General features: G+C 46.3%; 1 protein-coding gene across 2 annotated transcripts; it reads left to right on the top strand.

The window, feature by feature from the left end:
* Positions 1-72,533: 72,533 nt before the first annotated feature.
* Positions 72,534-257,135, top strand: LOC139264009 (actin-related protein 3B). Of its 2 annotated transcripts, none has more exons than XM_070880112.1 (12): positions 72,534-72,670; positions 110,125-110,180; positions 135,268-135,392; positions 137,111-137,221; positions 161,570-161,665; positions 164,819-164,926; positions 224,205-224,270; positions 227,734-227,907; positions 233,786-233,878; positions 252,662-252,787; positions 254,592-254,675; positions 256,409-257,135. In XM_070880112.1, exons 1-12 carry the CDS (start codon positions 72,627-72,629, stop codon positions 256,502-256,504), a joined length of 1,179 nt encoding a protein of 392 aa, XP_070736213.1. In that variant the 5' UTR covers positions 72,534-72,626; the 3' UTR covers positions 256,505-257,135. The 2 variants fall into 2 exon arrangements, with proteins under 2 accessions (XP_070736213.1, XP_070736212.1); XM_070880111.1 differs by having other exon boundaries at positions 224,127-224,270.
* Positions 257,136-288,358: the final 31,223 nt, after the last annotated feature.

Below are 288,358 nucleotides of genomic sequence, written 5' to 3'. Positions count from 1 at the left end.
ACAGTGAGATACAGACAGAGATACAGTAGCTTGAACATACCTTTAACACTGCTGCTCGGTTGCCAGTCAGATGCAGTGGCTCAGCACAGGCCCATCTACTTACTGGGGTCTGTGCCCAGAATTGGGAGTTTAAAGTCATTTCCCACAGTGAGTCCTTGTGGGGGAAAATAGCACTTATCCCTTTTTTTTGCCTTGAACCTTCTTGGGTGAGATGAGCATTCCCAGCTGCATAGGAGATGAGTATCAGAGCCAGGGCCTTACCTCATCTTAATTTGAGTTTATTTTTTAATTTCCAAAATAATGGATTGCATTTTGAAACCTCAGGCAAACAGAAAGCTTTTGATTATCATAATTTCTGTTGTTTTGATAGTAAATATTCCAGTTAGTAACAGATAGAGAGAGCAACAGATAGAGGCAGACATCGACAAATATATTTCACAAAGCTGAATTTAATGTTTGCAGAAACCTCTCAGAAAGTTACAAATCAGTGGTGCAAGATCTTCCCTCCCCCAGCAGTGTTGTCAGGCCCCCTACCCATGGCCTCTGATGATGGACACAGAACTGCTCCAGTGAGCCAAAGCCCATATTCCATCCCCAGTGCTGGCAAATCTCGGGTTCCCCTTCCACAGTGGTGCCAGACCACAGGAACTCACATGTTGCTGAATTCTAGCAGCCCTATCCCAGTACTGCCAAATTCTAGACCCCCACCCCAGTTCTGTCGAGCCACAAAGCCAATCCCCTCAGTGCTACCAAAGCCTGGACCATGCTCTGCCCCAGTGCAGCTACATACCATCCATTGCCAGCTAAATACTAAATGACTACAGGCATACCAGCTTGCTGTGTATCATCAAACCTTAAAAATAGTAATGGATAAAAATTAGAAAAAGGAATATATATATGAAAAAGATCATTCATTCATGTTTTCACAGCATAATGGACTGAATCTGATCCTAAAGCACTGTTGCAAATACCAGAAAACCAAGTAATAAAAATGGAATTTGATTTCTTTGGTCACAAAATTTGCATTTCTGATACTATGCACTCATCATCATAGGTAGTCCCTCGGAGTCGAGGATGACTTGCTTCTACACTAGAACTGAGTTCTTGGGTGACTGAAGAGTCCAATGTGAGACCTACAGTCTCTGTCACAGGTGGGGCAGACGGTGGTTGAAGGAACAGGTGGGTGGGGTGCCTGGGTTGCCGTGTACTCCTTCCGCTGTCGATGCTTGGCTTCAGCTTGCTCTCGGCAAAGAAACTCGAGGTGTTCAGCGCCCTCCCGAATGCTTTTCCTCCACGTTGGGTGGTCTTGGGCCAGGGATTCGCAGATGTCGGTGGGGATGTTACATTTTTTCAAGGAGGCTATGAGGGTGTCCTTGAAGCGTTTACTCTGCCCACCTGGAGCTTGCTTGCCGTGTCAGAGCTTCGAGTCGAGCGCTTGTTTTTGGAGTCCCGTGTCAGGGAAGCGGATGATGTGGCCCGTCCAGTGGCGTGATCGAGCATGGTCAGTGCTTCGATGCTGGGGATATTGGCCTGAGTGAGGACACTGACGTTGGTACGCTTATCCTGCCAATGGATTTGCAGGATCTTGCGGAGGCAGTGTTGGTGGTACTTCTCCAGTGTTTTGAGGTGCCTGCTGTACATAGTCTGAAGCATATAGGAGGGCGGGTATTACCACTGCTCTGTAGATCATAAGCTTGGTGCTGGGTTCAAACACTCTCTTCCTCAGGCGACCAAAGGCTGCACTGGCACACTGAGGGTGGTGTTGGACCTCGTCATCGGTGTCTGCCCTTGTTGACAGTAGACTCCTGAGGTATGAAAAATGATCCATGTTGTCCAAGGCCTCGTTGTGGATTTTGATAACCGGGGAGCATTGCTGTGTGCAGGGGCAGGTTGGTAGAGGACCTTTGTCTTACGGATGTTTAGCGTAAGGCCCATGCTCTCGTATGCCTTGGTGAAGGTGTTGACGATGGCTTGGAGTTCGGCCTCCAAGTGTGCGCAGACACAAGCATCGTCTGCATACTGTGGTTCAATGACGGAGGGTGGGACCACCTTTGATCTGGCCTGGAGGCAGCGGAAGTTGAACAGATTCCTGTTTGTCCTGTAATTTAGCTCCACTCCTGCGGAGAGCTTGAGGGTGAGATGGAGTATTGCAGCAAGGAAGATCGAGAAGAGCATTGGTGCGATGACGCAGCCCTGCTTGACCCCGTTCCGAACGTGGAGTGGGTCTGTGATGGATCCATTGGCCAGGATCACGGCTTGCATGTCATCGTGGAGCAGGCGGAGAATGGAGAATGGTGACAAACTTTTCAGGGCAGCTGAATCTGAGGAGAACGCTCCATAATTCCTCACGGTTGACAGTGTTGAAGGCTTTTGTGAGGTCGAAGAAGGCCATGGTCGAGGGTTGGTGCTGTTCCCTGCATTTCTCTTGAATCTGCTGCACGGTGACGATCATGTCCGTTGTGCCTCTTCGTGGGCGGAATCCGCATGGCAACTCTGGGAGGAGTTCTTCAGCCATAGGAAGAAGGCGATTCAGGAGGATTCTTGCGATGACTTTCCCGGTGATCGACAACAGGGAGATTCCTCTATTGTTGCCGCAGTCAGATTTGTCACCTTTCTTGAAGATGGTCATGATTACAGCGTCTCTGAGATCTCCTGGCATGATCTCCTCCTTCCAGATAAGAGAGATGAGGTCATGGATCCACGCCAGTAGTGCTTCTCCGCCATGTTTTAGTGCTTTGGTGGGGATTCCATCTGCTTCTGATGACTTGTTCTTCAGTTGTCGGATGGCCTTTTCAACCTCATGCCAGGCTGGGGTTGTGCTGAAATGGTGACGGTTGGCATGCTGTGGGATGGAGTCGAGTACACTCATGTCGAAGACAGAGTCTCAGGTGAGGAGATCCTAGAAGTGCTCTTTCCAGTGGGCACTGACTGCCTCTCTGTCCTTGACGAGCACCTCTCCGTTCTTGGCCAGCAGTGGGGAAGAGCCTTGGGCCGTAGGTGGTCTTGATTGCGCTGAAGAATCCTTGCACGTCGTGGTTGTCGGCTAGCTGCTGGATTTCTTGAGCTTTCTCCACCCACCATCTCTTCTTTAACTAATGGGTTTTCTGTTAGATCTTGACCATCAGACGCCTGTAGAGTTGCTTTCTTGCCCTCGAGTTGTGTTGCTGCTTCAAATCCAAGAATACCTTGCACTTGCGGCATATTAGCTCCTGGATCTTTGGTCATTCTTGTCGAACCAGTCTTGGTGTTTCCTGGTTGAGTGACTGAGCGTCTCTTCGCAGGTGCTGATTATGTAACTACGTAACAGAATAACCTCAACTGTTAGAAAACAGAAGCCAAGAAATTCTGAGCCCTGCGATCTAGTGCTAGGATGGGACTTATCCCCTATCCAATCACCTCTGCTAGAAATTGCAGGGTCAGCTAATTTGAATAAGGCTGGGCAAGATAAAGGCGTGAGTCCTACCAGCAATTGGCAAAGTTGTTGAGGCCAGTTCGTTAGATATATTCAAAAGGGTGTTAGATGTGGCCTTTACAGCTAAAGGGATCAAGGGGTATGGAGAGAAAGCAGGAATTGGGTACTGAAGTTGCAGGATCAGCCATGATCATATTGAATGGTGGTGCAGGCTCGAAGGGCCGAATGGCCTACTCCTGCACCTATTTTTTATGTTTCTATATTTCTATGTTACATGGCGTGCCAGGGAAGCCCGGAAATCATGTGGATGGGATGTCATTCTGAGGACACAGCTGGTAGTATTTAAATCTGTACTGCTCTTAAACCTGAACCAGCATGTAGCAAAGTGAATCATAGAATGATGCAGCACAGGAGGAAACCATTGTGCCCATGCTGGCTATTTGGAAAGAGCTAGTCAATTAGTCCCACTCCCCTGCCCTTTCCCCGTAGCCCTGCAGAATTTTCTCCTTCAAGTGTTTATCCAATACCCTTTTGAAAGTTATTATTGAATCTGCTTCCACCGCCCTTTCAGGCAGTGCATGGCAGATTATAACAACTTGCTGAGTAAAAAAAATTCTCAGCTCGCCTCTGGGTCTTTTGCCAATTACCTTAAATCTGTGTCCCCTGGTTAGCGACCCTCCTGCCAGTGGAAACAGTTTCTCCTTTGTACACGATCAAAACCTTTCCTGATTTTGAACACCTCTATTAAATCTCTCCTTAAAATTCTCTGCTCTAAGGAAAACAACCCTAGCTTCTCTAACCTCCCAAACCTGTGACCCCCCAGCCTACCATCTAGAAGTCAAGGGCAGCAGGCGAATGGGAACACTACCACCTGCAAGTTTCTCTCCAAGTTACACACCATCCTGACTTGGAAATATATTCCCGTTGTAAGATTTCTAAATCTCTGGCATTAAATTGACAGCAAGACCGATTCTTTTAAAACAATTTGGAATAGTTTATTAAACACACACACATGCACATCTATCAGCAAAACAGCATCATCATCATAGGCAGTCCCTCAGAATCGAGGAAGACTTGCTTCCACTCCTAAAGTGAGTTCTTTGGTGGCTGAACAGTCCAACACGAGAGCCACAGACCCTGTCACAGGTGGGACAGATATTCGTTGGGGGAAGGGAGGGGGGGTGGCACCGATTTACCACATGCTCCTTTCGCTGCCTACGCCTGACCTCTTCACGCTTGCAGCTTTGAGATTTGAAGAGCTCAACGACCTCCCAGATGCACTTTCTCCACCTAGGCCTGGGTCTCCCAGGCATCAGTGGTGATGTCGCACTTCATCAGGGAGGCTTTGAGGGCGTTCTTGCAATGTTTCCGCTGCCCACCTTTGGCTCGTTTGCCATGAAGGAGCTCCACATAGAGCAGTTGCTTAGGGATGTGGACTAAGTGGCCTGCCCAGCGAAGCTGATCGAATGTGGTTAGTGCTTCAATGCTGGGGATGTTAGCCTGGGCGAGGACACTGATGTTGGTGCGTCTGTCCTCCCAGGAGTTTTGCAGGATCTTGCGGAGACGTCGTTGGTGATCTATCTTCAGCGACTTGATGTGTCTTCTGTAGGTCGTCCATGCCTCTGATCCATACAGGAGGGCAGGTATTACTACAGCCCTGTAGACCATGAGCTTGGTGGTAGGTTTGAGGGCCTGGTCTTCGAACACTCTTTTCCTCAGGCGGCCGAAGGCTGCACTGGCGCACTGGAGGCGATGTTGAATCTCCGCATCAATGTCTGCCTTTGTTGACAGGAGGCTCTCGAGGTATGGGAAATGGTCCACGTTGTCGAGGACCGCGCTGTGAATCTTGATGACCGGGGGGCAGTGCTGTGCGGCGAGGATAGGCTGGAGGAGGACCTTTGATGTTAAGCGTAAGGCCCATGCTTTCATATGCCTCGGTGAATACATCGACTATATCTTGGAGTTCAGCCTCAGAACATGCGCAGACGCAGGCGTCATCCGCATACTGCAGTTCAACGACAGAGGTTGGGGTGGTCTTGGACCTGGTCTGGAGACAGCATAGGTTAAACAGCTTCCCATTGGTTCTGTAGTTTAGTTCCATTCCAGCGGGGAGCTTGTTGACAGTGAGGTGGAGCATGGCAGCGAGGAAGATTGAGAAAAGGGTTGGAGTGATGACGTGGAATGGGTCTGTAACGGATCCGCTGGTAAGGATCACGGCCTACATGTTGTCGTGGAGCAGGCGAAGGATGTTGACAAACTTTTGAGGGCACCCAAAATGGAGGAGGACGCTCCATAAGCCCTCACGGTCGACAGTGTCAAAGGCCTTTGTAAGATCGAAAAAGGCCATGTCTAAGGGCTGGCGCTGCTCCCTGCATTTTTCCGACAGTCGTCATACTGTAAATATCACGTCCGTTGTTCCCCGTAGGGGACGAAATCCGCACTGTGACTCCGGAAAGAGCTCCTCGGCCACAGGGAGAAGACGGTTGAGGAGGACTTTAGCGGCAACCTTCCCAGTGGTTGATAGCAGGGAGATTCCCCTGTAGTTGCCGCAGTCGGATTTGTTCCCCTTTTTAAAAATGGACACGATCACTGCGTCTCTGAGATCTCCTGGCATGCTCTCCTCCCTCCAAATGAGAGCGATGAGGTCATGTATCCGCGCCAACAGCACCTCTGCGCCATATTTTAGTGCCTCAGCAGGAATTCCATCCGCACCCGTAGCCTTGTTATTCTTGAGCTGGTTTATGGCTTTGCCTACCTCGCGCAGCGTTGGAGTTTCACGGAGGTGGTGGTGGGTTGCATGCTGCGGGATGGAGTTGAGAACACTTTGAGTCAAAGGCAGAGTCTCGAGTGAGGAGATCTTCAAAATGATCCTTCAAGTGGGTCCTGACAGCATCTGTGTCCATGATGAGTGTTTCCCTGTTCTTTGCCAGGAGTGGGGTGGGGCCTTGGGAGTTTGGATCGTAGGTGGCCTTGACTGCAGTGAAGAATCCTCCTATATCGTGGCTGTCGGCTAGTTGTTGTATCACCTGCGCTTTCTCTATCCACCACCTGTTCTTTAGGTCCTAGGTATTTTTGTTGGATCTCAACCTTGAGCCGTCTGTAACATTGCTTTGTAGCTCCTGAGTTTGGTTGTTGCTTGAGGCTCAGAAATGCTCTGTGCTTACGATCTATTAGCTCTTGGATCTCCTGATTGTTTTTATCAAACCAGTCCTGGTGTTTTCTGGTTGAGTATACAAGTGTCTTTTCACAGGCACTGGTTATAGAGGCCTGGAGGGCAGACCAAACGCTATGGGCATTGAGCATCTCAGGGTCATCAAGGCGCGCCAGATTGGCTGTGAGGCGCTGGCTATATAGGGTTCTCTTAGCTGGGTCTTTAAGTGCTCCGGCATTAATTTTTTTGCGGCACTGCTTCTGTTGTCCCCTCTGCTTTGGGGCTATGTTAATATTGATGATGGATCGGATTAGGCAGTGGTCCGTCCAGCAGTCATCAGCTCCCGTCATGACGCAGGTGATGCGCACTTCCTTGCGATCCTTGGATCGGACGATGACGTAGTCCAGCAGGTGCCAGTGTTTGGAGCAAGGGTGTTGCCACGATGCCTTGTATTTGTCCTTCTGGCAGAACAGGGTATTGGTGATGAGGAGTTCGTGTTCTAGACATTTTGTCAGGAATAGGGTTCCAGGTTGGATTTCCCTACCCGCTCTCTGCCAATCACGCCTCCCCAAAGGGCTGTGTCTTTGCCGACCCTGGCATTAAAGTCTCCTCAGAGGATCAATTTGTCATCCTTGGGGACTCAGGACAGGGATGTCTCGAGGTTGGAAAAAAACGCTCTTTAACCTCATCCGTTGCATCGAGTGTTGGGGCTTATGCACTGATGACTGTGGCGCATTGGTTCCGGGATAGGGTAAGGTGAAGGGTCATCAGGCATTCGTTAATCCCGCAGGGGGAGTCTTTGAGGTGGCCATTTCTGACGACGAAGCTGACTCCATGAAGATGGCGTTCTTCCTCTGGTTTTCCTTTCTAGAAAAAAGTATAAGCTCCACTATGTTCCTTGAGCTGGCCTTCCCCTGCTCGCCAGGTCTCAGAGAAACAGCGGTCCTCAGCTATACTACGGATCTACTAAGTTACAACAGATACAATGATGTTACAATAAAAAAAGGTATACTTTACTTCCCTCTGGCAAAACACAAGCACATGGCATTCGTCCTTACTTCTGCTGTGGAGGGAGGTTCCTCCTTTTGCCATGTTCTAAGAAGAAGATACTTAAGGGGTTGACTGTGGATGGGCAATGGCAGACATTTAGAGACCGCATGGATGAAGTACAACAATTGTACATCCCTGTCTGGCGTAAAAATAAAAAATGGAAGGTGGCTCAACCATGGCTATCAAGGGAAATCAGGGATAGTATTAAAGCCAAGGAAGTGGCATACAAATTGGCCAGAAATAGCAATGAACCTGGGGACTGGGAGAAATTTAGAACTCAGCAGAGGAGGACAAAGGGTTTGATTAGGGCAGGGAAAATAGAGTACGAGAGGAAGCTTGCAGGGAACATTAAGGCGGACTGCAAAAGTTTCTATAGATATGTAAAGAGAAAAAGGTTAGTAAAGACAAACGTAGGTCCCCTGCAGTCAGAATCAGGGAAGTCATAACGGGGAACAAAGAAATGGCAGACCAATTGAACAAGTACTTTGGTTCGGTATTCACTAAGGAGGACACAAACAACCTTCCGGATATAAAAGGGGTCAGAGGGTCTAGTAAGGGGAAGGAACTGAGGGAAATCCTTATTAGTCGGGAAATTGTGTTGGGGAAATTGATGGGATTGAAGGCCGATAAATCCCCAGGGCCTGATGGACTGCATCCCAGAGTACTTAAGAAGGTGGCCTTGGAAATAGCGGATGCATTGACCGTCATTTTCCAACATTCCATAGACTCTGGATCAGTTCCTATGGAGTGGAGGGTAGCCAATGTAACCCTACTTTTTAAAAAAGGAGGGAGAGAGAAAACAGGGAATTATAGACCGATCAGCCTGACATCAGTAGTGGGTAAAATGATGGAATCAATTATTAAGGATGTCATAGCAGCGCATTTGGAAAGAGGTGACATGATAGGTCCAAGTCAGCATGGATTTGTGAAAGGGAAATCATGCTTGACAAATCTTCTGGAATTTTTTGAGAATGTTTCCAGTAGAGTGGACAAGGGAGAACCAGTTGATGTGGTATATTTGGACTTTCAGAAGGCTTTCGACAAGGTCCCACACAAGAGATTAATGTGCAAAGTTAAAGCACATGGGATTGGGGGTATTGTGCTGACATGGATTGAGAACTGGTTGGCAGACAGGAAGCAAAGAGTAGGAGTAAATGGGTACTTTTCAGAATGGCAGGCAGTGACTAGTGTGGTACCGCAAGGTTCTGTGCTGGGGCCCCAGCTGTTTACATTGTACATTAATGATTTGGACGAGGGGATTAAATGTAGTATCTCCAAATTTGCGGATGACACTAAGTTGGGTGGCAGTGTGAGCTGCGAGGAGGATGCTATGAGGTTGCAGAGTTACTTGGATAGGTTAGGTGAGTGGGCAAATGCATGGCAGATGAAGTATAATGTGGATAAATGTGAGGTTATCCACTTTGGTGGTAAAAACAGAGAGACAGACTATTATCTGAATGGTGACAGATTAGGAAAAGGGTAGGTGCAACGAGACCTGGGTGTCATGGTACATCAGTCATTGAAGGTTGACATGCAGGTACAGCAGGCGGTTAAGAAAGCAAATGGCATGTTGGCCTTCATAGCGAGGGGATTTGAGTACAGGGGCAGGGAGGTGTTGCTACAGTTGTACAGGGCCTTGGTGAGGCCACACCTGGAGTATTGTGTACAGTTTTGGTCTCCTAACTTGAGGAAGGACATTCTTGCTATTGAGGGAGTGCAGTGAAGGTTCACCAGACTGATTCTCGGGATGGCGGGACTGACATATCAAGAAAGACTGGATCAACTGGGCTTGTATTCACTGGAGTTCAGAAGAATGAGGGGATCTCATAGAAACGTTTAAAATTCTGACAGGTTTAGACAGGTTAGATGCAGGAAGAATGTTCCCAATGTTGGGGAAGTCCAGAACCAGGGGTCACAGTCTAAGGATAAAGGGTAAGCCACTTAAGACCGAGATGAGGAGAAACTTCTTCACCCAGAGAGTGGTGAATCTGTGGAACTCTCTACCACAGAAAGTTGTTGAGGCCAATTCACTAAATATATTCAAAAAGGAGTTAGATGTAGTCCTTACTAGTAGGGGGATCAAGGGGTATGGCGAGAAAGCAGGAATGGGGTACTGAAGTTGCATGTTCAGCCATGAACTCATTGAATGGCGGTGCAGGCTCGAAGGGCCGAATGGTCTCCTCCTGCACCTATTTTCTATGTTTCTTTGTTTCTAAGAGAGACCCAGCAATCTTTCCTTGGATTATTATACACCTTACCGCCATTGTTTCTCAGAAAGCCTCAGGACTGGGTATTATTTCCAGCGCCGTTCCTGATTGGTTTCTCCTCGTACATGTGTCTGCCTGGAGGGCCGGTGCCATTCCTTGATTAGGTTAATGAGTTTCCGATTAATATCTTTTCTAGTTTGGTGAGTTTCAAAGCCATGCTGACATGCACTTGAGGATGTCAACCATTTTGTTTCTTTTAATACTGCAGCCTTCCCATGTAATCGACACTTTTAATATATATATACAGAATCAATTTTATCATTACCAAACACTTTTATTCTTACACCGTTCCCTCATCCTTGCTGGGTCAAAATCCTGGAACTCCCTTTCTAACAGCACTGTGGAAGTACCTTCACCACACGGACTGCAGCGGTTCACCACCACCTTCTCAATGGCAATTAGGAATGTGCAAAAAAATGATGTCTTTGCCAGCAACACCCACATTCCATGAATTAATTAATAGAATATCTCTCCACATAACTGAACTCCTGCATCTCTGATACTATTCTAGTAAATGTCCTCTGCACCCTCTCTAAGGCCTTGACATCCTTCCTAAACACATAGGGGTGGAAATTCAGTGCCACCCGCATTGAGGTGGTGACACTGCTTGGCCACTAACTTTAGCGGTGTCTACCGCCTCAAAGTATGAAATTCAGTTGTTTTTCCCAAAAAGGGGAGTGGAGCGCTAAGAGAAGCGTTCCATGCTCATCCTCAGGAGCCAACGGAGCGAGAGCGCAGGCGGCCTACTCAATTTTTTGCCGCTAGGCTGCCAGCATCCTGGCGCCTGAAGATGAGAAAAAAATTTTAGTGAAAATTTCAATGACCTACACCCACACTTCCCCACTATTGCCATAAATACATAGAAGTTAAATAAATTAAATTTCACAACTTACCTTGCACTCCAGACGATATCGTCCAGGATCACTGATGTACCGTCTGGTATTGGTGAGGCCACACCTGGAGTACTGCGTACAGTTTTGGTCTCTGTATTTAAGGAAGGATATACTTGTATTGGAGGCTGTTCAGAGAAGGTTCACCAGGTTGATTCCGGAGATGAGGGTGTTGACTTATGAAGATCGGTTGAGTAGGTTGGGCCTATACAAATTGGAGTTCAGAAGAATGAGAGGTGATCTTATTGAAACTTATAAGGTAATGAGGTTGAGAAGATTATAAGACAAGGTGGATGCAGAGAGGATAGTTCCACTCATGGGGGAAACTGAAACTAGGGGACATAGTCTCAGAATAAGGGGCCGCCCATTTAAAACTGAGATGAGGGGTGTAAATCTGTGGAATTCTCTGCCCGAGAGAGCTGTGGAGGCTAGGTCATTGAATATATTTAAGGCGGAGATAGACAGATTTTTGAGCAATAAGGGAGTAAAGGGTTATGGGGAGCGGGCAGGGAAGTCGAGCTGAGTCCATGATCAGATCAGTCAAATGGCCTACTCCTGCTCCTATTTCTTATGTTCTTATCTGTCGGGAACAGTGCCTGCCGGTAAAGCAGGCGATCCAATTCAAGTTTTCTGCCATGGCCCCAAAGGGGCATTACACGCTCGATGACATCACCACGTGGCTGGCGCTTGTGCGCATTGCTACCTCTTAATGCTGTCCCCATCACTCCATTGACATTTTGGGGAGGCGAGGACAGTGTGCTGTTGCATCAGTAGGTGTTTAGCAGCCCGTTAGTGGCCCTCTCTGGCACTAACGGATGGCGCAAACCACCGAATTTCGGCCTCATAACTTTCGAAAGATATGGTTCTAACAGGAACAAGAGAGTGACATAGATATTCCTCTGACTGAAATGAGGCACAGGAGGGATGCAATAGTGAGAATGGATGGCAAGTTACCTGTCAATAGAGCAACCAGTACCACATGGAAAGAACGAAAGAAAGAACTTGCACTTATATAATGTTTTTCATGACCGCTGGGCATCCCAAATTGCTTGACAACCAAGGAATTACTTTTGAATTGTTGAACATATGGCAGCCAATTTGGGCACAGCAAGGTCCCACCTTGAGGTAATAATCAGGTAATCTGTTTTAGTGATGTTGGTCGAGGTATAAATACAGCACCTCCGACAGTGCAGCACTTGCGCAGTACAGCGCTGACGTGTCAGCTTAGCTTAGGATTTAAGTCTCTGGAGGAGGGCTTCAACACACAACTTCCTGAGTCAGAGAAAAGAGTGCTACCACTGAGCCAAGACTGACATCTAAAGGAAAGAAGTGGCATAGATAGTGAGTGGCAACCCCTTCACCCTCAGGACGCCTCTCCAATAGCAGGACAAGATTTATGACCAAACAAAGCCAGCAAATGTAAGTTCTCTAGCTACAAGCTGCTGGTAATGTATATTTTGTACATTTCAGGCCTTAAACCAGTATTTATCCTAAAAGTGCATTCATAATTCGGACGATATTACCCTGTGCACTAAATGAACTGTGGTGAAACCTGAATGGAAGACATCAATTCAATGAGTACTGGCTATTTGCAAAGTATGTGTGCCCAGCGAAGCCTCACTATTTCTGTGAGAATTCCACAAGAGATGTAGCTGCCAAATTCAATAGCCTGTGACTGACAATAAAAATATTCTTTTTGCCATGCAGGAAAAGATTTCTCACAGTTCCCAGAATGGACAGGCTACAATAGGAAGGGATAGCGCAGGGATTGTGGATGGCGGGGGGAGGGGGAGGGGTTTGAGGTGAGGGCTTGGAGACGTGGAAGGTCCTGCACCCCACAGATGGTGTGTGCTGCCCAAATGCTAATGGTCAAAGAACTGCGGGCCATCTGCCACAAGCCATCTGCGGGCACCCTGGGTTCCGCAAACATTTATATTTTATGGCACGCTCTGGCTGGCTTTTGCTGAATTTGGCCTTGGATGTCCTCTAATGGGCCTTTGGTCCTTGTTTAACAAAGAATCATAGAATATTACAGGACAGAAGGAGGCCATTCGGCCCATCGTGCCTGTGCCGGCTCTTTGAAAGTGCTGTCCAATTTAGTCTCACGCCCTGTTTATCCCCATAACCCTACAAAATAGTCCTCTTCAAGTACATTCCAATTACCTTTTGAAAATTCCTAAGGAATCTGATTCCACCATCCTTTCAGGTCGTGTGTTCCAGATCTTAACAACCCTTTGTGTTACAAACATTCTCCTAACTTCCCCTCGAGTTCTTTTGCCAATTATTTTATATCTATGACCTTTGGTTACCAACCCACTTGCCAGAGGAAATAGTTTCTCCATACTTGCTCTTTCAAAACCCCTCATAATTTTGAATACCACTATTATGTCTCTTCTCTGTTTTAAGGAGGACAATCCCAGCCTCTCCAATCTCTCTTTTTACAGGAAAGATGTGATTGCACTGGAGAGGGTACAGAGGAGATTTACAAGGATGTTGCCAGGACTGGAGAATTTTAGCAATGAGGCAAGATTGGATAGGCTGGGGTTGTTTTCTTACGAACAAAGGAGATTGAGGGGATAGGAAGGACCTATTTTCCCTAGCAGAGAAGTCAATAACCAGGGGGCATAGATTTAAAGTAATTGGTAGAAGGACTAGAGGGGAGTTGAGGACAACCTCTATCACCCAGAGGGCGGTTAGGGTCTAGAACTCACTGCCTGAAAGGGTGGTAGAGGCAGAAACCCTCATCACATTTAAAAGGTACTTGGGTATGCAATTGAAGTGCTGCAATCTGCAGGACCAAGAGCTGGAAAGTGTGAGTGGGCTGGATAGCTCATTTTCGGCGAACACAGACACGATGGGCTGAATGGCTTCCATCTGTTGTGTAAATTTCTATGATTCTATGGGGTGGAAATTCGGTCGCGCCTCATTTGGGACGGTAACCCAGGCGGAGCGGTAATTTTATCGCCGTGAAAACGTTTGCCTCCTCCGCCCAGAAATTTGTCAGAATTGGGCGATGAGCTGACAGGGGTACTAAATAGGGTTGCATACTAGAGCTGGGGGGCCATAACGAATGTTTAGTCGGTAAGTTTGGCGGACCCATTGCCCATGCGCGGAACTCCAAGTCAGACGCTGTCAACAGCTGAGTCTAAAAGGTGCGGAATAGTAATGCACCCATTAAAGTTTTAGAATTAAGTTTCTCTCAAACTCAACTGCTATATCTGTCTGCCGCTACACACTTGGAGGCTCATCACCATGCTGTATGTAAATGTTGCACTGACTGTGACCTCTGAGGGAAGTGCTTCCTTATTCCTTTAAGTAGCCTGTACGACCGTTTTGCCAGATGTCGTTCTTGGCGACCGTTAAATGAGGCGGCCGCACCTAATTTTCCTACCGGGGCGCAAGCGTGGGTGTTGCACCAGGAATACGTCATGATCGCACTGATTGTCAGCAGCCAGGCACTACTGGTTTGCGCCCCCGGTGAGCCTCTAATGAATTTTTGGTCGGGGTGCTAAATGCTGCGCTCCGGTCGATAACCTCATAAGAACATAAGAAATAGGAGCAGAAGTAGGCCTCGAGCCTGCTCCGCCATTCAATAAGATCATGGCTGATCTGATCTTGCCCTCAGCTCCACTTCCCTGCCCGTTCCCCATTACCCTTGACTCCCTTATCTCTCAAAAATCCATCTAACTTCACCTTAAATATATTCAATTATCCAGCCTCCACAGTTCTCTGGGGTCGAGAATTCCACAGATTCATGACCCTCAGAGAAGAAATTCCTCCTCATTTCTGTTTTAAATGGGCGGCCCCTTATTCTGAGACTATGCCCCATAATTTTAGATTTCCACACGAGAAGAAACATGCTCTTTGCATCTACCCTGTCAAGCACCCTCAGAATCTTATTCGCTTCAATAGGATCACCTCTCAGTCTTCTAAACTCCAATGAGTATAGGCCCAACCTGCTCAAACTTTCTTTATATGACAACCCCTTCATCTTAGAAATCAACTTCGTGAACTTTCTCTGAACTGCCTCCAATGCAAGTATTTCCTTCCTTAAATAAGGAGACCAAAACTGTACGCAGTACTCTAGGTATGGTCTCACTAATGCCCTGTACCATTGTAGGACTTCCTTACTATTATACTCCATCCCCTTTGCAATAAAGGCCAACATTCCATTTGCTTTCCTAATTACCTGCTGTACCTGCATGCTAACTTTTTGAGTTTCATGTACAAGGACTCCCAGATCCCTCTATACCGGAGAATGTTGTAATCTGTCCCCTTTTAAATCATTTGCTTTTTTATTTTTCTTACTAAAGTGGATAACCTCACATTTTCCCACATTATATTCCATCTGCCAAATTTTTGCCCACTCACTTAGCTTATTTATATCCCTTTGCAGATTCTTTGCATCCTCCTCACAATTTGCTTTCCCACCTATCTTTGTATCATCAGCAAATTTGGCTACATTACACTCAGTCCCTTCATCCAAGTCATTAATATAGATTGTATATAATTGAGGCCCCAGCACTGATCCCTGCGGCACCCTACTAGTTACAGTTTGCCAACCTGAAAATTAGCCATTTATCCCGACTCTCTGTTTTCTGTTAGTTAGCCAATTCTCTATCCATGCTAATATATTACCCTCAACCCTGTGAGCTCTTATCTTGTGCAGGAACCTTTTATGTGGCACCTTATTGAATGCCTTCTGGAAATCCAAATACACCACATCTACTGGTTCCCCTTTATCCACCCTGCTCTTAAATCCTCAAAGAACTCCAGCACATTTGTCAAACATGATTTCCCTTTCATAAAACCATGCTGACTCTTGTTGATTGCATTATGATTTTCTAAATGTCCTGCTACTACTTCCTTTATAACATTTTCCCAATGATGGATGTGAGGCTAACTGCTCCCATTAATGCCCCTTCTGGCTGCTAAATGAGGGGTTAGGCAACCGAAAATCCAACCCTATGATTCTCTCCACATAACTGAAGCTTCTCATCCCTGGTATCAGCCTGGTAAACCCATGTCAGCTGTGGCTCAGTGGTAGTTTTCTTGCCTCTGATTCAGAAGGCTGTGGGTTCAAGTTCCACTCCAGAGACTTGAGCCCAAAAATCTAGGCTGACACTAGACATCAATGTGACACTGAACAGCAATGTGATAATAACCAGATAATCTGTTTTTTAATGAAGAATAAATATTGGTCAGGGCACCGGGAAAAACTCCCCTGCTTTTTTTCGAAATAGTGCCATGGGATCTTTAATGTCCACCTGAGCAGACCAGGCCTCGGTTTAACGTCTCATCCAAAAGACATCACCTCCGAAAGCGCAGCACCCCCTCAGCACTGTGCTGGAATGTCAGTCTATATTATGTGCTCACGTCTGAACCTTCTGACTGAGAGGTGAGAGATGAAACAGAATCAATCTTGCTGTGCCAGAGCTGAAATTGCCGTACACTTTGTCCCATTCACACTAACTTAGAAATGGACCCAAAAGGTCCATAGGCATCTTAATAATGGAGAAACAATTAATTATGCCAAACCCTTGAAGTTAATTGGCTTTTCAACAGCTTCAACAACCCATTTCAGATGTTGCAAATGGGCCTTGGTAACTTGTATGCTCCGCTCCCAATGGGTGAACACGTCACCTTGTGCAACACGTCAGTTTCCAGGTGTCATTGCATTGCCGGAAAAATTCTCTGTGTGTGTAATTTCACCCCCAGAGTGGCTTTGAGGCCCAGTTCTTTAACTGAATGAGTCATGTGGAGACATCTGTACTTAATTTTATTTTGGCCTGACCCATATTTTACACTTAGCCTGTGCTGGAATACAGCGCGGAAAGATTCATAGTCAATGAAGTTGAACAATGATTTTCAACAAGTTAAAGTTTATGCCAGATTTTTCTTTTATATTAATAGAGGCCAGGAAATCCCTCAGAGCTACTCTCACTTTGACTACATTACTTTCCTGGTGGAGCAATGGAAACCCCATTTTTCCGTGGTAAATGGGATTTCCACTGCACTTCTGGCGAAGTAACGCTGGAGGAGCAAGAGTAACTTTGAGGAATTTACTAGCCTTCCTTTTTTTTAGGAAGTAGGGATTATTTTCGATAGAATACAAGAACATACAATAGCAAAATCTACTAGTACAATAAACTCTCGTTTACCCGGATTGTTTGGGGATTCGGCAACTCCGGGTAAACAAATTTTCCGATAGGGCGAGTTTACATAAATCGCAAAAAAAATTAAAAGAAAAAACAATCACGTTTACCTTAGGACGGCATTACTTACCTCTCTGCAGTCGATATAGGTTGGACCACCCGTATTTCCAGGCGGTCCGGGCGGGACTCAAAAAGCGGGCCGCAGTGGCAACCACGGGCACTGCACACCGGCGCAGCTGTTCCAGGCGGTACTGGTCAGCGTCGCCGCAAAACCGGCCCCGGAGAGCCCCACGGGCGCTGGAGGCTGACCACCCACCCAGGAGACCTCACCACCGTCATTGCCATCCCTCTGGGACAGAAAATGGAATATGAAAGACCGGAAGATCCACCCCATGGAGTGCTGGGTGGCTAATCATGATTCAGTAAGAAGGTAAGTACAATGTATAGTTTGCACAGCTTAAAGCAAGTAATAATGTTCACTGCTGCTGCTTGTATTTGTTATGTAGCCAATGGTCCTCTCATTTTTGTTTAGTTGCCGAATCTCGCAATATTTTAAAATCCGTTACGGCAGGTTTTCCGATACATTCGTATCCGGGTAAATGAAAGTTTACTGTATCACTAGTTTTAGGAATTCAACACCATCACTGATAAAACTAGGTGTCCCAATGTAAGTTCACTTCATTTTTCATTATTGAAATTCTTATTTTTGTGCTTAAAATGTAGTTCTCTCTGCTCATTTCTGACCTCGGTGATGCATAATTAACAGTACTGGTGATAGAATCAACGTTTAAGGCACTTGTAACCATTGGAAAGGAGTGTCGTTTTAAAACAGACACCCCACTCCAGTGAGGATAATTTGTTTTTTGGGTTGGGTTTGATGGAAAGATTTTCAGTGCAGTACAGTCTGGATGAAGATTGAATTGCAATCTTAGTTATCTGGCTTATTTCAGAATGTGCTGCATTTGTGCAACTGTGCACATTGTATTGTAGAACCAATCCATTTATTAAGGAGGCTTCTGGGGAATGGGCATAAGTCCTAATGTCCTCTCCTTGGTCAAGAAAGAACAAATTTGCATTTGTACAGTGCCTTTCGTGGCTGTAGAATGCCCGGGGCATTTCACTGCCAATGAAATGCTTTTGAAGTGCAGTCATTGTTTTATATGATCTTTCAAGGTTATGATTTTGTCCCACTCCAGAGACTTGAGCACATAATCTAGGCTGACATTCCAGTGCAGTACTGAAGGAGTGCTGCACTGTCAGAGGTGCCGTCTTTCGGATGAGACGTTAAACCCCTCAAGGTGGTTATAAAAGATCCAATGGTGATATTCAAAGAAGAACAGGGGAGTCCTCCCTGGTGTCCTGGGGCTAATATTTATGTCTCAGACCAGCAATCACGAAAACGGATTATCACATTGCTCTTTGTGGGAGCTTGCTGTGCGTAAATTGGGTGCTGCATTTCCCTACATAACAGTGACTGAACCTCAGACGTGTTTGGTTGACTTTGGAGTGCTTTGGGCATCCTGAGCTTGTGAATGACGCTTTATGGATATGGTTTCTTTCTTTCTTGGCCAAAGAGAAGATATTGGGACTTATGCTTATTCCATAAAAGCTCAATGCAAACAGGTGCCAAGAAGGTTTTGGTATCATTGAGTGGTAGATTTGTGCCTGACACAGAATTGTTGGGCTGCAGTTGCCTCAACCAGTTGCAAAGAACACCTTGAGTAGTCAGTCTGCACTGTTCCTTGGAGATGTGTTTCGGCTGGGAGTATAGTTTTAAGTGGTTTGGGTAGCTTGAAATCCTCGTCTGTGAGTATTGGTTTGAGATGAAGTTCACACATTTACAACTGGAGTTTACCTGATATCTCCCCAAATGAAAATACAAAGAGTTGGCTTTGATAATGGCAGGATGAGAAGTTTGCAGCCAACTTTGCTCAAACCTCTTGATGCAATGTAGAGCTAGTAATTGAAGCTCTACTGAAGAATCAACTGCTAACTTCCTGTCTTACACAACTATTCCTCCTTGTGCTACACAACATCTTAGAGTCCTCCTTACCCACCCCTCTTTGTCCAGATAGTTCATCTGCTGTTTAAGCTGATCTTTTTGATGTTTTTTCTCCTCCTTAATAATATCTGTGTCCTCTTTCTGTTCAGTTCCATCACATCAAATTTATCCTCTCATCTGTCAGATCCTGCTCTCTGTGGACTTCCATAAGATGTCTGGTCCTGAAAGGCGAGGTACCATCATCCTCAAGATGTGCGCCTCTAAGTTTACCTCATCTTATACTGTCTCTTCAGTCTTGAAATTGGTTCAGCTTCCTTCTCCTTGTAAATTTGACCATGTTCATCATCTTCCCAAGAAAGATGATCTAACTATTCCCCCATATTGCCATCACACCAATATAATAATTAAATATGGAAACCGCTTTAATTCACAAATTTATCCATCACCTTGAAGATTTTAGGCAATCCAGAATTGCCAGTGTAGTTTTTAGCATTCCACTAGTAATCATCTTCATAGAATCATACAGCTGGGAAATGGGCCTTTTGACCCATCAAACCTGTGCCGGTGATGTTCTTCGAATCTCACTCTCCTGCTTATTCCCCATCCCGTTTAATACTGGATTCTGCTCTTGAGCACTTTGGTGACCTATTTATCATCTTGGACATCTACAAACTCATCAGCAGGACTTGCCGTTAAAGTGGTGTTATAGTTTCTCTTGGCTACCTGTTTTTTCCTGAAATGTATTATCTGTGGTGGAATTGATCACAAAGCCTGTAACTCTTCCAGTAACAGCTGTGTTACTTAGTCAAACTGCAAAATGTTGCAATACAAAAGAAACTAAATGTAAAGATAGTGCTTGAATCGTGCTGTGACAGATACCAGCACCATAAAATACAGTGCGTGATTATTTGATTTATAAATAATTTACTTGTCCCTCAAAATCTCAAAGGATCTGTCTGATGCAGAACCTGCAGCAGATTGAGGAAGGGAATTACTGCTGCAGTTTGAATAAGAAACGATGACGCGGGTACAGATGAGGAAGGTCATTAAGACAATTGTGGCTCACCTATCCAGGAAAACCCAACCATTCCCCTATCACACCATCCAATTCTCTCTCTCAATTGCGAGCCTTTTGCTTCCAATATCTTATCCGCAATCTAATTACTCTTTGCATAAATAAGAGCTTCCTGACACGAGTCCCAAATTTCCTTTTGTCGATTTAATCCTTGTATCAGTTTTGTCCTTTTGACAGGTGAACTTGAAGCAGTGGCACATAGGAATAGGATTATGCCATTCAGCCAATTCTGGTCTGTTCGCCATTCAATTAGATCATGGCTGATAATGGCCAGCCCACACTGCAATATGTGTGCGCACAAGGTCTGTGCAGCAGAGCTGGTCTCCAATCATCTTGGTTAATCCTTGCCATTGGACCAAGGCCTAGTTGTGTCAAGCCCGTGTGGTGGCTGGTGTGCAATGGCCACCACACGTTAAAAAAAATCCACGCACAGGCATCTTCACACTTCAACTTGTAGTTCGGGACTTGGAATATTAGGTCCTTCATTGAAACACCTGTGAACTCATTCCTTTTAGGAGTGGAAGCAAATCATCCTCAATACGAGGGACCACTTATGATGAACTTCCCACTGTAGCCCTGTGGTATATAGTGTCCGAGGTTTGATCTCGGGTAGCAAGTGAGTTGGCTGATACCAGCCATGGCTGCTGTAAATTGTCTCCAGAATCTCAGGGCCAGAGAGGGGATAAAGTGACTATTGTGTTCCTAACACAGATGAGACTGCACACAGGGAGGTTAAAATAACAGTGACCTCAGTCTTTATTAAGACACTCCAGAGGAACAGGCCTTAGGGGCTGGCTTATATACAGTGCTCCCAAGGGATGCTAGGATCCCTTGGGACTTCAGGGGATGCACTCCCTGGTGCCGGAACATGGTGAGGCAGTTGGGAGCCTTTCTTTCCCTGGTGGACTGCCTTGGTACAGATGTCTGTTCTGGTGAGTTGGCTGTGCCCTCGCTGGGCTGGCGTGTTGTTGGCCTTGCTGGGCTGTTGGGCGTGATGGGTTCGATTTCCTGGTCCGGGGTGGTGTCGTTGATCCTTTGAGTGTGTGTTGTGGGCCCGAAAAAGGTGGTGTCTGCTGTGGGTTGTTCAGGGCAGTCTGTGAATCGCAGCCTCGTTTGGTCCAGGTGCTTTCTGCAAATTTGTCCATTGTCTAGTTTGACTACAAACACTCTACTCCCTTTTTTAGCTATCACTGTGCCCGCGATCCACTTGGGACCATGTCCATAGTTTAGCACATACACAGGGTCATTCAAATCAATTTCCCGTGACACAGTGGCGCGACCATCGTTTACATTTTGCTGCTGCCGCCTGCTCTCTACCTGATCATGCAAGATGGGGTGAACCAGCGAGAGTCTGGTTTTAAGTGTCCTTTTCTTGAGTAGCTCAGCCAGGGGCACCCCTGTGAGCGAGTGGGGTCTCGTGCACTAGTTGAGCAGTATTCGGGACAGGTGGATTTGGAGTGAGCCTTCTATGACTTGTTTAAGGCTCTGTTTAATTGTTTGTTCTGCCCGCTCTGCCTGCCGATACCGGGCCACCACACGTGGGATCTGGCTATCGCTTTCATCATTACTATACCCGGGTGTGTGCTGTGGAGATCCGAGATGAACGTCTGCCTGCCCTTTTTTGATAGCACTACGCAGCTACCCCACAACAGGCAGTCTGCCTGAATGGACAGCTCGTCCTTTCGACGCTGGAACGGCTTGATTAGCTCTTGCATTTCAACAGGGATGCTGGCCCAGCTCCCATGCAGTACACAGTTTTTTTACTAGGGACAGCAGAGGATCTTGTCTGGTCCAAGTCCTAATCTGGCGAGCCGTGACAGGTGATTTATCATTTTCAAACGCTTCCATGACCATCAACAAGTCTGCAGGCTGCGCCACCATCAACAAGTTTGCAGGCTGCGCCATTTCCACCCCCGTGGTGGGCAATGGTAGCCGACTGAGAGCATCCGCACAGTTCTCAGTGCCTAGCCTGTGGCGGATGGTACAGTTATACGCGTGAGTGCCCACCTTTGTATGAGGGCTGAGGCATTAGTATTTATCCCCTTATTTTCAGTGAACAGGGATATGAGGGGCTTGTGATCGGTTACCATTGCTCAAATTTGAGGCCAAACAGATACTGATGCATTTTCTGTACCCCGAACACATACGCTAATGCCTCTTTCTCAATCATGCTGTAGGCCCACTTGGCCTTAGACAAGCTCCTGGAGGCATAGGCGACAGGTTGGAACTTCCCTGCAACGTTAGCTTGTTGTAATACACACCCGACTCCGTACGACGACGCATCACATGCTAGCACAAGTCTTTAACACGGGTTATAAAATACAAGCAGCTTGTTGAAGCATAAAATGTTTCTGGCTTTCTCAAAAGCAATTACTTGGTTTTTTTCCCCATACCCAGTTCTCACCTTTACGCAATAACACATGTAGGGGCTCTAAGAGGATGCTTAACCCCGGTAGGAAGTTATCAAAATAGTTGCGGAGTCCCAGGAACGACCGCAGCTCCGTGACCTTCTGTGGCCTGGGCGTGTTCCTGAAAGCCTCTGTCTTGGCGTCTGTGGGCTGAATGCCGTCCGCCGCGATCTTTCTCCCCAAAAACTCCACTTCTGTTGCCATGAAGATGCATTTCGACCTCTTCAGCCGCAGCCCTACGCGATCCAGTCGCTGGAGGATCTCCTCCAGGTTTTGTAGGTGCTGGACGGTGTCCCGACCCGTGACCAATATGTCGTCCTCAAAAACCACCGTGCGTGGTACTGATTTGAGTAGGCTCTCCATGTTTCTCTGAAAGATTGCTGCAGCTGACCGAATTCCAAACAGGCATCTGTTGTAGATGAACAGTCCCTTATGCGTGTTGATGCAGGTGAGGCCCTTCGAAGACACTTCCAGCTCCTGCGTCATGTAGGCCGAAGTCAGGTCGAGCTTGGTGAACGTCTTGCCTCCTGCCAGCGTCGCAAATAGGTCATCTGCCTTAGGTAGCGGGTATTGGTCCTGTAGCGAGAAACGATTAATAATTACTTTATAATTGCCGCAAATCCTGACCGTGCCATCACTTTTGAGTACTGGAACAATCGGGCTGGCCCACTTGCTGATTTCCACTGGGGAGATGATGCTTTCACGTTGCAGCCTGTCCAGCTCGATTTCCACTCTCTCCCTCATCATGTGAGGTACCGCTCGCGCCTTGTGGTGAATGGGTGATGCCTCTGGGATCAAGTGGATCCGCATCTTCGCCCTGGAAGTTTCCAATGCCTGACTCAAAAAGGGAAGGAAATTTGTTGAGAACCTGGGTACATGAGGCCTCATCGGCATGTGATAGCGCTCGGATGTCATCCCAGTTCCAGCGGATTTTGCCCAGCCAGCTCCTTCCAAGCAGTGAGGGCCATCGCCTGGGACAATCCAGAGTGGCAGTTTGTGCACCGTGCCCTCGTAGGTGACCTTGACCATGGTGCTGCCCAGGACAGTGATAAGTTCTTTGGTGTACGTTCTCAGTTTCGTGTAGATGGGGCTCAGGGCTGGTCTGAGTACCTTGTTGAACCACAGTCTCTCAAACATCTTTTTACTCATGATGGATTGGCTCGCGCCAGTGTCCAGTTCCATGGTTACGGGTAAGCCATTTAATTTTACATTTAGCATTATAGGTGGACATTTCGTCAAAAATGTGTGCACCCTGTGTACTTCAGCAGCTGCCTCCTCTCGCTGAGGCTCGAAATTGCTTTGATCCACCATGGACCGATCTTCCTCTGCCATGTGGTGGTTAGCAGGTTTTACAGAGCTTGCAGCTCATCTGCAAGCTCGTTGGAGTGCCCCATTGTTCCACAACTCTTGCAAACATACCCTTTGAAGTGGCATGAATAGGCTGAATGGAAGCCTCCACAACACCAACAAGGTGTGAATTGCCTTGCATTCATCCTTTGTTGCGGACTCTGAGTCATCTGGGTCACCTGAGGCCTGCTGGCAGTTGCAGACTCGTGGTTTCTGTCCTGTACATTTCTGCTCGCAAAAACAGTTCCAGTTAATTTATGAACATTGTGTGCTGAGAGATTTGTTTGGTGTTATCACTGGTGGACATAAAAGCCTGCGCTATCACAGTGGCCTTACTGAGGGTCGGTGTTTCTAAAGTCAAAAGTTTTCGTAGGATGGTGGCCAATGCCCAGTACAAAAAAGTCTCTGAGCATTTGCTCCAGGCAGCCATCAAACTCACATTGTCCTGCAAGTCGCCTTAGCTTGGCGACATAGCTCGCCACTTCCTGACCTTCAGATCGCTGGACGTGTAGAACCGATTCCTCGCCATCAGCATGCTCTCCCTCGGGTTAAGATGCTCCCGAACCAGTGTACACAGCTCCTCATACGACTTATCTGTGAGTTTCACTGGAGCCAGAAGATTCTTCATGAGGCTGTAGGTCGGTGCCCCGCAGACTGTGAGGAGGACCGCTCTCCTTTTTGCAGCACTTCCTTCTCCGTCCAGCTCGTTGGCTACAAAGTACTGGTGTAGCCTTTCGACATTGGCTTCCCAGTCCTCATCCTCTGAGAACTTCTCCAGGATGCCCACAGTTTGCTGCATCTTTGCGTTGGATTCATATACTCGTCGCCAGTTATTGTGTTCCTAACACAGATGAGACTGCACACAGGGAGGTTAAAGTAACAGTGACCTCAGTCTTTATTAAGACACTCCAGAGTGAGTAACAGGCCTTTGGGGCTGGCTTATATACAGTGCTCCCAAGGGATGCTGGGATCCCTTGGGACTTCAGGGGATGCACTCCCTGGTGGCAGAACATGGGAATGCATGCTTTACAGATACAGAACAGTGACAACTGCTGCTTGCTATCTGGCAATCCCTGTCGAAAGTATGTTTTTTTATTTGTTCCAGGATGTCGCTGGCAAGGCCAGCATTTATTTCCCAACCCTAATTGCCCTTGAGAATGTGGCGATGAGCTGCCTTCTTGAACCGCTGCAGTCCGTGAGGTGAAGGTACGCCCACAGAGCTATTAGAGAGAGAATTCCAGGATTTTAACCCAGCGACGATGAAGGAACAGCGATATATCTGCAAGTTAGGATGGTGTGTAACTTGGAGGGGAACGTCGAGGTGATGGTGCTCTCATGTACCTGCTACCATTGTCCTTCTAGGTGGTAGAGGTCGCGGGCTTGGGAGGTGGTGTCAAAGAAGCCTTGGTGAGTTGCTGCAGTGCGTCTTGGTACACACTGCAGCCACGGTACGCCGGTGGTGGAGGGAATGAATGTTTAAGGTGGAGGATGGAGTGCCAAACAAGTGGGCTGCTTTGTTCTGGATGGTGTTGAGTTTCTTGAGTGTTGTTGGAGCTGCTCTCATCCAGGCAAGTGGAGAGTATTCCATCACACTTTTGACTTGTGCCTTGAAGAAGGTGGAAAGGCTTTGGGGAGTCAGGAGGTGAGATACTTGCCGCAGAATCCAGCCTCTGACCCACTCTTGTTGCCACAGTATTTATGTGGCTGGTCCAGTTAAGTTTCTGTTCAATGGTGACCCCCCCCACCAGGATGTTTATGGTGGGGGAATCAGGAGCAATTTCTTCACCTAGAGAGTAGTTAGAATGTGGAACTCGCTATCACAATGTGAATGTTAACTATTCCTTGTGGTAGCGAGTTCCACACTCTAACTACTCTCTCGGTGAAGAAAGTCCTCCTGAATTCCCTATTGGATTTATTAGTAACTATCTTATATTCATGGCCCCTAGTTTTGGACTCCCCCACATTGTTTGCCATGGCCAGGCATTTCATTCCCTTTCCTGTGGAAAGCAGATATCAGCAAGAAAGAGCCCTTTCCCTTCTTCCATCTGCCAGGATTTGCACCAGGAGAGGCCCGCTTGACTTGTGCCTGTCTGTGTCCTTGGAATATTAAGGAGACCACAACATTAACGTACAGATGGTCAGGGAGCAGAATAACTAAATCATGTTGGCGAATGTAGGTTTCCTGGCAGCTTCCATTCTACCATGCCAGCCTTTTCCGAAGAAGACATTTGGAGGCTATGGTTCGAAACATAAAAACATAGAAAATAGGTGCAGGAGTAGGCCATTCGGCCCTTCGAGCCTGCACTGCCATTCAACAAGATCATGGCTGATCACCCACCCCAGCACCTCCCCCCACACCCCCCGACTGGTTGCAGTCAAGTCTGATAAGGGTGACACATTGCGAGAAGAAAATTGGGTGGGGCATAGTGACTAAATGAGCATTTATAGTACCTAGAAAATCCTGACCGACATCTTCAAAAAAAACCTGAGAGATCCCATAAATGCTAGCAATAACTTGTATTTATATAGCGCCTTTAACAGCGTAAAATGTCCCAAGGCGCTTCACAGGAGTGTTATAAAATAAAGTTTGACACAAATCCACATAAGGAGAAATTAGGGCAGATGACCAAAAGCTTAGGTTTTAAGGAGCGGTGGTGTTTTGGATTAGTTGGAGTTTGCTGACGGAGGAGCTCAGGAGGCCAGTAAGCAGAGCATTGAAGAACTGGGGTCGAGAGGTGACAAAGGCATGGATCATGGTGTCAGTGGTGAGGTAAAGTTTGTCGCCATCCTCCGCCTACTCCACGACGACATGCAAACTGTGATCCTCACCAACGGATCCACCACAGACCCAATCCATGTCTGGACCGGGGTCAAGCAGGGCTGCGTCATCGCTCCAACCCTCTTCTCGATCTTCCTCGCTGCAATGCTCCAGCTTACGCTCAACAAGCTTCCCGCTGGAGTGGAACTAAGTTGAAGAACCAGTGGGAACCTGTTCAACCTTCATCACCACCAGGCCAGATCCAAGACCGTCACATCATCTGTCGTCGAGCTACAGTTGCTAGTCAGATATTAATGATACTATTTAGTTTTGGGAATGTTACCTTAGGAAGGATATACTAGCCTTCAAGAAAGTCTGGAGAAAAATTATCAGGGTAATATCTGGGATAAAAGGACATTTTTACAGCACAGAAGGAGAACATTCAGCCCATCGTGTCCATGCTGGTTGAAAAAGAGCTATCCAGTCTAACCCCACTTTCCAGCTCTTGGTCCGTAGCCTTGTAGGTTACAGCACTTCAAGTGCATATCCAAGTACCTTTTGAATGTGATGAGGGTTCCTGCCTCTATCACCCTTTCAGGCAGTGCGTTCCAGACCCCCACCACCCTCTGGGTGATAAAAGTTCTCAACTCCCCTCTAATCCTTCTTCCAATTACTTAAAATCTATGCCCCCTGGTTTTTGATTTCTTTGCGAAGGGAAAATAGGTGCTTCCTATCCACTCTATCTAGGCCTCTCATAATTTTATACACCTCAATTAAGTCTCCCCTCAACCTCCTCTGTTCCAAAGAAAACCACCCCAGTCTATCATATCTTTCCTCATAGCTAAAATACCCCAGCCCTGGCAACATCCTCGTAAATCTCCTCTGTACCCTCTCTAATACAATTACATCTTTCCTGTAATGTGGTGACCAGAACTGCATGCAATACTCTAGCTGTGGCCTGACTAGTGTTGTATACAGTTCGAGCATAAGCTCTCTGCTCTTGTATTCTATGCCTCGGCTAATAAAGGAAAGCATCCCGTATGCCTTCTTAACCACCTTATCTACCTGTCCTGCTACCTTCAGGGATCTGTGGACATGCACTCCAAGGTCCCTCTGTTCCTCTACATTTCTCAGTATCCTACCATTTATTGTGTATTCCCTTGCCTTGTTAATCTTTCCCAAATGCATTACCTCACACTTCTCCTGATTGAATTCTATTTACCACTTTTCTGACCACCTGACCAGTTCATCGATATCTTCCTGCAGTCTATAGCTATCTTCCTCATTATCAACCATACAGCTGATTTTTGTGTAATCTGCAAACTTCTTAAAAATGCCCTCTACATTGAAGTTTAAATCATTGACATATACCACAAAAAGCAAGGGACCTCGTACTGAGCCCTGTAGAATCTCATTGGAAACAGCCTTCCAGTCACAAAGGCTGAAATTTTCCTGTTGTCAAGTGTGCGGGTTTGGGGTGGGATGTCAGTACATTTGCCTAAATTGCCAGCACGTTGGGAATGCGCCGTCATCCTGCCGGCTTCCACATTTAACTCGGGCGTGTTTGGAGGCGTACCACGAACCCAATCGGAAGAGATGGGCGGCCTCATTCAAGTAATTAAATGCTTGTTGAGAGACCCTTAAGAAGGTTTTTAACAGCTGCTTTTGGAGCACGGGTATCACGCACCTCGGGAACCTCCTCTGTGAAGGGGAGGCGGAAGCTCTGTAGCCATTTTACAAGTCCATTAACTGACAGCAGCTGAGAAATACACATAAATACTCCCACATTACACCTGATTACTTGGCTAATGGAAAGGCTCTTGCTGACTCCATTTTGTGCAGAGATTTAGCACTCAGCAGTTTTCAGGTCATTTCTGCAACCTCAGAAGCCACTCTCACCACATTGCCAGTCGCTATCACAACATTGAGGCATTGACCTCGTGATCTCCACTTTACTTGCCATCTATAAGATCAGCATGGGTGCCGCTTATGCTCTCTTACTTTGGACCTCAGAATTTGACCAAATTGAGTACCAGCACCAACAGCACTAGCCACATCAGTAGCAGCAGCAGCAACCACAACAACAGCCTTTCCCTCAGCGGCCTGATGCTCCACACGAGAGGTGGGGTCAGCACAGGGCTGGACCACGCCGGAGGCGATACCCCCAGCACAGGGCATACAGGCAGAGGATGAACTTCCTGGACTTCATTGAGCAGCAGTGCTTCAGGAGGCTCAGGCTGTTGTTCCAGGTCATTGCAGACATTTGTAGCTTTCTGGAAGAAAACCTGCTGCCTAGGGGACCTAGTGGACATGCCTTACCAGTGGCTGTCAAAGTTACCATCGCCTTCAACTTCACCTCAGGCTCCTACCAGGGATTTGCAACAGATATTTGTGGGATCTCGCAGTCAGCTGCTCACAGATGCATCACCCCGGTGATCGATGCCGTGCTTGATAAGTCAGCAAATTATGTCAATGTTGCCACTGATGAAGCCAGTGTTACTGAGCGGGCGCTCAGCTTTGCAGCTTTGGCTGGCTTCCCACGGGTGCAACGACTGCACACATATGGCCATCAAGGCACCTCATCACAACCCAGGAGTGTTGTGAACCGCAAGGGCTTCCACTGCCTCAATGTGCAGCTCGTCTACAACCAAAGGAAGATCATCATGCATGTGTGCGCCAGATTTCCCGGCAGCTGTTATGACTCTTTTGTGCTGCGCTAGTCCACCCTTCTTCTGCTCTTTGCACCTCCAAAGACTTATCGGCTGACATTTTGGAAGCAAGGGCTCTCCACTGAAGACATGGCTGAAGGCACACTTGAGGAGGCCAAGTAATGAGGCTGAGGCACTTTATAATGAGAGCAAAATATCCACCAGATGTGTCGTGGAGCAAACAATAGCAGGCTGAAGATGCACTTCAGATGCTTTGACAGATCTGGAGGAGCCCTGCACCAGCCGAGGTCTCCAGAATCATTGTTGTTTGCTGCGCGCTGCACAGCAGACGCAGCACCGCAGGTTGGAGCTGCAGGAGGAGCCAGACACAGAGCGCACAGCCTCTTCAGCAGAGGAGGAGGAGAAGCAGGTGGAAGTTGAGATGGAGGACGAACCTGAGGTGGAGATGGTAAATTGCTGCCTGAGATGTCAGGGGTGGACACATCATGGTCAGATTTACTTAACCTATATGGCTGCAACATGCTGTACTAAGCTCCCGGTGCAACAACACCATAAAGCATCCCTACAATGACAAAACCATTCCTCTCACACAAATCCCCAGTGCTCGAGGTTGAGTAATGTCTCACCATTCACTCCAAGTGACAAAGCCACTTCCAAGGTAGCAGGCAAAGATGGTCAAGGCCGGAATGTGGTGCAAAGAAATACATTTATCTGTGTCTTTAAATTAATTGAAACTTTACACTAACATTTTTCATATACCTATGTGCACACCCTTGTGCATCTAGGATTGTGTCTTTTGTCTTTTCTGAGTGCTTCTATGAGGTGCAATCCTCATAGAAGCACTCAGCAGAGGTAGAGGCAGACTGCTCACTTCCCGGCTGCGACTAGTTAGACACTTTTGGCCGACGTCCTCTGGGTTTTGGAGCCTGTGAAGGCTCCGCCAAAGTCTGCTCCTTCTGCAAGTGTGCAGGGGCAGACTCAGCCATCGAGTTCCGTGGAAGCATGGGGGAGGCTCTGATTGAGGGGGAGTCAACGGGAGAGAAGTGCTTTGAGAGAAACCCCCACTTCCATGTCCCCTCATCCCTATTGTGTCTGTAAGCACTCTAGTAATGACTCCACGAGACAAGATATTCTCCTTGAACTGTGGTGACCTTAGTCCATTTATTACAGCTCCTGAGTGAGGGTACAGCATGGTGAGTTCCCTTTTATACCTGGTTACCTGTCGTGCACCGGTGACTCCTAGGTCTCCACCAGTTGCACCCTCTGGTGGTATAAGCATAGAGTATACAGTGTGAAGGTACTTCCAGTAGTCTTATGTAACTGTACATTGAGTGTACAGGGAGTATACTTATGTTATACATACATAACATCACTCTCCCCTAAGTCTTGTACCACTGGCCTTTGCACTGGGTGCTCTGGCCTTAGACTTGAGTGCCCAAAGCCCTTGCACCTTGTCGATGCTTTGGCTAGGTTCTCTCCCTGTGGAACCCAAGTCTTTATTGCCACAACATTGGGAAATGGACGGTTTGAGGTTGCAGTGGGGGTTGAGTGGGTTCTGGGTGTGATCCATGTGTGTCCATGGCTACATACATCCATTCCCCCCACCCCCCCCCCCCGCATACATAGACCATGTGTGTGGTTCAACATCTGCATGTGCATACATGTACAGAAAGAATGAAAAAAAAAAAATAGGATTAATTACATGACTGTTTGGGTTCTGCAGTAGTGGAACAAGTACATTTTACAGGTAAGGTACATACGTGGTATCACAGTCTTGCCCCTGGGATGTGTAGGTGCAGGTGGGCGAGGACATAGAAACATAGAAAATAGGTGCAGGAGTAGGCCATTCAGCCCTTCGAGCCTGCACCGCCATTCAATAAGATCATGGCTGATCATTCCTTCAGTATCCCTTTCCTGCTTTCTCTCCATACCCCTTGATCCCCTTAACCGTAAGGGCCATATCTAACTCCCTCTTGAACATATCCAGTGAACTGGCATCAACAACTCTCTACGGCAGGGCATTCCACAGGTTAACAACTCTCTAACTGAAGAAGTTTCTCCTCATCTCAGTCCTAAATGGCCTACCCCTTATCCTAAGACTATGTTCCCTGTTCTGGACTTCCCCAACATCGGGAACATTCTTCCCGCATCTAGCCTGTCCAGTCTCGTCAGAATCTTATATGTTTCTATGAGATCCCCTTTCATCCTTCTAAACGCCAATGAATAAAGGCCCAGTTGATCCATGCTCTCCTCATATGACAGTGAAAAAGAAGGGTGGTAAGAGAAGGGATAACCAGCCGTGGATAACCAAGGAAATAAAGGAGAGTATCAAATCAAAGACCAATGCGTATAAGGTGGTCAAGGTTAGTGGGAAACTAGAAGATTGGGAAAATTTTAAACAACAGCAAAGAATGACTAAAAAAGCAATAAAGAAAGGAAAGATAGATTCCGAAGGTAAACTTGCGCAAAACATAAAAACAGATAGTGAAAGCTTTTACAGATATATAAAACGGAAAAGAGTGACTAAAGTAAATGTTGGTCCCTTAGAAGATGAGAAGGGGGATTTAATAATGGGAAATGTGGAAATGGCTGAGACTTTAAACAATTATTTTGCTTCGGTCTTCACAGTGGAAGACACAAAAACCATGCCAGAAATTGCTGGTCACTGGAATGTGGGAAGGGAGGACCTTGAGAAAATCACTATCACTCGGGGGGTAGTGCTGGACAGGCTAATGGGACTCAAGATAGACAAGTCCCCTGGTCCTGATGAAATGCATCCCAGGGTATTAAAAGAGATGGCGGAAGTTATAGCAGCTGCATTCGTTATAATCTACCAAAATTCTCTGGACTCTGGGGAGGTACCAGCGGATTGGAAAGCAGCTAATGTAACGTCTCTGTTTAAAAAAGGGAGCAGACAAAAGGCAGGGAACTATAGGCCGGTTAGTTTAACATCTGTAGTGGGGAAAATGCTTGAAACTATCATTAAGGAAGAAATAGCGGGACATCTAGATAGAAATAGTGCAATCAAGCAGACGCAGCATGGATTCATGAAGGGGAAATCATGTTTAACTAATTTACTGGAATTCTTTGAGGATATAATGAGTATGGTGGATAGAGGTGTACCGATGGATGTGGTGTATTTAGATTTCCAAAAGGCATTCGATAAGGTGCCACACAAAAGGTTACTGCAGAAGATAGAGGTACGCGGAGTTAGAGGAAATGTATTAGCATGGATAGAGAATTGGCTGGCGAACAGAAAGCAGAGAGTCGGGATAAATGGGTCCTTTTCGGGTTTGAAATCGGTGGTTAGTGGTGTGCCACAGGGATCGGTGTTGGGACCACAACTGTTTACAATATACATAGATGACCTAGAAGAGGGTAGTGTAACAAAATTTGCAGATGACACAAAGATTAGTGGGAAAGCGGGTTGTGTAGAGGACACAGAGAGGCTGCAAAGAGATTTGGATAGGTTAAGTGAATGGGCTAAGGTTTGGCAGATGGAATACAATGTCGGAAAGAGTGAGGTCATCCACCTTGGGAAAAAAACAGTAAAAGGGAATATTATTTGAATGGGGAGAAATTACAACATGCTGAGGTGCAGAGGGACCTGGGGGTCCTTGTGTATGAAACTCTTTTAGAGTCTACCTGCAAAAACATAAAACATTAAATCGTGCCACCCGACCTGGGTGACACACCAGACATTTACAAGGCCCTTTTTTTCCTTTTTTTTTGAGTTTTTCTTTTCTTTTTTTTTTTGGGCACTAAAATCACAATTTTCCAGTGCCACCTATAAAAGGGAAGGGGACACTAAAAGCACCGGCATTTAAAACAAATTAAACTTTAAAACGTAAAATCAAATTAAAATTTGGTTGCCGGGCGTGATGATGCACTCCAGTCCCTCCGGTGCCCACCTCTCGCGGAAGGCCGCGAGCGTACCGGTGGACACCGCGTGCTCCATCTCCAAGGACACCCTGGACCGGATGTAAGAGCGGAAGAGAGGCAGGCAGTCAGGTTGAACGAGCCCCTCGACCGCCCGCTGCCTAGACCGGCTGATGGCACCCTTGGCCGTGCCCAGGAGCAGTCCTACGAGGAGGCCTTCGGACCTACCCGCTCCCCTCCGCACAGGGTGCCCAAAGATCAGGAGAGTGGGACTGAAGTGCAGCCAGAATTTCAGGAGCAGCCCCTTCAAATAATAAAACAGGGGCTGCAACCTTGTACATTCTATAAAAACATGGAACACGGTCTCTTCCAGACCGCAGAAATTGCAGGCTGCCTGGGAGTCCGTGAACCGGCTTAAAAATTTGTTGCACGGCACTGCTCCGTGCACCACCCTCCAGGCCAAGTCCCCGATGAATAGTGGGAGGACCCCTGCGTAGAGTGCCCTCCATCGGGGACCCCCGCCTCCTCTGGACGGCAGGATGGTACGCTATGGCGTGTCCGGACGGCTGGCGAGGATGGCAAAGTTGAGGGTGTGCAGGAGCAGCCCGTACAGGAAACCCCTCCGCGCGGAACTGAAAGGCACGGAGGGGATATCCCCGAGGCGGCTCAAGTTGTGAGGCGCCGGCCCCCGAGGGAGGTTCCGGGGTTTGGCGCCGATGAGGAATTCCGTCCGGACGGGGGTCAGTTCGGACGGGATCTCCCCACGTGCTTGAGCCTCCTCGATGCACCTAACGGAGTCAGGGCCCAGAGCTGTTTTTAGCAATTCAATGGCATTGGCCGCGTGGCGGACGTTGGCAGAATTTAGGCGCCGCGCCAGCGTGTCTGGCGCCATCCAGCCCGCTCCTCCGCCATCGAGCAGGTCCTTGACCCTGGTCACCTCACCAGCCACAGCCCTCTCTTCCGACCGCCACATAAAACCTCGGTCGTGGAGGTACGGATTCCCGAGCAGCGGCTCCTGCAGGACGGCCGCCACTCCAGCCGGCGGAGAGCTGCGCTTGGTGGAGACTTTGTTCCAGACCCTGATGAGTTCCCTGTAAAAGACAGGCAGCTCCCGGAGGGCGGTCCTGGCACCCCCCCAAGTTCACAAACAGGAGCTGCGTGTCATAATTGAGGTCGCGCTGCTGGCGGAAGAAATACCTCGCCAGGGCACACCGCCGAGGAGGGGGCTCGACGTAAAGGTATCTCTGCAGGGTCTGAAGACGGAAAGTCGCGAGCTGGGCGCTGACGCACACCAACGACTGACCGCCCTCCTCAAGCGGGAGACTCAAGACCGCGGCAGAGACCCAGTGCTTCCTGTTGTTCCAGAAGAAGTCCACCAGCTTCTTCTGTATCTTGGCGACAAACGCAGGGGGAGGGGTCAAAGTGACCAGCCGGTACCACAACATTGCGGCCACCAGCTGGTTTATGACTAGCGCTCGACCCCTGTAGGACAGCACTCGGAGCAGTCCTGTCTAGCGCCCTAGGCGAGCGGCGACCTTGGCCTCCAGCTCCTGCCAGTTCGCCGGCCAGGCTCCCTCGTCGGGGCTAAGGTAGACTCCCAGATAGAGGAGATGGGTCGTGCTCCAGGCAAAAGGCCTGAGCTCCTCCGGCAGGGAGTCCACCCGCCACTGACCCACCAGGAGTCCGGAACATTTCTCCCAGTTGATCCTGGCGGAGGACGCGGCCGAGTAAATCTCCTGGCACTCACGCATCCTCCGCAGGTCAGCGGGATCCTCTACCGCGAGGAGCACGTCATCGGCGTAAGCCGAGAGGACGACCTCCACGCCCGGCCCTTGCAGAGCCAGTCCCGTCAACCTCGTCCGCAAGAGGCGCAGGAAAGGCTCCACGCAAACGGCGTATAACTGGCCGGACATGGGGCATCCCTGGCGCACCCCTCTCCTAAAGCGAAGGGGCGCCATCAAGGACCCGTTAACCTTAATCAGACACTCCGCGGCGGCGTACAAAAGTCGGATCCGGGCGACGAAATGCGTCCCGAACCCGAAAGCGCGCAGAGTTCCGAGCAGATAGTCGTGATCCACCCTGTCGAACGCCTTCTCTTGGTCGAGGGATAGGAAGGCGACCGACAGACCAGCCTCCTGGGAACAATGGATGAGGTCCCGGACCAGATGGATGTTATCGTGGATTGTCCGGCCCGGGACCGTGTAGGACTGGTCGGGGTGGATCATGTGGTCCAGCACGGCACCAAGGCGAGCAGACATCGCCCTGGCGAAGATTTTGTAGTCCGTGCTGAGAAGGGAGACCGGGCTCCAGTTCTTAAGGAGGCGGAGATCGCCCTTCTTAGGCAGCAGGACGATGACTGCCCTGCGTCAAGAGAGGGGCATCTCCCCGGTCGCCAGACTTTCCCCCAGGACCCGCGCGTAGTCGCTCCCCAGGACGTCCCAGAACGCCCTGTGGAACTCCACGGTCAGCCCGTCCAGCCCCGGGGATTTTCCCCTCGAGAGCCGGTCGAGGGCACCGGTCAGCTCCGCCAGGCTTAGCGGAGCTTCCAGATTTTCGGCGCCCTCCGGGCTGACCTTCGGCAGGTCTTTCCACAAAACTCTACGCGCTTCCTCGCTGGACGGATCCGGAGAGAACAGAGCCCCGTAATATTCATGGGCCCTGTTATTGACGCCCTCCGGATCCAAGACGAGAGAGCCGTCGTCGGCCAGCAGCGTCAAGAGCTGCTTACGGACACTCTGCCTTTTTTCCAGCGAGTAGAAGAAGGGGAAGCCGCGGTCCAGATCCCGCAGGAACCGGATCCGCGACCTCACGAACGCGCCTCGGGACCCGACGAGCTGCAGGTCCTTCAGCGCGGCCTTCTTCGCTTCGTACACCGTCCGCAGGGCCGGGTCCTGGACGACTTGACCGAGACGGGCTTCCAGGTCGAGCACCTCTTTTTCTAGGCGCCCGACTCTGGCCGCCCGCCTCTTGGTCGACCCCCTCGCGTACTCTTGACAGAAGACGCGGACGTGAGCCTTGCCCACGTCCCACCATAGCCTCAAGGAGGGGAAGCCCCCCTGCTTCCTTCTCCAGTCGGACCAGAATCGACGGAACGAGTCCTGGAACCGCACGTCCTCCAGCAGCCGGTTGTTAAAGTGCCAGTACGCGGACCCCGTCCTCGCGCGGAGCGAAGCGAGCTCCGCCCACACCAGGTGGTGGTCCGAACACGGCACCGGCCGCATGGAGGCCGCCGGGACGCAGGAAACGTACGCCCGAGACACGTAAAGGCGGTCGACTCTAGACCATCCAACTCCAGGCCTCACCCAAGTAAAGGCGCTGGAGTCGGGGGTGGAGATTTCGCCAGACGTCCACCAAGTCGAAGGACCCGACCACGTCCCTCAACTTCTCCATCGCCGTCATGCACTGCGGGGCACCGGAGCGGTCCCTCGCCTCGAGGGTGCAGTTAAAATCCCCCCCGAGGACAATGCAGTCGCCGACGTCGACGGAGCCAAGAAGAGCGGACACCTCTTCAAAGAAGCGCGTTTGCTGCGGGCCGGGCTGAGGGGCGTACACGTTCACGAGATGGAGCGGCACGTCCCCCAGGCGAACCGTTACGTGCAGCAAGCGGCCTGGCACGGGCTCCTCGACCCCCAAGATCTCCGGCTGAAAATGCGGGCCCAGCAAGATGGCCACCCCACTAGAAATGGCGGTGAGGTGGCTCATGCGGACCTCTCCTTGCCATTCCAGGAGCCACGTGGCTTCGTCTCCCGGAACGGTGTGGGTTTCTTGCAGGAAGCACACCGCATATTTCCCCTCCCGCAGGAGCGAAAAATTGTCAAATCTACGGCGTGCCCCTCTGCCGCCGTTGATGTTGAGGCTGGCTATGGTTATCTTCATGGCAAAAGCATAGTGCAACCTCTACCTAACCTATTGTGGGGGAGGAGTGGAGTCGTTTGTTGACCTCCACTCCTTCAGCAGCCCAGCGAGGAACTTTTTGAGCCGGCGCAGCTCAAGGCCCTGGGCCTTTGATAAGGGCCCGCCCGCAGCCATGGTTTTAGCGGCGGCGCGGATGGACGCGACGAGCAGCCCCGGCTCGGACCATCTTTCCAGGGCCAGACGGGCTTGGTCGCGGCGACCCCGGCACTGGACCAAAAAGTCCCGGAGTTCCTCTATGGGAATGAGGAGGGTCTCAGTGGCGGCCGCGAGCAGATCCACCGCCTCACTGGCGATGGACTCGAGATCTTCACCCGCGTCCTCCACCGAGTCCCCGTCCCCCTCCGGGAGGTCGCTGCTAGCAGCCGGCCCGTTGACCGCACGAGGTACGGCAAACGGCCCGGCCGCTCCATCTGGCCCTGGCTCTGCCCCGATCCCACCCCCAGGATCGTCGGCAGAGGAGTCCCCACTGGGCTCTTTTAAAATTGGTGCTGGGTCGGGAAGCGACAGCGGAAGGGGTTCCCCCTCTGCCCCAGGAACCGGGGCACAGGGAGAGACCTGGTCAAAGTAATGTTCCAGGTCCTCCAATTCCCCCAGCTCCACAGTAGGGGGCGAGGGTTATTGTTGTTCTCCCTCCCCACCGCCACCCCCCAGCCCAGCGTGTACGGATTCAATAAAATTGGCATTTTCAGAGTCGAGCAAATCCCGGGGGAAGTTGGGTATTGGCTGGGCGGGCTCAGGTTCGGCCTTTTCGGCCCCACCCGCCTCAGTCCCCGGGACGCTCCACCCGGCGGCCACGCATTCTTCCGCTGGCCCCACGCCCCCCACGACAGGCAGATCTTCCACGCCATCCCCAGGAGGCAGCGGCTGGGCAGCCTCGACTGCCTCACCCTCCCCGGGGACAGATTCCTCGCGCCTACAGCGCAATTTGGGGGCGCAGGTGGGGGACGCGGGACACGCGGCGGGCACCGCCTACTCCGCGGAGGGATGTTGTTCCCCCTCCGCCTCATTGGGGCGGTGCCTCCTTTTGTTCCTGGGGATGCGCGGAGGCAGGGAGACCTCCATGTCTGCCGAGGCCTCCCGCTCCGCCCCCCCCTTTTCCTTATCTTGCCCTCGCCCGAGCCCCTCTGCTCTATTGGTCAAGGGCTCGGGCACGGGCTCAGGGCACCCCGCGCTCGCCGGTGACTGGGTTGGGCTGAGCGCGGTGGTCAAACTTTCCGGCGCACTGAGGGGACCCGCCTCTAGATGTCTCGTCTTCTTCCGCGCCTTCTTTTCGATCGGATGCTCTCCCTCCCCCCCGCCGGAGGCCGTGAAAACAAAGGCCCCCGATGATGCCCGCGCACCTACGGCTCCCGGCACGCGGACGCAACTAGGGGGAGGGGTGGCGGCGGCGCCAGCCTTGGCCGCCTTTGGTGGTTTGGCGGCCTTGAAGGCGGGGCAGTTCTTGCGAACATGCCCCACCTCCCTGCAGGCATGGCACCGCACGCCGTCCGACGTCCAGAAGACGCGGTAGGCAGTCCCCTCGTGCACCACATTAAAATAGCCCTCCGTCGTCTCCTCCCGCGCCAGCCGGACAAAGAGCTGGCGGCGGAAGGAGAACACGTGGCGCAGGCTGTTCTCCCTGAGGCCGAGCGGTATGGGGTTGATCCCCGACCTTACCTCCCCCAGTTGGTGTAGGTGAGGGAGGAGGAGCTCAGCGGGAACAAAGGGCGGGACGTTTGACACGATGACCCTCTGCGCGGTGGCCTCGAGAGGGTCCACCGGCAGGAACGTCCCGCCCACCGTGAGGCCCTTTTCAAGGGCCAGGGACACCGCCCGCTCTGACCCCAGGAAGAACACGGCCTTCCCAGACATCTTGGAGGCTGCGACAATGGCCGAGGGGCCGACTACCCCAGCCATCGCCCGCACGCACTCCTCAATGCTCATTGTGGGGTGAGTGTAGCTCTTGACCCCGTGTTTCTTTGTGATGAGTGTAAAAGGTGGCAGGGCAGCGGGTGGCGCAGGAGGCACCGTGGATGTGGATGCCGCCTGCGCATAAGTCCTAGCTGGCCCTGCCACCGGCGTGGATGGGGTCGCCATCACGGGGTCCCTTTAAGGGCTACACCCACCCCAAAGTCACAGGCCTTAATGGTCTTTAAATGGCCTCGTTTAATAGACTGAGCAGAGGAGCCCTTAACGAGGCACACCTCTCCCCTAGTTGGCAATTGGGGAGGGGCCTTGCTCCCTCTGCTCAGTTGTCTCAATTGTTTTTTTTTAAATTAATTTGGGAGGAAAAGGGCTCTCAGAGAGAGAGGGGAGAAACAGAGAATAACAGAGAAAGAGAGAGGGGGGTGGGAAGGGCGGGGGGACTGCGAGGGCAGGTCTCCCCTCGCAGCTGTGGGTGGGTGCACTCCCCAGATGGCAAAACACACAAGCACAGTCTTTGGGTTGGTCTTCAGGTGGGGGGAGAAGATGTCTTCACCTGGGGCAGCTAGAGCCACCAGGCACACACTCCTAACGATGTTAAAATGGGTATTTAAAGAAAAGAAATCTTCAGCCTGGTAGCTCCAGCTATCCCAGGCTAGGCAATTGGGGGGGGGGGGGGGTTCAATTGTGGGGGGGGCCTAGTTGTAAGCAAGGCCCCCACACACACTTTCCACACGCACACACCCCCCGCGATGTTCCGGCCCTCAGTGGTCTTCTTTCCTCCCCCCACCGATATAACAAAGTCTTTTTGGGAAATGCACCCACACCCACCTGTAGAAGATGTAGAGTCTCCCTCCTTCCACACTGGATGTTGTTGGTCTTTCCCCTTCTCTCCAACTCTTTGCAGAATGGTAAAAAGTTGTTAAGTTTTCTTTTCTCCTCCTCTCCCTCTGGGTGAAAGTTGGTGGTGAAGCCCCATCCTTCCTTCTCTTCCTGGGCTGGTCTCAGGGTTCACTCCAGGCCTTCCAAACAGGAGCTAAGGTTGGTAGCTGCTCCTCTCACTGCTCACAGCTCCAACTGTGCAGGACACGCCTCCACTGCTCCACAATTGGCCCTTGTGCATGAATCACAGAAGGATAGTTTGCAGGTGAAGCAGGTAATCAGGAAGACGAATGGAATGTTGGCCTTCATTGCAAGAGGGATGGAGTACAAAAGCAGGGAGGTCCTGCTGCAACTGTATAGGGTATTGATAAGGCTGCACCTGGAGTACTGCGTGCAGTTTTGGTCACCTTACTTAAGGAAGGATATACTGGCTTTGGAGGGGGTACAGAGACGATTCACTAGGCTGATTCCAGAAATGAGGGGGTTACCTTATGATGATAGATTGAGTAGACTGGTCTTTACTCATAGGAGTTCAGAAGGATGAGGGGTGATCTTATGGAAACATTTAAAATAATGAAAGGGATAGACAAGATAGAGGCAGAGAGGTTGTTTCCACTGGTCGGGGAGACTAGAACTAGGGGGCACAGCCTCAAAATACGGGGGAGCCAATTTAAAACCGAGATGAGAAGGAATTTCTTCGCCCAGAGGGTTGTGAATCTGTGGAATTCTCTGCCCAAGGAAGCAGTTGAGGCTAGCTCATTGAATGTATTCAAGTCACAGATAGATAGATTTTTAACCAATAAGGGAATTAAGGGTTACGGGGAGCGGGCGGGTAAGTGGAGCTGAGTCCACGGCCAGATCAGCCATGATCTTATTGAATGGCGGAGCAGGCTCGAGGGGCTAGATGGCCTACTCCTGTTCCTAATTCTTATGTTCTTATGACAGCCCAGCCATCCCTGGAATCAATCTGATGAATCTTCGCTGCACTCCCTCAATAGCAAGAATGTCCTTCCTCAGACTAAGAGACCAAAACTGAACACAATATACCAGATGAGGCCTCACTAAGGCCCTCTACAGCTGCATTAAGGCCTCCCTGCTCCTATATTCAAATCCCCTATCTATGAAGGCCAACATACCATTTGCCTTCTTTACCGCCTGCTGTACCTGCGTTCCCACTTTCAGTGTCTGATGAACCATGACACCCAGGTCTCATTGCACCTCCCCTTTTCCTAGTCTGCCGCCATTCAGATAATATTCTGCCTTCGTGTTTTTGCCCCCAAAGTGGATAACCTCACATTTATCATTCTGGACGCTAGTTCCAGAATGACCGGACTGTGTCCAGGTTGTCTGATGGCGGCGCTGCACCCCCTGCCAGCTGGGTGGGCTCGGATCGCTCACCTGGTTGAGTCTCAGGGCCTTTGCCGTTGCCTAGTGGTGGGCAAAGCCACAGGAGTGTGTGGCCACCCTGTCCTCCTTTGAGGGCTGCGGTATCTCTTTGCTGCCCTTCAGCGATAGTGGGAGCCTGTTCAACCCAGGTCCTGTTGGGAAAGCTGGAGGGTGCTAGCCTCTTGCTCCCGGTACTGGCCCTGGTGGCCAGAGAGGTAGAGCTGATCAGGGGTAGGGTACCAGTAGTGGTGCCTTTGCCATCCGCTGACCGCTGGCCCTGCAGCTGGTATGCTCCCTCTTTGTGTGGCCGCGCTCCCTGGAGCATCACATTGGTCCCAGAGGTGCAGGCAGAGGCGGGCAGCCCGCTGGAGATTGCCCTTGGTTTTGTCGGCATGCATGTAGAACCCGGCATCGCACATCATCATTTCATTTACTCTCACAATATATTGGTTCCGACCGCAATCGCCCGACTTACTAGGGTTAGTTACATTTACATAATTGAATTTGTCAATTACATCTCTTACATATGCATCACCGGCATCGCTGTATAAAGTGTGGAACTGTCCCTTTAATTGTGATGGGTTGCCGGTCGCCTTTAAGAGGGCCTTGCAATCTTTACCCCAATCCGGTTCGCTGCTTGGCATCACGTGTTTCTCCATCAACGCTGCCCCTCGTGGTTTGGCGCCGCCATCTTTACTTCAGGTGCTTCACCTCATGGTTCGGGCGCCATCTTCTTTCTCTCCACGAGGTAGGCTGCGCTGATCGTTTTCTCCCCAGGTTCTGCCATGGGAGCAGGGAAGTTACCTTCTGCGCCGATTTTCTTCCTCCGGAGTCCTGCCACTGGAGCCTGGAAGGTGAAGTCGAGTCGTTTCGGCTGGATCATCTCGCCGTTGGGTTGAGCGGTCTGGATCGTCTCCATGCAGTCGAGTTGAGCGGCTGGTTTTTCAGGTGCTGTGCCGAATCCAAATTTGGGGCCATGTAGGACGTCGATCGCCGGAGGTTGGAGGTTTTCCCAGTTCCAACGGCTCTTTTTCATCCATCTTCTTCCTAGCAGTGTTGGACCATCACCAGCAATGATCCGCAAAGGTAACTTGTGCATTGCGCCGTCATGGGACACCTGGACATCCACGCTGCCAACGACTGGGATGGTCGTTTGTGTAGGTGAGCAGCTTCACTTGGATCGGGATCATTTTAGATCGTTCGACTGGATTGTCCCAGAGTTTCTCAAAGGCCGCCTGATTCATCAGTGACTGGCTCGCCCCTGTGTCCACCTCCATCGTGACTGGAACACCATTGATTTTGACTTCCATTTTCAACGGGGAACTCTCGGTGGTACAGGTAAACACTCCGTACACCTCATCGTGGGGCTGAGCTGCCTTGTGGACTCGCTCTTCTTCGTTGCTGGAGTCTGGATGATCGGCCAACAATTTCTCTTGCACATTCGCTGGAGGTGGCCCTTCGTGTTACAGCCTTTGCATGTATAGTCTTTGTAGCGGCACTGGTGGGCCCTGTGATTTCCTCCACAGCGCCAGCATGGGGTTAACCGGTTGGCCCCATGTGGCGGGCTCACGGTTGCGGAACTTGGGGTTCTGTTCTCTATTCCCTGAGAGAGACTGCTTGCAGCAGCCTTGTCTCTAAAAGGTGCCTGTCGGTTCACAGTACTTGCCGGGTTAGAGTCCTGGGGGTGAGTCATCCGCTTGGAATCACAGGCCGAGATCATGAACGCCTGGCTCACATTAATTGCCTTCTGCAGGTGACCGTGGTGTCTGCAGAGAGCAGCTTGTGGAGAAGGCCCTTGTGGCCGATTCCAATAACGAAGATGTCTCGCAGCGCTTCGGTGAGGTGGTCGCTAAAATCACATGGTGCAGCCAATCGTCTGAGGTCTGCAGCATATTTTGTGATTTCTTGGCCTTCAGGCTGCCGGTAGGTGTAGAACCGGTGTCTGGCTGTGAGGATGCTCTCTTTGGGTTTGAGTTGTTCCTGTATCATCGTTACGAGCTTCACATATGTTTTGGTCGTTGTCTACGCTGGGGCTAGCAAGTCCCTGCCGAGGCCATAGACGGTGGGCCCACAACTGGTGAACAGGATAGCTCTGCACTTATCAGCCAGCGAGGTCAGGTCATTCACAATGAAAAAGTGTTTGAGCCTTTCCACAAAGGCCTTCCAATCTTCCCCATCGGCGAATTGTTGAGACATGCCAAGGTTAGCCATTTTTGCGTGGAAATTCATAATCTCGCCACCAGTAATTGTGTCTGTAAGCACTCTAGTAATGACGCCACAAGGCAAGGTATTGCACTTGAACTGTGGTGACCTTAGTCCATGTATTACAGCTCCTGAGTGAGGGTACAGCATGGTGACTCCCTTTTATACCTGGCTACCTGTCGTGTACAGTGACCCCTAGGTCTCCACCAGATGCACCCTCTGGTGGTACAAGCACAGTGTATACAGTGTGAAGGTACATCCAGTAGTCTTATGTAACTATACATTGAGTGAGCATGGAGTATACTTATGTTATACGTACACAACAATCCCTCTCATGGGCCACCCACACTTCTCTACTAGCAAGGAGCTGGAGAGCACCTTACTGAACAGCAGTGGGGCGATGAATGCCCAAGTCTGTTTACATTCCTCCGAGAGAGGAGGTCTATGAGCGTCTGCCATCTGTTGTCCACAGCTAGCATGTGCTCATTTGACTGACGCATTTGCTGCTCCATGCAATTGGCCAACCTTTCCATGGAACAGCACATTGCTGCCATCGCCTGTGACATGGTGGTGCTCATGTTGGAGATGGATTCTTCCATTCTCTGCACATCGTGGCTGAAAAAGCTGCCAGAGCCTCATGCAATTGTTGCTGCCCCTCCAAGATCATCCTCGTTCTCGATGGCTTCTGAGGCTCAGCATCCGCTGAGTAGAGCTTGGAGCATCCTGCGTCCTCTGGTGAGGAGTCTCCATTGTCAACAACTCTGCTCCTGTTCACTTGTGCTGTGTGAGACACCAAGTGACAACACTTCTCTATCTTGCGCAGGACCCATCGAGGAGTGTTTTTCTGCGCTGGTGCTGGAGCGGCTTGGGTCTGCTGACAGTGCACCCTCAGAGGCTGGAGCTTCCTCTGAGGAGTCGCCTCCCTCCTCCGGCTGGACAGTGTGGAGGTGGGCATCTTGATGGACCTGTGGGAGAGTAAAGAGATGATTTAGAAGTTTTATATTAAGAATGGGTTGCGTTACCATTATGCACATGATGAAAATTCAGTGGCTGCTGACATCCATCACTATATGAGTGACAGCTGTATGCTATGTTTTTTTGTTATTCATTCACAGGTAGTGGCCATTGCCGGCAAGACCAGCATTTATTGCTCATCCCTAATTGCCCTTGAGAAGGTGGTGGTAAACAGCCTTCTTGAATACAACTGAGTGGCTGACTCGGCCATTTCAGAGGGCAATTAAGAGTCAACCACATTGCTGTGGATTTGAAGTCACATGTAGGCCAGACAGGTAAGGACAGCAGATTTCCTTCCCTAATCACAGGCAGTCCCTCGAAATCGAGGAAGACTTGCTTCCACTCTAACAGTTCTCAAGTGACTATACAGTCCAATACGGGAATTACAATCTCCGTCACAGGTGGGACAGATAGTCGTTGAAGGAAAGGGTGGGTGGAGAGTCTGGTTTGCCGCACGCTCCTTCCGCTGCCTGCGCTTGTTTTCTGAATGCTCTCGGCGACGACTCTCGAGGTGCTCAGCGCCTTCCCGGATGCTTTTCCTCCACTTAGGGTGGTCTTTGGCCAGGGATTCCCAGGTGTCGGTGGGGATCAAGGTGGCTTGGAGGGACAGTAGTGAATTGTAGATGTATGAGATGTAATTCTGGGATGTCCCCCTCTCCCACTGCATGCAGATCTGCAACTCAAGATATTGTTTTGGTTTCCATATTTACGAAAGGATATACTTTGCTTTGGAGGCAGTTCAGAGAAGGCTCACTAGGTTGACTCCGGAGATGAGGGGATTGACTTATGAGGAAAGGTTGTATAGGTTGGGCCTCTACTCATTGGTATTCAGAAAAAGTATAAGATTATGAGGGGGCTTGACAAGGTGGATGCAGAGAGGATGTTTCTACTGATGGGGGAGACTAGAACTAGAGGGCAAGATCTTAGAATAAGAGGAGAAATTTCTTCTCTCAGAGGGTTGTAAATCTATGGAATTCGCTGCCACAGAGAGCTGTGGAAGCTGGGACATTGAATAAAGTTAAGACAAATAGACAGTTTCTTAAACGATAAGGGGATAAGGGGTTATGGGGAGCGGGCAGTGAAGTGAGTTCATGATCAGATCAGCCATGATCTTATTGAATGATGCAGCAAGCTCGAGGGGCTGAATGGCCCACTCTTGTTCCTATTTCTTATGTTCTTATATCTCAAGATATCCTCTGCTGGAGTCAATTATGCGAATACTGGAGGACCACCTCTGGTTCTCTGTCTCTCCCTATTATTCTAGGTTCTCTTCTCCTGTAAGGAACGAAAAAAGAGAATTTTGAGTGAGAGTGATGGAATGAGTGTAAGAATGTATGGACTACATTTGTAGAGGGTGATGATAAGGGAGTGGCGTGACATTGTCAAATGGCCTCCTTCTGTGGCGTTACTTGTGATGATTGCATTAGGGTGTCAGGGTGGAGCAGGGTCTAAGGGCCATATGGCGTAACCCTGCTCTTAATTCTTATGTTCTTAGGATGAGGATGAGCGTCAGTGGTGGTTAGTCAGATGGGGTTGTGAGTAGGTACATAGAGAGAGAGGGATGGGTGGGTGGACTTGCAAGGTCGGTTGGTGTGAGGAATGATGTGCAGGAGTAGACTGGGGATGGTAGAGTGATGGGGGTGTGGTGACACGCACATCAGGACGAAGGTGAATGTGGCATTGCACTCAACTTTCCTCACCTCATGAGAGCACTGAATCTTTTCCAGCACTGGATACATTCCTCCTGACCATATTCCTGCTGCTGACCTCCTCAGCAATCTCCAACCATACTGTTTTGGTTTCTTTGGGTAATCTTTTACGCCTATCAGCAGGAAAGAGGACTTCCCTGTGGACTCTCACTGCCTGCACCAGAACATGCAGGAATGCATCGCTAAACCTTGGTGCAGCCCTCTGCCTTTGTGTGTCCATAAGAGACACTTTTTTCACCTTTGTAGTAGCTAGACCTCGGAAAATGGCCTTGAACACTCCTTCAACAACCTGCAAATGAGATGTGTGCAAGGCAGCTTTAAATATCGGCACTGGAAATGGGTCATCAATGACATCATCAGACCCATCCATTTACTTGGCCCTGGAAATGCATATGACTGGCTTAATTTGGGCTATTAAGTAAAAGGCGCACCGAACAACACACTGCTCACAACATCATGTTCCCGACCAGCTACACACCCCGCACACACACAAAACCCACCTCCAAGGTAAAGATTCTGGCCAAAAACACCCGCTGATTCTTTGCTTCGTGCCACTGAGCCAATTTTTGATCCAATTTGTCACTTTCCCTTGCATCCCATGGGCTTTTACTTCTTTGGCCAACCTGCCACGTGGGACCTTGTTAAAATCCATGTGGACTACATCAAATGTACTACCCTATTTGACCCTTCTCGTTACCTCCTCAAAAATTCAAACAAGTTAGTCAGACATGACCTTCCCTTAACAAATTCATGCTGACTGTTCTTGATTAATCTGTGTCTTTCTAAATGATTTGCACTATCCCTCAGAATCTTTTCAATAATTTTCAATAATAAGGTTAGGCTAATTGGCCTGTAATTAATCGGTCTATTACTTTCTCCCTTTTTAAACAATGGCACAGCGTTAGCAGTCCTTCTGTCCTCTGGCACCATGCCGGTAGCCAGAGAGGATTGGAAAATGATGGTCAGAGCCTCCATTATTTCCTCCCTTGCCTCTCTTAATAGCCTGGGGTACATTTCATCCAGGCCTGGTGATTTATCTACTGTCATTGTTATGAAGGGTAAAATTAAGATGTCACATAAATTAAGATGAAGAGAATCCATAACATAGGAGAAAGCCTCTTAAGTAACAGATTGGCTCAGTAGCACTCGCCTCTGAAGATTGTGGATTCAAGCCCCATTGCAGGAGTTGAGCACATAATCTTGGCTGGCAATTCAGTTTAATACTGAGGAGGTGCTACATTTCTGAAGGTGCTGACTTTTGTATGAGATGTTAAACGGATGACCTGTCTGCATGTGGAATTTTTCAGAGAAGGGAAGGGAGTTCTCATGTCCTAGCCAGCATTAATCCTTCATCCAACACCATGAATACAGACCATATAATTGTTTACGGGACTTTGCCGTGCCAAATTGGCTGCTGTGCTTGCTTACATAACAGTGACTCCACTTCAAAAGTAATTCATTGTCTGGGAAGCACTTTGGAATGACTTTGGAGTGCATGAATGGTGCTATATAGATGTATATTCCTGTCTGAGAAAGGAAATCTTGACCAAAGGAGACATAACCAAAACATTAGAACTCGGCCAGTTAAGTGAATAGTTCACCCCGAGTTGTAACGATGTGCCCCGCTTCACGATGCAGATGCGGAATCTATAGATGCAGAATCAACCGAGGTGGTTAAAAGGGAGTTAGATACTTGGGAAGCTATGAATATTACAGGATATGAAGATGGGCCAAATTATTAGGATTAAAGAGATGAGCTGCCATGGATGAAAAATGGCAGAGCAGGTTGGATGGACTACTTCTATTTTCCCAAGAATCTTCAAAAGGTAATTGGATGCCATGGGGAATGCATTGGAATGGAGGTGAGGTTGGGGAAAATGGTTGTCAGAAACTGAGGAAATCAGAATTTTCCTCCTCAGTCAGTTAATGAAAGTTGATGCATTATATTTGTATATGACTTTACATAAGCATGTGACATGTAACAGGCTTCAGCCAACTGTAGCTGAAGAGGACTTTCTTTGTTCCTGAGCTGAGGCAGTGACCAATGCACAAGACTGTCAAGGGTTGTTCACAGCTTCAATGATTGCTATCTGGCCTTCTGTTTTTAGGCCCACTGCCTGCACCCAGAAACTAATTAGGTCAAAGCTGAGCATTCCTCTTTTGAAGTGCTAATGCAAACAAGTCTGCACACTTCAGAAAATTCCTTGGGGGCAAAAATGGGTTTGGCAGCGCCCATTTTGTGGACGCGACGAGCGTACTTAGGGTTCCAAAATGGCGTCCACGGTGCGTACACTTCTGATACGAAGCGTGCCGGGCGCCGTCTTGGTAAAGGGGTTAGCATGCGCGTAGTCAGCGTCTGTCGAAAGTATGCAGAGCATGACGTGAATCAGCGTGCAACGCTAATTTGACATCAACGCTGCCATTTTGGAGCTCCACGCTCCAGCCTAAACCCTCTTTCAGCACATTTTAAGCATCATGAAGGACCCCACACCAGTGCTATTTAAAGGGATCATCAAGTCCCGTGTGGAGCTAAGAGAGGCACAAAGGGCTGATGGTCTACTTCTGTGTTAGAACTGTTAAAGGGGAGATAATTGATGGGAAGCTTCACAGAGGTGCTATCTTCCATTACCATGCTCTTTCCCTGTGCAATTTAGTATTTTCTTCTGAAAATGTCTACTAAATTGCTGATCATATGAGAATTAGATATATATAATCTTTAGAAATGAATATCTAAATGAAATCACAAAAAGCATCACGTATCACAAAAATAAGGACTCATGGGATTGGGGGTAATATATTAGTATGCATTCAGGACTGTTTAACGGACAGAAAACAGGGAGTAGGAATTAACGGGTGCCGCAAGGATCAGTGCTGGGGCCTCAGCTATTTACCATCTATATCAATGACTTATATGAGGGGAGCGAATGTAATGTATCCAAGTTTGTTGACGATACAAAGCTAGGTGGGAAAGTAAGCTTTGAGAAGGACACAAAGAGGCTGCAAATGGATATTGACAGATTAAGTGACTGGACAAGAAAATGACATGGCGTTATAATGTGGAGAAGTGTGAAATTATCCACTTTGGTAGGAAGAATGGAAAGGCAGAATATTTTTTAAAAATGAGAGGCTAGTGTTGGTGTTCAGAGGGATTTGGGGTCCTTTTAAACAAATCAGAGAAAGTTAACATGCAAGTACAGCAAGCAATTGCGAAAGCAAATGGTATGTTAGCCTTTATTAGAAAAGGATTGGCATATAAGTGTAAGTCTTACTGCAATTATATAGGGCATTGGTGAAACCACGCCTGGAATACTGTGTACAGTTTTGATATCGCACCTAAGGAAGGATATGCTTGCCTTGGAGGGGGTGCAACAAGGCTCACTAGATTGATTCCTGGGATGAGAGGGCTGTCCTAAGAGGAGAGCTTGAGTAGAATGGTCCTATACTCTCTGGTGTTTAGAAGAATGAGAGGTGATCTCATTGAAACATGTTAAATTCTTATAGGGCTTGACAAGGTAGATGCCGAGAGGCTGTTTCCCCTGGCTGGGGAGTCTAGAACGAGGGGTCACAGTCTCAGGATAAGGGGTCGGCCATTTAAGACAGAGATAAGGAGAAATTTCTTCACTCAAAGGGTTGTGAATTTCTGGAATTCTCTACCCCAGAGGGCTGTGGATGCTCAGTCGATGAGTATATCTAAGACTAAGATCGCTAGATTTTTGGGCATGAAGGGAATCGAGGTATATGGGGATAGGGGTGGAAAGTGTTGTTGAATTAGAACATCAGTCATGACCTCATTGAATGAAGGAGCTGGCTCAGGAGCCTACTCGTGCCCCTATTTCTTATGTGCTTATGTTCTTATTATAATGGTTGTAACCAAACTGTTGTATTGAAACCTGGTCACAAGCCTGAAACAATGAGTTGAAATGTCCGGGAAGAATTTTCACGATACACCAAAGACAGGAAACTCAGTTAATCATAATATTTGGTGCACTGTGGTGAGACATAGATGAAATGTAGATATGGATAATATTTATATACGCTGTGTGTGGCTTAGAATTTTTTCAGTTTCACAGGTTTGCTTCTGCCACATCCCTGGATAGAAATCCTATCTTTCAATGGATGTATGTAAAACTAATTTTTGAAATTTTTGCTTTTTGGCAAGATCAAAAAAAGAAGGCTGCACTGCCAAACAGCCGTTTTTGAAGGTTTCCACACCCAAAAAAAAAAATAATTGAAAAGAAATTTCTAAGAATTATCACCAGATGCCGAGGGCATGGAAGAACTATCTTTCTGACTGCTAGGAGGGAATAAAATACCCGCTGTGTGGATATTTGGTTAACTACCACACTTACACCTCAATCCCTTCAAATCGGCCAAACGCCCGTTTCTAGTGAAAACAAAGGAAATCCCTGTTGGTTACAAACACTATTATAGGAACATAAGAAATAGGAGCATGAGTAGACAATATGGCCCCTCAAGTCTGCTCCGCCATTCAGTAACGTCATGGTTGAAGTTCTACACCATTGCGGGTAATGATTATATTACTGGACTAGTAATCCAGAGGCCTGGACTAATGATCCAGAGACACGAGTTCAAATTCCACCACGGCAGCTGGAGAGTTTAAATTCAATTCAATAAATCTCGAATAAAAAGCTAATAATGGTGACCATGAAACTGTCAATTGTCGTAGAAACCCATCTGGTTGACTAATGTCCTTCAGGGAAGGAAATCTGTCCGGTCTGGCCTACATGTGACTCCAGGCCCACAGAACTGTGGTTGGCTCTTAGCTGCCCTCTGAAATGACCTAGCAAGCCACTTATTCAAGAAGGCGGTTCACCACCACCTTCTCAAAGGCAAATAGGGACGGGCACTAAATGCTGGCTTTGCCGGCGACACCCACATCCAATAAATAAAAAAGAAAATCTCCACTTTCCTGCTCGATCTCTATGTCCCTTGATTCCCTTGTTGCTTTCTGCATCAGGCAATTGTTATTTATCCATCACACAGCACCAGCCCAAAAGCAACCATGATTGAATAACTCGACAAATTCTAGTGCACCCTTCCGATAATGTCCTTTCCTTTTGTAGATGAGCAGGGTATTTTGTATAATGGCCATTTCTACGCAGCAGATTTGTTTTTTATTCTTTCATGGGATGTGGGCGTCACTGGCAAGGCCAGCATTTATTGCCCATCCCTAATTGCCCTTGAGAAGATGGTGGTGAGTCGCCTTCTTGAACCACTGCAGTCCATGTGGTGAAGGTACCCCCACAGTGCTGTTAGTGAGTGAGTGATTTTGACCCAGAGACGATGAAGGAACAGCGATATATTTCCAAGTCAGGATGGTGTGTGACTTGGAGGGGAACGTGGAGGTGATGGTGTTCTCATGCGCCTGCTGCCCTTGTCATTCTAGGTGGTAGAGGTCGCAGGTTTGGGAGCTGCTGCCGAAGAAGCCTTGGCGAGTTGCTGCAGTGCATCTTGTAGTTGGTACACACTGCAGCCACTGTGCGTCGGTGGTGGAGGGAGTGAATGTTTAAGGCGGTGGATGGGCTGCTTAGTCCTGGATGGTGTCGAGCTTCTTGAGTATTGTTGGAGCTGCACTCATCCAGGCAAGTGAAGACTATTCCATCACACTCCTGATTTGTGCCTTGTAGATGGTGGAAAGGCTTTGGGGAGTCAGGAGGTGAGACACTCATAAGAACATAAGAAATAGGAGCAGGAGTAGGCAATTTGGCCCCTCGAGCCTGCTCCGCCATTCAATAAGATCATCGCTGATCTGATCTTGGCCTCAAATCCACTTCCCCGCCCAATCCCCATAACCCTTGACTCTCTTATCTTAAAAATACGTGCATCTTGTTGCAGAATACCCAGCCTCTGACCTGTTCTTGTGGCTGCACAGTTAAGTTTCTGGTCAATAGTGACCCCCACAATGTTGATGGTGGGGGATTCGGCAATGGTAATACCATTGAATGCCAAGGGGCAATGGTTAGACTCTCGCTTGTTGGAGATAATCATTGCCTGGCATTCGTATGGCACAAATGTTACTTGCCATTATTTTCAGCCCAAGCCTGAATGTTGTCCTGGTCTTGCTGCATGTGGGCATGGACTGCTTCATTAACTGAGGAGTTGCGAATGGCACTGAACATGGTGCAGTCATCAGCGAACAACCCCACTTTTGACTTTATGATGGAGGGAAAGTCATTAATGAAGCAGCTGAACGTGGTTGGGCCTAAGACACTGCCCTGAGGAACTCCTGCAGCGATGTCCTGGGACTGGGATGATTGACCTCCGACCACCACAACCAACTTCCTTTGTGCTAGGTATGACTCCAGCCAATGGAGTTTCCCCCCTGATTCCCATTGACTTCAGTTTTACTAGGGCTCCTTGGTGCCACACTCTATCAAATGCTGCCTTGATGTCAAGGGCAGTCACTCTCACCTCACCTCTGGAATTCAGCTATTTTCTGCATGTTTGGGCCAAGGCTGTAATGATTTCTGGTGCGGCGTGGTCCTGACGGAACCCAAACTGAGCATCGGTGAGTAGGTTATTGGTGAGTATGTACCACTTGATAACACTGTCGATGACACCTTCCATCATTTTGCTGATGATTGAGAGTAGACTGATGGGGCAGTAACTGGCTGGATTGGATTTGTCCTGCTTTTGTACAGAGGACATACCTGGGCAGTTTTTAACATTGTCGTATAGATGCCAGTGTTGTAGCTGTACTGGAACAGCTTGGCTAGAGGTGTGGCTAGTTCTGGAGCACAAGTCTTCAGCACAACAGCCGGGATGTTGTCGGGGCCCATAGCCTTTGCTGTATCCAGTGCGGTCAGCCATTCCTTGATGTCACGTGGAGTGATTCGAATTGGCTGAAGACTGGCTTCTGTGATGGTGGGGGACCTCAGGAGGATGACGATATGGATCATCCACTCGGCACTTCTGGCTGGAGATGGTTGCAAATGCTTCACCCTTGTCTGTTGCACTCACTTGAGGATGGGGATATTAATGGAGCCTCCTCCTCCCGTTAGTTGTTTAATGATCCACCACCATTCACGACTGGATGTGACAGGACTGCAGAGCTTTGATCTGAGCCGTTGATTGTGGGATCGCTTAGCCCTGTCTACAGCATGCTGCTTCAGCTTTTTAGCAAGCATTTGGTCCTGTGTTGCAGCTACCCCAGCTTGGTACCTCATTTTTAGGTACGCCTGGTGCTGCTCCTGGCATGTTCTTCTTTAGTCCTCATTGAACCAAGGTTGGTCCTCTGGCTTGATGGTAGTGGTAGAGTGAGGGATATGCCGGGCCATGAGGTTACAGATTGTGGCGGAATACAATTCTGCTGATGGTCCAAGCGCCTCATGGATGCCCAGTTTTGAGCTGCTAGATCTGTTCTGAATCTATCCCACTTAGCACGGTGGTAGTGCTATGCAACACGATGGAGGGTGTCCTCAGTGTGAAGACAGGACTTTGTTTCCACAATGACTGTACGGTGGTCACTGCTACCAATGCTGTCATGGACAGATGCATCTGCGACAGGTAGATTGGTGAGGACGAGGTCAAGTAGGTTTTTCCCTTGTGTTGGTTCTCTCACCATCTGCTAAGTCTGGAAGCTATGTCTTTCAGGACTCAGCCAGCTCGGTCAGTAATGGTGCTACCGAGCCACTCCTGATGGACATTGAAGTCTCCCAACTAGAGCACATTCTGTGCCCTTGCTACTCTCAAACTGAGGGAGGGCGGTAGGTGGTAATCAGCAGGAGGTTTCCTTGCCCATGCTTGACCTGAAGCCATGAGACTTCATGGAGTCCGGAGTCAATGTTGAGGACTCCCAGGGCCACTCCCGCCTGACTATATGCCACTGAGCCGCCTCCCTGGTAGGTCTGCCCTGCCGGTGGGACAGGACATACCCAGGGATGGTGATGGAGGAGTCTGCAACATTGGCTGAAAGGTATTATTCTGTGAGTATGACTAAGTCAGGCTGTTGCTTGACTAGTCTGGTTAAATAATATGAGGCAGAAAGCCACCAAAATATTCAACGTCTTAATCACTCATTCATACTGCCAGATCACTGTTCATTGGCGATCACTGATTCATTCTGCACCAGTGCCAGATTTTGAGCGGTGCTTGGAATGGCACCAGCAACTTCCTGATCTTGTGCAGACTAAATACAGCTGGCTTGGGTTGTTTCCATGGTTACCGAGACAACTGCCTGCTTTTGTTTGGAAGCCATTCTAATGGCTTGCCTGATTGATGTTAAGGAAGAAGGTTTCAGTTGATTTAATATAGATTAAAGTGGTTTCTTTGAGCAAAATCAATAATCTGATATTTGGAGACCAGGGATCTTCACAGATTCGCTGGTTATGCCCATAAGCGGCACTCTTGCCAAAAATTTGGCATTGAGAACCAGAAAGTTGCTGTGAACCAATATGCTGTTTTGAGTGCAAACTGGAAGATACTGGTTAGTACTATTCAATGCATTGGAAAAGTAATCTGTTTGGTATTGCAGTTACATTGTATGAAGGGTGCTTTGCCAACCGTAGTGTCACAGTGTCACATCACATTGGAGTCCATTGCACTCTGCCAGAGAGTGAAGGAAACCATTTGTCCCATTGTGCCCTTGCCGAAGCTCTGAATGAGCTATCCATTATGTCCTATTCCCGCTCCCATTCCCCTGTTCTGTTTCATGATACAACCTAATCCTAAAATTATAACCTGCCCTCGACCTATCTACAAATTTTGAACCAACTGACAGGTTGACATTTTCAGTTTTGTATGAGGGATTTCGCTCAGCAAGTAAAATGATAGATTTGAGTCAGCAACCTGGAATGGATTCGATTGTAAGGGGAATAGATCGGTGTTTCTGCGGCCGCAACCGAGAATCCAGGATGGTATGTTGCCTCCTTGGTGCAAGGGTCAAGGATGTCTCGGAGCGGGTGCAGGACATTCTGAAAAGGGAGGGTGAACAGCCAGTTGTCGTGGTGCACATTGGTGCAAAAAAGGGATGAGATCCTACGAGACGAATTTAAGGAGCTAGGAGCTAAATTAGTAATCTTGGGATTGCTACCAGTGCCACGTGCAAGTCAGAGTAGGAATCGCAGGATAGCTCAGATGAATACGTGGCTTGAGCAGCGGTGCAGCAGGGAGGGATTCAAATTCCTGGGGCATTGGAACTGGTTCTGGGGGAGGTGGGACCAGTACAAACCGGATGGTCTGCACCTAGGCAGGACCGGAACCAATGTCCTAGGGGGAGTGTTTGCTAGTGCTGTTGGGGAGGAGTTGAACTAATATGGCAGGGGGATGGGAACCAATGCAGGGAGACAGAGGGAAACAAAAAGGAGACAAAAGCAAAGGACCGAAAGGAGATGAGTAAAAGTGGAGGGCAGAGAAACCCAAGGCAAAAAACAAAAAGGGCCACATTACAGCAAAATTCTAAAGGGTCAAAGTGTAATAAAAAGGCAAGCATGAAAGCTCATTGCCTCAGTGCAAGGAGTATTCGGAACACAGGAGAAGGCTCTGAGCTAGTTAGAATGGGTGAGAGCTCAGATGAACAGGATCCCAAGAAAGAATGCAAAAGGCAGGAGGCAACAGAGCAGAGTAGTACTGGGGTAAATGTAAACCACAAGGTGATAGGAAGGGACAATATGTATGAATATAAAGGGGCTGCAGGAGGGGTCAAAACTAAAAATCATGGTTTAAAAACTAGTATTAAAACACTCGAACTAAACGCACGCAGCATTCGAAATAAAGTAAATGAGTTGACGGCACAAATCATTACAAATGGGTATGATTTGGTGGCCATTACAGAAACGTGGTTGCAGGGTGGCCAAGACTGGGAATTAAACATACAGGGGTATCTGACAATTCGGAAAGATAGACAAGAAGGGAAAGGAGGTGGGGTAGCTCTATTAATAAAGGATGATATCAGGGCAGTTGTGAGAGACGATATTGGCTCTAATGAACAAAATGTTGAATCATTGTGGGTGGAGATTAGAGATAGTAAGGGGAAAAAGTCACTGGTGGGCGTAGTTTATAGGCCCCCAAATAATAACTTCACGGTGGGGCAGGCAATAATCAAGGGAATAATGGAGGCATGTGGAAAAGGAACGGCAGTAATCATGGGGGATTTTAACCTACATATCGATTGGTCAAATCAAATCGCACGGGGTAGCCTGGAGAAGGAATTCGTAGAATGCATACGGGATTGTTTCTTAGAACAGTATGTTACAGAACCTACAAGGGAGCAAGCTATCTTAGATCTGGTCCTGTGTAATGAGACAGGAATAATAAACGATCTCCTAGTAAAAGATCCTCTCGGAATGATCACAGTATGGTTGAATTTGTAATACGGATTGAGGGTGAGGAAGTAGTGTCTCAAACGAGCGTACTATGCTTAAATAAAGGGGACTACAGTGGGATGAGGGCAGAGTTGGCTAAAGTAGACTGGGAACATACACTAAACGGTGGCACAATTGAGGAACAGTGGAGGACTTTTAAGGAGCTCTTTCATAGTGCTCAACAAAAATATATTCCAGTGAAAAAGAAGAGCGGTAAGAGAAGGGATAACCAGCCGTGGGTAACCAAGGAAATAAAGGAGAGTATCAAATTAAAAATTAATGCGTATAAGGTGGCCAAGGTTAGTGAGAAACTAGAAGATTGGGAGAATTTTTAAACGACAGCAAAGAATGACTAAGAAAGCAATAAAGAAAGGAAAGATAGATTACGAAAGTAAACTTGCGCAAAACATAAAAACAGATAGTAAAAGCTTTTACAGATATATAAAATGGAAAAGAGTGACTAAAGTAAATGTTGGTCCCTTAGAAGATGAGAAGGGGGATTTAACAATGGGAAATGTGGAAATGGCTGAGACTTTAAACAATTATTTTGTTTCGGTCTTCACAGTGGAAGACACAAAAACCATGCCAAAAATTGCTGGTCACAGGAATGTGGGAAGGGAGGACCTTGAGAAAATCACTATCACTAGGGGGGTAGTGCTGGACAGGTTAATGGGACTCAAGGTAGACAAGTCCCCTGGTCCTGATGAAATGCATCCCAGGGTTTTAAAAGAGATGGCGGAAGTTATAGCAGATGCATTCGTTATAATCTACCAAAATTCTCTGGACTCTGGGGAGGTACCAGTGGATTGGAAAACAGCTAATGTAATGCCTCTGTTTAAAAAAGGGGGCAGACAAAAGGCAGGTAACTATAGGCCGGTTAGTTTAACATCTGTAGTGGGGAAAATGCTTGAAACTATCATTAAGGAAGAAATAGCGGGACATCTAGATAGGAATAGTGCAATCAAGCAGACACAACATGGATTCATGAAGGGGAAATCATGTTTAACTAATTTACTGGAATTCCTTGAGGATATAACGAGCATGGTGGATAGAGGTGTCCCGATGGATGTGGTGTATTTAGATTTCCAAAAGGCATTCGATAAGGTGCCACACAAAAGGTTACTGCAGAAGATAGAGGTACGCGGAGTCAGAGGAGATGTATAAGCATGGATCGAGAATTGGCTGGCTAACAGAAAGCAGAGAGTCTGGATAAATGGGTCCTTTTCGGGTTGGAAATCGGTGGTTAGTGGTGTGCCACAGGGATCGGTGCTGGGACCACAACTGTTTACAATATACATAATGACCTGGAAGAGGGGACAGAATGTAGTGTCACAAAATTTGCAGATGACACAAAGATTAGTGGGAAAGCGGGTTGTGTAAAGGACACAGAGAGGCTGCAAAGAGATTTAGATAGGTTAAGCGAATGGGCTAAGGTTTGGCAGATGGAATACAATGTCGGAAAGTGTGAGGTCATCCACCTTGGAAAAAAAACAGTAAAAGGGAATATTATTTGAATGGGGAGAAATTACAACATACTGCGGTGCAGAGGGACCTGGAGGTCCTTGTGCATGAATCCCAAAAAGTTAGTTTGCAGGTGCAGCAGGTAATCAGGAAGGTGAATGGAATGTTGGCCTTCATTGCGAGAGGGATGGAGTACAAAAGCAGGGAGGTCCTGCTGTAACTGTACAGGGTATTGGTGAGGCCGCACCTGGAGTACTGCGTGCAGTTTTGGTCACCTTACTTAAGGAAGGATATACTAGCTTTGGAGGAGGTACAGAGACGATTCACTAGGCTGATTCCGGAGATGAGGGGGTTACCTTATGATGATAGATTGAGTAGACTGGGTCTTTACTCGTTGGAGTACAGAAGGATGAGGGGGGATCTTATAGAAACATTTAAAATAATGAAAGGGATAGACAAGATAGAGGCAGAGAGGTTGTTTCCACTGGTCGGGGAGACTAGAACTAGGGGGCACAGCCTCAAAATAAGGGGGAGCCAATTTAAAACCGAGTTGAGAAGGAATTTCTTCTCCCAGAGGGTTGTGAATCTGTGGAATTCTCTGCCCAAGGAAGCAGTTGAGGCTAGCTCATTGAATGTATTCAAGTCACAGATTGATAGATTTTTAACCAATAAGGGAATTAAGGGTTACGGGGAGCAGGCGGGTAAGTGGAGCTGAGTCCACGGCCAGATCAGCCATGATCTTGCTGAATGGCGGAGCAGGCTCGAGGGGCTAGATGGCCTTACTCCTGTTCCGAATTCTTATGTTCTTATGTAACTCTTTGGGGGAGAATTTCGGTCGTGCCTCAGTTGGGGCGGTGTCCCAGGCGGGGCGGTAAATCATGCGCCGGCAAATGATTTGCGTCTGCGGCCGCAAAATTCGTCAGCTGGGCCCAGAGTTTGGAGCGGGGCACTAAGTGAGGCGTTGCATGGCTCTTTTAGGGCGCTGGGTCGACTGAGCAAGGGAAAATCCTGAGCTAAAGAGCCGGTCTCGGAGCTCCATAACAGAGGCCTGGGGGGAGGGGGGGGGCAGGAGGGGATACAAAACCTGAAAAAAACCCAGCAAAAACATTCCCAATACATCGCTCATGCCACCCCACATAAATCTAAAAAAAAAAGATATAAAAAAACAATCACACTTACCTGAGGTCGGCATTACTTACCTCACTGCGGCCGCTACATCTTGGAATGCCCGCTTCCACAGGTGGTCCCACCAGGGCACGCTAAGGGTCGGGTGGCAACCAAAAATCAAGCCAGTGTCGCAACCAGGGGTGTTACACACCAGTTCGCCACTTCCAGGTGGTAATGCTCCGTGCCCAGTCGATACTGGCACCGAATGTCCCGTTGGGGCGTTGGAATCTGGCCACCCGGGCGCAAGTGCTTTCCGCCGCCTTTGCCACCCCTCCAGGACACCAAGAGGGGCAGCAGAAGACCGAATTTCCACTCCTCTGTCTCTTGAGGACTAGCTGGCGTAGTGGGTCAGCGTACCTCTGACATCTGGGTCTGAATCCAGCTTCGCCTGCTTGGCTGAAAGTCTGCTCTCTCTGCCCAGCTGTAGGGATTTTATCCAAAGTGAGCTTAAGCAGTCTAAAATCAGTTCTTTGCGGGTGTGGGCCGGAAAGTACAAAACTGACAGCAATTTGTGACAAGTCGACACTAATGGGCAGTCTCACAGGTAATGGGACATGGACGAAAATCATACTGGTGCAGTAGGGCTCGTTTTTGAGGTTAATGTGCAATGTTAGGACACAGAAGAGTGAGCTTTACCTGGTATCTGGCTATCCTACACCTAACCAGAGAGTACTTGGTGCTGAAACTAGTTTTCCCAAAGTGGAAAAGTGCTGCATTTCCACCACGGATATAGATTACCTTGATCAAAAAAGAAAATCATAAAATGTGTTGATTTGAAAGCCTTTGTTTCACTGTGAGCACTCTATAATGTCCTGGCCATCCTCCTTATGATACATTTAATCTTGGAATGAACCTCTACTGTGCTCTTTTTAGAACATCATTCAGCAGTTGACAGGCTTAAAATGTTCCTGGTTTGCTGTATGGAATCATAATTCCTTTGTTGCAATTCTAAATGAAGGATTCTTTCCCTTCCTATGTAATCAAGCAACAATTCCACAGCTCTTGACTTGATGCATTCCCACCCATCATATTGATCTTATTTCGATTAATAACTTAAAGCTAAAGCCGTCTCTGAAGATGGTGGCAAACTCTGAACATAAACAAAGGTATCGGTCATCAATAAGTGGCTTGGAGGAATCTTCACATTATTTCAATTACTTTGCATGGTTGGAGCTGAAATAGCCAGGAGGACCCATCGCTAAGGCGTCCAGATCGTGACAGTAGGTAAGTCAGGGCTACTGAGAGTGAGTAGGAAGGGGTGAGGGAAAGTGAAGCCATTGGCCTTGGAGTGGGATGGCTGGGTCGAGAGTTGGCTTAGGAGTGGAGGAGCTGTGTCCCTAAATGACCATGGAATGGAGAAGCTGGATCCAGAGTTAACCTGGAATGGGCAGAAAGGTGGCTGTTTTCTTTGTTGGCATTTTTGCATCTCAATGGTCTGTGCTAATCACGCGACTGATAATACCACATTTGTTTAAATAATTATCGGGATGTAGACATCGCTGGCAAAGCCAGCATTTATTACCCATGTTTAGTTGCCCTGAAAAAGTGATGGTAGGCCTCCTAACTGAGTGGCTTGCTAGGCCACTTCAGAGAACAACAACAACAACGACTTGTATTTATATAGCGCCTTTAATGTCGTAAAATGTCCCAAGGCGCTTCATCGGAGTATTATAGACAAAAATATTGACACCGAACCATGTAAGGAGAAATTAGGGCAGGTAACCAAAAGCTTGGTCAAAGAGGTAGATTTTAAGGAGCATTTTAAATGAGGAAAGAGAGGTGGAGAGGCGGAGAGGTTTAGGCAGGGAGTTCCAGAGCTTAGGGCCGAGGCAACAGAAGGCACGGCCACTAATGGTTGAGCGATTATAATCAGGGATACTCAAGAGGGCAGAATTAGAGGAGCGCAGACATCTCAGGGGATTGTGGGGCTGGAGGAGATGAGAGAGATAGGGAGGGGTGAGGCCATGGAAGGATTTGAAAACAAGAATGAAAACAGTTAAGAGACAACCATGTTGGTGTGGGACTGGAGTCACATGTAGGCCAGAGCAGGTAAGGATAGCAGGTTTCCTTCCCTAAAGGACATCAGTGAACCAATTGCGTTTTTACAACAATCCGACAGCTTCCTGGTCACTTTAACTGATACCAGCTTTTTATTTCCAGATTGAAAAAATAATATATATAGATTTATCTATTTTTAGCTATGTGGTAGCATACCTAACAACAATAGAGGATAGTCGATCCAAATAATTGCAGCAACCTGCTACAAAGTTAGCAATTTGACTTTGGGATTTTCCACCAACTTGGCAAACTTATAATAATGTCAGTCTCATGCTTCAGGAACAGTAACCATCTTGATCATCAGCAAAGCTCTCATCATTTCTAAAGCATTTAGTAGGGTATTGCCTATTGAAGTTGGATCCTTTTGGAAATCTGTTAGTGTTGATTGGATCTATGATTTTCTCAGTGGCAACAGACGTTGGATGAGGAATAATGGGATGTTTGTCGTGCTTAGTCTGGGGGAAATGAAATGCTTTCGTATATTCTCTTATAGAAACATAGAAAATAGGTGCAGGTGTAGGCCATTCGGCCCTTCGAGCCTGCACCACCATTCAATAAGATCAAAGCTGATCATTCCCTCAGTACCCCTTTCCTGCTTTCTCTCCATACCCCTTGATCCCTTTAGCCGTAAGGGCCATATCTAACTCCCTCTTGAATATATCCAATGAACTGGCATCAACAACTCTCTGCGGTAGGGAATTCCACAGATTAACAAGTCTCTGAGAGAAGAAGTTTCTCCTCATCTCAGTCCTGAATGGCCTACCCCTTATCCTAAGACTGTGTCTCCTGGTTCTGTACTTCCCCATCATCAGGAACATTCTTCCCGCATCTAACCTGTCCAGTCCCGTCAGAATCTTATATGTTTCTACGAGATCCCCTCTCATCCTTCTAAACTCCAGTGTATAAAGGCCCAGTTGATCCAGTCTCTCCTCATATGTCAGTCCCGCCATCCCGGGAATCAGTCTGGTGAAGCTTCGCTGCACTCCCTCAATAGCAAGAACGTCCTTCCTCAGATTAGAAGACCAAAACTGAACACAATATTCCAGGTGAGGCTTCACCAAGGCCCTGTACAACTACAGTAAGACCTCCCTGCTCCTGTACTCAAATCCCCTAGTTATGAAGGCCAACATATCATTTGCCTTCTTCACCGCCTGTTGTACCTGCATGCCAATTTTCAATGACTGATGTACCATGACACCAAGGTCTCGTGGCACCTCCCCCTTTCCTAATCTGCCGCCATTCAGATAATATTCTGCCTTCGAGTTTTTGCCCCCAAAGTGGATAACTTCACATTTATCCACATTATACTGCATCTGCTATGCATTTGCCAACTCATCTAACCTGTCCAAGTCACCCTGCAGCCTTTTAACGTCCTCCTCACAACTCATACCACCACCCAGTTTAGTGTCATCTGCAAACTTAGAGATATTACACTCAATTCCTTCATCTAAATAATCGATGTATATTGTAAAGAGCTGGGGTCCCAGCACTGAGCCCTGCGGCACTCTACTAGTCACTGCCTGCCATTCTGAAAAGGACCCGTTTATCCCGACTCTCTGCTTCCTGTCTGCCAACCAGTTCTCTATCCACGTCAGTACATCACCCCCAATACTATGTGCTTTGATTTTGCACACCAATCTCTTGTGTGGGACCTAGTCAAAAGCCTTTTGAAAGTCCAAATACATCAAATCCACTGGTTCTCCCTTGTCCACTCTACTAGTTACATCCTCAAAAAATTCCAGAAGATTTGTCAAGCATGATTTCCCTTTCATAAATCCATGCTGGTCCTGTCACTGCTTTCCAAATGCGCTGCTATTTCATCTTTAATAATTGATTCCAACATTTTCCCCACTACTGATGACAGGCTAACCTTTCTATAATTACCCGTTTTCTCTCCCTCCTTTTTGAAACAGTGGTGTTACATTAGCTACTCTCCAGTTCATAGGAACTGATCCAGAGATAGACTGTTGGAAAATGATCACCAATGCATCCACTATTTCTATGGCCACTTCCTTAAGTACTCTGGGATGCAGACTATCAGGCCCCGGGGATTTATCGGCCTTCAGTTCCATCAATTTCCCTAACACAATTTCCCGCTTTGTAAGGATATCCTTCAGTTCCTCCTTCTCACTAGACCCTCGGACCCCTTGTATTTCTGGAAGATTATTTGTGTCTTCCTTCGTGAAAACAGAACCAAAGTATTTGTTTAGCTGGTCCGCCATTTCTTTGTTCCCCATTATAAATTCACCTGAATCTGACTGCAAGGGACCTACGTTTGTTTTCACTAATCTTTTTCTCTTCACATATCTATAGAAGCTTTTGCAGTCAGTTTTTATGTTCCCAGCAAGCTTCCTCTCATACTATATTTTCCCCCTCCTAATTAAAGGGGATCTTCATTAAAAATCTGGCTGAGGTAAAGTAAAAAAATTCTTTGCTTATACCAGCACCTTTTGCAGAAGGTTCAAACCCTATCTGAAGGATGAGCAGCAACTGAATAACTATGGGGAGATATTAGCAGAGATGTACAATGGGCAGGCAAATGATTTGCAATGTGCAGCATTGAGAAAATCCAATGATGACTTATTTAAACAGTCATCACTTTTTGTTGATGTCCTGGTTTAGTTTTGCCAAAAATCCAAGTCCTTCTGCACCCGTTGCAACCACACGGTCAAGTTCATTGCTTTCCATGGTATTGCACACGGTAAGTTGGAGAATATGGCCTCTGCCTTATCTGTCTCTCTTGTCTTTGAGCTGCTGTTTATCTTGTTTCCTCTCTTCTGCTTCTTTGCCTAACTCTTCTTTTTTTGTCCTCTTCTGCCCCTCTCTATCTTTTTCTTTTTTCCTTTTGGATCGGAGGTGGTGAGTGGCGTGGTCTGGTGGAGAAAAGAGCCGGCTGAAGGTTGCTGGCTGCATTTTCCAGTGAGCATTGGTTTGAAAATGTGGCCTTCAGCTCCCAGCAGTTCCCTTCCAATACTCCCCTCCCCCCACCTCATCACTTGTACTTCACCCACCCCTTTACTCCCATCGTATTCCCCTTCCCTTCACCTCTCTACTACCCCTTCCTTTTATTACTACCCCTCACTTCCATTGTCTTCCCTACATTATAATATGGTGACTAAACTTCAAATCTACTTCACGGGCAATGAAACACTTTGAGTCGTCCTGAGGTTATGATAGGTGCGATATAAATGCAAGTTCTTTCTTTTCTTTATCGCACTGACTTGCATTGCTACTTCTCCTTTGGAATATCTGCTCAGCTCCTGTATCCTCAATAACTTCTCCCTCTGCTGTCACTAACCTTATACTTCACCCTCCATCCACTATCCCCATCATCATCACAGGCAGTCCCTCGGAATCGAGGAAGACTTGCTTCTACTCCTGAAGTGAGTTCTTTGGTGGCTGAACAGTCCAATATGAGAGCCACAGACTCTGTTGCAGGTGGGACAGACATTTGCCGAGGGAAGGATTGGGTGGGACTGGTTTGCCGCACGCTCCTTCCGCTGCCTGCGCTTGACCTCTTCATGCTCTCGGCGTTGAAATTCGAAGAGCTCAACGCCCTCCCGGATGTACTTCCTCCACCTCGGGCGGTCTTTGGCCAGGGACTCCCAGGTGTCAGTGGTGATGTTGCACTTTACCAGGGAGGCTTTGAGGGTGTCCTTGTAACGTTTCCGCTGCCCACCTTTGGTTCGTTTGCCGTGAAGGAGCTCCGCATAAAGCATTTGCTTAAGAAGTCTCGTGCCTGGCATGCGAACCATGTGATCGAGTGTGGTCAGTGCTTCAATGCTGGGGATGTTGGCCTGGACGAGAACACTACCACTACCCCTCATTCACTCTTGTTTTCCACAATGGTGGATGTGGAGAAGTCAAAGATGCCCTTGACCTCAACCTCAAGCCTTCTTCCCCATCCCTTATATCCATTTCTTTCAGAAGCTTTATTTGCTTGTAAAACTCAACTGATTTGGATTATTTAAAATGTCAAATTAGGAGGAGGAATAACAATCTCTCTGTCTGTCTGTCTGTCTGTCTCTCTCTCTCTAGAGAAATCTCCTCCTCCACCACCTAGAAGGACAAGGGCAGCAGGTGCATGGGGGACACATCACCTCCAAGTTCTTCTACAAGTCACACACCATTCCAACTTGAATATATTTCGCCGTTCCTTCATAGTCACCGGATCAAAATCCTGGAACTTCCGACCTGATAACACTGTGGGCGTATCTTCATCACATGGACGGCACTGGTTTGAGAAGAAGGTTCACCACCACCACTTTCTCAAGGCCAACTCGGAATGGGCAATAAATGCTGGCGTTATCAGCGATGCCCACATCCCGAAGAATGAATTTTTAAAAACCATCTCCGACACAATGTAATGCCACACTCACGGGGCAAGGTCACCTTTCATCAGCTGCCCTGAGGCCAACCAATAGCATTTCTGTCATCAAGGAAGTGATTATTTACCAGTAATGACATCCCAGAACGAATTAGAAAAAAACTTGTGGCCTTATAAGGGCGGGATGGGTATAGTTCTTAGGGTAGTGCAGGAACTTCCCCCAGATATGCTCCCATTGGGCAGGTGGGTAGTAAATCTGCCATTATCCTCCACAGCAAATGGCTTGGTAGAAGAAACAGGGCCGGAACTTGGTGTAACCAGTTGTACCCCAAACTCTGCCCATCGGTCTGCTTCAAACAATGGCTTGGGATTGAAATTTCAGAACCTCTTATGTTAGGACTGACTTGGCATGACATACTTTCCAATCTGGTTTACAGCTGCAGAGAAGTACACAAGTTCATCATTAATCACCTTAACAAGGATTTAACAAGCAAACATCAGATTTTCAGCGGTGTCATAAGAACATAAGAAATAGGAGCAGGAGAAGGCCATATGGCTTTTCGAGCCTGCTCCAACATTTAATATGATCATGGCTGATCCGATCATGGACTCAGCTCCACTTCCCTGCCCGCTCTCCATAACCCCTTATCGTTTAAGAAACTGCCTATTTCTGTCTTAAATTTATTCAATGTCCCAGCTTCCACAGCTCTCTGAGGCAGTGAATTCCACAGATTTACAACCCTCTGAGAGAATAAATTTCTCCTCATCTCAGTTATAAATGGGCGGCCCCTTATTCTAAGATCATGTCCTCTAGTTCTAGTCTCCCCTTTAGGCGGAAACATCCTCTCTGCATCCACCTTGTCAAGCCCCCTCATAATCTTATACGTTTCGATAAAATCACCTCTCATTCTTCTGAATTCAATGAGTAGAGGCCCAACCTACTCAACCTTTCCTCATAAGTCAACCCCCTCATCTCTGGAATCAACCTAGTGAACCTTCTGTGAACTGCCTCCAAAGCAAGTATATCCTTTCGTAAATATGGAAACCAAAACTGCATGCAGTATTCCAGGTGTGGCCTCACCAATACCATGACTTCCCTGCTTTTATACTCCATCCCCTTTGCAACAAAGGCCAAGATTCCATTGGCCTTCCTGATCACTTGCTGTACCTGCATACTAACCTTTTGTGTTTCATGCACATGTACCCCCAGGTCCTGCTGTACTGCAGCACTTTGCAATCTTTCTCCATTTAAATAATAGCTTGCTCTTTGATTTGTTTCTGCCAAAGTGCATGACCTCACACTTTCCAACATTATACTCCATCTGCCAAATTTTTCCTCACTCACTTAGCCTGTCTATGTCCTTTTGCAGATTTTGTGTGTCCTCCTCAAACATTGCTTTTCCTCCCATCTTTGTATCGTTGGCAAACTTGGCCATGTTACACTCAGTCCCTTCCTCCAAGTCATTAATATAGATTGTAAGTAGTTGGGGTCCCAGAACTGATCCCTGTGGCACCCCACTAGTCACTAGCCAACCCGAGAATGAACCATTTACCCCTACTCTCTGTTTTCTGTTAGTTAGCCAATCCTCTATCCATGCTAATATATTACCCCCGACCCCGTGATTTTTTAACTTGTGCAGTAACCTTTTATATGGCACCTTGTCAAATGCCTTCTGGAAGTCCAAATACATCACATCCACTAGTTCCCTTTTTTCCACCCTGTTCGTTACATCCTCAAAGAACTCCAGCAAATTTGTCAAACATGACTTCCCCTTCATAAATCCATGCTGTCTCTGCCTGACTGAATTTTGCTTTTCCAAATGTCCTGCTACTGCTTCTTTAATAATGGACTCCAACATCTTCCCAACCACAGCTGTTAGGCTAACTGGTTTATAGTTTCCTGCTTTAGTGTCAAGCTCATTGATTTTAGGAGAACAGATTTTTAATTGATGGAAATTGCTGCTGAAATTACATAGCACTCAATGAGTAACCCCATGTAATAATATATTAAGTTTTAACTTTTCTACAAGTGAGGCTGAAGACCATTCTTTTTTCCAGGTTATCTTTCTCATGTTTTTCCTCTGGTCTTACCAATCCATACACCAATTGCAGTGGAAAGGTTGGGCTCGATTCGCAGACCGTGAGTATAGAAGATTAAGGGGTGATCTAATTAAGGTGTTTAAGATGATTAAATGATTTGAGAGGGGAGATCGAGAGAAACGATTTCCTTTGGTGGGGGATGGGTACAGAACAAGGGGGCATAACTTCACAATTAGAGCTAGACTGTTCAAGGCTGAAACCAGGAATCCTAGAAATTTATAACACACAAGGAGGCCATTTTGGCCCATCGTGTCTGTGCCGACCAACAAAGAGCTATCCAGCCTAATCCCACTTTCCAGCTCCTGGTCCGTAGCCTTGCAGGTTATGTCACTTCAAGTGCACATCCAAGTACTTTTTAAAAGTGGTGAGGGTTTCTGCCTCTACCACCCTTTCAGGCAGTGAATTCCAGACCCCCATCACCCTCTGGGTGAAAAGAATTCCCCTCAAATCCCCTCTAAACTTCCTACCAATTATTTAAATCTATACCCCCTGGCTGTTGACATCTCTGCTAAGGGAAATAGGTCCTTCCTATCCATTCTATCTACACCCCTCAAAATGTTATACACCTCAATAAGCGTTCCCCTCAGCCTCCTCTTTTCTAACGAATACAAACCAAGCCTATCCAATCTTTCCTCATAGCTAAATTTCTCCAGTCCAGGTAACATCCTCCTCTGTACCCTCTCTAGTGCAATCACATCTTTCCTGTAATGTGGTAATCAGAACTGCATGCAGTAATCTGGCTGTGGCTTAACTAGTGTTTTATACAGTTCAAGCATAATCTCCCTGCTCGTGTATTCTATGCCTCGGCTAATAAAGGCAAGTATTCTGTACGTCTTCTTAACCACCTTATCTACCAGTCCTGTTACCTTCAGGGATCTGTGGACATGCACTCCAAGTTTCCTTTGTTCCTCTACACTTCTCAGTGTCCTACCATTTAATGTGTATTCCCTTGCTTTGTTAGCCCTCTCCACTTGCCACTGGACCAAGACCTAGCTCTGTCAAGCCTGTGTGGTGGTTGGTGTGCAACGGCCACCATACGTTAAAAAAAATCCATGCACAGGCATCTTCCACCCTTCAGGATGTAGTTCAGGATCTGGAATATTTAGGTCCTTCATTGAAACACCTGTGAACTCATCCCTTTTTTGGCGTGGAAGTGAGTCATCCTCGATACGAGGGACTGCCTATGATTGATTGATAACCTTCCCCAAATGCATAAACTCACACTTCACCGGATTGAATTTCATTTGCCACTGTTCTGCCCACCTGACCAGTTTATTGATATCTTCTTCGCACTTCTTGACACAAAGGGTAGTGGAAATTTGGAACGCTCTCCCCCAAAAAAGCTGTTGAGGCTGAGGGGAGGGGGGGTCAATTGAAAATTTCAAAACTAAAATTGATCGATTTTTGTCAGGCAAGGTTATTAAAGATTATAGCACCAAGACGGGTAAATGGAATTAAGATACAGATCAGCCATGATTTAATTGCATGACGGAACAGCTTGAGGGGCTGAATGACCTTCTTTTGTACCTATCGCTGCTAATTGTGGCTTCATATTTGGCTTTCCTGGTGGAAAGTCATCTGTTCGATATCTCCTCACAACATTGTGGTGCTGCACTACATCTCCTGTTGCGTTGCCTAGTTACTTTGCTTAGCCAAAACAAATTACTGAGTTAACGAGTCCCAAGTGTCAGCTTTTGAATCTGGTTTTGGGAGTCCATGTTCCATGTTTATGTGTAGTGTGTGAGGTTGCAGCCCCTCTTCCACTATTTGATGGGGCTGCTCCTCGATTTTTGGTTGCACTTCAGTCCCACACTCTTGATGTTTGGGCACCCGGTGCGGAGGGGAGTGGGTAAGGCGGAGGACCTCCTCACAGGACTGCTCCTGGGCCTGGCCAAGGTGGCCATTAACCAGTCCAGGCAGCGGGCGGTCGAGGGGGTCGTTCAGCCTGACTTCCTGCCTCTCTTCCGCGGCAATGTTCGTGCCGGGTGTCCCTGGAGATGGAGCATGCAGTGTCCATCGATACGCTTAAGGTCTTCTGCGACCGGTGGGCACCGGAGGGACTGGAGTGCATTATCACAACCAGGAACAACATTTTAAGTTGCTTTATTAAGGTTCCTTTAAATGTTGTTTTTGTTAATTTACAGTTTCTAGTGGTTGTGCCCCTGGTTGAATTGGCAAATTGCTGGTATTTAAAAAGAGTTGAATCTGGTTTTGTTGGTTTTGGAACACCCACCAAAGTCTGTTTGCCTCTTGAAATAAAAGCCTTAATTTAACATTTTTAATCAATTACCATTGGCAGCAAAATAAACACTAGAACTCAAACCATAGGAACACATGGATATTCAGGACTAGAAAAAAATACATTTTGGCCCACCTGGTTAGCCCCAGAGCCCACACACAGAACACAACATTATATCCCTCAATTGGTGCCAAATGCTCTCCCTACTCTCAGCATGGATGGTGTCTGGGGAATCCACTCCAAACATTCATAGAACCATAGAAACATAGAAATTAGGTGCAGGAGTAGGCCATTCGGCCCTTTGAGCCTGCACCGCCATTCAATAGGATCATGGCTGATTATTCAACCTCAATACCGCTTTCCTACTTTCTCGCCATACCCCTTGATCCCTTTGGCCGTAAGGGCTATATCCAACTCCCTTTTGATTATATCTAACGAAACACCTTTGTAAACTTGAGGTCATCTAAAATTCTGCTGCCTGTGTCCTAACTCCCACCAATTCCCCTTCACCATCACCCCTGTGCTTACTAACCTATAGTGGCTTCCGGTTAAGCAACGCCTCGATTTCAAAATTCTCGTCCTTGTTTTCAAATCCCTCCATGGCCTCGCTCCTCCCTATCTCTGTAATATCCTCCAGCCTCACAACCATGTACAGTAGACACCTCAAGTCGCTGGAGAAATACCACCAACGATGTCTCCGCAAGATCCTACAAATCCCCTGGGAGGACAGACGCACTAACATTAGCATCCTCGACCAGGCCAACATCCCCAGCATTGAAGCACTGACCACACTTGATCAGCTCCGCTGGGCAGGCCACATTGTCCGCATACCAGACATGTGACTCCCAAAGCAAGCGCTTTACTCGGAACTCCTTCACGGCAAATGAGCCAAAGGTGGGCAGAGGAAATGTTACAAGGACATCCTCAAAGCCTCCCTAATAAAGTGCAACTTCCCCACCGACACCTGGCCAAAGACCATCCTAAGTGGAGGAAGAGCATCCGGGAAGGCGCTGACCACCTCTAGTCTCATCGCCGAGAGCATGCAGAAATCAACGCAGGCAGCGGAAAGAATGTGCGGCAAATCAGTCCCACCCACCCTTTCCCCCTACAACTATCTGTCCCACCTGTGACAGGGACTGTGGCTCTCGTATTGGACTGTTCAGCCAGCTGAGGACTCACCGAGGCACTGTCTATGATTGATTGATAGAAATACAAGTTTTTGTTGTGTCAAGCAGCTGCAGTATATCTGAACTGTTATTTGACCTTAAACAGAAAATGCTGGAAATACTCAGCAGGTCAGGCAGCATCTGTGGAGAGAGAAACAGAGTTAACGTTTCAGGTCGAAGCACATGGGATTGGGGGTAGTGTGCTGACATGGATTGAGAACTGGTTGTCAGACAGGAAGCAAAGAGTAGGAGTAAATGGGGACTTTTCAGAATGGCAGGCAGTGACTAGTGGGGTACCGCAAGGTTCTGTGCTGGGGCCCCAGCTGTTTACACTGTACATTAATGATTTAGACGAGGGGATTAAATGTAGTATCTCCAAATTTGCGGATGACACTAAGTTGGGTGGCAGTGTGAGCTGCGAGGAGGATGCTATGAGGCTGCAGAGCGACTTGGATAGGTTAGGTGAGTGGACAAATGCATGGCAGATGAAGTATAATGTGGATAAATGTGAGGTTATCCACTTTGGTGGTAAAAACAGAGAGACAGACTATTATCTGAATGGTGACAGATTAGGAAAAGGGGAGGTGCAAAGAGACCTGGGTGTCATGGTACATCAGTCATTGAAGGTTGGCATGCAGGTACAGCAGGCGGTTAAGAAAGCAAATGGCATGTTGGCCTTCATAGCGAGGGGATTTGAGTACAGGGCAGGGAGGTGTTGCTACAATTGTACAGGGCCTTGGTGAGGCCACACCTGGAGTATTGTGTACAGTTTTGGTCTCCTAACCTGAGGAAGGACATTCTTGCTATTGAGGGAGTGCAGTGAAGGTTCACCAGACTGATTCCTGGGATGGCGGGACTGACCTATCAAGAAAGACTGGATCAACTGGGCTTGTATTCACTGGAGTTCAGAAGAATGAGAGGGGACCTCATAGAAACGTTTAAAATTCTGACGGGGTTAGACAGGTTAGATGCAGGAAAAATGTTCCCAATGTTGGGGAAGTCCAGAACCAGGGGACACAGTCTAAGGATAAGGGGTAAGCCATTTAGGACCGAGATGAGGAGGAATTTCTTCACCCAGAGAGTGGTGAACCTGTGGAATTCTCTACCACAGAAAGTTGTTGAGGCCAATTCACTAAATATATTCAAAAAGGAGTTAGATGAAGTCCTTACTACGAGGGGAATCAAGGGGTATGGTGAGAAAGCAGGAATGGCGTACTGAAGTTGCATGTTCAGCCATGAACTCGTTGCATGGCGGTGCAGGCTAGAAGGGCCGAATGGCCTACTCCTGCACCTAGTTTCTATGTTTCTATTTCCAACATTTACTGTTTGGATTTCAGATTTCCAGCATGTGCAGTATTTTTTTTTGCTTTTGTGCTGTTTGACTTTTTGCTCTTTGGATGATCCCAGTGTTTGGGAGGCCTCGGAGTGGAGATGATTTGGGTGGAGTGAGATTGAGAGGTGCCAAGTGGACACCAATATTGGGATGGGCCGACAAACAACTTTGGGCCAGCTTGCAGATAGGAGGCGCAAGATCCGGGTAGGCAGCGCCCTCTGGCGGCAGTGACCCCGGAAGTGCTCGGCGCATAGTTACTGCAGAGACGCGGCCGGCAGTTGGCGGTGACGACGGCGGCTCCATGCTTGAAAATCACCATTCGTTGGTCATATAACCTACATTTAAAAAAGTTTCAATATTGATTTGACGAACTTGACAGCATGGCTGGACATTTACCTCCTTGTGTGGTTGACTGCGGAACAGGGTGAGTTCGGTGTCTCGTGGATATTTGCCGGTGCGTGGCACGGAGGGCCCCGAGAGCGGGCCGGACCGGAGTCTGTCACAGCGGCTGCCTTGGTTACGGCCGCCGCCAGCTGGTTGTGGGGGAGGGTCAGGGAGCCGCGCGCTGCCTGCGCTGCAGGACAAGAACAGCTGTCGCTCTAGCTCTCAGCCTGTGTCCCCTCCCAACAACCTGCAAAGCAAAATCCGCTGCTCGCATTGGTGATTCTTAACCGTACTAAATATTTGTCACTGCACTTGTCATTTTAAATAATGCTGTATTAATAAACGTGCGTTCTTCGTGAGTTTTTTTTGTTAAGTTTTATGTTAATTATCTGAACTTTAATATATTGACTTTGTATTATAAGTCAGCATTATTTGTGATTTATGTTCATTATTTGAACCTTTATATGTAATATTTTGTATTATAACCCAGCATTATTTATTAATTATTTGAACTTTTTGTATTATAATCCAGCATTATTTGTTAATTATATGTGCTTTGTTGTATTTAATATTATTTGGAAGATACCCAGCATTATTTATGTGAATTACATGGACATTTTAAATTTGTTTAATACTGAGCGAAATTTGCTATTTGCGTCATGACCCGCATTATTGATTATGTTAATTTTTTTAACTTTATTACATGTTTGTATTATACCCAGCTTTATTTATGTTAATTATATGAACTTTATTATTTTTAATTTTCTATTCAATATTATTTATGATATTTAGCATTGATATTTAAGGCCAGTATTATAAGATCTTTTAATATTATTTATTTATATAAAAGCTGCAATGTTTTTTTTCTGTTGCTTTGATTGATTTGCATTATTTTGTAAAAACAAAACCACTCCAAACATCCTAATTAACTTGATTTGACATTTCAGCAGGTTGTTTTTGGAACAGGATGATATTAGCAGCTTTTACATGCAAACTGAAATGTTGCGATCTAGTCCTGTTAATTCAACATAATTTGTTGTGCTAAAATATTTCAATTATCTGGTAATTCAATTTGAGTGACTTTGAATTTGTGGGATAAGCTGTGCATATATTTTTTTTAATTGTGAAAATTGGTATTTACATCCGAAGAGTATGAATGCAATCTGATAATAGTGTATATGTTGTCACTTGCAGAAAGATGAATAATTTGCTAGTCATGATTTCCTTTTTATGTCTTTTATTGAGAAAATATCAAAATATTTCAGCTGCCCTTAGTTTTACCGTGGACAAGCAATCAAATCTGCCACTTCATTTGAAACAGCATCTGCTTATTTTCTGTCTTTTTTTAAAAAAGTATTGTGGACATGCATTACAAATGAATCTGGTGTATTTAAAGCTGCAGTCCCCTGAACCTGCCTCAATATATTAACTCATTGGTGTACAAGCAAGAAATAAAGAAGCCTATCGTTTCAAAATATTTTAATTTATATTTACTATTTGTTTAGAAGATCGTTCTTTCAGCAGGGATTCATTTGCAAGATTGTGTGTACTTTTTGTCTGGGAGTAAATTTGTCTCTTATTTTGCTCTCTACACCGGGGAGAACTCCCCTGCTCCTCTTCAAAATAGTGCCACCCGAGAGGGCAGAGGAGTCCTCGGTTTAACATCTCATCTGAAAGACGGCACCTCCGATAGTGCAGCGTTCCTTCAGCACTGCACTGGAGTGTCAACCTAGATTTATTTTTGTGCTTTAGTGTTTGGAGTGGGACTTGAATCCTTCTGATTCAGAGCTAAGTAGCTGCACCTTAGTGTCAGTTGTGGCTCAGTGGGTAGCACTTTCGCCTCCTGAGTCAGAAGGTTGTGGATTCAAGTCCCACTCCAGGGACTAAAGCACAAAAAAATCTAGGTTGACACTCCAGTGCAGTGCTGAAGGAACGCTGCACTATTGGAGGTGCCGTCTTTCAGATGAGATGTTAAACTGAGGACTCGTCTGCCCTCTCGGGTGGCACTATTTTGAAGAAGAGCAGGGGAGTTCTCCCCGATGTTCTGGCCAATATTTATCCCTCAATCAACATATTAAAAAAAAACAGGTTATCTGGTCATTATCACATTGCTGTATGTGGGAGCTTGCTGTGAACAAGTTGGCTGCCGCGTGTCCTGCGTTACAACAGTGTCTACACTCTAAAAGTACTTCATTGGCTGTAAAGTGTTTTGAGATGTCTGGTGGTCGTGAAAGACGTTATATAATTGCAAATCTTTTCTTTGAGTAGGCATGTGGGTGATTTATGGATCAATGACCTTAGTCAGCAAAAGAGGTTTCAGGTCAGAAAGACATGTTTCTCTCTCCATAGATCTTGTGATCTGAGTGTTTTCAGCACGTTCTGACTTTATTTCAGATTTCAGCAGAAGAAATAAGAACAGGAGTAGGCCATACGGCCCTTCCGCCCTTCAATAAGATCATTGCTGATCTGATCATGGACTCGGCTCCACTTCCCCGCCCGCTCCCCATAACCCCTTATTCCCCTCGTCGTTTAAGAAACTGTCTATTTCTGTCTTAACTTTATTCAATGTCCCAGCTTCCTCAGCTCTCTCAGGTAGCGAATTCCACAGATTTACAACCCTCTGAGAGAAGAAATTTCTCCTCATCTTTGTTTTAAATGGGTGGCACCTTATTTCCCTTATTCTACGATCATGCCCTCTCATTCTAGTCTTCCCCCATCAGTGGAAACATCCTCTCTGCATCCACGTCGTCAAGCCCCCTCATAATATACGTTGCAATAAGATCACCTCTCATCACCTGAATTCCAATGAGTAGAGGCCCAACCTACTCAGCCTTTTCTCAAAAGTCAACCCCCTCATCCCTGGAATCAACCTAGTGAACCTTCTCTGAACTGCCTCCAAAAGCAAGTATATCCTTTCGTAAATATGGAAACCAAAACTGCACACAGTATTCTAGGTGTGGCCTCACCAATACCTTACATAGCTGTAGTAAGACTTCCCTGCTTTTATACTCCATCCCCTTTGCAATAAAGGCCAAGATACCATTGGCCTTCCTGATCACTTGCTGTACCTACATACTATCCTTTTGCGTATCATGCACAAGTACCCCCAGGGTCCCGCTGTACTGCGGCACTTTGCAATCATTCTCCATTTCAATAATAACTTGCTCTTTGATTTTTTTTCTGCCGAAGTGCATGACCTCACACTTTCCAACATTATACTCCATCTGCCAAATTTTTGTCCACTCACTCAGCCTGTCTATGTACTTTTGCAAATGTGTGTGTCCTCCTCACACATCTGCTATTTGCTTGGGTGATCTGTATCCTGGCCTCTGCTGAAGCTGGTCTGATGTGATCCAGGCAGTAGGATACACAATGGTCTGGGGCACATCTTCCTTTTTGACCTTTCTCTGCTCGGTGTTGAGTGCACCGTGCAATGAAATCAAGAACTCCTAAGGCTGGGGCTTTAAACTTGCATCTCAAATTTGGTGTGCTACCTTGCATTGATGCATATTGACTGTGCTGCATCCTTGTTCTTGGGGCAGAAATCTATTCCGAAGAGGCAGCATTGTAAGTACACAAGCCAGATGGAAATATATATCTTTAGAATGGATAGTATTCGATTCATTTCTTTTAATATCAGCTGGTAGTTCAAATTTTGTGTATGTTTATCTTGCATATTGCAATTTTTCCGGGATAATTGGATAAATATTTGAAGCTGAGGAAAGTAACAGGCTGTGGGAAGAGATTGGGGCAGTGTTAAGTTTTCGATTGCCCAAGCAAAGTGCTGGCAGGCATGAAGGGCTGATTGGCCTCCTTCGGTGTGATAAAAATCTGTGGATGGAAGGAGAGTGAAAATGCAGCTTTTTAAAAAATGGTGCTGATGGCTTATAATCAATAAATTTGATATGGAATTGAAGGTAAGAACAGATCTCGTAGCTCAAGACTGAGCATCCGTATCCCATCACAACATGTAACCTCATGACCAGTCATATCCCTCATTCCACCATCGCCATTAAGCCAAATAACCAACCCCAGTTCAATGAGGAGTAGGGAAGAGCATGCTGAGAGCAGCATGAGGTGCTAACCTGGTGAAGCTTACAGCACATGCTACAGAGAGAGCTAAGCAATTCTACAACCAATGGTCAAAGCTTTGCAGTCCTGCCGCACCCTGTTGTGGTGGACAATTAAGCAACTAACAACTGGAGGGGAAGTCTCCATGAACATCCCCATCTTCAACGATGGCGGAGCCCTGCACATGAGCGTAATAGTCAAGGGTGAGGCGTTCAAAACAATCTTCAGCCAGAAGTGCCGAGTGGATGATCCTTCATGGCCTCTTCCTGAGGACCCCACCATCACAGATACCAGTCTTTAGCCAATTGAATTCACTCCATATAACATCAAGAAACGGCTGAATGAGCTGACCACAGCAACGGTTACGAAGCCCGACAACATCCGGGCTGTAGTGCTGAAGATCTATGATTCAGAATTAGCCCCCTCTCTAGCCAAGCTGTTCCAGTTCAATTAAAACACTGGCATCTATCCGATAATGTGAAAAATTGCTCCGGTATGTCTTGTTCACAAAAAGCAGGGCAAATCCAACCTAGCCAATTAATGCACTATCGGCACACTTTCAATCATCAAGTGTTGGAAGGAGTTGTCGACAGTGCTGTTAAGCAGTGCTTACTCAATAACCACCTCAGCAGTGCTCAGTTTGGGTTCCTCCAGGACTACTCTGCTCCAGACCTTATTCCAGCCTTGGCCCAAACCTGGACACTAGCTGAGATGAGTGTGACTGACTTTGTTCATTCGACAAGAGTGTGGTACCAAAGAGCCCTAAATCTGAAGTCAATATGGATCAGATGGAAAAAATCTCTGGTGGCTGGAGTTATATCTGGCACAAAGGAAGATGATTGTGGTTGTTGGAGGTCAATCGTCCAGGCCTGGGCTGATGTTACTTGCCACTTAAGTGCCAGGCAACGACCATCTCCAACAAGAGTAGTGTAACCACCTCCCCATGACAATCAGTGGCATCCTGGGGGTCACGACTGACCAGAAATGCTACCTATAAATGCAGTGGCGACTAGCGCGGTTCCAAGTCGGGGTATTCTGCAACGGGTTGCTCATTTCCCAATTCTCCAAAGCCTCCCCACCACCTACAAGGCACAAATTAGGAGTGTGATGGAATATGCTCCACTTGCCTGGATGGGCGTAGCTGCAACAACACTGAAAGCTCGATACCATGCCGGAAAAAGCAGTCCGCGTGATCATCACATCATCCACCAGCTTGAACATCGACTCGCTCCACCACCTGCATACTGTGGCTGCAGTGTGTACCATCTATAAAAAGCGCAGCAGCAAGTTGCCAAGCACTCATCCTGCACCACCTAGAAGGACGAGGGCAGTAGGCACATGGGAAATACCATCACCTCCAACTCACACACCATTCATACTTGGACACATATTACCATTCGTTCATTGCCGCTAAGTCAAAATCCTGGCATTTTCTAAGCACTGAAGGAGTACCTTCACCACATAGACTGCAGCGGTTCAAGAAGAACGCCCATCGCCACCTTCTCGAGGGCAACTAGTAATGGGCAATAAATGCCGTCCTTGCCAGCGACGGCCATATCCCGAGAATGGATCATTTAAAAGAAAAGTCTTAAAGGAATCATTTTTTTTCTGTTGCTATTGACAAAAACTGGGGCAAGCAGACATTTTTCTCAGCCTGTATCCTTTCCCTACATGAACAACCTGCAAAGTGAACTTCAAGGATACCTGAATGTGGAACAAAGGTCCTTGTAGCATTATTTATCTGCCTGCTGCTTATGTATGCATGCAGTGTCATTTTTCACTGCCATGCAAGAAATGAACAATAATAACCCCTTCAGTCACTGAATAATTTAATACCCTGATGTATTCTTGGGTATTCATGTAATTATGATTTCAATAAAGATTTGCTCAGAAATCAAATTACATGTGATACCATTCAGGCTCAAGGAAGTAAAAACTGGTGGTGATGAAATAGCAGTGATACAGACAGGATAGCATGTTCAGTAAGGAAAAAAAATAAAGCTTCCATTTTATATTAAAAAAGATATCAATGCAGAATTAGAATCATTTAGAATTTTGCTGCAGCCACTTTGCCCATTGTGCTTTTGCCTGCTTCCCCGTCACTTAACAATCTTAATCCCATTTACAAAACATAGAATTACATTGCATAGAATTTACAGCACAGAAACAGGCCATTCAGCCAGACAAGTCTATACTGGTTTTTAATGCTACACACAGGGTGAGATATAGAAACATAGAAACATAGAAACATAGAAACATAGAAAATAGGTGCAGGAGCAGGCCATTCAGCCCTTCTAGCCTGCACCGCCATTCAATGAGTTCATGGCTGAACATGAAACTTCAGTACCCACTTCCTGCTTTCTCGCCATACCCCTTGATCCCCCGAGTAGTAAGGACTTCATCTAACTCCCTTTTGAATATATTTAGTGAATTGGCCTCAACTACTTCCTGTGGTAGAGAATTCCACAGGTTCACCACTCTCTGGGTGAAGAAGTTTCTCCTTATCTCGGTCCTAAATGGCTTACCCCTTATCCTTAGACTGTGACCCCTGGTTCTGGACTTCCCCAACATTGGGAACATTCTTCCTGCATCCAACCTGTCCAAACCCGTCAGAATTTTAAACGTTTCTATGAGGTCCCCTCTCACTCTTCTGAACTCCAGTGAATACAAGCCCAGTTGATCCAGTCTTTCTTGATAGGTCAGTCCCACCATCCCGGGAATCAGTCTGGTGAATCTTCGCTGCACTCCCTCAATAGCAAGTATGTCCTTCCTCAAGTTAGGAGACCAAAACTGTACACAATACTCCAGGTGTGGCCTCACCAAGGCCCTGTACAACTGTAGCAACACCTCCCTGCCCCTGTACTCAAATCCCCTCGCTATGAAGGCCAACATGTCATTTGCTTTCTTAACCGCCTGCTGTACCTGCATGCTTATGAAGCTTATCAACATATCCTTCTATTCCTGTTTTCATGTGTTTATCTAGCTTTCCCTTAAATGCATCTTTACTATTCGTCTCAACCACTCCATAGACCACATTACAACATAATTCTAAAAAGACAAGGAGTGTTAAAAAAACAAGCCTGAAGGCTCTGAGTCTCGCTGCGAGGAGCATTCGTAATAAGGTGAATGAATTAACTGTGCAGATAGCTATTAATGGATATGATGTAGTTGGGATTCCGGAGACATGGCCCCAGGGTAACCAAGGCTAGGAACTCAACATCCAGGGGTATTCAATATTCAGGAAGGAGGTGCAAAGAGACCTGGGTGTCATGGTACATCAGTCATTGAAGGTTGGCATGCAGGTGCAGCAGGCGGTTAAGAAAGCAAATGGCATGTTGGCCTTCATAGCAAGGGGATTTGAGTACAGGGGCAGGGAGGTGTTACTACAATTGTACAGGGCCTTGGTGAGGCCACACCTGGAGTATTGTGCACAGTTTTGGTCTCCTAACCTGAGGAAGGACATTCTTGCTATTGAGGGAGTGCAGCGAAGGTTCACCAGACTGATTCCCGGGATGGCGGGACTGACCTATCAAGAAAGACTGGATCAACTGGGCTTGTATTCACTGGAGTTCAGAAGAATGAGAGGGGACCTCATAGAAACATATAAAATTCTGACGGGGTTAGACAGGTTAGATGCAGGAAGAATGTTCCCAATGTTGGGGAAGTCCAGAACCAGGGGTCACAGTCTAAGGATAAGGGGTAAGCCATTTAGGACCGAGATGCGGAGGAACTTCTTCACCCAGAGAGTGGTGAACCTGTGGAATTCTCTACCACAGAAAGTTGTTGAGGCCAGTTCACTAAATATATTCAAAAAGGAGTTAGATGAGGTCCTTACTGCTAGGGGGATCAATGGGTATGGCGAGAAAGCAGGAATGGGGTACTGAAGTTGAATGTTCAGCCATGAACTCATTGAATGGCGGTGCAGGCTAGAAGGGCCGAATGGCCTACTCCTGCACCTATTTTCTATGTTTCTATGATAGACAGAAAGGAAAAGGAGATGGGGTAATGTTACTGGTTAAAGAGGAGATTAACACAATAGTAAGGAAGGACATTAGCTTGGATGATGTGAAATCTATAAGGGTAGAGCTGCGGAACACCAAAGGGCAGAAAACGGGCGACTTTAATCTACATCTAGATTGGGCTAACCAAACTGGTAGCAATACTGTGGAGGAGGATTTCCTGGAGTGTATAAGGGATGGTTTTCTAGACCAATATGTCGAGGAACCAACTGGAGAGCAGGCCATCCTAGACTTGGTCTTGTGTAATGAGAGAGGATTAATTAGCAATCTTGTGGTGCGAGGCCCCTTGGGGAAGAGTGACTATAATATGGTAGAATTCTTCATTAAGATGGCGAGTGACACAGTTAATTCAGAGATTAGGGTCCTGAACTTAAGGAAAGGTAACTTCGATGGTATGAGACGTGAATTGGCTAGGATTGACTGCCGAATCATACTTAAAGGGTTTACTTCAAAAGTTTCTATAGATATGTGAAGAGAAAAAGATTAGTGAAGGCTAATGTAGGTTCCTTGCAGTCAGAATCAGGTGAATTCATAATGGGGAACAAGGAAATGGCAGACCAATTGAACAAATACTTTGGTTCTGTCTTCACTAAGGAAGACACAACCTCCCGAAAATACTAGGGGACTGAGGGTCGAGCGAAAAGGGGGAACTGAGGGATATCCTTATTAGTCAGGAAATGGTGTTAGGGAAATTGATGGGATTGAAGGCCGATAAATCCCCAGAGCCTGATAGTCTGCATCCCAGAGTACTTAAGGAAGTGGCCCTAGAAATAGTAGATGCATTTACCAACATTCCATGGACTCTGGATCAGTCCCTATGGATTGGAGAGTAGCTAATGTAACCTCACTTTTTTTAAAAGGCGAGAGAGAGAAAACAGAGCATTATAGACTGGTTAGTCTGACATCGGTAGTGGGGAAAATGCTGGAATTAATTATTAAAGATGTAATAGCAGCGCATTTGGAAAGCAGTGACAGGATCGGTCCAAGTCAGCATGGATTTATGAAAGGGAAATCATGCTTGACAAATCTTCTAGAATTTTTTGAGGATGTAACATGTAGAGTGGACAAGGGAGAACCAGTGGATGTGGTGTATTTGGACTTTCAAAAGGCTTTTGACAAGGTCCCACATAAGAGATGAGTGTGCAAAATTAAGGCAAATGGTATTGGGGTTAATGTATTGATGTGGATAGAGAACTGGTTGGCAGACAGGAAGCAAAGAGTGGGAATAAACGGGTCTTTTTCAGAATGGCAGGCAGTGACTAGTGGGGTACCGCAAGGTTCAATGCTGGGACCCCAGCTATTTACAATATATATAAATGATATAGATGAAGGAATTGAATGTAATATCTCCAAGTTTGCAGATGACACTAAGCTGGGTGGCAGTGTGAGCTGTGAGGATGATGCAAAAAGGCTGCAGGGTAACTTGGACAGGTTAGGGGAGTGGGCAAATGCATGGCAGATGCAGTATAATGTGGATAAGTGTGAGGTTATCCACTTTAGTGGCAAAAACAGGAAGGCAGATTATTATCTGAATGATGACAGATTAGAAAAAGGGGAGGTGTAACGGTGTCGTACATCAGTCATTGAAAGTAGGCATGCAGGTGCAGTAGGCAGCAAAGAAAGCAAATGGCATGTTGGCCTTCATAGCGAGAGGATTTGAGTATAGGAGCAAGGAGGTCTTGGTGAGTCCACACCTTTAGTATTGTGTGCAGTGTTGGTCTCCCAATCTGAGGAAGGACATGCTTGCTATTGAGGGAGTGCAGCGATGATTCACCAGACTGATTTCCGGGATGGCAGGACTGACACATGAAGAAAGACTGGATCGACTAGGCTTATATTTGTTATGTCTTCAATAAGGAGTCAGACTAGATACTGCAAGCTTAAAGTAAGTGTGACTGTAGTCCTTTTATTACAGATCACAGAGTGCCTCTCCAGCCTGTGAAGCCTCCTTATATACAGGTGCTCCCAAGAGATTGTGGGATCCTTTGGGACTCCAGGGTATAAGCTCTCTGGTGGTTAGACATGGTAATTACAGGTTTACATATAAAAATAGTAATCTCAAGATTGCTACCAGTGCCACGTGCTAGTCAGAGTATCAATCGCAGAATAGCCCAGATGAATACGTGGCTTGAGGAGTGGTGTAGAAGGGAGGGATTCAAATTCCTGGGACATTGGAACCGGTTCTGGGGGAGGTGGGACCAGTACAAATTGGACGGTCTGCACCTGGGCAGAACTAGAACCAATGTCCTCGGGGGAGGGTTTGCTAGTGCTGTTGGGGAGGGGTTAAACTAATACGGCAGGGATGGGAACCTATGCAGGGAGACAGAGGGAAGTAGAATGGGGGCAGAAGCAAAAGATAGAAAGAAGAAAAATAAAAGTGGAGGGCAGAGAAACTCGAGGCAAAAAGCAAAAGGGGCCACATTACAGCAAAATTCTAAAGGGGCAAAGGGTGTCAAAAAGTCAAGCTTGAAGGCTCTGTGCCTCAATGCAAGGAGTATTCGGAATAAGATGGACGAATTAACTGCGCAGATAGCAGTTAACGGATATGATGTAATTGGCATCACGGAGACATGGGTCCAGGGTGACCAAGGCTGGGAACTCAACATCCAGGGGTATTCAACATTTAGGAAGGATAGACAGAAACAAAAAGGAGGCGGGGTGGAATTGCTGGTTAAAGAGGAAATTAATGCAATAGTAAGGAAGGGCATTGGTTTGGATGATGTGGAATCTGTATGGGTAGAGCTGCGGAATACCCAAAGGGCAGAAAACGCCAGTGGGAGTTGTGTACAGACCACCAAACAGTAGTAGTGAGGTTGGGGACAGCATTAAACAAGAAATTAGGGATGCATGCAATAAAGGTATAGCAGTTATCATGGGCGACTTTAATCTACATATAGATTGGGCTAACCAAACTGGTAGCAATACAGTGGAGGAGCATTTCCTGCAGTGTATTAGGGACGGTTTTCTAGACCAATATGTCAAGGAAAAAAACCAGAGGGCTGACCATCCTAGACTCAGGGATGTGTACTGAGAAAGAACGAATTAGCAATCTTGGGGAAGAGTGAACATAATATTGCAGAATTCTCTATTAAGATGGAGAGTGACACAGTTAATTCAGAGACTAGGGTCCTGAACTTAAGGAAAAGTAACTTCAATGGTATGAGACGTGAATTGGCTAGCATAGTCAGGCAAATGATACTTAAAGGGTTGACAGTGGATAGGCAATGGCAAACATTTAAAAATCACATGGATGAACTTCAACAATTGTATCCCTGTCTGGAGTAAAAATAAAACGGGGAAGGTGGCTCAACCGTGGCTAACAAGGGAAATTAGGCATACTGTTAAATCCAAGGAAGAGGCATATAAATTGGCCAGAAAAAGCAGCAAACCTAAGGACTGGGAGAAATTTAGAATTCAGCAGAGGAGGACAAAGGGTTTAATTAGGAGGGGGGGAATACAATATGAGAGGAAGCTTGACTGGAACATAAAAATTGACTGCAAAAGCTTCTATAGATGTGTGAAGAGAAAGAGATTAGTGAAGACAAATGCAGTTCCCTTGCAGTCAGAATCAGGTGAATTTATAATGGGGAACAAAGAAATGGCAGACCAATTGAACAAATACTTTGGTTCTGTCTTCACGAAGGAAGACACATATAACCTTCTGGAAATACTAGAGGACCGAGGGTCTAGCGAGAAGGAGGAACTGCAGGAAATGCTTATTAGTCAAGGAATCCTCTTTTTTCCTGCCCTTCTGTGCAACAGAGCCACCCCTGGTGCCATGGACTTGGCTGCTGCTACCTTCCCCTGATGAGTCATCTCCCCAACAGTACCCAAGGTGATGTATCTGTTTTGGAGGGAGATGCCCGCAGGGGACCCCTGCACTTACCTACCTTCCACTGATCTTCATAATAGTCACCCATTCCCTATCTGCCTGTTTACTTGCGGTGTGACCAACTCACTAAACGTGCTATTCACGACATCCTCAGCATCGCGGATGCTCCAGAGTGAATCCATGCGCAGCTCCAATGCCACAATGTGGTCTGTCAGGAGCTGCAGATGGATACAGTTCCTGCACATGTCGTCAGGGACACACGAGTTCCCACATAGCACAGGAGGAGCATGACACAATGCCAAAGTTTCTTACTGCTAAGAACAAGAAGAAAAATAAAGAAAAAGAAAACTACTCACCACTCAACCAGCCAATCACTTACCCTCTTGGCTGTGACATCACCCTTCGATTACTTTTTACTTCTTTCTTACTTTTGACCCTGCACCAGCAGCAGCTCGCTGCTCGCTCCTCCTCTGGCCGCTGCTTCTTCGACTGCCGCCGATCCCCGGACTCCCGCTGAGCCTTTTATAGGCCGTCGCTGCTGCTCCCCGTCTGCCACCGACCCGGACTGCCACTGGGCCTTTAGAGGCCTCCGCTGCTCCCTGACTGCTGCTGACTCCGGACTGCCACTGGGCCTTTATAGGCCGTTGCTCACTCCTCCTCCGGCTGCTGCTCCTCCGACTGCTGCCGATCCCCGGACTCCCGCCGATCCCTGGACTCCCACTGGGCCTTTATAGGCAGTTGCTTGCCCTTCCTCCAGCCGCTGCTCCTCCGACATTAGCTTGTTGCAATATCTAGTTGACCCCGTACGATGACGCATCACATGCTTAGTACCAAACGTTTACATGGATCGTACAACAAAGGCAATTTGTTTGAACATAACAGCTTCCTAGCTTTCTCAAAGGCATTTTCTTGGCTTTTACCCCATACCCATTCATCTCCTTTACGCAGTAAAGTGTGCAGGGGTTCTAACAATGTGCTAAAACCTGGTAAGAAGTTACCAAAGTACTTCAGGAGTCCTAGAAACGACCACAGCTCCATCACGTTCTGTGGTCTTGGTGCGTTTTTGATTGCTTCCGTCTTCGAATCGGTGGGCCTGATGCCGTCCGCTGCAATTCTTCTCCCCAGGAACTCCACTTCAGGTGCCAGGAAAACGCACTTCAAGCGTTTTAGCCTGAGCCCCACACGATTAAGCTGACTAAGAACCTCCTCCAGGTTCTGCAGGTGCTCGACAGTGTCCTGACCTGTAACCAAGATGTCGTCTTGGAAGACCACGGTGCGCGGGACCGACTTCAGCAAGCTTTCCATATTCCTCTTATCGCCGCGGCCGATCGAATCCCAAACGGACATCTGTTGTAAACAAAAAGACCTTTGTGCATGTTGATGTAGGCGAGGCCTTTCGATGATTCCTCCAGCTCCTGCGTCATGTAGGCTGAGGTCAAGCCCAGCTTCGTGAACATTTTTCCTCCCGCCAGAGTCGCAAATAGGTTATCTGCCTTTGGTAGCGGATATTGATCCTGCAGTGAGAAATGATTGCTAGTTACTTTATAAACATCACAGATTCTGACGGTGCCGTCTCCCTTGAGGACTGGAACAATCAGACTGGCCCACTCATTGAATTCGATTGGCGAACTGATGCTCTCTCATTGCAGCCTGTCCAGCTCAATCTCCAGCCTCTCACTCATCATGTAAAGTACCGCTCTCGCCTTGTGATGGATGGGTCACGCCCCCGGAATGAAATGGATCTGCAATTTTGCTCCTTGGAACTTCCCGATGCTTGGTTCGAACAGCGAGGGGAACTTGCTTAGGACCTGGGCACATGAGGTGTAATTGACAGATGAAAGCACTCTGACGTCGTCCCAGTTCCAGCGTATCTTTCCCAGTCAACTCCTGACGAACAGCATGGGGCCACCGCCCAGTATCACCCAGAGTGGTAAATCGTGCACCGCTCCATCGTAGGAGACCTTTACGGTAGCACTACCGATTACGGGAATACGTTCCTTTGTGTACATTCTAAGTTTGGTATGAATGGGAGTCAGGACTGGCCTTGAAGCCTTGTTGCACCATAACTTATCGAAAGTCTTTTTATTCATTATGGACTGGCTTGTGCCCGTGTCCAGCTCCATGGACACCGGGAGTCCATTTAATTCAACCTTCAGCATTATCGGGGGACACTTGGTGGTAAATGTGTGCACCCCATATACCTCTGCCTCCTCGGTCTGAGCCTCTGGTTCGTCATGATCCACCGTGGATCTGTCCTCCTCTGCAAAATGGTAGCTTGCAGGATTAGCAGGGTTTGCAGCTCGCCTGCACATACGTTGGAGGTGTTCCATTGTTCCACAGCCCTTGTAAATGTATCCTTTTGAAGCAGCATGAATGGAATCGATGATCACCCCCACATGGCCAACAAGGTGTTAATTGCCTTGTATTCACCACTCATGATGGCGGACTCTGAGACATCTGCGGACGTGTAGCTGCAGGTATGTGTGACCTGCTCTGTATGTTACGATTCGAAAACAACGTTACTTTGTTCACAGTACTTGCAGTAGCACTAGTGTGCTGGGAAATTTGTTTGGTATTGTCACTGGTGGAGATAAACACCTGGGCTATCGCTATGGCTTTACTCAAGGTTGAGGTCTCTACAGTCAAAACTTTGCGAAGTATTATTTCATGGCCAATGCCAAGTACAAAGAAGTCCCTGAGCATATGCTTCAAGTGTCCTTCAAGTTCGCAATGTCCTTAGCTCGGCGACGTAGCTCGCCACTTCATGACCTTCAGACCTCTTGTACGTGTAGTACCGGTACCTCGCTATCAGAACGCTTTCCTTTGGGGTTAGATGCTTCCGGACCAGTGTGCACAACTCATCGTATGACTTGTCTGTGGGTTTTGCTGGAGCAAGCAGGTTTTTCATGAGGCCATATGTTGGTGTCCTGCAAACGGTGAGGAGGATCGCCCTTCGTTTTGCAGCGTTCTCTTTTCCTTCCAGCTCATTGGCCACGAGGTATTGGTCAAGTCTCTCCACGAAGGTTTCCCAATCATCTCCCTCCGAAAATTTCTCCAGGATGCCCACAGTTCTCTGCATTGTTGCTTTGGGGTTCGTCATCTCTATCTCGTCACCAGTTGTTATGTCTTGGATAAGGAGTCAGACTAGATACTGCAAGTGTGACCGCAGTCCTTTATTCCAGATCTCAGAGTGCCTCTCCAGCCTGTGAGGCCTCCTTATATACAAGTGCTCTCAAGGGATTGTGGGATCCCTTGGGACTCCAGGGGATAAGCCCTCTGGTGGTTAGGCATGGTAATTACAGCTTTACATACATACAATATTCACTGGAATTTAAAGAATGAGGGGGGATCTCATAGAAGCATATAAAATTCTAATGGGATTGGACAGGCTAAATGGAAGAAGAATGTTCCCGATGTTGGGGAAGTCCAGCACCAGGGGTCACAGTCTAAGGATAAGGGGTAAGCCATTTAGGATCAAGATGAGGAGGAACTTCTTCGCTCAGAGAATTGTGAACCTGTGGAATTCTCTACCACAGAAAGTTATTGAGGCCAGTTCGTTAGATATATTCAAAAGGGAGTTAGATGTGACCCTTACGGCTAAATGGATCAAGCGGTATGGAGAGAAAGCAGGAATGGGGTACTGTAGTTGCATGATCAGCCATGATCATATTGAATGGTGGTGCAGGCTCGAAGGGCCGAATAGCTTACTCTTGGACCTATTTTCTATGTTTCTATGTGGTAGCCAGTTCCACATTTTCATCGGTCTAAATAAAGACATTTATCCTGAATCCCTTACTGGATTTATTAGTGACTATCTTATATTTATGGGCCCTACTTTTGGTCTTCCCACAAATGGAAACATCTAATATTTCAAACCCTTTCATCATTTTAAAGACCTCCTATCAGAGTCTTTCCCAATAGTTGTACCATCCTTGTAAATCTTTTTGCATTTTCTCCTGTGCTTCTATATCCTTTTTGTAATATGGAGTCCAGAGCTGTGCACAGGATGCTAATTGTGATCCAACCAAGGTTCTATGTATAACTTTTCTGCATTATATTGCTCTAGAAATAAAGTCCGGTGCTTTGCTTGCATTTTTATGGCTCTGTTAACCTGCATTGCACATTTAATGATTTGTGAATGTGTACTCTTGGATCCCTTTGTGCCTTTTTCCCATTTAGACTCCTATTTTCCAAGGAGTAGGTTATTTCCTAATTCCTCCTACCGAAATGCATTTAACTATACTGAAATTAATTTGCCATTTTCACGCCCATTCTGCAAGTTCGTTAACATCTTCTTACAGTTTGCTGCAGTCTTCCTCGATAACTAGCACCCGCCCCCCGCCCCCCCCCCGCAATTTGGCGGCGTCTGCAAATTTTGATATACTACTTCCAATTCCCGAGTCCCAATCATTTATGTAAATGGAGAACAGTACCGATCCCTGTGGAACACCATTTATCACCTACTGCCAGTCTAAGTAACTACTGTTAACCCCATCTCTCTTGTTTTCTGTTTTATAGCCAGTTTGCTACTTGTCCCCTGACTCCACATGCTCTGACCGTAGTCATGAGACTATTATGTGGAATTTTATCACATGCCTTTTGAAAGTCAATTTATATTACATTCACTGCATCACCCTTGTGTACTCTGTGTTACTACTTCAAGAATTCACTAAGGTTGGTCAAGTATGGTATTCCATTTTGAAATCCGTGCTGACTTCTTTATATTTTTGGTTTCTAAAAGTTTTTCTATTCCTTCCGAGTAAATATTTCAACATCTTTCTTACTAATGGTATTAAGATAACTGGTCTATAGTTCCCTGGATTTGTTCTATCTTCCTTTTAGAATGTAGGAATAACATTAGCTGTTCACCAGTCCTCTGGCATTATTCCCTTTCTAATGAAATGTTTTACTTAAAAAATTAAATGCCTTAATATCCTTAATATAATTTCTCTGCTCTTTCTGCACACTGCTTAATGGGGGAAAATTGCGATCGGAGGCTTCCTTCAGACTAATGTCTCTGACCCGAAATTTTTTTAACGAAAATACCTGGTGGACCCGGAGGAACGTAGGATTCCGGTCAGATGCCTCCATTCGCTGTGCAGTGTCTCGAAACATGTCCTCCAGGTACATATTTGTATCCTGGAATCACGTGGGCCTGGACCACAAATCACTATCCAGTATTCTCATTGATAATGGGAGCTCTGTTTGTATGAGCTCCCATTACTAACAATGGGAATACCCCGCTAAAACAAGATACATAACACAATAAATATTAAAAAAAACACTTCACGTATTTAAAATTAATTGAAATTGAATGTAATTAAATGTTTTAGAAAAAAAATAGCTCAATCTCTGCCCCGCGGATGTCCTCCCTGTGGGGATGCATTGGATCTGTCAAAAATGTTTTTGACAGATCGCAAAAGCCGATTCTTGGCGCATGCGCATCGCACCCGGTGAGGCCGTAATTTTCGGCCCATTATGTTTAGTTTTCAAATGCCTATCAAATTCCCGCTTAAATATAGTTTCAATAGTCACTTGTAGTAATGTGTACCATATTCTAATAACTTTGTGGGGAATAAAATACGATTGGCTCTCTCCTTTAATGCTTCTAGTACTAATCTTCAGTTTGTAAGAACATTAAGAAATAGGAACAGGAGTAGGCAATATCGCCCCTCGAGCCTGCTCCGTCATTTAATACGATCATGGATGATCCGATCATGAATTCAGGTCTTCTGCCCGTTCCCCATTAACCCCTTATTCCCTTATCAGTTAAGAAACTGTCTATTTCTGTCTTAAATTTATTCAATGACCCAGCTTCCACAGCTCTCTGAGGCAGCGAATTCCACAGATTTCCAACCCTCAGAGAAGAAATTCCTCCTCATCTAAGTTTTAAATGGGCGGCCCCTTATTCTAAGATCATGCCCTCTTGTGCTAGACTCCCGCATCAGTGGAAACATCCTCTCTGCATCCACCTTGTCAAGCCCCCTCATAATCTTATACGTTTCGATAAGATCATCTCTCATTCTTCTGAATTCCAATGAGTAGAGGCCCAACCTACTCAACCTTTCCTCATAAGTCAACGCCCTCATCCTTCGGAATCAACCTAGTGCACCTTCTCTGAACTGCCTCCAAAGCAAGTATATACTTTCTTAAATATGGAAGCCAAAACTGCATGCTGTATTCCAGGTGTGGCCACACCAATACTTTATATAGCTGTAGCAAGACTTTCTTGCTGTTATACTCCATCCCCTTTGCAATAAAGGCCAAGATTCCATTGGTCTTCCTGATCACTTGCTGTAATCTCGTTACCCATTGCCCCACCATTTTGTAAACATAGCCGCAGGAGCAGGCCATTCAGCCTGTTCCGGTATTCAGTTAGATCATGGCTGATCTGATCTGTACTTCAATTCCATTTACCCACCGTTGATCCATATCTCTTCATACCTTTGCCTAATAAAAATCTATTGATCTCAGTCTTGTCAAATTTTAATTGACTAAGCATCCAGAGATTTGTCACGACCCATTGTGTGCTTCCTGATTTCACTTGTGAAAGGCCTAGGTCTGATTATGCTCTCGTTCTGGATTCCTTCACCAGAGGAAATATTATTGATCCTGTTGAATTTTTGACTCGAGGGAATACAAGCCAAATTGATGCAACTTATCGATATAATTTGACGTTTTTAGCCCTTGTATCATTCTGGAAAATCTATACTGTACCCCTCCCAAGGCTAATAACAGCAACTTGTATTTATATAGTCCTTTTAACATAGTAAAACATCCCGAGGTGCTTCGCAGGAGTGCTGTAAGACAAACATTTGATACTGAGCCACATATGAAGAAATTAGGACAGATAAAATGGTTACAGCATGGAAGAAGCCCATTCGGCAGTTGAGCCCACGCCGGCTCTCTGCAAGAGCACCTCAGCTATTCCCACTCCTCTGCCCTTTCGCTTGTCATGTCAATTTTTTTTCTTTCAGGTACTTATCCAACTCCCCTCTGAAATCTGTGATTAAGTGTGCCTCCACTACCCTTTCAGGCAGTGCAGTCCAGATCCTAACCACTCAATGTGTGTAAAAAAAAAAAGTTTTTTCTTGTGCTGTCTTTGGTTCTTTTCCCAATCACCTTCAATCTGTGTCCTCTGATTCTTGACCATTCTGCCAAAGGGAACAGTTTTTCTTGATCTACTCTGTTCAGACCTCTCATGATTTTGAACACCTCTATCAAATCTTCTCTTAATCTTCTCTACGCTAAGGAGAACAAGCTCAGCTTTTCCAGTCTATCCATGTAACTGAAGTCCCTCATTTCTGGAGTTATTTTTGTAAATCTTTTCTGTACCCTCTCTAAGGCCTTCTCATCCTTACTAAAGTGGAATGCCCAGAATTGGACACGAGACGCCAGTTGAGCCTTATCAGTGTTTTATACAGGTTCATCTTAATATCCATGCTTTTGTACCCAATGGGCCCAAGTTTCGGGCCGCGCCTAGAACGGCGCAGCCCCAACCTCAACGCCTGTTTTTCGCGCCACAAAGAGCGCCTGAAAAACATTTACCGATTCTCCGGCTCCCTGCAGGTCCTCTGGAGCTGGACGCAGCGCAGCACGAGCTGTGGGGGGCGGAGCCAGGTCCCTGCGTTGAAAACAGTGCCGGGACCTCTGCACATGTGGGCGCGCATGTGCAGTAGCTCCAGGGCCCAAAACTGTGTGGGAGGGGCCCGAAGCACGCAGCCCCTAGCCCTGGCCGGATGGCCTCACTGGGGCTGCGTGGATAAGGCTGCACCTCCCACGCCCAGCTCCTGCTTCCTCCCGACCTGACCCGACCCCCGCTCCCCCCCACCCCGACGCGACTCGACTCCCACTCCCCACTGCCCCTGGACCGGACCCGCCCCCCCCGGACTGGACCCGACCTGACCCGACTCGACTCCCGCTACCCCGACCCCCTACCCGACCCGATTCGACTCCCGCTCCCACTCCCCCCTCCCCCCGGACCCGACCCGACCCCACCCCCGCTTCCGCTGCCCCCGGACCAGACCCAACCGGACCCCCGGCCACCTACCTGTAAATCCGGTGGTGGGCCCGAAATCTTGGGCCGGGCCCGTTCAGCCTCCCTCTCCTCTCTTCCCCCAACCCCCCGATCCCTTCTCTCGCCCCCGATCCCTTCTCTCGTCCCCCCCCTTCTCTCGTCCTCCCTCCCTTCTCGCCTCTCGTCCTCCCTCCCTTCTCTCCTCTAACCCTCCCCCTTCTCTCCTCTTCCCCCCCCTCTCTCCTCTTCCCCCCCCCTTCTCTCCTCTCCCCCCTCCCTCCCTTCTCTCCCCCCCCCCGCCCTCTCTCCCCCCCCCCCTCTCCCCCCCTCCCCCCCTCCCTCTCCGCCCTCTCCCTCCCGCCCTCTCCCCCCCTTCCTCCCGCCCGCCCTCTCCCCCCCCCTCCCTCCCTCCCGCCCTCTCCCCCCCCCCCCTCCCTCCCGCCCGCCCTCTCCCCCCCCTCCCTCCCCCCCTCCCTCCCCCCCTCCCTCCCCCCCTCCCTCCCCCCCTCCCTCCCTCCCGCCCTCGCCCTCCCTCCCGCCCTCTCCCCCCCTCCCTCCCGCCCTCTCCCTCCCGCCCTCTTCCCCCCCCCTCCCTCTCTCGCCCTCTCCCCCCCCTCCTTCTCTCGCCCTCTCCCCCCCCTCCCTCTCTCGCCCTCTTTCCCCCCCCCTCCCTCTCTCGCCCTCTCCCCCCCCTCCCTCTCTCGCCCTCTCCCCCCCCCTCCATCTCTCGCCCTCTTCCCCCCCCCTCCCTCTCTCGCCCTCTCCCCCCCCTCCCTCTCTCGCCCTCTTCCCCCCCCTCCCTCTCTCGCCCTCTCCCCCCCCCTCCCTCTCTCGCCCTCTCCCCCTCTCCCTCTCTTTCTCCCACTCCCTCTACCTCTCCCTCTCCCCCCCCTCTACCTCTCCCTCACCCCTCTACCTCTCCCTCTCCCCCCCTCTTCTCCCTCTCCACCCCCCCCCTCCCCTCGCTGTCAGAAACACAGACACTGACAGACAGAAAGTGAGAGAGACAGACCGAGAGATAGAGACACTGACAGAGACACACTTGGGGGGTGTGGGGTGTGGGGTGGCGTGGCGTCCCAGTATGCTGTTGGAGGGCTCCCAGTGCTGCAGTCGGTAAGTAGAAAATATTTTACTTATTGATTTAAAAAAAAAATTATTTTTATTAATTTTTTTTATTGATTTATTGATGTATTTATCATTTATTGTTGATGATAGCTCTTTATTTGTAAAACTGAAGTGTTTTATGTTTGTAAACTTCCCTTTAAACGCCCCCGCACCCCCCCCCCCCATTCCCTACGCCTGATTTGTAACCTACACCTGATTTTCTAAGTGTAGGCATACAAAAATCTACACTTAGTCCATTCTAAGTTAGTTTGGAGTAAGTTTTCACTGCCTAAACTTTCAAAATGCGCGTAAGTGGCCGGACACGCCCCCTTTTGGGGAAAAAAATTCTGTTCCAAACTGAAACTGTTCTAACTGACTAGAACTGGAGCAAACTAAATGCTGAGAATTGTAATTTCTAAGATACTCCATTCTAAACCAGTTGCTCCAAAAAAACAGGAGCAACTCAGGTCCCAATGCCTCTATTCATGAAGCCCAGGGTCTCACAAGCTTTTTTAACTGCTTTCTCAACCTGCCCTGCCACTTTCAACGATGTGAGCACATTCACCCCTAGGTGTCTCTGTTCATGCACCCCCTTTAGGATTATACCCTTTAGTTAATATTTCTTCCTTTCATCCTTTCTACCAAAATGTATCACTTCACACTTTGCTGCATTTAAATTTCATCTGCCGCATGTCTGCTCATTCCACCTGTCTGTGTCTTCTTGAAGTCTATCCCTATCCTCTTCACTGTTCATCTATACTTCCAAGTTTTGTAGTCATCTGCAAATTTTGAAATTATGCCCAGTACAACCACATCCAAGTCATTAATATATATCAAGAAAAGCAGTGGTCCGAGAACCGACCCCTGGGGGAAAACCACCTTCCGTCAGTCTGAAAAACAACTTTTCACCAGTACAATACAAAAGCAAAATACTGCAGATGCTGGAACCTGAAATAAAAACAGAAAATGGTGGAAATCTCAGCGGGTCAGGCAGCATCTGTGGAGAGAAAAACAGAGTTAACGTTTCAGGTCGATGACCCTTTGTCAGAACTGGCGAATGTTCGAAAAGAACAGATTCTTAAGGAGCACTGAAAGGAGGAGGGGAAGAACAAAAGGGAAGGTCTGTGTTAGGGTGGAAGGCTGGAGAGATTAGAGGGACAAAAGAGATGATGGGCCGAATTGAAATGGTAATGGCAGAAATTAGACAAAGTTTAGTCTAGATAGGGTGAGAATGGTGGAATAATGACCAGCTGCAATTGGAGACAAAGAGAAAAAAAACATAATATCGCTGGCGGGGGGGAGAGAGACAAAAATGGGCAGAGGTTATCTGAAATTGTTGAACTCGATGTTGAGTCCAGAAGGCTGTAAAGTGCCTAAACGAAAGGTGAGATGCTGTTCCTCGCACTTGTGTTGAGCTTCATTGGAACAGTGTAGGAGGCCGAGGATGGAGATGTGGGAGTGGAGCGGGGAATTAAAGTGACAGGCAACCGGAAGCTTAGGGTCAAGCTTATGGATTGAACAGAAGTGCTCTGCAAAGCGGTCACCCAATCTGCGTTTGGTCTCCCCAGTGTAGAGGAGACCACATTGTGAGCAGCGAATACTGTATACTAAATTGAAAGAAGTATAAGTAAATCGCTGTTTCACCTGGAAAGAGTATTTGGGGTTCTCGATAGTGGGAAGGGAGGAGGTAAAAGGGTGGCTGTTGTATCTCCTGCGCTTGCACGTGAAGGTGCAGTGGGAAGGGGAGGGGGTGCTGGGGGTGACTGCGGAATGAACCAGGGAGCGATCCCTTCGGAATGTTCACCACTACTCTGCTTCCTGTCACTTAGCCAACTTTGTTTCCATGCCCCACTGTTAAATGTAGTATCTCCAAATTTGAGGATGACACTAAGTTGGGTGGCAGTGTGAGCTGCGAGAAGGATGCTATGAGGCTGCAGAGTAACTTGGAATGGTTAGGTGAGTGGGCAAATGCATGGCAGATGAAGTATAATGTGGATAAATGTGAGGTTATCCACTTTGGTGGTAAAAACAGAGAGACACACTATTATCTGAATGGTGACAGATTAGGAAAAGGGGAGGTGCAACGAGACCTGGGTGTCATGGTACATCAGTCATTGAAGGTTGGCATGCAGGTACAGCAGGCGGTTAAGAAAGCAAATGGCATGTTGGCCTTCATAGCGAGGGGATTTGAGTACAGGGGCAGGGAGGTGTTCCTACAGTTGTACAGGGCCTTGGTGAGGCCACACCCTGGAGTATTGTGTACAGTTTTGGTCTCCTAACTTGAGGAAGGACATTCTTGCTATTGAGGGAGTGCAGCGAAGGTTCACCAGACTGATTCCCGGGATGGCGGGACTGACATCAAGAAAGACTGGATCAACTGGAGTTCAGAAGAATGAGAGGGGATCTCATAGAAATGTTAAAAATTCTGATGGGTTTAGACAGGTTAGATGCAGGAAGAATGTTCCCAATGTTGGGGAAGTCCAGAACCAGGGGTCACAGTCTAAGGATAAGGGATAAGCCATTTAGGACCGAGATGAGGAGAAACTTCTTCACCCAGAGAGTGGTGAACCTGTGGAATTCTCTACCACAGAAAGTTGTTGAGGCCAATTCACTAAATATATTCAAAAAGGAGTTAGTTGTAATCCTTGCTACTAGGGGGAATCAAGGGTTATGGCGAGAAAGCAGGAATGGGGTACTGAAGTTGCATGTTCAGCCATGAACTCATTGAATGGCGGTGCAGGCTCAAAGGGTCGAATGGCCTACTCCTGCACCTATTTTCTATGTTTCTATGTCCCTTTTATTCCATAGGCTTGCCAGCAAAGTTGAAGCCCATTATGTGGAACTTTGTCGAATGCCTTTTGGAAATCCATGTACACCCGTCAACCACATTGCCCTCATCAACTCCCTCTGTTACCTCATCAAAAAACTCGCTCAAGTTGGTTAAACACGATTTTCCTTTAGCAAATCCATGCTGGCTTTCCTTAATTAATCCACACTTGTCCAAGTGACTCTTAATTTTCTCCCTGATTATTGTTTCTGAAAGCTTCCCCACTACCGAGGTTAAACTGATTGGCCTTTGTTGCTGGGTTTATCTTTTAACCCTTTTTTGAACAAGGGTGTAACATTTGCAATTCTCCAATCCTCTGGCACTACCACCAATTCTAAGGAGGATTGGAAGATTATGCGCCTCCGCAATTTCTTCCTTCACTTCCCTCAGCATCCGAGGATGCATCCCATCCGGTCCTGGTGACTTATCAACTTCAAGTACAGCCAGCCTTTCCAGTATCTCGTCTTTATCAATTTTTAATCCATCTAATATCTCCGCTACCTCCTCCTTCACTATGTCTTTAGCAGCATCTTAGAACATAACATAAGAAATCGGAACAGGAGTAGGCCATCTGGCCCCTCGAGCCTGCTCCGCCATTTAATATGATCATGGCTGATCCGATCATGGACTCGGGTCCACTACCCTGCCCGCTCCCCATAACCCCTTATTCCCTTCCTTGGTGAAGACCGATGCAAAGTACTCATTTAGTACCTCAGCCATACCCTCTGCTCTATGTGAGGTCTCCTTTTTGGTCCTTAAATCGGCCCCACCCCTCCTCTTACTACTCGTTTACTATTTATATGCCTATAGAAGACTTTTGGATTACCTTTTATGTTAGCTGACATTCTATTCTCATACCCTCTCTTTGCCCCTCTTATTTTCTTTTTCACTTCTCTGAACTTTCTATATTCAGCCTGATTCTCAGACGTATTCTCGACCTGACATCTGTCATACGAGCTCTTTTTCTGCTTCATCTCACTCTCTCGTTATCCAGGGAGCTCTGACTATAGTTGCCCTGCCTTTCCCCCTAGTGGGAATGTACCTCAACTGTAACTGACTATTTCCAGTTTAAAGGCAGCCCATTGTTCCACCACAGCTTTGCCTGCTATCTTTGATTCTAGTTTACCCGGGCCAGATCTGTTCTCATCCCACTGAAATTGGCCTTCCTCCAATTAAGTATTTTTACTCTAGATTGCTCCCTGTCCTTTTCCATAGCTAATATAAAACTTATGATATTATGAGCACTGTTCCCTAAATGTTCATCTACCGACACTTGCTCCTCTTGACCTAGCTCATTCCCCAGAACCAGATCCAGCAATGCCTCCTTCCTTGTTTGGCCAGAAACATACTGATCAAGAAAGTTTTCCTGAACACACTTCAGAAATTCTTTCCCCTTTCTGCCTTTTATACTATTACTGGCACCAAGGAGGCAACATACCATCCTGGAGTCACCTCTGCGGCTGCAGAAACCCCTAACTATTGGGCCGAAAATTCCGGCCTCGCGGAATCCATATGAAGTACGCACGGACCGGCGAGGCCACGCAAAAGCCGGTTTTCGGGGCACAATGCACATGCGCTGAAAACCGGCTTTTCCGATTTGTCACGGGAGAAAGATATCCGCGTGGCAGAGATTGGGTTATTTGCCTAATGAATGTCCTTAAAACTTTTACGCCTGGTAAAAGCAGACGCATAGCTTACTTTTACGAGTGTAAGTTTTAAAACATATCAAAATGAAATTTAAACACTCATTTTTATATTTAAAAACCCCTGTCCAATAAGGTGAGTTTATTTTTAACACTATTAAAACACATTAAAAAGAAAAAAAACATTTCTAAAACATTTAATTACATTTAATTTCAATTAATTTTAAATATGTTTTATTTATTATGCTGTGTTTCGGTGTTTCACGGGTTTTTCTCATTAATGATAATGGGAGACCGTACAAACAGAGCTCCCATTTTTATCAATGAGAATACTGCATAGTGATTGGTGGTCCAGGCCCACATGACTCCAGCTTATATGTACGTATCTGAAATGCATCTCCCCAAGCACAGCGCAGCGAATCTAGGCCTCCGACCTATGTTCTTCCGGGACCACCAGGTACTTTTCGTAGATTTCTTTTGGGTCGGAGGCATTCACACGAAGGAAGTCTCTGACCGCAATTTTCCCCCCCATTGAATCCCCTACCACTATTGCTTTCCCTATCTTCCTCCTGCATCTTAGACAGTCTTAGTTAGGCCGCGGATATGTGGTCGGAGCTCATTTCAGGGTCAAATGGCACCAAGTTTGCGAACAACGTGGTTCAGCCACAGACAGATGTTAGGGAGATTGTTGGAGTCGGTGGCTCGGGAACCGAGTTTGGCAGGGACCAAAGACATTGGCTTCGACCTTCCCAATATTTAATTGGAGAAAATGTCTGCTCATCCAGTACTGGATGTAGGACAAACAGTCTGATAATTTAGAAACCGTGGAGAGGTCGAGAGAAGTTGTGAGGTAGAGCTAGGTGTCATCAGCGTACATATGGAAACTGACGCTGTGTTTTCAGATGATGCTGCCAAGGGACAACATGTAGATGAGAAATAGGAGAGGGCCAAGGATAGATCCTTGGGGATACCAGAGGTAACTATGCAGGAGTGGGAAGAGAAGCCATTGTAGGTGATTCTCTGGCTACGATTAGATAGATAAGAATAGAACCAGGTGAGTGCAGTCCCACTCAGCTGGACGACGGTGGAGAGGCATTAGAGGAGGATGGCGTGGTCAACCGTGTCAAAGGCTGCAGACAGGTCGAGAAGGACGAGGAGGGGATAGTTTACCTTTGTCACAGTCAAAGGGTGTAATTTGTGACTTTGATGAGAGCCGTTTTGATATTTTTCCTGAGGTTCGGTGCCCAAAACTAAACACAGTACTTCTGATTGGATTCTGACCAAGTCTCTGCACAACTGAAGCATCACTTCCTCACTTTTGAATTCCAATTCCCTTGCGATAAAGGCCAACATTCTATTAGCCTTTTGTGACCTGTGCACCAGCTTTTAGCGATTTGTGTATATGGACATCTTTGCTCCTCTACAGCTCCCAAGTCGCTCACCATTAAGAATATATTCCGATTTGTCTTTCTCATCCCCCACATTGAACTACATCTGCCATAGTTTGCAGCGCATTTAATCTGTCTATGTCCCTTTTGTAACTTCCTGCTTCCATCCACACAATTTACTGTGCCTCCTAACTTGGATATACGACTGTGTCTTCCTTCATCCAAGTAATTTATTTATATGTAGTGAAAAGCTGAGGCCCCAGTACAGATCCCTGGGATGAATCTTTTTTCCTGGCGCTTTATCTCATACCTTCTAACCAATTGCTGACTCATGTTACAAGGTTAACTCCAATGCTGTGAGCTCTAATTTTTGCAAATCACTTATCAAATGTCTTCCGTAATTCCATGTGGCCCATATCCATAGATACTCCCCTGACCACCATGCTCCTCAAAAAAATTCAGCTTGATTAGTCAGACATGCTGACTGTCTTTGATTTAACTGATACTTGTCCAAGTGCTCAGTCACTTTGTTTTTAAATAGGTTCCAGTAGTTTCCCCACAATTGATCTTAAGCTGACAGGTCTGTAGTTACCTGGTTTCTCTCTACCTCCCTTTTCAAATAATGGAGTAACATTTATAATTTTCCAATCCAAAGGCACAATTCATGAATTTAGAAAGCTTTGGAAAATTATGACTAATGCATCTGCAATTTCCTCACCTATTTATTTTAATACCCTGGGGTGGAAACCATCACGTCCTGGAGATTTGTCTATCTTGAGTCCCGTTATTTTCTCTACTACCATTTTTTAAAAAACTTGTAAGAAATCCACAAAGTTCCTCCCATTGACTTATTTTTAGGGTCCCATTGTTATTTTGTCTTTCTTCACTGTGAAAATGGATATGGAATATTAATTGAACAAGTCTGCAATTTTCTTGTTTTTCCATTATCGTTTCCCCTTTCGTATCGTCTTTAATGGCCCCTCATTACTCATTACCACTCTTCTCTTTTTTGCAATATGCTTCTAAAAACCTTTACAGTTAGCTTTGATATCCTTTGTAAGTTTTCCCCCATATTTCCTTTTTATACCTCTTATCACTAGCTTTGTATCTTTTTATTGCTTTTCATAGTTCTCTGTCTGCAGAATTTGCACTTTTCTTTTCATTTGTGTAAACCTTTTGCTTTGGGTGCATACTGTTTTTTTTACCTTCTTTGTTGACCATGGTTGCTTAACTACGTAAGTGAAACCATTGCCATTTACGGGTATATACAGGTTTTGTATCATACCAAATAACTCTTTGAATATTCCCACTGTTTGATTGAAGATTTACCTATTGATAGATTAGCCCAGTTTACTGTGGTCAATTGATTTCTACCCTTTCGCAGTTTACCTTACTTAAATTTAAAACCTTGGATTACTCTCCGTTCTCATTCAGTCATATTATGGTCTGTTACTGTCAGACTGTTAACTAGTTCTAGTTCATTACTCATCACTAAATCTAGTATGGCCTGTTCCCTTGTCGGTTCTGAAACATATTGTTCTAGAAAAAGTCCTGAATAAATTCTAGAAATTCATTGCCTTTAATACTTGAGCTGTTCTACTTCTCCCAGTCTAGAAACAGAGAAACATAGAAAATAGGTGCAGGAGTAGGCCATTTGGCCCTTCGAGTCTGCACCACCATTCAATATGATCATGGCCGATCATGCAACTTCAGTACACCATTCCTGCTTTCTCTCCATACCCCTTGATCCCTTTAGCCATAAGGGCCACACCCTTTTGAATATATCGAACGAACTGGCCTCCACAACTTTCTGTGGTAGAGAATTCCACAGGTTTACAACTCTCTCAGTGAAGACTTCCTAAATGGCTTACCCCTTATCCTTCGACGGTGATCCCTGGTTCTGGACTTCCCCAACATCGGGAATATTTTTCCTGCATCTAACCTGTCCAATCCTATCAGAATTTTATGTGTCTACGTGTGTTTTGATTCATTGAGGCAGAAATTGCCTCCCTCCATAAGCTCCATTACTGCCTCCGGGAGGTGGGGATGGAGCGGAGACGTCTTACCAGCCAGGGGGCAGACAGATGGGCCAACCGGACCGAATTTGCCCCCAGGCTGGAATTGGTGGGAATGGGTTTCCGCTCCGCCTATGTTCCCATTGCGTCGGGCATACGCCAACCCCTTTCTGACCTTCGCGCGGTATTGCCCTGCGGGAGCAGTGTCGCCGCCGGTCGGTGCCACTTACTGTTTTCCCCGGCGGGGAGCAGTCTGTGGCGGGACGACGCATCCGCCCTTAAAGGGGAGGTTGAGCTGCTGGCGACTCCATTTTATTTTTTATTGTGGGCTGACTGCCAGGTTGGGCCGACTGTTATGCCCACTGGTTCGGCTGGGCCGTCAACAGGCAGCCTGGCAACCCCTCTCGGGTGCCAGGCTGCTGGACCGGCCAAAACCCTCCCTGGTGGCCCAGTGTTTGCCAGTAAAGTGGCTGCAGAATTTTCAGTGGCCCTCCCCTTTAATTGATGTCATCAGCGCAGCGCCGATGATCTGGAGCGACGGCTGTTCCGACCCACCCCCACTTACGTACCGCCGATGACAGCTGTTCCAACACGCCCTCACGTACTTCCACCCCTCTCCCGACACCAACACTGCTCCGACCGGAAACAAAAAACAAAGTGCTTAAAAATCGCCGGCTTGTCTGCCCCATGCATTGGGGCGGATGGAACACTTAAAAATGGGTAGATGTGCCCCATTTTGGGCGGAGGGCAATTTCGGCCCCATTGTATCTTAATTCAGAATAATATAGCAGCTGAATCAGGTGTAATTTCAGAAATAAGATGGTGGTTATATATGCAGACTATAGATATACTTTCTGTGTAGTCACTATATAGTTGCAAGATGGAGACTTAGTACGTCAGGTAACATCAATAAGGTTTACAATGTGTACATACTATGCTGGCACCACTGGAGGGTGCAACTGGTAGAGACTGGGGTTTCCTGCCCCTGTGGCACAGGCTGTCCATCAGAGGGCACTGCGGTGGGAGACCTGAGGGTCACCTGCATAGGTGTGCAGGGCCCAGTATAAAAGGCTGCCCACCATGCTTGTGCCTCACGCAGGAGTTACAAATAAAGGACCAAGATCGCTACAGTTTGAGTACAACACATTGCCTCGTGGAATCATTCATAAGTGCATTACAGACATAACAGTGATACTTTGTGATATCCTGCAGGATGGGCTTTTGATTCAAGAGTGAAAAGAATAGTAGGTTATGCTGATGGGGTCAGATGAAGCAGGGTGGGAGGAGGCTCATGTGGAGCACAAACTTTGGGACAGACCTGTTGGGCCAAATGGTCTGTTTCTGTGTTCTACTTTCTATGTAATTCTATGATTCCATCACACAGTGAGTTCCTGATCTGTGGTGTGGGGAGTTGCTGAGCAAATCTGTTGTGCTATCAAAGAGGTGCTTTCTCGGATGCTGCTAAAAGACCATCCCCCAACCGTTCAGTGATGGAGCTGCATTTGCAGATGTCTTGGAGCAGGTCATCTGTCTGCCCACTGCTGGGGTAGTGTGTGCTGAGAGGAGACCAGCAAGAAAAGAGAACGCATCCCTTTTTGTACAAAAGAAAAAGCAATTCCATTCAGTTGCAAAGCTGAAACCTTGCCCTAGTTCTGTGACTCAGTGCTGCAGAATATTAATTTAAGGCAAAGTTAGCCCTGTGAATTGAACCCTTTGGTGATTTAAGATGGTAAACACTCAGTTCTGTAGAGAGACAGCTATCCTTTGTACTAGTTGTAATTCATACTAAAAGCTAAATCAGAAATGTAAACTTTAATTAATCTAATTTAAATCTATATATAAGTTAAATAATTAATACTTTGGGAACTGTGAAATACAGAATGTGTTCTGCTTGTGAATAATCAAGTCCTCCATGTTTGTGGCATTAATCTTGTTCATATATTTATTTGAGAACATTTGCACTGGTTTAAATTCTTATTGCTGTTGACTAAGTTCTTTTTTTTTTGTTTTTATTTTGGTTATCTGATATCTAACATGCATAGAAACCAGTCACCATGCTTACGAGTTTTTTGTTTCACTGATGTGCATTGAATATATCTTTCCATCGCCCCCCTAAGCTCAGAGAAAACCTGTTGGCAAGAGCATAAAGGGCCCCACTTTCCTTCAGTACCCCATATTCCTAAGACGAGCCAGGGGAGTTATCCCTGGTGTCCTGGCTGTTGTGTTCAGAATTACACTGTATTGTAAGCTCAAACTGTTGTGACCTTGGTCTCTTTAATGTGACTACAGAGTGAGGAAGCAGCATGGTAGACTGCCTTTTATACCTGCTTGCCCATGGTGCACAGGTGACCCTTGGGTCTCCCACCGGTGTGCCCCCTGGTAGCAAGTCTTACACATTGGTGAGGTTTACATACATACATAACATCACCCCCCTCCCCCCCCAAAAGTCTTATGTACAAGTTATTTACAGGTTGAGGCGATCTGGGGCTCTGCGTTCCCGGGGCGATCGCCTGAGTTGTAGTCCTAGCATGGGTGAGTTGGTCGGATCATTGCTGCACTGCAGCGCGGCTGGTCTGATCAGACTGACGGGCATGGTGGGTTCATCCTCGTGGTTGACAGCGAGGTCGATTGTGTTAGTGGGTCTCTGGGAGCCAGGTCCCTTCACAGTGGTTCCTGGTTATCTGTAGTTCGCAGTTTGGTCTGGTCCAAATGCTTTCTGCGTTTGCCCATTACGTGGTTTCACAGCAAAGACTCCATTTTCATCACAAACACTCCATTCCCCTCTTTGGCTAATACAGTGCTAGCAGCTCATCTGGGGCCATGAGCATGGTCTACATCATTTATTCTGATGTTGCGTGGAGGAGCCGTATGATCATGGTACATTCTCTGCTGATAGCATACGGAAGGCTCGGTTCTGAGTGATTCTGTCCGGTGACTGCGTAGCACCCAGGATAGCTGGGTCTGTAGGGAGTCTTACTGTGACGTGTGGTGCTTGGCTTTATGATTTGGGCTGCCCGCTCCGGACTATTGTCGCAGACTCTAAGGTCTGGTAAGCCAAGGATGGCCAATATGGCCTTGAGACTTTCAGTAGTGGATCCTGGGCCATGTTATGGAGGCCCCGGACCACCGACTGTGTGTAGCCTCCCAGCCTTTCTTTGCAATGTTGCAGGATTGCCCCATAATCTGATGGGATGAGCATTTCTTTTTTGCGACGGGTAAGCTGCAACATCCTGTCTAGCGGTTCGCCGTTAGCAGGCGGTAACATGCGATCCTGGCTAGTCCAGGTCCTAAACTGGGAAGCCGTTATGGTTGACCCCTCGCTCTCTAGCACTTCCATAACAACGGGCAGGTCTGTGGGCTGTGCCGTTTCCACCCCGGTGGTGGGCAATGGTAGCCAACTGAGGGGATCAGCACCGTTCTCAGTGCCTGGCCCGTGGCGGATCATGTTACAGTGCACAGACAGAGTTAGACATAGTTGAAACAAAGCATTGATAATAGTACCTCTGCTCTCCAAAAATTGTGAGATTGGCAGCTTGTCTGACTCGAGCAAATATTGGGACACTCCTTGGTACGTCTCTTTTGTCCCGTGAACGCAGTCTACTGCCTTGGTTAACTTATTGGATACATGTACAACGGGTTAGGGCTCGCCCGCTACTTTGGCTTGCTGTACACCACGCCCGACCCTGTGTGATAACACATCACTTGTTACAAGTACTTTGTCAGATACATATACGACCTGTTGGTGTTCGCCTGCTACTTTGGCTTGTTGTAAGGTACCCCCGACCCCATGTGATAATGCATCATTAGCCGCGAAAGAGCGCTCACATGGGTTACACAGTGCAAACAACTTATTGGAACGTGGTGGGTTCTTGGCCTTCTCAGCGGCCGCCCCTTTAACTTTGCGCCAAGCCCAGTCATCTTCCTTGCTGGGCAACACATGCCTCTGTTTCGTTGCGCGACATCCCGTGGTCTGGACGCTCTATCATCCGTGGTCTGGACGCTCTCTCGTCCCGTGTCTGTGATGCCGACTGCCGCGGTCTTCCTTCCCGGCAATTTTGCTTCTGGCGTCAGGAAGACTCATTCGGATCGTTTTGGCCGGAGTACCACTCTGCTTGGTCGACCTGGAGCCTCTTCCATCTTCGCAAAGAGATTGTCGGCTTTGGGTGGTGGGTACCATGCCTGTACCACTGCTCGGTTGATCTTTACCTCCTCGTGGCCGTGATGAGCGGCCTGTGCCTTGGGGATCTGCAAATTGATCTGCACTTCGATGCCTGGTTCAGCTGAAGGTGGGGGCTAGCTCAGCCTTTGAGCAAGGGAGACATTGTTCGCCGGAGAAGGTACATAGAGGTCTTCCCAGTTCCATCGAATCTTCCCCATCCACCTCCTACCAAGCAGCGTTGGCCCATCACCTGAAACAATCCACAGTGGTAAACCGTGCACTGCTCCCTCATGGGATACTCTTATGTCCGCACTACCAATAACTGGTATCAGTTCCTTGATGTAGGTGCGTAGCTTTGCCTGAATCGGGATCAGCTTGGGTCGTTGTGCTCTGTCGCCCCACAGCCTCTCAAATGCCTTCTGGCTCATTATTGCTTGACTCGCCCCCGTGTCCAATTCCATGGAGACTGGAGTGTCGTTGAGTTTAACTTTTAACATTATCGTAGGGTTTTTGGTGGTGAAGGTGTGTATCCCACACACTTCCTCTTCATCCTCAGGTTGAGTTGCCTCTCCCGCTCGTTCAGCGTGATCCTCGCTGGATCGGTCGTCCTCTCCTGACTCTGCCACGTGGTGAGTCACAGGTCGTTTGCACTTTCGCTGGAGGTGCCCCATTGTTCCACAGCCCTTGCACACATAGTGCTTGAATCGACATTGATGGGCTCTATGACTGCCCCCGCAGCGCCAACATGGTGTTAATGGATACACATTCACAACCCTCGGCCTAAGTCTGGCCTCTGCGGTCGTGTAGGCCCTGCCATATACAGTTCTGCCTGCTGAAAGCATTTTCTTAGGCACAGTACTTGCCGGTGAGCTTCGATTCTGTGAAGATATCTGTTTCGTGTTGTCCATGGATATAAAAGCCTGGGCTATTGTGATGGCCTTGCCCCGATCTAGGGATTCGGCAGACAGCAGTTTGTGAAGAATGACCTTGTGGCCGATTCCAAGCACGAAAATGTCCCGCAGCATTTCCCCCGAAGATCCGGCAAATTCACACTGTCCTGCAAGGCGTCTTAGGTCGGCGACAAAGCTCGTCATGTTCTGGCCCTCGGAGCGATGGTGCCTGTAAAAGTGATACCTGGCCATTAAGATGCTCTCCTTCGGCTTGAAGTGTTCCCGAACCCACGTGCACAGCTCTGTGTAAGGTTTGTCCGGTGCCAGCAGATTTTTGAGGAGGCCATATATCGAAGACCCACATACGGTGAGGAGAATCGCCCTGCGCTTGACTGCCGTCTCAGCCTTGTCCAGTTCGTTGGCCATGAAGTACTGGTCGAGACGCTCAACGAAGGCTTCCCAATCATCACCCTCAACAAATCTCTCAAGAATATCAACGGCAGCCAATACCGCGTGAAAGTTCGTGATCCGTAACTCCTCGCCAATTGTTGTGTTCAGAATAAATCCACAAGACTCTATTGTAAGCTCAAACTGTTGTGACGTTGGTCTCTGATAGAGAATTCAAACAGGCTGCATTTAGACAGACTGTGAAAATTCACAGACCCCCAAGTCATGGCTGCTACATGCAGTTCAGCATGTTGCATTAAGTCATCAATCAACTTGACATTTTAGGACCCTTGGGTAGCGAGCCAATTAAAAGGTTAAAAGACTATTAATTGAGCCAATAAGGTTAAAGAAGGCGAGTTCTTTTCTGTAAATTGATCCAGGTATAAGTACAGCCATTTTGACCATGTGGTACCAGAAGGACAAAGACCTGGCTTAAAGCCAAGAACTTGTTATTGCTCTCTGCCAAAAATAAAGAAGTTAAAACTACAATCGGAGTTCGTATTTCATTGGAAATTAAGAGATCTAACAGTCTCTTTAATGTGACTCCAGAGTGAGGAAGCAGCATGGTAGATTATCTTTTATACCTGCTTGCCCAGGGTGCACCGGTGACCCTTAGGTCTCCCACAGGTGTGCCCCCTGGTGGCAAGTCTTACATATTGGTGAGGTTTACATACATCCATAACACTGGCCCCTATTTATCCCTCAATCAACATAACAAAAACAGATTATCTGGTCATTATCACATTGCTGTTTGTGGGAGCTTGCTTGTGCGCAAATTGGCTGCCGCATTTCCTACGTTACAACAGTGGCTACACTCCAAACAGTACTTCATTGTCTGTAATGCGCTTTGAGTCTTCCGGTGGTCGTGAAAGGCGCTATATATAAATGCAAGTCTTTCTTTCTTTAAACTGAACCAGCCTACCAGCACTGAGCACTTGTCAGCTTTGTGCTGCTTGTGCTGCAGGACCACTCTACCCAATATCACTGGTGTTAACAATCCCCTGGCACCAATAATTGTCTGCCTGCCCTTTGCCGATCCCTTCAGCTAGTCAGATGAACCGGTCAATCAGCAGCGCTGTGGAGCTCTGTGGACCTACCTGCCTCAAGTAAAGATTGCCAAGTCTGTGACAGAGACAAAGTCTGTCCAGTCTGTCATTGCCAGGCATGTTATCTCAGTACAAACTCAACCCCTGGCGCTTTTGTGATGATGGTCTGTTATTTGTTGTTGTGGGACTTGGGCTGACACGAGAGGGCAATAAAAAAAAAATGAAGGAGGAATCTGGCCCAAATATCCCATTTAAAAAAAAAAGTTTTATATTTATCTACAATACCAAAGCAGTAGCTATATATAATTTGTTTTTAGACAGTCCAGCACCAGAAATACTAATTTTTTTCCCTATATAGATTGCCTAATTCAAAGCAGTGTTTCAAAACAGTGTTAATAGTATATCCCCATGTTTGTAGTTGAAATGTTGCTTTTGTTAAAATATGTCTCACTGGCAATGCCTGATGGCCAAGCTGTGCAACATGCAGCACATCACAATGAATTCGAGGGGGGTTGAGGAGGTGTATTGAAGGCTGCCTCCAGAGCGGTGTAGGCATGGGTCTGCCTGTAGGAGATGGCATATCTTTGACAACACTTCCTTTCGGAAGCGCAGCCTTTTCATATACTGCTCCTCAGAGAGCTGGAGGTCTGAGCTTTGGTGCCTGTAAACCCGTGGGGGATAAGCCCTCCTTCCCGGACGTCTTCGGCCTCTTATCATCCTTCGGCTGACATGGCGAAGAATCCTTCTTTTAGCTTGACACCGCCTGGCAATAGCACGGAGCATGATAAGCTGGCGAACTAGTAATGCCCCCATTAAATTCTCTGACTGAAGTTGTAAGGGCACTGTAATGGCAGATAAAAGTGAAGTTTGCAAGTTGGAGCTTCACACAGCATTATGTGCGCAGCCGTTGTAGTCAATATGACCTGCGATGTAGGATCCTCATCCCTCCATTTAAAATTGCTGCCAATACCACCTGCCGCACCCTGGGACTGCCTGTTTCTTTTTAGGCGTTTCCTGGGGCAGGCGTTAAATGAGGCGACAAGGCCGAATGTTCCATCTGGGGTGCCAGCGCAGCGTTGCACGACGATGGATGTCATCATCATGCTAAAAACGGAGGGCGGGGCAGTAAGTTTTTGTGCCGGTGCAAACCAATAGCCGAATCTTCCGCCCAGGTGGTAAATCCTAGACGCCCGGCATAACACCCAAAAACAGCATTTAACGTCCCACCGCAGCGCTAACCGAGGCGCAAGTGAGCCGAAAATCCAGCTCCTGCTGGTCATTGAATCCCATCCATGAACTTGTCCTCTCCCGACTGTAGCAATCTTTTCCAGCCCTGTGAGCACCTTCTGCTTTTGTGATGGCCGCTCCTCGTTCTCATATCTGCTGTACAATTGGCAGTCTCTTCTACAGCCTCTGTGCCACGACCTCAGCGGCCCCACCTTGTCACCTCCTTCCCGGCTTTCAACAGCGTCAAACACCAAGCCCAACCCTCTTCCATCCTGTTGCATGCCAACTCTCTTTGTCCATCACCATGTAAGGCACTGTGAGATGCATCTTTGGGCATATAATTATAATTTGAGAAAGTTTGCATTCTTTGCAAGGTTCTAGAAGCATTGACCCTGAAATTGCGGTGTGTATGACGATGTACTCTCAGGGATTTCTGCATGCGTTGACAGGCCATCTGCACGGGCCACGAAAAAGCAATTGCTGGCGCAGAGTTGGGCTATTTGCCCACCAACTGGCCAACAATTCCGCACGTAAGTAAAAACGGTTGATGCAAACAGGCACAGGGCCTGTTTACATCAGCGTAAGGGGCTATCTAACCCTTTAATTAAACATTTTCATATTGCAAATTATGCAGATACACTGTATGGAATGAGTTTATGCAAATATTGGCTCAGATTACAGTTTGAATGATGTCTAAAATGATAAAAAAATTAAATTTTTAGTGAGGTTGGTGGAATGAAGGTAATTACAAATAATATTCCAATTCTTTAAAAGAAAAGTCTTAAGTACAATTTTTTTTCACCCCTCAGATATACAAAGCTTGGCTATGCAGGTAACACAGAACCACAGTTTATCATTCCTTCATGTAAGTACTATAAATGTCCTTTTTATTATCTCCAATGCTACCTTTTAAGATCTATTTTGCACAATTTTGTTCCACTGTAATGAGATGGTATTTTTTAATATAAGAGGTGAAATATAGTGTAAGGGAAATGCTCCCATTTATAAATTTTACCTGAAATAATGTTCTAGAACCCATGGTGTCTTTCATTTCAACGGAGCAGTTGCACTGCAGAATAACTGAATTGGACAGTTGCTAGCAATAGGTTCTCATCATGGTCAGTTTGGAGAAAGTCTGACCTACCATGATCTATTATCCAGCCAGTGACTGTGAGGTGGAGCATGGCAGTGAGGAAGATTGAGAAGAGGGTTGGGACGATGATGCAACCCTGTTTGACTCCAGTCCGGACGTGGATTGGGTCTGTGATGGATCCGTTGGTAAGGATCATGGCCTGGCAAGTCGTCATGGAGCAGGTGGGGGATAATGACGAACTTTTGGGGGCATCCGAAACAGAGGAGGATGCTCCATAGACCCTCCGGTTGACAGTGTCAAAGGCCTTTCTAAGGTCCAAGAGGCGGGACCCTCTTTTTAATCTTCCTCGCTGCCATGCTCCACCTCACAGTCGACAAGCTTGCACTGGAGTGGAACTAAACTACAGAACCAGTTGGAACCTGTTCAACCTTCGCCGTCTCCAGGCCTGGTCCAAGACCACCCCAACTTCTGTCATTGAGCTACAGTACGTGGAGGATGTCTGCATCTGCGCACATACAGAGGCTGAACTCCAGGACAAGGTCGACGTATTTATTGAGGCGTACGAAAGCATGGGCCTTTCGCTAAACATCAGTAAGACAAAGGTCCGCCATCAGCCTGTCCTTACCGCACAGCACTGTCCCCCCAGTCATCAAAATCCATGGTGCAGCCCTGGACAACGTGGATCATTTCCCATATCTCGGTAGCCTCCTATGACCAAGAGCAGGCATGGACGACGAGATCCAACACCGCCTTCGGTGCGCCGGTGCAGCCTTCGGCCGCCTGAGGAAAAGAGTGTTTGAAGACCAGGCCCTCAAAACTGCCACCAAGCTCATGGTCTACAGGGCTGTAGTAGTACCCGCCCTCCTGTATGGCTCAGAGACATGGACCATGTACAGTAGACACCTCAAATTGCTGGAGAAATACCACCAACGATGTCTCCGCAAAATCCTACAAATCCCCTGGGAGGACAGACGCACCAACATTAGCGTCCTCGACCAGGCCGACATCCCCAGCATTGAAGCACTAATCACGCTTGATCAGCTCTGTTGGATAGGCCACATCGTTCGCATGCGAAACACGAGACTCCCAAAGCAAGCGCTCTACTCTGAACTCCTTCACGGCAAACAAGCCAAAGGTGGGCAGCGGAAACGTTAGAAGGACACCCTCAACGCCTCCCTGATAAAGTGCAACATCCCCACTGACATCTCGGAGACCCTGGCCAAAGACCGCCCTACGTGGAGGAAGTGCATCTGGGAGGGCGCTGAGCACCTCGAGTCTCATCGCCAAGGGCATGCAGAAATCAAGCGCAGGCAGCGGAAAGAGCGTGCGGCAAACCAGTCCCACCCACCCCTTCCCTCAACGACTATCTGCCCCACCTGTGACAGAGACTGTGGTTCTCGTATTGGACTTACAGCCACCTAAGAACTCACTTTTAGAATGGAAGTAAGTCTTCCTTGATTCCGAGGAACTGCCTATGATGATGATATCCAGCCAGCCCCTGCTCCGCTCCCTGTACATAATCTCCAGGAGCTATCTTTTTTCAATGTAAATGTGACTTTTCACCAGTAAAAACATTTTGGGAGAACTCCTTTACTCTGAAATGACAGTACAATATGTGACTGTGGCATGGTTCCCAGAAGGCTGAAATAATAGCATGCTGTTCCATGGCAATCTGGTTACAAATCTGTTTTCCTTGTTTCTCCCGCCAACCCCCCTTCACCCCGTACCATACTGTTTAGTTCACAATCTCCGCTCTATTGACATGGCAATGGACTATCTTCCCTCCTACCCTCTCCGAGTTCCTCTTGTCTATGAGCCCCACTTCCTGCTCCCTCGACCCTAGTTCCATTAAACTGCTGACCATCAACTTCCCTTCCTGCTCCCCTGTTAGCTGATATTGTTAACAGTTCTCGCTCCTCAGGCACTGTCCCCCTCGCCTTCAAATTTCTCCTTAAAAAATACTTCAATGTGCACTTAAAATACTGCTAACCTACAGGGCTATGGACCAAGAGCTGGAAAGTGGGATTAGGCTGGATAGCTCTTGATCGGCTAGCGCGGTCATAATGGGCCGAAATGGCCTCCTTTCTTGCTGTAAATTTCTATGAAATCTGTCGTCATCACCGCTCTCAAAAACCAACCCTTGACCCCTTTGTCCTTGCAAACTGCTGTCCCATCTCCAAACTCCCTTTCCTCCCAAGTCCTTGAATGTGCCGTCGCCTACCAAATCCATGCCATTTTTCCCCGAGCTCCATGTTTGAATTCCTCCAGGTTTCCGCCCCTGCCACAGTACCGAAATGGCTCTTTTCAAAGTCACAATTGACAGCCTATGTAACTGTGAGAAAGGTAAACTATCCCTCCTCGCTCTTCTTGACCTCCTCTGCAGTCTTTGACACAGTTGACCACACCATCCTCCATCAATATCTCTCCACCATCATCCAGCTGGGTGGCACATCCAGTTGCAACCAGAGAATCACCTGCAACAGCTTCTCTTCCCGCTTCCGCACTTTTACCTCTGGTGTCCCCCAAGAATCTATCCTTGGTCCCCTTTAATTTCTCATCTACATGTTGCCACTTGGCAGTATCATCCGAGAACACAGCGTCGGTTCCATATGTACGCTGATGACATCCAGCTCTACCCCTCTAAATTGTTGGACTGTTTGTTCGATATCCAGAACTGGATCAACAGAAATTTCCTCCAACTAAATATTTGGAAGGCTGAAGCCATTGTCTTCGTTCCCCGCTACAAACTCCGTTCCCTAGCCACCCGACGCCATCCCTCTCTCTAGCAACTGTCTGACTGTTCGCAACCTTTGACCTCGAGATGAACATCCGACCACTTACCCACGCCATCACTAAGACCACCTATTTACACCTCAGGAACATTGCCCGACTCTGCCCCTGCCTCACCTCATCTGCTGTGAAACCCTCATCCATGCCTTTGTTACTTCTCGACTTGACTATTCCAATGCACTCCTGGCTGGCCTCCCTAAACCTCTCTGACTCTCTCCTTTTCCTTCCTCCTTTAAAACGCTCCTTAAAACCCATCTCTTTGACCAAGCCTTTTGGTCATCTGCCCCAATAACTCCTTGTGTGGCTTGTGTCAAACTTTGTTTGATAACACTCCTGTGAAGCACCTTGGGATGTTGTGATATTTTAAAGACGCTATATAAATTCACGTTATTGTAGTTGTAGTGGTATATGATTACCTTGTATTCTCAGTAAGTTGGCCAAATCAAATTTCTCTTCTTTGAACCTCCTCCTTCGGTTTCTGCTTCAAGAGAGTGTCATGTCTTCAGTTAAGCGCTGGGAAAGGTGCAACAGTTATCTGCTGACAACTCACCCTGGAATAGCCATAATAAATACGAAACAATCGACTGTGATCTAGTCGCTAATTCGGACCATATTGCTTTAAAAAGGACCATAATCAAGGTTTTATATGTCGGGCAGGAAGGTTATTTTTCCAGTACAATTTTCGCCCTTGTATTCCTTGTAACAATTATTTGCTGAGAAAGTAAAATAAAGGTAGTGCCTACTTATTTGAATCTCTGTTTACTTGCTGAGATATTTTTTTAAAAGTCCAAGCTGTGAGTGAATTTACTTGCTTTGATATCATCACCATGTGTACGGTATTGTTTGCTTAGCTTCTTGTGCTGCTGTAAAAGAACTGTGTTTCTTTGGCAGCACAGTGGCAATGCATGTTGCATCAACACCTGAAGAAGTCAAGCCAAGGCATATGAACTTCTGGCAAAGGAGTTTGGAATATGTACTGTCAGCATGTACGATATTCCTTTGGCCAGAGTAAATAGACACGGTGTCACAATCAAGTGCTGTGTGTGCTGGAAGAAGTTATTTGAGTGGAGGCTGCCAAGGCAGTGAAGGAGAACAAATTTGGTCCCTGTCAAGTTTGTCAGTTCGGATAAAGGTTAAAAAGGCAGTATGATAATTCAGAATGTGTGACCTACTGGAACATTTTAGCTCTTAATGACGGGCAAGCAAGAGTGCCAGATGAAATAGGAAAATCTCTGTTGGAAGCCAAGTATTATTCTATGGTCACAACAACAGAGACAAATGCAAGCTTAGTGGAATTAATTGTATTACGTAAGTCTGTAATAGAGGAGGGGTTTAAAGGGACACTGCTGAAATATGTGAGTTTCAGCACTAAGTGGCAGGATCAGGGGTGGAAATGTGAGCTGCTTTAGTTGAGGAGAGAAAGAGATTTTGTGGCAAATTTAGTATGGAGGTTGTTTGGAGGGCTTGGAATTGCCAGATGACAAAATAGTAGTTCAGAGTGTGACAGAACTGGCACTACAGTGAATAGTAGTGAACCAGTGGAGAAGATATGATTGATGCATTGGTCTGCTGTGCCTTCGGATTGAGTGATAGCATTGATATAGAATCATAGAATGGTTACAGCATAGAAGGAGGCCATTCATTCTGTAGAGCCCATGCCGGCTCTCTGCAAGAGCATCTCAGCTAGTCCCACTCCCCCGCCTTTTCCCTGTAGCCCTGCAATATTTTTCCTTCAGGCACTTATCCAATTCCCTTTTTGAAAGCCACTATTGAATCAGCCTTCACCATCCTTTCGGGCAGTGCATTCTAGATCCTAGTTACTCGCTGCGTTAAAATATAGGTTCCCCCTCATGTTGCCTTTGGTTCTTCTGCCAATCACCTTAAATCTGTGTCCTCTGGTATCAGTTTCTGCCTATCTAATCTGTCCAGACCCCTCATGATTTTTGAACACCTCTATCAAATCTCCTCTCAACCCTCTGCTCTAAGGAGAACAACCCCAGTATATCCAGTCTATCCAGTAACTGAAGTCCCTCATCCCTGGAATCATTCTCCTAAATCTTTTCTGCACTCTCACAAAGGCCTTCACATCCTTCCTAAAGTGCGGTGCCCAGAATTGGACACACTACTCCAGTTGGGGTCATTTCAATGTTTTATAAAGGCTCATCATAACTTCCTCGCTTTTGTATTCAATGCCTCTATTTGTGAAGCCCAGTGTCCTGTATGCTCTGCACGTTTCTGCATTAAATTTCATCTGCCACGTGTCTGCCCATTTCACCAGCCTTTCTATGTCTTTTTGAAGTCTATCACTATCCTCCTCACTGTTCACTATACTTCCAAGTTTTGTGTCATCTGCAAATTTTGAAATTGTGCTCTGTACACACAAGTCATTAATATTATTACACAATAGAATCTACCCCTTTCTGATGATTTGTGGTGAGTTTACAGAGAAGCAGCAATGGTTCGAATTAGTTCTGTTTGTCAATATAACACAATATTGGGCCTGAAATTCTGGTCGGAGGCTTCTTTCGGACGACCGCCTCCGACCCGAGAATTTTTTCCTAATTTACCTGGTGGTCCCGGAGACGCCTACAATTCTGGTGGGGATGCCTTCTCTTCCCGTGCTTCGGAGTGCGCTCCCGTCCTTAATGTTCGGACGCAGAAGGTGCAGTCAATCAGGTACAGTATTCTCATTAATAGCAATGAGAACTCTGTATCTACTTGTTCTTATTGCTATTAATGAGAAAAAAAAACATTAAACACAATAAAAACACACCTCACATATTTAACATTAATTTAAATTAAAGTTATGAAATGTGTTAGGAAAAAGATATACTTTACGATTTTTAAAAGAGTTTTGCAATTAGAGTTTAAAATAAACTTACTTTAATGGGCAGGGTTTTTAACACGTGTTTTTAAATTTTATTTTTATATGTTTCTATTGTTTTAAAACTCTTAACGCTGGTAAAAGTAGACTATGCGCCAGCTTTTACGAGGCGCAAGAGTTTTAAGGACATTCGCTGGGCAAGAGATGGGAAAATAGCGCAATCTTACCCATGCGAATGTCCTTGCTGCCGAGATGAGTTGGATCTGTCAAGCCAGAACTTGACACATCGGAAAAGCCGGTTTTCGGCACACAGTGCACTTGAGATGCCTTCCCAGGTCTGTACAGACCTGGGAAGGCTGGAATTTCAGGCCCATTAATGCAAATAGGAATTGGCAATATGCTTTTAGAAGGTATCTAATAATCTAAATGTGTTTGAGAATACACGCATTATGCTCCTAGCTTTTGGAACTCCCCATCTTAGTTCCGAGATCCATTCTTTTGCTTCCTCCTCACCCTCTTTTCTTGCTTCCACTTAATCCACTTTCCTTGCTTCCTCCTTTCCTAATTCACTACCCACCGCACTTCAAAACAGCCTGAAACATCTCTCTGTACATAATGAACGCCATAGAAAAGATTTTTTTTTTACTTTACCATTTTCTTTGATTTCTTTGTATCCTTTTGCATTCATGATTTTATTTATTTTTTGTTAAGTTTATTCCATTTTACCCTCCATTTCTGCTTTTCTCCAGTACTCTCTGTCTCTTCTTTTTTTTATTTCTGACCACATTTGCATCAATTCACAATCGGGTAGCGACCCCATTCCAGTTTACTCCGTACTGGTGAATCATGCTGTCCAATGAGCGTTATGTCAGGGCCACCCCGACCTGTGAGAGGACACCACCGCAGGTTGGGAGGATAAAAGCGCGAGCGCGGGCCCTACAACATCGTGGGCATACCACTACAACTTCTAGGGTGAGTCATTTCAAGTGGGCAACTGGGTGATGTCATCAAGGCCCAGGTCACCGTTTAGAGCATGGACAGCGGAAGAGCGGGAAGGTCGGGGCGGATGAGAGGCGCGAGATCGTGGCGGAGGTGCAGTAAATGAGGGTGTAGGGCCCAAAATAGCCGAGGGCACGGGCCAGCGCACACTGCAATATGTGTGTGCACTACATCCGTGCAGCAGAGCAGGTCCTGGTTTACCCTTGCCACTGGATAAAGGCCTAGCTCTGTCAAGCCTCTGTGGTGGCTGATGTGCAACGGTCACCACACGTTTTTTAAAAAAAAAAAATCCACGTACAGGCATCTTCCACCCCTGGGGTTCAAGACTAAAAAAATCAGGTCCTCCATTGAAACATCTGTGAACTCATCCCATTTGGTGTGGAAGCAAGTCATCCTCGTTCGAGGGACCGCCTATGATGATGATGTCAGGAAGGCGGCTTTGGTCAATAGGATTATACCGGGTAACCAAACACTTCAATCAGGTGTGGTTGCAGTTCATGCAAAATTCTATTGTGTAAATATAGAAATCCATGATTTTCCCAATTCTGCAAGCCATACTGGATCCTTTGATTTTCCATCCATGATGCAGGGATGCCCACCACAAGCCAAGTCAGTTGAAAGTTCTTCGAGGATATCTTGTTTTAGGTTTTAACTGTGTGCTGTTGAGGTGATCATTGCATAGATGTAAATACTTATTTATTATTGGCAAAAATACACAAAGGTAGGATTTTGTGTTTTAGCTGCTGTATAGAAATGTTTCAAAATATATTGCAACTACTCATGTACAGGAGTGTGTAACTACTCATGTACATGGAGTGTGTAACTTTTAATAAGAATTTATATTTACATATGTCTGTCCTGTGTGTATACACATAACACGGCAAGATATATATATTTTTATATATTATGTGTGGGTGTGTGTGTGTCTGTTGGTTTGTCAAGTGGATAAAAACAGGTCAACATTTCTGGTGTAAACAATTCTTCACTCTTGCCTCAAGGTCCTTTGCCTTGCTATAGGGAAGCTGGGATAATATTGCCTCTGACTAGCATCTCCTGCCTTACTTTTGCTGAAGAGCAAGAAGAGGGGAGAGAGAGATAACAGCACTGAATTCCAGTTTAGTAATCCACAGTTGAGTATGCTGTGAATAGAGGTGCAGAGCACATGGAGCAGAAAATAGGCCATTCGCTATAGGCTAAGGGCACGAGCTGACACAAGAGTCATTCAAACCATGGAGGTGGCACAGAGTAGAGTCACAAGATCGATATCTGTGTTAGAGGACTGAGAAAGAACTGGAGAAACTTGGGGGCGAAATTGCCCTGTGCCCCGATTGGGGGCGGTAACCTTCTGGGGCCGAGACTTTTAGTGCCCGGCAAAGAAATCCCACCCTCACTGCGGAATTGCCCTTACCGCCCCTCAAAGGAAGCGGAGCACAGTCTCGGGCATGTGACGGAGTGCTGGGCTGCACAATGGCACCCCTGACCATGCTGGGGCTGCCATCGTTGAGACGACCCAAGAATCGGCCGACAAAAAAAAGATGGTGGCCCGGGGCAATTTCCCCCACGGGGTGTTAAAGGATCGGCGTGGGACGGTGAGGGGTTGCCGTGCACCAGTTGTGCGGCGGCCCGGGGTGTTAATGGTGGGGCGCGATGCTGCCGAGGCAGCGACTCAGCAAACTCCTGGACAATTTACCAGGGGGCGTGCCCCCCCTCCTCCCGGGTGAAAAGTATCTTGTGCAAAGTTGGTGCCCCTCGGAGGTGCTAACAAGGCTGTAGTGTAAGGGGGTGGTCTCTATGAGGGGGTCAGGTTCCCTTCTGACCAACTTGAGTGGTTCGAATTGCTCCCACTTGCTTGGGTTCTGTACTCTGGATTTATTTGGTGGGGTGTGATAAAAGTGCAAAGGACACTGGTTTGATGCAAAAGAAACTTTGGTTTTATTACATTCAAGGTAATACAAGCTTATTACTCGAGTAAGAAAATACAAGGCCAAACTTACAATCACTCTAATAAAGGACAATGCAAGGAAAGGTACAAGGTTAAACTTAGAACCACTCTAATAAAGTACCATACACTACACATTCAAAGGGGGTTGCAGTAAAATTATACCTCCCACCTCCCAATACTTAATTCTAGCTAGGTTAGACTCCAGGGCAGGCAGGGACTATGCTTACCAATCCTTTTGACAGTTTTTGTTCGAGTTTGGTCGATCGCGGTTGTTTTTCCATTGTTACCACGTTGACTGTGGTCGGTTGCTGTCGCAATGATGATGATCTTCCTTCCTTCAGGACTTCGAGGCTGGAGAAGTTAGTTTACAACTGTCACGTTGGTTTCTCTCCTTGTCATGATGACATACTCGCAGTATAGCACCTGGTGTAGTATGGCACCTGACGTAGTAGCAGCCTTGTAGCTACCTAGAAACTACCTAACCTCTGTTGAAACCAGGGGTCAGTTATACGATTTCAGTGTTCTAAACTTGCTGCCAAATCTGTTCAAAATCCTTTGTATAATTTTGGCGGGCTTGGCTCTTCTTTGTAATATTTTGTCGGGCTCGTTAAAAGTTGATATGTTTTAGGTGAGTTGATGTTCGAAAACTGTTTCCTGATGGAAATATTAGTTTGGTAATTGCAATGTCCTTTTGTGCTTAGTCTTTCGCATACAGGCTGGATTGGGCCTCTTTGTGATGTATATGCTGAAATGGTTGTCCAGACCCATGTTGATGGGTAGCTACCTCTGGGTGATTTTGTGATGTTAATGTCTCTTGTGGGGGAAGGATTTTCGAATACTCATTCTTCCAGACAGGTTAACTTAGTCCTCACACCCAGGTAGCTTCACTTAATCAGTCTGTCTCTGCTAGTTCCATAGGTCCACCCACAGCCTTGAGTTTGTCTTTTAAAATCCAAAATTCTATTAAAGTTTGTAGTTTCTTCCATAAGCTTTTTAGAGATCTGTAGATAGTCCCAAATTAAATTTCCTTTCGAATGAGCCCAAACACTGGGGGGGGGCTGAATTTTGTATCCCTTCAGTAGAAAGGGCCAATTTTGCCCCCTTAGCTTTTTCAGCAGACAGAGACAGAGATGACAGTAATGGTTCCGCAAAGATTAATCTCAAGCAGTACTTCAGATTAAACTGTGATAGTTGGAAGAAGAGAGCACAGATTGAAACCAGTGACAGTTGAATTTAGGGCTGATAAATTCTTCACAGAGTGATCAGTGCATGGAATAGACAGTTTGGGTGCGACTGCTTTATTTGGAATTTTTTTTTTAACAGTCTATACATTTAATTATGAACACATTTGTCCTTCGATGTTTCATATTATGTGACTAACATAGAAACATAGACAATAGGTGCAGGAGTAGGCCATTCGGCCCCCATCGAGCCTGCACCGCCGTTCAACACGATCATGGCTGACCATGCAACTTCAGTACCCCACTCCTGCTTTCTCTCCATGCCCCTTGATCCCTTTAGCCATAAGGGCCGCATCTAACTCCCTCTTGAATATATCCAATGAACTGGACTCAATAACTTTCTGTGCTGAAGAATTCCACAGGCTCATTATTCTCTGGGAGAAAAAGTTTCTCCTCATCTCGGTCCTAAATGGCTTACCCCTTATCCTTAGACTGTGACCCCTGGTTCTGGACTTTTCCAACATTGGGAACATTCTTCCTGCATCTAAACTGCCCAGTCCCGGCATAATTTTATATGTTTCTATGAGATACCCTCTCATCTTCTAAATTCAAGTGAGTATAAACCTAGCCGATCCTGTCTTTCTTCATATGTCAGTCCTGCCATCCCGGGAATTAGTCTGGTGAACCTTCGTTGCACTCCCTCAATAGCAAGCATGTCCTTCCTCAGATTAGGAGACCAAAACTGCACACAATACTCAAGGTGTGGTCTCACCAAGGCCCTGTACAACTGCAGTAAGACCCTCCCTGCTTCGATACTCAAATCCTCTCACTATGAAGACCAGCATGCCATTTGCTTTCTTTACTGTCTGCTGTACCTGCATGCCTACCTTCAGTAACTGATGTACCATGACACCCAGGTCTCGGTGCACATCCCCTTTTACTAATCTGTCACCATTCAAATAATAATCTGCCTTCCTGTTTTTGTCAGCAAAGTGGATAACCTCACGTTTATCCACATTATACTGCAGCTGCCATGCATTTACCCATTCACCTAACCTGTCCAACTCACCCTGCAGCCTCTTGGCATCCTCCTCACAGCTCACACTGCCACCCAGCTTTGTGTCATCTGAAAACTTGGAGATATTACATTCAATTCCTTTGTCTAAACCATTAATGTATATTGTAAATAGCTGGGGTCCCAGCACAGAACCTTGTGGTACCCCACTCGTCACTGCCTGTCATTCTGAAAAGGACCCGTTTATTCCCACTCTTTGCTTCCTGTCTGTCAACCAATTCTTTATCCACGTCAATACATTACCCCCAATATCATGTGCCTTAATTTTGCACACTAATCTCTTGTGTGGAACCTTGTCAAAAGCCTTTTGAAAGTCCAAATACACCACATCCACTGGTTCTCCCTTATCCAGTCTACTAGTTACATCCTCAAAAAATTCTAGAAGATTTGTCATGCATGATTTCCCTTTCATAAATCCATGCTGACTTGGTCCGATCCTGTCACTGCTTTCCAAATGCGCTGCTATTACATCTTTAATAATTGATTCCAGCATTTTCCCCACCACCGATGTCCGACTAGCTGAACTTTTTGAATAGGCTGCTGCTTATTACACCAAATTTCTAACATTAAGGACTCCTTTGATAGTTTAGTGAGTTTGTTCAGTGATGAGCTACACATAAAATGTTCAATTCCTGGGGTCTGCGCTGAGTTAGCTACTTCAACCGCTTGAAGCACCACCATTAACGGTGCTTCTGTCTTCGGGAGGGAAGAATAAGCTACAGTGTAATGCTCTCTGCTGGACGCATGCCAGTGTGGATGTTGGGCGAGGACATGATTGGGTTGATTTGGAATAGTCTGTTGACACTCTCCACTCTGCATCAAAGCTCACACATGATTAGTAACACTTAACCAAAGTACAAGAGTTCAACCAGCATGTGTGGAGCAATACCCCAGCAACGACTGTACGCTTGCAAGAGAGAGAGGAGTAAAAGGGAGAAAATGAGGGAATGAAAAATGATACTGACATCATTTCACCCATAGACCTTGCTGTTTGTTCCTGTGGGACCACCGTATCTTAATTTTACAATATAGTTTTTGATTTTTTTCTCAGATTATCACTCCAAAATTTTCAGGTGGCACAAAATGTAGTAAACAATGAGGAGGATAGTAACAGACATAGGGCTCAATTTTCCCCAGTTATCTGCACCGTTTTTTTGCATGTGCTGTTTTTTTTGGCGTAAATTAAAATCTCCCAGTTTCCCCAAAGTTTCTGCGCCAGCGTAACTCGGTTAGTTACGATTTTTTTAGGTTAGTATTTTTTTTGCGTCATGGGGGGGGCGGGTGCGTAACCTGATGTCTGCGCCAGTTTTTCACATTTAAACAAATTTGGCCAACTTACATTTTTCCTGGGACGGCGTATGTGACCACTCCCAAAAAAACCTTCTGGGCTCTTAAGAAAAACCAGCGCACATTAAAAAATCGGAGTAGAAAGATGCCATTGTTTTTAGCTGAAGTTTTGAAGGGAGTCAAGAAGGCAAAGAATATGCATCATAAAACTTATTTTTTTTCAAAGTCAAAAGAATGAAGATGGTTGTCTAATGCAATTCTTTAATTTTTGATTTTTTTTCAAAGTACCACGCCACTGAATGTCTCCTCACCGGGCTCGAGGGTCAGAGAGTCGGCCGGCAGAATCACTCCCTCACCCGGTTACAGGGGCTCAGGGCTCAGCTTCAAAAGAAGCCAGTGGGAAGGAGGGGGGTGTTGAAGCTGAACTGAAGGGATGAGAACCCTTAGGCCACACGGCAGCTTCAAAAGAAGCCTGGGGATGGAGTGGGGTGAACGTCAAGCCCTTGTGTCCGGGCGAGGGGGCGATTCTGTCAGCCGACCCTCGAGGAGATGTTCAGTGGTGGGGTGGTACTTTGAAAATAATCAAAAATTAAAGAATTGCATTAGACTTTGTTTCTTTATTGAATGCCTAGCTTCCCGTTCTAAGTAAGCTTATTGTGCATGCGCAGACCAGGGTGTGGTCCATACCTTGGGGGGAGAGAGAGAGAGGAAAAAATGTCTGAGTGCTTTCTTTTCTCCTGCTGTTTTATAGCCCTGTTAGCACCTCCAGGGAGTGCTAACATTGCGCAAGACACTTTTCCCCTGGGGTAAGGTGGGCGCTACCGCCCCCCAGTAAATTGTCCAGGAGTTTGCTGAGGCGCTGCCTTGGCAACATCGTGCCCCGGGCTGCCGCACAACCGGTGATGACGTTATCGCTGTGAGTGGCAGCCCCACGCTGATCCCGTGGGGGAAATTGCCCCAGGCCGCCATCTTTAGTTGTTGGCCGACTCTTGGGTCAGCTGAACGATGGCAGCCCTAGTGTAGTCTGGGCCGCCATTGTGCACCCGGCACTCCGTCTTGGATACCGGGTGCTGCGCACTTCTTGATGGGTGGGGAGGGTGGACGGGACATGGGCAGGCAGTAATGTGGAAGTCCCGGCTTGGGCCTCTTCAGAGGCTGGTCTGTGGATTGGAGTAGGAGTGGCAGTTGATTCCATGAATGGCCGCTGGGTCTGGGTGTGTTCCATTATTGTAGTAGCTACCTGTGACATTCCCTCCCTCATGTGCCCGGACTGTGTTCCCATTTCTCGTGAGAGTGTTGTTACTTCTCCCGATAGTCCTGATACCTCATCACCCACCCCACTGATGGTGTCCAGGAGTGATCGCGTAAGGTCAATGCATTCCCCACTCATTGCCATCATCTGAGCCACATCTGTAACATCCTGCATCTCAGGAGAGCGCTGTCAAGCTCTCCTTCCCCTCTTCACCCTGGGTGTGGCTCACTGGGACCCACAGCCTCGGACGGTGTGGCCCTGGATGTTCCTTGCTGCACCCCACTGGAACCCGCAGCCTCGGATTGTGCAAAACCATGAAAAGTCCCAACACTCGTACCACTCAGGAAAGGGGCTGGCACTTCAATGGGCGGCCCCTGCACCTCCTCCAGAGTAAGTCCAACAGTGGGGACTTCATCCTCCCTCTCCCCCTCACCCCCATGTTCTTGGTCTGTGTTATGTATTAATGCTTGGGGGTCACCAGACACCAGAGGGCGCCGCGGTCAGAGGTCATCGGCTGTACGCATGTGGCATGTGTGCTTGGTCACCTGTATATAATCTGGGTGTCTTTGTCACGCAGGCACTCTTGGGCTGGAATAAAGATGGATGCACCTGAGTGAGTTTACAGTAACCAGATTCTTGAGTCATTACAATTGGCGACAAGGTAATTTAAGAACCTTCGCATGCACAATGAGCAATGTTGGAATCCTGGAGAAATTCATGGAGGGTGAGGATTGGGCGGAATTTGTCGACCGCCTGGATCAGTATTTTATGGCCAACGGCATAGAGGCAGAGGCCTGCGCAGTTGAGCGCAGGGCAATTCTCCTCATCGTTTGTGGTCCGAAAATTTACGGCCTCATGAAGACTCTTCTCTCGCCTGTACATCTGGTGGAAAAAGGGTACGAGGAATTGTGTACAGTGGTGGGTAACCACCTGAAGCCAAAAAAGGGGATCATCATATCACGTTACCGTTTCTACACGCATGTTCGTGCTGAGGGCCAGGTCGTGTCAGGATTTGTCGTCAATCTGCGATGTCTTGCTGAGCCGTGTAAGTTGGGGAACATGCTGGAAGACAATGCTGCGTGATGTCTTCATGATAGTCATCAGCCGTGATGCATTCCTCAGGAAGCTGTTGGCTGCAGAGACGCCATCGCGACTGCCCAGGCATGCATGACAACGGATGATAATTTGAGGCAGATATCATCGACGAATCGGAGTTCCACAGCAAGAACTGTAAACAAGATGGCGTTGTCTTCGGGCATAGCTGCTTACACGAAACCTGCCGCTGCTCGGAGCCCGGCAACCGGTTCAATCCAGATTTCACCCTGTTGGCGTTGTGGGAGCAATCATCGGCCTCATCAGTGTCAGTTTAGACAATACTCATGCAATGGATGTTCGAAAGTGGGGCATTGTCACAGGATGTGTCCACAATGGAGCAAGCGTGGTGCGGCTCACCACGTGGTTGATGAGAACCAGTTCAGTGATGGCTGGATACACAACCCGAGGAGGTGAATGGACTGTATTTGTTCCTGAGCAAGAGCCAGCTGATAGTTGTTAATGTGAAGCTGAATGGCGTGCCTGTATCAATGGAGCTGGACATGGGTGTGAGCCAGTCGATAATGAGCCATAGGACATTCGACAAGCTGTGGGACACTTAATGCTGCGAAACCGAAGCGGAGTCCAGTCAATGCCAGGTTGCATACTTACACTAAGGAACTCATAGCGGTGCTCGGCAGTGCAGCAATCGAGGCGTCATATGATGGTGTGGTTCACGAGCTACCATTATGGATCGTCCCAGGTAGTGATCTAATGCTGTTTGGCAGAAATTGGCTCGAGAAAATCAAGCTGAACTGGAATGATGTCAAGATGTTGACTTCAGTGGATGATACTTCGTGTGCTCAAGTATTGAAAAAGTTTCCTTCTTTGTTTGAACCGGGCATTCACCTGGATTCCAATGCAAGGCCTGTCTATCACAAAGTTCGATATGTTCCGTACATGATGAGGGAGAAGGTTGAAATTGAGCTTGACCGACACCAGCGTGAAGGGATCATATCACCGGTTGAGTTTAACGAGTGGGCTAGTCCCGTTGTTCCTGTGTTGAAGAGCGATGGCACTGTCAAGATTTGTGTAGACTACAAGGTTACGCTTAACCAATTTTTGAAATGGGATCAGTATTCGTTACCGAGGGCTGATGACCTGTTCACCATGCTAGCTGGTGGAAAGTTGTTCACAAAACTGGATCTGACGTCAGCCTATATGACCCAAGAACTTGTCGACACTGCGAAGAAACTCACCTGCATGAACACCCATAAAGGACTGTTCGTCTACAGCAGGTGTCCTTTTGGGATTTGTTCGGCTGCAGACATATTTCAGAGAAATATGGAGAGTTTACTGAAGTCCGTTCCTAGAACTGTCGTATTTCAAGATGACGTTCTGGTCACCGGTCATGACACCGCTGAACATCTGAACAATCTTGAAGAAGTCCTACAGCGTCTGGACAAAGTGGGACTCAGGCTGAAATGCTCGAAGTGTGTATTCATGGCACCTGAAGTCGAATTCCTCGGGAGGAAGATTGCTGCTGATGGCATCAGGCCCACTGATTCAAAAACCAAAGCCATCAAAAATGTACCCAGGCCTCAGAATGTGATGGAGCTGTGTTCTTTCCTTGGGCTACCCAATTACCATGGTAATTTCTTACCCAGATTGAGCACTTTACTAGAGCCATTGCACATCTTACTAAGAAAAGAAGCCAACTGGGTCTGGGGTGTGTTTCAAGATAGAGCCTTTGAGAAAGCCAAGAATCTGCTATGTTCAATCAAGTTGCTTGTTCATTATGATCCGTGTAAGCGTCTTGTATTGACCTGTGATGCTTCATCATATGGGGTTGGCTGCGTACTCCAACAGGCAAATGAATCGGGCAAGCTACAACCTGTTGCCTGTGCTTCAAGAAGTCTGTCTAAAGCGGAAAGAGCTTACAATATGGTAGAGAAAGAAGCTTTGACCTGTGTGTATGGGGTAAAAAGAAAATGCACCAGTACCTATTTGGTCTTCGTTTTGAACTAGAAACGAATCACAAGCCACTCATTTCATTGTTTGCGGAAAACAAAGGTATTAATACCAATGCATCGTCCTGCATTCAAAGGTGGGCGCTGACATTGTCTGCCTATGATTACATCATCCGTCATAGACCTGGTACTGAGAATTATGCTGATGCGCTGAGTCGTCTGCCCTTACCCACAACTGAGATGGAGACACCTCAACCTGCAGATCTACTGTTAGTAATGGATGCTTTTGAGAGTGACTGCTCAACAAGTTAGGATCTGGACCAGCCATGACCCTATTTTATCGGTTGTGAAATGGTGTGTACTCAGTGGTGATTGTTCTGCCTTACCTATGGAGATGCGTAAGGAGACCAAACCTTACAACCATCGCAAGGATGAGCTGTCCATTCAGTCAGACTGTTTACTGTGGGGTAATCGTGTAATCATGTCTAAGAAAGGTAGAGAAAAATTTGTACATGAACTTCATAGCACTCATCCTGATATTGTCATGAAGAAGTCCATTGCTAGTTCTCATGTATGGTGGCCTGGAATTAACTCTGATCTGGAATCATGCATGCATCAGTGCAATACTTGCATGCAGCTAAGTAAAGTACCAGCTAATCTCCGCTGAGTCTTTGGTCGTGGCCATTCAAATCATGGTCGAGGATCCATATTGATTTTGCGGGCCCGTTCCTAGGAAAGATGTTTTTTGTCGAGTAGATGCATATTCTAAGTGGATAAAGTGTGTTATTATGTCATCCAGCACATCTACAGCTACCATTGAGAGCCTTCATATCATGGTTTGCCTGACATTGTCATGAGTGACAACGGATCTTGCTTCACAAGTCTTGAGTTCCACGAGTTCATGAAACTCAATGTCATCAGACATGTGAGATCAGCTCCATTAAAGTCTGCTTCTAATCGTCAAGCAGAGCGTGCCGTTCAAATGATCAAGCAAAGTATGTAACGTGTAACTCGGGGCTCACTGCAGAGACGGTTGTCATGTATATTGCTCAGTTACAGGTCAAGACCTCATTCGCTTACCGGGGTTCTTCCTGCTGAACTACTGATGAAGAGAAATCTCAAGACCAGGCTTTCTCTTGTTCATCCTGATTTGAATGATTGTGTTGAAAACAGACGTCAAAGTCAGCAATGGTGTCATGATCGTGTTGCCGTGTCACGTGACATCTCGGTCAACAATTCAGTTTATGTACTGAACTGTGGTCAAGGTCCAAAGTGGATTGTTGACCAAAGTGGTACTGTTACAGCCAAGGAGGGTAACAGAGTGTTTATTGTCGTGCTCAAGAATGGGAAAACATGCAGGAAACACCTTGACCAGGTTAAACTGTGGCACACGGATGAACTGGAACCGAGTGAGGAAGATGCAGTTTGTGACCAACCAACCATTGTTCACTCATCAAAGGATTCTGCTGACATTACTGACTCTGAACCTTCAGTCTCTGATGTGGTCATGACCACTCCCATCAGATCGGCTACTCAGCCCTCAGTCTCAATGGACTCAGAGCGCTCGCCCAGAACAAAGTTGAACTGAGACGATCAACTTGTGAGAGGAAAGCCCCAGACCAGCTTAATTTGTAAAAAGACTGTTGTTAAGATTTTAAAAAGGGGATGTTGTGATGTATTAATGCTTGGTGGGGGGGGTCACCAGACACCAGCGATTGCCGTGGTCGGAAGTCATCGGGCTGTGCTTGGTCACCTGTATATAAGCTGGGTGTCAAGCACTAGTGGGCTGGAATAAAGATGGATCAGGTTGCACCTGAGCGAGTTTACAGTAACCAGACTCTTGAGTTATTACAGTCTGGGAGGTGGGATTGGAAAATGTTCTTCTCTTCAGGCTCGTCCCGTCTGAGTCATCTTCTGCATCGGCTTCAGCCTCGTCAGGGTTGATCTCAAGTTCTGCAAAATATAACAGAACAGACAAATGGTTAGCAGCAGAGGCAGGGCTGGGTGGGACATACAGATGGTCACATTTACAATTGCAATTCCAGTGAATAAATGAAAATATTATTTACACTAACTACTTGACCAAGGTCCTGCCACTTCTTTTTGCATTGGCCTCCAGACCTCAGGGTGGTTACCATTGCTCGGTAATCTTCTGTAAGTTGGTTCCAGCGTTTCTTCATTTCTTTTGGTGAAACTTTTGTGGTGTGACCTCTGCTGGTGTCCAGCTCGTGCCATCTGGCCTCAATTACAGTAACTAGTGCCTTCACTTCATCCTGAGAGAAATTCTTGGTCCTTGAGCCACGTTACATATTGCAGCTCCGATTTTTCCACTGAGAATTAAAGTTCTCACACACAACTGGCTCTTTTAAAAATGGGCGAATGCAGACCGGGAGGTGTACTGAGCATGCACGCCCATAGCAGTCACGTAAAAAACTTTTTTCATTTTTGCGCATGCGCAGAAGGGGGGCATCCTTTTTTCGGCACAGACATTAGGCTCCACCACCAGAAGCTCGGACAGGCTGCGCAGCACCAATTAAAAAAAATTAGAACGGAGATACTTTCAACTTTTTTTTTTAAAAGAGTAGTCGGGGCCAAAAAAAAACGGGCGTAACTCTTGAAATATGCCAAAAAACAGCATTGGGGAAACATAGAAAACATAGAAACTAGTTGCAGGAGTAGGCCATTCGGCCCTTCGAGTCTGCACCACTATTCAATAAGATCATGGCTGATCATTCCCTCAGTACCCCTTTCCTGCTTTCTCTCCACACCCCTTGATCTCTTTAGCCGTAAGGGCCATATCTAACTCCCTCTTGAATATATCCAATGAACTGGCATCAACAACTCTCTGCGGCAGCGAATTCCACAGGTTAACAACTCTCCGACTGAAGAAGTTTCTCCTCATCTCAGTCCTAAATAGCCTACCTCTTATCCTAAGACTGTGTCCCCTGGTTCTGGACTTCCCCAACATCAGAAACATTCTTCCCACATCTAACCTGTCCAGTCCCGTCAGAATCTTGTAAGTTTCTATGAGATTCCCTCTCATCCTTCTAAACTCCAGTGAATACAGGCCCAGTCGATCTAGTCTCTCCTCATATGTCAGTCCAGCCATCCCTGGAATCAGTCTGGTGAACCTTCGCTGCACTCCCTCAATAGCAAGAACGTCCTTCCTCAGATTAGGAGATCAAAACTGAACATAATATTCCAGGTGAGGCTTCACCAAGGCCCTGTACGACTACAGTAAGACCTCCCTGCTCCTATACTCAAATCCCCTAGCTATGAAGGCCAACATACCATTTACCTTCTTCACCGCCTGCTGTACCTGCATGCCAACTTTCAATGACTGATGAACCATGACACCCAGGTCTTGTTGCACCTCCCATTTTCCTAATCTGCCGCCATTTAGATAATATTCTGCCTTTGTGTTTTTGCCCCCAAAATGGATAACCTCACATTTATCCACATTATACTGCATCTGCCATGCATTTTCCCACTCACCTAACCTGTCCAAGTCACCCTGCAGCCTCTTAGCGTCCTCCTCACAGCTCACACCGCCATCCAGTTTAGTGTCAATTGCAAACTTGGAGATATTACACTCAATTCCTTCATCTAAATCGTTAATGTGTATTGTAAAAAGCTGGGGTCCCAGCACTGAGCCCTACAGCACTCCACTAGTCACTGCCTGCCATTCTGAAAAGGACCCGTTTATCCCGACTCTCTGCTTCCTGTCTGCCAACCAGTTCTCTATCCACGTCAGTACATTACCCCCAATACCATGTGCTTTGATTTTGCACACCAGTCTCTTGTGCGGGACCTTGTCAAAAGCCTTTTGAAAGTCCAAATACACCACATCCACTGGTTCTCCCTTGTCCACTCTGCTAGTTACATCCTCAAAAAATTCCAGAAGATTCGTCAAGCATGATTTCCCTTTCATAAATCCATGCTGACTTGGACCGATCCTGTCACTGCTTTCCAAATGCGCTGCTATTTCATCCTTAATGATTGATTCCAACATTTTCCCCACGACTGATGTCAGGCTAACCGGTCTATAATTACCCGTTTTCTCTCTCTCTCCTTTTTTAAAAAGTGGTTTTACATTAGCTACTCTCCAGTCCATAGGAACTGATCCAGAGTCGATAGACTGTTGGAAAATGATCACCAATGCATCCACTATTTCTAGGGCCACTTCTGGGATGCAGACTATCAGGCCCCGGGGATTTATTGGGCATCAATCCCATCAATTTCCCTCACACAATTTCCCGCTTTATAAGGATATCCTTCAGTTCCTCCTTCTCACTAGACCCACTGTCCCCTAGTACATTTGGAAAGTTATTTGTATCTTCCTTCGTGAAGACAGGACCAAAGTATTTGTTCAATTGGTCTGCCATTTCTTTGTTCCCCATTATAAATTCACCTGAATCCGACTGCAAGGGACCTACGTTTGTCTTCACTAATCTTTTTCTCTTCACATATTTATAGAAGCTTTTGCAGTCAATTTTTATGTTCCCTGCAAGCTTCCTCTTGTACTCTATTTTCCCCCTCTTAATTAAACCCTTAGTCCTCCTCTGTTGAATTCTAAATTTCTCCCAGTCCTCAGGTTTGTTGCTTTTTCTAGCCAATTTATAAGCCTCTTCCTTGGATTTAACACTATCCTTAATTTCCCTTGTTAGCTATGGTTGAGCCACCTTCCCCTTTTTATTTTTACTCCAGACAGGGATGTACAATTGCTGAAGTTTATCCATGTGATCTTTAAATGTTTGCCATTGCTTATCCACTGTCAACCCGTTAAGTATCCTTTGCCAGTCTATTCCAGCCAGTTCACGTCTCATACCATCGAAGTTACCTTTCCTTAAGTTCAGGACCCTAGTTTCCGAATTAACTGTGTCACTCTCCATCTTAATAAAGAATTCTACCATATTATGGTCACTCTTCCCCAAGGGGCCTCGCACAACAAGATTGCTAATTAGTCCCTTCTCATTACACATTAGCCAGTCTAGGGTGGCCAGCTCCCTTGTTGGTTCCTCGACATATTGGTCTAGAAAACCATCCCTAATGCACTGCAGGAAATCTTCCTCCACCAGTGCTACCAGTTTGGTTAGCCCAATCAACATGTAGATTAAAGTCGCCTATGATAACTGCTGTACCTTTGTTGCACACATCTCTTATTTCTTGTTTGATGCTGTCCCCAACCTCACTACTACTGTTTGGTGGTCTATACACAACTCCCGCTAGCGTTTTCTGCCCTTTCCACATCATCCAGGCTAATGTCCCTCCTTACTATTGCATTAATTTCCTCTTTAACCAGCAGCGCCACCCCGCCTTCTTTTCCTCTCTATCTATCCTTCCTAAATGTTGAATAACTCTGGATGTTGAGTTCTCAGCCTTGGTCACCCTGGAGCCATGTCTCTGTGATGCCAATTACATCATATCCGTTAACTGCTATCTGCGCTGTTAATTCATCCACCTTATTGCAAATACTCCTCGCATTGAGGCACAGAGCCTTCAGGCTTGTCTTTTTAACACCCTTTGCCCCTTTAGAATTTTGCTGTAATGTGGCCCTTTTTGTTTTTTGCCTTGGGTTTCTCTGCCCTCCATTTTTACTATTCTCCTTTCTATCTTTTGCTTCTGCCTCCATTTTATTTCCCTCTGCCTCTCTGCATAGGTTCCCATCCCCCTGCCATGTTAGTTTAACTCCTGCCCAACAGCACTAGCAAACACTCCCCCTAGGACATTGGTTCCGGTCCTGCCCAGGTGCAAACCATCTGGTTTGTACTGGTCCCACCTCCCCCAGATCCGGTTCCAATGTCGCAGGAATTTGAATCCCTCCCTCTTGCACCACTCCTCAAGCCTCGTATTCATCTGAGCTATCCTGCGATTCCTACTCTGACTAGCACGTGGCACTGGTAGCAATCCTGAGATTACTACTTTTGAGGTCCTACTTTTTAATTTAGCTCTTAGCTCCCTTAATTCGTCTTGTAGGACCTCATCCCGTTTTTTGCCGATATCGTTGGTACCTATATGCACCACGACAACTGGCTGTTCACCCTCCCTTTTCAGAATGTCCTGCACCCATCTGAGACATCCTTGACCCTTGCACCAGGGAGGTAACATACCAGCCTGGAGTCTCGGTTATGGCCGCAGAAACACTTATCTATTCCCCTTACAATCGAAATGCCTATCACTGTAGCTCTTCCACTATTTTTCCTGCCCTCCTGTGCAGCAGGGCCACCCACGGTGCCATGAACTTGGCTGCCGCTGCTCTCCCCTGATGAGTCATCCCCCCAAACAGTACTCAAAGCAGTGTATCTGTTTTGCAGGGGGATGACTGCAGGGGACCCCTGCACTATCTTCCTTCCACTGCTCTTCACCCATCCCCTATCTGGCTGTGCACTCTTTACCTGCAGTAAGACCAACTCACTAAACGTGCTGTTCACGTCATTCTCAGTATCGTGGATGCTCCAGAGTGAATCCACCCGCAGCTCCAGTGTCTCAATGCGGTCCGTCAAGAGCTTGAGGCGAATACACTTCTCGCACACATAGTCGTCAGGGACTCCGGAAGCGTCCCTGACTCCCCACATAGTACAGGAGAATCATAACACGTTTCCGGGCTGTCCTGCCATGACTTAACCCTTAGATTAACTTAATTTGGCAACAACAATGCTAAAGGTTACTTACTGATATAGAAAAGAAAAAGGAAATCTACTTACCAATCACCAGCCAATCACTTACCCCCTTGGTTGTGACGTCACCTTTCGATTTCTTTCTACTTTTTTGCCTTCCTGCTGCAGCTGCACCGGCTGGCCTCCGACCCCCCCGGACTTTTATAGGCCGCCTCCTCGACGTCCCCACTCAAAGAAAATGAGCTTCAGCCTGGTGAAATAGACAGACCTATTGCAGATGAAATTTAACACCGTGAAGTGATACAGTTTGGTAGTAAAAATGAGGACAATATAAACTAAATGGTACAATTTTAAAAGAGATGCAGGAACAGAGACCTGATAGTCTACGTACACACATCTTTGAAAGTACGGAACAAGTTGAGAAGGCCTTTTATTTAGTTTTTCAAGAAAAGCATATTGGGCCAGTGGCTTTTTAATAGAGGCATAGATTAGAAAAGCAAGGAATCTGTGTTAAACATTTACAAAACACTGATTAGTCCCCAGCTGGAGTATTGTGGCGACTCTCAGACACCACACTTTAGGAAGGATGTCAAGGTCTTCGAGAGGGTGGAGAAGAGATTTTCTTGAATGGTGCCAGCGCTGAGGTACTTCAGTTATGCGGAGAGATGGAGAAGCTGTGGGTGTTTTGAGGAGATCTGATAGACTTGTTCAAAATCATGAAGGGTTTTGATAGAGTAAGGAGAAACTGTTTGCAGTGGGAAAAGAATCATTAACCAGAGGACACAGGTTGAAGATGAAGGATTTTATTTTAACGTAGTGCGTTGTTGTGATCTGGAATGCATTGCTTGAAGATGGATAAATACTTGGAAGGAAACAATTTACAGAGCTGGGAAGTGGGACTAATTGAATAGCTCTTTCAAAGAGCTGGCACATGCACGATGGGATGAATGGCCGCCTCCTGCACTGTATTATTCTAAGATTTCAGTTTGACAAATTTATTAAATTTATTAGGGCATTGACAGTGAGTTTAAATTTATTGTACTGATTTTCACATGAAAGACTGAGAAATGTTCATTTTACTTAAAGGAGGTCCATCTCTTGACCACATTAAAAACAAACTTCATTCATGTGATGTGGGCGTCGCTGGCAAGGCCAGCATTTATTACCCAGCCCTTGAGAAGGTGGTGGTGAGCCGCCATCTTGAACTGCTGCATTCCATAAGGTGAAGATACTCCCACAGTGCTGTTAGGGAGGAAGTTTCAGGATTTTGACCCAGTGACGATGAAGGAACAGACAATATATTTCCAAGTCAGGATGGTGTGTGACTTGGAGAGGAACTTGCAGATGGTGGTGTTCCCATGCACCTGCTGACCTTGCCCTTCTAGGTGGTCGAGGTCGCGGGTTTGGGAAGTGCTGTCGAAGATGCCTTGGTGAGTTCCTGCAGTGCATCTTACAGATGGTATACACTGCAGCCATGGTACACCGGTGATGGAGGGAGTTGGGATGGGGTGCCAATCAACTCGTTTGTCAAATCTCATTTGCACGCATAAAGCGCTATGACGGATCATTTTGATGCACATTATATTGTTACTGATGACTTCCAGTATGTGTGGTGTCGTGGCTTTTCTCCCCTCCAGTTGCTTTTTGTAGAAAATCTTGCCCCTTTAATGTAATCTAATTTTGTTCTCCTGAAACTGAGCAAACAAGATATCGAGTAGTTACTGCTGGCTTCCAGCATTCATGTACATTAGTTGCCACGGTTACCTCAAACCATTAGCTTTTTAAGAGGCTGCCAAATTGCAATAACGATGACACATTAACTGTATTTAAGCGGGTGTACTTGATTGCATGCAGGTTTTTATTGACCTCCCGCATGTTGTATCTCACCAGGTATAGCTATCAAAGAGTCAGCCAAGGTAGGTGATCACGCACAACGAAGATTGGTGAGGGGAGTGGATGATCTCGACTTTTATATAGGGGATGAAGCTGTAGATAAACCGACGTATGCCACAAAGGTAATTTAAAAATTTTACTTTCCTAGCTGTCATTACATGTCGAGAGACAGACTAAATATCCCGTTTTAAGTTGCAAGACAAAAAGCTGCTAAAGACCAATACAAATCTGGTACAATGTCAGAAAATCCTTGGTGTGTTGATTTCTTTTCTCTATGGTTTATATCCTGGTCTGTGAGGGAGGTGTAGCAAGCAGTGATGAGTTATTTTCGCCACAGGGCTGACTATCTGAGCCTCTTTCACTTGTATCCCGAGGCTGATTACAGAACATCATTTTAGAGACCTGGGAGCATGAGTGCTGCCTGCCACAGTGTGTGACAAGATAATATAGAATGAGAAAGGTTACAAACAAATCCTGCAACAGGAGTTCGATCAGCGAATACCTGTATATTCCAATGAAACAAAAATGCACATGTCTGTCAGGTACTCCTAGTTTCCCAATGTTTTTATCTTGCCGATTTATCATTCCCACAGGAGCAAAGCTGACATTGTGGTAAAAGCCTAGGCTCCCACCCATTGGAGAATGTCCTGTACCTTGCATTGTCTCTGATTTCACCTGTGGCATCTACGTGTCTCCCCTTTACCCATTGGGATCCTGAAATCTATAAGCAGATTAAATGCAGAAATAATTCTGCTGCTTCTAAAACTTGAGAATGTGGTTTTAAATACTGGATGCTTGTAGTGGGAAGGTGAAAGTGATGGAACATCGAAACAAGTCAAGCCCTGATCAGATGATGCGACTTCAGGAATCTCCTTTTCTATTTCATAGGTTGAGGAACCCTGGAAGCTCTCCCAAACTGGCATGCTGCCATTTCCAAATGCTGAGACTGCTGACTGGTAGAAATACAAATCTTTGGCTCCACATCTGTATTAGAAACATAGAAAATAGGTGCAGGAGTAGACCATTCGGCCCTTCGAGCCTGCCCCACCATTCAATAAGATCATGGCTGATCATGCAACTTCAGTACCCCAATTCTGCTTTCTCTCCATACCCCCTGATGCCTTTAGCCATAAGGGCCACATCTAACTCCCTTTTGAATATATCCAGCGAACTGGACTCAGCTCTTAGTCCTCACTCTGTATGTATAGAGATGGAGGATTCCTGAAGGTTTTTCCAAGAAATTCCTTATGCCTTTGGAAGAATTAAACGTGATGACCTGAGGATTTATTTTTGTATGCACAAATGAAAGAAGGAATTCAAGGTCACACAAATCCTCCTTGAAATGTAATGGGATAAAACCATTTCAGTTATTTTTTTTTCTCTGTGTTGCTCCCTTGGTATGTGAAGGATATCATTATTTGGACAGGAAAGACCATTACAAAGCTGAATTATCTACCTCTGTGTAATGTAGTTGTACCCTCAATAACATACATTTATTATTTTCATGACCAAAGTTTCTATTCAAATAAGTAATTCACTGAAATAATGCAAGAAGCAGCAAGGCAAATAATGCATTGAGGTGTATAAGATCCCTTATTTGATTTAATTGCTTGAGCAATTCCCTACAAAGGGAATTAATTTTGTTTCTGTTCAGCATATATTGTAAAGCTGTATGACCTAGAAATTATATGGAAAATTGTTATATATATATCTATATATCTATATATATATTTATCTATCTATATATCTATCTATATATCTATCTATATATCTATCTGTCTATATATTTATAAAGGCAATATATCTCTTTCTAACATTGGATTTTTGGTTTTATTTCTAGTGGCCCATTCGACATGGTTTAGTTGAAGACTGGGATCTAATGGAGAGATTTATGGAACACGTAATATTCAAGTATCTTCGAGCAGAACCTGAAGATCATCACTTTTTAATGGTACTTATTGCCACATCACTTTTTAATGGTACTAAACAGCCAATCATAATCATTCTCTGTTCATTTGAGGTTGTCCGTGCCTTATGCATATTCTACACACTTTTTTATCAAAAATTATTCAAAGTATTACCTAAGTTGCAAATACTGATGCCTGGTCAAATCTATATTAGTGCAATCGAAATTGCAGTAGTCTTGAGACAAGCAAGCAATTGACAATGTATTCATAAACTTACATCTGCACACACTTCCTGTTAAATTTTTATCTTAATTTGTTTTCCAATATAAAATCCAGTGTCCACATTTATAATGGAAAGTTCGTATAGGCAGTTATCACATTCTAATTACGCCACCAGCCAGTGGTGGAAGTGTATCGTCTCAATTTTATGTGACCCAGCTCCTCAGCCTGTGCTGCAGAGGAACCACTATGCTCCAAATAGCTCTTTATAGAAAAATACAAACTGGTGTAGGCCATTCATAGAAACATAGAAAATAGGGGCAGGAGTAAGCCATTCAGCCCTTCGAGCCTGCACCACCATTCAATAAGATCATGGCTGATCATTCCATTAGTACCCCTTTCCTGCTTTCTCTCCATACCCCTTGATCCCTTTAGCCGTAGGGGCCATACCTAACTCCCTCTTGAATATATCCAATGAACTGGCATCAACAACTCTCTGCGGCAGGGAATTACACAGGTTAACAACTCTCTGAGTGAAGAAGTTTCTCCATTTCAGTCCTAAATGGCCTACCCCTTATCCTAAGACTGTGTCCCCAGGTTTTGGACTTCCCCAACATCGGAAACACTACCCGCATCTAACCTGTCCTGTCCCGTCAGAATCTTATAAGTTTCTATGAGATCCCCTCTCATCGTTCTAAACTCCAATGTATAAAGGCCCAGTTGATCCAGTCTCTCCTCATATATCAGTCCTCCCATCCCGGGAATCAGTATGGTGAACCTTCGTTGCACTCCCTCAATAGCAAGAACGTCCTTCCTCAGATTAGGAGACCAAAACTGAACACAATATTCCAGGTGAGGCCTCACCAAGGCCCTGTACAACTGCTGTAAGACCTCCCTGCTCCTATACTCAAATCCCCTAACTATGAAGGCCAACATACCATTTGCCTTTTTCACCGCCTCCTGTACCTGCATGCCAACTTTCAATGACTGATGAACTGTGACACCCAGGTCTCGTTGCACCTCCCCTTTTCCTAATCTGCCGCCATTCAGATAATATTCTATCTTCGCGTTTTTGCCTCCAAAGTGGATAACCTCACATTTATCCACATTATACTGCATCTACTATGCATTTTCCCACTCACCTAACCTGTCCAAGTCACCCTGCAGCCTCCCAGCGTCCCCCTCACAGCTCACACCACCACCCAGTTTAGTGTCATCTGCAAACTTGGAGATATTACACTCAATTCCTTCATCCAAATCATTGATGTATATTGTAAAGAGCTGGGGTCCCAGCACTGAGCTCTTCGGCACTCCACTAGTCACTGCCTGCCATTCTGAAAAGGACCCGTTTATCCCGACTCTCTGCTTCCTGTCTGCCAACTAGTTTTCTATCCACATCAGTATATTACCCCCAATACCATGTGCTTTGATTTTGCACACCAATCTCCTGTGTGGGACCTTGTCAGAAGCCTTTTGAAAGTCCAAATACACCACATCCACTGGTTCTCCCTTGTCCAGTCTACTAGTTACATCCTCAAAAAATTCCAGAAGATTCAGTGTCTGTAGCCTATTCTGCCATTCAGTTTGATCATGGCTGATCTGTACCTCAACCCCATTTACTTGCCTTTAATCGATATTCCTCAGCACCCTTCCCTAACAAAACTCTATCAATCCCCATTTTGAAAGCTACAATTGACCCGGCATCCACAGCTTTGTATGAAGATGTGCTTCTCTATTGTACTCATGAATGGTCTGACTGTAATGATAAGGCTTTGCTCTCTTGTTCTGGATTTCTTCACCAGAAGAAAGAGATTCTCTTTACTCTATAGAATCCTTTTATGATTTTTACTGCTTAAATTAGATCACTGCTCAGTCTTCTCTACTCCAGGGAATATAAGGCTAGTTTATGCAACCTGACCTCATAATTTAGGCCTTTTAGCCCAGGTATCATTCTGGTGATTAAGCGTTGAGCCCCCTTCAAGGTCAGTATATACTTCCTGATGTGCGGTGCCCAAAACTGAACACGGTACTCCATATGTGATCTGATCAAATCCCCATACCAATGCAGCATAACTTCCTTCCCTTGCAAAATAGTGAAGTTATTCTAAACTTGTATCGAACCTTGGTTAGACCACACGTGGAATACTGCGTACAATTCTGGTCGTCATTTTATAAAAAGGATGTCGACGCACTGAAGAGGATGCGGAGAGGATTTATAAGGATGATCATAGAACCTTAGGGGCCAAGTTTCGGCCTGAGTTGCTCCTGTTTTTTTGGAGCAACTGGTTTAGAATGGAGTATCTTAGAAATTGCAATTCTTGGCATTTAGTTTGCTCCAGTTCTAGTCAGTTAGAACAGTTTCAGTTTGGAACAGATTTTTTTTTTCAAAAGAGGACGTGTCTAGCCACTTACGCCCGTTTTGAAAGTTTAGGCAGTGAAAACTTACTCCAAACTAACTTAGAATGTTAGAAAAACCTGTCTACACTTAGAAAATCAGGCGTAGGTTACAAATCAGGCATAGGGAATGGGGGGGGGGAGGGTTTAAAGGGAAGTTTACAAACATTAAACACTTCAGTTTTACAAATAAAGAGCCATCATCAATAATAAATGATAACATCAATAAATCAACCAATAAATTAAACAAAAAAAATTAATAAGAAATAATAAAAAAAAATCAATAAATAAAATATTTTCTACTTACCGACTGCAGCACCGGGAGCCCTCCAACAGTGTGCTGGGATGTCACCCCCCCAGTGTGTCTCTGTCAGTGTCTATCTCTCTGTCTGTCTGTCTGTCTGTGTGTGTCTCTCACTCTCTGTCTGTCAGTGTCTGTGTTTCTGACAGCGAGGGGAGGGAAGGGGAAGAAGGGGGCGGGAAGGGGGAGGGGGGAGAAGGAGAAGGGAGACTGAACGGGCCCGGCCGGGCCCAAGATTTCGGGCGGGGCCCGTCCCCAGCACCAGATTTACAGGTAGGTGGCGTTGGGTTGGGTCGGGAGCGTGGGTCGGGTCGGGGGGAGCGCGGTTCTGGTCGGATTGGGGGGGGCGGAGGGAGGTCCGGTCCGGGCGAGGAGGGGGGAGGCGGTCGGCGGTCGGGAGCACGGGTCGGGTCAGGGGTTGGGGGGGTGGAGGGAGGTCAGGTTGGTTCGGGTCGGGGGAGGGAGCGCGGGTCGGGTCCGGGTGGGAGGGAGGTCGGGTCGGTTCAGTTCGTGTCGGGGGCGGGGGGAGGGAGGTCAGGTTGGGTCGGGTCCGGTCTGAGTGAGGGGTCGGGAGCGCGGGTCGGGTCGGGGGGGTGGTGGGAGTGAGGTCGGGTCGGTTCGGTTCGGGTCGGGGGGGGGGAGAGGGAGGTCAGGTCGGGTGGGGGGGGGGGGGAGCGCGGGTCGGGTCCGGGGCTGGGGCGGGGGGGGGGGAAGCGGGAGTCGGGTCGGGAGGAAGCAGGAGCTGGGTGTGGGAGGCAGCCTTATCCACGCAGCCCCAGTGAGGCCATTTGGCCAGGGCTAGGGGCTTCGTGCTTTGGGCCCCTTCCACACAGTTTTGGGCGCCTAGAGCTACTGCACATGCGCGCCCACTGTAGCGTGCATGTGCAGAGGTCCCGGCACTGTTTCAATGCAGGGACCTAGCTCCGCCCCCCACAGCTCGTGCTGCGCCGCGCCCAGCTCCAGAGGACCTGCAGGGAGCCAGAGAATAGGTACGTTTTTTTTAGGCGCACTTTGTGACGCGAAAAACGGGAGTCCAGGTCGGGGCTGCGCTGTTCTAGGCGCGGCCCGAAACTTGGGCCCATAGAATGGTTGCAGTACAGAAGAAGGCCATTCGGCTTGTCAAGCCCATGCCAGCTCTCTGCAAGAGCATTTCAGTTAGTCCCACTCCCCCGCCTTCTCCACGTAGCCCTGCAATTTTTTTTCCTTCTGGAACTTATCCAATTCCCCTTTGAAAGCCACAATTGAATCTGCCTCCACCCTCTTTTCAGGCAGTGCATTCCAGATCCTATCCACTCATAAGAACATAAGAAATAGGAGCAGGAGTAGGCCATATGGCCCCTCGAGCCTGCGCCGCCATTTAATACGATCATGGTTGATCCGATTATGGACTTAGATCTCTACCCGCTCCCCATAACCCCTTATTCCCTCGTTGCATAAAAAAAGTTTTTCCTCATGAAGCTTTTGGTTCTTCTGCCAATCACCTTAAATCAGTGTCCTCTGATTCGCGACCTTTCCGCCACTGGGAACAGTTTCTCTCTATCTACTCTGATACCAGAAATGCTAGGGGATACGGATCAGGCTGGGTCTCTTTTCTCTTGAAAAGAGAAGGCTGAGGGGTGACCTAATAGAGGTCTTTAAAATTATGAAAGGTTTTGATAGAGTAGATACAAAGAGAGTGTTTCCACTTGTGGGGAAGAGCATAACTAGAGGCCATCAATATAAGATAGTCACCAAGAAATCCAATAGGGAATTCAAAAAAAACTTATTTATCCAGAGAGTGATGGAAATGTGGGATTTGCTACCACAGGGAGTGGTTGAAGCGAATATTTTGGATGCATTTAAGGGGAGGCTAGATAACCAAATAAGGAAGAAGAGAGTAGAGGGTAATACTGATAGTTAGATAAAGAAAGATGGGAGGAGGCTCAAGTGGAGCATAAATACCGGTACTGTTTGTGCCGTATATCCCATGTAATCCTACCTTTGTATTCCCATCCCCTAGAAATAAAGGCCAGCATTCCGTTAGCCTTTTTGATTATTTTTTATACCTGTCCATTATTTCCCTGCTTTCCAAATTGCCACAAGTTTTGATATTTAACTATAGTGTCAGCTGTGGCTCAGTGGATAGCACACTCGCCTCTTGAGTCAGAAGGTTGCGGGTTCAAGTCCCACTCCAGGAACTTGAGCACGTAAATCTAGGCTGACACTCCCGTGCTGAGGGAGTGCTGCACTGTTGACGGTGCCATCTTTCAGATGAGACGTTAAACCATCTGCTCTCTCAGGTGAATGTAAAAAATCCCATGGCATTATTTTGAAGAGGAGCAGGTGAGTTATCCCTGGTGTCCTGGCCAATATTTATCCCTCAATCAACATAACAAAATCAGATTATCTGGCCATGATCACATTCCTGTTTGTGGGAGGTTGCTGTGCGCAAGTTAGCTGCCGCGTTTCCCACATTACAACAGTGACTACACTCCAAAAGTACTTCATTGGCAGTAAAGCGCTTTGAGACGTCTGGTGCTTGTGAAAGGTGCTATATAAATGCAAGTCTTTCTTTTCTTTATTTTATAAACTAGTTGATCTTCTGTTGTGTTGCCCACGGGAAGTCGAGACCAACTGCAGTATTTGAATTAAGCAGGGTTAGGAATTATTGGACCTAGATAAGAGAGGGGAGAGCGATGATAGAAGGATGAGGATGATAGATGAGAACGGAGGGGGACTGGGGGAGTGTGGCAGGGTGGAAGTAGAGGGGGTAGAGAAGCCCGAGTTACTTCTCAGCAGAGTGGAATTTCTTCTCATCGATTCTTGCTGGGGGTGGGGGGTTACCTCGCATCACTTAGCGCTTTTGCAACGGAGATTTGCTTACGGTTCTGAAGGCCATATACGCATACTACTATCACTGAATGTTTAGCAACAGGTTTTTGCAGAAGAATTGTTCCTTTTCAGGTATGCCTTGCTACTTGGATGGTTTGGGATATTATGGAGCATGCTAGCCTGATTCCGAACAACTGGAAGAAGCCTTGCACGATGGTCATTTTTTCTTGTCATTAACTCTGTATCATCCAACTCTATTTGTGTCAATGCCCTAGTAGTGAAGGCACTTGATGCATCAGCCACGGGATGACATTTCTGCAGGTTTAATGGACTCAATTTTCCCCAATGCCATTGTTTCGCGTTTTTCAAGAGTTACGTCCATTTTTTTAGGCCCTGACTAGTCCAAAAAAAAACTTGAAAGTTTGCCTGTTCTAATTTTTAAAATTGGCGCTGTGCAGCATACACTTTAGCTTTGGGGGGTGGAGCCTAATGTCTGCACCGAATAAAGGATGCCCCCCCTTCCGCGCATGCATGAAAATAAAGACGTTTTTTACGTGACTGCTATGGGCGCGCATGCCCAGTACATCTCCCAGTTTGCATTCAGCCATTTTTAAAGAGCCATTTGAGTGTGAGAACTGTGTGAGAACTTTAATTCTCAGTGGAAAAATCGGAGCTGCAATATGCAACGCGGCTCAAGGACCAAGAATTTCTAACATGAGGAAGTGGAGGAACTAGTTACTGTAATTGAGACCAGCTGGACACCAGCAGAGGTCACATAAAAGTTTCACCAAAAGAAATGAAGAAATGCTGGAACCAATTTACAGAAGATTACTGTGCAATGGTGACCACTCCGAGGTCTGGAGGCCAGTGCGAAAAGAAGTGGCAACCGTGACGAGGCTGAAGCCGATGCAGAAGATTCTGTCGCGGACAAGCCTGAAGAGGAGAACATCTTCCAATCCCACCTTCCAGACCAAGAGCATGGGGGTGAGGGGGAGGCGAAGGGGAGGATGAAGCCCTCACTGTTGTACTCACTCTGGAGGAGGTGCAGTTCCGCCCACTGAGGTGCCAGCCCCTTTCCTGAGTGGTACGAGTGTTGGGACATTCCATGGTTTTGCACAGTCCGAGGCTGCAGGTTCCAGTGGGATGCAGCGAGCCACACCCAGGGTGAGGAGGGGAAGGAGAGCTCGATAGCACTCTCCAGAGGTGCAGAATGTAACAGATGTGGTTCAGATGATGGCAGTGAGTGCGGAGAGCATTGACCTTACGCGATCACTCCTGGACACAATCAGCAGGGTGGGTGATGAGATGTCGGGAGAAGTAACAACACTCCCACGAGAAATGGGAACACTGTCTGGACACATGAGGGAGTGAATGTCGCAGGTAGCTGATACACTGTCGCTGAACATGAGGGAGGGAATGTTGCAGGTAATTGAACATGAGGGAGGGAATGTCAGAAGTAATGTCATGTATCTCACACTACTGTACACAACTGTATCTTACCATGCTATACATGACTGTAACTAGATATGACCTGCAACCACAAGCATACCTTACCACCAGGGGTGCACTTGCAGGAGACACTGCATACCTGTTCCACACAGGTATATAAAGGCAGGTCTCAGGCAAGTGTGGCATTCAAGAGCTGTGAAATAAAGGTGCAGGTCCTGAGTGACCTTGACTTCAGCATGTGCCTCGTGTGAGTCTGTACTGCAGGGACAGGACTTTACAGTAGCGACGAGTTACGGGATCACAGAATCCACAGAATGGCGACCAATGGCTCAGATGAAAAATACAATGCTGGAGATAATTGGGAGGACTTTATAGAAAGGCTCCAGCAAAGCTTTGTAACCAAAGACTGGTTGGGCGATGATAAGGCAGACAAGAGAAGAGCCCATCTCTTGACCAGCTGTGGCTCGAAAACATACGCCTTAATGAAGGACCTGCTGGCACCCGAGAAACCAGCAAGCAAGTTGTTTGAAGAGTTGAGCACACTGGTAAGAGACCACCTGAAGCCAGCGAGCAGCCTACACATGGCCAGACATAGGTTCTACAACTACATATGCTGCTGTGTGGGCCAGAGCATACCCGACTTTGTGGCGGAACTTCGGAGGCTGGCTAGTTTATGTGAGTTCTCCAATGAACTAAGGAGAGAAGTACTGAGAGACTTTTTTATTGAAGGAATAGGCCACGCAGGCATATTCCGAAAGCTCATAGAAACCAAGAACTTGACCCTAGAGGCAGCAGCACTGGTCGCACAGACATTCTTGGCAGGAGAAGAAGAAACGAGGTTGATCTATACTGCGGGTATGACAACTAACGAAACATTGGAACAAGGGGTTCACAGTGTGAAACAAGCCGCTACCCCCACACACAAACAAAGGCAGGAGAGCAGGCCCTCAACAGCAGGCAGTGGTGCCAGAAGCCATCAAGGGCCACATGAATGACCGTTCACACCTCATCAACCCACAATGCGAGCAATCAACTACAAACTGAGAGAAGCTCAAGAGAGATCAGCCAGATGCAGCTCATCCTTCGAAAACAATGGAAGCGGTCTGTGCTGGAGATGTGGGGGAAGGCACTCATCAAGGGGGTGTCGATTTCAGCATGCTGTTTTCAGAAACTGCAACTAATCAGGGCATCTGGCCCGCATGTGCAGAAAAACAGTAGCTCGGCTGGTATACGAATTGGAAGGGTTGTAAAGTGGACCAGAAGACGGTGTGGACAGTGCCCGGGACACTGAGGAACAGTGGGTCAACACGATCAATGGCCACTATTCTTACAACAAGACGCCTCCAATAATGATGAGGGTCCTACTCAATGGGATACCCGTCAACATGGAACTGGATACGGGAGCGAGTCAATCTCTCATGAGCGTTCAACAATTTGAACAACTGTGGCCACACAAAAGCAACAGACCAAAACTCACAAGGGTCGACACCAAACTAAGGACCTATACCAAAGAAATTGTCCCAGTCCTTGGCAGCGCCATGCTCTCAGTCACACACAAAGGGACGGTGAACCGACTTCCCCTGTGGATTGTCCCTGAAGATCTCCCAGCACTGTTGGGGAGAAGCTGGCTGGCAAAACTAAATTGGAAATGGGATGATGATCACGCCATATCGTCAGAGGAACGGACCTCCTGCTCAACAGTTCTAAGTCGATTTGAACATCTCTTTCAGCCAGGTGTGGGCACCTTCAAAGGGGCTAAAGTTATGGATGCTAGACTGGTCCATCACAAGGCTAGAGCTGTGCCCTATGTGATGAGGGAATAGATTGAACATGAACTGGACAGGCTTCTGCGGGGAGGCATTATCTCACCCGTGGAATTTAGCGACTGGGCAAGTCCCATCGTCCCAGTCATGAAGCCTGATGGATCCGTACGAATCTGTGGGGATTACAAATCTACCATAAACAGAGTCTTCCTACAGGACCAGTACCCGCTGCCCAGAGCGAAGGACTTATTTGCCACATTGGCTGGAGGAAAACTTTTTTCAAAACTAGATCTCACATCTGCGTATATGACGCAAGAACTGACCGAAGAGTCTAAGCTACTCACCACCATCAACACACATCGAGGTCTTTTCATGTACAATCGATGCCCATTCGGCATCAGGCCGGCAGCTGCTATATTCCAACGCAACATGAAGAGTCTGCTCAAGTCCATCCCGGGGACGGTTGTGTTTCAAGACGACATACTCGTCACGGGCAGGGACACCGACTCCCATCTCCGCAATTTGGAGGAAGTAATAAAGCGGTTGGATCGGGTAGGCCTAAGAGTTAAGAAATCCAAGTGTCTGTTTCTCACGCCCGAGGTTTTTGGGCAGAAGGATTGCCGCTGATGGAATCTGCCCAACAGAATCCAAAACCGAAAGAAAGCACCCAGGCCCCAGAATGTTTTGGAACTGCGCGCCTTTCTCGGGCTACTCAATTACTTTGGGAACTTTATGCAGAACTGGAGCACGCTGCTGGAGCCTCTCCACGTGCTCCTCAGAAAGGGGTGCGATTGGTTTTGGGGGGACGCCCAGGAACGCGCCTTCAATAAGGCATGCAACCTTCTATGTTCCAACAGTGTTTTGGCTTTTTTTGATCCAGGTAAAAAGCTAGTTCTTACATGTGATGCGTCAGCGTACGGGTCAGGTGCGTTTTACAGAATGTTAATGGTGAGGGTAAATTACAACCCTTTGCTTATGCCTCCAGGTCACTTTCGCAGGCGGAGCGCGGGTACGGTATGGTGGAGAAGGAGGCGCTCGCGTGCGTGTATGGTGTCAAAAAGATGCACCAATACCTTTTTGGGGCCATGTTCACGTTAGAAATCGACCACAAGCCCCTCACGTCCCTGCTATCCGAGAGCAAGGCAATAAACGCCAACGCCTCGGCGCGCATTCAACTGTGGGCACTTATGCTGGCGTCTTACGATTACACAATAAGGCACAGACCAGGCACAGACAACTGTGCCAACGCGCTTAGCAGGCTACCCCTGGCGGCCACGGAAGGGTCTGACGAACAGGACTGTGAGATAGTCATGGCAATCAATGCCTTTGAGTCCACAGGTTCGCCCATGACAGCTTGCCAAATCAGAGCCTGGACGACCAGCGACCCCACATTATCCGTAGTCAAAAGATGTGTCTTAACCGGTGAATGGGCAGAGGCTCGCGATGCCTGCCCCGAGGAGATCAAACCTTTCCATAGGCGCATGCATGAACTATCACTATAGGCAGACTGCCTGATGTGGGGCAGCCGAGTAGTTATGCCTATGCTCCACCGCGAGCACCCGGGGATCGTTCTCATGAAGGCCATAGCCAGATCCCACGTCTGGTGGCCTGGCAGTGACGCGGACTTGGAGCTCTGCGTCCGACGGTGCACCATTTGTGCCCAATTCAGTAATGCCCCCAGGGAGGCCCCCTGGCCCACCAAACCGTGATCGCGGGTGCACGTAGACTATGCGGGCCCATTCATTGGCAAAATGTTCCTCGTAGTCGTCGATGCATTTTCAAAATGGATCGACTGCACCATTTTAAACTCGAGCACCACCTCCACCACTGTGGAGATCCTTGAACCATGTTTGCAACGCACGGCATTCCTGACATATTGGTCAGTGATAATGGTCCGTGCTTCACCAGCGCAGAATTCCAAGATTTTATAGTTGACCATGGCATAAATCACGTTAAGACGGCAGCGTTCAAGCCGGTCTCCAATGGCCAGGCGGAGCGAGCAGTGCAAATCATTAAACAAGGCATGCTTAAAATCCAAGGTCCCACGCTGCAGGACCGCCTGTCGCGACTGCTGCCGGCATACAGATCTCGTCTGCATTCGCTGACTGGGGTTCCCCCCGCGCAACTATTGATGAAACGGATCTTGAAGACAAGGCTCTTGTTAATCCTCCCAGACATGCATGAAATCGTTGAGGCAAAACGCCGGAAGCTAACTGAGTACCAGGACCGAAATTCGAGAGGGAGGTGGAATGAGATAGGGGACAAAGTGTTCGTGCTAAACTATGGCAGGGGTCCCAAATGGCTTGCAGGGACAGTCACATGCAAGGAAGGAAACAGGCTACAGGTGGTACAAATGGACAATGGCCAAACATGCCGGAGGCATGTAGACCAAGTAAAAAGTAAATTCACCAACGACACTGCAGAACCAGAGGCAGACTACAATGTGGAACTCAGACCACACCTGGTGGAAAGACAGAGGGAACAACCTGAGGAAAGGGCAATCTCAACAGACAGCCCAGGTGAGATACCAACAATCATACTGAACGAAACAGACAGCCCAGGCGAGATACCAGCAATCACACCGAAAGAAAAACATACACCAAGGCAAACAACTGAACCACAACTAAGACGCTCCACGTGAGAGCGTAGACCACCTGAGAGACTGAATCTATAAAGACAATAAGCCCTTGGGGGAGGGTGATGTCATGTATCTCACACTACTGTACACAACTGTACGTTACTATGCTATACATGACTGTAAGTAGATATGACCTGTACCCACAACCATACCTTACCACCAGGGGTGCACTTGCAGGAGACACTGCATACCTGTTCCACATTGGTATATAAAGACAGGTCTCGGGCAAGTGTGGCATTCGAGAGCTGTGAAATAAAGGTGCTGGTCTTGAGTGACCTTGACTTCAGCATGTGCCTCCTGTCAGTCTGTACTGCAGGGACAGGACTTTACATGTAGCTGCTGCAATAAGGGAACCCAGACCCCGTGGACATTGACGGAATCAACTGCCACTCCCACTTCAATCCCCAGACCAGCCTCTGAAGAGGCCCAAGCTGGGCCATCCCATTACCGCCTGTCCACACCCCCATCAAGAAGTCCGCACTACCCGAGATGCTCGAAAGAATAAGCTTGGTAGCAACCCGAGAAACGCTGCGTCACTGCCTGCGGGCAGGGGTGAAGTCACCAACACCAAGCACAGTGGGCGGTCTTAGAATAAGATGGGTACAGCCTTTCTTTGCTATTGTTATTATTGTTATTACTATTCTCAAATTAAAATTTTTTTGTAAGTGATGTAAATTTACAAGTTTAAAAGTTTGTAAATATCTTAAAGTTTGTAAATGATATTAACTGAAAACTTGAAACTTTGATACAAGAATATTTTTATTAAAGTTAACTTAAGTACAAACAAGTGTTAAACTTTTGAATAAAATATATTTTAAATTATAACTGAATCATTTCCATTATTTGTTCCATTAACACAACACAACTTTACTGTTACACTCATAATAAATGGTCAGACTGAGTATTGTGTGTAATGAGCAAGTGTGACCTTAGCTCCTTTATTAAGGTTCCAGAGTACAGGTACCTTGTGGGTGGCCTGCATATATACTGTGCTCCCAAGGGATGCTGGGATCCCTTGGGACTCCAATAGGTAGGCCCTCTGGTGGTCAGGTGTGATGCAGGTTACAAGAGGTTAAATACATAACATCACTCCCCCGTGAAGTCAACAGTACACTTATTTACAAGGTGAGACGATCTGGGGCTTTGCGCGCCCTTGTCGATCGTCTCAGTACAAATGCTGGTGTGGGTGGGTTGGTCAGTTCTTCACTGGGCTGTTGCGCAGCCGGTCTTGCCGGGCTTCTGGGGATGATGAGTTCGGTTTCATGGTAAACTCTGATGTCGGTTGCCACTTGTGTGTGTGTGTTGGAAGGTCAAAGTTGGTGGTGTCCTCTTCAGGTTGTTCGTAGCTGTTGGTGAACTGCAATTTGATTTGGTCCAAGTGTTTTCTGTGCGTTTGTCCATTGGTCACTTTGAGCTGAAACATCCCACTCCCCTCTTTGGCTGTGACCGTGCCAGCGAGGTATTTTGGACCATGTCCATAATTGAGCACAAACACAGGATCATTGATCTCAATATCGCGTGACAAATTTGCGTGGTCATGGTACACACTTTGTTGATGCCGCTTGTCCTCCATGTGATCATGCAGATCAGGGTGGACAAGAGAGAGCCTTGTTTTAAGCGCTCTTTTGATGAGCAGCTCAGCTGGGGGAAACCCAGTGAATGAGTGGGGTCTGGTGCGGTAGCTGAGCAGTACTCGGGACAACCGGGGCTGCAGGGAATCTTCCGACGCGCGTTTCAAGCTTTGCTTGATGGTCTGAACTGGCCGTTCTGCCTGGCCGTTGGATGTGGGCTTGAACGGGACAAATGTGACATGTTTGATCTAGTTGCGGGTCATGAATTCCTTGAATTCAGCACTGGTGAAGCACGGCCCATTGTCGCTGACTCGGACATCAGGAAAGCCGTGTGTGGCAAACATGACTCGTACACTTTCAGTGGATGTGCTTACAGACATTATTGCACATTCAATCCATTTTGAGTCAGCGTCCACAACAATCAAAAACATTTTGCATAGGAATGGGCCTGCATAGTCTACATGGATCCTCGACCACGGGTTGGATGGCCATGACCACAAACTTAGCGGTGCCTCTCTGGTGCATTGCTCAACTGAGAGTAAGTGTTGCACTGGCGCACACATGACTCTAAATCTGAGTCGATGCCAGGCCACCACACGTGGGATCTGGCTATGGCTTTCATCATTACGATGCCTGGGTGTTCTGCAGTCCACAAATAAATGTGTCTCAGCCTTTCTCAGGCAAGACTACGCGATTGCTCCACAAAAGGCAGTCCGCCTGCACGGAGAGCTCGTCTTTGTGTCTGTGGAATGGCTTAATCGCTTCCTGCATCTCCACTGGGACACTGGACCAGCTCCCAAGGACAGTAAAGGATCCTGGCTGGTCCACGTCCTGATCTGGCGGGCCAGAACATGGGACTTCTCGTTCTCAAATGCCTCCATGAGCAAGTCCGCTGGTTGTGCCATTTCCACACTGGTGGTGGGCAATGCTCGCCGACTGAGAGCATCTGCGCAGTTCTCTGTGCCCCGTCTGCGACGGATTACATAGTTGTATGCCAACAACGTAAGCGCCCATCCTTGGATGCGGGCAGAGGCATTGGTATTAATCCCTTTGCTCTCTGAGAATAGTGATATGAGTGGCTTGTGGTCAGTTTCAAGCTCAAACTTGAGGCCAAATAAGTACTGGTGCATTTTTTTTTTACCCCGTAAACTCACGCCAGAGCCTCTTTTTCAACCATGCTGTAGGCTCTTTCGGCCTTGGACAAACTCCTGGATGCATATGCAACTGGTTGCAAAATTCCCGATTCATTAGCCTGTTGTAACACATACCCTACCCCGTATGATGACGCATCGCAAGCTAACACCAATTGTCTACGTGGGTGATACAGGACATAGAAAATAGGTGCAGGAGTAGGCCATTCGGCCCTTCGAGCCTGCACCACCATTCAATAAGATCATAGCTGATCATTCACCTAAGTACCTCTTTCCTGTTTTCTCTCCATACCCCTTGATCCCTTTAGCCGTAAGGGTCATATCTAACTCCCTCTTGAATATATCCAATGAACTGGCATCAACAACGCTCTACGGTAGGGAATTCCACAGGTTAACAAGTCTCTGAGTGAAGAAGTTTCCCCTCATCTCAGTCCTAAATGGCTTACCCCTTATCCTTAGACTGTGACCCCTGGTTCTGGACTTCCCCAACATCGGGAACATTCTTCCTGCATCTAATCTGTCCTGTCCCGTCAGAATTTTATGTTTCTATGAGATCCCCTCTCATCCTTCTAAGCTCCAGTGAATCTCTCCTCATATGTCAGTCCTGCCATCCCGAGAATCAGTCTGGTGAACCTTTGCTGCACTCCCTCAATATCAAGCACGTCCTTCCTCAGATTAGGAGACCAAAACTGAACACAATATTCCAGGTGAGGCCTCACCAAGGCCCTATACAACTGCAGTAAGATCTCCCTGCTCCTCTACTCAAATCCCCTAGCTATGAAGGCCAACATACCATTTGCTGCCTTCACCGCCTGCTGTACCTGCATGCCAACTTTCAATGACTGATGTACCATGACACCCAGGTCTCGTTGCACCTCCCCTTTTCCTAATCTGCCTCCATTCAGATAATATTCTGCCTTCATGTTTTTGTCCCCAAAGTGGATAACCTCACATTTATCCACATTATACTGCATCTGCCATGCATTTGCTCACTCCCCTAACCTGTCCAAGTCACTCTGCAGCCTCTTAGCGTCCTCCTCACAGCTCACACCGCCACCCAGCTTAGTGTCATCTGCAAACTTGGAGATATTACACTCAAATTCCTTCATCTAAATCATTAATATATATTGTAAATAGCTGGGGTCCCAGCACTGAGCCCTGCAGCACCCCACTAGTCACTGCCTGCCATTCTGAAAAGGACCCGTTTATCCAGACTCTCTGCTTCCTGTCTGCCAACCAGTTCTCTATCCACGTCAGTACATTACCCCCAATACCATGTGCTTTAATTTTGCACACCAATCTTTTGTGTGGGACCTTGTCAAAAGCCTTTTGAAATTCCAAATACACCACATTCACTGGTTCTCCCTTGTCTACTCTACTAGTTACATCCTTAAAAAATTCCAGAAGTTTTGTCAAGCATGATTTCCCTTTCATAAATCCATGCTGACTTGGACCGATCCTGTCACTGCATTCCAAATGCGCTGCTATTTCATCTTTATTAATTGATTCCAACATTTTCCCCACTACTGATGACAGGCTAACTGGTTTATAATTACCCATTTTCTCTCTCCCTTCTTTTTTAAAAAGTGGTGTTACATTAGCTACCCTCCAGTCCATAGGAACTGATCCAGAGTCGATAGACTGTTGGAAAATGATCACCAATTGAATCCACTATTCCTAGGGCCACTTCCTTAAGTACTCTGGGATGCAGACTATCAAGTCCCGGGGATTTATCGGCCTTCAATCCCATCAATTTGCCTAACACAATTTTCTTCAGTTCCTCCTTCTCACTAGACCCTCGGTCCCCTAGTATTTCTGGAAGGTTATTTGTGTCTTCCTTCGTGAAGTCAGAACCAAAGTATTTGTTCATCTGGTCTGCCATTTCTTTGTTCCCCATTATAAATTCACCTGAATCTGACTGCAAGGGACCTATGCTTGTCTTCACTAATCTCTTTCTCTTCACTTATCTATAGAAGCTTTTGCAGTCAGTTTTTATGTTCCCGGCAAGCTTCCTCTCGTACTCTATTTTCCCCCTCCTAATTAAACCCTTTGTCCTCATCTGCTGAATTCTAAATTTCTCCCAGTCCTCAGGTTTGCTCAGGACAAGCAGTTTGTTAGAACACGATAAGTTTCTGGCTTTCTTAAAGATAGCCTCTTGTGAATTTCCCCATACCGAGTCGTCTCTCTTGCATGTAGGGGTTCTAGCAGGGTGCTTAACCCAGGTAGCAAATTACCGAAATAGTTAAGGAGCCCCAGGAACGACCGCAGCTCCGTCATGTTCTGTGGTGCGTTCTTGATGGTCTCTGTCTTGGTGTCGGTGGGTCTGATGCCGTCTGCTGTGATTCTCCTTCCTAAGAATTCGACGTCCTGAGCCAGCATTTCAACTTGAGCCCCACGTGATGCAACCGACTAAGAACCTCCTCCAGATTCTTCAAGTTCTCCATGGTGTCCCGACCTGTAACCAATATGCTGTCCTGGAAGACCACTGTGCAAGGAACCGACTTTAGCAGGCTCTCCATGTTCCGCTGGAAGATTGCTGCGGCCGACCGAATCCCGAATGGGCACCGGTTCTAGAAAAACCAGATGCAGGTGAGGCCTTTTGAAGACTACTCCAGCTCCTGCGTCATGTGTAGGCTGAGGTCAGGTCCAGCCTGGTGAACGTCATCCCTCCAGCCAGGGTCGCGAATAGGTAGTCTGTCTTGGGTAGCCGGTACTGGTCCTGCAGCGAAAAACGGTTAATTGTTTCTTTATAGTCCCCGCAAATTCTAACCGTACCATCCTCCTTGAGTACCGGAACAATCGGACTGGCCTAGTTGTTTAATCCACTGGCGCGATGATGCCTTCACGTTGCAGCCTGTCCAGCTCGATTTCCACTTTTTCACGCATCATGTACGGTACCGTCCGAACCTTGTGGTGGATGGGTCGCGTACCGGGAACCAAATGGATCTGCACTTTCACCCCCGAAAAGCTGCCAATGCCTGGCTCGAATAATGAAGGGAACTTGCTTAGAACTGGGTATGTGCAATGTCGTCGACGGATGAAAGCGCTCAGACATCGTCCCAGTTCCAGCGGATTTTCCCAGCCAGCTTCTGCCAAACAATGTGGGGATATCCCCTGGCACAATCCACAGTGGGACTTCGTGTACTGCTCCATCATAGGAGACTTTGACTTCAGCACTGCCAATTACAGGGGTTAGTTCCTTGGTGTAAGTCCTTAGTTTGGTGCGAATGGGGCTGAGCTTGGGCCAGTGTGCCTTCTTTCCTCACAGCCTGTCGAAGGCCGTTTTACTCATTATGGTCTGATTTGCCCCCATGTCCAGCTCCATAGACACTGGACTACCATTCAGTTCAACTTTCAACATTATTGGTGGGCAGTTCGTCGTGAACGTGTGTACCCCGTACACCTCTGCCTCCCCAGTACGAGTTTCCAATTCCGTCTGATCCACTGTGGATCGATCTTCCTCTGCAACGTGGTGGTTTGCAGCTCGCCTGCACATTCGTTGGAGGGATCCCATTGTTCTGCAGCCATTGCACGCATGGTGCTTAAAGCAGCATTGATGGGGCCGATGATCACCTCCGTAGCGCCAACAGGATGTTAACTGCCTCGCATTAACAGATGATGCCGGACTCTGGGTCAATTGAGGTCGGGCCACGTTCTGCCCTGTACATTTCTGCTCAAAACAGACATTCTGTTATACACAGTACTGGCCGAAACTTCTTTGTTCTGCGAAATCTGTTTGGTGTTGTCGCTGGTGGACATCATAAATGCCTGGGCTATCGTTATGGCTTTATTCAGATTCGGAGTTTCTACAGTCAACAGTTTGCGAAGGATTGTCTCATGTCCGTTGCCTAGTACAAAAAAGTCTATGAGCATTTGTTCTAGGAATCCCTCAAACTCACAATGTCCTGCAAGGTGCCTTAGTTCGTTGACGTAGCTCGCCACTTCCTGGCTCTCCGATCGTTAACACATGTAGAACCGATATCTCGCCATCAAAACGCTTTCCTTAGGATTTAAGTGCTCCCGGACCAGCGTACACAATTCTTTGTAGGATTTCTCTGTTGGTTTTGTCAAGGCTATAGGCAGTTAGGAGGATCGCCCTTCTCATCCCCTTCTAGCTCATTGGACACGAAGTTTTGGTCGAGTCTCTCCACGAAGGCCTCCCAATCGTCCCCTTCTGAGAACATCTCCAGGATGCCGACTTCTTTGCATTTTCGCGCAGTTGTTCGTTTCCTCATCACCATTGGTACACTCATAATAAATGGTCAGACTGAGTACTGTGTGTAATGAGCAAGTGAGATCTTAGCTCCTTTATTAAGATTCCAGAGTGCAGGTACCTCGTGGGTGGCCTGCTTATATACTGTGTTCCCAAGGGATGCTGGGATCCCTTGGGACTCCAACAGGTAGGCCCTCTGGTGGTCAGGTGTGATGGAGGTTACAAGGGGTTAAATACATAACAATTACGGAACAGGTTCAAACAGTAAACATGGTCATTTGGAATAGTTGCTGCTGAGCCTTCACGCAGCAAAGCGTTCACGGATGAGCTGCTGGTGCAAGGCTCGAGCAATCGTTAAACGGGCCCGACAGCCCGCCCTCCTCCGCCGCCATCGTTCTCCGGGTTCAGGTAGTTGCATGGCTTCCTCCTCCTCCTTGTCATCTGCATCTTCCTCCTCATCAGCCACTCTCACCTCAGGTGAGTCTTCTACTACCAGCTGCTGCTGCCTCATGATGGCTAAGTTGTGCAACATGCAGCAGACAACAATGAACTGACCGACAACCTCAGGGGAATATTGTAAGTAAGCTCCGAAATGGTCCAGGCATCGAAACACTGCTTCAAGATGCCAATGGTCGTCTCTACATGTTGTATTCCCGCTCAGCTTCCGTCCGGGTTACGCATAGAGGCGTCATGAGCCAGGTGACGAGGCCGTGCCCTTTGTCTCCTAGCAGCCAGCTCTGCCCTTCTGGCTGCTGCTGAAATAAGGCAGATATAGTGCTCTCGTGTAGGATGAAAGCATCATGGGTGCTCCCAGAGTATCTCGCATCAACTACAATGATGTGATGCACGTCATCACAGATAAGCTGCACATTCACGGAGTGGAAGCCTTTTCTGTTCCTGTACATCTCTGGATCCTCCAAAGGTGCTCGCAAGACGATATGGGTACAATCAATGCAGCCCTGTACCTTTGGGAAGCCTGCAATCCTGGTCATATGGCAGTACAATTTTTGGGTTATGTTGAAAGTAATTTTGCAGCAGAGAACCTGGAAATGCTTTCCTGTTTATATTGTACAATGTGCACTTGCTTCTGTCAGTGTATTGTTCTGTAAACTAATCTTCATTCAAAAAGAACAACTTCCAAATGTTTTCCTCTTTGATTTGAAATTTTCCCTGCTTGATTTTCTAGTCCTAATTTGATGCAATTTTAAATGTGTCTCTCGATATACTTCCACCATAGAATAATAAATCAGCTTCCCTGATGGCCTAGTGGGTAACCGCTCTACCTACCCATGCCATGCAGACCAGAAGGTCCCAAACTTAACTGCCAGTCTACGTTGAATTAGTTGATTTTGGCTGGGATCTGCAGTTGGCTCTTTTCTAGGGAACGGGGGCGGGGTGGGGGGACGTGGGGGGGGGGCGGGCGGTGGTGGGTGTTGTGGGGGGCGGGGGGGGTGGTGAAGGGGAAATCAACCAGGGTTCATATTTAACCCTATTTAGTAGCTCTTGCTGCAGATTGTATCGACCTTGGGCAAGGGCAGGAACGAGCTGAATTGTAATACCCTTTTGTGATTGAGTAGTCTGCTGACAGGTAGTGCCTGGACCTGACACACGAAGAATGGGCACTTAGATGCCCATGGAACTGCATGCCAGGAAGAGTTGACTTAAAGAAAGGGAGGGAAAAATTGGCAAAAAAGTACAGATCTTACTCACTGGAACAGAGTTCACGAATCCTTTATGTATGTTTAAATCTTGAAACTTTTTTGGGAGAGGTTTGCTAAACTTTGACAACATTTTGAAGATAGTAAAATATTTTAATTTACTTTAATTTCTGGAAGTGTTGGTAGAAATCTATTTAACTTCAGTTTTCAACGCATGATTTTATTAGATGAGTGCAGACTAATTCACAACTAACATTTGTGCAGGTTGCAATTTTTCCATTATATGGCATAATTGGTGTGAAATGTCTTCAGTTTTGAAATTGGTTGTGGTACAAATGCGATGAGGATGATGCAAATTGATAATTATAATCAATCGTTATTTCATCTCTTCTCCCTGATAATGTGGGAATTGAATGCATGAGATGGAAAATGTAGCAGGGTGGAAAGTCAGGGAATTGATCTATTGGTGTAGCACAGAAGGGAAGAAGAACAAAGAAAGACTGAGCTTTATATAGCACCTTTCACGGACACCGAACGTCTCAAAGTGCTTTACAACTAATTAAGTACTTTTGGAAGTGTAGTCATTGTTGTAATGTAGGAAACGCGGCAGTCAATTTGTGCACAAGCAAGCTCCCACAAACAGCAATGTTATGATGACAAGATAATCTGTTTTTTTGTTATGTTGATTGAGAGATAAACATTGGCCAGGACACCAGGAATAACTCCTTTGCTCTTCGAAATGATGTCATAGTATCTTTTATGTCCACCTGAGAGGGCAGACGGGGCCTCAGTTTAACATCTCATCTGAAAGACACCTCCTCTGACAGTGCAGTGCTCCCTCAGTACTGTGCTGGAGTGTCAGCCTAGATTTGTTTGTGCTCAAGTCTCTGGAGTGGGACTTGAACCCACAACCTTCTGACTCAGGTGAGAGTGCTACCCACTGAGCCACAGCTGACACAGAAAATAATAATAGAACTCATGGGGAAAAAGTGCGAAGGGAATAATCGAAGGCCATAATTATGTTGGCTGGTGGTGAAAAATGTATATAATACTCTTTTAGTAGTAAAACATGTGATGTGATATAGGTGATAACTACTTAATAACTGTTGCTATGGTGTTTACACTTGTTTGATATGTACTCATCGCTTCTCGATGTCAATCATGGACATGTGTTGCTTATAAGTTGTGATGTGGCTGACCCTCCCAATGCCTGCCCACAACCAGGCCTCGGACCACCTACCACCAAGGGCGCTACCCAGCGCCGAGCCTGCGGCCAACATCTCGCCTTAGGCAACTAGGCCCATATAGCAGTGCCTGGTCTCCAGTCGTCTTGGACCCCCTTGCCACTGGATCAAGACCTTGCTCAGCTAAACCCGTGTGGTAGCCGGTGTGCAATGACCACCCCACGTTAAAAGAACTCACGCACAGGCATCTTCCACTCCGTTAACATGAAGTTCGGGACCTGGAATGTCAGGATCCTCATGGACAATCCCAACAGCGACAGATCGGAACGCCACACTGCAATAGTTGCCTGGGTGGAATGAGCATGCGGCAAACCAATCCCACCCACCCCTTCCCTCAACGACTATCTGTCCCACCTGTGACAGAGACTGTGGCTCTCGTATTGGACTGTTCAGCCACCAAAGAACTCACTTCAGGAGTGGAAGCAAGTCTTCCTCGATTCCAAGGGACTGCCTATGATGATTTTGATGATGACGTGGCATGAATGAGGATTTGTAAATACAATTTCTCTGTTTATATGAAAAAAAATATGCCCCAGAAAAAAAATTCCAGACCTTTTGTTTTGTGACATAAAAGGATGGTACACCATGTATTTCAAACAGAATGATGATAAGTCTACTTAAAACATGTTGCTATAGTGACTGTCAAGAGCCTGCCGTTGCTGTGTTTGGAATGTAATTATCACTAAGCAACTATCTTATTCTATCTCATCCATTCCTAATGCTTTCCTAATGAATTGGCTTAAGCAATACACAGTAAAATATGTCTTTTTAAAACCTGCTCACCAAAAAAAAACTATTTTCTATAAACATTTTTCAGTTGTGCACATAGAACAGAAAATGTTTAAAATACATTTCCAGAAACCCCTCTTTTTATCCCCTGTGACAAATTGGCTTTACTTGACCAGGTGTAGACCGAATATAAGAGTCGTTTTCACCATGCACTTCAGAAATAAAGAGCACAGAACATATTTGAAATCGGCTTAACCCAAGTATTGATTTATTCCTTTTTACTTTTCCATAGTTAGTGTAGTTTACATAATTGTGGGATCAAGATAATTAAATGAGTGAAAAGAAACCATAAACACCTTGGCTGCAACTTGGAAACTTGCCTGTTAAAACACTAAGGAAAAAGAATAACGAAGCCTGCAGACGCTGTAAATCTAAAACAAAGCTGCTTGAAATACAAAGCAGGTCACTAAGTATCTTGAGAGAAAAGACAGTCTTGGTGGAAGAGTTAGACCTGAAATGTTGAATTGTCAGGTCTTTACAGATGTTTATGGATCCATTTTATATTTCCAGCATTTTCTGTTTCAGTCCCATTGAAGGCAAGTATGTGATATTTTTTGTTGAGAAACCAAAGGGAAAGGCCAAGGCCCATTCACAGAAGCTAACTAGGAAAGACCAGATAAATCTGGAGTTAGTGATCAATTTACACCAAACTTGCAGCCTACAACCCTTGGATATCTTCGCTCCTCCAATTCTGGCCTCTTGCGCATTCCCAATTGTAATCGCTCCACCATTGGCGGCGTACCTTCAGCTGCCTAGGCCCTAATCTCTGGAATGCCCTCCCTAAACCGCTCCACCTCCTTACCTCCCTCTCTTAGTTTTAAAAAGCGTCTTAAAGTGTCACCCGTCTTAATAGCTCCTATGTGGCTTGGTGAAGCATCTTGGGACTAATTTTCTCTAAGTTCCGCACGTGCGCAGCTGCACAGTAATTTGTAAGGTACCACGCAGGACGCTCACAAGCTCTTCCATTTGAAATACCGCGCGTGCACAGAAATTTAAAAAGACCACGCTTTGAAATTTACAGGCCGCGCACAACAAAGACAATTTAGAAGAAGCATTGCTTGGAACGTTTTACTACAATGTAGGCCCTATATAAATGCAAGTTGTTGGCAGCTCAGAGAAGGTTCACTAGGTTGATTCCAGGGATGAAAGGGTTGATTTATGAGGAAAGGTTGAGTAGGTTGGGCCTCTACTCATTGGAATTCAAGAGAATGAGAGGTGATCTTATCGAAACGTATAAGATTATGAGGGGGCTTGACAAGGTGGATGCAGAGAGGATGTTTCCACTGATGGGGGAGACTAGAACTAGGGGACATAATCTTAGAATAAGGGGCCGCCCATTTAAAACAGAGATGAGGAATTTATTTTCTCTGAGGGTTGTAAATCTATGGAATTCGCTGCCTCAGAGAGCTGTGGAAGCTGGGTCATTTAATAAATTTAAGACCGAGATCGACAGTTTCTTAACCGATAAGGGAATAAAGAGTTATGGGGAGCGGGCAGGGAATTGGACCTGAGTCCATGATTGGATCAGCCATGATCATATTGAATGGCGGAGAAGGCTTGAGGGGCTGTATAACCTGCTCCTGCTCCCATTTCTTATGTTGTTCTTGTTGTTTAAAAGTCATAAGATTTTAGAAGACACGCCAGAAGAAGGTAAGTTTCAGTTTTGAATCTGTGGGAAAGAATGAGTTGGCCTTTGATTCAACTGGGTGAGTATTGATTCCACACAGTGGGGATGTAGGCAGGGACAAGAGTGTGTGCAATGATGTTGTGGGGCTTGGAAGGAACAAAAGGAAAATTCAGAGGCGCTTTTTGACGCTTTTTTTCTGTTAAGTGCAAGAAAGGTGCTGGAAGAGCCTTCCCAAATATGGAAGTATGTTTGAATCTAGGAGCGACTTGAGATTTATAGAAGCCAGTTGTCAAAAAGAAAAGTGCTTGGCACAAGAAAGGAAAGAGTCTTTTGGAGGCATCTTTAGCAATGGATGAAATATGGGTTTTCTATCTGAGGCCAGAGGAGAAATGGGGTTAAAAATATTAATTAATGAAATGTGGAGTTATCAAAAGAAGGATGAAGTAGTTGTTACAGACTTTAGAGAGAGGATGAATTGCATCATTGAAGAGATGAAAGAAACAAAATGTTATTTATTTCAAGACATAGTCTTGTATGTAAAATGTTTACATTCTTTTGTTGCAGACAGAACCACCTCTCAACACACCAGAGAATCGAGAGTACCTCGCTGAAATCATGTTTGAGTCCTTTAATGTCCCAGGGCTTTACATTGCAGTCCAGGTAAAAGAGCTTGCAAATAGCAGAAGTTACTTGGCATCTGAGAGAGATGCAGTAGCAGAGTATGTTACTGTAACAGTATGGGCTTCAGCTTAGAGTTTTCCCACCGAGCGAAATCTTGATCTTGACAGTGCCATTGGGAGAAAGAAAGAATTGGAGTGTGATCCTTGTTCCAATTTCTCACTTCTCTCGATGGTTGGAAACTGTGCAGAAACTTGGAAGCAGCTTGCCTGCCAGTCCTCTTGGCTGGATATAGTGTGCACATTTGTGTGTGTGTTTGTATGGGGTGACTTCGGGGAGAGGGGACGGAGAAAGTAATTTTAAAAATGAGGCCAAAATAGTTGTTTTACAGTGTACCTTGACTCAACAGTGTCCTCTGTGAACATTTTTGATTTTTTTTTTGTCTAAGCAATCAAGTAATGGGGAAAAAAAACTGTTACAAATCAAGCGGTATGTCCTTGCACTATTTAGTCAGATCTGGCTTGCGCAGATGGTATGACAGGCTTTTTTCTCCAATGGTTGTTACGGGTCAGAAGTTAAGGTTAATAAACGTTGGCAGGCTAAATTGAATCCTTGGAGCACACACGTTCACAACATCAAGCTGTCCTCAAATTTAGGGTTATGGCACTCGTTCATCAATGTCACTGAAGCCAGCCTACAAAAATGCATAGCGTGAGATGGTGCAGTAAAGCATTGTTAGTAATTAGGCACATCATACACTTTTGTTATTATGAGGCAGTTTTATTTCAGAGTAACAAGGGACAGTTTTTGTACGCTTCTACACTTTGTGAGCATTCGGCTGCAATAGGTATATTGGACAGAGTAAAGAAAGGACCACTTGATGTGGTTGAAAAGTCCCTGATTTTATTGTTTGTGGGTGACTTGCCTTACTCCTGACACTTGGATATTTGAATTTGAAGGATGATAACTACTGTAACCCGATACTTACTAAAAATAGAATTAAATTCTTTGAAATTACTGAAACATGGAACGGGGCGTGACTGTAAAGATACCATAAGATGATTTTGTTTTCTTCTTTTATATTGGAAATTAACATGAGGAACATGGAAACTGGATTGGTGCAGAACTGAGCTCAACAGATTAGTTATTGTGAACGTTGAGGTAGGGACTTTGAGGACTACAGTAGATGTGATCAAGCTGCTGTTAAGTTTGTTGGTTTGAGTGCCCTTTGCCTTTACCATATGTTCCCAATTTTTTTATTCTTGATCTGGTACTGTGACTGAATGACGAGAACAGAGTGGGGAAAAATGTTCATTTATCCAATTCAGTGATTTCTCCTGTAACCATGGAAACTGAAATGCAATATTCTGGTGCAGTGGCACACAAAATGTACTCCCACATCCTTCTAATTAGTAGATTTTTCTTGGAATACTATTACAAATGCAATATTTTTTTAAAGTGTTAGTGAGGGCTTTGAATTGTCATTTGCCAATGTCTTAAAATGAGTTCACAAGATTTTAAAATTGAGTCTCGTACATACCCAGAGAGTGGTTAAAATGTGGAACTTGCTACCACATGGAGTAGTTGAGGCGAATAGCACAGATGAATTTAAGGGGGAAGCTAGACGAGCAGATGAGGGAAGAAAGGAATAGAAGGATATGCTGATGGGGTTAGATGACGAAGAGTGGGAGGAGGCTCGGGTGGAGCATAAACATAGTCATAAACACCGGCTCAGACCAGTTGGGCCGAATGGCCTGTTTCAGTGCTACAAATTCTGTGTAAGCCATAATTACTGCATTTAATATTTATAGTAAATTAATAGTGAACTTTGCTGAAAAAGAGAACCCATGCTAAATATAAGAATACTTCTTGTGTGTTACTGATTTCAGTGACCCATAATATACATTATTCACATGCTATTCAATATTGATCACTGAAATCATAAAGTTTTACTTTGAAAATAGGTCTGTTATGAATTGGTAAATAAAAGATACTGAGAAAAAGTAATAACGACGAGGTATCAGTAATTATTTGAGAGTTCACTAAAAATGTTCAAGGAATATGGACTTGACATAATTAAATGAAAAGTTTTAAAATAGGCCAATCAAATTTTCTACTTTAAAAAAAAATGTAGTATCCATTATTAAAGCTGGAAATATTATCCACAACTCACATGAAAGAAATTAATTATCCAGATTCAGTCGAAATACTCACAATAAACAGTATGCAATCTCTTGCAAAATAAAGATATTTTCTTTTGGTCTGGGGTTGCAATGATTCCAGAGAGAAATCTGCGACACGTCCAGGACAGATTTATATACTTCAATTGATTTAATTGAGTCGTTGCAAAGTATATCCTACTGAGTTGTCCATAATCCTAATTATAATAAAGATTGAGGTAGGGCTGTTTGGCACCACTGTTTTATGCTGTAGACCTGCTGATTGCATGCAGCGTGCAAGTGGGCATTTTGTGTATAAATTCAACGCCTGACAAGTGGAGAAAATCAAGTCCATTGCTAACCACAATCCCCAGTGAAGGAATAGTGGGAAAAACTTCATGGTGTTACAGGAGCAAGAGTTGCACAGGTATTAATAAATATCTCCTCCCAGGCTGCCTCTGACGAGCATTTCTGAAACATACACCAGGACAAAAGTGCACAGAAATTTCCCTGTTAACGCCTGTCTTTTGCATGAAATATGAAACCAAGGGTCCTGTCTGCCTGTTCAGGTGGATGAAAAGATCCCATGGCACTTTTTCCAAAGATGAAGTAGGAAGTTCTCCTGTTGTCCTGGCCAACATTCATCCCTCAGCCAATACTTCAAAAATCAAATGAACTGCCCATTCACTTCATTGCTGCTTGTTGGACTTAGCGGTGTGTAAATTGTCTGTTGCGTTTGCCTATAAAGCAGCGGCTGCATTTCAAAAAATAATTTGTTTGTTGCGAAAGTGCCTTGGGCCTTGCTGAGGAGGAGAAAGGGGCAATATAGATGCAAGTCTTTCTTTCAACATTGTTGGACAATTCAGTACAAGGTACGTTCTCTTTAATGTAGCACTTTTAGAATTTCAAAATAGAATGTGGAATAGTTATATTTTCTCTCAAGTTCCTAAAAAAAATGACTCAAGAAATGGGGGGAAAATTGTATTACATATATTATAACAATGTGTAATTTTTTAGGACTCACTTTAAATTGCAGGCTGTGCTAGCCTTAGCTGCTTCCTGGACCTCACGGCAGGTGGGAAAACGAACATTAACGGGCATAGTGATTGACAGTGGCGATGGAGTAACCCATTGTATTCCAGTGGTGAGTATAACACTTGAACACACAAAAATATTTATCATACCTGCTGTAAAATGAAAAGGTTTGGTTCAGTTTGAGGTTTAGGCTGTATCCAACTGGGTAATCAAAGAATTATAAAATATTTAAGGACTAAACATCAGTATTAAACCCCAATATAATTACAACAAATCCTATAATTTTAGATGATACCAGGTGGTCAAAGCTGAGACCAGAGAAACGGAAACTCTTTTATTAGAACAAGAAGGCTAAGAGGATAGGTGATGGAGGTGTTTAAGAATGCGGCTCAGCACCACCACCTCGAGGACAATTAGGAATGGGCAATAAATGATCACCTTGTCAGCAATGGCCACATTCTGTGATTGAATTTAAAAAAAAAACACACGAGTGTACCTGTGATCGTACATTCAGCCCTTCGAGCCTGCTCCACCTTTCAATCAATTAATGGTTGATCTTCGACCTCAACTCCACTTTCCTGCCCTATCCCTAATTCTAATCCCTGATTCCCTTAGGATCCAGAAATCTATCGATCTCCATCTTGAATATAGTCAATGACTAAACAGCCATAGCTCTCTGGAGTAGAGAATTCCAAGGATTGACAACCCTTTGAGTGAAGACATTTTCTTCATCTCAGTTTTAAATGGCCGAACCCTTCTTCTGAGACTGACCCCTAGTTCGAGACTCCAGCCATGGGAAACATCCTCCCAGAATCTACTATGTCAAGCCCCTTAAAAATTTTACATGTTTCAATGAGATCACCTCTCATTCTTCAAAACCCTAAGGGATATAGGCCAATCTACTCAATCTCTCCTTCTAGGATAATCCCCTCATCTCAGGAATCAATCTAGTGAACCTTTGTTGGACTCGCTCCAAAGCAAGTATATCCTTCCTTGAGTAAGGAGACCAAAACTGTACACAATACTCCAGGTGTGGTCTCACCAAGGCCCTAATAATTGCAGTAAGAGTTCTTTACTCTTGTACTCCAATCCTTTTGCAATAAAGGCTAACATACCATTTGCTTTCCTAATTGCTTGCTGTACCTGCATGTTAACTTTGTGTGATTTGTGTACAAGGACACCCGGGTCTCTCTGAATAGCAACATTTCCTGTGCTGCTTTTCTATTTTTGTACCATAGTGGATAACTTCACATTTCTCCACATTATATTCCATCTGCCACTTTCTCACCCACTCGTTTAACCTGTCTATATATCTCTTTGCTACCTCTTTGCATCCTCCTCACAGCTTACTTTCCCACCTAGCTTTGTATTACAGGTTGAGCGTCCGAAATCTGGAAACCTCGGGACCGAGGCCGTTCTCGATTCCGGGTATATCTGGATTTTGGAACGTCTTTGCCTGGGCCGAGGTAGGTGGGGTCGGGTAGCTGAGGTAAGGGGGGGGGCGAGGTCGGCCCACTGAGGTAAGGGGGAGAGGGGGGAGTTGGGGCCGGGGCAAAGTCGGGCCGCCGAGGGCCGGGGCGGGCGAAGTCGCGGCAAGGTCGGGCCGCTGAGGGCCGGAGCGGGCGAAGTCGCGGCGAAGTCGGGCCGGGGCGAGGTCGGGCCGCCGAGGGCCGGAGCGAGGTTGGGCCGCCGAGGGCCAGGGCGAGGTTGGGCCGCCGAGGGCCAGGGCGAGGTTGGGCTGCCGAGGGCCAGGGCGAGGTTGGGCTGCCGAGGGCCAGGGCGAGGTCGGGTTGCCGAGGGCCAGGGCGAGGTTGGGCTGCCGAGGGCCAGGGCGAGGTCGGGCCGCCGAGGGCCAGGGCGAGGTTGGGCCGCCGAGGGCCAGGGCGAGGTCGGGTTGCCGAGGGCCAGGGCGAGGTTGGGCTGCCGAGGGCCAGGGCGAGGTCGGGTTGCCGAGGGCCAGGGCGAGGTTGGGCTGCCGAGGGCCAGGGCGAGGTCGGGCCGCCGAGGGCCAGGGCGAGGTTGGGCCGCCGAGGGCCAGGGCGAGGTTGGGCTGCCGAGGGCCAGGGCGAGGTTGGGCTGCCGAGGGCCAGGGCGAGGTTGGGCCGCCGAGGGCCAGGGCGAGGTTGGGCTGCCGAGGGCCAGGGCGAGGTTGGGCTGCCGAGGGCTGGAGCGAGGTTGGGCTGCCGAGGGCCAGGGCGAGGTTGGGCTGCCGAGGGCTGGAGCGAGGTTGGGCTGCCGAGGGCTGGAGCGAGGTCGGGTCGCCGAGGGCCAGGGCGAGGTTGGGCTGCCGAGGGCCAGGGCGAGGTTGGGCTGCCGAGGGCCAGGGCGAGGTTGGGCTGCCGAGGGCCAGGGCGAGGTTGGGCTGCCGAGGGCTGGAGCGAGGTCGGGTCGCCGAGGGCCGGAGCGAAGTCGGGTCGCCGAGGCGGGGGGAGTCCGGATTTCAGAACATTTTCCGGTTTCTGGATGACCCCGCCACAGATCGATCTGGTGTCCGGACTCCGGAACATTCCGAATTTTGGAGCTCTGGATTTCGGACACACAACCTGTATCAGCAAACTTGGATATATTACACTCTGTCCTTATCTAAGTTATTAATATGGATTGTAAACAGCTGAGGCTCAAGCACTGATCCTTGCAGCACCCCACTAATTACAGCCTGCCAACCTGAAAATGACCCGTTTATTCACACTTTCTGTTTTTTGTCCATTAACCAATCCTCAATCCAACCTAATATATTATCCCCAATCCCATGAGCCCTCATTTTGTGTAATAACCTCTTATATAGCATCTTATCAAATTATTTTTAAAATAAAAATACACTACATCCACTAGTTCTCTCTTATCTACTCTACTAGTTACAACCTCAAAAAAACTCTTAGATTTGTCAAACACTATTTCCCTTTCATGAGTACGTGTTACATAGAAAATAGGTGCAGGAGCAGGCCATTCGGCCCTTCGAGCCTGCACCACCATTCAATATGATAATGGCTGATCATGCAACTTCAGTACCCCACTCCTGCCTTCTCTCCATACCCCCTGATCCCTTTAGCCGTAAGGGCCACATTAACTCCCTTTTGAATATATCCAACGAACTGGACTCAACGACTTTCTGCACTTTGAAGATAAATTCAAAAAATAAATAAATTGAGAGGTAGGCTTGGAAAGATGCCTTGGATGAAATAATAAATCATTTCTTATTCTTTACTGTAGCAGGGTGATCAAAATGATAGTATCTGCATTCAAACTTGCACTAAAGACTACCAATTCTCTTTCAGCTTGTAACAAACAGAAGTTGATTTTTCCTGAGTTCAAATTAGAATCTCAATGTATTCCTATAGCAATGCAATATGATGGTGAAGCATGAGAGACATAGATCTTTAGTGAATGTTTACACCTTGGGAAATCAGCTTGTTGAATGCGTTGTGACCTAGGTTTAGTCAAGTGGAGCTCTTTTGTTGTATCATACTTGCTGTCTAAAGTTGTCTTTCCGGGTGTATAAGATAACAGTAAAAGATAATTTTAGGACTGATATCGGGAAATTCTTCTTCACGCAGAGAGTAATGAATACTTGGAATGGGTTTCCAGGCAGTGCTGGATGCAAAAACCCTGGAATTAGTTAGATACAGCATTGGGAGAAGTTTAGTGTCATTCTGGAGAAATGAATTAAGAAGGGCGGAATTGGACTCCTCATGCCTAAGTATCTTGTCTCATAGAAACACAGAAAATAGGTGCAGGAGTAGGCCATTCGGCCCTTCGAGCCTGTACCACCATTCAATAAGATCTGGCTGATCATTTACCTCAGTACCCCTTTCCTGCTTTCTCTCCATACCCCTTGATCCCTTTAGCCGTAAAGGCCATATCTAACTCCCTCTTGAATATATCCAATGAACTGGCATCAACAACTCTCTGTGGTAGAGAATTCCACAGGTTAGAAGTTTCTCCTCATCTCGGTCCCAAATGGCTTACCCCTTAGCCTTAGACTGTGTCCCCTGGTTCTGGACTTCCCCAAGATCGGGAACATTCTTTCTGCATCTAACCTGTCCAGTCCCGTCAGAATTTTATATGTTTCTATGAGATCCCCTCTCATTCTTCTAAACTGCAGTGAATACAGGCCCAGTCGATCCAGTCTCTCCTCATATGTCAGTCCTGCCATCCCGGGAATCAGTCTGGTAAACCTTCGCTGCACTCCCTCTATAGCAAGAACATCCTTCCTCAGATTAGGGGACAAAAACTGAACACAATATTCCAGGTGAGGCCTCACAAAGGCCCTGTACAACTGCAGTAAGACCTCCCTGCTCCTATACTCAAATCCCCTCGCTATGATGGCCAACATGCCATTTGCCTTCTTCACCGCCTGCTGTACCTGCATGCCAACTTTCAATGACTGATGCACCATGGCACCCAGGTCTCGTTGCACCTTCCCTTTTCCTAATCTGCCGCCATTCAGATAATATTCTGCCTTCGTGTTTTTGCCACCAAAGTGGATAACCTCACATTTATCCACATTATACTGCATCTCCATGGATACCTTTTTGCAAAAGCTAAAAATAGAACTAGGGAAACTAGAGAAAAGGAAGATGTGCATTAAGGAGTTAAAATAAAGTGTGTTAAAACTTCAAGGTTTATAGAAGTGTTACTTAACTGGCAAGTGACTGAGAATGATGTCAGCTGTTGGATGAGAACTAATGATGTGTAAATGGAATCTAAATGTATATAGGTCAGTGAAGATAAAGGAGTTATTTCATGGGACAGAGTATGCTGGGAAGATGTTTTTAAATAATTTGCTGGTGAGGAGGACACTTTTGCTTACCTAAATTCATTTTGCACTTGAGAAAGCACTTAGTTTAATTACAGGAAATAAATTGCTAAAAGGCATGAAATATCCCTTTTAGCCATTAGAAAAGCTAGTTGTTGGGTAAGGTAGAGCTCCACTGGGCCAGGACAAATCAAATGCAGCAAAGAGAGCAAATCACTGAAAGGCTAGAGAAATTAGGAGGGGTACCTCCGGTGTCATTAGGAGTGGAGCAGCTTGAGGAGAGAGCTCCGTTCAGTTTCCCCAAAATCCTATACCAGAAATGGAACAAAGCAGCAAAATGTGAGCCAGTTAGGTTGTAACAAACACACCTTGTGAAAAAAAGAAAGAAAATATCGCTATGGAGCCCAAAAAAAGAGATTGGGACCTGGAGAATCGCATCCCCTGCCCCACTCATCTCCCACTCAGTGCAAGTAAGTGTAAACATTGGGTGTCACATAGAAACATAGAAAATAGGTGCAGGAGTGTAGGCCATTCGGCCCTTCGAGCCTGCACCATCATTCAATGAGTTCATGGCTGAACAGGCAACCTCAGTACCCCATTCCTGCTTTCTCGCCACACCCCTTGATCCCCCTAGTAGTAAGGACTTCATCTAACTCCTTTTTGAATATATTTAGTGAATTGGCCTCAACAACTTTCTGTGGTAGAGAATTCCACAGGTTCACCACTCTCTGGGTGAAGAAGTTTCTCCTCATGTCAGTCCTAAATGACTTACCCCCTATCCTTAGACTGTGACCCCTGGTTCTGGACTTCCCCAACATTGGGAACATTCTTCCTGCATCTAACCTGTCTAAACGCGTCAGAATTTTAAACGTTTCTATGAGATCCCCTCTCATTCTTCTGAACTCCAGTGAATACAAGCCCAGTTGATCCGGTCTTTCTTGATAGGTCAGTCCCGCCATCCCGGGAATCAGTCTGGTGAACCTTCGCTGCACTCCCTCAATAGCAAGAATGTCCTTTCTCAAGTTGGGAGACCAAAACTGTACACAATACTCCAGGTGTGGCCCTGTACAACTGTAGCAACACCTCCCTGCCCCTGTACTCAAATCCTCTCTCAATGAAGGCCAACATGCCATTTGCTTTCTTAACCACATGCTGTACCTGCATGCCAACCTTCAATGACTGATGTACCATGACACCCAGGTCTCGTTGCACCTCCCCTTTTCCTAATCTGTCACCATTCAGAAATAGTCTGTCTCTCTGTTTTTACCACCAAAGTGGATAACCTCACATTTATCCACATTATACTTCATCTGCCATGCATTTGCCCACTCACCTAACCTATCCAAGTCACTCTGCAGCCTCATTGCATCCTCCTCGCAGCTCACACTGCCACCCAACTTAGTGTCATCCGCAAATTTGGAGATACTACATTTAATCCCCTCGTCCAAATCATTAATGTACAATGTAAACAGCTGGGGCCCCAGCACAGAACCTTGTGGTACCCCACTAGTCACTGCCTGCCATTCTGAAAAGTACCCATTTACTCCTACTCTTTGCTTCCTGTCTGCCAACCAGTTCTCAATCCACATCAGCACACTACCCCCAATCTCATGTGCTTTAAATTTGCACATTAATCTCTTGTGTGGGACCTTGTGTGGGACCTTGTGTGAGACATGACAGCAGGAGATGCAGTGCAAGGACAAAAGGAGCTTTGCCAAAGTACCCAACTGTATTTACTTCTGAGGGAAGGGGAGGTGAAGAAGTCCTCCCTCTTCTCCCGATCCTTGGCCAAGCAGATCCAGCCAGTAGTTATCTGTGAAGTGAAGCTGCAGCAGCATCGAGCTAATCCCCTCCACTCCCATCTGCAGTAGCCATTTACCAGCCACTCCCTCCCTTCTCAGCATCTTCAGGTTAAAGAGACAGTGCTTACAACAAAGTGTACTCCTGGAAACCAGGAGCGATCCAGGTAGGGGCCAAGCAGCTACACAGACCTATTGACTGGATGCAAATGTAACGCCCTTATTTAAAAAAGGAGGCAGACAAAAAGCAGGAAACTATAGACCAGTTAGCCTATCATCTGTGGTTGGGAAAATGTTGGAGTTCATTATTAAAGAAGCAGTAGCAGGACATTTGGAAAAGCAAAATTTGGTCAGGCAGAGTCAGCATGGATTTATGAAGGGGAAGTCATGTTTGACAAATTTGCTGGAATTCTTTGAGGATGTAACGAACAGGGTGGATAAAGGGGAACCAGCGGATGTGGTGTATTTGGAGTTCCAGAAGGCATTTGACAAGGTGCCACATAAAAGGTTACTGCACACGATAAAAGTTCACGGGGTTGGGGGTAATATATTAACATGGATAGAGGATTGGCTAACTAACAGGGAACAGAGAGTTGGGATAAATGGTTCATTCTCTGTTTGGCAACCAGTAACTAGTGGGGTGCCACAGGGAATAGTGCTGGGACTCCAACTATTTACAATCTATATTAACAACTTGGAAGAAGGAACTGAGTGTAACATAGCCAAGTTTGCTGACGATATAAAGATGGGAGGAAAAGCAATGTGTGAGGAGGACACACAAAATCTGCAAAAGGACATAGACAGGCTGAGTGAGTGGGCAAAAATTTGGAGTATACTGTTGGAAAGTGTGAGGTCATGCACTTCGGCAGAAAAAAAATCAAAGAGCAAATTATTATTTAAATGGAGAAAGATTGCAAAGTGCCGCAGTACAGCGGGACCTGGGGGTACTTATGCATGAAACACAAAAGGATAGTATGCAGTACAGTAAATGATCAGGAAGGCCAATAGTATCTTGGCCTTTATTGCAAAGTGCATGGAGTATAAAAGCAGGAAGTCTTGTAGCTACATAGAAACATAGAAAATAGGTGCAGGAGTAGGCCATTCGGCCATTCGAGCCTGCACCGCCATTCATTGAGTTCATGGCTGAACATGCAACTTCAGTACCCCATTCCTGCTTTCTCGCCACACCCCTTTATCCCCCTAGTAGTAAGGACTACATCTAACTCCTTTTTGAATATATTTAGTGAATTGGCCTCAACAACTTTCTGTGGTAGAGAATTCCACAGGTTCACCACTCTCTGGGTGAAGAAGTTTCTCCTCATCTCGGTCCTAAATGGCCTTAGACTGTGACCCCTGGTTCTGGACTTCCCCAACATTGGGAACATTCTTCCTGCATCTAACCTGTCTAAACGCGTCAGAATTTTAAACGTTTCTATGAGATCCCCTCTCATTCTTCTGAACTCCAGTGAATACAAGCCCAATTGATCCAGTCTTTCTTGATATGTCAGTCCCGCCATCCCGGGAATCAGTCTGGTGAACCTTCGCTGCACTCCATCAATAGCAAGAATGTCCTTCCTCAAGTTAGGAGACCAAAACTGTACACAATACTCCAGGTGTGGCCTCACCAAGGCCCTGTACAACTGTAGCAACACCTTCCTGCCCCTGTACTCAAATCCCCTCGCTATGAAGGCCAACATGCCATTTGCTTTCTTAACCGTCTGCATGCCAACCTTCAATGACTGATGTACCATGACACCCAGGTCTCGTTGCACCTCCCCTTTTCCTAATCTGTCACCATTCAGATAATAGTCTGTCTCTCTGTTTTTACCACCAAAGTGGATAACCTCATATTTATCCACATTATACTTCATCTGTCATGCATTTTCCCACTCACCTAACCTATCCAAGTCACTCTGCAGCCTCATAGCATCCTCCTCGCAGCTCACACTGCCACCCAACTTAGTGTCATCCGCAAATTTGGAGATACTACATTTAATCCCCTCGTCTAAATCATTAATGTACAATGTAAACAGCTGGGGCTACAGCACAGAACCTTGGGAGGAACCAGCCCCACTGTAGCTCAAAGGGGAGCCATACGGAGCAAAAAGAGCACACTGGGAGTTGGCCAGGGTGGTTAGGGTCAAATTCGACTAAGTACTCCAGACAAACTGGAAACAAACTTGGAGAGGTGTCCTTATCCTGTCCCAGGCTAAACATCACGACCAGGAAGGTACGGGTGAGAGAGGGTAGACGAATTTGTCTGGAATGTAAAGGGATTACCCCCATGGAGGATGGTGGTGGTTACGGAAAACAGACAGGGGAAAAACTAATGCATCCACAGAGTGGGAGAAACTGGGTAATAGTTCAAACAGGCAAACCACAGGAACTAAAGGGGCTAAATTGTGTTGGGAAAAGTGGTGGAAGGAGGAACAAGGGATTTATGTCTGTGTGGTTGGATCTAGCCACAAGTGCAGGGGAGGTGTGGAGATTGTCTTTAAAAGGCAATGGCAGGATTCTGGGTCAGTAATGAATTGGACGCAGGGTTTTGATTCCTGTGTGACTTTCAACCCTGCAAAAACAGTCAATGCAACCGAGCTGATCATGAGCAAATTAAAACCTCTCCCTAAAATGCTGGAGATTCCAAACCAAGAAATTCCATGTCCTGTCCTAAAACCCGGGCCTAAGAACGGGCTGGTGTTAATCCCAACAGGGAAAATGTTGTATAATTCTGTATATTATGAAGTAGCGTCGGTTATTCTAAATTTAACGGAGTTACAATTACCCCGGTGGTGCCCACCAGAAATGGAAAAGTTAAATGAAAAATGTTTAAACAATTCTATCAAAAGAATTACAGGGACGAGATTCAGGGGAAGCGTACAAACCGAGACGTAAAATGAGTGATGTAGCTGCAGCATTTAATACTGTATTGGTGAGGCCACACCTGGAATACTGCATGCAGTTTTGGTATCCATATTTATAAAAGGATATACTTGCTTTGGAGGCAGTTCAGAGAATGTTCATAAGGTTGATTCCGGGGATGAGGGGGTTGACTTATGAGGAAAGGTTGAGTAGGTCGGGCCTCTACTCATTGGCATTCAGAAGAATGAGAGGTGATCTTGTCGGAATGTATAAGATTATGAGGGAGCTTGACAAGGTGGATGTAGAGAGGATGTTTCCACAAATGGGGGAAACTGGCAGTAGAGGGCATGATCTTAGAATAAGGGGCAGCCCATTTAAAACAGCGATGAGGAGAAATTGTTTCTCTCAGAGGGTTGTAAATCTGTGGAATTTGCTGTCTGAGAGAGCTTTGGAAGCTGGGACATTGAATCAATTTAAGACAGAAATAGACAGTTTCTTAAACTATAAAGGAATAAGGGGTTATGGGGAGTGGGCGGGGAAGTGGAGCTGAGTCCATGATCAGATCAGCCATCATATTGAATGGTGGAGCAGGCTTGAGCAGCCGTATGTCCTCCTCCTGTTCCTATTTCTTATGTTCTTATTATTGTGTTCCTAACACAGATGAGACTGCACACAGGAAGATTAAAGAAAGAGTGACCTCAGTCTTTATTAAGACATTCCAGAGTGAGGAACAGGCCTTAGGTCCCGGCTTATACACAGTGCTCCCAAGGGATGCTGGGATCCCTTGGGACTTCAGGGGATCCGCTCCCTGGTGGCGGAACATGGGAGTGCATGCTTTACAGATACACAACATCACTCCCCCTCCCCCCGGCCCCCCCCCCTGTCAAAGACAAAGTGAAAACTATTTACAAGGTGAGGCGGTCAGGAGCCTTTCTTACCCTGGTGGATCGCCTCAGTACAAATGTCTGCTCTGATGTGTTGGCTGTGCCCTCGCTGGGCTGGCACGTTGTTGGCCCTGCAGGGCTGCTGGGTGAGCCTAGCCTTGCTGGGCTGTTGGGCATGATGGGTTCAATTTCCTCATCCGGGGTGGTGTCGTTGATCCTTTGGGTTTGTGTTGTGGGCTCGAAAAAGGTGGTGTCTGCTGTGGGAGGTTCAGGGCAGTCTGTGAACCGCAGCCTCGTTTGGTCCAGGTGCTTTCTGCAAATTTGTCCGTTGTCTACCTGATCATGCAGGTTGGGGTGAACCAGCGAGAGTCTGGTTTTAAGTGTCCTTTTCATGAGTAGCTCAGCCGGGGGCACCCCTGTGAGCGAGTGGGGTCTCATGCGGTAGCTGAGCAGTACTCGGGACAGGCGGATTTGGAGTGAGCCTTCTGTGACTCGTTTAAGGCTCTGTTTGATTGTTTTGTACTGCCAGCTCTGCCTGCCCATTGGAGGCTGGTTTAAACGGGGCCGAGGTGACATGTTTGATCCCATTGCGGGTCATGAATTCTTTAAATTCGGCACTGGTGAAACATGGCCCGTTGTCACTGACCGGTATATTAGGCAGGCCGTGGGTGGCAAACATGGCCCTCAGGCTTTCAATGGTGGCGGTGCTTCCCGACATTATTTCACATTCAATCCATTTTGAAAAAGCATCCACCACCACCAGGAACATTTTACCGAGAAACGGGCCCGCATAGTCGACATGGATCCTCGACCATGGTCTGGAGAGCCAGGACCACAAACTTAGTGGTGCCTCTCTGGGCGCGTTGCTCAACTGAGCACACACGCTGCATTGCCGTACACAGGACTCGAAGTCAGAGTCAATACCGGGCCACCACACGTGAGATCTGGCTATCGTTTTCATCATTACTATACCCGGGTGTGTGCTCTGGAGATCCGAGATGAGCGTCTCCCTGCCCTTTTTGGGTAGCACTACGTGGTTACCCCACAACAGGCAGTCTACCTGAATGGACAGCTCGTCCTTTCGCCGCTGGAATGGCTTGATTAGCTCTTGCATTTCAACGGGGATGCTGGCCCAGCTCCCATGCAGTACACAGTTTTTTTACTAGGGACAGCAGAGGATCTTGGCTGGTCCCAGTCCTAATCTGGCGGGCCGTGACAGGTGATTTATCATTTTCAAACCCTTCCATGACCATCAACAAGTGCGGGCTGTGCCACCATCAACAAGTTTGCAGGCTGCGCCATTTCCAGCCCTGCGGTGGGCAATGGTAGCCGACTGAGAGCATCCACACAGTTCTCGATGTCTGGCCTGTGACGGATGGTATAGTTATACGCTGATAGCACGAATGCCCACCTTTGTATGTGGACTGAGGCTTTAGTATTTATCCCCTTGTTTTCTGTGAACAGGGATATGAGGGGCTTGTGATCGGTTTCCAGCTCAAATTTGAGGCCAAACAGGTACTGATGCATTTTCTTTATCCCGAACACACACACACACACATACACACACACACACACACACACACACACACACACACACACTAATGCCTCTTTCTCAATCATGCTGTAGGCTCTCTTGGCCTTAGACAAGCTTTGGAAGCATATGCGACAGGTTGCAACTTCCCTGCAACGTTGGCTTGTTGTAATACACACCCGACTCCGTACGACGACGCATCACATGCTAGCACAAGTCTCTTACACGGGTTATACAATACAAGCAGCTTGTTGGAGCATAAAATGTTTCTGGCTTTCTCAAAAGCAATTACTTGATTTTTTCCCCATACCCAGTTCTCACCTTAATGCAATAACACATGTAGGGGCTCTAAGAGGGTGCTTAACCCCGGTAGGAAGTTACCAAAATAGTTGAGTCCCAGGAAGGACCGCAGCTCCGTGACGTTCTGTGGCCTGGGCGCATTCCTGATAGCCTCTGTTTTGGCGTCTGTGGGCCGAATGCCGTCCGCCGCGATCTTTCTCCCCAAAAACTCCACTTCTGTTGCCATGAAGTCGCATTTCGACCTCTTCAGCCGCAGCCGTACGCGATCCAGTCGCTGGAGGACCTCCTCCAGGTTTTGTAGGTGCTCGACGGTGTCCCGACCCATGACCAATATGTCGTCCTGAAAAACCACCGTGCGTGGTACCGACTTGAGTAGGCTCTCCATGTTTCTCTGGAGGATTGCTGCAGCCGACTGAATTCCAAATGGGCATCTGTTGTCGATGAACAGTCCCTTGCGCATGTTGATGCAGGTGAGGCCCTTCGAAAACTGCTCCAGCTCCTGCGTCATGTAGGCCGAAGTCAGATCGAGCTTGGTGAACGTCTTGCCTCCTGCCAGCGTCGCAAATAGGTCGTCTGCCTTAGGTAGCGGGTATTGGTCCTGTAGTGAGAAACGATTAATAATTACTTTATAATCGCCGCAAATCCTGACCATCACTTTTGAGTACTGGAACAATCTGACTGGCCCACTCACTGAATTCCACTGGGGAGATGATGCCCTCGTGTTGCAGTCTGTCCAGTTCGATTTTCACTCTCTCCCTCATCATGTAAGGTACCGCTCGCGCCTTGTGGTGAATGGGTCGTGCCTCTGGGACCAAGTGGATCCGCACCTTCGCCCTGGAAAAGTTTCCAATGCCTGGCTCAAAAAGGAAGGAAATTTGTTAAGAACCTGGGTACATGAAGCCTCATCGACATGTGATAGCTCTCGGATGTCATCCCAGTTCCAGTCGATTTTGCCCAGCCAGCTCCTTCCAAGCAGTGTGGGGCCATCGCCCGGGACAATCCAGAGTGGCAGTTCATGCACCGTGCCTTCGTAGATGACCTTGACCATGGCGCTGCACAGGACAGAGTACGTTCTCAGTTTCGTGTGGATGGGGCTCGGGGCCTGGTCTGAGTGCCTTGTTGCACAACAGTCTCTCAAACATCTTTTTACTCATGATGGACTGGCTAGCGCCAGTGCCCAGTTCCATGGCTACAGGTAAGCCATTCAATTTTACGTTTAGCTTTATAGGTGGACATTTCATCGAAAATGTGTGCATCCCGTGTACTTCAGCATCTGCCTCCTCTCTCTCAGGCTCGAAATTGCTTTGATCCACCATGGACCGATCTTCCTCTGCCATGTGGTGGTTAGCAGGTTTTGCAGAGCTTGCAGTTCGTCTGCAAGCTCGTTGGAGGTGCCCCATTGTGCCTCAGCTCTTGCAAACATACCCTTTGAAGCGGCATGAATAGGCTGAATGGAAGCCTCCACAACGCCAACAACGTGTGAATTGCGTTGCATTCATCCTTTATTGCGGACTCTGAGTCATCTGGATCACCTGAGGTCTGCTGGCAGTTGCAGACTCGTGGTTTCTGCCTTGTACATTTCTGCTCACAAACACAGTTCCAGTTAATTTATGAACATTGCTAGCACTTGTGTGCTGAGAGATTTGTTTGGTGTTATCACTGGTGGACATAAACGCCTGTGCTATCGCAATGGCCTTACTGAGGGTCGGTGTCTCTACAGTCAAAAGTTTTCGTAGGATGGTCTCATGGCCAGTGTCCAGTACAAAAAAGTCTCTGAGCATCTGCTCCAGGTAGCCATCAAACTCGCATTGTCCTGCAAGTCGCCTTAGCTCGGCGACGTAGCTCGCCACTTACATAAGAACATAAGAATTAGGAACAGGAGTAGGCCATCTAGCCCCTCGATCCTCCTTCGCCATTCAACAAGATTATGGCTGATCTGGCCGTGGACTCAGCTCCACTTACCCGCCCGCTCCCCATAACTCTTAATTCCCTTATTGGTTAAAAATCTATCTAATTGTGACTTGAATACATTCAATGAGCTAGCCTCAACTGCTTCCTTGGGCAGAGAATTCCACAGATTCACAACCCTCTGGGAGAAGAAATTCTTTCTTAACTCGGTTTTAAATTGGCTCCCCCGTATTTTGAGGCTGTGCCCCCAAGTTCTAGTCTCCCCGACCAGTGGAAACAACCTCTCTGCCTCTATCTTGTCTATCCCTTTCATTATTTTAAATGTTTCTATAAGATCACCCCTCATCCTTCTGAACTCCAACGAGTAAAGACCCGGAGTCTACTCAATCTATCATCATAAGGTAACCCCCTCATCTCCGGAATCAGCCTAGTGAATCGTCTCTCTACCCCCTCCAAAGCTAGTATATCCTTCCTTAAGTAAGGTGACCAAAACTGCACGCAGTACTCCAGGTGCGGCCTCACCAATACCTTATGCAGTTGCAGAAGGACCTCCCTGCTTTTGTACTCCATCCCTCTCGCAATGAAGGCCAACATTCCATTCGCCTTCCTGATTACCTGCTGCACCTGCAAACTAACTTTTTGGGATTCATGCACAAGGACCCCCTGGTCGCTCTGCACCGCAGCATGTTGTAATTTCTCCCCATTCAAATAATAATCCCTTTTACTGTTTTTTTTTCCTAAGGTGGATGACCTCACATTTTCCGACATTGTATTCCATCTGCCAAACCTTAGCCCATTCGCTTAACCTATCCAAATCTCTTTGCAGCCTCTCTGTGTCCTCTACACAACCCGCTTTCCCACTAATCTTTGTGTCATCTGCAAATTTTGTTGCACTACACTCTGTCCCCTCTTCCAGCTCATCTAAGTATATTGTAAACAGTTGTGGTCCCAGCACCAATCCCTGTGCCACACCACTAACCACCGATTTCCAACCCGAAAAGGACCCATTTATCCCGACTCTCTGCTTTCTGTTAGCCAGCCAATTCTCGATCCATGCTAATACATTTCCTCTGACTCCGCGTACCTTTATCTTCTGCAGTAACCTTTTGTGTGGCACCTTATCGAATGCCTTTTGGAAATCTAAATATACCACATCCATCTGTACACCTCTATCCACCATGCTCATTATATCCTCAAAGAATTCCAGTAAGTTAGTTAAACATGATTCCCCCTTCATGAATCCATGCTGCATCTGCTTGATTGCACTATTCCTATCAAGATGTCCCACTATTTCTTCCTGAATAGTTTCAAGCATTTTCCCCACTACAGATGTTAAACTAACCGGCCTATAGTTACCTGCCTTTTGTCTGCCCCCTTTTTTAAACAGAGGCGTTACATTAGCTGCTTTCCAATCCGCTGGTACCTCCCCAGAGTCCAGAGAATTTTGGTAGATCATAGCACATGCATCTGCTATAACTTCCGCCATCTCTTTTAATACCCTGGGATGCATTTCATCAGGACCAGGGGACTTGTCTACCTTGAGTCCCATTAGCCTGTCAAGCACTACTCCCCTAATGATAGTGATTGTCTCAAGGTCCTCCCTTCCCACATTCCTGTGACCAGCAATTTCTGGCATGGTTTCTGTGTCTTCCACTGTGAAGACCGAAGCAAAATAATTGTTTAAGGTCTCAGCCATTTCCACATTTCCCATTATTAAATCCCCCTTCTCATCTTCTAAGGGACCAACATTTACTTTAGTCACTCTTTTCCGGTTTATATATGTGTAAAAGCTTTTACTATCCGTTTTTATCTTTTACGCAAGTTTACCTTCGTAATCTATCTTTCCTTTCTTTATTGCTTTCTTAGTCATTCTTTGCTGTCGTTTAAAATTTTCCCAATCTTCTATTTTCCCACTAACCTTGGCCACCTTATACGCATTGGTTTTTAATTTGATACTCTCCTTTATTTCCTTGGTTATCCACGGCTGGTTATCCCTTCTCTTACCGCCCTTCTTTTTCACTGGAATATATTTTTGTTGAGCACTATGAAAGAGCTCCTTAAAAGTCCTCCACTGTTCCTCAATTGTGCCACCGTTTAGTCTGTGTTCCCAGTCTACTTCAGCCAACTCTGCCCTCATCCCACTGTAGTCCCCTTTGTTTAAGCATAGTACGCTCGTTTGAGACACTACTTCCTCACCCTCAATCTGTATTACAAATTCAACCATACTGTGATCACTCATTCCGAGAGGATCTTTTACTAGGAGATCGTTTATTATTCCTGTCTCATTACACAGGACCAGATTTCTCAGAACAGTATGTTACATAACCTACGAGCTTGCTCTCTTGTAGGTTATGTAACATACTGTTCTGAGAAACAATCCCGAATGCATTCTATGAATTCCTCCTCCAGGCTATCCCGTGCGATTTGATTTGACCAATCGATATGTAGGTTAAAATCCCCCATCGTCAGATATCCTCGAATCCTCGAATCGTCAGATATCGCTGTATGTTTAATTCCCAGTCTTGGCCACCCTGCAACCACTTCTTGACCTTCAGATCGCTGGCACGCGTAGAACCGATACCTCGCCATCAGCACGCTCTCCCTCGGGTTAAGATGCTCTCGAACCAGTGTACACAGCTCCTCATATGACTTATCTGTGGGTTTCACCGGAGCCAGAAGATTCTTCATGAGGCTGTAGGTCGGTGCCCCGCAGACCGTGAGGAGGATCACTCTCCTTTTTGCAGCGCTTCCTTCTCCGTCCAGCTCGTTGGCTACAAAGTACTGGTCTAGCCGTTCAACATAGGCTTCCCAGTCCTCATCCTCCAAGAACTTCTCCAGTATGCCCATAGTTTGCTGCATCTTTGCGTTGGCTTCGTATACTCGTCACCAGTTATTGTGTTCCTAACACAGATGAGACTGCACACAGGGAGGTTAAAGTAACAGTGACCTCAGTCTTTATTAAGACACTCCAGAGTGAGAAACGGGCCTTGGCGGCCGGCTTATATACAGTGCTCCCAAGGGATGCTGGGATCCCTTGCGACTTCAGGGGATGCAGTCCCTGGTGGCGGAACATGGGAGTGCATGCTTTACATATACACAACACTTATGACTTCTTTACAAATCCTCTCAAAAGTTTGTGGAAGTCCATATATATTAACACTAAACACCCCAGCAGAGGACCTCTTGGAGGTGCTAGGGAAGGAGATAGAGACATTACGGAAATCAGCATCCAAGTGACCAACCTATTGAACAGAAGCTAACTGCAAAAATTATCTTTGATAATGAAGGACATTGGATCAACATCTGCATCTTTGGTCCTTGAGGACCCTTGGAAAAAAGAGACCTATTCCCTTCATCCAGAAAACCCTATGATCTGTACTGAACCTTGTCAACTGACTTTATCTAGAGTCCACAGGACACTTGCCCTCATGTTATTGAATCTGAAACACACTAAAGTAGTTTGGAGTCTGCAACGTCCGAGCAAAGTAAATCATCGTGGCCTGAACAAGAGCCAACTGTGTTTCCACAGACACTGGTTTTCCATTTTCACCAACCTTTCCTATGGAGGTGCAACACCTTTGGCATTAAAGCAAGAGTATTGAATAATTGTACCCTGACAAGATTCCCATTCCCTTTTGAGAACCCCAAGGTTGCCAGTTCTCTCTTGCAAAACATGGAGACTGTGATGCCCAGAGGAATGCCATTCCAAGCTGATAATCAGTAGATGAAAGTTCTATTCAAGATCTGCACAAGCCACCCAAATGCATTGAAGCACTCAACACACATGTCAGTGATTAGGGATGTTGCCACTTATTTGCTGAATCAAAATATCTAAAGAGGAGAAAGGAGAAATGGATTGTGGTCATTTAATTTTTTCCAATGCCAAGGAAGAGATTTCTTACCCAGACTGTAGCCACATGTCTCAGTGAGGCATGGGTAAGGAGGGGAGGGGAATCAACGATGCTATCTTGGAATCGCTGAGCTATGTGGCAAACCAGTGGAAGGGTTAAGGAGTCAGTACAGAGAGGAATAACCGGGCTAGGAGAAGAAAGGGAACCTCCAGGCAAAGGACCACAGCCACAGACAGCACTCTGCTACAACCTTGGAAAGTTACCTAGCCTCTAATTTCAGGTGTGCTATCCAGGATGCCCAACTCCCCCCTCCCCATCCATCCCACATAACTCAATATTATCTACTTCTGCACCAGATGGCATCAAAAATATATGTGGCCCCTGGGAATGTGACTTAGACTGGAAGAACTTTGGAGACTGACCTTCACAACCTCTAGTTGCAACAGATAAGAGAAGCTCAACTCAGTACCCTCAACTCCTATCTTTTGCCCAACACAGATTTAGAAACATTCGCGTGATCTGTGCAGATGGATGATTGGAAAGAATTGTAGCCACAAGATATGTTCCTACACACTACTTTGTTATGCCCAGCCTCCACCCCTTCTGGACCGAGGTTCTGGAGGCCACTGAAGCAATGACTGGTCTAGTTATGTCCAAGACCCAAGAGCACTTGCAGATCTTACTTCTGGTGGATAGAAATCAGTGTGCCCTACAACAAGCATGGGAACACCACAAGTGCGATAGCTGCCAATCAAAGCAAGTAATGTACAATATCTCCCATGCACCGAAAGTGTCCCCACCCTTGCTAGCCCCACTGCTACCAGCACTGTTCTGAACTCTAACAATAACAACAACTTATATTTATATAGCGCCTTTAACGTATTAAAACTTCCCAAGGTGCTGCACAAGAGTGTTATAAGACAAAACAAATATATTTGACTTTGAATCACATAAGAAGAAATTACGGCAGACTTGGTCAAAATGGTAGGTTATAAGGAGCATCTTAAAGGAGGAAAAAGAGGTTTAGGGAGGGCGGTCCAGAGCTTGGGGCCCAGACAGCTGAAGGCACTGCCACCAATGGTTGAAGAGTTATAATCAGGGATGCTCAAGAGGGCATAATTTGAGGAGTGCAGACATCTCGGTGGGGGGCAGAAGAGATTACAGAGATAGGGAGGGCAAGGCCATGGAAGGATTTGTAAACAAGGATGAGAATTTTGAAATTGAGGTGTTGCTTAACCGGGAGTCAATGTAGGTCAACAATCACAGGGGTGATGGGTGAGTGGGACTTGGTGCGAGTTAGGACATGGGCTGCTGAGTTTTGGATGACCTCAAGTTTACATAGAGTAGAATGTGAGAGGCCAGCCAGGAGTGCGTTGGAGTAATCAAGTCTAGAGGAAGCAAAGGAATGGATGAGGGTTTCAGCAGCAGATGAGCTGAGGCAGGGGCAGAGACAGGCAATGTTACGGAGGTGGAAATAGGCAGTTTTAGTTATGCGGTGGATATGTGGCCGGAAGCTAATTTCTTGGTCAAATATGACACCTAGGTTGTGAATAGTCTGGTTCAACCTCAGACAGATGGAAGGAGAGGGATGGAATCGGTGGCTAGGGAATGAAGTTTGTGGTGGCGGACCAAAGACAATGGCTTCGGTCTTCCCAATATTTAATGGAAGAAAATTTCTGCTCATCCAATGCTGGATGTCGGACAAGTAATCTGACAATTTAGAGACCATGGAAGGGTCGAGGGAAGTGGTGGTGAGGTAGAGCTTGGGTGTCATCAGTGTACATGATGTAACCAAGGGACAGCATATAGATGAGAAATAGGAGGAGGTGAAGGATAGATCCTTGGGGGACACCAGAGGTAACGATGCGGGAGTGGGAAGAGAAGCCATTGCAGGTGATTTTCATAACATAAGAACATAAGAAATAGGAACAGGAGTAGGCCATACAGCCACTCGAGCCTGATCTGCCATTCAATAGATCATGACTGATCTGATCATGGACTCAGCTCCAATTCCCCACCCGCTCCCCATAACCCTTTATCCCATTATTGTTTAAGAAACTGTCTATTTCTGTCTTAAATTTATTCAATGTCCCAGCTTCCACAGCTCTCTGAGGCAGCGAATTCCACAGATTCACAACCCTCTGAGAGAAGAAATTCCTCCTCATCTCCTTTTAAATGGGCGGCCCCTTATTCTAAGATCATGCCCTCTAGTTCTAGTCTCCCCCATCAGTAGAAACATCCTCTCAGCATCCACCTTTCAAGCCCCCTCATAATCTTATACGTTTCGATAAGATCTCCTCTCATTCTTCTGAATTCCAATGAGTAGAGGCCCAATCTACTCAACCTTTCTTCATAAGTCAACCCCCTCATCCCCGGAATCAACCTAGTGAACCTTCTCTGAACTGTTTCCTAAGCAAGTATATCCTTTCGTAAATATGGAAACCAAATCTGCATGCAGTATTTCAGGTGTGGCCTCACCAATACCTTATATAGCTGTAGCAACACTTCCCTGCTTTCATACTCCATCCCCTTTGCAAGGAAGGCCAAGATACCATTGGCCTTCCTGATCACTTGCTGTACCTGCATACTATCCTTTTGTGTTTCATGCACAAGTACCCCCAGGTCCCGCTGTACTGCGACACTTTGCAATCTTTCTCCATTTAAATAATAACTTGCTCTTTGATTTTTTCTACCACAGTGCATGACTTCACACTTTCCAACATTATACTCCATCTGTGCTATGTGCCATGTTCCCCTTTTATGCTTAGAAACATAGAAAATAGGTGCAGGAGTAGTCCATTCGGCCCTTCGAGCCTGCACCGCCATTCAATGAGTTCATGGCTCAACATGCAATTTCAGTACCCCATTCCTGCTTTCTCGCCATACCCCTTGATCCCCCTAGTAGTAAGGACTACATCTAACTCCTTTTTGAATATATTTAGTGAATTGGCCTCAACAACTTTCTGTGGTAGAGAATTCCACAGGTTCACCACTCTCTGGGTGAAGAAGTTTCTCCTCATTTCGGTCCGAAATGGCTTACCCCTTATCCTTAGACTGTGACCCCTGGTTCTGGACTTCCCCAACATTGGGAACATTCTTCCTGCATCTAACCTGTCTAAACGCGTCAGAATTTTAAACGTTTCTATGAGATCCCCTCTCATTCTTCTGAACTCCAGTGAATACAAGACCAGTTGATCCAGTCTTTCTTGATATGTAGTCCCGCCATCCCGGGAATCAGTCTGATGAACCTTTGCTGCACTCCCTCAATAGCAAGAATGTCCTTCCTCAAGTTAGGAGACCAAAACTGTACACAATACTCCAGGTGTGGCCTCACCAAGGCCCTGTACAACTGTAGTAACACCTCCCTGCCCCTGTACTCAAATCCCCTCGCAATGAAGGCCAACATGCCATTTGCTTTCTTAACCGCCTACTGTACCTGCATGCCAACCTTCAATGACTGATGTACCATGACACCCAGGTCTCGTTGCACCTCCCCTTTTCCTAATCTGTCACCATTCAGATAATAGTCTGTCTCTCTGTTTTTACCACCAAAGTGGATAACCTCACATTTATCCACAGTACCGAGGACCAACCCAACGAATATGCCACAACAGTTTAACTTGGTTCTGAACTACCATTACCAGGCATCTTGTAGCCACTTACCTGCCAACTTGTTGTGAATGGAATATAATGGTACTGGGTTAGGGAACTCTGAGATCTAAATAAGGTGAGACCATTATAATGGGTTCAATTTTCCCCAATGCTAGCTTTTGGTGAATTTGAAGAGTTACGCCTGTGTTTTGGGGGCCTGACCATGCCCCCAAGAAAAGTTGAAAGTTTCCTCGATGTAATTTTTGAATTTGGCACCGCGCAGCCTGTCCTTTAGCTTTGGGAGGTGGAACCTAGGGTCTGTGTCGAAAAAAGGATGCCCCCCCCTACTGCGCATGCGGGGGGAAAAAAATGACTCTTTCTACGTGACTGGTATGGGCGCGCATGCCCAGTACACCTCCCGGTCTGCATTCAGCCATTTTTGAAGAGCCAGTTGTGTGTGAGAACTTTTCTTCTGAGTGGAAAAAAATCAGAGCTGCAATATGCAATGTGGCTCAAGGACCAAGAATTTCTCACAGGATGAAGTGGAGGCACTAGTTACTGTAATTGAGGCCAGATGGCACGAGCTGGACACCAGCAAAGGTCACATAAAAGTTTCACCAAAAGAAATGAAGAAACGCTGGAACCAACTTGCAGAAGATTACTGTGCAATGGTGAGCACCCCGAGGTCTGGAGGCCAATGAAAAAAGAAGTGGCAGGACCTTGGTCAAGTAGTTGGTGTAAGTAATATTTTCATTTATTCAATGGAATTGCAATTATAAATGTGATCATCTGTATGTCCCACCCAGCAGAAAGACACCCTCTCTAAAAAGTTATATTTTCATCTTTGCAGAGTGTCGTGCATGGAGAAAGAGTCAGACTGAACACTGTGAGCTCAAAGTAAAGTGTGACCTTAGTCTTTTATTGTAGGTCTCCAGAGTGCGCCTCCAACCTGTGAAGCACTCTTAAATACCTGTGTTCACAAGGGATTATGAGATCCCTTGGGACTCCGGGGAATGAGCCCTCTGGTGGCTGTACAGAGTATATACAAGTCCAGATACATAACACAGAGGAAGGTGGCCCACAACAAAAGAGAGAGAACTCTAACAGGAGGAGGCCCGGCAAACCTGCACCCATTGACATCTGTGGAAGAGAGGGTCGCTGCTTTGATGGATCCTGCCTGGAGAAAAGCAATCACCACTGCGCAAACTGGACCCACACTCGAGGGAGAGGGTAAGTCCTGCAAATTTCACAGTCTGGTTTTGATAAATGTTAAATACTACGCGGGCTAACCATGCTTTGATTCCTGGGGATGTCTCCGTCAGTTACGCTTCGGTTGATGCAATGTGCTATCATTCATCGTGGTCCTTCAAATGAGCCTGCTGCTTGCGCTGTGTGAGCCTACTCATGCCACCCTGCCCCCTCTGCTGCTAACCATTTGTCTGTTTTGTTATATTTTGCAGAACTTGAGGCCAACCATGACCAGGCTGAAGCTGATGCAGAAAATTGCTCAGACGAGTCTGAAGAGAACATCTTCCAAACCGACCTTCCAAACCAAGAGCATGGGGGGGGGGGGTAGGGGGAGGGGGAAGATGAAGCCCCCACTGTAGTACTCACTCTGGAGGAGGTGCTGGTGCTGCCCATTGAGGTGCCAGCCCCTTTCCTGAGTGGTGTGAGTGTTGGGACATTTCCTGCTTGCACACTGTCCGAGGCTGCGGGATCCAGTGGGGTGCAGCGAGCCACACCCAGGACCCCACCGTCCAAGGCTGCTGGTCCCAGTGAGATGCAGCGAGCCACACCCAGGGTGAGGAGGGGAAGGAGAACTTGAGATGTAGGATGTAACAGATTGGTTCATTTGATGCCAGTGAGAGGGCAGAGCATTTACCTTTACACGATCATTCCTGGACACCATCGGTGGGGTGGGGGGTGATGTATCGGGACTGTTGGGAGAAGGAACAACACTCTCTTGAGAAATGGGAACACTATGCGGGCACATGAAGGAAGGAATGTCGCAGGTAGTTAAGACGCTGTCTGGGCACATGAGGGAGGGAATGTCAGAGGTAGCTGGGTGCAGCCTTTGCTGTTACTGTTATTAATGTTGTTACTATTATGTTATTGTTATTTAACTGTTCTCAAATTAAATATTTTTTGTAAGTGATGTAAATTTACAAGTTTAAAATTTGCAAGTGATCTTAAAGTTTATATGTGATCTTAACTGAATAGTTTAAAGTTTAATGCAAGAATATTTTTGTTAAAATTAAGTAGAAAAAAGTATTAAAATTTTGAATAAAATATCTTTTAAATTATAACAGAATCATTTACATTATTTGTTCCATTATTTCCACAACACAACATTACGGAACAGATCCAGACACTAAACATGGTCCATTTTGAATAGTTGCCGCTGAGCCTTCAGGCAGCAAAGCATTCAAGGATGAACTGCTGGCGCAAGGCTCGAGCAATTGTTAAAGGGGCAAGACGGCCCGCCCTCCTCTGCCGTCGTGCCCCTTTAACAATTGCTCGAGCCTTGCGCCAGCAGCTCATCCTTGTCCTCCTCGTCGTCATCCTCCTCCTCGTCACCTCTTCCACCTCATCATCAGCCACTCTCACCTCAGGTGGGTCTTCTACTACCAGCTGCTGCTGCCTCAAAATGGCTAAGTTGTGCAGCATGTAGAAAACAACAGTGAACTAACTGACAATCTCAGGGGAGTATTGCAATTAGCCTCCGGAATGGTCCAGGCATCGGAAACGCTGTTTCAAGATGCTAATGGTCCTCTCTATTATGCTGCGTGTCGCAATGTGTGACATGTTGTATTCCCACTCAGCTTCTGTCCGGGTTACGCGTAGGGCATCATGAGCCAGATGGTGAGGCCGTACACTTTGTCGCCCAGCAGCTAGCTCTGCTCTTCTGGCTGCTGCTGAAACATGGCAGATATAGTGCTCTTGCGTGCTCCCAGGGTATCTCGCATCAACTGCCGTGATGCGATGCATATTGTCACAGACGAGTTGCATGTTCATCGAGTGGAAGTATTTTCTGTTCCTGTACATCTCTGAATTGTCCAAAGGTGCTCGCAAGATGATGTGGGTACAATCAATGCAGCCCTGTACCTTTGGGAAGCCAGCAATCCTGCAGAGGCCCACAGCCCTGTCACGCATTACCTGGGTGGTCATGGGGAACTTTATGTAGTCATTCCTCCGGGCATATAGTGCAGCAGTCACTTGCCGAATGCAGACATGTGTTGTATATTGAGAAATGGTGCAAACATCCCCAATCGTGGCCTGGAATGATTCAGATGCATAAAATGAAAATGCAGCTGTAACCTTTCCTTCAACTGACAAAGCAGTCTTCCTGAATCTGCTAGGGTGTAGGTCTGCTTTTATTAACTCACGGATCTTAGTTACAACTTTTTTGTGGCAACGCAGCCTTCTCTCACAGTCTGCCTCACCCAGGTGCAGGCATGAACGCCTGTCTCTATATACCCAATGTGGGCAAGGCCTCCTACCCATCATCCTATACGCTCTGAGGTTCCTCAGGTGATACTGTCTAATCAATCTTCTCCTCCACTGCACCATCATGCAGAAGGCTTGCATGAGGTATGGCATTGTCATAATTAAATTGTAGCTTTGCAACAACCTCAAAATACTACGACAAAGCACTCACACCTCTTCGTCCCTCTTTCTCTCCAAATATGGACCACACCCTGGTCTGCGCATGCGCAATAAGCTTGCTTACAATGGGAAGCTAGACATTCAATGAAGACATTTGGGGCAACAAAGTGTAATGCAATTCTTGAATTTTTGATTTTTTTCAAAGTATCACCCCACCACCTCTCCTCTCCTCACCGGGCTCGAGGGTCGGAGCGTCGGTCAGCAGAATCGCTCCCTTGCCCAGACATGGGCTTGGCTTCCACCCCGCGCCGCCCCCACCCGGGCTTCTATTGAAGCCAAGCCCCAAGGTCCTGTGTCTGGGAGAGGGAGCAATTCTGCCGGCCGACGCTTCGACCCTCGAGCCCAGTGAGGAGAGGAGAGGTGGTGGGGTGGTACTTCGAAAAAAATCAAAAATTCAAGAATTGCATTACACTTCCAATTTCTCCCTTTTGACTTTCAAAAAATGAAGATTTATGATACATATTCTCTGCCGCCTTCACTCCCTCCAAAACTGCGGCTAAAAACAATGGTGTCTTTCTGCGTCAATTTTGCAATGTGCGCTGATTTTTGTTAAGTGCCCAGAAGTTTTTTTGGGAATGGTCACATACACCATCGTAGAAAAAATCTTAAGTTGGCCAAACTTGCTTTAATGTCAAAAACTGGCGCAGACATCAGGTTACGCTCCCTATGACGCAAGGAAATCATAGCCTAAAAATATCATACCTAAGTGAATTACGCTGGTGCAGAAACTTTGAGGAAACTTGGAGATTTTTATTTACTCCAAAAAAAAAAGGGTGGATGCCAAAAAAATGGCAGATATAATTGGGGAAAATTGAGCCCTTAGTGTTGGGATTGTTGGTAAAACGGTTACTTACATGATGTGAATTCTGTTATCCCGCTTTGTATTTTTGTATAATATTTTAAATTTATGATAAAAGTTTGACAGCACAGAGAAGGATAATGATAAGTAGGCTTCGCATTTTGTGCTTGATTTAATCTATATGAAACAATTTAGAAAAAAATAGAATTACTTAGAGTTGAAAAGACCGAATGCTGGAATTCTGAAATAAAAATAGGAAATTGTAGAAAAGCATCATCATTATCATAGGCAGTCCCTCGGAATCAAAGAAGACTTGCTTCCACTCTTAGAATAAGTCCTTAGGTGGCTAAACAGTCCAATACGAGAGGCACAGTCCCTGTCACAGGTGGGACAGATAGTCGTTGAGGTTAAGGGAGGGTGGGACAGGTTTGTCGCATGTTCTTTCCACTGCCTGCGCTTGTTTTCTGCATGCACTCGGCGATGAGACTCGAGGCGCTCAGAGCCCTCCTGGATGCACTTCCTCCACTTAGGGCCGTCTTTGGCCAGGGAGTCCCAGGTAACGGTGGGGATATTGCACTTTATCAGGAAGGCTTTGAGGGCGTTCTAGTAACGTTTCCTCTGTCTACTTTTGGCTCGTTTGCCGTGAAGGAGTTCTGAGCAGAGCGCTTGCTTTGGGAGAAAAGCACAGCATGTCACACAGCATTTAAGAGAAAGATAGTCCACGGTTTCATTTGTAACCCTTCTGATAGTGACAAGTATATTTCCAAAACTCTGCGTTTAAGACCAAACTCGAAGCTAGTTTCAGAAACATCTGTGTTTCGAAACACCTGTGAATTCATCCCTTTTTGGTGTGGAAGCAGGTCATCCTTGATAGGAGCAACCGCCTAAGAAGAAGAGTTTCAGAGTAGGCAGAATGGTAGCTGAAGAGGTTATAGTACCTATTGTCATCACACCATTTTAAAATGTGTGTTTCCTTCCGCAATTATTTATTGTTCAAAATTGCACTGATTTTGTTGTTCCCTTTTAGTGCACTATATCTCTGCTTTTATAAAAACAAACCTGAGATAGGCGTTCCATTAATTTCTCCAAAGCAGTTCACATTTGCATTAAGTTAATGCTGATTAGGAGTTGAATTGCTTGTTTGTTAGTCTCTAATGGACACCTTTTTAAAATTAATTAGGTGGTAGTTTAAAAGGAAACGTTAATTTAAGAATGCAAACAAGAATAGAGTGGCTTGATTTGAAAATGAACACTCTGCCCACGTACAATTTAACAATTGTCTCCGAATCCTGGGAGCCTTGCCTGTGCACTATTTTGGTAAACAGTGTGGTTTTAGCTGGTTAATCTTCAGCAGGATTCCTATCCCTTTGAGGGAGTCAACCTCCATTTGGGGATTTGGGAGGAGGCGTTGGAGGGGGGGGTGGAGAAAGGCGGAAGAATTGAACAGGGCGGTTGGGGAGTGTGGAGTGAGGTGGAGAAAAGAGAGTGCCCTGCATAACACATGAATAGAAACTCTATCTGTGCAGATTTCTCAGTCATTTGGTTTAGAGAGTCAACATTGTGATGGAATTTTGTGCTCACCAGAATCCAATTTTAGGGGGCAAGCTATGAGATTTCCTTGAGCATGACACGCTTTAAAATCTAATATGCAAATCAATTTTGTTTCAAAAATAATTATATGAACAGTCAATTTATTAAAATACAAAATTGAAGACCCATTTAACAATATTTACAACACAATAAGAATTATAGTATTTTACACTGACAACTGATTCCATCCTGCTACTTTAATATTAATTGGAGAAATCTAATTCAAAATATAATAAGATGCACCTTTTTGTACAGGTAAGCAGCTAGCCAGTAGAGTAGACAGAGCAGTAATGGGATTGGATGCACCGCTAAAGCAGTGAAGCGAACTATGATTGCAATGGACTGACTTTTAGATTGGTTTAATTGGCAGCGAGCTACTAAGTAGCTGTTTGGTGTTCAAGTAAATTTTAGTAAGTAAATTAATTTAAGGGTTAAGTCATGGCAGGAGAGCTCGGACCCGTGTCATGCTCCGACTGTGCTTTGTGGGAAATCAGGGACACTGTGTGCGGGAAGTGTGTCCAGCTGCAGCTCCTGACAGACTGCATAACGGCACTGGAGCTGCGGATGGACTCACTCTGGAGTATGCGCGATGCTGAGAATGTTGTGGATAGCACATTTAGTGAGTTGGTCACACTGCAGGTAAGCGTTAGGACAGATAGTGAATGGGTGACCAAGAGACAAGGCAAGAGCAGGAAGGTAGTGCAGGAGTCCCTTGCGGTCATCTCCCTCCAAAACAGATATACCATTTTGGATACTGTTGGGGGAGATGACTTACCAGGGGAAGGCACCAGCAGCCAGGTTCATGGTACCATGGGTGGCTCTGCTGCACAGAAGGGCGGGAAAAAGAGTGGGAGAGCTATAGTGATATGGGACTCTATTGTAAGGGGAATAGATAGGAGTTTCTGCGGCCACAACCGAGACTCCAGGATGGTATGTTGCCTCCCTGGTGCAAGGGTCAATAATGTCTCGGAGCGGCTGCAGAGCATTCTGGAGAGGGAGAGTGAACAGCCAGTTGTCGTGGTATATGTAGGTACCAATGATATAGGTAAGAAACGGGAAGAGGTCCGACAAGCTGAATTTAGGGAGCTAGGAGTTAAATTAAAAAGTAGGACCTCAAAGGTAGTAATCTCTGGATTGCTACCGGTGCCACGTGCTAATCAGAGTAGAGGGAGCAGAATAGTTAGAATAAATACGTGGCTTGAGCAGTGGTGCAAGAGGGAGGAATTCAAATTCCTGGGATATTGGAACCAGTTCTGGGGGAAGTGGGACCTGTACAAAAGGGATGGTCTGAAACATAAGAACATAAGAATTAGGAACAGGAGTAGGCCATCTAGCCCCTCGAGCCTGCTCCGCCATTCAACAAGATCATGGCTGATCTGGCCGTGGACTCAGCTCCACTTACCCACCCACTCCCCATAACCCTTAATTCCCTTATTGGTTAAAAATCTATCTATCTGTGATTTGAATACATTCAATGAGCTAGCCTCAACTGCTTCCTTGGGCAGAGAATTCCACAGATTCACAACCCTCTGGGAGAAGAAATTCCTTCTCAACTCAGTTTTAAATTGGCTCCCCCGTATTTTGAGGCTGTGCCCCCTAGTTCTAGTCTCCCCGACCAGTGGAAACAACCGCTCTGCCTCTATCTTGTCTATCCCTTTCATTATTTTAAATGTTTCTATAAGATCACCCCTCATCCTTCTGAACTCCAACGAGTAAAGACCCGGAGTCTACTCAATCTATCATAGAAACATAGAAACATAGAAAATAGGTGCAGGAGCAGGCCATTCAGCCCTTCTAGTCTGCACCGCCATTCAATGAGTTCATGGCTGAACATGAAACTTCAGTACCCCCTTCCTGCTTTCTCGCCATACCCCTTGATCCCCCGAGTAGTAAGGACTTCATCTAACTCCCTTTTGAATATATTTAGTGAATTGGCCTCAACTACTTTCTGTGGTAGAGAATTCCACAGGTTCACCACTCTCTAGGTGAAGAAGTTTCTCCTCATCTCGGTCCTAAATGGCTTACCCCTTATCCTTAGACTGTGACCCCTGGTTCTGGACTTCCCCAACATTGGGAACATTCTTCCTGCATCCAACCTGTCCAAACCCGTCAGAATTTTAAACGTTTCTATGAGGTCCCCTCTCACTCTTCTGAACTCCAGTGAATACAAGCCCAGTTGATCCAGTCTTTCTTGATAGGTCAGTCCCACCATCCCGGGAATCAGTCTGGTGAATCTTCGCTGCACTCCCTCAATAGCAAGAACGTCCTTCCTCAAGTTAGGAGACCAAAACTGTACACAATACTCCAGGTGTGGCCTCACCAAGGCCCTATACAACTGTAGCAACACCTCCCTGCCCCTGTACTCAAATCCCCTCGCTATGAAGGCCAACATGCCATTTGCTTTCTTAACCGCCTGCTGTACCTGCATGCCAACCTTCAATGACTGATGTACCATGACACCCAGGTCTCGCTGCACCTTCCCCCTTCCTAATCTGCCACCATTCAGATAATAGTCTGTCTCTCTGTTTTTACCACCAAAGTGGATAACCTCACATTTATCCACATTATACTTCATCTGCCACGCATTTGCCCACTCACCTAACCTATCCAAGTCACTCTGCAGCCTCATAGCATCCTCCTCGCAGCTCACACTGCCACCCACCTTAGTGTCATCCGCAAATTTGGAGATACTACATTTAATCCCCTCGTCTAAATCATTAATGTACAATGTAAACAGCTGGGGCCCCAGCACAGAACCTTGCGGTACCCCATTAGTCACTGCCTGCCATTCTGAAAAGTACCCATTTACTCCTACTCTTTGCTTCCTGTCTGACAACCAGTTCTCAATCCACGTCAGCACACTACCCCCAATCCCATGTGCTTTAACTTTGCACATTAATCTCCTGTGTGGGACCTTGTCGAAAGCCTTCTGAAAGTCCAAATATACCACATCAACTGGTTCTCCTTTGTCCACTTTACTGGAAACATCCTCAAAAAATTCCAGAAGATTTGTCAAGCATGATCTCCCTTTCACAAATCCATGCTGACTTGGACCTATCATGTCACTATTTTCCAAATGCGCTGCTATGACATCCTTAATAATTGATTCCATCATTTTACCCACTACTGAGGTCAGGCTGACCGGTCTATAATTTCCTACTTTCTCTCTCCCTCCTTTTTTAAAAAGTGGGGTTACATTGGCTACCCTCCACTCGATAGGAACTGATCCAGAGTCAATGGAATGTTGGAAAATGACTGTCAATGCATCCGCTATTTCCAAGGCCACCTCCTTAAGTACTCTGGGATGCAGTCCATCAGGCCCTGGGGATTTATCGGCCTTCAATCCCATCAATTTCCCCAACACAATTTCCCGACTAATAAAGATTTCCCTCAGTTCCCCCTCCTTACTAGACCCTCTGACCCCTTTTATATCCGAAAGGTTGTTTGTGTCCTCCTTAGTGAATACTGAACCAAAGCACTTGTTCAATTGGTCTGCCATTTCTTTGTTCCCCGTTATGACTTCCCCTGATTCTGACTGCAGGGGACCTACGTTTGTCTTTACTAACCTTTTTCTCTTTACATACCTATAGAAACTTTTGCAATCCGCCTTAATGTTCCCTGCAAGCTTCTTCTCGTACTCCATTTTCCCTGCCCTAATCAAACCCTTTGTCCTCCTCTGCTGAGTTCTAAATTTCCCCCAGTCCCCAGGTTCGCTGCTATTTCATCATAAGGTAACCCCCTCATCTCCAGAATCAGCCTCGTGAATCGTCTCTGTACCCTCTCCAAAGCTAGTATATCCTTCCTTAAGTAAGGTGACCAAAACTGCACGCAGTACGCCAGGTGCAGCCTCATCAATACCCTGTACAGTTGCAGCAGGACCTCCCTGCTTTTGTACTCTATCCCTCTCGCAATGAAGGCCAACATTCCATTCGCCTTCCTGATTACCTGCTGCACCTGCAAACTAACTTTTTGGGATTCATGCACAAGGACCCCCAGATCCCTCTGCACCGCAGCATTTTGTAATTTCTCCCCATTCAAATAATATTCCCTTTTACTGTTTTTTTTCCCCCAAGGTGGGATGACCTCACATTTTCTGACATTGTATTCCATCTGCCAAACCTTAGCCCATTCGCTTAACCTATCTAAATCTCTTTGCAGCCTCTCTGTGTCCTCTACACAACCCGCTTTCCCACTAATCTTTGTGTCATCTGCAAATTTTGTTACACTACACTCTGTCCCCTCTTCCAGGTCTTCTATGTATATTGTAAACAGTTGTGGTCCCAGCACCGATCCCTGTGGCACACCACTAACCACCGATTTCCAACCCGAAAAGGACCCATTCCTGACTCTCTGCTTTCTGTTAGCCAGCCAATTCTCTATCCATGCTAATACATTTCCTCTGACTCCGCGTACCTTTATCTTCTGCAGTAACCTTTTGTGTGGCACCTTATCGAATGCCTTTTGGAAATCTAAACACACCACATCCATCGGTACACCTCTATCCACCATGCTCGTTATATCCTCAAAGAATTCCAGTAAATTAGTTAAACATGATTTCCCCTTCATGATTCCATGTTGCGTCTGCTTGATTGCACTATTCCTATATAGATGTCCCGCTATTTCTTCTTTAATGATAGCTTCAAGCATTTTCCCCACTACAGATGTTAAACTAACCAGCCTATAGTTACCTGCCTTTTGTCTGCCCCCTTTTTTAAACAGAGGCGTTACATTAGTTGCTTTCCAATCCGCTGGTACCTCCCCAGAGTCCAGAGAATTTTGGTAGATTATAACGAATGCATCTGCTATAACTTCCGCCATCTCTTTTAATACCCTGGGATGCATTTCATCAGGACCAGGGGACTTGTCTACTTTGAGTACCATTAGCCTGTCCAGCACTAACCCCGCTTGTGATAGTGATTATCTCAAGGTCCTCCCTTCCCACATTCCTGTGACCAGCAATTTTTGGCATGGATTTTGTGTCTTCCACTGTGAAGACCGAAGCAAAATAATTGTTTAAGATCTCAGCCATTTCCACATTGCCCATTATTAAATCCCCCTTCTCATCTTCTAAGGGACCAACATTTACTTTAGTCACTCTCTTCCGTTTTATATATAGATAAAAGCTTTTACTGTTTTTATGTTTTGCGCAAGTTTACTTTCGTAATCTATCTTTCCTTTCTTTATTGCTTTCTTAGTCATTCTTTGCTGTCGTTTAAAATTTTCCCAATCTTCTAGTTTCCCACTAACCTTGGCCACTTTATACGCATTGGTTTTTAATTTAATACTCTCTTTTATTTCCTTGGTTATTCACGGCTGGTTATCCCTTCTGTTACCGCCCTTCTTTTTCACTGGAATATATTTTTGTTGAGCACTATGTAAGAGCTCCTTAAAAGTCCTCCACTGTTCCTCAATTGTGCCACCGTTTAGTCTGTGTTCCCAGTCTACTTTAGCCAACTCTGCCCTCATCCCACTGTAGTCCCCTTTGTTTAAGCATAGTACGCTCGTTTGAGACACTACTTCCTCACCCTCAATCTGTATTACAAATTCAATCATACTGTGATCACTCATTCCGAGAGGATCTTTTACTAGGAGATCGTTTATTATTCCTGTCTCATTACACAGGACCAGATTCTAAGATAGCTTGCTCCCTTGTAGGTTCTGTAACATACTGTTCTCAGAAACAATCCCGTATGCATTCTATGAATTCCTCCTCAAGGCTACCCCATGCGATTTGATTTGACCAATTGATATGTAGGTTAAAATCCCCCATGATTACTGCCGTTCCTTTTTCACATACCTCCATTATTCCCTTGATTATTGTCCGCCCCACCGTCTGCACTTGGGCAGGACTGGAACTGATGTCCTGGGGGTTACATTTGCCAATGCATTTCGTGAGTGTTTAAACGAATATGGCAGGGGGATGGGAACCTATGCAGCGAGACAGGGCAAAGTAATATGGAGTCAGAAACAGATGGTCGAAAGGTAAAAAGCAATAGTGGAAGGCCGAGTAAACAAAGGCAAGAAACAAAAAGGGCCACACTACATCATAATTCTAAAAGGACAAAGGGTGTTAAAAAAACAAGCCTGAAGGCTTTGTTTCTTAATGCAAGGAGTATCCGTAATAAGGTGGATGAATTAACTGTGCAAATTGATGTTAACAAATATGATGTGATTGGGATTACAGAGACGTGGCTCCAGGATGATCAGGGCTGGGAACTCAACATCCAAGCGTATTCTACATTCAGGAAGGATAGAATAAAAGGAAAAGGAGGTGGGGTAGCATTGCTGGTTCAAGAGGAGATTAATTGAATAGTTCGGAAGGACATTAGCTTGGATGATGTGGAATCTATATGGTTAGAGCTGCAGAACACCAAAGGGCAAAAAACGTTAGTGGGAGTTGTGTACAGATCTCCAAACAGTAGTAGTGATGTTGGAGAGGGCATCAAACAGGAAATTAGGGGTGCATGCAATAAAGGTGCAGCAGTTATCATGGGTGACTTTAATATGCATATAGATTGGGCTAATCAAACTGGAAACAATACGGTGGAGGAGGATTTCCTGGAGTGCATAAGGGATGGTTTTCTAGATCAATATGTCGAAGAACAAACTAGGGGGGAGGCCATCTTAGACTGGGTGTTGTGTAATGAGAGAGGATTAATTAGCAATCTCGTTGTGCGAGGCCCCTTGGGGAAGAGTGACCATAATATGGTGGAATTCTACATTAGGATGGAGAATGAAAGTTAATTCAGAGACCATGATCCAGAACTTAAAGAAGGGTAACTTTGAAGGTATGAGGCGTGAATTGGCTAGGATAGATTGGCGAATGATACTTAAGGAGTTGACTGTGGATGGGCAATGGCAGACATTTAGAGACTGCATGGATGAACTACAACAATTGTACACACCTGTCTGGCGTAAAAATAAAAAAGGGAAGGTGGCTCAACCGTGGCTATCAAGGGAAATCAGGGATAGTATTAAAGCCAAGGAAGTGGCATACAAATTGGCCAGAAATAGCAGCGAACCCGGGGACTGGGAGAAATTTAGAACTCAGCAGAGGAGGACAAAGGGTTTGATTAGGGCAGGGAAAATAGAGTACGAGAGGAAGTTTGCAGGGAACATTAAAACGGACTGCAAAAGTTTCTATAGATATGTAAAGAGAAAAAGATTAGTAAAGACAAACGTAGGTCCCCTGCAGTCAGAATTAGGGGAAGTCATAACGGGGAACAAAAAAATGGCAGACCAATTGAACAAGTACTTTGGTTCGGTATTCACTAAGGAGGACACAAACAACCTCCGGATATAAAAGGGGTCAGAGGGTCTAGTAAGAAGGAGGAACTGAGGGAAATCCTTATGAGTCGGGAAATTGTCTTGGAGAAATTGATGGGATTGAAGGACGATAAATCCCCAGGGCCTGATGGTCTGTATCCCAGAGTACTTAAGGAGGTGGCCTTGGAAATAGCGGATGCATTGACAGTCATTTTCCAACATTCCATAGACTCTGGATCAGTTCCTATGGAGTGGAGGGTAGCCAATGTAACCCCACTTTTTAAAAAAGGAGGGAGAGAGAAAACAGGGAATTATAGACCGGTCAGCCTGACATCGGTAGTGGGTAAAATGATGGAATCAATTATTAAGGATGTCATCGCAGCGCATTTGGAAAAAGGTGACATGATAGGTCCAAGTCAGCATGGATTTGTGAAAGGGAAATCATGCTTGACAAATCTTCTGGAATTTTTTGAGGATGTTTCCAGTAGAGTGGACAAGGGAGAACCAGTTGATGTGTATTTGGACTTTCAGAAGGCTTTCGACAAGGTCCCACACAAGAGATTAATGTGCAAAGTCAAAGCACATGGGATTGGGGTTAGTGTGCTGATGTGGATTGAGAACTGGTTGGCAGACAGGAAGCAAAGAGTAGGAGTAAATGGGTACTTTTCAGAATGGCAGACAGTGACTAGTGAGGTACTGCAAGGTTCTGTGCTGGGGCCTCAGCTGTTTACATTGTAAATTAATGATTTAGACGAGGGGATTAAATGTAGTATCTCCAAATTTGAGGATGACACTAAGTTGGGTGGCAGTGTGAGCTGCGAGGAGGATGCTATGAGGCTGCAGAGTGACTTGGATAGGTTAGGTGAGTGGGCAAATGCATGGCAGATGAAGTATAATGTGGATAAATGTGATGTTATCCACTTTGGTGGTAAAAACAGAGAGACAGACTTTTATCTGAATGGTGACAGATTAGGAAAAGGGGAGGTGCAACGAGACCTGGGTGTCATGGTACATCAGTCATTGAAGGTTGGCATGCAGGTACAGCAGGCGGTTAAGAAAGCAAATGGCATGTTGGCCTTCATAGCGAGGGGATTTGAGTACAGGGGCAGGGAGGTGTTACTACAGTTGTACAAGGCCTTGGTGAGGCCACACCTGGAATATTGTATACAGTTTTGTCTCTTAACTTGAGGAAGGACATTCTTGCTATTGAGGGAGTGCAGCGAAGCTTCACTTGACTGATTCTCGGGATGGCGGGACTGACATATCAAGAAAGACTGGATCAACTGGGCTTGTATTTACTGGAGTTCAGAAGAATGAGAGGGGATCTCACAGAAACGTTTAAAATTCTGACGGGTTTAGACAGGTAAGATGTAGGAGGAATGTTCCCAATGTTAGGGAAGTCCAGAACCAGGGCCACAGTCTAAGGATAAGGGATAAGCCATTTCGGACCGAGATGAGGAGAAACTTCTTTACCCAGAGAGTGGTGAACCTGTGGAATTCTCTACCAAAGAAAGTTGTTGAGGCTAATTCACTAAATATATTCAAAAAGGAGTTAGATGTAGTCCTTACTACTAGGGGGATCAAGTGGTATGGCGAGAAAGCAGGAATGGGGTACTGAAGTTGCATGTTCAGCCATGAACTCATTGAATGGCGGTGCAGGCTCGAAGAGCCAAATGGCCTACTTCTGCACCTATTTTCTATGACTCATAAGTACATCAATTTATTTAGAAGCTGGTGAGTTGCTTTGTGCTTTCAGTTTTCCAAAGCTGGAAAGTAGACTCTTTTCAGGATTTTCCAGGCCTGATTTCAACATTGTTTGGCAATGTAACGAGATTGGTACTTGAATGAAGTCCCTCTGAAAATAAAACTTGTTGATACAGTGAGCTGAGCAGGCAGGACAAATTTGTTGAAAATTTTACCTGAGTACTTTTGTCGGTACTTTTTTTGTACTTTCAGCAATTTGATAAATATCAAACATGTTAGTGTACTGATGTAGTGCCTACCTTTGCATTATATATACCCCATTGTGGGGAAGTATAATATAAAGTGCATTCCATTAAATTGGTCGGTTGGTTTGTGTCGCTCTGATTGATCTGAGGCTATGTTTATTTAACACCAATTAGACTTTGTGACTTTAACGAGACAGTTTCATTTTAGAATAATTGAGCATTATTTCTGCTACAATGGCTTTGTCTGCATTGCTTTTCCAATTCTGGCCTCTTGCGCATCCCCGATTTTTATCACTTCACCATTGACGACCGTGCCTTTATGTGCCTAGTCCCTAAGCTCTCTACCTCCCTCTCCTCCTTTAAGTCGTTCCTTAAAACCTACCTCAGTGACCAAACTGTCACAATGTCTCCTTATGTGTCTCGGTGTCAAATTTTGTTTGATAAAACTCCTGTGATGCCTTTTGGGGTATTTTACTACCTTAAAGGTGCTTGTATAAATGCAAGTTGTTGTTACATGGTTACCTTTGGTGTGCTCCAAGATTTTACATTTGGTCCCCTCTTATTCCTCAATGACGTGTTGCCCAGTGCTGACATTATCCCCAAGGAGGGGCTCAGATTTCCGACGTATGCTCGTGATGCTTAGTTTCAACTCAACTGATTCCACAAATATGCTTGTTTGTCATCAAGTTGTGAATGAGTCAGAACTATTTGCACCTGAACACGGGCAAGACTGAAGCCATCCTCTCTACCTCAACAAGAACTCTGTGCCCCTAATCCTTCATGTTTCCTGGATAACCACTCAAGCTCAGTTCAATGTTTATGCAACATTGCTTTATTGCTCAACCCTGATCTGAGTTACAAACTCTATATCTAGTCCAACACTAAGACTGCCTACTTCCAAATTTGAAATACCACCTATTTCGGTTCCCACCTTACCTCCACTTAAACCCTCGTAAATGCCTTCATCACCTCCCAAACTTGATGTATCCAATACCTTCGTCGCTGGCCTCTCAGGATTCACACTACATGAACTGCACAAAATCTGTAGGGAACACTTCTCCTCTTAAAGGATAGTTTTGCGTCGGCATTGGATATGTCAAATCTAGGAGATGATGGAGGCATTTATGAGGGTTTAAATGGAGGTAAGGTTAGAACAGAAATAGGTGGTACTTCAAACTTGGAAGTAGACAGTCTTAGTGTTGGACTGGATATAGAGTCTTGCTTTGAACAGATCAGGAAATCAGAATGTTTCAACCATTGGCACTACCTTGCTTCTCAACTCATCTTGTTTACACCAGTTTTATTGTCTGGTGAAATTTCTGTTGATCCCTTTTGTTTATTCCCCAGCTGTTGCCATTTTTTTAACTTACGCCAATCCTGTTTTTTAAAAAAAAATTGTTCTCTGGATGTGGTCAATGCTGGCAAGGTCATGTGACAAAACCTCCAATCAGAGTTGTCAACCCTAGGACAATTGGCGCTTTCAAGAATGAGATCGATAGATTTTTGTTGGGTAAGTGTATCAAGGAAGATAGAACTAAGGTGGTTAAACTGAACTGAGGTACAGATCAGCAATGATCTAATTGTATGGCTTCAGGGGCTGAATGGCCTACTCCTGTTCCTATGCCAAGTTAAGCTTTTGGTCCGTGGTTACCCTCGTGATGTTGATAACGGGGGGACTGTGATGTAAATGATGGAATAATAAGCAGATTATGGCAAAATTGCAGGGCACATACAGAATAGTCTAGATGGAAAACTAATTTCCAAACTCGTAAAAACTACTGAAAAGCTCATTGCATGGGTTTGCACCAGGGGGCGCTGCTCTTCTCTAATTGTCAGTATTTTGTACTGAAGTGTTGAGTCACATCACTTGTTTTAAGCCAATGTTGTTACATAGGTTTTGGTTTATTGATTATGGTGTAAAGTGTTTTGGTCTCTAGTTTATTATATACCTGAGGTTCTAAGTGAAATTTATCCAGCAGGGATATCTAATTTCTAATGTACTTTATTAAAAAAAACATGACTGTGGCCTTTGTCCCTCATGAAATGTTTTAACAGTTACATTCAGATTTTGCAGGAGGTGCCTTTTCTCTATGTTGATTAAGTGGGTTACCCCACAAGGGAGGTTATATTTAATGGAAAATAAAACACTGGAAGACAACATGTCTCTGCTTTCTTCTCTTGTCTGTTAATCTGTATCGATCCAGATTTTTAAAAAGTGTTGTAACTTTGTAATCAAATCATGTGGCACTAGCTAATAATTATCATTATAAATAATAGAGAAATACTAGCTAGTTACTGCTGCTGATTTCTGTTTAATTGGGGTTCTGCCAATCTGGGAGGTGATCCTTCTCATCCCTCACCCATTTAGAACTGAGATGAGGAATTTCTTCTCTGGGGTTTGTAAATCTATGGAATTCTCTGCCCCAGAGAGCTGTGGAGGCTGGGTCATTGAATATATTTAAGGTGGAGATAGAAAGATAAGGGAGTGAAGGATTATGGGGCGCGGGCAGGGAAGTGGAGTTGAGGCCAAGATCAGATCAGCCATGATTGTATTAAATGGTGGAGCAGGCTCGAGGGGCCGTATGACCCACTCCTACTCCTATTTCTTATGTTCTTATCTCCACCCCGCAATCTCCAGCCTCTATCTCACCACTAATTCATCAATCTCTTTCTCTCGCTCGCTACCCTCCACACACACCTGGACTTGTAACCACATCCATTTAATCTATTTTGGTCATTGCTCTCCTCTTTCTCATGAATACCAAGTTTACCTGCATCCCCCATATTTTAAGGTCATGAAAGATTTGAACAAATTGAATCCAATTAAGCTTTTCTGCCGTGTGCAGAATTTAAGCAGCAGGGGTCATGTATACAAACGAAGGATAATAAAATTAACTATACATGTTGTCAAATGGAAGTCGTGATTATTAGAAATGGATCAAGGGAATACTGTGGATAGGTGGTCTACATAGACCAACGTTCTCCTGCCTGAAACTGTTAACTATGTTACTGACTCATTGTTCTGTCTTGTACTCTAATTCAATCTTTCCCAAAACTCTTGAACTGAGGAATCCTATATTTCCCGCTGTCCTTTCTCCTCCTACAAACATTAGTTTTAAAACCAAAGGCATGGCATCACACTCTTCCTCTATTTTGTTTTAAACCTCGGTGCTGAGTTTTTAAATTTGGCCTTAACTCTCCACTTTGGTTTCTCAGTGGAAAAACAAGCAAATGCCCACCACCATATTGTGAGCATATGTGTTTACGTTGCTGTACCAAAGCCAACAATGCCATTATTTTATTGGAATATGTTGGAACCTGTTCTGCTCCTTTACTTGTCAACTGCTACCTGCATATAAATCCTTTGATCGCATAAATACTGCACAGTGTTCTCTGAACAAGGGCCACAGTTCAGGAAAGACCAAACTGGACCGTGTCTTGTTATAAATCTCCCCCCTCTCGTTTTCTTCTCTGACGATATGTTTTGCATGGTGCTCCATCAGCAAACTAACTAAAACCGGACGTGAAGATTTTCTGCCGGGGGTGAGGGGGGGAGGATATGCGGTTGAAGAGACGGAGCTGTCAATGGAATGTGAGGATGGATGAATATCTTTGGCGTTTACTTGAGTACTTCGATGGTAGAGTCCTAATGAAGAACTTTCCCTGAGCAGATTAAACAGGAGGGATGGAGTCCAAGGGCCCACGTTTCCCGAATTAAAAATAATGGCGCACACTCACCTGGCTGCCCCTTTCTTTGTGACCCCTCGGTGCTGAAAAAAAAATCCAATGTTTTCTTCAAGCATATGCATCTTCTCGCACCGACGCTATCCAAGTCGATCTCGCAGGGCTGTGCTTCGAGTGTGCGCCCGAAGTGCACAGCGCATGCGCTCCAAAGAAATGTTTTAAATTGTGCATGCGCAAAAAAAAAAAAATTTAAAACGAGAGGAGCTTCGGTAAAAAGAAACTTAAACCCTCTGTACTCGCAAAAGTTTGGGACCAGGTTCCAGACGAGTTTAATGGAATTGCCATCATACCGAGAACCAGTACACAGCTGAAAAAGAAGTGGCAGGACCCTCGGACAAGCAGTGACTGTAAGTAATAAGTTATATTTACATTTATTTGCGTTTTTAAATATATGTATATTTATGCACTGCAATAGCATCTATAAATGTGATGTGTGTGTGTGTGTGTGAGTGTGTTCAGAAAGACCCTCTCTTTAAAAAAATTCCATTTTCATCTTTTGCAGAAGATGGTGTCACAGATCAACCGAGAACGGTCACAAACTGGAGGAGGTCCGCCAAGTCGGCCGCAACTAACAGCTGTAGAGTGGAGGATAGCGTCTATGATTAAATGTCACAGGAGAAGCTGGTCCCAGTTTTCCAATAGAGGGTAATTCCTGAAAATGGCACTGTCTGGGTTGGCTAAATGTTAAGTGCTGCGTGTGCTGCCTATGCTTCTCCTTCCTCAATGCTGCTAACCAAGCATCTATCTTTTGTTTTGCAGCGGTTGAGCATCAGGAGGAGACAGAAGGTACACCTGAAGTTGAAGGAGAATGTTCAGGAAACTGCCACTCCAGATATTCTAAATCAGGAGAATGATGGGCAGCAAGAAGGCGTCGATGACGAGATGGTTAACCTGGATTTGGAGATGCTGAACCCCTCGAGAATTCCAAGCCCTTTCATGAGTGAATCAAGCGACGGGACATTTCTTGGTGTGACGTCTGAGGCTGCGGGTCCAAGTGTGTTGCAGCAAGCCACACCTGCGAGATGTCAAAGGAGGGCATGGTGGATAGAGATGTACCGATGGATGTGGTTTATTTAGATTTCCAAAAGGCATTCGATAAGGTGCCACACAAAAGGTTACTGCAGAAGATAAAGGTACGCGGAATCAGAGGAAATGTATTGGCATGGATAGAGAATTGGCTGGCTAACAGAAAGCAGAGAGTCGGGATAAATGGATCCTTTTCGGGTTGGAAATCGGTGGTTAATGGTGTGCCACAGAGATCGGTGCTGGGACCACAACTGTTTACAATATACATAGATGACTTGGAAGAGGGGACAGTGTGTAGTGTAACAATTTGCAGATGACACAAAGATTAGTGGGAAAGCGGGTTGTGTAGAGGACACAGTGAGGCTGCAAAGAGATTTAAATAGGTTAAGCGAATGGGCTAAGGTTTGGCAGATGGAATACAATGTCGGAAAATGTGAGGTCATCCACCTTGGGAAAAAAAAACAGTAAAAGGGATTATTATTTGAATGGGGAGAAATTACAACATGCTGTGGTGCAGAGGGACCTGGGGGTCCTTGTGCATGAATCCCAAAAAGTTAGTTTGCAGGTGCAGCAGGTAATCAGGAAGGCGAATGGAATGTTGGCCTTCATTGCGAGAGGGATGGAGTACAAAAGCAGGGAGGTCCTGCTGCAACTGTACAGGGTATTGGTGAGGCCGCACCTGGAGTACTGCGTGCAGTTTTGGTCACCTTCCTTAAGGAAGGATATACTAGCTTTGGAGGGGGTATAGAGACAATTCACTAGGCTGATGCCGGAGATGAGGGGGTTACCTTATGATGATAGATTGAGTAGACTGGGTCTTTACTCATTGGAGTTCAGAAGGATGAGGGGTGATCTTCTAGAAACATTTAAAATAATGAAAGGGATAGACAACATAGAGGCAGAGAGGTTGTTTCCACTGGTCGGGGGGACTAGAACTAGGGGGCACAGCCTCAAAATACGGGGGAGCCAATTTAAAACCGAGTTGAGAAGGAATTTCTTCTCCCAGAGGGTTGTGAATCTGTGGAATTCTCTGCCCAGGGAAGCAGTTGAGGCTAGCTCATTGAATGTATTCAAATCACAGATAGATAGATTTTTAACCAATAAGGGAATTAAGGGTTATGGGGAGCGGGCAGGTAAGTGGAGCTGAGTCCACGGCCAGATCAGCCATGATCTTGTTGAGTGGCGGAGCAGGCTCGAGGGGCTAGATGGCCTACTCCTGTTCCTAATTCTTATGTTCTTATGTTCTTATGGACTACAGACCTGATGCAGAAACACAGAATTCGGAAAACATAGGACATCTTGTGGGGATGAGCGGGGAGAACATTCAACAATCGCGATTGCTCCTGGAAGCCTTTGGCGGGGTAAGGGTAGAGTTAGGGGGACTGTCATTCCAGGTGAAAAGACTTTTGGGACAGATGAATGAGATAGTAGCGACAATAGGGGGGCTCACCCAGGCTGCCATTAATGCAAGGAACGTTTTCTAATCAAGAGTTGATCCTGAGGCTGAGGATGATTACGAAGAGGAACACGGGCCTTCCACAATGAAGCATTTTGGCTCTGTCCCTGTTGTAACCCAGCAGCAAGAAACGCCGCGTTGGGGTTAAGGGGGGCAAGGATGCAGAAGTCTGCAACTACGGGCACACGCAGGGGTAGCTGCATCTACTGGGACAGGATTGGTGCACAGCGCTAAGGAGGAGGATAGATAGCTTGTTTGTTTTTGGTTGGTTTGGTTGATCTTTTGAAAGTTTGCCACAGTATTCATTCAAGTTTTTAAAGGTATGAAAGTTTAAAGATAAGTTATGTTAAACTAATTACAAATGTGCTGTACAAATGTTTAATAAACATAGTTATTTTGGACTTTTAGCCCGACTCCTGCACTCCATTTTTTTAATGCTGCACTAATAAATATTAAAGGATAAAGGAACGGACTAAAAATGTAAAATGGCCTCACCCCTTGCAAACTATTAGTTGAAATGATACAGGGACAGGTTCTAGTACCAAGGTGTTCATGGATCTGAAGGAGGTGCAAAATTCACAAGAACCACCCCCCCCCCCCCCCCAGTGTTTGGGCTCATTCGAAAGGAAATTTAATTTGGGACTATCGACCAAAAGGTTTGGAACCCTAAAGTGCTTATGGAAAAACTTACGAACTTTAATAGAATTTTAGATTTTAAAAGACAAATTCAAAGCTGTGGGCGGGCCTAAGGAACTGGCAGGAGACAACCTGATTAAGTGAGGCTACCTGGGTGCGAGGACTAAATTAACCTGTCTGGAGGAATGAGTATTCGAGAATCCTTCTCCACAAGAGACATTAACATCACAAAATCACCGAGAGATAGCTACCCATCAACATAGGTCTGGAAAACCATTTCAACATATACATCACAAAGAGGCCCAATCCAGCCTGTAAGCGAAAACTAAGCACAAAAGGACATTGCAATTACCAAACTAATATTTCGATCAGGAAACAGTTTTTGAACATCAACCCACCCAAGACATATCAACTTTAACGAGCCCGCCAAAATATTACAAAGAGCCAAGCCCGCCAAATTTATACAAAGGATTTTGAACTGATTTGGCGCCAAGATTAGAACCACTGAAATCGTATAACTGGCCCCTGTTTTCAACAGAGGTTAGGTTGCTAGGTGGCTGCTACTACCTCAGATGACACACTTCGCTATACAACCGAGACCAAGCTGTTGTCATCACGATAAGGGGAGAAACCAACGCGACAGTTGTAAACTAACTTCTCCAGCCTCGAAGTCCTGAAGGAAGGAAGAACATCACCATCGCGGCAGCACCCGACCATAGTCAACGTGGTATCAACGGAAAACCAAGCGATCGCCAAACTCGAACAAAACTCCAACGGGAAAAAAACCGAAGAATCGAAAAGTTTCCACTCTACAATCTAATCCTGACCTACCAACGGGTAAAACATTACCTAACAGACTGTAGAAACCTATTTCTAGCCAAAGAAAATGGGTACTTACCCCACAGATCCAAAACGCACCTTACCGCATCAGCGGACTCAACCCAACTGAAGATTGCGCAGCAAGAAGTCTTCTCCGACGTTCGGGGTACGGCAAGCAGACCCTACCGCATCCAGCGAACCCTGAAACCGCGATCTACCATTAACTGTCAAAAGAATTGGTAAGCATAGTCCCTGCCTGCCCTGGAGTCCAGCCTAGCTAGAATTCGGTATTGGGAGGTGGGAGGTATAATTTTACTGTAACCCCCTTTGAATGTGTAGTGCATGGTTCTTAGAGTGATTATAAGTTTGACTTTGTACCTTTCCTTGTATTGTCCCTTACTAGAATAATTGTAAGTTTGCCTTGTATTTTCTTACAAGCATAATATGCTTATATTTCCTTGATTGTAATAAAACAAAGTTCTTTTGCATCACAACCAGTGTCCTTTATACTCTTGTCACACCCCCAAAATAAATCCAGAGTCTAGAACCCAAGGGAGTGAGAGCGATTCGAACCGCTCAAGTTGGTCAGAAGGGAACCTGAGCCCCTCATAGAGACCACCCCCTTACAAAATGGCGACCGCGGCAGGACTCTGGTACAAGGGATGTGATGTGGAGAGTGCTGGTTTGGAGCAAAGAACCAAAATGGAAGAGAGGATTTCCTCCTATGTGTATAAGAAGGTCACTGTCACTAAGGAATGGGCGCTTAGTCTATTGCGTGCTGAGCGTCCAGCTGACGCTGCAGCCCAGTGGACAGCAAGCAAAGATCACAAAGAAGCAGTACAGAAAGCAATTTGGTTGGTCTGTCTACAGCGACAGGTCCAACTCCTAGACAGAATGAATGAAACATTATAGGCAGAGTTATGGGAATGCGCAGAGAACTACCAGGAAAGGGTTATGTCAGAAGAAAGATTATCGGGAGAACTCCGTAAGCTAAAACAGGAAAGGACCCAAATAATGGAAAGGTTTAAAAACAGTCAGGACTATTTTCAATGTCAGGTTACCGAGGCCAAAAGTAATGAAAAGTCACTGAGGGAGGAAAGCACTCGCCTCACCCTGCAAGTAAAAGAGCTCCAGGAAAGATTAAAAGATTCAAAGATGTGCAAGCAGTGTATAAAGTAGCTAGCACTAATGGGTTTGATTCGGGAGACCACGGTCCTTGCCAGCAACAAATTAAAGTTCAAACCTTGCTCTATCCAAGGCAAAAGGCATGGTATGCCTAATAAGCCCGGGTACGCCCCAGGTAAACCTGGAAGAGAAGGAGGAAACTACCCGGCCACCACTGTGACACCGATGACAACACCGGTGCAGCAGCAGGAGGGCAAATCAGTTGCTGAGGCGGACAGGGATAGTGACCCACCACCACCTGTAGCACTGAGTTTCAGCTCGGCTTGGTAGCAGGGAGGAGAGGGCGGCGAGCCAGAACAGAGAGAGCCAGAACCAAGGCCAATGTGCCCGGTCCGGCAACAGAAGTTTGGCCCGCTCACCAGCGCCGGGGGTCCAGGGCCCCTGGAAAGTCAGTTTGTGTTCCCCACACTCCCCAACAACTTAGGGCTATGATAAGCCACCTGGGAAAGCTAACTCCAAAGGGAGACCCCTCGGTTCACTTTGTGGAGGTGGAACAGGCAGGGGATATTAATGGATGCGATGATGCAGAAATGGCAAAGATGCTTCTCCTATCCCTAGATAGCAAACTGTACCAGTCCCCCTCTAATGAGAGCAAAAGAGGACAGAAAACACTTGCTGCCGTCCAAAAGGACATTTTAGAAGCTATGGGCTGAAATGACGAGAGTCCCTTCTCTAGAGTAGAGAAAACGGTGCGGCTCACAGGAGAAACCCCACAGGCTTTCGCAGACCGACTGTGGCCTGTGTACAAAAGCGCCTGTAGTGAGGACATAGACAGAGATAACTTAAGCCTGGAAGAATTAGCGCACTGGCTCCGAAGCCTAGTAGTTAAAGAATAAGAACCAAGGCTGAGGCCTGGTTCGACACAAGAGATCCCCAAGCCACCGAACAGGGAGTGCTTAGGCAACTGACCCTAGCTTACAGAAACGGCAGAGGGACAGAAGAGCACCCACAAAAGGGAAGGGTTCATGAAATCCGACCTAGCCAAGATAAGAGGGAATGGCACCACGGGGGGTGGGGGGGGGCGGCAACCCCTCCGATACAAAACGTACCTGCTTTGGGTGCGGAAAGAGTGGGCACTGGAGAAAGGATTGTAGAAATCCTTGGAAGGATAGCGCAGGAAAGAATTCTCCAGCCCCGGCCAAAAAGGCCGAGGCCGAGAAGCCAGCCCCCCCCCGCCAACTCACTCCGAGCCATGTTAGATGGACCTGGGAAGGTAGCCACCGCCACTGGTACCAAAATCCCATCTGTCCCTTCCCAACCAAAACCGTGACTAGGACAGGCGCAGCCTGTCCACCTGTGTGCCCTCGAGTATGATGTGTGGGGGAGACCGACCGTTCAGATGGAAGTGGAAAAGGTGAAAGGGACTTACCTGCTGGACACCGGTGCCTCAAGCACCCTTGTCTATGCAGCTAATCCTGTCGCCTCACCTCTGCCTAACGGGGTCCCCGACAGCTTGGTGGGTTTCACAGGCACTGAACAGATTGGCTCATTCTCCGTTCCGCTCTCCATTCGTTTAGGTACACTCCACACTAAGTGGACTTGTGTCCTAATGAAGTGGGAGTAGGAAGGGAGAGGGATCCTGGGAGCTGACTTCATCCGAGGCCACGGGATCCTAGTGGATTTAAGAAACCGCTGTCTTTGGGGGTCAGTCTACACAGGACAGGAGAGTGAGGTGATGATTATCCCGGGAAAACAGGGAAAAGGGACATTGTGCACCATGAAACCAAAGGAGGGTTACGACTTTGAATCACTGGTCAGTAACACCCTGATAGAGTACCAAGAATATGTGAGGAAAAACCTTGCAGCTTTTGCCACTCACAAACACGCGGAGAATAAACGGGGTCGAGGTTAGCATAGATGGGGACCCCATGACCCGACCACCGAAACAGTACAACTTCCCCAGGGAGGCGGAGGCAGACATGGAAACAGCCTTGGGTTCTTTAGTTAAACAGGGGGTATTGAGACCAATAGCTACCCATGTGAACTCTCCATTGTGGCCGGTTAAGAAACCGGACAACTCCTGGAGAGCCACGGTGGACTATCGAGTACCCGCCTGTGCACCCACCGTTGCTGCTGTTGCCGACCTTATTGGAAGTACCCCAGCCTCCACAACCACCTTCACGGTGCTGGATATTTCCAACGGGTTCTGGTCCATACCTTTAAGAAGGGAAGATCAGTACAAGTTTGCTTTTACCTTTAAGGGACAGCAATACACTTGGAACTGTCTCCCTCAGGGCTTCCACAACAGCCCCAGTATTTTCCATCAGTGTATGGCCAACTGTTTAAAGAGCTTTGGCAGACCCCAGCAGTTAGTACAGTATGTGGATGACCTGCTCCTGTTCACTGATGAGGGAGAGGAGCATGGCCCACTGCTGGCTGAACTGCTGGAGCTGATGAAAGAAACAGAATGACTGATCGGCCTGAAGGAAGTAAAATTCCTGGGACTGGCTGTGCGCTCTGGGAAAAGACACATTGACAAAGCTAGAAAGGAAGCAGTGCAGAAGATACCCGCCCCCAACACAGTAACAGGAGTAAGATCTTTTCTAGGGCTAACCGGGTACTGCAGAGATTTCATTGAGGATTATGAAGCCACAGCAGCCCCTCTGCTCCGACTCCTACACAAGGGAGTGGAGTGGGAATGGGACAAAGGTTGTGAGGCAGCATTTATCCAACTCAAGAAAGACCTGCAGGCCGCGCCAGCTTTAGAGGCCATAGATGGGGGTAAAGAGTTTTTCCTGGAGGTAGCAACCAGTGGGGACAGCCTGAGCGCAGTACTGCTCCAAGAACGGCACGGCCGGCTGAGACCAGTGATCTACTCCTCCAGGATACTCACAGACGTGGAGAAGGGATACTCCAACTGTGAGCGGCATCTCCTAGCCACTCACTGGGCTGTGAAAAGATCACTGATCTTCACAGGGGGGTCCCCTGTCACACTCCTTACCCACCATATGCCCACCCAAATGCTCCTGGACAGGAGAATCAAGGACGGAACAGTGAGCAGTGCCGGCATTGCTCGCTGGACCCTGCTCCTCTCTCAAATGGACCTAAGGGTAAAGGGCTCTCTGCGAGCCATGACTCGCAGCCAACATGATTTATCCAGGGACAGCCCACCAGTGTTCCGTAGAAGGGTTATGGGAAATTAACATAGGCTTTTCGGGCTGGGTTACACCCCACAGGCCGAGAGATCTATGTGGACGGTTCAACATGGTACCTGCGGGTGAACAACTCACAGGCTGCGGAGTTTATGACCCCGAGGCAGGCATTGCCCTGGCGATTAAACTCCCCAGTACTATGAGCGCCCAGCATGCTGAACTGTCTGTGGTGGTGTACGTAGTCACACACCCCGAAGAATTCCCTACCCCATACACGATTTGCTCAGACAGTATGTTCACATGCAATTCGTGTACGGAGTACCTGGCTATCTGGTCCCGCCGCGGATACACATCTGCAGACATTGCAGGGAGACCCCCGGCAATTAAGCCCCTGCTGGAAAAGATCATGAAAGCCGTAGGGGAGGAAGGGAATATCTACATACATAAAGTGAAGGCTCATTCCACCACCGAACCCCGTAGCGAGGGAAACCAACAGGCTGACATGTTAGCCAAGCAGGGGGCCTGCACGGGCAAGCTCTGGGATCCGTACAACCCAGGACCCATCGTAGCAGCCAGGGGCAGGATAGGGACGGCGGGGATAGCTTTGCCCCCGGACCTGAAAATGGTTCAGACCTAAGACCCCGTCCTAAAAACTGTCCTGAACACGCTAGCTAAAGGGGAAAGGATAGACGGCCCGTATGGCACTGCAGCAATTGCCATTAAAGAAGGCATGCTGTTCAGTGGGGAGCAACAACACCGGAGAGAATTCCTCCAGCTGGCCCACGAGGATCCAGGAGCAGGACACCCTGGACCTGAGACCACTTGGCAACAAGTGGACCAGGCAGGGTGGTGGCCAGGACTCGGGTAAGATGTTCGTGAGTTCTGTGCTAGTTGTCTGCTGTGCGCGGCCAACAACCCCGACCCCCAGAAAAGAAAGGTGTTGATGGGACATATCAGGAGGGTAGAGGGACCCTGGCAGTCGATCCAAATTGACTACATCGGGCCCCTATCCACTGCCCAGGGAGGCTATAAGTATTGCCTAGTATTGGTGGATGTATTCACCAAATGGGTGGAAGCCTTCCCATGCTGAACAGCTACTGCCCTGGGAACAGCCAGAAGTTTTCTCTCGATGGAGACTACCACAATACGTGGAGTCTGACCCAGGGAGTCACTTCACCGGGCAGGTGATGCAGGAGACCCTTAAGGTGCCCGGCATCAAAGGGAAGTGGCATGTCGCCCACAACCCGCAGTCATCCGGGCCTGTGGAGCATTTAAACTGCACTATCAAAGAAAGGCTGTGCAAAGAGACAGGGGACTCACCTAAAGGGTGGGTAGAGGTCCTACCACTGGTCCTCATGGGGATCCAGGCCAGCCAGTCAAAGAGCACGGGGTACTCCCCGTACGAGCTCATGACCGGCAGAGCCATGCGAACCCCCACCCATGTGTTAGCTCCGGGACTCACGGAAGGTCAGCTTAGGGAAGTGATCCGGGACAGCTTTGTCAGTAATCTGTTTGAACACCTTAAACAGATTCACTGGCAGATTGCTAACAACATGGGAAAACAGCATCGGAGCAACCGACTGCTGCTAGAACCCCGCAAGCACCACGAGTGGGAGATAGGGGACCAGGTTATGGTGAGGAACTAGGCTAGAGTAGGGGTCTTTGAGGCACTGTACATGGGACCATACCACATTGTCGACAAGGCAAGCCCCATGGTCTATGCCATAAAATTGCCCCACCGAACAAAGTGGTTCCACATAAATCAGTGCAAACTTTTCAACCCAGGGGCAGCAGCTAAACGTAAGGACCAGTCAAAAACTGTAAACTGAACTAAAGACAGGAACCCCCAACCAACAGCCCCCGACTGTGGAAATCCCACAGGGGACCTGGCAGACCCACAGACTGCACTTAGAGGGGTGGTGGACTGTGTTACTGGAGGAGCTGTCCCCCCCCAATCATTTGGGACTCGGACGCACCCCCAGCAGCCGGAGCCTTAAGAAGGACTCCCCGCACACCACGGCCAAAGACACCGTGGTCACCAGCGCCCCAATTTAAATGGTTCAGCCCCGGGAAAGGGACCAGTCGCAAAAGGGCACCGAAGGTCAGAGACCAGCCCGCGAGCAGGGACACCCAGCCGGTAGCCTCGGGCAGCGAGAGACCTCAGAAGAGATAGCGGTGGACCAGCCACCAAGTGAGAGTTCCAGCTCGTAGCCCTCGATCAGGTAGAACCCCCAGGGGAAGAAACGAAAAGGCAGCCACCCCCAAAGAAGCGGTGCAGCACCAGAGGGGACGTTCCCCCAATAGTGTGGGACTCAAACCCACGTCCGGTCAGGGTACTCCGGGTCTGGCGGTGCAGACTGACCTATTACCGACCTCGCTGGACACCCGGCGGGAAAAGAAAGGCGGCAGGAATTAACCTTGCCACCCGGAGACGGATGGCAGATGTACATATATAGGGCCCAAGTTTCCACACGATAAAAAACGGGCGCCCCTCCGAGCTGGGCGCCCATTTTCCGCGCCTAAAACGGCGCCTAAAAAAAAAACTCGCGATTCTGGAGCGTTCTGCAGCTCCTTGTCTGCCTAGCGCGGCGCCCAGGGGGGCGGAGCCTACACTTGCGCCGATTTTGTAAGTGGGAGGGGGCGGGTACTATTTAAATTAGTTTTTTTCCTGCCGGCAATGCTGCGCGTGCCCGTTGGAGTGTTAGCGCACGCGCAGTGTGAAAAAAACATTGGCACTCGGCCATTTTTGTAGTTGTTTAATTTTTGAACATTTTTCTAATAAAAGCACATTGCCATCAACACTTGCAGCCTTCTCACTGTCTCCTCCCCCCCCCCCCCCCCCGTGGGAAGAACGGGCGCTTCCTCCCCCCACCCCCCCGTGGGAAAGAACGGGCGCCTCCCCCCCCCCCACGGGACGAACGGGCCCCCCCCCCCCGCGGAAAGAACGGGCGCCTCCGCCCCCCCCCCCCCGCGGGAAGAACGGGCGCCTCCCCCCCCTCCCCCCCACGGGAAAGAACGGGCGCCTCCCCCCCCCCCCCCCCCGCGGGAAGAACGGGCGCCTCCCCCCCCCCCCCCACGGGAAAGAACGGGCGCCTCCCCCCCCCCCCCCCCCGCGGGAAGAACGGGCGCCTCCCCCCCCTCCCCCCCACGGGAAAGAACGGGCGCCTCCTCCCCCCCCCCCGCAGGAAGAACGGGCGCCTCCTCTCTTCCCCCCCCCCCGCAGGAAGAACGGGCGCCTCCTCTCTTTCCCCCCCCCCTGCGGGAAGAACGGGCACCTCCTTCCCCCCCCCCGCGGGAAATAACAGGCCCCTCCTCCCCCCCACCCCTGCCGCGGGAAAGAACGGGCGCCTCCTCTCTTTTTCCCCACCCCCACCCCCCGCGGGAAGAACGGGCACCTCCCCCCCCGCGGGAAGAACAGGCGCCTCAGGCTGACTGCAGCATTCTCCGTGCCTTCACACAGGTAGGAAGATGGTTTATTTAATCTTTTCTTTGCTTATAAATGTTTATGCAGGTTGGATTTATTTGTATAATATTTGTAGAAGTATAAATAAGGATTTATTGTAGAATTTAATGAGTTCCCTTCCCCCCCCCCCTCCCCCCCCCACCTCGTTCTGGACGCCTAATTTGTAACCTGCGCCTGATTTTTTAATGTGTAGAACAGGTTTTCTCAGTTCTACAAAAATCTTCACTTGCTCCATTCTAACTTAGTTTGGAGTACGTTTTCACTGTGGCAACTTTGAAATCAGGCGTCAGTGGCCGGACACGCCCCCTTTTGAAGAAAAAATTCTGTTCCAAAGTAGAACTGTTCTACCTGACTAGAACTGCAGAAAAAAAAATGTGGAGAATTGCGATTTCTAAGATAGTCCTTTCTCCACCAGTTGCTCCTAAAAAATCAGGCGCAAATCATGTGGAAACTTGGGCCCATAGTGTGATATGAATTTAAGTATGTTTAGTGAATAATTTAGAGTAGTTTAAGATTCACCTATGTAATGATAAGAATATATGTATTAGTTACTGGGGTAAGGAAAATAATCTACCTGTGCAGCGGTTAAAAGAGGAACAGGCCAGGTAATACCCGGGAGTAAGAAGATTCTACCGGCATGGCTATTAAGAGAAGCACCGGTGAGATAACAAGCAAAACGACTGTGAGATAAAGGTTAGAAGCAGACATCAGTCCACAAGGAACTGGATAAGACAGCCAGTCAATTAAAGACTATGAGCCCAAATTGGAACTCGGTCACCTTTGTCAAGCCAGAGAGCTTTCACAGGGCTAGACAATCTGTTTTATGTGCCCCTACAGGAAAGAGAACAGTATGGAAAGGATCCTGTTTCTGCTCGCCCTGATAAGGATGGGCAGCAGCGACCGAGGAGACGTGGAAAAATCCCTCATTTACGGGTGTTCAGGAGGAAGAGCACCGATCGTAACCGCCGGGGGTGGCCCCCGAGATGTGGAAGAACTCATTTACCCACATGAGGAAAGATGGCCAGGGTGGCTGGGAGCTAATCCTACCCGCTACTCCAGCCAGGAAGGTTTTACCTACGGGGAGGCTTCACTTCCATGCCCCCGGATGCGGATCATGGCTGCCCGAGTCAGTGTTACAGAGGGAAAACGTGTATGTTTGAATTGCAAAGGGAACATTCCCCTGGGAAGATGGTGGTGGATCAGAAAACTCAGCAAGGACCAGGAATCGGACTGGGAAAGTCTCGGTAATGATACGTACCGCACCATCACGGGGACACGGGGAGCAGTAAAAGTGTGTTGGGACAAATGATGGGAATCCGAACAAGGAATTTATGTTTGCATGTGGGGATCAGAGAGTATTTGTCCCGCAGGCATATCGATCGCCTTCGCCAGGCAATGGCAAGATGAAGGAGAAGGGATGGGGTGGGATTCTAGCCTACACAGGTGCGCTGTCCCACACTCCCCACTCCCAATCAACGCCACCGAACTAAAAGCACACATTAAGAAACCCCTGCCCACAACCCCGCCAATACGCACAGTAATAGAAAGGCGTTCCTACCACCACCAAGGGACCTGGGAACGGATTAGTATTGGTACCGACCGAAAAGGTGTTATACCAGGGGGTACATTATGCGATAGCTTCAGTAATATTACCGAGGTACACCTACCTGCATGGTGTCTGAAGGAAACAAAGCTGCTATACCAGGCCCTAATTAGAGAAAAATGTTATGAGTTAGACTTTGGAAATGTCGACAAAGCAGACCTATACACCCTAACTGCTAGAGACACCATGGGCTCAGGGAGACCTAGAAGGGGAATCATAAACGACGTTTTCACTACCTACAATACAGCATCCTCTGTAATAAATAGCCTAGAAGACATAGAACTGCAAACACAGATGAACAGTTTAAAGTCCCAATTGAGAAAAGTCCTGAAACAGGAGAACACCATAGTAGGTTCAGAACTACACGAGGACCAGGCTATGACTGTCCATTTAAAAGAAATAGTGGCTGAGCTGGAAAAACATGCACAGACAGTGAATGCACTCATACGGGAGGATAGAAAAGCTTTGGATCAGGCTGCACAGAACGAGGTGTGCGTACTATGTGGGGCATGGTTGTTGGGTGAGGGCTGCAACAACCTGGAGGATTTAAAACAAGGTGTAGTCCCCTCTTGGATCAGGAACAAGACCTCGCAGCCCTCCACCCATACAGCAATTCACTAAGCCCGTGCCAGCTCCGCCTAGCCTCTGAAGCCTATCCTGTACCAGTAGACTGTGGGAAATCTAACCACACCATTATGGGAATCATATTAAGGATGCCGGTCATGGGTGGGACAGCCCGACCCGCACCGGTATACCGGGTGGAGAAAATTGGAGTTATTCGTTTCGCAACGGTCCCACCCTATGTCATAAAGTGGGAGCACGCTGTGACGGGTACTGACCTCTCCAGGTGTCGGAGCCGGGGTGTACACGTAATACTATGTCCCCAGTACTTAAGTGCCCATTCAAAATCACAGTGTGGGTTTAAAGCTGCTGGCGCACAGCCTATTAACTGTACCATGGAGGTAATGGCACAAAACCATGTCCCTCCACAGGTAGCATACATAGTGGGTGGGACATATTGTGTCACCACCAGTGCGCCCCACTACCAACGTGAACACTTCTGGTGTCCGGTAAGTGACAGCAGTTTTTGCTTCAAACCTGAGGCATCAGTTCAAGTGGCCCAGGAACGGATTGTCCCCATTCCTGAACCTCCACTGTCCACCTCACTGTGAAGGAAAACATTACCAACCTGCAGGATTATGTTGTACATTTTGGCTATGCAATTCCCCCTCTAACCGAACACCTTACTGCTCTGCTAAAAGCTGTAATTATCTCACAAAAACACTTCTACACTCTAGAACCGAAAACGATTGAGATAGGGAAAAAGATTCTCGAGATCACCATTTCGCCTTGGTGGGACTGTTTCAGAAATATAGGGGTCCCAGTCTGGATCCGAATCGCTTCCCACACTTCAGTTATTTGTCAACGCGCGATTATACTTTACTTATGGTGTCTCACTTGTCGAGTGAAACGCAGAGGCCGTCAGGTCAGGCACCAAAGGGTGCTGTACGCTCCTTAGCTGAACTTGGGAATCACGCAGGGAGGGGTGACACCATACTACCATGTTTAATTTGTGTTTGATTTTACCTGCTGTAAACCGCAAAATCTCAAGTATTGTAAGAATGTTACTTAAAGATGTGACACTACTTTTTTATTTTACTGAACTTGAATATGTGTTTGACTATGGACCTTTAATGTTACTTGAGAATGTGTAACTATGTGTTTTTATTCTATTTTCCTTAGAACTGTGTTTTACTGTATACTGTTATTTTACAGTGAAAACCGCGTAAAAGAGGGACATGATACCCCCTCTATGCTATAACCGAATTCTAATGATTGTATTCGCCTGTAAATTGCATTTGCATTTCAACGGGGGATGCAGAGTAATGTTTTGCTAGTGTAAATGTAGGGAAGGTCGACTCTCGGGAGCACGAATTTTGCTTACCTTGATCGACACTCAAGAGTGTGGAGTGTCAACAGGGGGGACTGAAGAGGTGCAAAATTCACAAGAACCCCCCCAGTGTTTGGGCTTATTCGAAAGGAAATTTAATTTTGGACTATCTACCGAAAAGTTTGGAACCCTAAAGTGCTTATGGAAGAACTACGAACTTTAATAGAATTTTGGATTTTAAAAGACAAATTCAAGGCTGTGGGCGGGCCTAAGGAACTGGCAGGAGACAACCTGATTAAGTGAGGCTACCTGGGTGTGAGGACTAAGTTAACCTGTCTGGAGGAATGAGTATTCAAGAATCCTTCTCCACAAGAGACATTAACATATTAACCTCACAAAATCACCCAGAGATAGCTACCTGAATCTGGAACATGAGTCTGGAAAACCATTTCAACATATACATCAAAAAGAGGCCCAATCCAGCCTGTATGCGAAAACTAAGCACAAAAGGACATTGCAATTACAAAACTAATATTTCCATCTGGAAACAGTTTTTGAACATCAACCCACCCAAGACATATCAACTTTAACGAGCCCGCCAAAATATTACAAAGAAGAGCCAAGCCCGCCAAATTTATACAAAGGATTTTGAACTGATTTGGCGCCAAGATTAGAACCACTGAAATCGTATAACTGGCCCCTGTTTTCAACAGAGGTTAGGTTACTAGGTAGCTACAAGGCTGCTACTACCTCAGATGACACACTTCGCTATACAACCGAGACCAAGCTGTTGTCATCACGACAAGGAGAGAAACCAACGCGACGGTTGTAAACTAACTTCTCCAACCTCGAAGTCCTGAAGGAAGGAAGAACATCACCATCGCGGCAGCAACCAACCACAGTCAATGTGGTATCAACGGAAAACCACCGCGATCAACCAAACTCGGAACAAAACTCCAACGGGAAAAAGACGAAGAATCGAAAAGTTTCCACTCTACAATCTAATCCTGACCTACCAATGGGTAAAACATTACCTAACAGACTGTAGAAACCTATTTCTAGCCAAAGAAAACGGGTACTTACCCCACAGATCCAAAACGCACCTTACCACATCAGCGGACTCAACCCAACTGAAGATTGCGCAGCAAGAAGTCTTCTCCGACATTCGGGGTACGGCAAGCAGACCCTACCGCATCCAGCGAACCCCGAAACCGCAATCTACCGTTAACTGTCAAAAGAATTGGTAAGCATAGTCCCTGCCTGCCCTGGAGTCCAGCTTAGCGAGAATTAAGTATTGGGAGGTGGGAGGTATAATTTTACTGTAACCCCCTTTAAATGTATAGTGCATGGTTCTTAGAGTGATTATAAGTTTGACCTCGTACCTTTCCTTGTATTGTCCCTTACTAGAACGATTTTGAGTTTGGCCTTGTATTTTCTTACTAGCGTAATAAGCTTGTATTTCCTTGACTGTAATAAAACAAAGCTCTTTTGCATCAAACCAGTGTCCTTTGCACTTTTGTCACACCCCCCAAATAAATCCAGAGTCTAGAACCCAAGGGAGTGGGAGCGATTCGAACCGTTCAAGTTGGTCAGAAGGGAACCTGACCCCCTCATAGAGACCACTCCCTTACAGATCCTGACTTGTTCTGGGTCACTGATACACGCACCATGGTCCTGCATTGCTTGTATCAGTGACCCTGACCCGGTCAGAATCTATGAACACCTTAGTACAGGAACATGCTAATTTAATATCTCCACAAATATATTATTGTCCACCTAATCATTCCAACACTCTATTAAAACATTAACGGCCCGAAATTGATGGACCTCCCAAAATCGTCAAATTGATTGAAAAGTATCTACATACCGCCTGGCAGAAAATTCATCAGCGACATACCGCCAGGCGGTATGCATACTGTCCGTCCATGCACACCGCCGACAGCGCTCAAAATTGGCAAATTGATCACTTACCACCGACATACCGCCGATCCTGCAGACCACCCTGGAAAAGGTGGTTTTAAGTTGATCTTCAGTCAGCAGGTGGGATGTATCTTTACCTGTAATTTAAAAAAAATCTTTCACCCCCCGCCCCCCCCGGTCTGTCCCCCCCCCCCCCCCCCCCAGCGATCTGTTACCCCACCCCTAGTCGAGATCTCTTTCCCGCCGCCCCCCCAAGCAGCAATCTCCCCTCACAGCAGCGATCCCCCTTCATAGGTATCTCCCCCCACACCACTGATTTTCCCCCCCCCCCCCCCCCCCCCCCAACCCACACACTTACCTGCACATTGCTCTCAGGCCGGCAGTCTGTGGATTCTCGTCTGTGTCTCTCGGGGTGGGGGGGGGGAGGTTGCGGATCTTCACAGAAGCATGTGCACGCGCACAACTCGGGACCCGAAGATTCCTGAGTGAAAATGACTCACCGCCGGCTACACTCCGTTCCGCTCGGCATACCGCTGAGAAAAAATGACGAAAATCACGCACACTCCGTCCCGGCGGTATGAAACGACATACCGCCGAGAAATAGGCAGATGACCAATTTTGCCCCCTATAAGTTTGTGGTGGGATTATTTAATAAATATAATGTACTGTCCAGTCTTTATTAGAAATCACTGCTGCTTTCCTATGAGCCTAGAGTGTATTGCACTGTCTTGTGTGTAGAACCTTCGGCCTGGGCTAGCAGCGGGCCGAGGGGCGGAGGACCTTTGGTCGGGGCTAGCAGCGGCTGGAGTCGACTACATGGAGAATCGGGAGAAGGCTGCTTTTGCTGGTTTAAGTAGACGACACCAATTTTTCTGCTGATTTTCCCAACCTGGTGGATGTACAAGACTTCCCTGGACTTCTTGGAAGATTTTGGGCCACTAAGAATGTCGCTGGAAAAAGGTGAAGATTTTTTCTTTTATGACCTGCTTCCAGTTATCATTGCAGGAGCAGCATTATTGGTAAGTTTACATTTATCATTTTTATTTTCATACTTCCATATAGTTCATGTCTTTTTAAATTTCCTGAAAGTTTAAGTATAAGAGCCAGGGAGTCCCATTTGCCGGGGATAAGAGTGGGCCAGTGCAGATTTCTCTAACTGCAGGTAAGGCTTTTTCCTATGGTGTTTCTCGGGTCTGTACGTTGATTTAAAAAATTTTGTTTGTGGTGAAAGTTGGCCTTATGCCCTGAAATGGTGCGTAATCTTCTTTTACACGTACACCAGTGCCAGAATGTATGGCGCCAAACATTCTGGCGATGGTAGTAGACGCCGGTGCCCCAACATTAGGGAATCTTTTAATTAAGCTTCAGCACCAGAAAAATCAGCAAAATTGGAGCCCACGACAGGGTAGATTATACGCAGTCTGCAAAAAGGAAGCAACTTTCTTTCCACATGCTTTCTTGTGTTTAGTAACTCCTCTGATGATCGAGTTTTAATAACTGCCTCATTACCAGTGACTCACATGTTTGAAGCCAACTCCTTGATTGCTATAATGATCTAGCTGGTCCCAAGTTTGTCTAAAACTTACCAGGAGGAACTGTCTAGTGGTTTCATATTGTGATATGCGCCAATGAGATTTAACTGTAACATTATCTTTTTCACTTCAAAGCAAATTTCTCTAATTTTAAAACATTTTTCTTCCTTTTTTTTTTACAAAAACACCATAGGCTGAAGGTTATGTCATTGGAAGTTGTATTAAACACATCCCTGTTGCCGGTAGAGATATTACCTTTTTCATTCAACAGCTCTTAAGGGAAAGGGAAATAGGAATACCACCTGAACAATCCTTGGAGACCGCCAAGGCCATCAAGGTAAGAATCCAGAACAAACTCGCCTTTTTATTTTTTCCCCCCTCGACTTCCTGGTCCACTCTTCCATCACCCCCAACACCTGCTCCCCTTCCCCCGACACCTTCCCTCCTGCCCTTTAATCTCCTCCTGTTCAGAGCCCCAAACACTCCTTCCAGGTGAAACAGCGATTTCCTTGTACTGCTTCCCACTTAGTATACTGTATTCGCTGTTCACGATGCGGTCTCCTATACATTGGGGAGAACAAACACGGATTGGGCGATCACTCTGCTGAACAGCTGCGTTCAGTCCACGAGCGTGACCCTGAGCGTGTCACTTGTCATTTAAATTCTCCAGCCCACTCCCGCTCTGGCCTCTGCCTTCTAAACTGTTCCAATGAAGCTCAACGCAAGCTCAAGGAACAACTCCCTTGGGGGAGAAATTTGGTTGGACAGCGCCTGCCGTGCGACACGCTACAGGGGCGCTTAAGGGTTTGCAGCCACGAGCGCCAACATTCGCGCCACTCGGCAAATTCACTGTGCCGGTACCAGTGGCACTGAGGGGTATCGCCTGGGTGCGTTGTGCCGGTGTGCGACGTCCCTGGTATCGACACGGAAGCAAAATTTGGTTTGTGCTGCACCCGTAGCGACTCTGCCAGAGAAAGCTGGTGTGTAGAGCTGTCCCGGGGTGCTAAAGGAAACAATGACTGCATGAGGTAAGTGTGAATGATATTCCTTTTTTGCGATGTAACTTTATTTGGGGTGAGTAATGTACAGGGTGTGTTTTTTGTTCTGAATTTTTTTCCAGAGAGGCCTCTATTAGGTCGCTATGAAGCCGGCTCTTTAGCATGGGATAGTCAGTTGCTCACCTGGTCCAGCATCCTCAGAGAAGTGTGGAACACTTCCCTTAGTGCTCCACTCCACTCTCGGCGCAAAAACTGAATTTTGCTTTCCTGTCGCTAAAAATCTTCCACCGCTAAGTTTACCAGCCGCCCAACGTTAGGGCCTTAGGAACCCTGCAAATAAATTTCTAGCCCCTTCTCGTTCGATTAGGCACTTTACTGCCTCTGGCCTCAACACTGAGTTCAACAACTTCAGCTCATAACCACCATTCCCATTTTTTCAGACAGCAGGTGCTGGTAATGGTTCTACTGAAACCATTTCCTCCTCCATCTTTTCTTTCTTATCCCATTACCACCCCCTTTGGCCTTGACCTTCCATTTTGTACTTTCTTCACACCCCCGCTGCCTTTTTTCCTGGCTCTGTACTTGCTTATAAAGTGTTAAATCTTTAACTTCTTCCAGTTCTGATGAAAGATTACCGACTTGAAAACATTAATCTGTTTCTCTTTCCTCAGATGCTGCTTGACTTGCTAAGTATTTCCAGCATTTTCTGTTTTTAGCCCCATTTTTATTTTCTAGCTTGCCGACATTTATGCAATCAAAATCACTGACCGTATAATACAGGTTGCACCTCCCTTATCCGGGACTCCCTTATCCAGAACCACCCCTCGTCCGGCACCATTCCCGGCCACCGGGTGACGCATGCGCAGAACTCCGACTTGAACAAATTGATGTCCTTCCTCGTTGCCAACTCCCACAATAGCTGGCCTGACCCCACGATCCACTGTACCCCCCCCCCCCCACCCCACGATCTCTCTGCCGCACTCCCAGCCCCAAGCCAGCCAGCCCCAATATCCCCTTGCTCATTACCCGTACCATCCAATTTAACATGAACTCTCCTTGTCCGGCAAAATCCCTTATCCGGTACAGGCCAGGTCCCGAGGGTGCTGGATAAGAGAGGTTCAACCTGTATAAGTGGAAGATAGAAAATTGATTTTATTTTCAAATTTAAATTGAAAGTAGGCAGTTTATTTCTTTCGATATCATAATTGAAGTGGTTTGATGAACCACTTGTATAAGGGGAGATTTTCAGCTTTACTATTCTGGCACATGCTGGGAACCCCTGTTAGGGTAAGAGGTAGGTCATTTAAGATTGAGATGAGGAGGAATTTCTTCACTCAGAGGGTTGTGGATCTTTGGAATTCTCTGCCCCAGGGGTTTTGTATGCTGAGTCTTTGAGTATATCCAAAGCTAAGATAGATAGATTTTTGGACTCAAGGGGAATCAAGGGATATGGAGATCATGTGGGAAAGTGGAGTTGAGGTCGATGATCAGCCATGGTCTTATTGAATGACGGTGCAGGCTTGTGGGGCAGTATGGCCGACTTCTGCTCCTAATACTTATGTTTTTTTTCTCCAATTGAATATTGGTAAGCCTGAAGCCATTGTTTTCAGTCCCCGCCACAAACTCCGTTCCCTAGCCACTGACTCCCTCCCTCTCCACAGCTTCTGTCTGAACTTCGCAGCGTTGGTGTCATATTTGACTCTGAAATGAGCTTTCGACCACATATCTGCAGCATAACTAAGACCGCCTATTTCCACCTCTGTAATACCGCCTGTCTCTGCCCTCACCTCCGCTCATCCACTGCTGAAGCCCTCATCCATGCCTTTGTTACCTCTAGACTTGACTATTCCAACGCACTGCTGGTGTGCCTTCCACATTCTATCCTACATAAACTAGAGGTGAGCCAAAACTCAGCTGCCCTTGTCCGAACTCACACCAAGTCCCACTCACTCATCATCCCTGTGCTCGCTGACCTACATTGACTTCCAATTAAGCAGCGCCTCGATTTAAAAATTCTTCACCTTATTTTCAAATCCCTCCATAGCCTCGCCCCTCCCTATCTCTGTAATTTCCTCCAGCCCCACAATCCCCTGAGATGTCTGCACTCCTCTAATTCTGCCCTCTTGAGCATCCCTGATTATAATCGCTCAACCATTGGTGACCTTGCCTTCTGTTGCCTAGGCCCCAAGCTCTAGAGCCCCCTGCCTAAACCACTTCGCCTCTCTACCGCTCTTTCCTCCTTCAAGACTCTCCTTAAAACATACCTCTTTGACCAAGCTTTTGGTCACCTGCTTATGTGGCTTGGTGACAAATTTTTTATCTCATAATACTCCTGTGAAGCACCTTGGGATGTTTCACTATATTAAAGGCGCTATATAAATACAAGTTGTTGTTGTTATGTTCTTATTAGGAAATTAATGGATGGAAATTCACTAATTTGGTGGTGCGCAATTTCCCAATATGCATTTCCAATATGTACCAGGATTGTCAAAGTGGAAAGCCTCCCCTACAATTCTGTCGGGGGTAGTTTTATTTTTTATTCATTTCTGATTTTACATTTTTTTTGTTTGTAATTTATTATACATGATTCTGTACACAAACAACGCCTTTTTATTGAATCTTCCAAACATTTGGTCAATTAGCTAGAACCAAGATTAATTTTGCTCTTTGTCATAAGGCACTTTTACTTATGTCACGTCTGTCACAGAATTTAGTCAGAATATCCAGTTGTGATTGGTATTTTGTGTTTAATCTTTATTTTGCTCACACGTTCTGATATCTGCTTTTGTATTTTTTTTGTAGGAGAGATACTGTTATATCTGTCCCGATATAGTTAAAGAATTCACTAAATACGATACTGATCCTGGGAAATGGATCAAGCCGTACATTGGTATCAATGCTATCAGCAAGCGACAATTTGCTGTAGATGTGGGCTATGAGAGGTTCCTGGGACCTGAAATTTTCTTCCATCCTGAGGTGATTGAAAAGTATTTACCATCGTTCTGATTTTGTTTTTTTGGGGTTCTATACGTTGTTGATGATGCCACTACATCTTTGACAGAAAAGTAGAAATCAAATTTGAGGCCATCTTCTGCTTTCGTATAGTAGTAACAAAGTAAATCAAATGTCAATATCTAAGTCAGATATCCAGGCCAAAGCTTCCGGTGTAACAGCGTGGATATCTTGTAGGCTGCCTGCGAATTTCCTCGAGGACAGTGCTCATGATGTGCTCCAGGGTCTGATCAGGAGCGCCACAGTGGCATGATGGGGATGCTTTAATCTTCCATCTATGGAGAAGGTGGCAGCATCTACCATGACCAGTTCTGAGGCGGTTGATGATTGTTCACTGTTTGCGAGGGAGGTTTGATCCTTCAGGTTGAAGTGCTGTGGGGTTCTCTATATGGAATCCATTCCGTATGTCACAGTTCTTCCAAGCATTTCGCCATCGATCATCAAGTCTGAGGGGAGATCGCTGAAGGGCTTCGGTTACGACTCAAAATCTAGATTTGTGAAGGATTGATGGTAGGTTATTCAAGTCGGCCTGGATTGGCATTTTTTGGCCATGATCTAGATGTGTGCTTGATCTGTGGATGAAAATTACTGAATTATTATTTTCCTAATGTACAATCTCTTGAGTAAATACAGTGATCCATCTAGATATAGCCCAATTCCTCATTTCCTATCTTGCACTTACCATTGGAGCAAGACAAGTTGATGTAATGGGTTCCTAAGGAGAAGCAACATAGTTCCAGTAAGGAAAAATTGTTCTATCGTCTGAAATTAGTGCTGAAAGGTACCCATTGGACTCTTCTGCACTGTACAGAGATGGCTCTCCATGGGCTGATCTATTGTTTTTTTGCCCATTGTTGGATCACTCCAACTACACTTTCTGTGTGGTCAAATGCATCTTTTTTTTCCAGAAAGCAATTTGAATTCTATGCTTTCATTTATTCTTTCATGATTTTACAAAATGTTGGTACTTGAGCACAGCGTTGCATGCAGCCAGATCTTCAGGGTGCTTGCAGTAGCTACTGCTGCAGCCCAACATGGCAATGTCTAAGATCTGCCTTTCTGACCCAGAGCGGTCCCCTTGCAATGCTGGCAGGCAAATCTTTTCTAGCAGCTTTGAGTCTAGGAAAAGCAAAAAATAATTTGTGTTTATATAATCATGTCTATTGAGGCACCTGAAAGCATTTCAAATACCATATTACTTTGAAGAGAAGTCACTGTTGTTGTGTAGGGGAACAATTAGCCATTTTGTGCACAGAAAGATCCCACAAACAGTAATGCGATAAATGACCAGTACATTTATTTAGTGGTGGCAGTTTTTATTATTCTTGGAATGTGGGCATCATTGGCAAGGCCAGCATTTATTGTCCATTCCTAGGTGAGAAGGTGGTGGTGAGCTGCCACCTTCTTGAACTGCTACAGTAGCGGTTTAATGCAACTGAGTGGCTTGCTAGGTCATTTCAGAGGGCTGTATGAGTCAACCACGTTGGCGTGGTGCTGGAGTCACATAGGCCAGACCGGGTAAGGGCAGGAGGATGAGGGAAGAATGTTGGCCAGGACACTGGGAGATCGCTATGCTTTTCAAATAATGCTATAGGTTCTTTTTACGTTCACCTCAATGTGTAATTTGGACCTTGATTTAAAATTTAATTTGAGAATGTACCTCCTGACAATACAGCACTCCCTCGAGTACTGCACTGAAGTGTCAGCCTAGATTATATCCTCAAGATCTGACTCTGAGGCAAGAGAGTTGCCAACTGAAAGTAAGTCGCAACATGACTGGTATTTATAAATGGGCGCATGGAAAATTAAGCCATTGCGCTCTTGTGAAATGGAATTTCTTGCACGAAAAACTAAGATCTTGGTGGTTGTGGGCTGCTTTTGCCTGAATGTTGCTGTCTTGTGAAGTATCTTGATTTTGAAGTATTTCTATTATTTTCTGAAATTAAGCCCTGATTTTTAACCATGCGCCTCCCTCTCCCCCCATTGAAATAGAGGTAGGGCACTATCTCCCCGTTCATGCTGCGCTCCCACCCATTGCCAGTTTAGCTCCCGGGTTTTGGGAGGCATATGAGGTGCTCCGTGCAGGTGAGAATCTTAAAAATATTCCAAAGTCGGACTACTTTAATTCAGACGCTGCATCCTGAGTTAAAATTAGGGTTAAAATGTAGCTCTGAAGGGGTATATATTTAATTTTTTTTACATATCTCTGAACAATGGTTTCTTTGATGAACAGCTTTTAGCCAATATTCCTTCTTCCCCCCCAATAGCATTTTGTATGTCGTACTATCTGAATTCGTAAACTTGGTTTCAAACACAAATTCCTGTGATATTTGCGGCATGGAAAATTAAACCATTGCATTTTAGTGAAATGGAATTCCTTGCATGGAAAACCAAGATCTTGATAGTCATGGTTTCACCTTGGGAAGTTAATGAATTCCAGTCACCTGGTCAATTAGGCATATTTGATCTGTCATGAGGGCTAGTTTTTTTTTTAGGCTCGCCTTAAATTCTTGTCCAAATTAAATCTTGAATTTAATCTGCAACAAAACTCCTATTCCATATTTTGACTAATTGGAAGTGAAGTGCAAATTCTGTAACATGAAACAAACTTTTATCTTGATTACAATGACAGAACAAGGCCACTTCTGAAATCCAGGCAGTTTTCACATGGCACACAAACACTGGGGTGTTTCCAAATGGAGATTGCAAGAATGCTCAATCTGCTTCCAAAGTGCCTTTTGGTGCCCGCACGATGGCCACCTGGGTCATGATGAAATGGCATCAGTAGTAAGCAGTATATGGGTGGAGCAATGCCACTTCAGGCCACTAAGAGTGCAACGTGCAGTATAAAAGTAGTTGGTGTGAGCCCCGCCAGAAAAAAGGTCAGCTTTCAAAAGTGAAAATAAACTCTCGACAGTTTGATTGTACCATGATTTGGAGCAGCTGAGTAGCCTGTCGGCACCTTCCAGTCATTAAAAACATCACTGGCACTTGGAGGCAGTAAGCAGCACTGTGCCTGTGCCTTTGAGTATACTTGTCAAACTCTGTCTTTCCTAACTTCACTCAGATGAAAGAGGAGAGGGAAAATAGATAAATGTAAAAGTGACAAATGAAAGCATTCATCATACTGAAAGCGTGGAATGTTTATTTCCACTGGGGCTGTGGATACTTATAAAAGGCTGCTGTTGATGACCTATGTGTGAATTCTTCAGAATTTTACCAAATATTAATGTTTGATTGCCAGAGAGAGGTGACATGCAGTTTGACAGTTCTGTTCTGAATGAAAGTCTAAACCAAGAGGGATACCTTCCTCCTGAGCGCTGATGTGTCAGATCTCTGTTGAAAGAAAGACTTGCATTTATATAGCACTTTTCATGACCACCAGACATCCCAAAGCGCTTTACAGCCAATGAAGTACTTTTGGAAGTGTAGTCACTGTGTAATGTAGGAAATGTGTGTAAAAAGTGCTTTTAATTTGAAGAATGAGGAAGATGCAGTGAGGGATGTTACCTTTCTTGCTTTTAGAAAGAATTGGAGGGCAGAGCGTAATGGCTGAATACACACCCTGCCTGCAGTGGTGGAGAGGACGGTATTTGGAATAAGCAGTAATCAAGGGTCAGTGGTGCAGTGGGGAAGTACAGCTGGAAAACATCACTAAGGATGGAACCAGGCCATGGCAGGATTTGAGGACAAGGGTCTGGAAATTGAAGACAGGGAGCCAGTGGAGTTTCCCAAGGATGGAGGTGATGGATGTGTGGGTGAGTTCATGAGTGAGGGAGCTATGGACCAGCTGAAATTTGTGGAGGTGGGCTGGTGAGTTGATTAGAGCAGTCGATGAAAGCATGTCTGGTATTCAGCAGCAGTGTGGGAGAGTTGGGGTAGGACTTAAACTGTGTTCTGGAGGTGGAAGAATGCAGTGTTGGTGTGATGCACTGGATGTGAGTTGGAAAGTTCAGTTTAGATGTAAATAGATGCAGAGGTTGTATATCACTGGATTTAGTCTGGGAAAGTTGTTGGAGTTTCGGCCAGATACAAATAGGTGCAAACGGGAGCTGTAAAAGTTGGCTTCAGGTTTCAGGCCATAGAAATTTTGGATCTGTAATTGGAAAGCATAGCGGCAGCCTTGGAGTTGATTGCTCAAGATTAGCATGTGAATGAATTAGACAGCAAGATTATGAGAGGCAAAATCGTTATAAGGAGAAATCTTTTTAAAGGAGATGTAATGGCTGTGTTGTGACATAACTCATGACATGGTCCACAAGTGATCCATCCCTGGAGATGGACTATGGAGGAGAGGTGGAGGAGAATGTAGTATTTTATGGTGTCGGACCAGCAGAAATTTAGAGGAAAAGCAAGTTCGGTTCAATCACACAGAATATCAAAAGTTATTTTCACTGTGACAGTCTCCATTTTGGTGATTTGGAGATGGGATTGGGGGTTTTGTAGTTGGTTGGGAACCTTGGAGAGAGGTTGGATTAGCGATAAGGTAGAAGGGGCAGCTTTTGAAAAGTGGGGTCATGGCATTATAAAAGAGGTTGGATCAGTTTCAGCGGATAAGGAGAAGTTGACTGTCAACGATGAGTGGGATACAAAATGGAAGTTGGGTATTCAGGAGCTTGGTTGGGGGAGGATCAAGGAAACAGTTGTTGGGTTTCAAAGAAGAGATGGTTTTTATGAGAGCTGGGGGATAAGAGGATGAAATGTGAAGGTCTACCTGGAGTAGAAAAAGACAACTGTGTGGATGAGTCTTGTTGGAGTGGGGCATCTTGGTATTTGCCATTAGTTAGACATTTTCCTGCACCCTTCAGCTCACAATTTTTTTGCCGCCGTAATTTGCTAGAAATGCGAGCTGTGGGGTTAAAGGGGCATCTGGGACTTGGGTGAACAGCGGGACCAACAGTGTATTCCTTAACCAATGATTTAAGATTGAGAGAAACAGAAGGACGATTGAGAAGGAGGGTGAATAAGAGTCAAATTGGGTACAAAAAGAGAAATAGAGAAGGAAAGAAAGATTGGATTGAGAGAGAGGAAAAAAGACATAGGAAAAATAAGAAAAAAAGGTAAAATTTAAAATGTACATTTTTTAAAATCTCTAAGAATTTAATACATGCATGGAATGAAATTGAACAGTTTAACTTATTCACTTTCTGGGCCAGAGAGGTTGATTGGCATTGCATTAACAATTATTATGTTGTTGAAGGAGTACTTGCACTCCTAATTACTAGGCCTAACTTTCTGTGGTGAGTTTTATGGGCAATTAATGTGCAAATCCAGCAAGTTCTTAAAAATAACAGGGAGGTTAAGGGCGAGGTACCATTTGTGCGAAGATAATGGCGGAGTGACGTAAATCGACCAGCAAGTCCTGAAGATTCGTAACTCACGGCGTATCTCTTCATCTCCTGAATTTGTTGGCCAATTTGCCCGTTAAAAGCGGAGTGTGTTATCATGCTGTTATTTTTCCAGAACGATCTAGCTCAGTGTTCGAAACCAAGTCCATGGGTTCCTCGCTTTTAGTATTCAAGACAAGGTACAGAGTGAGAAGGTTAAATGATGATGAAGGGGATGGTTGTTCTACAGGATGACCCCAGAGTAATGGGATTTAGCAGCAGAGAGGGAGTGACGGTACTAACCGAAGGGTGAAGCCACATTAGGCGGTAGAGTGCTACCCACGGTATCCAACGCTGCACCTGTATTTTTAAAACCTAGTATCCCATACACTTTTTCTTTTACCAAAGAGCGGGATGCTTTATTTTGGTTTGGAACTTAATTGTGAATTTAATTGACGTTTCATGCACTGTTTTTTGTAAAAAATGAAAACTAAAATTGTGTTTTGCTTTCACAGTTTGCAAATCCGGACTTTATGCAACCGATTTCAGATGTAGTTGATGAAGTAATACAAAATTGTCCTATAGATGTTAGACGCCCATTGTATAAGGTAATAAAATTACTGTTTCCTTAAAAAAGATGCTTTTTTGCAGTGCCTTTGCTAAGCACTTCATAGGTCACATGCAAAGCTTGGATCCTCATGTATTGCCCAACAACATGTACAAACTGCAATCTTGGAATAACTTCAAATAATAGAAGCCTGTTCTGATGAAAAGTCCCACACAAAATTCATCCTTTTCTTTTAAGATGCAAACAAAATACTAAGATGCAAACAAAATACTGGAAATGAACATTGGGTTCCTATTTTTGTTTTTCTTGCCAATTTCCAATCACTGTTCACCTTTCCTGAAGGAGTTGGCAACTTTCCAATCGTTGCCCATTACCTCTTCCATTATTCGTGTGTGAGCTTTGATGAAGTGTGTCAGTAGAATATTTGACTGGTGGAGAGGGCCAAGACATCTGCCCGATACTGCCCTCATCTGATGACACTTCCAGCATGGTTCACAAGTTAACACCAAGGAGCAAGAACATTGGCAGAATTTCCACTTCCTTAGCTCGGAGGCACTGAGATCAGCATACTCGACACAGACAGCTATTCACTAGATAAATGTGCCAGGTCATTACGGGAGTCAGCATTTTGTAGAGCCATCGAAGTTTACAGCACTGAAGGAAGCCAGTCAATCATCATCATAGGCAGTACCTCGGAGTTGAGGATGACATGCTTCCACTCTAAACATGAGTTACCAGGTGACTGAGGAGTACAATGTGGGACCTAGAGTCTCTGTCACAGGTGGGGCAGACAGTGGTTGAAGGAAAGGGTGGGTGGGGAGCCTGGGTTGATGCATGTTCCTTCCGCTGTCTACTTTTGGTTTCTGCTTATTCTCGGCGATGGGACTCGAGGTGCTCAGTGCCCTCCCGGATGCTCGTCCTCCATTTTGGGTGGTCATGGGCCAGGGATTCCCAGGAGTCGGTGGGGATGTTGTACTTTATCAAGGAGGCTTTGAGGGTGTCCTTGAAATGTTTCCTCTGCTCACCTGGGGCTCGCTTGCTGTGTCGAAGCTCCGCATAGAGCGCTTGCTTTAGGAGTCTTGTGTCGGGCATGCGGACAATGTGGCCCGCCCAACGGAGCTGATCGAGTAAGGTCAATGCTTCGATGCTGGGGATGTTGGCCTGAGCTAGAACACTGACATTGGTGCGTCTATCCTGCCAATGGATTTGCAGGATCTTGCGGAGGCAGCATTGGTAGTACTTGCCCAGCGTTTTGAGGTGTCTGCTCTATATAGTCCATGTCTCTGAGCCATATAGGAGAGCGGGTATCACTACCGCCCTGTAGACCATAAGCTTGGTGCCGGATTTGACCTCTTGGTCTTCAAACACTCTCCATCAAGCGATCGAAGGCTGCGCTGGCACACTGAAGGTAGTTTTGGACCTCGTCGTCAATGTCTATTCTTGCTGACAGTAGGCTCCCAAGGTATAGAAATTGGTCCAGATTGTCCCAGGCCTCGTCGTGGATTTTGATAACCGGGGGTCAGTGCTGTGTGGCGTGAGCAGGTTGGTAGAGGACCTTTGTCTTACGGATGTTTAGTGTAAGGCCCATGCTCTCGTACGCCTCGGTGAAGGTATTGACGATGGCTTGGAGTTCGGCCTCCGAGTGTGCGCAGACGCAAGCATTGTCTGCGTATTGTAGTTCAATGACAGAGGATGGGACGACCTTAGATCTGGCCTGGAGGTGGCGGAGGTGGAACGGATTCACATTTGTTCTATAATTTAGCTCCACTTCATATTGGAGCTTGCTAAGGATGAGATGAAACATTGCAGCAAGGAAGGTCGAAAAGAACATTGGTGCGATGACGCAGCCTTGCTTGACCCCGGTCCGGATGTGGTTTGGGTCTGTGGTGGATCCATTGGTCAGGATCATGGCTTGCATGCCATCGTGGAGCAGACTGAGGATAGTGACAAACTTTTGAGGGCAACGGAGGAAGATGCTCCATAATCACTCACGGTTGACAGCGTCAAAGGCCTTTGTGAGGTCAAAGAAAAGGTCATGTACAGGGGTTGGTGCTGTTCCCTGCATTTCTCTTGTAGTTGTCACGCGGTGAAGATCATGTCCGTTGTACCCCTCAGTGGACGGAATCCGCATTGTGACTCTGGGAGGAGCTCTTCAGCCACAGGGAGAAGACGATTGAGGAGGATTCTTGCAATGACTTTCCCTGTGGCTGATAGCAGGGAGATTACTCTGTAGTTACTGCAGTTGGACTTATCCCCTTTTTTGAACATGGTCATGATTACGGCATCCCTGAGATCTCCTGGCATGCTCTCCTCCTTCCAGATAAGAGAAATGAAGTCATGTATTCATGCCAATAGTGCTTCTCCGCCGTGCTTTAGTGCTTCGGCGGGAATTCCATCTGCTCCTGTTGCCTTGTTATTCCTCAGCTGATGGATGGCCTTTTCTACCTCGTGCTGGGCTGGGGTTGTGCTGAGTGATGGCGGGTAGCATGCTGCGAGATGGAGTCGAGGACCATTGCGTTAAAGGCAGCATCTCGGTTAAGGAGATCTTCAAAATGCTCCTTCCAACGGCACTGACTGTCTCTCTGTCCTTGATGAGTACTTCACCGTTCTTGGCCAGCAGTGGGGTAGGACCTTGGGTGCTTGGGCCGTAGGTGGTCTTGACTGCGCTGAAGAATCCACGCACGTTGTGGTTGTTGGCTAACTGCTGGATCTCCTGTGCTTTCTCCACTCACCATCTGTCTTTTAGGTCGCGGGTTTTTTGTTGGACCTCAACCTTCAGCCGTCTGTAGAGCTGTTTCCTTACACTCATGTTAGGTTGCTGTTTTAAATTCAGAAGTACCTTGCGCTTGAGGCTAATTAGCTCCTGGATCTCCTGGTCATTCTAGTCAAACCAGTCTTGGTGTTTCCTGGCTGAGTGACCAAGCGTCTCTTCGCAGGTGTTGATTATGGAGGTCTTGAGGGCAGACCAGGCACTTTGGGCACTCTGTGTCTCTGGGTTATCGAGGGTCACCAGGTTGACAGTGAGGCGCTGGCTGAATGGGGCTTTATTATCAAGGCCCTTGAGCGCCTCTGTTGATTTTCTTGCGTCATTGTTTCTGTTGCCGTCGCTGTTTCGGGGCTATATTGATAATGACGGAGCGGATTAGGCATTGGTCCATCCAGCAGTCATTGGCTCCTGTTATGGCAAGTGTGATGCGCATGTCCTTGCAGTCCCTCGCTCGAACAATGACGTAATCGAGCAGTTGCCAGTGGTTGGAACGAGGATGCTGCCATGATGCCTTGTACTTATCCCTCTGACGGAACAAGGTGTTGGTACAGTTGCAGCGTCCAAAATCCGGAGTTCCGGGATATTCCAGAATCCGGACTCCTGGACAATTTGCAGCAGCGCGTCCGGAATCCCTAAAATGTTCCGGAATCCGGACTGGATGACCCTGCCGACCTCGGGCCTCACCTCGCTGCTGCCCTAACTTAGGCCTCGCCTCGCCGCCCTTACCTCGGGGCTTCCTCGCCGGCCCACCCAAACACCTCCTTGGTTGGGCCTCGCCTGACGATGACAATCTCGGCGGGGCCTGCCTGCCCGAACACCACCTCTGCGGGGCCCCGCCCGACAACATCCTTGGCGGGGCCGGCCCCACGACGACCTCCTTGGCGGGCCCTAGACGGCCCGAATAGCTCCTCGGCAGGTAGCTCCCCCCATCCCGACATTCCGAAATCTGGAACTACCCGAACCTGGGCTCAGGTGTTTCCGGATTCGTGATGTCAGAAAGCCGTTCCAAAGTCTGGAAAAACGCAAAATCCGGAACGGCCTCGGTCCCAAGGGTTCCGGATTCGGGACATTGCACCTGTAATGACGAGGCCATATTCTAGGCATTTTGTCAGGAGCAGGGTACCGCTGGAGTTGGTTTTCCCTACCCCCTCTCTGCCGATCCCCAGAGGTCTGTGTCCTTTCCAACTCTGGTGTTGAAATCGACAAGAAAGATCAACTTGTTGTCCGTTGGGACTCGGGACAGGGATTGTCGAGGCCTCTTTGGTCTCATCTGTAGTGTCCAATGTTGGGGCGTACATGCTGATGACTGTAGCGCACTGGTTCCAGGCTAGAGTGAGCCGAAGAGTCCGGAGACATTTGCTTACCTCACAAAGGGAGTCTCTGAGACGATCCACCAGCTCATTCTTGATGGCAAAGCCAACTCCATGGAGTTCTTCTTCTGGTTTGCCTTTCCAGAAGAACTACCACCTTGCTCTTTGAGCTGACCTTCCCCTGCCTGCTGGGTCTCGCTTAGGGCGGCGATGTCAACATCGAGGTTCGGGACCTGGAACATCAAGACCCTCATGGACAACCCCAACAGCGACAGACCGGAACGCCGCAGTGCTATCGTTGCTAGTCAATATTTGTGTGCCGGCTCTTTGCTAGAGCAATCCAAAATGAATCCTACTAGCCTGCACTCTTTCTATTGCCCTGTATCTTCCTCTGCTTCAAATATTTATTCAATTGTCCCTTCAAAGATGCAGTAGTTTTTGCCTCAGCCAATCCATACTCCAACAAACTGTTACACAAAGACATTTCTCTTAACTGTCTCCCCACTCTTGGTAACCATTTTAAATTGATGATCTCTCGTCACTGACTCCCCAACCAGAGGAAATAGTCTTTCTCTATTTACTTCATCAAAATCCTTCATCATTTTAAAAGCCTTTATTAAATCTCCTTTGGTCCAACAGAAATAGACCCAACAGAGAAGATTTACAAGGATGATACCAGAAATGCGAGGGTATACATATCCCGAAAGGATGAACAGGCTGGGTCTCTTTTCTCTTGAAAAAAGAAAGCTGAGGGGTGACCTAATTCAGGTCTTTAAAATGATGAAAGGTTTTGATAGAGTGGATACAGAGAGAGTGTTTTCACTTGTGGGAAGAGTATAACTAGAGGCCATCAATATAAGATAGTCACCAAGAAATCCAATAGGGAATTCAGAAGAAAATTCTTTACACAAAGAGTGGAGAAAATGTGGAACTCGCTACCACAGGGAGTGGTTGAAGCGAACAGTATAGATGCATTTAAGGGGAGGCTAGACAAGTATATGAGGGAGAAGAGAATAGAGGGTTATGTTGGTAGATTTAGTTGAGGAAAGACGGGAGGAGGCTCGTGTGGAGTATAAACACTGGCATGGACTGGTTGGGCCGAATGGCCTGTTTCTGTGTCGTATATCGTATGTAGTACCTCAAATCTCTTCTCAAAGCTCGTATCCCATCCCTGGCATCATCCTGGTGATTTCTATGCTATATTTGATTATAATGTCCTTTCTATAAGAAGTGCGCAAAACAGTGTGCATTACTCTAACTGGCCTAATCATTGCTCTAAAACAATTTATCATCACTTCTTTAATGTTATACTCTACACCCTTAAATATAAAACATAGAATGCTATTGGCTTTTTATGGTTTTATCTACCTAAAAACATGCTTTCAGAAGATTATGTACATGAACCCCTATGTGTGTCTGGTCATCCACACCTTTGAGTCTTTCTGCTGAGTGTATACTCATTCCTTGTTTTTTCCCAAAATGTTTTCCACATTAAATTGCACCAATCTGCCCTTTCTGCCAATCTATTGACCGAATTTGGCTTTTGCACCAAGTGAATTTTATGTGTAAAGACCATGCTCAGTCAGTTCTTTCTACAATCTGCTGTGTTGCTGAAACTACACTTTGCACAATAATATTTTATATTGTGCCTGGTTGAAGATTCTGGTCCCATAAATGGGAAAGAAATGCACGGATCATTTCCCTTTATAAAACACTTGGCTTTAAGTCATCAATTGTGGACGCGGTTTGAGTCAGTACTTTCTTTCCTGCTATAAAACCCGCATGACTGCACATGCAAGTGTCCTCCTACAAAGTGCATTTCTCCCTGCTTTATTCTGCTCTCATTTCTAGTAAATGGAAACATAGAAACATAGAAAATATGTGCAGGAGTAGGCAATTCGGCCCTTCGAGCCTGCACCACCATTCAATATGATCATGGCTGATCATGGTACTTCAGTTCCCCATTCCTGCTTTCTCTCCATACCCCTTGATCTCTTTAGCCATAAGGGCCACATCTAACTCCCTTTTGAATATATCTAACAAACTGGCTCAACAACTTTCTGTGGTAGAGAATTCCACAGGTTCACAATTCTCTGAGTGAAGAAGTTTCTCTTCATCTCGGTCCTAAATGGCTTACCCCTTATCCTTAAGACTGTGACCCCTGGTTCTGGACTTCCCCAACATCGGGAACATGCTTCCTGCATCTAACCTGTCCAATCCCGTCAGAATGTTATATGTTTCTATGAGATCCCCTCTCATTCTTCTAAATTCCAGTGAATATAAGCCTAGTTGATCCAGTCTTTCTTCATATGTCAGTCCTGCCATCCCAGGAATCAGTCTGGTGAACCTTCGCTGCACTCCCTCAATAGCAAGAATGTCCTTCCTCAGATTAGGAGGTCAAAACTGTACACAATATTCAAGGTGTGGCCTCACCAAGGCCCTGTACAACTGCAGTAAGACCTCCCTGCTCCTATACTCAAATCCTCTCGCTATGAAGGCCAACATGCCATTTGCCTTCTTCACCGCCTGCTGTACCTGCATGCCAAGTTTCAATGACTGATGTACCATGACACCCAGGTCTCGTTGCACCTCCCCTTTTTCTAATCTGTCACCATTCAGATAATCTGCTTTCCTGTTTTTGCCACCAAAGTGGATAACGTCACATTTATCTATGTTATACTGCATCTGCTATGCATTTGCCCACTCACCTAACCTGTCCAAGTCACCCTGCAGCCTCTTAGTATCATCATCATAGGCGGTCTCTCGAACGAGGATGACTTACTTCCACAAGAGTTCACAGATGCTTCAATGAAGGACCCAATGTTCCAGTCCTGAACTCCAATTGAAGGGGTGGAAGATGCCTGTGCGTGGATTTTTTAAATGTCTGGTGACCGTTGCACATCAGCCACCACACGGGCTTGACAGAGCTAAGTCTTTATCCAGTGGCAAGGGTTAACCAGGACGACTGGAGACCTGTGCTGCTGCATGAACCTAGTCCGCACACATATCGCAGTGTGGGCTGGCCATGCTGCCCCTGGGCCCTCGGCTCTTCTGGGCCCCGTACCCTCATTAGCATCCTCCTCACAGCTCACACTGCCACCCAGCTTAGTGTCATCTGCAAACTTGGAGATATTACATTCAATTCCTTCGTCTAAATCTATATTGTAAATAGCTGGGGTCCCAGCACTGAACCTTGTGGTACCCCACTAGTCACTGCCTGCCATTCTGAAAAGGACCCATTAATTCCTACTCTTTGTTTCCTGTTTGCCAACCAGTTCTCTATCCACGTCAATACATTACCCCCAATACCATGTGCTTTAATTTTGCACACTAATGTCTTGTGTGGGACCTTGTCAAAAGCCCTTTGAAAGTCCAAATACTCTATATCCACTGGTTCTCCCTTGTCCACTCTACAAGTTACATCCTCAAAGAATTCTAGAAGATTTGTCAAGCATGATTTCCCTTTCATAATTCCATGCTGACTTGGACCGCTCCTGTCACTGCTTTCCAAATGCGCTGCTATTTCATCTTTAATAATTGATTCCAACATTTTCCACACTATCGATGTCAGGCTATAATTCCCTGTTTTCTCTCTCCCTCCTTTTGTAAAAAGTGGGGTTACATTAGCTACCCTCCAATCCATAGGAACTGATCCAGAGTCTATAGAATGTTGGAAAACGACCACCAATACATCCACTATTTCTAGAGCCACTTCCTTAAGTACTCCGGGATGCAGACTATCAGGCCTGGGGATTTATCAGCCTCCAATCCTATCAATTTCCCGAACACAATTTCCTGACTAATAAGGACTTCCTTCAGTTCCTCCTTCTCGCTAGACCCTCGGTCCCCTAGTATTTCCGGAAGGTTATTTGTGTCTTCCTTAGTGAAGACAGAACCAAAGTATTTGTTCAATTGGTCTGCCATTTCTTTGTTCCCCATTATAAATTCACCTGATTCTGACTGCAAGGGACCTACATTTGTCTTCACTAATCTTTTTCTCTTCATTTGTCTATAGAAGCTTTTGCAGTCAGTTTTTATTTTCCCTGCAAGCTTCCACACATACTCTATTTTCTCCCTCCTAATTAAACCCTTTATCCTCCTCTGCAGAATTCTAAATTTCTCCCAGTCCTCAGGTTTGCTGCTTTTTCTGGCCAATTTATATACCTCTTCCTTGGATTTAACACTATCCCTAATTTCCCTTGTTAGCCACGGTTAAGCCACCTAACCCATTTTATTTTCACGCCAGACAGGGATGTAGAATTGTTGAAGTTCATCCATGTGATCTTTAAATGTCTGCCATTGCCTATCCACCGTCAACCCTTTAAGTATCATTCGCCAGTCTATCCTAGCCAATTCATGTCAAATACCATCAAAGTTACCTTTCTTTAAATTCAGGACCCTAGTTTTTGAATTAACTGTGTCACTCTCCATCTTAATGAAGAATTCTACCATATTATGGTCACTCTTCCCAAAGGGGCCTCGCACAACAAGATTGCTAATTAATCTTCTCTCATTACACAACACCCAGTCTGGGATGGCCAGCTCTCTAGTTGGTTCCTCGACATATTGGTCTAGAATGTGTGTGGAATGTATTGGAAGTCTGTTATTTTCCCTTTGCCAAAGGGGGAAAAGGCATGCTTCATAAGAACATAATAGGAGCAGGAGTAGGCCATTCGGTCCCTCGAGCCTGCTCCACCATTCAATAAGATCATGACTGATCTTCGCCCTCAACTCCACCTTCCCGCACTATCCCCATATCTCTTGATTCCCTTAGTATCCAAAAATCTATTAATTTCAGTCTTGAATACACTCAACCACTGAGCATCCATAAATCTCTGGGGTAGAGAATTCCAAAGATTCACAACAACAACAACTTTATTTACATAGCGCCTTTAACGGAATGAAACATCCCAAGGCGCTTCACAGGAGTATTATGATAGAAAAATTTGACACCAAGCTACATAAGGAATAATAAGGGCAGGTGTCCAACATCTTGGTCGAAGAGATAGGTTTTAATAAGCGTTTTACAGGAGGAAAGAGTGGTAGAGAAGCAGAGAGGATTAGGCTTGGAATTCTAGAGCTTACGGGCTAGGCAACAGAAGGCACAGCCACCAATGGTTGAGCGATTATAATCAGGGATGCTCAAGAGTGCAGAATTAGAGCAGACATCTCGGGAGTGGGAGGGGGGATGGGGTGGCGGTTTATGGGAGGAAGTTACAGAGATAGGGAAGGGCAAGGCCATGGAGTAATTGAAAACAAGGATGAGAATTTTGAAATTGAGGCATTGCTTAACCAGAGCCAATACAGGTCAGCGAGCATATGGGTGAGCGCCCTGGTGCGAGTTAGGACACGGGCAGCTGAGTTTTGGATCACCAGTAGTTTACGCAGGGTACAATATGGGAGGCCAGCCAGGAGTAAACAAATTTCTCCTTATCTCAGTCCTAAATGGCCGACCCCTTATTCTGAGACTGTGACTCCGAGTTCTAGACTCCCCAACTAGGGGAAACATCCTCCCAGCATCTTCCTTGTCAGGTCCTTTAAGAATTGTATATGTTTCAATGAGATCACCTCTCATTCTTCTAAACTCGAGGGAATATAGGCCTAGTCTACTCAATCTCTCCTCATAGGACAATCCCCCCCATCCCAGGAATCAGTCTAGTAAATCTTCATTGCACTCCCTCTAAGGCAAGTATATCCTTCCTTAGGTAAGATCAAAACTGTATATAGTACTCAAAATGTGGTCTCACCAAGGCCCTATATAATTGTATTCGCCGAACCTCCGTCACGCTCATCCACCAAATCTCAGCCACGATCCATTCACTCTTCCGTCCTAATCACTCGTCGCAAGTCCGCCACAACCTTCCCGCTCCTCTGCTGTACCACACTTCAAATGGTGACCTGGATCCTGATGACGTCATCCAGTTGCCCACCTCAAAGCTGTCGCACATTTGTGTTAGCTCGCGCTGGAAACTGCAGTGGCATGCTCCAGCTCTTTTTATAGCCCCGACCCTTGCCACTGGGTAAAGGCCTAGCTCTGTCGAGCCCATGTGATGGATGGTGTGCAACGGCCACCACATGTTAAAAAAATCCACGCACAGGCATCTTCCACCCCCTCAATTGGAGTTCAGGACTGGAACATCGGGTCCTTCATTGAAACATCTGTGATCTCATGTGAAAGCAAGTCATCCTCGTTCAAGGGACCGCCTATGATGATGGTGATATAATTGTAGTAATACTTCTTTACTCTTGTACGCCAATCCCTTTGGAATAAAGGCAAACATACTATTTGCTTTCCTAATTGCTTGCTGTACCTGCACGTTAACTTTCTGTGATTCGTGTACAAAGACATACAGATCCCTCTGAATACCAACATTTTCTCGTCTCTCTCTATTTAAAAAATATTCTACTTTTCTATTTTTCCTACTAAATTAGTTAACTTTGCACTTATCCACATTTATATTCCATCTACCATATTCTTGCCCAATCATTTAACCTGTCTATATCCCTTTGCAGACTCTTTGGCCCCAAGTTTCCACATGATTTGCTCCTGATTTTTAGGAGCAACTGGTGTAGAACGGAGTATCTTAGACCGGTCAGCCTGACCTCAGTAGTGGGTAAAATGATGGAATCAATTATTAAGGATGTCATAGCAGTGCATCTGGAAAATGGTGACATGATAGGTCCAAGTCAGCATGGATTTGTGAAAGGGAAATCATGCTTGACAAATCTTCTGGAATTTTTTGAGGATGTTTCCAGTAAAGTGGACAAAGGAGAACCAGTTGATGTGGTATATTTGGACTTTCAGAAGGCTTTCGACAAGGTCCCACACAAGAGATTAATGTGCAAAGTTAAAGCACATGGGATTGGGGGTAGTGTGCTGACGTGGATTGAGAACTGGTTGTCAGACAGGAAGCAAAGAGTAGGAGTAAACGGGTACTTTTCAGAATGGCAGGCAGTGACTAGTGGAGTGCCGCAAGGTTCTGTGCTGGGGCCCCAGCTGTTTACATTGTACATTAATGATTTAGACGAGGGGATTAAATGCAGTATCTCCAAATTTGCGGATGATACTAAGTTGGGTGGCAGTGTGAGCTGCGAGGAGGATGCTATTAGGCTGCAGAGTGACTTGGATAGGTTAGGTGAGTGGGCAAATGCATGGCAGATGAAGTATAATGTGGATAAATGTGAGGTTATCCACTTTGGTGGTAAAAACAGAGAGACAGACTATTATCTGAATGGTGACAGATTAGGAAAAGGGAAGGTGCAACGAGACCTGGGTGTCATGGTACATCAGTCATTGAAGGTTAGCATGCAGGTACAGCAGGCGGTTAAGAAAGCAAATGGCATGTTGGCCTTCATAGCAAGGGGATTTGAATACAGGGGCAGGGAGGTGTTGCTATAGTTGTACAGGGCCTTGGTGAGGCCACACCTGGAGTATTGTGTACAGTTTTGGTCTCCTCACCTGAGGAAGGACATTCTTGCTATTGAGGGAGTGCAGCGAAGGTTCACCAGACTGATTCCCGGGATGGCGGGACTGACCTATCAAGAAAGATTGGATCAACTGGGCTTATATTCACTGGAGTTCAGAAGAATGAGAGGGGACCTCATAGAAACGTTTAAAATTCTGACGGGTTTAGACAGGTTAGATGCAGAAAGAATGTTCCCAATGTTGGGGAAGTCCAGAACCAGGGGTCACAGTCTGAGGATAAGGGGTAAGCCATTTAGGACCGAGATGAGGAGAAACTTCTTCACCCAGAGAGTGGTGAACCTGTGGAATTCTCTACCACAGAAAGTAGTTGAGGCCAATTCACTAAATATATTCAAAAGGGAGTTAGATGAAGTCCTTACTACTCAGGGGATCAAGGGTTATGGCGAGAAAGCAGGAAGGGGGTACTGAAGTTTCATGTTCAGCCATGAACTCATTGAATGGCGGTGCAGGCTCGAAGGGCTGAATGGCCTGCTCCTGCACCTATTTTCTATGTCTATGTAAATCGGAATTCTCCACATTTAGTTTTCTGTAGTTCTAGTCAGGTAGAACAGTTTCACTTTGGAACAGAATTTGTTTTTCAAAAGGGGGCGTGTCCGGCCACTGACGCCTGATTTGAAAGTTTCCACAGTGAAAACGTACTCCAAACTAACTTAGAATGGAGCAAGTGAAGATTTTTGTACGCTTGAAAAAACCTTGTCGACACTTTAAAAAATCAGGCGCAGGTTACAAATTAGGCGTCGGGAACGAGGTGGGGGGGGGAGGGGGGGTAAGGGGGGGAAGGGAAGTTATTAAATTCTACAATCAATCCTTAGTTATACTTATACAAATATTATACAAATAAATCCAACCTGAATAAAAATTTATAAACAAAGAAATAATTAAATAAACCATGTTCCTACCTGTGTGAAAGTGCTTCAGGCAGGTCTTTCAGGCAGCGGTGTGGCGTCAGTGTCTCGACGGCAGCGGCAGCAAGCAGCCTTCGAGCTGAGCTGCAGTGCTTGAGGCAGGGGTGTGGCGTCAGTGTCTCGACGGCAGCGGCAGGCAGCAAGCAGCCTTCGAGCTGAGCTGCGGTGCTTGAGGCAGGCCTTCATTCCCCGCGAAGATGCAGCACCCGGACGGACTTGAGGCCATTCGGCCATGGGATTGCAGCGGCGTCAGTGGCTGGCCGGGAGCCGAAGAATGAACACAGGACACACGTAGCTCATTAAGGTTCTTGAGGCCATTCGGCCACACTTTAGGGGCGGCGTCAGTGGCTGGCTGGCAGCCAAAGATACAGCAGCAGCCTTCGAGCTGTGAGGGGGACTGAGGCCATTTGGACAGGGAGAGGCAACCACATCGACAGTTTTATATTTAAATGAGCAGAATGGGTGCTGCATTGTCAACACCACATATTATGCAATGGTTTGCCATCAATTCACTGCACAGGAGAGAATTGATTAGAGCTCTCACCGCACCAGGAACGTCGTAGCCCGTAGGTTGATGGGCAGGAAACCTTACTCACGTCGACAATATTGAACCAGGCGCTCGTACCTGGACATGAGCGAGGCTGATTGTGTGAAAAGGCTGCGTTTTCGCAGAGAAGTTGTCACTGAGATCTGTGATATGGTGAGAGCAGATTTGCAGCCCAGAAGCAGAAGGATAACTGCCTTGTCTGTTGAAGTGAAGGTAACAGCTGCACTTTCTTTCTATGCCTCGGGATCGTTTCAGGCTACAACTGGAGATGTGTGTGCCATCTCTCAACGTGCAATACATGCCTGCGTTTACCAGGTCACGGCTGCACTTTATGCGCGAAGGAATGACTTCATCAATTTCCCAATGACCGCACAAGCGATCCATGAGAGGGCTGTGGGCTTCTTCAGGATTGCCGGCTTCCCAAAGGTACAGGGCTGCATTGATTGTACCCACGTAGCCTTGCGAGCACCTGTGGAGGAGTCTGAGCAGTACCGAAATAGGAAAGGTTTCCACTCTATCAATGTGCAGCTCGTGTGTGACGACAAGCAGCGCATCATGTCAGTCGATGCGAGATACCCTGGCAGCACCCACGATGCATTCATCCTACGCGACAGCGTTCTGTCTGACATGTTTGAGCAGCAGCCAGAAGGGCAGAGCTGGCTACTGGGAGACAAAGGGTACGGCCTGACCACCTGGCTCATGATGCCCATACGCGTGACACGGACAGAAGCTGACCGTCAATACAACATGGCGCACATTGCGACGCGCAGCATCATTGAGAGGACCATTGGCATATTGAAACAGCGATTCCGATGCCTGGACCATTATGGAGGACAGTTGCAATACTCTCCTCAGATTGTCGGTCACTTCACTGTTGTGTGCTGCATGCTTCATAACTTAGCCATCATGAGGCAGCAGAAGCTGGTAGTGGAACCCGAAGACCGACGTGAGGGTCCAGTGCATGATGATAGTATTACGGAAGACCAGGATGTGGATGATAACGACAATCAGGAAAGCATGCAAGTGCCTGATGCCGGAGCACGAGGTCGGAGGAGGGCTGTCCATCGTGCCCCTTTAACGATTGCTCGAAACTTGCGCCAGCAGCTCATCCGTGAATGCTTCAACTACTGATGCCTGAGGGCTCTGCGACCACTTTTGCATATGGACATGTTTATTCTTTGCAGTTGTTCCTACGTTGTGTTGTGTTAATGGAACATGAACCAGTTTTAATGAAAAAATATTTTATTGAAAAGTTAACGTCACTCTAATAAAATATTTTTTGTATCAAACTATACTTTTTAATATGACTCTTGAAGATCACTTAAAAACTTTAAGATCACTTATAAACTTGTAAAGTTACAAAAGTTACAAAACACTTTTTATGTGAAAAATTTTACACTCTAAGATCACTTACACTTCAAGATCACTTTTTAGATGCAAAATTAAATAATTTACAGAATGTGAGAGCATTTACACTATAGGATCACTTGAAAACCCTGAGATTGCTTATGTTGTAAAGTTACAAAACTTACAAAACAGTTTCATTGTGAAAAATCTTACACTCTAAAGAACACTTAAACTTCAGAATCACTTTTTAGGCGCAAAATTAAATAAGATACAAAAAAATGTGAGAGCATTTACACTATAAAATCACTTAAAAACCATAAGATTCCTTATATGTTGTAAAGTTACAAAACTTACAAAACAATTTCAATTTGAAAAACGCTACTACAGCTACATCAAGAACAAGAACAAAAGCAGCAAAGAAAGGCTGCAACCATGTCTCATCCATATCTCAGTGAATGTTCACTTCCTCATGGGGGTGTCATTTGATTGGCTGGGCTGTGTGCCCTTATTGCAGCAGCTACCTCAACCAGGCCCTCCCTGACGGCCTGTGCTGACACTTGATTGCCCTCCCTGATGGCCTGTGCCGTAATTTGCATGCTCTCCCTGACGGCCTGTGCCGTCGATTGCACTCCCTCGGACATTCCCTCCCTAAGTTCCCGTGTCATTACTGCTATTTCTCCCATCAGGACCGTCAACTCTTCACCTACTGCATTGACGCCACCGATGAGTGATCGGGTAAGCTCATTGGTCTCCATACCCAATGCCACAACCTGAGCCGCATCTGTTGCACGCTGCATCTCAGGAGAGCGTGTCTCCAATCTCCTTCTCTGCCTGGGTCTGTCTCGTGGCACCACTACACTGGGAGGCGCGGGCACGGACGGTGGGATGCTCGGTGTTGCAAGCGGCACCACTACACAGGGAGGCGTAGGCTGGGACTGTGGGATGCTCTGTGTTCCAGACGGCTGAACTGGAGGGAGAGGCTTGGGCTGGAATGGTAGGACGCTCGGTGTTCCAGACGACAGCACTTGAGTGCGAGCCGTGGGCTGGGATGTTGGACGAACGGGTGTAAACTGCTCCATGATATCAGCAGCAACACTGGGACCCGAAGCGTCGGAATCAAAACCATAGTAGGTGGAACCAGAACCGATGCGAGAGGGAGGTGCAGGCTGGGACGGTAGTGCACTGACTGTAGAATGCTGCATTATACCAGCAGCACCACTGGGACTCGCAACATCGGAAGCGAAACCATGGAAGGTGGAACCAAGACCTATGCTAGGGTTGAAACTCTAATGCCCCTTGATGGGGGCTCATAAACATTAAATTGGAAGCTCTCCCCTGCAGACATTTCAGTCATCGCTGCCATCATCCAGTCTGGATCGTCCGCAGCTGGTTGTACTGGTTCTTGTTCTGTACCCTCAGGATCCTCAGGGTTGGCAGCAGCAGCATCGTCATCATCATCATCATCATGTTCTGCAAAATACATCAGAACAGTCAAATGTTTAACAGCAAGGGAGGGGGCAGGATGGGTGGCATGAGTACTCTCACACATAGCAGGCCAGGCAGCAGGTTGATTTAAAGGGCCACGATGCATTTTCAGGACTTACCCTCTTCCTCGCGTGCAGGCCCAGCTTTGTGCTGTACCGATTGCTTTTCTCCATGTCCGACTCATCATAGCAGCTACCCTTTGTTCCAAAAGTGTCAGTGGATGCAGATTGGGCACGCCTCCTCCTGTACGAGTTGCCTCCCTTTTGTTGTGGGCCAATTTCTTCTGCAAAGAGTAAAATATAACTTTTTACAGAGTGTGTCAGTCTGCAGGGTGGGACATACAGATAGCCAGGTTACAATTACGATTAAATTAAAAATGGAAAATATTACTTACACTAACTACTTGACCAAGGTCGTGCCATTTCTTTTTACACTGGCTTCCAGATCTCCTGGTATGCACCACTGCGCAGTAATCTTCTGCAACTTGGTTCCAGCATTTCTTCATTTTTTTTGGTGGCACTTTTATACGACCTCTGTTGCTGGTATCTAGCTCCTGCCATCTCTGCTCAATTACGTTGACTAATATCTCCACTTCCTCATGCAAGAAATTCTTTGTTCTTGGTGGACGTTTTTCCATTGCAAAGTTGAATTGGCACTCTTATTTCTCCAAACACACAGTCCTTAATTTGCAGGCACCGGTTCTGCAAGTTTAGCAGTGAAAAGCTGAACTCACTGATTTTGGCTGGTGATTTATTCAGCAGTGCTGCTAAAAGCACTCCCTCACACACAGAAATATCAAGAAAATTAAAATACAAGCCTTTGCAGGGGTCCAAGAAACAAATCCTCACTTTTTCTGCAGCACTTTTAAAAATGGCCGAGTGCCAATGTTTACTTCAGACTGCGTGTGCGCGAACGCTCCAACACGCACGCGCAGGGTTGCCGGCACCAAGAAGCCTCATTTCAATTGTACCCGCCCCCTCCTACTTACAAAATCGGTGCGAGTGGTAGGCTCTGCCCCCTGTGCACCGCGCCAAGCAGACATCGAGCTCCAAGGAGCTCGAGAATACCGCACTTTTTTTCCGGCGCCGTTTTCGGCGCGAAAAACAGGCGCCCAGCTCTGAGGTGCACCTTTTTCGCCGCGTGTGGAAACTTGGGGCCTTTACTTCCCCTAGCAGCTTACTTTCTCACCTAACTTTGTATCGTCAGCAAACTTGGATACATTACACTCTGTCCCCTCATCTAAGTCATTGATACAGATTGTAAATAGCTAAGACCCAAGCACTGATCCTTGCAGCACCCCACTAGGTACAGCCTGCCAACCCAAAAATGACCCATTTATTCCTACTCTCTGTTTTCTGTCCATTATCCAATTCCCAATACATGCTAATATTTTACTACCAATCCTGTGAGCCTCTTCATGCAATAACCCAGTCAAAAGTTGCTGGAACTTTCAGGCTTTGGGGAACAAACCGGCAGTCCTGGGCCAGAACACACGCCTCTTTGTGTTGAAGTACAGGGGCCCTGCCACCCACTACTGGCTGCATAAGCACTGTGAGCCGGATTTGTAAAACTGAGATTTAAAACAAAGAAATCTTACCTTTTGTATTTAAACCAATATTAGCTGTGCCATTGTGATTTAGTTCCTGAAGTAGATCTGCATTCTGAACATCAGATCCAGTGACTTTACATAGAATTTACAGCGCAGAAACAGACCATGAGCCCCAACTGGTCAGTGCTGGTGTTTATGCTCTACACAAGCCTCCTCCCACTCTACTTCTTCTGACCCTATCAGCATATCCTTCTACTCCTTTCTCCTTCATATATTTATCTAACCTCCCCTTAAAGGCATCTTTGCTATTCGCCTCAACAGAGATCAATAGATTTTTGAATATTAAAGGAATCAAGGGATATAGGAATAGTGCAGGAAGGTGGAGTTGAGGTAGAAGATCAGCCATGATCTTATTGAATGGCGGAGCAGGCTCGAAGGGCCGAATGGCCTATGCCTGCTCCTAATTCTTATGTTCTTATGTTCAACTACTCCTTGTGGATGCGATTTCCACATTCTAACCACTCTCTGGGTAAAGAATCTTCCACTGGTTTCCCTATTGGATTTATTAGTGTCTATCTTGTACTTATGACACCTAGTTTTGGACTCTCCCACAAGGGAAAACATTTTCTCTGCGTCTACCCTATCAAACCCTTTCATAATTTCAAAAACCTCTATCAGCTTACCCCTCCACCTTCACGTTTCTAGAGAAAAGAGCTTCCGCAAGGTTTCTTTTGTTAAGCAATTTGACTTGAGCAGTGCAGCAGCAGCCCAATGAGTGAAGGACATTGCCTAATATGCACTTACTCTTCAGGAAAGGCTTTTATGTGGATTGTTTTCCCTATCTACTGTTTCAGGATTGTGATGTAAAAGCTAGGTGGCACTGCTGCACTATTGTAAACTTATTAATAAAATATTGCAAAGTTTATCAGTTACATTTTTGTTCTTTTTGCTAAAACGGTTTAAATACAGGCATTTCAGTTGTATACTGTTTGTGTTTTCTTTATGTATGCTGAGGAAGTTCAGAACCAGGGGTCACCGTCTAAGGATAAAGAGTAAGCCATTTAGGACTGAGATGAGGAGAAACTTCTTCACTCAGAGAGTGGTTAATCTGTGGAATTCTCTACCGCAGAAAGTTGTTGAGGCCAGTTCGTTAGATATATTCAAAAGGGAGTTAGATGTGGCCCTTACGGCTAAAAGGATCAAGGGGTATGGAGAGAAAGTAGGAAAGGGGTACTGAGGTTGAATGATCAGCCATGATCATATTGAATGGTGGTGCAGGCTCGAAGGGCTGAATGGCCTACTCCTGCACATATTTTCTATGTTTCTATATGCATGGGTATGTCTGGGGCTTGTGAAGAACTGTATGACATGCAGCACATAAAAATAAAAGTTCTTCAATTTAAAAAAAAATTAAATATTTCTTGTAGAATATAGTTCTTTCTGGAGGTTCGACGATGTTTCGGGATTTTGGACGTCGTCTGCAACGAGATCTGAAAAGAGTAGTGGATGCAAGATTGAAAATTAGTGAAGAACTTAGTGCTGGTCGAATAAAGGTGAGTTGACATCTAATCCTATTGTTTACTTCGAAAAAGTTTGGTTAATTTAGAAAATCCATCTATGAATATAATTCTCCTTTTTGATATATTTTTAACTCCTTCCTTTTGGGGCGGGGTCAGTGCCGTGGGGGCGGGGCTGCTTTGTGTCTGGTGCCGGGCGGCTCCGGGGTTACAGGTCAGGCCGGGCGGGGGGGCAGAGACAGCAAAATGGCGGCGGCCGCGTACGAGATGCTCAAACTGCACACAACACCAGAAAAGTTCTACTTTGAGGCATGTGATGATGGAAAAAAAAAAATTTAAAGATCAGCCATGATCTTATTGAATGGCGGAGCAGGCTCGAGGGGCTAGATGGCCTACTCCTGTTCCTAATTCTTATGTTCTTATGTTCTTTTTTTAAAAGGCTTCATTTATAAGCTATCTGTCAGTAGACAAATGCACAATAGAGATGCTAAAATGGACATCTGTTGTAGACGGTATGAGAGAGAAGTACTCATCAAGAAAAATGTACTAAACAACTCCTACCCATTGATGTCAATTAAAACAATACTTTTGACTTTCAAATATTCAATACGTACTTTTGTCTGATTTATTATAAAATCCACATTATTGGTTGTGAAAGACAGTTTGGGTTGGCTTAAGAACAGATGAGTTAATTTTAAAAGAGCAAGTTTAATCTTTTAGTTAAGTGATTCCCTACTATGTAATTGTATTCTTTGTGTGTGTGTGTATTTAATTTTAAGAAATGGCATTCAAATATGTTGAGACAAACTGGCTGTGACCAATTTATAGTACGGCGTCAGTATTTTCAGTTTCCTTTTGCTACAAACATAGAATACATAGAAACACACAGAAGTTTCAACATGGAAACAGGCCATTCGGCCCAACCAGTCCCTGTCCGCGTTTATCATTTGGGGAAATCTAGAATCAGGGGTCACAGTTTAAGGATAAGGGGTAAGCCATTTAGGACCGAGATGAGGAGAAACTTCTTCACTCAGAGAGTGTTAACCTGTGGAATTCTCTTCTGCAGAGAGTTGTTGATGCCAGTTCGTTAGATATATTCAAGAGGGAGTTGGATATGGCCCTTACGGCTAAAGGGATCAAGGGGTATGGAGAGAAAGCAGGAAAGGGGTACTGAGGTGAATGATCAGCCATTATCTTATTGAATGGTGGTGCAGGCTCGAATGGCCTACTCCTGCACCTATTTTCTATGTTTCTATGTTTTCTATGTTTATCCCCTGCTTGAGGGAATAGTTCAATTCACATTTACCCACCCTGTTCCCATATCCCTTTGTTCAATTTTCCTTCATCCGTTTATCTAATCTAATCTAGAATGTTGACAGTTTCTGCGTTAGTCGTTAGCTCGAAGTGAATTCCGCAGCCTCCCAACTGTTAGAGAAGTTTATCTTCCTTTCTATTCGAAATCTCTTGCATATAATCTTGTATCTATGGCTCCTCATTCTTAACCCCTTATACTGGAAACCGGCTGCTTTTATCTACCCTGTCCCAACCACTCAGAATTTTAAATACTTCTATTGTATTGTCCAGAAATCTGTGTCATTATAATAGCGGGGGCGGGGGGGGGGGGGGGATAATTTTACAAATAAAAAGCCCCAATTTTTCAAATGACCATTTAATTACATTGATTAAGCGGGCACGCTGGATGAAACAAATGTTAAATAGGGAAGAGTTCAAAAAGTGCGACTGAACAATTTTTTTTCTTGTTACTGTACAGTAATGACAGTGAAATTTTGTAACTGATGCTGTTCAAGACTGATTTTTAATTTTTATATTATTCAATAAGCCTAAGCCAATTGAGGTTCAGGCGATAACCCACCATATGCAGCGGTATGCAGTTTGGTTCGGCGGTTCCATGCTTGCATCAACGGTAAGTGGACAAAACAATTCTGACTGCAGCTTGTAAGAATGTTTTACATCGCTTCTATGTAACAGCTTCATCTTTAGCAGTTGTATTGGTGTTTTAAATGCTGTCGTACTGACTGGATGCTTAATGGTCTCTAAGCCATTGCACTGGACAAGTATCACCCTTCAACACATATTGTGTCACAATCTTATATGGCCAATGTGCAACTGAACATTTGAGGCTTCAGCTCCAGTGCCAGATTCAAGTTGATGCAAAACGGTTTTAGTGTAATATAACACTTCATCAGAGGAGGATTGGAGCGTGGGCAGATACAGCAGGAGTGGCGAGGTCGGGGCGAAGGAGCGGCGAGAGATTGTGGAGGCATGTGATCGGGGCCCAGGGGAGGCGCGAGTTCGGGGCCTGGGGCCCAGGGGCAGCACGGACCAGCCCACACTGCGATACTTGTGCGCACTAGGTCCGTGCAGCAGAGCTGGTCTCCAGTTGTCTTGGGTAATCCTTGCCACTAGACCAAGATCTAGCTCTGTCAGGCCCGTGTGGTGGCTGGTGTGCAACGGCCACCCCATGTTAAAAAAATTCACGCACAGGCATCTTCCACCCTTCAGGATGTAGTTCGGGTCCTTCATTGAAATACCTGTGAACTCATCATTTTTTTGGCGTGGAAGCAAGTCATCCTCGTTTCGAGGGACGGCCGATGAGAGGAAAGATGTGATTGAACTAGAGAGGGTACAGAGGAGATTTACGAGGATGTTGCCTGGAGAATTTTAGCTATGAGGAAAGATTGGATAGGTTGGGTTTGTTTTCTTTGAGAGGAGGCTGTGGGGAGACCTTATTGGGATGTATAAAATTATGAAGGGCCTAGATAGAGTGAATAGGAAGGACCTGTTTCCCTTAGCAGAGGAGTCAATAACCAGGGGGCATAGATTTAAAGTAATTGGTAGGAGATTTAGAGGGGATTTGAGGGGAAATGACTTCACCCCGAGGGTGGTGGGGGTCTGGAACTCACTGCCCGAAAGGGTGGTAGAGGCAGAAACCCTCACCACATTTAAAACGTACTTGGATGTGCACTTGAAGTGCTGTAACCTACAAGGCTACGGACCAAGAGCTAGGAAATGGGATTAGGCTGGATAGTTCTTTGTCGGCCAGCATGGACATGATGGGTCGAAATGGCCTCCTTCCATGCTGTAAATATCTATGATTCTATGATAACTCCAACAACTCCTGCCTGATGCAGAACTGTACTTGACTTTTTTTAATAGGTCGGTGTAACAAGCACTCCTTGCATTAAAAACTAAGTGTTTGCCACTGATAGTATCACAGATACTGCTCTGAGCTGGGTAGTTGAGCTATCACCGCTGCCTTAGACATGCGTAGTTCCATAGCATGCAATTTTATAAAGAAAATTGAGGAACTACATTTTTTTGTAAAGATTAATATTGTCTTCGGAATTTTTTTTTTAGTCCCTGCCCAACAAATAAATTGGGAGGGGCGGCATGGAGGTGAGGGGAGGGGGACGATCCAAGAACTGTTATTGTTGATTGATCTTGCTAGAGGCTGATTAGATCAGAGAAATGAGTGGACCAGACTTGGGACTATATGATTTGTGAGTGTGAAGTCCCTGGAGGTGATGGGCTGGGGAAGAAAACATTGGGGATAGGAATAAAAATAAAAATAAATATTCTAACATCATAATCCACAATATCATGCTTGCATTTTTTCCTTTCTTTTCCCCTCAACAGCCTGAATTTTACCAAGTGTGTCATACAAAAAAAGATTACGAAGAATTTGGTCCCAGTATCTGTCGGCACAACCCAGTTTTTGGCGTCATGTCATAATGGCAGCGATGAGTAACTACAGCACAGGAATCCAAGGGCCTGCTACAGAACAGGATGGATGTAACAACTGACCAATTTGTACCACTGCTGAATTGAAATCTGGACATTTGTACCCGGGATGCTTATACTATAGGGTTGGACACTGTCTAGAATCATTTCTACTAAGCTCACCATGTGCCAGCTATTTATGTTCTTTCAACTTCCCTTTATTCCCTTATTTAAGCTTACTAGACAAAAAGTGTTTTGGATTTGAGGTATAGCACATTAATCTAAGTAGTTTTTGAAAAGCAATGCATTAATCCTCCCTCTCTAGTGAAGGAATGAAATGGTTAAATTAAGGGGACTTGTATCCCTTTGTACATATGGAAAGATATATTGCAGATCATGTGACAGAGTTATGTTTATATTTCATAATTTTTTTGTATTCGAAGACTAACTGTTTCTCAGCACAATACTGATGAGTGTGATGTGTATTAATATTTGCAATTGGACATTTTGGACTTGGGAATATGAAACTTAGCATCTACAGTTTGTTTAAACATTTTGAAAGTTTTCAATTGGGACCATTCTTTTTGTTGGAATAAAGTTACCCTCAAGTCCATTTTTCTGTTTTCAGTTGACAGTATTGGTTATAATATCATGTCTTATAAGCTTCTTGTATAGTTATTTATTACCACTGTTTCAGGGTTGTGTTTATTTTGAGCCAGGATATAGAGAGAAACGTTAAATATTTTGAGATTTTAATAGATGGATGAAATGCTACCATGCACCATTCTAATAAAGGCACTTCACAATCCATATGTTCCAGGACTTTGTTATTTCATCTTTTATCGGGTCTTGTCTTTAGTGGATATTTATAGTCTACTACTGTTAATCTAGTCTTCTTTTGCACTGAAAATATCTTTTGTGATTCTAATTAAGAACCTTAATTAAAACAGCACAAGAGGATATATTGGTGCTTAAAAATATCAAATTAATTCATTTTGAATGAACAAGAGCAGACAGTAAACTGTTTCACTATCCTACTACTTATTACTTACATATAAACAAAATAATACACTTCAGTATTTATTTGGCTCCCAGCCACCTGCATGTTTAATACGTTGGACCGTTCTACTGCCAGGGACAAACACGTGAAGTTTGGACTCATGAGAAATGGATTTCTTGGCACCAATTTTTCTGGTTGGTGCCATATACTTGGACTTTACATATGCATGTAAGTTCTTTAAATTGAAGCATACTTTGACTGTCAATAAAAGTGGTAGGTAAAGAGCTTACCAACAGTGATGTACTTCCTGATCCCAATGCACACTAGAAGTCCAAGTCGCCAATCAATATGCAGTTCGTTTCATCTATTCTTACAATAGGAGGATGCGAATTGACATTTTGGCTGGTCTGCTCACTGGTAGTGTCAGCTGTGGCTCAGTTGGTCGCACGCTCGCCTCTGAGTCAGAAGGTTGTGGGTTCAAGTCTCACTCCAGGGACTTGAGCCTATAAATCTAGGCTGACATTCCAGTCCAGTGCTGAGGGAGCACTGCACTGTCAGAGGTGTCATCTTTCAGTTGAGACGATCAAGGCCCCGTCTGTTCTCTAAGGTGGACGTAATAAATCTCATGGCACTATTTCGAAGAAGACTTACATTTATATAGCGCCTTTCATGTCCACTGGATGTCTCAAAGCGCTTTACAGCAATGTGGGAAACATGGCAGCCAATTTGCGCAAAGCAACTCTCACAGCAGCAATGTGATAATGACCAGATAAACTATTTCTGTTACGTTGATTGAGGGATAAATATCGGCCAGAATACCGGGGATAACTCCTTTGCTCTTCTTCGAAATAGTGCCATGGGATCTTTTACATCCACCTGAGCGGGCAGACGGGGCCTCGGTTTAATATATCCTCCGAAAGATGGCACCTCCCACAGTGCAGTGCTCCCTCAGCACTGCACTGGGCGTGTCAGCCCAGATTTAAGTCCTTGCTCAAGTCCCTGGAGTGGGATTTGAACCATCAACCTCCTGACTCAAAGGCGAGAGTGCGATCCACTGAGCCACGGTTGACACTGAGTTTTTGTTATTAGTTGCTAGGTTTTTGTTTTCTGTTCTAATACTTTGAAAATGTACATCCTCTGGTGAGCTGACTTCTACTAAGTCCATCAGTTAGTCTTCAACAGCTATGCAGATGTCTGCGGGCCATCGAGAGGCTGTCTCAGAAAGTAATGTTACAGAAAGCTGAATATCAGCATTGTCCAGGGAATAAAATTGCAAACTGTCTTTTTTTCTATATCATTTTCTTTTTGCTGAAGTGTTCTGCCTTTCATGGTGTTGGATTATCTTGCCATGCAGATGGACTATCTTTGTTTCACATCATCCCACGGGGACTGCTGACAAGTTATCTTCCATATATTAAGGATGGAAGGAATGGCACTGCCGGTGATGAATAATTTATGCTTTCTTCCTCGTCCCCCTCACTTTCTGTTCTAATTTTATACAAAACGTTTGCAATATTCAGGTGATTGATTTCACCCCCTCAAAAAAAAACATTGATAAGTTGGATCTTTTGCTGTTGGTGTCAATTTCTTTAAGAATGTCTTGCAGCAATAGTGAACTTGAGCAAATGATCCACAGGAAGCTTTAATGAACTGGAACCCTAAAGGCTTCCAAGATTGATAATTCAGCCCTTTATAAAACTATTAATAAAGAACACTGTCCAACAGTTCATAACAGTTTTAATATTCATCCTGTTCAAATCATTGCAAGTAAATGGCCCCATCTAACTCTTTTGATATACATTGAGTAAAAAAAATCATATTAATTCCCAAAGCAGATGTATCTACTCAGTTATATCTCAGTGAAATATATGACTTTAATTTCCATTCAGCAGATTTTATACCTCAAGCAGTGAGCATAAGTGGAACTAGATTGTGTAGGCTTATGCTGGCAGAAAAGCTAATGTCAAGTACATGTGTTACATTCTGTAATGGTGTGGCAAGTGTTTTGTGGTGGAGGAGTGGTGAGAGATCGTGGCGGAGGTGCGATGAATATTTGTGGCGGAGGAGCGGCGAGAGATCGTGGCGGAGGTGCGGCAAATGAGGGTACGGGGCCCAGAAGAGCCGAGGGCCCAGGGGCAGCACGGGCCAGCCCACACTGCGATATGTGCGTGCACCAGGTCTGTGCAGCAGAGCTGGTCTCCAGTTGTCCTGGTTAACCCTTGCCACTGGATAAAGGCCCAGCCCGTGTGGTGGCTGATGTGCAACGGTCACCACACGTTAAAAAAATCCACGCACAGGCATCTTCCACCCTTTTAACTGGAGTTCATGACTGGAATATCGAGTCCTTTATTGAACTATCTGTGAACTCGTGGAAGCAAGTCATCCTCGATCGAGGGACCATCTATGATGATGATGACATTCTCATGGAAAGGATGGGTTCTGTTAATACAGCAAGCTGTGCAAGTTGTTGGGAACATTAAGCCATAAACGGCCTGGTTCCCATTCCGCCAATACAAGTGGGACAATTCAACTATTCATTTTGTTCACGCATTCATTTTGTTTACCGATCCATTCTGTTCACACAAACAAAGCTTTGATTCAATTGACTTACTGCCCAGTTTTTCTTTTGTATTTGGAGGATCTTGTGCACCATTTGTAGCCATTTCTCTCTTTGCCGACTTGAGTAAATCTGGTGAATTGATAATATGCAACTCTGGATATATGATTTTTTTTAAATTTCCACAGCTGCCACGCTCCTAGTTAAAAACAAATATAGTTTTTTTTGTGCTAGCAAGCTTTTGTTACAATTTAATAAAGCTTTTGTAATATTGATAATGCCCAGTGGTCACAGTTGCCGTTGTTACTTCTAATAGGTGACACTGTAATGCCTGCACATTGCCAAGCCCCAGCCGTCAGTTTTCTTTATCTCATATTGCCTTCTCTGTAGGAAGTTTAATTTATTTTCTTAACTTTTTTTCCTGCATATTGCCATCCTTTTAACCTATCCTCCTGCCCACTGGGGCCTTGATCTCTCTTCCATGCTCTACCATACCTTGTTTCCTCCTCCCACCATTCTGCTGAAATGTGGTCTTTTCAGTAGTTATTTATCCCTCTCCCTGCTCTGCGGTGTCATTTGTAGGCCTTCTCTGCCTTGTCCCGCTCGGCTGTCACGCCGCTGGACTGTCTCTCTGCCGCCTCCTGGCTGCTCTACCTGGCCGAACCGCTCTGCCGGCTCATTGCTGGGCCTCTTTTGCTTGGCCTCACTTGGCTCAAATGCTCTCACTTTCTCTCCTTTGTTTGCTCTACTCGGACTGGCTGAGAGGAGATCCTACTGCCTTTTGAACCGCTCTGCAGCCCAACTGCCCAGCCCTACTCTCTTCACCACATTGCCAACGTCGCTTTTTAAAAACAAATACCCTCTCCCACCACAGAAACGTCCTGACAGCCAACCAACAGTAAGCGACAATGAGCTGCTAATAACCTGAAGAGGTAGGAGAGGTCAGAGCAAGAACATCATTCAAACAGTAAGGGGCACTTGCCACGAGCAAGACCACAGCCGATCCACTGGTCTTCAAAAAATATATAAAAACATAAGAAATAGGAACAGGAGTAGGCCATACGGCCCCTCGAGCCTGCTCCGCCATTCAATAAGATCATGGCTAATCTGATCATGGACTCAGCTCCACTTCCCCGCCCGCTTCCCATAATGCCTTATCCTCTTATCATTTAAGAAACTGTCTATTTCTGTCTTAAATTTATTCAATGACCCAGCTTCCACAGCTCTCTGAGGCAGCGAATTCCACAGATTTACAACCCTCTGAGAGAAAAAATTTCTCCTCATCTCTGTTTTAAATGGGGCGGCCCTTTATTCTAAGATCATGCCCTCTAGTTCTAGTCTCCCCCATCAGTGGAAACATCCTCTCTGCATCCACCTTGTCAAGCCCCCTCATAATCTTATACGTTTCGATAAGATCACCTCTCATTCTTCTGAACTCCAATGAGTAGAGGCCCAACCTACTCAACCTTTCCTCATAAGTCAAACCCCTCATCCCCAGAATCAACCTAGTGAACCTTCTCTGAACTGCCTGCAAAGCAAGTATATCCTTTCGTAAATATGGAAACCAAAACTGCACGCAGTATTCCAGGTGTGGCCTCACCAATACCTTATATAGCTGTCGTAAGTCTTCAAATTATATTGGTTTTGACTATCCCACACCAAAATTGGCCACACACATTGTAGCAATCTCCAGCCATCGGTTTCATGTACACTATTCTGCAACTTGCCTTCTCCCCTAAATATAGACCAGCAGGGGTTTATAGTGAAGAACAATTGGTGTATATATGCCTGCATTTATATACTGCCTTTCACTTAAAAATATCTGAGCTTTTTACGTTATGAATGATTCTGTTGAAAGTATAGTGACCATTAATACATTGGGGTGGGGAAGGTCACAATAACAACAACTTTATTTATATAGCGCCTTCAACGTAGTAAAACATCCCACGGTGCTTCACAGGCATGTTATAAGGCAAAACAAATACATTTGTTTTATTTAGAGTTGGAAAAGAAATGTATACTTTGGCATCGGAATAGGCAAAGTACAATTTTTAGTTCCTGCAGAGGAATAGAAACATAGAAACATAGAAAATAGGTGCAGGAGTAGGCCATTCGGCCCTTCGAGCCTGCACCACCATTCAATATGATCATGGCTGATCATGCAACTTCAGTACTCCATTCCTGCTTTCTCTCCATGCTCCTTGAACCCTTTAGCCGTAAGAGCCACATATAGCTCCCTTTTGAATATATCTAATGAACTGGCCTCAACGACTTTCTGTGGTAGAGAATTCCACTGGTTCATAATTCTCTGAGTGAAGAAGTTTTTCCTCATCTTGGTCCTAAATGACTTACCCCTTATCCTTAGACTGTGACCCCTCTTTCTGGACTTCCCCAACATTGGGAACATTCTTCCTGCATCTAACCTGTCCAATCCCGTCAGAATTTTATATGCTTCTATGAGATCCCCTCTCATTCTTCTAAATTCCAGTGAATATAAGCCTAGTCGATCCAGTCTTTCTTCATATGTCAGTCCTGCCATCCCAGGAATCAGTCTGGTGAACCTTCGCTGCACTCCCTCAATAGCAAGAATGTCCTTCCTCAGATTAGGAGACCAAAACTGTACACGATATTCAAGGTGTGGCCTCAGCAATGCAATAGAGCTGGTGTATTATAAGGGTTAAGGAGGCGGTACGTGAGAACGGTGCCTTGTTTTTATTTCAGCAGTGGATGACCAACTGGTCTTCAAACCAATGCAGCGCTGTGTGCAGGAATGCGGTACTTAAAATCCTAGCACAGAGAGAAACTCCTGCAGTGCTCTCCCCGTCTACCAGAGCACACATCCACTGCAGGGGAAAGTTAATCAGATAGTATAAGTCACGTCTGAAAACACAGCAATGACTGTCTGAAAGATTTAGATTATGGAAGTGTAATCCTCTCTGGTCATATGGAAGATAAATACACTGTCTCCCTGTGTGGTTTAAATCTATTGCAGTCAGATGGATTTTGATTCAAATCCAATGTTAACCAGCCACCTTTCAATAGCAGCTTATTGTTATGAAGATAGAATATATTTAGGCTGATAATTGAAATTTTTTTAACAAACTATTTTTTAAATGAGAAAATTGATCCGATTAGATCGTTCTTATGATTGTAATCTATTTTAAAACACTTTTTAGTAAAAGGTTTCACATACAATCTTTTAAAAAAATGTGATTACTTCAAAACAATAATACGGATAAATATGAGGTTCCTAAAAAAAAATTTACGCCTGATCCTGGCTGTACTCCTCATCTAGTAGTGTTTTGACAAATTTAATTTCCACCAATGTCTACTTGAAATAAATTCAGCAACTGACATTTCATATCATTCAATAAGAGTACTGCTTTTCTGAAAAGAAAATGCAAAATGTGAGAGGGGTCACCACAGCGTGGCTCGTGACGCAATGAAGAAGTGGGACTGTGTATCCAAAGGGGCCTCATGGAGGGACTGTGCTGTATTCCTTTTTAAATTAAGCTAGATACGCCTAATGCCTTTGAGGTTGGAGGAGGGAGGGAATGGAGCCTAGGTTAGAGCATTTGGGGTTTGCAAGGAAAGAATGAGGGGCGGGCAGGGGGGCACAGGGCCGGATTAAGGGCCTGATGGGCCTGGGGCAAACTGATCCAAATGGGCCATTATGTTCATTACATTACGTATATGATTCTGATTCTGAGTATGAAAACATTGGCCAGTATATTCAATGAAAGCATATATTCTGTATCAAGTTGATATATATTCTGGTTCTAATAACATTGCAATACTTGATTCCTATACATATATGCAAATTTCTCTCAATAACATGAAATAAAACAGGCGAGTACATATTCTGTTCTGTATATAGGTACGTTAGTGCATATAGGTATAAACAAGTGAATCTAGCCTGTATAAGCAAATATATATCCTGTAGATACATTACAAGATAACATTGCGAGATTTCCTATATGCAAATTTCTCAACGATGTCTCCCGTTTCAATAGCAGTCAACAATTCATGTTCAATACACAGAAGTGAAAGGTCATTCAGTCGGATTTGGCCCATCGTTGACTGAATTTGATTTTTCACTCTCTTGAGCACAGAAAACGATCGTTCTCCGCTACAATACACACTCACTCACATTCACACACACACTCTCTCACACTCGCTCACATTCATACACTCTCACACACACACACACAATCACACACTACACACACACTTTCTTACACACAAACACATATTTCCTACATTTATTTGGTGGGCCTATGTTCTTTGGCGGGCCTGGGGCTGCAGCCCCACTCTCCCCATGGTTAATCCACCCCTTGAAAAAATCTGGCCACGACCCCAGATTGAATTAATCACCATGGCGAGTTTCTGCTAGTTACACTTGTTTGCGGTCATTGAGAAGGCTCTTAAAATTAAACTGTTTTTTAAGTGTTAGGGCACTAATATGCACTTTAGAAACTGACTACTGTACACCCATGAAACTCGCAAATGGTTCTGTATAGTTTTTTAATGTCATTTTCAGTTATTTAAAATCGTGTTACACAAAGATGGTCGACCAGACCACTCGGATTAAAAATGCTTATATTTTTGTGATGAACCTATTTTCAGCTACATTAATAAAACTGCACCAGGTTACCACTCTTAAATGTATCCAGGAATATTTTTTAATGCAATTTAAAAAAAAATTACATTCCAAAAAATTGCCCGATTGCACTGGTTCATGGAAGATTGTACGTTCAATGATATGCAAATTAGTTTGAACAGAAAAGTGAGCAAAAAATTCAATTCAGAAAAGTAGTACAATTCTGCGTGCAATTTGCGCCCGGATCACCGATTATGCCCAAAGTGAGGAAACTACCCCCATGTCATTATAGGATCAACCAGCATTTCAATGATGTGTCATTGAACCAGAATTTATATTTTTGTCTCTGCATCTACAGTTGGCTTTGCGCCTTTACCCACTGCTTGTGCTCAGTTATGTGCCTGGTAAGCCACTTGAGAAATGAATATTATGATTGGGTTTCTGGTGCAAATGTGGTTGTAAATTCATCCAGCAGGAAACTGAGATGCATCACAGTTCTTCAAACATCTGAAAAAGAAAAGAATTTTCATGTTGAGACATCCATTTCTTTTGAAGCAAAAAGGCAATGCTAAACCTGTGCATGTCATAGATTAGATTGCAGTTACAATGATCTGTGCCTGTTTAGGCACCTTACTTTAGGAAGGTTGTCGTGGAGAGGGCGTAGAAGATGTTCACTGAGCTGTTACCAGGGGTGAAAATTTAGTTATAGAGAGAGACTAAAGACTGTTCATTAGAACAAAGTTGGTAAGAGGAGATCTAGTGGTGTTAAAAATTATGAAAGGGTATTAAGGTTGATATATCCTTACTATATAGTATAAATGCACATGAGGCTCATGCTTGAGAGAAGGTCAGTCTGTGACCTGCCCTTTATTCCTTAGCACTCAAGTGATGAAAGTGGGTGGAGCTTCCCCTTTTATATCTGAAGGTCCAGGTTGGGAGTGTCTCCCAAAACTAGTGGTCATTGTTCTCACAGTGTACAACTTAGGTCAGATTATACATGGGTTACATTGCTGGTTGAATACATGACATCACCTCCCCCCCAAAGTCTTATTGGGATCACAGGTTGAGTCTCTCTGGTGGTTTACGCTCTCTTGTAGAGCGCCTGAGTTGGGGTTCCGGTTGTTGGGCACTGGCCTGAGTGTCTGCTGTTTGCGGTGTCTCAGGTCTATCCGGATTGCCCACAGTGACTGAGCTCTCCTCCCTTTGGTCCCTGTGTTCGGTCACCTGTGGAGGAGGGAACACTATATTGTGTTCTTCCTCTGCTTCTTCTATGGGGTTGTTAAACCTCCTTTTTGTTTGATCCACATGTTTGCGGCAGATTTGTCCATTGGTAAGTTTAACTATCAGAATCCTATTTCCCTCTTTGGCAATCACAGTGCCTGCGAGCCATTTGGGCCCTGCAGCTTAGTTGAGGACAAAAACAGGATCATTAACATCAATACATCGCGCCCTCGCATTTCTGTCATGGTAGTCATATTGTGACTGGCGCCTGCTCTCGACAATTTCTTTCATGGTGGGATGTATAAGGGATAACCGGGTTTTGAGCGTCCTTTTCATTAGCAGCTCTGCGGGTGGAGCGAGTGTGTTCGGGATCTGTAGGCCAACAGGGAGCGTGATAAGCGGCTTTGTAGGGAACCCCCTTGGATTCTGAGCATCCCCTGTTTGATTATCTGCACTGCTCGTTCTGCCTGGCCGTTTGAGGCCGGCTTGAACGGTGCCGTTCTGACATGGTTAATTCCATTGCCTGCCATGAAGTCCTGGAATTCAGTGCTTGTGAAGCACGGGCCATTGTCGCTGACCAAGATGTCCGGTAGACCGTGGGCGGCGAACATTGCCCGTAGACTTTCTACCGTGGCAGAGGATGTGCTTGAATTTAAAATGTCACACTCGATCCATTTGGCGTAGGCGTCTACTACAACCAAAAACATTTTTCCCATGAAAGGATCTGCGTAGTCCACATGGATGCGTGGCCATGGCCAGGGGCTAAGGGGGGCTTCCCTGGGCGCATTGCCCAGCTGGGTACACGTGTTGCACCTGCGAACACAAAGTTCCAGATCTGTGTCTATCCCTGGCCACCAAACGTGTGAAATCACAAAAATATACAAAAATATACAAATTAAAATCTCGTTACAAAATAAATATGGTCTACACCGAGTGCCACCCTTCAGGGTGAAATCAGGTCCCTTGATTCAAATTTCGCCTTCATCGTGACAATGCCCGGGTGTTCATTGTGGAGTTCTCTGATGAACACCTCTCTGCATATCTGGGGCATGACTACACGGTTTCCCCACAGTAGGCAATCGGCCTGAATCGAGAGTTCATTCCTGCGCCTGTGAAATGGTTTAAATTCCTCAGGGCATGCCCTGTACGTGGCTGCCCAGTCCCCATTCAGGACACATTTCTTGACTAGAGACAATAGCGGGTCTCTGTTTGTCCAGACTTTAATCTGACGGGCTGTCACGGGCGAGCCGAAAGCTTCAACAGCCATGACCATCTCAGCACCATGCTCGGTAGCCCCCTCAGTGGTGGCTAATGGGAGCCTGCTAAGTGCATCGGCGCAGTTTTCGGTGCCCGGTCTGTGCCGAATTGTGTAGTCATAGGCGGCTAACATGAGTGCCAACCTCTGAATGCGGGCCGATGCGTTTGCATTTATGGCCTTGTTGTCGGCCAAAAGGGACGTTAGGGGTTTGTGATCTGTCTCCAGCTCAAATTTCCTGCCAAACAGGTACTGGTGTATTTTCTTTACCTCATATACACATGCGAGCGCCTCCTTTTCTACCATCCCGTAACCCCTTTCTGCCTGGGACAGACTTCTGGAGGCATAAGCTACCGGCTGTAACTGACCCTTGGCATTGACATGCTGCAACACACACCCGACACCATAGGATGACGCATCGCACGTTAACACAAGTTTCTTACATGGGTCGTATAGTGTTAACAGAGTGTTGGAACATAACAAATTGCGTGCTCTATTAAAAGCCCTTTCCTGGCTGTCCCCCCAGTCCCATTTGCGACCTTTGCGTAGGAGCACGTGTAGCGGCTCTAGCAGTGTGCTCAATTTGGGAAGAAAGTTACCAAAATAGTTCAGGAGCCCCAGGAACGAACGCAGCTCCGTCGTGTTACGGGGTCTGGGTGCTCTCTGGATCGCTTCCATCTTGAACGCAGTAGGGCTGATCCCGTCTGCTGCTACCTTCATCACCACGAATTCTACCTCTGGAGCTAGGAAGACGCACTTCTCCTTTTTCAGTCGCAGCCCTACCCGGTCCAGTCTGCGTAGCACCTCCTCCAGGTTGTGGAGGTGTTCTTCAGTATCGTAACCCGTGATGAGTATGTCATCCTGAAAAACCATCGTCCCTAGAATCGACTTGAGGAGGCTTTCCATATTTCGTTGGAAGATCGCGGCGGCCGAGCGAATCCTGAACGGACATCTGTTGTACTCAAACAACCCCTTGTGTGTCGTGATGGTGGTCAGCTTCTTCGACTAACTCGCTAGCTCCTGGGTCATGTAAGCTGAGGTCAGGTCCAATTTTGAAAAATGTTTGCCTCCGGATAGCGTCGCAAAGAGGTCCTCCGCTCTCGGTAGCGGGTACTGGTCTTGGAGTGACACCCGATTGATGGTGGCCTTGTAATCACCACATATCCTGACCGACCCATCCGCCTTGAGCACCGGCACAATCGGGCTCGCCTAGTCACTGAATTCAACTGGCGAGATGATGCCTTCTCTTAGCAGGCGGTCCAATTCGCCTTCTATCTTTTCCCGCATCACGTACGGCACCGCTCTGGCCTTGTGGTGTACTGGCCTAGCGTCCGGGTTTATGTGAATCACTACCTTGGCCCCCATGAAAGTGCCAATGCCGGGTTGAAATAATGAGTCAAATTTGTCCAGGATCTGTGAGCATGATACTCGCTCCACAGAGGAAATTGCATTGACATCGCCCCATTTCCAGTTCATGACAGCAAGCCAACTCCTCCCCAGTATGCGGGACCATCCCCTGGGACAACCCAGAGTGGCAACCTGTTCTCCGAATCTTTGTGGGTCACGACTATTGTGGCGCTGCCTAGCACCAGAATGATCTGCTTTGTGTATGTCCGTAGCTGTGCGGCAATCGGCGATAGTTTTGGCCTCCTGGCCTTGGACGCCCACAACTTTTCGAACTGTTTGATACCCATCAGGGACTGGACGGCCCCCGTGTCCAGCTCCATTGATACTGGAATGCCATTGAGGAGCACTTTCATCATTATCGGTGGCGTCCTGGTGTATGAACTGTATACGTGCTCCACATGAACTCGCTGAACTTCAGCTTCCAAGGATTTTCCCCAGCGTTCATTTCTGCAATTTCTGCAGGTATTTTGCTCATCTCTGCAAACTCCGGCTGAGTGTGTGCCTCCACGCCTCCAACATGAGCTGCTGTTGGAAACAAAAGGTCCCTTGCCAGTCGATCGTCCCTGACTGCCCCTGTTATTGTCCTTGAGTGCACCATTAACAGGTGTTGATGGCCCCATTACTGGCCGCATTGTTCCTTGCAATGGCGTGAATCGCCGTTCAGCTTGCCATTGTCTCTGTCGAACTCCCCCTCTGGGTTCGACTACATGTTGGGGCATGCTCGATTGCCCTTGTCTGCCTGGAGAACTGTGTGCTGCTTTAACAATGTTGAATCTCTGTCCCAAACATTCCTTAACACAGTACCTCTCGTCTGTTCTGCTAGTGGCCATGCTCACGTGATTTAAATCCCAGTTTCTCGTCGCCATTGATAAGTCCTTACTATACAGTATAAATGCACACGAGGCCCATGCTTGAGAGAAGGTCAGTCTGTGACCTGTCCTTTATTCCTTAGCACTCAACTGATGAAAGTGGGTGGAGCTTCCCCTTTTATATTTGAAGGTCCAGGTTAGGAGTGTCTCCCACAAGTTCACCACCTAGTGGTCATTGTTCTCATAGTGTACAACTTAGGTCAGATTATACATGGGTTACATTGCTGGTTGAATACATGACAAAGGTAAATTGGGAGAAACGATTTTCAGTGATCATTGAGTCAGTCAGAGGGAGATTGTCAGCAAAAGAGTGACGGGAGAGGTTCGAAGAAATAATTTTATGCAGAGGTTGTTGAGATGGATTTTCCTCAAGGGTGGGTTTTGCAGCTGGAAGTGGGTCAGGCGCGACTGCCATCTGCCAGTATGACTGCCATGATCCCATCCCACTTTCCTGGGTTGGGGGAGTCAATATTCTGGAAGGGAGGGAAGTGATGTTCTGGGGAAGTGCTATTCTGTGCTGCTACTTTCCAGCAGCTTCAAGTGGCTGGTCAGCCGGGCCTCTTCAAATGGCAGAGGCCAATGAATGAGCAGGAACCAGGGGAAACTTCTGTTTCGGGGAGGGGCAGAGTGTGAGCAGTCCTCCAGACCTAATGCAGCACATCTCTGAGAGATTCTAATAGGCTGTGAAGGCTGGGCTGCTGCCTCAAAAGAAGTCCTGCCACCTCTTGGCGGAACAGGCTTGAGGGGCTGAATGGCCTACTCCTGTTCCATCGACCTGCTGTTTACTGGAGGTAGAGCAGCGATGTAATAGGAGTTAAGCGGGATGAGCCCCAAACCCCGCCTACTTGTGGTCAATTACACAAGGCAAAGTCAGCAATGTGATCTACCCCAAAGTGCAGGGGGGGAGGGGGGGGAAGGGGGAGGGGGGAAGGGGGGAAGGGGAGAACTAATGGGGGAAGATATCTGCGAGCATTTTTAGGGTTGGGAATTTGGTGGAAAGTCTCCCCACCTCATTTCCTTACACTCTCAACCCTGGAACTGCCCCAGAATAAGTAGGCAGCTTTCCCTGCTGCCAGAAGCCATGGAAAAACATACTAGCTATTAAAAAGGAGGTAACTATTGAAAGAGAAAATGTTGTCAGGAAAAGGAGTAAGTAGCTAGCTCTTTCAGAGAACTGGTGTGGGCATGATGGGCCGAATGGCTTCCTTCTATACTCTAAAATCCTGTGATTCTTTTTAAATGGAAGCAATGTGGAGAATTTGAGGAGCATAGAAACATAGAAACATAGAAAGTAGGTGCAGGAGTAGGCCATTCAGCCCTTCTAGCCTGCACCGCCATTCAATGAGTTCATGGCTGAACATGCACTTCAGTACCCCCTTCCTGCTTTCTCGCCATACCCCTTGATCCCCCTAGTAGTAAGGACTTCATCTAACTCCCCTTTGAATATATTTAGTGAATTGGCCTCAACTACTTTCTGTGGTAGAGAATTCCACAGGTTCACCACTCTCTGGGTGAAGAAGTTTCTCCTCATCTCGGTCCTAAATGGCTTACCCCTTATCCTTAGCAATTTGAGGAAAAATTCAATACCCAGCTATGCATCATACTAACGAGCTTTCAACAACTTCTCCGGAGTTGACTGTCTCCTGACAACAGAAAGAAACATCTAATTCTTGTTGTGCTACCTCCATCAGTGTAAATAGACACTAGCTACTAGGACGATGTTAGGAACATAGGAGCAGGAGTAAGCCATTCAGCCCCTCGAACTTGTCCCGCCATTCAATGAGATCATGGCTGATCTGCGACCTAATTTGATATACCCACATTTGGCCCATATCACTTGATACCTTTGGTAAACAAAAAGCTATTAATCTCTGATTTAAAATGAACAATTGATCTAGTATCAATTGCTGTTTGCGGAGAGTTCCAAACATCTACCACCCTTTGTGTGTAGAAGTGTTTCCTAATATCACTCCTAAAAGATCTGGCTCTAATTTTTAGACTGTGCCCCCCTAGTCCTAGACTCCCCAACCAGCGGGAATAGTTTCTCTCTATATACCCTATCTGTTCCCCTTAATATCCTGAAAATTTTGATCAGATCACCCCATACCTTTCTAACTTCTAGGGAATACAACCCTAATTTGTGTAATCTCTCATAACTTAACCCTTGAAGTCCGGATATCATTCTGGTAAACCTATGCTGCACTCCCTGCAAGGCAACTCGAGATCCAAAGAGAACAGGAACAGTTTCAGTATCAGGCTGTGAAAGGAGAATCATGAGTATAATAGTTGGATAAGTGCTTTCAGGTAAGGTCGATGGAGAATTTACCACGGAAATTAGAAGAGAATATAAAATAATGGCACAGCTTTATATCAAATAGGTTCTTTAATGCGATTCGAGTTAATTGCAATTTAAAGGGTGTATTTTGGGACGAGTGTGGATATAGATTATAATCAAAATTACAAGCTGCAAGATTTCAGCTCTGAAGAAGATTATCGTCTACAGTCCTGGCAAAGTGTGCAGTATGGAAAAGACTTCTGAAAAAGTGTTGTGTATGCAATAACTGTTAGACTGAGTACTGTTTAACTCCAAGAGGCATGACCTTGGCTCTGCTTTATTAAGGCCCAAAGTGACGAATATACAAAATGGCTGGCCTTTTATACTTGGGCTGCACACACGTGCGTGCAGCCCAATGGTCTCCAACAGTGACGCCATCTAGTGGCTAGTGATACCAAAAGTACATACATGACAAAAAGACTCTTAATTTTATTGAATTGACTGATCTGTTACCATTTTAAATCAAGTTGAAAGTAGATATAAAGCAATATAGTGTCTCGCAACTCTAATACTGTCAACACCATTGCACGCATAAGTGGGTGAAATAGTTTAATAAGTAAATGTACTATCATATAAACTATAATTCTTTAGACTTTCCTAAAAGTAGGCAAGTTAATTACAGTATTTAACGACCCACTTAATGGAGGCACATATTGTACCAGAGTGTTCACACTCCCAATAAAGAAAGTTCCAAAAGAGCAATTTTATTTCCTGTTGTGGTAGAATTTTCAAATTAGTTAATGAACCTCGTAAATTTTTTTGCTTTTAATCATTAGCTCAGGACTGTGATTAATAGCCAGTGCTGTAAGTTTTGTATAGATGAAATCACACTTGTCTATTTCACCATCACCATTGTGCTGCTTGTCTGATGTTGTCATAGTTAGCAAGAAATTCTCCAGGTTAGCAGATCAAGGGCATCCCATCTTGCTCTCGTCAAGAACTGAACACACTTCAATCCTTAACCATTCCCTTCCTGGTAGGTCATTGTGGCTGAACCCAATCATTGTAACCTTAGCATCCTGAGCTCATCATCAAACCCCATCATGAACATATTCCCACCTTTGTGACGTCATCTGCCTTTGTGCCTTATCTCACACGCACTTGCCCCTGGAACCCTCATCCCTTCCTTTTGCCACCTTCAGGTAAAATGTCATCTTTATTGACCTCCAGAGTTCCATCTGGGTAAACTCTACAACTCATCCAAAACTCTGGCCCCTGCATTCTCACACTGAGTCCCACTCCTCTGTGACCCCCATCGGCATTGGCTTACCATTTCCCAAAGTATTAAATTCAAAATATTTGTAATAGTTTACAAATCCCTCCACTGCCTCGCCCCTCCTTACCTCTGCGAACCCATCTTGTATTTAACCTCTAGTGTTCAGACTCTTCCCACTTTTGCATCCCCCACCTCTCTCCTCCTTCGGTTTCAGAGCCACCTTGGTTCCACAATCTGGCGGGGTTTCCCCGAACCTCTCCACCGTTGCTAGCTCCCTTGCTCAAAAGCTTCCTATTTTGAGCATGCTTTTTGACACAACTCAACATCTGCTTTTGATATTTTACAATGTTAAAGACAAAAACACTGTTGAGAATTTTAGAGCTGGAAAGTGGGATTAGGCTGGATAGCTGTTTGTTAGCTGGCATGGACATGATGGGCCAAAATGGCCTCCTTCCGTGCCGTTAATCTCTATGATTCTATGAATATTAACCCAGATGATATATTGCTGTGGCTCAGTAGATAGCACTCTTGCCTCTGAGTCAGAAGGTTGTGGGTTCAAGTCCCACTCCAAGAACTTGAGCACATCAATCTAGGCTGACACTCCAGTGCAGTGCTGAGGGAGTGCTGCACTGTTGGAGGTGCCGTCTTTTGGATGAGAAGTTAAACCGAGGCCCCTTCTGCTCCCTCAGGTGGACAGTAAAAGATTCCATGGCACTATTTCGAAGAAGAGCAGGGGAGTTATCCCTGGTGACCTGGCCAATATTTATCCCTCAATCAACATAACAAAAAAAACAGATTATAAGAACATAAGAAATACGAACAGGAGTAGGCCATACGGCCTCTCAAGCCTGCTCCGCCATTCAATAAGATCATGGCTGATCTGATCATGGACTCAGCTGCACTTCCCCGCCCGCTCCTCATAACCCCTTATCCCCTTAGCATTTAAGAAACTGTCTATTTCTGTCTTAAATTTATTCAATGTCCCAGCTTCCACTGCTCTCTGAGGCAGCGAATTCCACAGACTTACAACCCTCTGAGAGAAGAAATTTCTCCTCATCTCTGTTTTAAATGGGCGGTCCCTTATTCTAAGATCATGCCCTCTAGTTCTAGTCTCCCCCATCAGTGGAAACATCCTCTCTGCATCCACCTTGTCAAGCCTCCTCATAATCTTATACGTTTTGATAAGAGCACCTCTCATTCTTCTGAATTCCAATGAGTAGAGGCCCAACCTACTCAACCTTGCCTCCAAAGCAAGTATATCCTTTTGTAAATATGGAAACCAAAACTGCATGCAGTATTCCAGGTGTGGCCTCACCAATACCTTATATAGCTGTAGCAAGATTTCCCTGCTTTTATACTCCATCCCCTTTGCAATAAAGGCCAAGATACCATACGCCTTCCTGATCACTTGCTGTACCTACATACTATCCTTTAGCGCTTCATGCACAAGTACCCCCAGGTCCCGCTGTACTGCGGCACTTTGATGCAGGAAGAATGTTCCCGATGTTGGGGATGTCCAGAACCAGGGGACATAGTCTTAGGATAAGGGGTAGGCCATTTAGGACTGAGATGAGGAGAAACTTCTTCACTCAGAGAGTTGTTAACCTGTGGAATTCCCTACTACTGAGAGTTCTTGATGCCAGTTCGTTAGATGTATTCAAGAGGGAGTTGGATATGGCCCTCACGGTTAAAGGGATCAAGGGATATGGAGAGAAAGCAGGAAAGGGGTACTGAGGTGAATGATCAGCCATGGTCTTATTGAATGGCTGTGCAGGCTCGAAGGGCCGAATGGCCTACTCCTGCACCTATTTTCCATGTTTCTATGTTTCTAACAGCTGATGGAAAGGAGACAGGATCCGACTCTTTAAAATTTATAGAGGTGTAGATAATGCAGATATAATTAGATTGTGTAACTTAGACTGATTACTGACCTAAGGGATATGAGCACAAAATGAACACACGCCTAAAGTATTCCTGGAGATTAGAGTATTTTTTATTTCTGCTCAGAGTTGTGCAGGGATCTGGAACGGACTCTCAGCAAAACAAATTATGTTCTGTTAACTCCTTTTTAAAAGGAGTAAGATAAATATCTGCTTAATAATGGGTTCAAACCTCCAAAAAGATAATTAAGAACACAAAACAATCGAAAACCCTGTAGAACATGATGACTCTGGTGTTACTGCAACTGAGGAAATGCTATCTGTTCAATGTGACTGGCCAGGGTCAAATGATGTTGGTCGTGATGTTTTGCACGGTTGCTTTAGAGGTTGGAGAAATTTAACAGCATTACCTTCTTGAAAGTTTTACCTGTGGTTAGCTCCCTGAAGACTGAAGGTGCATAGAAACATAGAAACATAGAAAATAGGTACAGGAGTAGGTCATTTGGCCCTTTGAGCCTGCACCACCATTCAATAAGATCATGGCTGATCATTCACTCAATACCCCTTTCCTGCTTTCTCTCCATACCCTTTGATCCCTTTAGTCGTAAGGGCCCTATCTAACTCTCTCTTGAATATATCCAATGAACTGGCATCAACAACTCTCTGCGGCAGGGAATTACACAGGTTAACAATTCTGAGTGAAGAAGTTTCTCCTCATCTCAGTCCTAAATGGCTTACCCCTTATCCTTAGACTATGTCCCCTGGTTCTGGACTTCCCCAACATCGGGAACATTCTTCCTGCATCTAACCTGTCCAGTCCCGTCAGAATTTTATTTGTTTCTATGAGATCCCCTCTCTTCCTTCTAAACTCCAGTGAATACAGGCCCAGTCGATCCATTCTCTCCTCATATGTCAGTCCTGCCATCCCGGGAATCAGTCTGGTGAACCTTCGCTGCACTCAATAGCAAGAACGTCCTTCCTCAGATTAGGAGACCAAAACTGAACACAATATTCCAGGTGAGGCCTCACCAAGGCCCTGTACAACTGCAGCAAGACCTCCCTGCTCCTATACTCAAATCCCCTAGCTATGAAAGCCAACATACCATTTACCTTCTTCACTGCATGCTGTACCTGCATGCCAACTTTCAATGACTGATGTACCATGACACCCAGGTCTCGTTGCACCTCCCCTTTTCCTAATCTGCTGCCATTCAGATAATATTCTGCCTTCGTGTTTTTGCCACCAAAGTGGATAACCTCACATTTATCCATATTATAATACATCTGCCATGCATTTGCCCACTCACCTAACCTGTCCAAGTCTCCCTGCAGCCATTTCGCATCGTCCTCACAGCTCACACCACCACCCAGCTTAGTGTCATCTGCAAACTTGGAGATATTACACTCAATTCCCTCATCCAAATCATTAATGTATATTGCAAAGAGCTGGGGTACCAACACTGAGCCCTGCGGCACCCCACTAGTCACTGCCTGCCATTCTGAAAAGGACCCGTTTATCCCGACTCTCTGCTTCCTGTCAGCCAACCAGTTCTCTATCCACGTCAGTACATTACCCCCAATACCATGTGCTTTGATTTTGCACACCAATCTCTTGTGTGGGACCTTGTCAAAAGCCTTTTGAAAGTCCAAATGCATCACATCCACTGATTCTCCCTGGTCCACTCTACCAGTTACATCCTCAAAAAATTCAAGAAGATTTGCCAAGCAGGATTTCCCTTTAATACATCCATGCTGACTTGGACCGATCCCATCACTGCTTTCCAAATGTGCTGCTATTTCATCTTTAATAATTGATTCCAACATTTTCCCCACTACTGATGTCAGGCTAACCGGTCTATAATTACCCGTTTTCTTTCCCTCCTTTTTTAAAAAGTGGGGTTACTTTAGCTACCCTCCAGTCCATAGGAACCGATCCAGAGTCGATAGACTGTTAGAAAATTATCACCAATGCATCCACTATTTCTAGGGCTACTTCCTTAAGTACTCTGGGATGCAGACTATTAGGCCCCGGGGATTTATCAGCCTTCAATCCCATCAATTTCCCAAACACAATTTCCCGCTTAATAAGGATTTCCTTCAGTTCCTCCTAGACTCACTAGACTCTCGGTCCCCTAGTATTTCCGGAAGGTTATTTGTGTCTTCCTTCGTGAAGACAGAACCAAAGTATTTGTTTAATTGGTCCGCCACTTCTTTGTTCCCCATTATAAATTCACCTGAATCTGACTACAAGAGACCTACGTTTGTTTTCACTAATCTTTTTCTCTTCACATATCTATAGAAGCTTTTGCAATCAGTTTTTATGTTCCCAGCAAGCTTCCTCTCATACTCTATTTTCCCCCTTCTAATTATACCCTTTGTCCTCCTCTGCTGTATTACCAGTCCTCAGGTTTGCTGCTTTTTCTGGCCAATTTATATGCCTCCTCCTTGGATTTAACACTGTCCTTAATTTCCCTTGTTAGTCACGGTTGAGGCATCTTCCCTGTTTTATTTTTACTCCAGACAGGGATGTACAATTGTTGAAGTTCATCCATGTGATCTTTAAATGTTTGCCATTGCCTATCCACTGTCAACCCTTTAAGTATCATTCGCCAGTCTATTCTAGCCAATTCACGTCTCATACCATCGAAGTTACCTTTCCTTAAGTTCAGGACCCTAGTCTCTGAATTAACTGTGTCACTCTCCATCTTAATAAAGAATTCTACCATATTATGGTCACTCTTCCCCAAGGGGCCTCGCACAACAAGATTGCTAATTAGTCATTTCTCATTAAGCATCATCCAGTCTAGGATGGCCAGCCCTCTGGTTGGTTCCTCGACATATTGGTCTAGAAAACCATCCCTAATGCACTCCAGGAAATCCTCCTCCACCGTATTGCTACCAGTTTGGTTTGCCCAATCGCTATGTAGATTAAAGTCACCCATGATAACTGCTGTACCTTTATTACACGCATCCCTAATTTCTTGTTTGATGCTATCCCTAATCTCACTACTACTATTTGGAGGTCTGTACACAAATCCCACTAGAGTTTTCTGCCCTTTGGTATTCCATAGCTCTACCCATACCGATTCCACATCATCCAAGCTAATGTCCTTCCTTACTATTGCATTAATTTCCTCTTTAACCAGCAACGCCACCCCACCTCCTTTTCCTTTCTGTGTATCCTTCCTAAATGTTGAATACCCCTGGATGTTGAGCTCCCAGCCTTGGTCACCCTGGAGCCATGTCTTCGTGATGCCAATTTGCCAATTACATCACATCCGTTAACTGCTATCTGCGCAGTTAATTCGTCCACCTTATTCCGAATACTCCTCGCATTGAGGCACAGAGCCTTCAGGCTTGTCTTTTTTACACACTTTGCCCCTTTAGAATTTTGCTGTAATGTGGCCCTTTTTGCTTTTTGCCTTACATTTCTCTGCCCGCCACTTTTACTTTCCTTCTTTCTATCTTTTGCTTCTGCCCCCATTCTATTTCCCTCTGTCTCCCCGCATAGGTTCCCATCCCCCTTCCATACTAGTTTAACCTCTCCCCAACAGCACTAGCAAACACTCCCCCTTGGACATTGGTTCCGGTCCTGCCCAGGTGCAGACCTTCCGGTTTGTACTGGTCCCACCTCCCCAAGAACCAGTTCCAATGTCCCAAGAATTTAAATCCCTCCCTTCTGCACCACTCTTCAAGCCACCTATTCATCTGAGCTATCCTGCGATTCCTACTCTGACTAGCATGTGGCACTGGTAGCAATCCTGAGATTACTACCTTTGAGGTCCTACTTTTTAATTTAGCTCTGAGCTCCCCAAATTCTTCTTGTAGGACCTCATCCCATTTTTTACCTATATCGTTGGTACCTATATGCACCACGACAACTGGCTGTTCACCTTCCCTCTTCAAAATGTCCTGCACCCGCTCCGAGACATCTTTGAAGAGTCCGTGCAGTTGAAGAGAGAGAATTTAAGGAGGCTACTGATACTGGAGCAACATGTGGCAAGGGGAGGATCTTAACAAGGGAGAGTTTGACATCACTGTCATGAATATAGACCGAGATAATCAGTTACTCCATGGAATTTAATAGTTCTTGCCCTGCTGGAACCATGATAGGCAACTGACCAGGGTTGGATCATTGTAAGTGTTATGTATTTATGTAAATCTCACCAAAATGTAAGACTTGCCACCAGGGGGCACACCTGTGGGAGGCCTAAGGGTCACCTGTGCACCCTGGGCAAGCAGGTATAAAAGGTAATCTACCATGCTGCTTCCTCACTCTGGAGTCACATTAAAGAGACCAAGGTCGCAACAGTTTGAGCTTACAATACAGTCTTGTGGAGTTATTCTGAACATAACAATTGGCGACGAGTAACGGATCACGAACTTTCACGTGGTAATGGCTGCTGTTGGTATTCTTGAGAGATTTGTTGAGAGTGATGATTGGGAAGCCTTCATTGAGCGTCTCGACCAGTACTTCATGGCCAACAAACTGGACAAGGCTGAGACGGCGGTCAAGTGCAGGGCGATTCTCCTCACTGTATGTGGGTCTTCGATATATGGCCTCCTCAAAAATCTGCTGGCACCGGACAAATCAACGGGCAAGACCACACAGAGCTGTGCATGCTGGTTCTGGAACACCTGAAGCCGAAGGAGAGCATCTTAATGGCCAGGTATCGCTTTTACACGCACCATCGCTCCGAGGGCCAGAACATGGCGAGCTTTGTTGCCGACCTAAGACGCCTTGCGGGACAGTGCGAATTTGCCGGATCTTTGGGGGAAATGTTACGGAACTTTTTCGTGCTTGGAATCGACCACGAGGTCATTCTTCGCAAACTGCTGTCTGCTGAATCCCTGATCTGAGCAAGGTCATCACGATAGCCCAGGCTTTCATATCCACGAGCGACAACACGAAACAGGTATCTTCACAGAATCGAAGCTCACCGGCAAGTGCATAAAATAATGCTTTCAACAGGCAGGACGGTACATGGCAGGGCCTAATCGACCGCAGAGTCCAGACCTAGGCCTAGGGTGACTCAGAGTCCACTGTGGGGCGTGAATGCATATCCATTAACACCATGTTGGTGCGGCGGGGGCGATCATAGAGCCCATCAATGTCGATTCAAGCACTACGTGTGCACAGGCTGTGGAACAATGGGACACCTCCAGTGAATGTGCAAACGACCTGTGACTCACCACATGGCAGAGTCAGGAGAGGACGACCGATCCAGCGAGGATCACGCTGAATGAGCTGGAGAGGCAACTCAATCTGTGGATGAAGAGGAAGTATATGGGATACACGCATTCACAACCAAAAGCCCTCCAATAATGTTAAAAGTTAAACTCAACAGCGCTCCAGTCTCCATTGAATTGGACACAGGAGCGCGTCAATCAATAATGAGCCAGAAGGCTTTGGAGAGGCTGTGGGGCGACAGAATACAATGACCCAAGCTGATTCCGATTCAGGCAAAGCTACGCTCCTACACCAAGGAACTGATACCAGTTATTGGTAGTGCGGACATAAGAGTATCCCATGAGGGAGCGGTGCACAATTTACCGCTGTGGATTGTTTCAGGTGATGGGCCAACGCTGCTTGGTAGAAGGTGGATGGGGAAAATTCGATGAAACTGGGAAGACCTCTGTGTACCTTCTCCGGCGAACGACGTCTCCCTTGCTCAAAGGCTGAGCAAGCCCCCACCTTCAGCTGAGCCAGACATCGAAGTGCAGATCCATTTAGAGATCCCAGAGGTACAGGCTGTTCATCACGGCCACAGGGGGTAAAGCTCAACCAAGCAGCGGTACAGGCGCGGTACCCACCACCCAAAGCCGACGATCTCTTCACAACGATGGAAGAGGCTCCAGTTCGAACAAGCAGAGTGGGACTCCGGCCGAAACGATCCGAATGCATCTTCCTGACGCTAGAGGAAAAATTGCTGGGAAGGAAGATCGTAGCAATCGGCATCAGGGACACGGACGAGAGTGTGTCCAGACCACGGAACGAGAGTGCGTCCAGACCACGGGACAAGAGTGCGTCCAGACCACGGGATGAGAGAGCGTCCAGACCACGGGATGAGAGAGCATCCAGACCATGGGATGAGAGAGCGTCCAGACCATGGGACGAGAGTGCATCCAGACCACGGGATGAGAGAGCGTCCAGACCACGGGATGAGAGAGCATCCAGACCATGGGATGAGAGAGCGTCCAGAGCACGGGATGAAAGTGCGTTCAGACCATGGGACGAGAGAGCGTCCAGACCACGGGATGCCGCCGCAATGAAACAGAGGCATGTGTTGCCCAGCAAGGAAGACAACTGGGTGCAAAGGTAAAGGGGCCGCCACTGAGAAGGCCAGGAACCCATCACATTCCAATAAGTTGTTTGCACTGTGTAACCCATGTGAGCGCTCTTTTGCAGCTAATGATGCATTATCATATGGGGTCGGGGGTACCTTACAACAAGCCAAAGTAGCGGGCGAACACCAACCGGTCATATATGTATCTGACAAAGTACTTGTAGCAAGTGATGTGTTATCACACAGGGTCGGGCGTGTTGTACATATATCCAATAAGTTAACCAAGATAGTAGCCTGCGTTCATAGGACAAAAGAGACGTACCAAAGAGTGTCCCAATATTTGCTCGAGTCAGACAAGCTGCCAATCTCACAGTTTTTGGAGAGCAGAGGCACTATTATCAATGCTTTGTTTCGAATATGTCTAACTCTGTCTGTGCACTGTAACATGATCCACCACGGGCCAGGCACTGAGAACGGCGCTGATCTCCTCAGTTGGCTACCGTTGCCCACCACCGGGTTGGAAACGGCGCAGCCCGCAGATCTGCCCGTTGTTATGGAAGTACTAGAGAGCGAGGGGTCAACCGGTACAGCCCCCCAGTTTAGGACCTGGACCAGCCAGGATCCCACATTACCACCTGCTAACGGCGAACCGCTAGACAGGATGTTGCAGCTTATCCGTCGCAAAGACGAACTGCTCATCCCATCAGATAGCCCCCTATGGGGCAATCCTGCAACGTTGCAAAGAAAGGCAGGGAGGCTGCACACAGTCGGTGGTCCGGGGCTTCCACACCATGGCCCAGGATCCATGGGGACCACGCGGCCTCCCGCCACTACTGAATGTTTCAAGGCCATATCGGCCATCCTTGGCTTACCAGACCTCAGGGTCAGCGACAATAGTCCGGAGCGGGCAGCCCAAATCATAAAGCCAAGCACTACACGTGTCACGGTAGACTCCCCACAGACCCGGCTATCCCGGGTGCTACACAGTCACCGGACAGAATCACTCAGAACCGCGCCTTCCGTATGCTATCAGCAGAGAATGTACCATGATCATACAGCTCCTCCACGCAACATCAGAATAAATGATGTAGACCATGCTCATGGCCCCAGATGAGCTGCTAGCCAAAGAGGGGAATGGAGTGTCTGTGATGAAAATGGAGTGTTTGTTGTGAAACCACGTAATGGGCAAACGCAGAAAGCATTTGGACCAGACCAAACTGCGAACTACAGATAACCAGGAACCATTGTGAAAGGACCTGGCCCCTAGCGACCCACTAACACGATCGACCTCGCTGTCAACCACGAGAATGAACCCACCATGCCCGTCAGTCCGATCAGGCCAGCAGCGCGGCCTTGCAGCAATGATCCGACCAACTCACCCATGCCAGGACTACAACTCAGGCGATCGACCCGGGGACGCAGAGCCCCGGATCGCCTCAACTTGCAAATAACTTGTATCTAAGACTTTTGGGGTGGGGAGTGATGTTATGTATGTATGTAAACCTCACCAACATATACGACTTGCCACCAGGGGGCACACCTGTGGGAGACCCAAGGATCACCTGTGCACCCTGGGCAAGCAGGTATAAAAGGCAGTCTACCATGCTGCTTCCTCACTCTGGAGTCACATTAAAGAGACCAAGGTCACAACAGTTTGATCTTACAATACAGTCTTGTGGAGTTATTCTGAACACAACAGTAAGGACAAAGGCAGATATTATGGTGTTTTGCACAATCACCTTTGGAGGTCAGGGAGACATTTTTGCAGGAATTTCCCTCAGACAATTAAGTAGCTTGATTAAAGTCCTCAATAATACAGATTACACATGACGTACAGAAGGAATGGGTTGATGGCCTGAGTGGCTTCTTTTCTGTTCTTTATACAAAGGGGCGTGCATACCTGCACCATAATCAGTTTTTAAAAAAAGGGACTTGTATTTATATAGCGCCTTTCAAAATCTCAGAACGTTCCAAAGCACTCTACGGTTGATTAAATACTTTGTGAAGTGTTGCAATGTATGGAAAATGACTATCAAACACCAATCTGGTTTTTATCTTCATTGGTAAAAATATTTAAAATGCACAACAGGTCACTGAACATCTGAAAGTGAAATCTAGGTTAATGTTTGAGGTGGGGGCCTATTGATGGAGTATATTGTGTATGTATGCACTCTGTTAATGACTCCACGAGGCAGGGGTATGGTACTTGGACTGTACAGACTGTAGTACTTTATTGCAGCTCCTAGAGTGAGGACACCAAGAGGTGAGCTCCCTTTTATACTGGGTTACCTGCAGTGTACAGGTGACCCTTAAGTCTGATGTACAGGTAAGATATATACAGGGTGAAGGTACATTCAGGTCTAGTGTTCAGTACATCATTACATCATAGGCATGCATATATAACAACACACCCCCTGAGCGTTTTTCAAGTCCTTATTGCTATGACCTGGGGAGGTGATCAGTAGTGGGCTGTGGGAGGTTGTGGTGAGGGTTGTGTGGGTGCCAGGTGTGACCCCTGTGCTTGAGGCTGACCTCATACATTTCCCCCCCTTCACACACAGACCATGTGGGTGACACTGTTGCAGGATCCCTCAGTGGTGGAGCCAGTGCAATGGGTAAGGTACATACACTGTAGAGTGGGTAAGTGATGGTGTTTGGTGGTGGGCAGGGCCACAGGACTGTGTGGGCTCCTTGTCCTCCATTGGTTGTGGAAGTCTGGTCATCCCAGGGTCCGCCAGGAAAGCTGGAGGGTACTGGCCTCTCGCTCCCGGTGTTGGCCCTGGTGGCTAGCGGGTGTAGCGCTGATCTGGGGCAGGTTGCCAGTGTGGTGGCTGTGCTGCCCATTGACCACTGTCTCTGCAATGGGTCTGCTCCCACTGGGTGTGTGTGAGCCCTTCTTGGGGCATTACATTTGTCCCAAAAGTCCAGTTTACATGGTCAGGTAGCCCGCTGGACCTGGGGGTCTCCCATGGGGGGTTTCCGCTGGCATTTACATTGTACCTGTAGAACCCGGCATACATGACACATTGGCTCCGATCACAAATAGTCGATTTTACACTGTTATGTCTCTTTACATCATTACTTTTAGCCCTTACAACACTTTCTTGTGTATCGGTGCCTCCATACTAGGTTACATTAGTCATATTAACATTTCTATTATCATCATTTAACAGTACAACCTTGTTGCTAACATCACTTTCACAAGCATTCATTACCTTTTTTTCATCAGTTACTCCGGCATCACAATTCAACGTTGCATTTGCATACCTGCATTCGCTTACTGCACTTTTAACTTTAAAGTCCTTGGCCTCGTTGTGCCTGGAGTGAAACTATCCCTTTAATTTCTTTGGGTTACCGATCTCCTTTAAGGGGGCCTTCCAATCCGGTTTGCCGCTTGGTGCCACGTGTCGCTCCTCCAACGCTGCCCCTCGTGGTCTGGTCGCGGCCATTTTGATTCTGGGTTCTTCGCCTCGTGGTGTGGCCGCCATCTTCTCGCTCTCCTCCAGATAGGCTATGGTGATCTTTTTCTTCTCAGGTTCGGCCACAGACATCGGAAATCCACCTTTTTTGCTGATCTTCTTCCTTTGGAGTCCTGCCAAGGCCTGGAAGGTGAGGTCTGGACGTTCGGTTTGGGTGATCTCGCCACGGTGTTGTGCAGTCATCGCCGCGCAGTCGAGCTGGACGGTAGGATTTCTAGGTGCAGCGATGGATCCATGTTCAGGACTGCGTGGGATGTCGATTGCTGGAGCCCGGAGGCCGTCGTTGCTTCGACCGACTTAGACCTGCTTCATCCAACTTCTTTCCAGCAGCGTTGGACCATCACCGGCAACAATCCACAGGGGGAGCTTGTTCATCCCGCCGCCCTGGGAGACCTGGACATCCACGCTGCCAACCACTGGGATTTTGCCTTTGGTGTAGGTGAGCAGCTTTGCCTGGACAGGAGACAGTTTTGGTCATTCGGCGGGATTGATCCAAAGTTTTTCAAAGGTCGTCTGGCTCATCAAAGACTGGCTCGCCCCTGAGTCGATCTCCATCGAAACTGGAACTCCGTTGATGTCTGCTTCCATCTTCCACGGGGAACTCTCGGTGGAGCAGATATAAATTCCATACTCTTTTTCCAGGGGTTGAACACCTTCGTCATCATCAGTGTCAGAGCCCAGGTGATCAGCCAACTCTTCAGCGACGCGGTAAGTGAAGCTTTTTCTGCACATCCTCGTCGCCAGTTATTGTGTATGTAGGCACCCTGTTAATGACTCCACAAGGCAGGGATATGGCACTTGAACTGTCCAGACTGTAGTCCTTTATTGCAGCTCCTAGAGTGAGGACACCAAGAGGTGAGCTCACTTTTATACTGGGTTACCTGCAGTGTACAGGTGACCCTTAGGTCTCCAGCAGCAGCACCCTCTGGTGTACAGGTAAGGAATATACAGGGTGAAGGTACATTCAGGTCTAGTGTCAGTGCATCATTACATCATTGTCATGCATACATAACAGAGTGCACGTCTGAAATATTACCCACCTTTCTCTCTCGGATGCAAAGTGACCTGCTGTGTGTCTCCAGTGATTACAGTTTTCTTTTTCCTTTACACCTACTTTCTGTGGGTGAATTTCAATTTCAGCGACTGAATTGAAATAATTTATTGAGCAATGCATAAAACAGTGGTGAATTTCTTCCGACTATTTAATGGCTGGCTGCATTTCTCTTCTGCCATCGAGAACGTAGGGGACTCAGCAACATGGCTTTCCAGAGGATGTAACACCACTAGGTTGCATCAAGAGGAGCTAATGAGCATCCTAGTTCTCTGGTGTGGGGCTAGAATCTTTCTTGCAACATGACTGTTCTGTAAATGTGGGCTGAAATGCTCTGATGGCTCTCTATCTACACTTTTATGATGGAAAACACTTATTTTGGGTTATTGCAGGTATTGAATTTCATTTTGCAGTATCATGATCCTGTTTTTCTTCTGCACAAGTGTGCTCAGTGGTATCAAATTTTGATAAAATCCAGTTATTTTTCCAACATTTAAATCAACCTGCACTTGTTTCTAAATTAAATTAACTCTTGCAGCACTGCAGTCTCCCAGGAATTCTGCATTCCTTTGGCTGGCTCTTCAGCTCATTCACTGTGAAATAGAAAGGAAGGGAATGAGAAGGATTTGATCACACTTTATCATGTCATCAGAACCCAGCCAAACACTTTATTCACACTATGACATTTTTAGCTTACATTGAGTTGTGCAGACAAGCGTGGCAGTCGCTCTGCACTAATCATGATTAACCAAGTTAACCTGCTTTCTTATGGTATTAGCTGCTGGAAGAGTCCTCTGTAACATCGCCCCTCTCCTCCTCTTGCCTCAGCTCATCCGCTGCTGAAGCCCTCATCCATGTCTTTGCTACCTCGAAACTTTACTATTCTAACGCACTCCTGACTGGCCTTCCACATTCTAGCCTACGTAAACTTGAGGTCATCCAAAACCCGGCTGCCCGTGTCCTAACTCGCACCAAGTCCTGCTCACCCATCACCCCTGTGCTTGCTGGCCCACAGTGGCTCCCAGTTAAGCAATGCCTCGATTTCAAAATTTTCATCCTTGTTTTCAAATCCCTCCATGGCCTCGACCCTCCCTATCTCTGTAATCTCCAGCCCCACACTCCCACCAAGATATCTTGAGCATCCCTGATTAGAATCACTCACCCATCGGTGGCCGTGCCTTCAGCTGCCTAGGCTCTGGAAAACCCTCCCTAAACCTCTCCTCCTCTCTGTCTTCCTTTAAGACGCTCCTTAAGCCTTTCCTCTTTGACCAAGCTTTTGGTCATCTGCCCTAATTTCCCTATGTGGATTGGTGTCAAGTTTGTTTTTGTGAAGCGTCCTGGGACATTTTGGTACGTTAAAGGTGCTTTATAAATACAAGATGTTAGCCAGAACAACTTCCTACTACTCTTCACGGAGTTCTATCTGATTTAACTTTGATCCGACCAGGTAGACACGGATCATCTGAGTGACAACACCCCTGACAACTCATTCAGTTCTGCACAGAAGGATCAGCCTAGATTAGGCATTGGAGTGGGGTTTGCAAACACAACCTTTTGAGTCCGAGGTAAGAGGGATAGTCAAAGTGTCCAACCTGCATAGTGTGATGCAGGCCAAGCTTTGTACCTGGAACAGCTACTTTATTCTTGAGTGGGGAGGATAGTCTTCAAGAGGACATAGAGAGGCTGGTGATTAAAAACCAATGAATATAAGGTGGCCAAGGTTATTAGGAAACTAGAAGATTGGGAAAATTTTAAACGACAGCAAAGAATGACTAAGAAAGCAAAAAAGAAAGGAAAGATAGATTACGAAAGTAAACTTGCGCAAAATATTAAAAAAAGATAGTAAAAGCTTTTACCGATATATAAAACGGAAGAGAGTGACTAAAGTAAATGTTGGTCCCTTAGAAGATGAGAAGGGGGATTTAATAATGGGAAATGTGGAAATGGCTCAGACCTTAAACAATTATTTTGCTTCGGTCTTCACTGTGGAAGGCACAAAAACCATGCCAAAAATTGCTGGTCACGGGAATGTGGGAAGGGAGGACCTTGAGACAATCACTATCACTAGGGAGGTAGTGTTGGACAGGCTAATGGGACTCAAGGTAGACAAGTCCCCTGGTCCTGATGAAATGCATCCCAGAGTATTAAAAGAGATGGCGGAAGTTATAGCAGATGCATTCGTTATAATCTACCAAAATTCTCTGGACTCTGGGAAGGTACCAGCGGATTGGAAAGCAGCTAATGTAACGCCTCTGTTTAAAAAAGGGGGCAGACAAAAGGCAGGTAACTAAAGGCCGGTTAGTTTAACATCTGTAGTGGGGAAAATGCTTGAAGCTATCATTAAGGAAGAAATAGCGGGACATCTAGATAGGAATAGTGCAATCAAGCAGACGCAACATGGATTCATGAAGAGGAAATCATGTTGAACTAACTTACTGGAATTCTTTGAGGATATAACGAGCATGGTGGATAGAGGTGTACCGATGGATGTGGTGTATTTAGATTTCCAAAAGGCATTCGATAAGGTGCCACACAAAAGGTTACTGCAGAAGATAAAGGTACGCGGAGTCAGAGGAAATGTATTTGCATGGATAGAGAATTGGCTGGCTAACAGAAAGCAGAGAGTCGGGATAAATGGGTACCTTTTCGGGTTGGAAATCGGTGGTTAGTGGTGTGCCACAGGGATCGGTGCTGAGACCACAACTGTTT

Source organism: Pristiophorus japonicus, chromosome 5 (genome assembly GCF_044704955.1).
Source record: "Pristiophorus japonicus isolate sPriJap1 chromosome 5, sPriJap1.hap1, whole genome shotgun sequence".
Classification (NCBI taxonomy): Eukaryota; Metazoa; Chordata; class Chondrichthyes; family Pristiophoridae; genus Pristiophorus; species Pristiophorus japonicus.
This window is presented reverse-complemented; position numbering and strand designations above follow the sequence as displayed.

Excerpts from the sequence above, each read along its gene's own strand:
- LOC139264009 (XM_070880111.1), top strand. The coding sequence starts at position 72,627 with ATGGCTGGACATTTACCTCCTTGTGTGGTTGACTGCGGAACAGG. Across the intron at positions 137,222-161,569 it reads AAGATCATCACTTTTTAATG|ACAGAACCACCTCTCAACAC; the intron begins GTACTTATTGCC and ends CTTTTGTTGCAG. Across the intron at positions 254,676-256,408 it reads GTTCCATGCTTGCATCAACG|CCTGAATTTTACCAAGTGTG; the intron begins GTAAGTGGACAA and ends TCCCCTCAACAG.